The sequence below is a fragment of the Phyllobates terribilis genome, unplaced genomic scaffold (genome assembly GCF_046119375.1).
Source record: "Phyllobates terribilis strain yellow unplaced genomic scaffold, ASM4611937v1 Scaffold_1__5_contigs__length_1240528914, whole genome shotgun sequence".
Taxonomy (NCBI): Eukaryota; Metazoa; Chordata; class Amphibia; order Anura; family Dendrobatidae; genus Phyllobates; species Phyllobates terribilis.
In genome coordinates this window covers 27750487-28038844 of record NW_027362761.1, presented here as the reverse complement: position 1 = coordinate 28038844, position 288358 = coordinate 27750487, and the positions used below count along the sequence as shown (strand labels likewise).

Genomic DNA, 288358 nt, shown 5'->3' with positions numbered 1-288358 from the left:
GTCAATATCCGGGTAGTTGAAATCCCCCATTACAATCACTTCATTATGTTTTGCTACTTTGTCTATTTGTCCTAATAGCAGATTCTCATTCTCCTCTGTTATATTTGGTGGCTTATGGCAGACCCCCAGTAATATTTTATTATTATTTTTAGTTCCCTCTATCTCTACCCACATGGACTCAACCCCCTCTTCTCCCTCTCCTATATCTTCCCTTAGTCTGGGTTTTAGACATGACTTTACATATAAGCAGACTCCTCCGCCTTTCCCCTGTTTCCGGTCCCTTCTAAATAAACTATAATCTAATAAATTTACCGCCTAGTCGTAGCTATCGTCTAGCCAAGTCTCTGTTATACCTACGATGTCATACCTCTCCTCCGATATAAGCGCCTGCAGCTCATCCGCCTTATTGGTCAGGCTTCTTGCGTTGGTCAGCATGCAAGATAAAACTTTGGGGTTATTTAGCATCCTATTCTTCTCTAACGATCTAACTGTACTATCCCCACCCCCCTCTCCACCCTCATTATATTCACTTCTCCCCTTCCCCCTTGCTTGCCTCACATCCCACCTATTTCCTTGGTTTCCCCCCCCGTCTCTAGTTTAAAAACTCCAACCTATTAGCCATCTTCTTCCCCAGCACCGCTGCACCCTCCCCATTGAGGTGCAGCCCGTCCCTACGGTAGAGCCTGTAGCCGACCGCGAAGTCGGCCCAGTTCTCCATGAACCCAAACCCTTCTGCCTTGCACCAACTCTTTAGCCACTTATTCACCTCCCTAACTTCCCGTTGGCACTCCTGTGTGGCTCGCGGGATTGGTAGTATTTCTGAGAAAACTACCTTGGAGGTCCTTGCCCTAAGCTTCCTACCTAGGTCCCTGAAATCATTTTTAAGGACCCTCCATCTACCACTCACTTTGTCATTGGTGCCGATGTGGACCATGACCGCTGGGTCTTCGCCAGCCCCACCCAGTAACCTGTCAACCCGATCCACGATGTGCCGGACTCGAGCGCCAGGGAGGCAGCACACCGTTCGGCGATCCCGGTCTTTGTGACAGATTGCCCTGTCTGTCCCCCTAATAATAGAGTCACCCACTACCAGAACCTGTCTTGCCTGCCCTACACTTCCCCCCTCCCCCTCATTACTGGAGCATACACTCCCCCGGCGGTCAGAGGATCTGTCGTGCTCCAATAATGCCGGTTCTGAACCAGCCTTCCTATACTTCTTCCCTCTATCCCTCCTAACTGTTATCCAGCTCCCTGCCTGTTCAGCCTGCACTTCCCCTCTATGCTCCACCCCCAGTATTGACCCATTGAGTGTCTGCTCGGTGAGCAGCAAACTCCGTTCCATGTTCCATCCTGTTATGTGCTGCCCCCATCCCGCTCCCCCATCCTGTTATGTGCTGCCCCCATCCTGTTATGTGCTGCCCCCATCCCGCTCCCCCATCCTGTTATGTGCTGCCCCCATCCCGCTCCCCCATCCTGTTATGTGCTGCCCCCATCCTGTTATGCTGCGCCCCCATCCTGTTATGCTGCCCCCATCCTGTTATGTGCTGCCCCCATCCTGTTATGCTGCGCCCCCATCCTGTTATGCTGCCCCCATCCTGTTATGCTGCCCCCATCCTGTTATGCTGCCCCCATCCTGTTATGTGCTCCCCCATCCTGTTATGTGCTGCCCCCATCCTGTTATGCTGCCCCCATCCTGTTATGTGCCGCCCCCATCCTGTTATGCTGCGCCCCCATCCTGTTATGCTGCGCCCCCATCCTGTTATGCTGCGCCCCCATCCTGTTATGCTGCCCCCATCCTGTTATGCTGCCCCCATCCTGTTATGTGCTCCCCCATCCTGTTATGTGCTGCCCCCATCCTGTTATGCTGCGCCCCCATCCTGTTATGCTGCCCCCATCCTGTTATGTGCTGCCCCCATCCTGTTATGCTGCACCCCCATCCTGTTATGCTGCGCCCCCATCCTGTTATGCTGCCCCCATCCTGTTATGTGCTGCCCCCATCCTGTTATGCTGCACCCCCATCCTGTTATGCTGCACCCCCATCCTGTTATGCTGCGCCCCCATCCTGTTATGCTGCGCCCCCATCCTGTTATGCTGCCCCCATCCTGTTATGTGCTGCCCCCATCCTGTTATGTGCTGCCCCCATCCTGTTATGTGCTGCCCCCATCCTGTTATGCTGCACCCCCATCCTGTTATGCTGCGCCCCCATCCTGTTATGCTGCCCCCATCCTGTTATGCTGCCCCCATCCTGTTATGCTGCGCCCCCATCCTGTTATGCTGCACCCCCATCCTGTTATGTGCTGCCCCCATCCTGTTATGCTGCGCCCCCATCCTGTTATGCTGCCCCCATCCTGTTATGTGCTGCCCCCATCCTGTTATGCTGCGCCCCCATCCTGTTATGCTGCTCCCATCCTGCTCCCCCATCCTGTTATGTACTGCCCCCATATTGCTCCCCCATCCTATGTGCTCCCCCATCCTGTTTTGTACTGCCCCCATCCTGCGTCCCCATCCTGCATGCGCAGTCTATAGAGGCTTCAGACAGAGAGACACATCTACCATTATATTATAAATACTGGAAGAGGTCATGTTGCCTTATACTGAAGTAGATATGTCCTTGAAATGGGGGTTTCAGCAGGACAACAACCCAAACCTCACCAGTAAGCAGGCAACATCCTGGTTCCAGACTGACAAGATTGATGTTATGAAGTGACCGGCCCAATCCCCAGACCTCAATCCGAGTGACATCAAAAATACTGTTTTTGATACAAAAGCGAAGAATGCAAAAGACCTGTGGAATGTAGTCCAGTCTGCTTGGGCAGGAATATCTGTTTGCAGGTGTCAGATATTAGTTGACTCCATGCCACATAGATGTAAAGCAATTATCAGAAATTAAGGTTATACAACTAAATATTAGTTCAATGATTAACAGAAAAGCTGAGTCTGAAAACAAATGTCAGTAAATATTCAAGTTTGTAAATAAAAATGCAGACACTGCTATTTTTTTAGCATATTTTTATTCCTTTTTCTTCATGTTCAGTTTAAAAATTTATATTTTCTTCATGTTTTCATTCGGAATATGGTGTATATGGAAATAAATGCTATTGTGAGGATTGAGCTTTTTCTCAGTTGTTTTAAACATACTGCTATTATTTTGCCTGTAACTGTATGGGCAATATTGTAGAGCCCAGGATATGACCAGCATAATGGCATCCAATAAGGTCAGCATACAGCATATAGACATTGTGTATCAATAACAAAATAATAAAGCAAGCTAAAGTGAACGCAACCAGCTCAATGGATTACCTGTGCCCCACGTGGAGAAAAGGGGAGAAAGGCGCTATGCGCACTCTAGGTATGTGGGGGGACCATGTAACAGCGTGTGTACTAATTACGATTTCGGCAGCCATTGGACCGGAAATGTGTAATGAGAGGAGTCAATCAGAGCTGCTGCCCCATCCTGCTCCCCCATATTGCTCCCCCATCCTGTTATGTGCGGCCCCCATGTAACAGCGTGTGTACTGATTACGGTTTCGGCAGCCATTGGACCGGAAATGTGTAATGAGAGGAGTCAATCAGAGCTGTAGGTAAAGATAGCGCATGCGTGGAGGGATGCCATCCTGTTATGTGCTGCCCCCATCCTGCTCCCCAATCCTGTTTTGTGGAGGGAGCGTTGATGCTGGCTTGCATCACCACGGACAGGTCTTTCTCTTTCTAAATACCTCAAAAAGATACAGTTGTTAAAAATACATGCTGTTTTATACTGGACATGACGTTTCCTTGAAGTAGTTACAATCCCACCAGATAGCATCCGAGTGACACTAGATGTCAATAGTCGCTTACAATACAGCTCATCTGTCAGTTAACAGGTTTCAGTTGTGTTTCTTCAGGCTGCAGCCTTTCCTGACACATGGCTAGGACGGACTGCAGTTTGAATTATGTGAAAAAAAGATAAATTTTATTACTTTAGTGGAGTTTTCTGGCATAAAAACTTTGAAAAATTTACAGTTGTGAAACAGGAAACCGTTTTTTGCAACTTTTGGTGTTTTACACCAGTCCTGGTCAGCTCTGCCATAGTGGGTGGAGCGTGGACTTGACATGGTGAAGACACGTTAGTGGCGTAAATTCACCAGAAATATACTCCAGTCTCTGGCTGGAAAAACATTTCTGGCGCATACACATGTGACTTGGAAGATTTGCCTAATTCATTAAGAGGCTCATGTGTTTTAATGAATGAGGCACATCTTACTCCAGCAGTGCATTCTTTAAAACTGGCATAAAAACCGCTGGTCTTAATGAATGGGGCCCTAAGTCTCTTGGCTAATTTTCTTAACTCCATATTTAAAGGGAATCTGTCCACAGGTTTTTTCTATGCAATCTGAAGACAGCAGGAGATAGATGCTGAAACACAAATTTCAGTGATGTGTCCCTTATTAGACTGTGTGCTCTTGTTCACTTACAATGAATGTTTTATCACAAGGAAACAATCACTGCCTGGATTAATTCTACACGCCTTCTAGCCCAGCCACACTCCCTCCTCTGATAAGCTGGATAAAGCTGTAGTGTTGGTACACAGAAAGCTGTGATGTGGGTGGAATCAGCTTTCTAAACTCTGCTACATCTAAAATCTATGCGTGTGTCATAACTGCACTCAGTACACTAAGTGATCCATCGTTTGAATCAGGGTCTCTTTTCCCACATTATGCTGCTCCCAGATGATGTAGCAAATACCTGGTGACTGATTACCTTTAAATAAAAACTGACTCATGATGATCATGCACAGATACCTGCCCTGCAGGGAACTATGGCACAGCCCCATTCACTTGAAGTCAGACTTCACCAAACGTGTTATGGCATATGCTATCCCATCATGAGATGGAACTAGCCCTTTAAGGAAAGTCTATATGCTTTCCACAAGGAGGCAGTATGACACCACCTTAAATTTGTAGTCGTCACACAGATTTGTTATAATTATAGACATACATAGATTTTTTTTTTCTCTTTTCTTCAAAATGATGTGTACAATATTTTTAGACTGTTTCCTAGTTTTATGACTAAAATGTATCTCGCGTTACATCCTGTTTAGATAATAATTTAAACTGACCATGGTACATTGGCAAGATCTCACCAGAAATTGATGTTGGTTGACAGTCTACATCATCTCACATCTCCACCCTGAGCTTTGGAAGATCAATAACCCACACCACTTAAAAAAAAAAAGCTCTATAATCCACCACCCACTGGTCAGTACTGGTCTTCCCCCACATGTTTTATTTCAGTATCTCAAAAGACTTCAGAGTTTAAGTGTGATACCCCAGTGCTTATACACCAGAGGCTCGTGATACTGCCGGACGGTCTAATAAAGTCTGACCTATCAAGTCCAATACAGTCCAATACACTTTCCTGATTTCAGCGATCAGTAGTTAATATGAAGTAGCGTTTGAGAACTTACATGTTAATCAATGATATGCACAATACGTGGGCTCACCCATTGATTGACTGTCTTCTATGTATAAGAGCTTGTTCAGATGAGTATTACACCGACGTATGCTGTCCATGTGAGTATCCAACGCACCGACCAATATAATTCAATAGGAAGATCGAGTGTGTGCGAAAAAGAAAAGCTCTAGCATGCGCCATTCCCTTTCATACATCAAATGAAACTCATCTATACAAGTCCATCAATGTGAAAAAAATTGGCCCCCATACGGAACATCATTATTGTATCCAATTTTTACGGATACATTGCCATTATTAACATAGGAAACTATTTATCATGTACATTCTAAACTGTTGATGTATATGAATATGGATATCACACGGACCTAAAAAACAGAATCAAGGATGGCACATGGTAATACGAATGACAATACAGATGAAAGTTGTTTTCTGGATGACGGTCGGTTTTTCTTCATACATTTGTCTCATTCTGTATTTAAAGCTATAACAATTATAAGGAAAATGCAGGCGATTGACCAAGTATAAAATGCTAAATGTTTAAGTATAATACAAAAAATTATAAAGAAATGCTAAATACAATATAGTACAAGAAGAGAGAAGGTCAAGATAGAAGGAAAAAAATCCTTAAATACAGTAGACACACACCTCACATCTGCAGTCATACAAATATTAGAGGTTGTCCTACGAACAAAAATAATTTCCACAATTGGATGTGGTTAAATAAAGTGTTCCTGTGCTGAGATAATCTTATAAATGTGCCCCTGCTGTGTACTGTGTAATGGCTGTGTCTGACCATGCTGGAATAAGAGCACAAAAGAGAGGATACAGACTTTACAGCATGGGATCGCGGCTGAATCGAATTAGCTACGATTGATTAAAATGTATTTCGTTTGTGGGAAAACATCTTTAACCACCTTCACCACCTTTGTTTTTTGCTCCACATCTTCCCAGAGCCATAACTTTTTTTATTTTTCCATCAATATGACCGTGTGAGGGCTTGTTTTGTAGCAGGATGAGTTGTACTTTTTAGCGACACCATTGATTTTACCATATAACAACCTGCAATTATGATTCCCCAGGTCATAATGAGTTTGTAGACACCAAACATGTATAGACTTTTTTTTATTTAAGTAGTGGGAAAAAAAATCCAAAGTTTGTAAAAAAAAAAAAAAAAAAAAAATGGCGCCATTTTCCGAGACCCATAGCGTCTCCATTTTTCGTTCGGGACTGGGGCCGAGTGAGGAATTATTTTTTGCATGCCAAGCTGACGTTTTTATTGATACTGTTTTGGACTAGATACAATGTTTTGATCGCCCGTTATTACATTTTATTGCAATGTTGCGAAGACCAAAAAAAACTTAATTCTGGCAGATTTTTTTTTTTTTTTTGTTGCGCCGTTTATCTATCGGATTAATACTTTTTATACACTGCTCAAAAAAATAAAGGGAACACTCAAATAACACATCCTAGATCTGAATGAATGAAATATTCTCATTGAATACTTTGTTCTGTACAAAGTTGAATGTGCTGACAACAAAATCACACAAAAATCATCAATGGAAATCAAATTTATTAACCAATGGAGGCCTGGATTTGGAGTCACCCCCAAAATTAAAGTGGAAAAACACACTACAGGCTGATCCAACTTTGATGTACAGTCATGGCCAAAAGTTTTGAGAATGACACCAAAATTATATTTTCACATGATCTGCTGGCCTCTGGTTTTTATTAGTGTTTGTCTGATGTTTATATCACATACAGAAATATAATTGCAATCATATTATGAGTACCAATAGGTTATATTGACAGTTAGAATGAGTTAATGCAGCAAGTCAATATTTGCAGTGTTGCCCCTTCTTCTTCAAGACCTCTGTAATTCTCCCTGGCATGCTCTCAATGAACTTTTGGACCAAATCCTGACTGATAGCAGTCCATTCTTGCATAATCAATGCTTGCATTTTGCCAGAATTTGTTGGTTTTTGTTTGTCCACCCGTCTCTTGATGATTGACCACAAGTTCTCTATGGGATTCAGATCTGGGGAGTTTCCAGGCCATGGACCCAAAATCTCTATGTTTTGTTCCATGAGTCATTTAGTTATCACCTTTGCTTTATGGCAAGGTGCTCCATCATGCTGGAAAAGGCATTGTTGGGCGCCAAACTGCTCTTGGACGGTTGGGAGAAGTTGCTCTTGAAGGACATTCTGGTACCATTCTTTATTCATGGCTGTGTTTTTAGGCAAGACTGTGAGTGAGCTGATTCCCTTGGCTGAGAAGCAACCCCACACATGAATGGTTTCAGGATGCTTTACAGTTGGCATGAGACAAGACTGGTGGTAGCGCTCACCTCTTCTTCTCCGAATAAGCTGTTTTCCAGATGTCCCAAACAATCGAAAAGGGGATTCATCAGAGAAAATGACTTTGCCCCAGTCCTCAGCAGTCCACTCCCTGTACCTTTTGCAGAATATCAGTCGGTCCCTGATGTTTTTTCTGGAGAGAAGTGGCTTCTTTGCTGCCCTCCTTGAAACCAGCCCTTGCTCAAAGAGTTTCCGCCTCACAGTGCGTGCAGAAGCACTCACACCAGCCTGCTGCCATTCCTGAGCAAGCTCGGCACTACTGGTAGTCCGATCCCGCAGCTGAAACAGTTTTAAGATACGGTCCTGGCGCTTGCTGGTCTTTCTTGGGCGCCCTGGAGCCTTTTTGACAACAATGGAAGCTCTCTCCTTGAAGTTCTTGATGATGCGATAGATTGTTGACTGAGGTGCAATCTTTGTAGCTGCGATACTCTTCCCTGTTAGGCCATTTTTGTGCAGTGCAATGATGGCTGCACATGTTTCTTTAGAGATAACCATGGTTAACTGAAGAGAAACAATGATACCAAGAACCAGCCTCCTTTTAAAGTGTCCAGTGATGTCATTCTTACTTAATCATGACTGATTGATCGCCAGCCCTGTCCTCATCAACACCCACACCTGTGTTAATGGATCAATCACTAAAACGATGTTAGCTGCTCCTTTTAAGGCAGGACTGCAATGATGTTGAAATGTGTTTTGGGGGTTAAAGTTCATTTTCTGGGCAAATATTGACTTTGCAAGTACAGTAATTGCTGTTAAGCTGATCACTCTTTGACATTCAGGAGTATATGCAAATTGCCATTACAAAAAATGAAGCAGTAAACTCTGGAAAAATTACTATTTGTCTCATTCTCAATACTTTTGGCCATGACTGTAGTGTCTTTAAAACAAGTCAAAATGAGGCTCAGTATTGTGTGTGGCCTCCACGTGCCTGTATGACCTCCCTACAATGCCTGGGCATGCTACTGATGAGGTTGCGGATGGTCTCCTGTGGGATCTCCTCCCAGACCTGGACTAAAGCATCCGCCAACTCCTGGACAGTCTGTGGTGCAACGTGACGTTGGTGGATTGAGCGAGGCATGATGTCCCAGATGTGCTCACTTGGATTCACGTCTGGGGAACGGGCGGGCCTGTCCATAGCTTCAATTTCTTCATCTTGCAGGAACTGCTGACACACTCCAGCCACATGAGGTCTGGCATTGTCCTGCATTTTAGGAGGAACCCAGGGCCAACCGCACCAGCATATGGACTCACAAGGGGTCTGAGGATCTCATCTCGGTACCTAATGGCAGTCAGGCTACCTCTGGCGAGCACATGGAGGGCTGTGCGGCCCTCCAAAGAAATGCCACCCCACACCATTACTGACCCACTGCCAAACCGGTCATACTGAAGGATGTTGCAGGCAGCAGATCACTCTCCACGGCGTCTCCAGACTCTGTCACGTCTTTCACATGTGCTCAGTGTGAACCTGCTTTCATCTGTGAAGAGCACAGAGCGCCAGTGGCGACTTTGCCAATCCTGGTGTTCTGTGGCGAATGCCAAGCGTCCTGCACGGTGTTGGGCTTTGAGCACAACCCCCATCTGTGGACGTCGGGCCCTCATACCACCCTCATGGAGTCAGTTTCTAACCTTTTGTGCAGACACATGCACATTTGTGGCCTGCTGGAGGTCATTTTGCAGGGCTCTGGCAGTACTCCTCCTGTTCCTCCTTGCCCAAAGGCGGAGGTAGCGGTCCTGCTGCTGGGTTGTTGCCCACCTACGGCCCCCTCCACGTCTCCTGGTGTCTCCTGGTAGTGCCTCCAGCCTCTGGACACTACGATGACAGACACAGCAAACCTTCTTGCCACAGTTTGGATTGATGTGCCATCCTGGATGAGCTGCACTACCTGAGCAACTTCTGTGGGTTGTAGAGTCTGTCTCATGCTACCACGAGTGTGAAAGCACAACCAACATTCAAAAGTGACCAAAACATCAGCCAGAAAGCATTGGTACTGAGATGTGGTCTGTGGTCCACACCTGCAGAAACACTCCTTTATTGAGGGTGTCTTGATAGTTGCCAATAATTTCCATCTATTGTCTATTCCATTTGCACAACAGCATGTGAAATTGATTGTCAATCAGTGTTGCTTCCTAAGTGGACAGTTTGATTTCACAGAAGTTTAATTTACTTGGAGTTATATTCTGTTGTTTAAGTGTTCCCTTTATTTTTTTGAGCAGTGTATATTGATCGGGCATTTCTGAACGCGGCGATACCAAATATGTATATTTTTGAATTTTTTGAATTGTTTTATTTTGTATTGGGCAAAAGGGGGGTGATTTGAACTTTTAGATTTTTTGAATATTTTTAAAAACTTTTTTTTTTACTTTTTACATGCTTCAATAGTCTCCTTAGGAGACTTGAAGCTGCGATCATCTGATCGCTTGTGCTACACATAGCAGGGCTCCAGCCCTGCTATGCGTAGCAAAAATGCTCATCTTCTACGAGCACCGGCCACGAGCCAACGTTCATAGCAGTTCAGCAATGACAATCACAGGGGTCTCCTGCAGACCCCGGGTTGTCATGCCAACCCATCAGTGCCCCACGATCATGTGACAGGGGCGCCGCGGCGATGGGCAGAGTTAGTGACGCTCTTCTGGGGTGGCCATGTTAAATGCCGCTGTCGGAGTTTGACAGCGGCATTTAACATGCGATTCCACCCACGGCTGTTAGGGACACATGCCAGCTCATAAAATCAGCAGTCATGTGCCAGACAACATGCGGGCTCATTGCCGAAGCCCGCATGAAACAGGGAGGCAACCTATGACGTATAGGTCGTAAAGGGGTTTAAGGGAACTTGTCACCAGAAAAACCTGCAGATATGGGGTTAATCTGCAGGTTACTAGCATTACTAACCTGCCCAGCGCCTGCATGTAGCTTAACGCTGGGGGAAAAAAATGAACTTTTTGGTTTCAGTCACGGAGGCAGCGCTGGCGCTGGTTTAGTCACTGCTCTGAGAATAGAGAGATCGCTTAGAGAGTAACGCCCATACCGCATCATCCGAACACATGATCAGCTGGATGATCATCAGTATTTGGTCAGTATTCTTTCTCAGGAGTGGAAACCAAAACCAGATGAGGAGCTATCAGAGAAAAGATATACGGTAATAGAAACAAGTCACCAATTCTGCATTTATCACCCACTCCTGGTTTTGGCTCCCACTCCTGAGAAAAAATACTGACCAAATACTAATAGTGGGGCCGTTTCCTTAGCATTAACATTTTTATACTTATTCAATGGTCTGCATTTTCCTTATACTTATAGGTTTATATACATTGTTCATTGAGGTGACAGGTTTGATACCAGTTATGACGTTTTATTGAAGGAGTTCTCATGACCTGAGTACGGACCACGATGTACAGTCTGGCCATTGGTCTCCTGGCCCTCATATATGACACTGTTAAGTTTGGGTCAGGAGACCCTCTACTGTTCTATACTCAGACCATGAAACATGGGTGTGTATAACCGGCCTAAGGGTATGTGCACACATCTTTTTGAGGCGGATTCCACCTGGAACCAGCCCAAAAAAGTTCTAAAAAAAACCGCAACCATAAAAACAAAGTAAGCCTGTGTGCCCACGATGCGTTTTTTAAGCGTTTCCGCAGCGGCAGTTCCGCCGTGGAAACACTTAAAAAAAACGCTTGGTAGAAGGTCTGCTATGTTCTCCAATGCTGTGCACATGCTGTGGAAATTTCCGCTGCGGATTATTATTGCGGAAAAGTCCGCAGCACTACCATTAATTTTGCGGATTTTTATCCCCCATTGACTTGCATTGGCACGCATAACATCCGCATGACTACACGTGCACATGCGGATATTATGCGGTTCAATGCGCGGACGGTACCCGGGTCTGGAGAAGAGGAGACTCTCCTCCAGACCCGGGTACCATAGTACCTGTAGTTAAAAAAAGAATTAAAATAAAAAATAAACATATACTTACCTTCTGAGGGCCCCCGGTCTCCTTCTCTGGTGTCTTCGGATGCTCACGGTGGTAAAAGGACCTTCCATGACGTCATTTAGTCATGTGACAGGTCAGGTGACCGCTGACCTGTAAATTAACTGCCCAGTCATGGCTCTCGTCCAGCCATGTCTCAGATATCCCCACCATGTCATAATTATTTTCCAACAAAATTAATTCTAATTCCTCCATTTTGTTGGTGAGGCTTCTGGCATTAGTGTACATGCATTTTATGTATCTCTCTGTACCTCTATTCCTTCTTACTATATTGATTGTTCTAACCCCACCCCCAATTTCTTTATTTGTGCCCAGGTCACTATCTTCACTATCTTCCCCACCTATAAAATGAATAAAATTAATACCCTCCCCCCCAATCCCTAGTTTAAACACTCCTCCAACCTTCTAGCCATTTTCTCCCCCAGCACAGCTGCACCCTCCCCATTGAGGTGCAGCCCGTCCCTAGCTTAGAACCTGTAGCCAACTGAGAAGTCGGCCCAGTTCTCCAGGAACCCAAACCCCTCCTTCCTACACCAATTCCTGAGCCACTTATTTATCTCCCTAATCTCCCGTTGCCTCTCTGGCGTGGCACGTGGTACATTCAGTATTGCAGAGAATACCACCTTGGAGGTCCTTGCTTTAAGTTTGCAGCCTAATTCTCTGAAATCATCTTTAAGGACCTTCCACCTACCTCTAACTTTGTCATTTGTGCCAATGTGTACCATGACCGCTTGGTCCTCACCAGCCCCTCCCAGTAATCTGTCAACCCGATCAGCGATGTGCTGGACTCGAGCGCCCTGTAGGCAGCACACTGTTCGACGATCCCTGTCTTTGTGACAGATTGCCCTATCTGTTCCCCTAATAATTGAGTCCCCCACTACCAGCACCTGCCTGGCCTGCCCTGCTCTCCTATTTCCCCCTTACTGGAGCTGACACTCCTGTGGCTTTCAGAGGACATGCCTTGCTGCAGCAGAGCTACCCCGACACCCCCCTCATCTGCCAATTTTGCAAACTTATTGGAGTGTGCCAGATCAGGACTAGCCTCCCTGGCACTCTTCCCTCTACACCCCCCCCCCCCCCTTCTAACTGTCACCCAGCTAGTTGCCTCACTGTCCTGCAGCTCCCTACTATCATCCTCCCCCACATCTACCCCAGTGAGCAGCAGACTCCTTTCCATATCGTCAATGGATCTCAGTGTTGCCAGCTTGCTCATCCAAACGCACAATGTGCACACATCTCGCACAGCAGTATGCACCAATGACCGGCTGTTCAAGGATTGCATACATGTGGCAAGATGTACACTGGATAGCATTTTCAATAATGGAGCTCATTTCCTAAAGGGGATTGCACTAGACAGAAATGTTAAGTAAAAAGCAATGTAAAGAATTAATAAAATACAGACAGCAATTCAGTCCAAATTCCTCCCATCCAAACTCCCTGAATCCAAGTCACTGAAAAACAAGTCACACACTTACTTACTTCCGTTTGCACTTACGCTCCGGTCACACTCAGCTCGTTCACACTCGCTAAGGAAGAAGATTTAAAGAGGTTTTGTTTGTTTTTTTCCCACTTTAGCAGCAATCCAACCTACAGCTCAATGCACTTCCAAAGGAGAGTATAGTGTTTTGTTGTTTGTTTTTTTTAACTATTGATGCTGCATTTGCAGCATCGTAACTTGGTCACACTATATAAATCCATGCCGGTTGTATGGATTTATTTAGTATGACCAAGTTGTCAAGCACTTTCCAAGTGATGCTAAAATCGATTGGAAAAGCGCTTGACAACCCGCATGCGAAATCACATTTTCAAAACGCTTCACTTACACTTCTACCTGGCAGAAAAAACGCATGTAAAATCAGCATGCGTTTTTTCTGCCAGGGAGATGCAGAAACGCTAAGGAAAAATCCGCTGCATTTCTGCATCTTGGGCACATAGCCTAACGCATGCACTGCAATGTCAAAACGACTCACTATGCATATGTTGTGTCTTTTGTAACTTCTTTTAACTACTCCCGGCTTTGAAAGCCATAAAGCAGCTAAAAGAAGTGACCTGACCATTCCTCAGATGGCAAAGCCCCCACCAGCTTTTCCTGAAGCATCTTTTGCTTTAAAATCTATGTAGGTCTGTCGACGTCGAAAAGACGCGGTGTGCACATACCCTAAGGCTGCATTCACATATCCGTTTTTCTCATTCTTGTGCTGTCTGTATTTAAAACAAGCCACACACTGACCCATAGAGTTTAATGGAACATCAGTTTTTTATAATCCATGTGTCTATTCTGCTAAACTCAGTGCATGTCCTATTCTCGTCAGGTTTTGCTGGATAAGACTGGGCCATTTAAGCATATGGGGAGCCATTAAAAATGGACCTTAACAGTTTTACATCTGCTTTTAACTCATCCACTGCGAAGTGTCAATGTTAGGCCACGGCCCCACTATCAGTATTCGGTCAGTATGGGAGTGGGAGCCAAAACCAGGTAAGTAACAATAGAGAAAAGGTATAATAGAAACAACCAAGTACAGATAGTGGGGCTGTGGCCTTTAAAAAACAAAAGGCTGAGACTTGCCACAATCAGTAAATGGATGGCATATGGGATGAAATCAGATTATTTTTGATGGATGTAAAACATAAATGGATGTGTGAATGCAGCCTAAGGACTCCTTCAGACGTCCATGCAAATCGGTCCAAACACGTACCGCAATGCACGGACAGGCTGCGGCTCTCCCGATCCGAGCGTCACAGCTTCATATATTCCTATTAGGCTGTCATGCTCGAGTTGGGTGACCTACAGTCAATCCGTGCATTAGTGGTCCGTGATCGACGCAGACGCATCTGCATGAGCGGCCAAAAACTACAGGTTATCTAATGAAAATTGCTTCAGGGCAGAGACACACTGCCGTATAACTCGTGCCATTATCGCATCGCACTCCACGGACTGGCTGGCCCCTCTTCTGACTTGAACATGACAGTATGATGGATTTCTATGCAGTTGTCAAGCACAGGTCAGGAGAGGTGCCGGCCAGTACGAGGTTTATGATGCGATCCTCACACGAGAAATACGGCAGTGTGTCTCTGCCCTTAGGGAGTTTGGGGAGCAGTTTTACATTTCCTGAAGAGATTTTCAAGAGTTTTCCAAGCCCTTTCTTCTGAGAATTTTTTTCTTCCTAAAGCATTTTTTGCAGCCTTTTGACAGGACATTGCCCAGTTTGGAGCATTTTCCATCAATAGACCCTTCAAAGAAATGACATGCACTTTCTTTGTAAAACCTGAAGCAGAAAAAATTGCTCACAAGCCTGAACATATGAGGAGTAGTGCTGAGCGAGTATGCTCGACACTGCTCGGTACTCGCCCGAGCATCTCGCTACTCGAGATGTTCGGCGAGCACCGAGCATTTCCGGGTTACTCGGGCGGGAGCTCGGGTCTCCGCCCTGCACGTTTGGCGCTCTTTACAGAGCCAATGAACATGCCGGGATTGCCACCTAGTCACTGTAATGCCGCAGCCATGTTGTTTGTGGGCATTACAGAGATTGGCTGGCCGCACAGCGTCACCTCGAGTATTTAAAACCGGGCGCGCCATCTTGGACACAGTCGCCCGGGATCAGACAGTGTAGGGAGAGTGCTGCTAAGTTAGGGAGAGATATATAGTGCGAAATTGGTAGTGTAGGGTCTCTAAAGCTTGCCAAATCAAACACACAGTCCTTCTCAGGACTAATATCCATCCCAGATATCAGGCAGGCAGGCAGGCTGTATAGGAGACGCAGTGGTTATACCAGCAAACGCTGCATTACAGTCCTGTGTGCTCCTGTTGGTCAAATTGCTAGACTTATTCTCCGGTCTCAGGGACCAGGAAAAATTCTTTTTTTTTTCATCTAAATCCTGTATTTTTTTTTTTCCTCAGTCAGACTGTACAAATACGCGTCTTATTAACCTTTTGGTATAGCCCCCCCCCCAAAAAAAAACATTGAGTGTGTCTGTGACTGCTCAGACACCAATATATCTGTTTAAAAGAGTCTAGTGTAGGCCACATAACTATAACTGTGGTTTTGCAGTTCCGCGGGTCAAATCTCTGTATTATCCTGCTTTTGGCATTTTTTGCCGTAAAAAAAACTGTAATAGTGTCTCCCTGACTGGTCAGAAACCAATATATCTGTTTAAAAGAGTCTGGTGTAGGCCAGAGAAATAGAACTGTGGTTTTGCAGTTCCACGAGTCAAATCTCTGTATTATCCTGCTTTTGGCATTTTTTTCCGTAAAAAAAACCTGTAATAGTGTCTCCCTGACTGGTCAGACACCAATCTATCTGTTTAAAAGAGTCTTGTGTAGGCCAGAGAAATAGAACTGTGGTTTTGCAGTTCCACGGGTCAAATCTCTGTATTATCCTGCTTTTGGCATTTTTTGCCGTAAAAAAAAAATGTAAAAGTGTCTCCCTGAGTGGTCAGACACCAATATATCTGTTTAAAAGAGTCTGGTGTAGGCCAGAGAAATAGAACTGTGGTTTTCCTCTTCCACGTTTCTAATCTCCTTTTTATTACCCTTTTTCCATTGATAGTGCGAGTGTAAACTATTTTACTTCATTTACAATGGGCAAGGAGCGTGGCAAGGGACGTGGAACTGGACGTTCTGGTGATGGTGCGTGTAGAGGACGGGGCCGTGGCCAAGGTGAAAATGTGCCACAACCAACAGCCACATCTTCTCGCTCCCACTTCTTGACCTAATTACTAGGGAAGCACACTACAACACCAGTATTGCGAACTGATCAGTGTGAACATGTTATTAATTGGATAGCAGATAATACTTCCAGTTACCTGGGCACCACCACCTCCGGTCTGTCTTCCACACGGTCAAGTTTTAGTAGCCGTGAGTCTCGACCGCATACTCCTCCTCACCCTGATGCTCCTTCCTCCCACCATGCCGAGTGTCGTCAGACAGCAACTGATCCCACACTTGGACACTCTGAAGAGCTGTTCACTGGTCCATTTCCATATTGGTGCCCCTCGCCTGCTCCTCTTGAAGTGGTGGAAGAGGAGATCCCATGTAGCGATTCCCAAATATTTGAACAGCCACGGCCACAGGAAGTCGACGCTGGCAATTTGTCACAAGAGGTAGACGATGACGAGACACAATTGCCACGAAGTGAGGAGGAGGATCGTGGTGCGCAAGTGGAAGACGAGGAGGTGGTGGATGATCTAGTAACTGACCCAACGTGGCAGGAGGACACGCAGAGCGAGGCCAGCAGCACACAGGGGGAGGGAGGCAGAGTACCCCAACAGGCAGGAAGAAGCAGTGTGGTGGCTGCACACAGAAGGCGGGCAACAGCTCCCCATAACACCAACACGAGGGACGTTGCCAGTACAACCGGTAGGTCTTCCAGAGTCTGGAATTTTTTTAAAGACTCTGCTGATAACCCCAAAAAGGCCATTTGTACCACCTGCCATGCCAGCATCAGCAGGGGTGACAAAACTACCAGCCTGACCACCACCAGCATGATCAGGCACATGTCAGCAAAGCACCTGACTTTGTGGGGTGAACCCCAGGGTCCACGACCAGTGTCAGCGGGTGTCACCACTGCTTCTTCCTCTGTTGTGTGTGTAATAGAACCCCCTGTTGTGCGTGCAAGGCAATCCCCTGTCCATACTGCATGCAAAGATGCCCCCTCCTCTCAGTCTTCACTTGTTATGGCAGTTTCTCAAGAAACAGCATCAACGTCCACGTCCACGTCCCACTGCAGCGTTCAATTGTCCATATCCCAAAGCTTTGAACGAAAGCGCAAATTCGCAGCCAACGCCCCACAGGCCACAGTCCTAAATTCACACATTTCACGACTGCTTGCATTGGAAATGCTGCCTTTTAGGCTGGTGGAGACGGAATCCTTCCGCAACCTTATGGTGGTGGCCGTCCCTCGGTACTCGGTCCCCAGCCGACACTATTTTGCCCCGTGTGCCATCCCCGCACTACACAAGCACGTGTCCCAAAACATCTGCCGTGCCCCCAACAACGCAGTTACTGGGAGAGTCCACCTAACAACGGACACGAGTGTGAGGACCTGGCCGCTTTCGAAATACTTTTCCAGCACTGAGCACCCTTTTTTCGTCAATCTTAATTTTGTGTTCTGTTAGAAATTTGCTTGCTGTGTTTTGTTAGTGATTTGTTTGCTCATCAGTTCAACCTCCGGTATCTATTCCATTCAGTGACCATATCTCCGAGACCTTGGGCCATTGTTCTCTCCGTCACCACAGGTAGTCTCACATGCAAACCCAGGGAATGGGTTCCACCTGAGAAAATATCTCCACTAAGGCTGGGTGCTAACGTAGCGTTTTTCAAGCGTTTATGCTGCGGAATTTCCGCAGCGTAAACGCTTGTTAAACGCTAGGTAATCCGCACCCCATGGTCCCCAAGGGGAATCCGCATGTTCTATGCACATGCTGCGGATTTTTCCGCAGCGTTTATGCTGCGTACAAAAATCCGCAGCATGTCATTTAATTTTGCGGAAGCGCAGCGGAACTCCCGCCATTGACTTGCATTGAAACGCATAGAAACCGCAACTGTACATTTGTACAAGCGGCTTCTATGCGTCTCTATGTGCGGATGGTACCCAGTTCTGGAGGAGAGGAGACTCTCATCCAGACCTGGGTACCATTGTACCTGTAAAAAAAGAATAAAATAACAAATAAAGTTATATTCACCTGTCCGGCGGCTTCTCTCTGAATGCCGGCATCGCTTGAGGACCTGCGGTGACGTCACAGTCATGTGACCGCAGGCCCTTCACCGCTCTGTCTCGCGATATGCCGGCAGCCGGGAACCAGACAGGAACGAGCGCTGCAGCCACGCCGGGGCCTCGGGGGTGAGTATAGCTTTATTTGTTTTAATTTTTACGGTTCACACTGTATAAATCCATGCCGTTTGCATGGATTTATACAGTGTGACCTAGTTGTCAAGCACTTTCCAAGTGATGCTATCGCCTGGAAAGCGCTTGTCAATCTGCATGCGGAAACGCATGTGAATCCGCATGTGGATCCGCATGTATTCTGCAGGAAAAACGCATGCACAATCTGCATGCGTTTTTTCTGCCAGGGAGATGCAGAAATGCTGCAGAAATTTTCTGCTTCATTTCTGCATCGTGGGCACATAGCCTAAGGCACAATTAGCTGGGGGAGGGAGGGTGAGCTCTTCTGCCAATTCAGGGGGCTGAACCCTGTGCAGGAGAGAGAGAACAGGCATTGCTAGTCGGACGGAGAGCTGGGTGGTATCACAGGCTGCGGTCGTGATATCCATCATCCGAAGGAGCATATGCTGTGACTGCCAATATACCGGTGGGAGATACCAAAAGCTGTGGGCCAACCAAAAGTTGGGGGACAGTGGGTATCACCTGGTACGGGGCAATGGAACTACTGATCCCAGGTTGGAAACTCAAGGACTATGAGAATTGCCTGTTGGACATTTACCTGGAATTGCTGTTCACCGTGTTCGGAAGGAATAAAACTAATTGCATCGATAACCTGCCTAGGTGATTATTAAAATACACAACCGCACATCTTTACAACGTGGACAAGTGCTTGTGGCCAGGGACGGTACATCTCCCTGACGGCACACTGGGTAAACATAGTGGAAGCCGGGACCCAGTCGGACTTGGGACGGAACACATCCTCCCTACACCGAGGATTGCGGGCCCTATATCAGGCAGAGTTGCCCCCACAGTGTACAGCTCCTGCGTATCATCCTCCTCCTCATGTTCAGCCTCCATCTCAGATATCACCACATCAGCTACAAGCTGGAAGCACTGCAGTACTGCCTCAGCCAAGTGACAACAGGCTGTGCTGAAACTCATAAGCTTAGGTGATAAACCTCACACTGCTTGTGAGTTGTGGACAGCTGTGAAAGAGCAGGCAGATCTGTGGCTGAGACCGCTGAACCTACATCCAGGCATGGTCGTGTGTGACAATGGCCGTAACCTGGTGGCGGCTCTGAGGCGAGGTGAGATCACACACGTACCATGCCGGGCTCATGTGCTTAACCTCGTGGTTCAGCGGTTTCTTAAATCGTACCCCGAGTTGCCAGATCTGCTCGTCAAAGTACGCCGCCTGTCAGCTCATTTTTGGAAGTCGCTACAGCTTCCGCCGCCCTTGCTGTGTTGCAGCAGCGTTTGCAGCTTCCGGCACACCGACTGGTGTGTGATGTCCCCACACGTTGGAACTCTACCCTCCACATGTTGCAAAGGATTTGTGAGCAGTAGAGAGCAGTTGTGGAGTACCAGCTGCAACAAGGCCGTCGATATTCAGGTCAGACTCCACACATAAGACCTCAGGAGTGGACCTGGATGTCTGACATATGTACCATCCTGACAAACTTTGAGGAGTCCACCAAGATGGTGAGTGGCGATGATGCCATCATTAGCGTCAGCATCCCACTTGTCTGTCTTTTGCAATGCTCTCTGCAGAGAATTAAAGAGGAGGCATTGCAGCCAGAGTATGATGAGATGGATCAAGAAGCCGTAATAGGCGATTACACACAGCCCAGCCTCATCTCATCCCAACGTGCATTGGGGGACAATGAGGGAGAGGAGGAGAAGGAGGAGGAGGAGGAAGAACAGGATCTGGTATCATGCACTGTAGACGGTAGTACCTGTACAACTGTCATACAGTTGGTTCAGCGTGGGTGGCCCGAGGACAGGGGGGAGGAGGAGGAGGAGGAGGAGAGCATGGTCTGTCGTCATCTTGGTGAGGACACGGAAGTCTTGCCCATTACCAGTCTGGCACGCATGGCTGACTTTATGTTACGCTGCCTTAACCGTGACCCTCGCGTTGTCAAAATGTTGGGTGACAGTCATTACTGGTTGGTGACAATTTTAGACCCCCGCTACAAGGAGAACTTTCACTCTCTTATTCCTGAAGTGGAGAGGTCTACAAAAATGTGGCAGTACCAGAAGGCCCTTGCTGCAGAACTGTTAAAAAAATTCCCATCTGAACACGCTAGCGGCAGAGGTCACAGTTCGTTGACCAACCAAGGCGTACAGGCGAGAGATACGCAACTCCAATCCAGCAGAGGCAGGAGAACACTGTCAACATTCTGGGACAGTTTTCTGAGACCCGCCCAGCTTACAGGCCCTGAGGCGCGGGGTACTCTCACAAGGAGTGGAAAGTTTCAAAAGATGGTGAGGGAGTACCTTGCCGACCGTACCAGCGTCCTCTGTGATTCCTCTGTGCCTTTTAATTATTGGGTATCCAAGCTGGACACTTGGAATGAACTCGCTCTGTACGCCTTGGAGGTCCTGGCCTGCCCTGCCGCTAGCGTGTTATCGGAGCGTGTTTTTAGTGCCGCTGGGGGAATTATAACTGATAAGCGCACTCGCCTGTCAACTGACAATGCTGACAAACTGACCCTTATCAAAATGAACAAGGGCTGGATTGGGCCAGACTTCTCATCACCACCAAATGACAGCAGAGTAACATAAAGTCAAATCCACTGTGTTATTTCGGGAGGTGTATTACCATGCACCGCTTCACACCCACACATGGGTATATGCTTCCTCATTTCGGCTGTATTTTGCTCTTCTCCTTATCGTCAGTCTCCACCACCACTATACCACCAGGGTGACCGTGGTCCGTGTTGCCAGCATTGCAAGTTCCTCCGTCCTAATTTTTTGCAGCTTTTGCTTGGAAGGCATAGGCAAAGACTATGGGAGACCCACTCCCCAATAATGGGAATAATGTTTTTAATATGCTGTACTGCATGGCTCTTCTAAGGGGCATGAAAAACGTCTTGTTAAGCTACTCTGAACTCCACATCTCTTCCAAGGGGCATTAAAACCGTCTTGTTAAGCTACTGCGACCTCCACCACTTTTCCAAGGGGCATTAAAACCATCTTGTTAAGCTACTGAGACCTCCACGTCTCTTCCAAGGGGCATTGATATTGTCTTTTTATTCCACTGCGACCTCCACCATTCTTTCAAGGGGCATTAAAACCGTCTTGTTAAGCTACTACGACCTCCACATCTCTTCCAAGGGGCATTAAAACCGTCTTGTTAAGCTACTGCGACCTCCACCACTTTTCCAAGGGGCATTAAAACCATCTTGTTAAGCTACTGCGACCTCCACGTCTCTACCAAGGGGCATTAAAACCGTCTTGTTAAGCTACAGCGACCTCCACCACTTTTCGAAGGGGCATTGATATTGTCTTTTTATTCCACTGCGACCTCCACCATTCTTCCAACGGGCATTGCATTTCCTCCTAATTTTAGTCAGCTTTTGCTTTTCAATGCATAGGCGAACACTAAGGGAGACCCACTCCCCAATAATGGGTAGAAGGTTTTTAGTACGCTGTAATCCACGTCTGTTTCAAGGGGCATTGCAGTTCCTCATAGCCTTCCATTCACTGCTTAGGCCAACAGTGCACAGGAGACCCAGTTGCTATAAATGGAAAAAACGGTTTAGTTAAGGCCCTCTGACCTCCATGTCACTTCCAAGGGGCATTGGAGTGCCTCGAAATTTTTGGTAGGCATTGCACTCACTGCATGCCCTATAACTGTGTAGCCAAACCGCTCCTTTTGGTGCAGAAACATATCCTACAAGACATGTGTGGTTGACTGGCCTGATATTGATGTGAATGGTCCCTGTTCCTCCTGCTCTTTCTCATTTGCCACCACCTCATCCATCATTCATCACCTGAAGCTTTGTTTTAACGGGAGTCATAGAACTGGGATAGTAGCAGGAAAACATCCAGCAATCCTCGGAGGAGGTAGGATATGCGCCAAAACGCTGACCACCTCAGGCCTAGACTTTACTACATACATGCGCTTGCATTCCAGGAAAACAAAGCAGATGCTAACTTCTATCATCATCATGCTCCTCACCTTGGCACTCTCAACTTCCCTGATAGAGAAGCCAGGGCCCACCGGAGGAGTCTGGTTCTCTGGTGGGCTCGTGCAATGCTGCCCTAAAGCAGGTCAGGCTAAGAAAAGTGTGGGGGAAGTTCCAAGGAGAAATAGGGGCGGCTGGGGACCGTTTATGGACACCCGGCCGACCCCAGGTGGCTGGGGACCGTGTGTGGACACCTGGCCGCGGGGCGGCTGGGGACCGAGTATGGACACCCGGCCGCCCCTTGGCGGCTGGGGACCGAGCGTGGACACCTGGCCGCCGGGCGGCTGCGGACTGAGTATGGATACCTCGCTGCCGAAGCAGCCATGAGGTAGCGGCCAGCTTCGGCCTCCTCCAAACTAAAAGGCCCCATTTCAAGTGCAAGCTAGCAGTATGGTATTGCAGCCTGGGGGTGGGTGGGTGGCAGGTTGCACACTTACGCTTGCATTACAAGAAAACAAAACAGATGCTAACTTCTATCATCATCATGCTCCTCACCTTGGCACTCTCAACTCCCCTGATGGAGAAGCCAGGGCCCACCAGAGGAGTCTGGTTCTCTGGTGGGCTCGTCCAATGCTGCCCTAAAGCAGGCCAGGCTAAGAAAAGTGTGGGGGAAGTTCCCAGGAGAAATAGGGGCAGCTGGGGACCGTTTATGGACCCCCGGCCGCCCTCAGGCGGCTGGGACCGTGTGTGGACACCCGGCCGCGGGGCGGCTGGGGACCGAGTATGGACACCCGGCCGCCCCTTGGCAGCTGGGGACCGAGCGTGGACACCCTGCTGTCGGGCGGCTGGGGACTGAGTATGGATACCAGGCCGCCGACGCAGCCATGACATGGTGGCCGGCGTCTGCCTCCACATGCCTAAAAGGCCCAATTTCAAGTGCAAGCTAGCTAACAGTATGGTATTGCAGCCTGGGGGTGGGTGGGTGGCAAGTTGCACACTTACGCTTGCATTGCAAGGAATGGGGGAGGTACAATTGAACACTGCCCTGGGACAAGGACTTGCACGGGGATAGTTGCAAGTCTGCATCTTCTGATGCAGCAAAGATCACTTCTGATGGGCACACTTTTAGGCAGTGACCTGGGTGTCATAGATGCTTCCAGGGGTCTTCCCCATGCTGTTCCCATGTCTTTTCAGCACTGTATGCATGTGTCACACAGCACATGGCCAGATAAGTTTGTAAAATGTTAAAATGACATTTCCCGGTGAATGCATTTGTCCCGGTTGAAAGCAATACAAAAGTGCAAAAACGCATAAAAAATGCTACTTGTGAACATAGCCCAAGGTGTGGAGGAGTATTTTTGTTTTTGGTTATTTATTTTACCTTATACACAAGTCTTTACCCTGGAAAGGAAGTTCCTTAACATATTTCACAGGAAAACAGTTTCAGTTTAGTTTTTGAACGTTTTATTGTGAGCCCTTAAAAGCGGCTTAACCCCTTAACAACATTAGACGTACTAATACGCGTCTGTGCCCTGGGACTTAAGAGCCAGACCCGTATTAGTACGTCATCGCGATCGCGCGCGCACACAGGCTGTGCGGGCGCGATCGCCGCCGGGTGTCAGCTGATTGTCACAGCTGACACCTGGTACTATGTGCAGGGAGCGGTCCCGCACCGCTCCCAGCACATTAACCCCCGCAATGCTGCGATCGAAGTCGATCGCAGCATTGCTGAGGCAAGGGGAGGTGATCGCAGATACTCACCTCCTCTTCCGGCCTCCAGCGCTGTCTGCCGTGGCTTCCAGGATGTTGCCATGACGACCCGATGTCGTCAAGACAACATCCGGGTCACCAGACAACAGGAAGATTGTTTGGACATGCGCAGTGCATCTCCAAACTATCTTCTCCCTGTCCAGTGCTGACAGCTTGCATGGCACAGGGATGGTGCTGCATTCCTGTGCCATGCAGGCGATCAGAATAAAAAAAGTGAAAGTCCCAGAGTGGGACAGAGTAAAAAAGTGTAAAAACTGTCAGAAAGTGAAAAAAAAATAAAAAAAAAATTGTACAAATATTTAAGAAAAAATAAAAAAAATAATCCACCAAAAATAAAAATATAATGTACCCATCAATAAATATTATTATAAAAACAAAAAAAAACAATAAAAGTACACATATTTGGTATCGCCGCGTCCGGAACAACCTGACCTATAAAACTGTCCCACTAGTTAACCCCTTCAGTGAACACGGTAAAAAAAAAAAAAAAAAAACGAAGCAAAAAACAATGCTTTATCATCATACCGCCAAACAAAAAATGGAATAGCACGCGATCAAAAAGACGAATATAAATAAAAATGGTACCGCTGAAAATGTCATCTCGTCCCGCAAAATCAAGCCACCATACAGCTCCATCAGCCGAAAAATAAAAAAGTTATAGCTCTCAGAATAAAGATATGCTAAAAAATAATTTTTTCTATAAAATTGCTTTTATTATGTAAAAGTGCAAAACATAGAAAAACGACATAAATGTGGTACCGCTGTAAACGTACTGACCCGAAGAATAAAGCTGCCTTATCAATTTTACCACACGCGGAACAGAATAAAAAAAAACAAAAAAAACAATTCCTGAATTGTTGGTTTTTGTTTATTCTGCCTCCCAAAAATTGGAATAGAAAGCGATCAAAAAATGTCACGTGCCTGAAAATGGCACCAATAACAACGTCAACTCTTCCCGCAAAAAACAAGCCATCACATGACTGTCTGCCAAAATCTGGAAAAATTATAGCTCTCAAAATATGGCGATGCAAAAACTAGATTTTACAAAAAATGCGTCTTTTAGTGTGTGACAGCTGTCAGTCATAAAAACCCCATATGATTCTGGTATCACTGTAATCGCACCGACCCGAAGAATAAAGTCGTCTAATCACTTATACCTCACGAGGAACGGCGTAAAAAATAAACTCTCGGGCTAGGGTTAGGGCTAGGGTTAGGGCTGGGTTTGGGGTTAGGGTTGTGATGGGGTTGCGATTTTTTTCAAAAGTAAGGAAAAAAGATGACGATATGGCGACTAGTGTTGAGCGCAAGTGCTCGCTACTTGAGTTTGCATCGGGTGCTCTGGTATGCATTGAGTATCGTGGGTATTTGAGTGACATGCTCGAGTCTCCGCCCCATATGCTTCGCGGACAAAAAAACTTTGCGGGGATTGCCTGCCATGCATGAGCGATCCCCGCATGTTTTTTTTTGGGTGTCTAATAACCGTGAAACATGCGGGGCAGGGACTCGAGCTTGTCACTCGAGCACACGCAGTACATGGTGCATACCTGAGTACCCGATGCAATCTCAAGTAGCGAGCGCTTGCGCTCAAGACTAATGACAACATATTCAATATGATGACCTAATGTTATCAAATTCTGTGTCGTACCTCTGGGTTCAAAATGTTCACTATACACCTTAATAAAATCCTTAAGGGGTATAGTTTCCAAAATGGGGTCACTTGTGGGGGAGCTCCACTGTTTCGGCACATCAGGTGCTCTCCAAACGCGACATGGTGTCCGCTAACAAATTGAATGGAAACTCGGCTCAAATTGTTAGCGGACGCCATGTTGCGTTTGGAGAGCCCCTGCGTGCCTAAACATTGGAGCTCCCCCACAAGTGACCCCATTTTGGAAACTAGACCCCCCAAGGCACCTATCTAGATGCATAGTGGGCACTTGGAACCCCTAGGTGCTTCACAAATTGATTCGTAAAAATGGAAAAGTATTTTTTTTCCACTTTTTCATTTTTACGAATCAATTTGTGAAGCACCTGGGGGTTTCAAGTGCTCACTGTTAGAACCTTGCTCTTAGGTTTTTTCTATTGCTGGTCACATGACCTTGTTGGCCTATTTAGTCCTGCTCCGCCCTTCTGGCTTTGCTGGACTTCATTGTATTACTACTCTTTAGCTAGCCAGTGCTCAGTATTTAACTCTGTTAGTTTGCTTGGTCTTCGGACCTCTGTGTTCTATATTGTTTGTTTGTTCGTCTGTCTGCTACTATTTCTGTTAGGAGGTGTCCATTTTGCTCCCAGTCCCTAGTACTTGTAGGGATTCCTCCCCCACATCTATAGGTCTCCGTACAGACTAGCTGAGGACTTTAGCAGGTCTGATCGCAGGATCAGGTTCCCTGTTACATCGTAGGGATCAAGCTGAGTTCTATCGTAGGGACAGATCTCCTCTCTTTCCTTAGCTCTGGTAGCAGAACATAACAGTAATTCCAGCAAAGCCAGAAGGGCGGAGCAGGACTAAATAGGCCAACAAGGTCATGTGACCAGCAATAGAAAAAACCTAAGAGCAAGGTTCTAACAGTTACTGTTATGTTCTGCTACCAGAGCTAAGGAAAGAGAGGAGATCTGTCCCTACGATAGAACTCAGCTTGATCCCTACGATGTAACAGGGAACCTGATCCTGCGATCAGACCTGCTAAAGTCCTCAGCTAGTCTGTACGGAGACCTATAGATGTGGGGGAGGAATCCCTACAAGTACTAGGGACTGGGAGCAAAATGGACACCTCCTAACAGAAATAGTAGCAGACAGACGAACAAACAAACAATATAGAACACAGAGGTCCGAAGACCAAGCAAACTAACAGAGTTAGATACTGAGCAGTGGCTAGCTAAAGAGTAGTAATACAATGAAGTCCAGCAAAGCCAGAAGGGCGGAGCAGGACTAAATAGGCCAACAAGGTCATGTGACCAGCAATAGAAAAAACCTAAGAGCAAGGTTCTAACAGTACCCCCCCTTCTAAGAGGATACTCCGGATCCCCTAGGACCAGACTTATCACAGCGTTTCACAGGAGATTTCCTGATAAGCCTGGTCCTAGGGGATCCGGAGGATCCTCTTAGAAGGGGGGGTACTGTTAGAACCTTGCTCTTAGGTTTTTTCTATTGCTGGTCACATGACCTTGTTGGCCTATTTAGTCCTGTTCCGCCCTTCTGGCTTTGCTGGACTTCATTGTATTACTACTCTTTAGCTAGCCAGTGCTCAGTATCTAACTCTGTTAGTTTGCTTGGTCTTCGGACCTCTGTGTTCTATATTGTTTGTTTGTTCGTCTGTCTGCTACTATTTCTGTTAGGAGGTGTCCATTTTGCTCCCAGTCCCTAGTACTTGTAGGGATTCCTCCCCCACATCTATAGGTCTCCGTACAGACTAGCTGAGGACTTTAGCAGGTCTGATCGCAGGATCAGGTTCCCTGTTACATCGTAGGGATCAAGCTGAGTTCTATCGTAGGGACAGATCTCCTCTCTTTCCTTAGCTCTGGTAGCAGAACATAACACTCACTATGCATCTAGATAGGTGCCTTGGGGGGTCTAGTTTCCAAAATGGGGTCACTTGTGGGGGAGCTCCAATGTTTGGGCACACAGGGACTCTCCAAATGCAACATGGTGTCCGCTAACTAATTGAATGGAAAATCGGCTCAAATTGTTAGCGGACACCATGTTGCGTTTGGAGAGCCCCTGTGTGCCCAAACATTGGAGCTCCCCCACAAGTGACCCCATTTTGGAAACTAGAACCCCCAAGGCACCTATCTAGATGCATAGTGAGCACTTGGAACCCCCAGGTGCTTCACAAATTGATTCGTAAAAATGAAAAAGTGTGTTTTTTTTCACTTTTTCATTATTCAAGCAAATTAACAATGAAAAAGTCAAATGGCGCTCCTTCCCTTCCGAGCCCTGCCGTGCGCCCAAACAGTGTTTTTTCCCCACATATGGGGTATCTGCCTGCCCAGGGGAAATTGCACAACAAATTTTGGGGTCCATTTTTTCTTGTTACCCCTGTGAAAATTAAAAAAATTGGGTCTAAAGTAACATTTTTGTGAAAAAAGTTAAATGTTCATTTTTTTCTTCCACATTCCAAAAATTCCTGTGAAGCACCTGAAGGGTTAATAAAGTTCTCGAATGTGCTTTTGAGCACCTTGAGGGGTGCAGTTTTTAGATTGGTGTCACTTTTCGGTATTTTCTGTCATAAAGACCTCTCAAAGTGACTTCAAATGTGATGTGGTCCCTAAAAAAATGGTTTTGTAAATTTTGTTGGAAAAATGAGAAATCGCTGGTCAACTTTTAACCCTTTTAGCTCCCTAACAAAAAAAAATGTTGGTTCTAAAATTGTGCTGATGTAAAGTAGACATGTGGGAAATGTTATTTATTAACTATTTTGTGTGACATATCTCTCTGATTTAAGGGCATAAAAATTCAAAGTTTGAAAATTGCAAAATTTTCGCCAAATTTCCGTTTTTTTCACAAATAAACGCAAGTGATATTGAAGAAATTTTACAACAATCATGAAGTACAATATGTCACGAAAAAACAATCTCAGAATCAGGGGGATCCGTTGAAGCTTTCCAGAGTAATTACCTCATAAAATGACAGTGGTCAGAATTGTAAAAATTGGCCTGGTCATTAACGTGCAAACCACCCTCGGGGGGTTAAGGGGTTAATACCTCTGACCACGTTGTTGACAGCAGTGACCTGGGGGTCAGAAATGCTTCCTGGGGCGATGCCCATGCTGTCCCCATGTCTTTTGAGCACTGTCACTATCGTTTTGGGCACTTTTTAGGCTTTCTACAGACTGCCGGGGGTGCCGCCGCAAAAATGCTCAGGTCTCCCATAGACTAACATTGGGCTTGTTGCTCGGGTCGAGCACCTGAGTATCATGGTGAGCTTGGCCCGAGCTTCGAGCACCCGAGCATTTTAGTGCTCGCTCAACACTAATGAGGAGCAGAGATGCTTTTTCAATAGAAGTGAATATGAAGAGTCCTTCAAGTATTAGTTGAGGTGTTTGTTTTTAAACCGACTCACTCCAAAAATTTCTCAATAAACTCCATGTGCACAAACCTTAACTGTGCATAGGAAGAGACCAGTCAATTAGTATCGGGAGGGAAGGGGTATCATTGGACTCCTTGATGCAGTACTGGCTCTATTCTATACAATTTAAGGCCACGGCCCCATTATCAATATTTGGTCAGTATTTTTTCTCAGGCGTGGGAGCAAAAACCAGGTGAGGAGCAATCAGAATTATACAATCAAAATGTATAATAGAAACAAGTGCACCAAATCTGCATTTATCACCCACTCCTGGTTTGGCTCCCACTCCTGAGAAAAAATACTGACCAAATACTGATAGTGGGGCTGTGGAATTACATGTAAGCTCCCAAAAACTGCTTCACATTAAAAGTTTACCTACATTTTTAAAACCAAAAAATGGGCCAGCAGTAGGTCTTCTAACCTAAGGCATATCTGGTGTGGCTTTTAATTGGCGGCTGGGACAACATTATCATTGCAGCATAACATTCGGATGACTTAGTGCTAGCCCGACTAATGAAAAAACACATCTGGGACCCCGGAAGCTAAGAGATTTGCAAGCCTTCCATTCAGCGTCCAGAGACTACTGACCCTGCCAATAGACCTGAATCGATCCGCCCTATTATAGTAGGTATTGCTTTTAATATTTTTCAACGTTATGTAACTTTTTGTTCTTTAAATGGCAGAAATCTGAAATAAGTGTGTTTATCATTACTCTATAAGGCCTGTTTCACATGTCCTGATATTTCCGGTACTGGAAAAAATAGTATCGCCGATATCCGTGTCCGTGGGTGGCCTCCATGTGACAGCCGTGTGCCACATCAGAATTGCACGTACCGGTGCCTGGGAATCAGAGGTACAGTTAGCGCTGTTCCCAAGCGCAGGGTGCTGAAGGAATCTCTCATCATTGTCCCCTGCCGGCGCTAAGATTAGCACGAGCAAGGGTCAATGTTGAGAGTAGTATTCTGCTGCCGCTGTCTCCAAAGACTGTAAAAATAAAAATAAAATCAAAAAATCATTATACTCACCTGTCCGAAGATTAAGTAAGTGTCCCACGCTGTAATCCATCTAACCGCACATGCTGAGGAGCAGAGGAGAATGACTCGATGCAGCGCATGGGCCCCTGAACTGCGCTGAGCTCACTGAGTGACAGGACACCACTCACTGAGCTCAGCGCAGTTCAGGGGCCCGCTTGCTGCAGCACGTCATTCTCCTCTGCTCCGCAGTGTGTGCGGTCGCCTCAAGCCAGGTCAGTATAATGATTTTTTTACTTTATTCTTATTTTCACACTTTTTGGAGACAGCGGGGGCAGAATACTACTCCCAACATTGATGAGAGATTCCATCAGCACCAGGTGCCTGGGAACAGCGCTAACTGTACCGCTGATTCCCATGTGCCGGTACGTGTGATTCTGATAACACACAGATGTCATCTGTGTGTCATCAGTGTGCACGTGTACGGGATGTTTTGCGGCCCATGCGGCCTGCAAAAAACTGACACACAGCCAGTGGAAATATGTGCGCAGACCCATTCATTTGAATGTGTCTACATGTGTAAGTGTCTCCAGTATGTGTGAACACTGGCACCACATGTAATGGAGACACTGACCTGTGAAAGAGGCCTAAGACAAGATGTACACACCCTTGTTCCACTGTCCAAGTAAAAATCGAGATGCATGAACCGGCCGCAGATCGGCTCACCTGGAATCAATAGTTGCATAGACATACACGACACTTGAGTTTGCAGACATGCGGCTAGTCTGTGCATAGAGGTCTGTACTCAGACCTCAAAAAATTGATGTGTGAATCTGGCCTACAGCTACGCTCCGATGATGAGCTTTGGTGAGTTTTTGACACTGAAGAATTTCTGCACCTATCATTTAAATTAGTTTTTACTTGCCTTTTCCCTTTACATTTTTGACTCAGCGTTTTTTCTCTCTTTTTGGTGTGTCATGCTTTAAATAGAGCTTCGTTGTTTTTGATCCTTTTCTTTGACAAAACTTTATTCATTTACTTATGCATTTACATGCATTTTTGATGCGTTTCTGTAGCGAAAACGTATTAAAAACTTACGTTTGTTTTTTACCTGAGAATTTTTCACATCTAAAGCAAATCTATGGGGAAAATCCGCACATAAAACTCAGCGTACCCACAAGACAAATTGACATGCTGCGGATTTGAAACACGCACTGCAGGTCAGTTTACGCTGAGTAAAAGAAAAGCCCAGGGGGCATGATATTTCTACAGATCCCATCCACTTTGGTAAAACTGTAAGACGATGTGTTTTTTGACACAGCAAAAAAAAAAACGCATCAAAAACGCACCAAAAGCTCATCATGGGAATTTAGCCTAAGTGTCCTGACAACTGATTGTTTTTCAAATTAAACCTACCAAATATTACTTACAGTCACAGATATGTGTAGTGCACAGTGGCTGACTTACAGCTTATTAGTGACGCCCATACTATTACATTAGGCATTTTGCACAGCACTATGTAACTGCACCCCAAATTCCCCAGCCAACCCTAAGGTTAAGTGCACACATAGCGTTTTTGATGCATTTTCGCAGCAGTTTTTCCTTGCGGAAATGCATCATAAACGCTTGCTAATCATTCTGCCAGCTAATGCAATGGTAATCCTGATGTGCTGTGCACATGATACAGAAATTTACGCTCAGGATTGTCATTGTGTTTTAAAACGCAGCATGTCCTTTCTATGCAGCGTTCTCGCAGCGTTTCCCGCCCATTGAATTTAATTGAACCACAGCAAATCTGCAGGTATAATATTCATACCTGCGAATTTGCTGCAGTTCAATTAAAGTCAATAGGCCGCAGAAACGCTGCAAAAATGCTGCATAGAGTGGTACTCATTATACAGAGTGGGCCATTATAGGGTGTGGAGAGGTGTGGGGCCATTATACTGTATGTAGGCCCATTATACTGCATGGAGGGCTGTGTGGGGGTCACAGTTGGGGGACCATACTGTGTTGAGGTCATCATACTTTGCCTTGGGAGTTGAGGTGGGGTACAGTAGGGTCATTATACTGTGCATGTGGAGGCTAATGTGGAGGAATTCACCATGGGGGTATCATACTGTTTGGGTGGCTCTTTTGTTGGCATCATACCTTATGGGGGCAATGAAAGAAATCTAGGACTTCAGCAGGAGGAAAATTATATGTAAACGTTGGAAAGTTGTGAGATATGCTCTTCTGTGACCCCAACAATTATTATTTTTTTTTTTTGGAGGGTGGAGGAGTGGGCCCAATTAGAGCTTCTGCTATGGGGCCCCATGATTTCTATGTACGCCCCTGACTGTATCTAGGGAGCTGAGGAGCCATAATACAGTATAAATGTGGGGCATCATACTGTATATAAGGAGCTGTGGGGACATGATATTGTCTATAAAAGGACCTCATACTATATATAGGGGGCTGGGTGGATATCATACTATATATAAGAGGTATATGGGGCCTCATCATATTGTATATAAGGGCCTCATAATGTATACAGAAAGCTGTGGGGACATCATATTGCCTATAGGGGCACTGAGGGCCTCAAACTGTTATAGGGAACTGTTTGGGACCATCATATATATATATAGGAGGCTGTGGGGGCCTCATCATATTGCATATAGTGACCGGGAGGGCCTCATAATGTATATAGGGAGCTATGTGGACTTCATATTTAACATATGGGCCTCATAATGTACAGTATATAGCATTTGTGGAGAACCACCATACTGTCTATAGAGAACTGTGGGGGCTCCATAATGTATAAAGGGCTGTGTGGAAATCATATTATATATAGGGGGCCTCTTAGCCTCAAAATGTGTATAGGGTCTGTGGGGACCATCATATTGTACATGGGGGCCCCGTAACGTATATAGGGAGCTCTAAGGACATTATATTGCATATAAGGGGTTTCTGGGTCCTCATAAAGTATATAGGAAGCTGTGAGACCATCATAGTATATATAGAGGGCTGTGGGGACCTCATTATATTGTATACAGGGTGCTTGTGGGGATAATCAAGACATTATTTGTTTTAAATGGGGGCATTATTAGTTTTCATTGTTGCTCTCATGGGACATTACTTTTTAGGGGGCATAGTTACTTTAATGGGACAGTCCAAGGTATTTGTAGCCTTAAGGGGTGCTTGGAATATTATAACCTTCAAAGGAGTATATCAGGCATTACTAATTGCTAGGTAGCATAGTGGGGGCATTACTAATTGCTAGGTAGCACAGTGGGGGCATTACTACTTGCTAGGCAGCACAGTGGGGGCATTACTACTTGCTACCTAGCACAGAAAAAAAAAGCAAACTGAAACACAATACACAAATACCCTGCAATAAATAAATAAACCGCAATACTGCATGAAAATAATAAAGGGTACTTAGTTATCATAATTTTGATCAAAATAATGCGAAAGACATCCCGCCTCCTCACTGCGACCCTTATGGGACAGTCCTAATTCCAATATTTAAAACCTTACCGTTTGTCAAGTGACATGCATGTGGATAAGGGCTGAGAGACTGAACCCAGCTAGTGGACACAGAGACCTGGGAAGCAAGATGAATAAACTTTCCAGCTCAAGGAAAGGGCGGCCACAGCTGTATATGCACTTGTGCACATTAGACTGAAAAAAAGCTGAAGAACTGAACTGCAATGTAAATTAGTGTGCATGCAGCATGTAAGAGCATGTTTTTTCTGTTTAATGGCCATGTGTGAACATGCTCTTACATGCTAGGTAGCACAGTGGTGGCATTACTACTTGCTAGGTAGCACTGTGGTGGCATTACTACTTGCTAAGTAGCACAGTGGTGGCATTGCTACTTGCTAGATAACATAGTGGTGGCATTACTACTTGCTAGGTAGCACTGTGGAGGCATTACTACATGCTAGGTAGCACAGTGGTGGCATTACTAGCTAGGTAGCATAGTGGTGGCATTGCTACTTGCTAGGTAGCACAGTGGGGGCATTACTACTTGCATTACCTCCCTCACAAGAGGTGATACCATGCCTGGAAGCAAGGAGGGTTCCCCTAATCAGGTATAACAGCATACAACACTTTCCTGGCTTCAGACCAGAAAGGGGAGCTCCTCCCCTTGACACTGGAATCTGGAGGCGGGGTTAGTTAGTAGTGAGTTGAGAGGAGTTGAAGACAGGACAGCAACGAGGAAGGACCTGGGGAGTGGAGCTGTAAGCCAGCTCACCCCAGAGGAGAGAAGCGCAGAAGAACCGGACACCAGAGTCCGAGGTTGTGGGGCACTGAAGGCCCAGCAGCAGAAACCGGAGGGCAGGAGACTGCAGGACTCCTGGCCCCATCAGACGCCCGACGACACAGCTGCACCATAGGGCCCAGCACCGCCACGTGGGAGCGACACATAAGGAAGGCCCAAGCTACCTGCCATACGAGTGAGGAACAGACGTTTTACTCAGGGACGAGGGCCGCAGCATAGCTACAAGCAACAGGGCCAAAGAGATTAGCGCAGAGGGAAGGCCTACAACTTCACTTGGCGAGGTGGATCCCCAACTTGCTTCCAGGCCGCCCGGACCTCCACTACAAGCTACTGTAGTACCTGTGCCCCGGTCTGCTTAACAACCGCAAGTAAAGATAAGAGGAAACCGCCATTAAGCTGTGGACTGGTCATTATCTGCGCCATCACCTGCACTACACCGCACCGACAACATCTACCCTATAGTATCACTATATCCTGCCCTGGAGCTAAGCTCTACCTGTGGAGAGCTGAACCAACTCTGCTGCGTCACCACCAGCTCCAGAGGATCTGCACCGCAGCGGCGGCCCCCTATAGCCGCATACCACAGGTGGCGTCACGAACATTATCTCTATAAAAACTTTATTGCCTTTTACTTTTCCCCTTTAATTGACCGCCCTGGGTCACGGACCTGGTCACTGCTACCGTGACACCCCCAGCACTGACTGGCCCAGCTACCGAACAGGATTCACGAAGCCCGGTATAACTGGGTACTGTGCGCCATAGACTTTACTCAACTGTGTCATCACGTCATTTGCCGTCAGCCGAGGAGAAGCAGGAGGCCCTATCCGGAACCGCCGGGTAAGCGATCCCTCTCAACAGCAGAGCAGCATACTGGTACGTCAGCAGAAACCCAGGACCTGGCTGAGGTTCACTAGGGGGGGAGAAAGATGCCCAACCTGGGAGAGGAATAAGCCGCGGGAGCGGCCGCCGCCACCGTAATGCCGTTATCAATGCCATATATACCGGGGGCGGCGTGGTTACCCCAGTACTCAGGGGAGTCGCACACCCTGACCGACTTTGAGGAGAAACTGCGTAGTTTGTTTAAAGTGTACCCCTTGTCTGAGGAGCAGAAAGTCAGCATCCTCATAGGCCAGCTAATCGGTGCAGCCCGGAGAGAGGTGAAGTCCTGGCCGGGCAGGGACCAAGGCACTGTTAAGGAAATACTGGCCCGGTTGAAGGATACCTTTGACACCCGCACAGCAGCAGAAATTAAACTGAATTTCTACGGGTGCAAACAAAGTGTGCAGGACAGTGTACGGGACTATGCTCTAAACCTGTAGGAGGCGCTGCGGGCCATTAAACAGGTAGACCCCGACAGTGTGCGAGACGAGGACAGATTGCTAACTGAGCAGTTTATTGAGGGGCTCCTGTCTAACATTCACCGGACACAGCTGCGCATTATGGCTGTGCAAAACCCTGATCTGGACTTTGCGCAATTTAAAGACCGAGCCATCTGGGTGCTACGAGAACCAACCACAGGTGGCACTGCATCCCTCCGGCGCCCAGCTATCACATACCACCAGCACCTGTGGAGGCTGACGCGCAAATCCTAGATAATGACCCGTCTGCAGACCTACGCCTTCAGGTCCAGGAGCTGACCAAAAGTGTGGCTACACTAACCAAAACCATGCAGGCCATGCAAGTGTCTCCAAAGGAAAAGATTCAGCTGGCTTCCAGTCCAGATGACGTCCCATGGCGACGGCAGAGAAGAATTCCACCGACCAGAGGGAGGAACAGTGATCGCTACTACCAGGACGGACAACCCATCTGCCGCCGCTGTCAAAAGGCGGGGCACTTCGCAAGATTCTGCGATTTAAAGGGAGCAACCCTGGGGCAGAGGGCCAACCCTCTCCACGTACTTCGTGAGACAAGTACGTGGGAGGACGACCGGTCCTACCTGTCGTGCTTGATGGCATCCCGATGACACAGGTTCCCAGGTGACAACGATGCCATATATACTTTATAAACGATACTGGACTGACTCAGACATTACCTGCAGTCCAGATGAACATCTTAGCATCTATGCCAGCAATAGTCAGCCCTTGCCTCAGGTGGGGTATAAAGAGGTGACCATAAAAGTTGGCCGAGTAGAATTGCCATCACAAGGAATGATTATTGTTGATATTGATCACCGAGAAAGTCATCCTTTGCTAACTATAGGCACCAATGTGATAGAGATTGTCTTGGGGAAATTATTGGTTTGTTGCAACAGGTCGCAGAGACTGCCAGTTCCAGTCAGCAGCGAGTTCTTCAGAAGGAAATCAGAGCCCTGATGCAAAGACAACAGGTAGAGCTGTCTGGTGGAGAAGTCGGCGGTGTCAGAATGAGTGATCCATTCCCCATTGCAAAGCCCCCTAGGAGTGAAATGTTAATATGGTGTCGGGCTGCAATAGGTCTCAGGGGTCAAGATTATCAGGCCCTGGTAGAACCTGTGTACTCTGATAGTAGGCCCACCATCTTGACAGCCAGGGGTGTAGTCGTTGTCCGCAATGGGAGAGTACCGATACGCATCCTGAATTGTGGGGAGAAAGAGGTCCATTTACCCCAGTATGCCACCCTTGCTAAGCTGTTCACTGTCAGTAACAATGCAATAAAGGCAGTGGAACCCTTGCCTCCGTCCGAACAGGCGGAAGACAATGGTCCCAAGGGGCAGATGGAGGATTGGTGTCAGAAGCTACAAGTAGGCACTGACTCCATCCCTTTGCACCAAAAGCATGGGGTGTACCGGGTGGTCCAAGAATATGAGCGAGTCTTTAGCAAATACCCACTAGGCTTTGGGCAGGTAAAAGGGGTCCAACATCATATCCCCACAGGAGATCATCCGCCTATTAAAGAGAGGTACCGGCCTGCACTCCCAGCTCACTATCAATGTGCCAAAGGAATGCTACGGGAGATGAAGGAGGCTGGGGTGATCAGAGATAGTTGTAGCCCCTGGGCAGCTCCATTAGTTCTTGTTAGAAAGAAAGATGGTACAATGAGGATGTGTGTTGATTACAGGCAGATTAACCGCATTACACATAAGGACGCCTACCCATTACCCAGAATTGAGGAATCATTGGCAGCACTGAGATCCGCTATTTCTCCACTTTGGATCTCACCAGTGGGTATTGACAGGTTCCCGTGGCAGAGGCGGACAGAGGGAAACCACGTTTACAACACCAATTGGCCTCTGCCAGTTCAACTGCATGCCATTCGGGCTCTGCAACGCCCCAGGAACTTTCCAGCGGTTAATGTAGTGTTGCCTGAGACACAAAAACTTCGAAACCGTCCTGCTGTACCTAGACAACGTAACCGTCTACTCAAAGACATATGAAGACCACCTGGAGCACCTGGCCAAGGTGTTCGAAGCCCTATCTGGTTATGGCCTGAAGGTAAAGCCATCCAAGTGGCACCTGTTGAAGCCCAAGGTGCAGTACCTAGGTCATGTGGTAAGCGCTGAAGGTGTAGCACCAGACCCTGAAAAAATCACCGTGATCAAGGACTGGCCAAGGCCCTCCACTATCAAGGAAGTGCGGCAGTTCCTCGGGCTGGTAGGCTACTACAGGAGATTCATCAAGGGTTTCACCAAGATAGCAGCACCCATGCAGGCCCTCCTAGTGGGCCAGTCCAAGAAGGCCAAGAACCCGAATCCTCCATTCAAGTGGAGTAAAGCAGAAGAAGAATCCTTCACTCGACTGAAAGTGGCTCTTACGGGAGACGAAGTCCTGGCCTACCCCGACTATGGCCAACCCTTTATACTCCATACGGATGCCAGCAACGTGGGATTGGGAGTGGTGCTGTCCCAGGTACAGCAAGGCAGAGAGAGAGTGATTGCCTAAGCCAGCAGGAAGCTCCGACCCATGGAAAGGAACCCTGACAACTATAGTTCCTTCAAGTTGGAGTTTTTAGCCATAGTCTGGGCTGTAACAGAGCGCTTCAAACACTACCTCGCCTCCTCCAGATTTACAGACTTCACGGACAACAACCCACTGACGCACCTGGAGACTGTGAAGCTTAGTGCCCTTGAACAACGATTGATGGCTCGACTGTCTAACTATGAGTTTACCATCAAGTATTGGGCGGGGCATAAAAACACTAATGCTGATGCGCTGTCCAGGATGCCCAACTTGCCAGATGGGGGAGAAGACCTGGAAGAGCTGGAGGAGATAGAGATACCCGCTTTCCATCATCACGGGGTGACCCAGTTATCCCACTGTGTGAGGAACTAGCGCTCCGCCAGCAGGGAGGCCACGTTTAACCCATTCCCCCACCATGGATGGGCAGAGACGCAGGATAGCGACCTGGCTGTCCACCTAGTAAAGGAGTTGCTGACTCGCACCCTGGTCCCGATGTTCCACAGGAGACCCAACAGTTGGGGAAGGAGAGCGGCAAGCTGTTCATCTACGAGGGAAAGCTGTGTCGAAGAAGCATCAACTCCCGGACACACGAACTGGTCTGGCAGGTGGTAGTCCCGAGGCGGGATGCGCCAATGGTCTTAGAAGCGTACCACAATGGAGCAGGACACTTCGGGTGGAAGAAGTTGGAAGCCCTGCTACATGAGCGATTCTACTGGGCTAGCATGAGGAAAGCAATCGAGAGATGGTGTCGAGAATGTGGTCCATGCAACCTGAGACGAAAAGACCGTGATAGCCAGAGGGCTCCCCTGCAGCCCATAATCACCAAACAACCACTTGAACTGGTAGCCTTGGACCACGTGAAGCTAGCCCCAAGCCGGTCAGGCTATGTCTACGCTCTCACCATAGTAGACCACTACTCCCGGTTCTTGGTAGTAGTGCCAGTGAAAGATCAGACAGCAGCCAAAGCATTTCAACAACACTTTTGTCGCCCGCATGGTTACCCTGAACGAGTGCTGACCGACCAAGGTCCAGCCTTTGAAGCAGAAGTGTTCCAGGAATTTTATAACTTGTACGGCTGCAAGAAAATAAGGATGACGCCGTACCATCCCCAGACCAACGGGTTGTGCGAGAAAATGAACCAGGTGGTAATAGACCTGTTGAAGACGTTGCCCCTTGAAGAACGTAGCCTGTGGCCAGAGAACTTACCAGATTTAGTAGACCTATATAACCACATCCCGGTGAACTCCACCAACTGTACACCCGCTTACCTGATGAGAGCAAGACCTGGCAAGTTACCCATTGACTTAGACATGGGAGTTTTAACACCTGAGACGACATCACCAGATGCAGACTGGGATATGGAGTGGCAGCAACAATACCGCAAGGTGCAAGAATGTGTGGAAAGAAGTTTGTCCCAGGCGAGACAGAGGCAGGAGAAGACTTATAATCAGCATGCACCTGCAGTACCCTTGTCACCTGGAGAACAGGTACTCAAAAGGAAAAGACAAGTTCACAAGTTAGATGATCAGTGGGAGGTTGAGCCATACACCGTCTTACTTTCAAATTTCGATAACACCAAGGTGTGCCTCATCAGTAAAGATGGAGGGGAAACTTCAGCGGCAGTCTCAAGAGACCACTTGAAGATATGCCCTGATCAGTTGAAACGCAAAGAAGAAGACCAAGACAACCCCCAGCACACAGGAAAGGTGTTCAGACCAGCCTTGGAGAATTTCCCCGGTCTTTGACGCAGGTGAACCAAGCAATCGTGGTACCTGTCCTGACCTTTCTCCAAGCGGCCTCACCGGAAGTTGCAGAGGCTCCAGAACAGCAGAGAGACCAGTCGGCCCCAGAAACAGATGCTTCAGACTCAGACTAACCGTAGTGTAGTCTACACTGAGCCCACCACACCAGCGGTAGACACTAGAGACCAGGGTAGGTCAGTGGCAACAAATTCACTGCGTAGATCAACCCGTAGCACCATAGGTCAGCTCCCTGCCCACTGGAGGAACTAAAGTGTAAGGGAATAAAAATGTAAAGTATATAGTTGTTAAACTTATGGACAATTGGACCACAGGACTAGGTGTGGTCAGGACAATGTTGAAAATAGTTAATAATTGGCCTTGAAAATAAACCGCAGGCGTGGCCGAAAACCAGGCCCACCGACAGAGTGCCCTAAAGCCACGCCCAGGGACAATACACGAAGTGGGTTGAGGCGGTTCCCACCAACCAAACTTCAGTTATCCGGAAAAAGACAATTCCCGGATAGTGGTGTGGCGCCCTTGAGGGTTCGGTCACCACAGGGATGCTGCACCTCTTCAATGGGGTGTGGTATCTCTCCTTCAAGGTAAGAACTGTGCAATGGTCAGAACTCCACCTCCACATCCAACACCACACTTCTCCCACCAGAGGGGGCTAATAGGCACTAGTGTGCTGCCCCTCCCGGGAAAATGGGAGACTGGGGAACCAAAAGATAGTGCGAACCATGTAGAGCAGGGTTCCCCAACTCCAGTCCTCAAGGCCCACCAACAGGTCATGTTTTCAGGATTTCCTTAGTATTGCACAGTTGATAATTCCATCATCAGCACAGGCAATAGTTACATCACCTGTGCAATACTAAGGAAATCCTGAAAACATGACCTGTTGGTGGGCCTTGAGGACTGGAGTTGGGGAACCCTGATGTAGAGGGTGAGGGTGGAGGACGCACATTTGGTTTACACTTAATATTTCATATTTAATAAACAGCCATCTTGGGCTCATGGTCTTTTGATTGTGATCTTGATCCCTGAATGTGGCTTCTGGGTGAACCTGCAGTGGATGGAGACGCGGTCCTCGTACTCTGGCCTTGAGTCGAGGGGCAGGTTGGAGTTAACTGATGTCTCAACCTGGTCAAGGTCCATACCCAAGAAGGCCTGGAGCTTAGGAGTGTAGCTCCATCGCAAAAGGATCCCACGGGGATGCAGACGGAGCGGTATACGCCACCTGTCCTCGCTTTCTGGCCTAGTCAGAGGGATTCCGGCTGCAAGAGGGGTACCGGCCCCCGACACCTGACTTTGCTACTCTATGTCCTAGTCAGGGAAGCCCGGCAGGCCCAGAGGATCCCACCGGGTAACGGAAGGAGCGGAGTCGCCACCCGTACCCTTATTCTGAGCGTAGTCCAGAGGGAGATCCGGCCTATCTACACATTCACAGACAAGAGTGGACTCAGTCTGAAGTCTAGGAACATTCTCGTGCGGGGCCCTGATTTAAGCACTGGAATTACCGAGAGGTTGTCGGACCCCCGTTCCTGGTGACCGCAGAACTCTGTGAGGAGCAGGGAGAAGCCTTGCAGCTGCACGTTTTACCGTCAGTAAAAAAACTCTGTAAGTCTACCCCTATGGCCTCTGGACTCTTTATTTCTGCACTACACCGCACCGCGCAGCACCAGACCTCCTTCACTACGACTCCCTCCATCCTTCTCTCTGCCCTGAGGCCCTGCTCCGCCTGTGGGGAGTAGTATCAACGTCAGCTGCCACAACATCCCGCCTCAGAGTACTGCAGCAGCGCTGGTGGCCTTCACCAGGAATCACAGGTGGCGTAGTCGATAGCAACCACTCAACCTTGATAGCCCATTACATCTTTTTTTAATGTGACGGCCCTGGGCACGGAACGGGTTCAGGCCACGGCTGCAACCCACCAAACATCTGACCCGGCTCTGAGTAAACCCCCCCATCTTCCCAGGGCAGGGCTGCGAGCGTCACAGTGGCGTAAAGACTAAGCGCCGCAGTGACTGCTACCAATTTTTGCTGTTTTTTTTTGTGATTTTTGCTTTTTAAGACTTTGTAAACTATTTGTAATGTGAATTGTTATTGTTAATTTTAAAAGGTGTCCTCAGTCCGGGAGTACTGAATTTAACTAGGGGGGAATGTGGCACCCCAGGGGTCCGGTTGCCACAGTGGCATTGCCTCCCTCACAAGGGGTGATGCCATGCCTGGAAGAAAGGAGGGGTCCCCTAATCAGGTATAACAGCACACAACACTTTCCTGGCTCCAGACCAGAAAGGGGAGCTCCTCTCCTTAGCAACTGGAATCAGGAGGCGGGGTTAGTTAGTAGTGAGTTGAGAGGAGTTGATGACAGGACAGCGACGAGGAAGGACCTGGAGAGTGGAGCTGTGTACAAGCTCGCCCCAGAGGAGAGAAGCGCAGAAGAACCGGACACCAGAGTCCGAGGTTGTGGGGCACTGAAGGCCCAGCAGCAGAAACCGGAGGGCAGGAGACTGCAGGTCTCCTGGCCCCATCAGACGCCCGACGACACAGCAGCACCATAGGGCCCAGCACCGCCACATGGGAGCGACACATAAGGAAGGCCCCAGCTGCCTGCCATACGTATGAGGAACAGACGTTTTACTCAGGAACAAGGACCGCAGCATAGCTACAAGCAACAGGGCCAAAGAGATTAGCGCAGAGGGAAGGCCTGCAACTTAACCTGGCGAGGTGGATTCCCAACTTGCTTCCAGGCCGCCCGGACCTCCACTACCAGCTAGTACCCGTGCCCCGGTCTGCTTAACAACCGCAAGTAAAGCGAAGAGGAAACCGCCATTAAGCTGTGGACTGGTCATTATCTGCGCCATCACCTGCAGTACACCACACCGACAACATCTACCCTATAGTATCACTATATCCTGCCCTGGAGCTAAGCTCTATCTGTGGAGAGCTGAACCAACTCTGCTGCGTAACCACCAGCTCCAGAGGATCTGCACCGCAGCTGCGGCCCCCTATAGCCGCATACCACAGGTGGCGTCACGAACATTATCTCTATAAAAACTTTATTCCCTTTTACTTTTCCCCTTTAATTGACTGCCCTAGGTCACGGACTGGGTCACTGCTACCGTGACACCCCAAGCACCGACCGGCCCGGCTACCGAGTATCCCACAGCCCAGGGGGGGCATCAGTGGCATTATTACTTGCTAGGTAGCACAGTGGTGGCATTACTACTTGCTAGGTAGCACAGTGGAGGCATTACTACTTGCTAGGTAGCACTGTGGTGGCATTACTTCTTGCTAGGTAGCACTGTGGAGGCATTACTACTTGCTAGGTAGCACTGTGGAGGCATTATTACTTGCTAGGTAGCACTGTGGAGGCATTACTACTTGCTAGGTAGCACTGTGGAGGCATTACTACTTGCTAGGTAGCACTGTGGTGGCATTACTACTTGCTAGGTAGCACTGTGGTGGTGTGGCGCCCCTGAGGGTTCGACCGCCACAGGGATGCTGCACTTCTTTAATGGAGTGTGGTGTTCCTCCTCTGAGGTAAGAACAGTGTGATAGTCGTGACCCAACCTTACATCCAACACCACATTTCTCCACCAGAGGGGGCTAGTATGCACTAGGTGCTGCCCTCCTGGTTACAGGGAGACTGGGGAACCAAGAGTTAGGGGAACCAGTTAGTGGGTGAGGATGGAGGAATTACAAGTTAGTTACACTTTAAATTTCATATTTAATAAAAAGCCATCTTGGGTCTAGGTTCTTTGACTGTCTGCAATCGCTCTTTGACTGTCTTTATGCTGTCTATTGTGGAGTGTACTGTGATCTCCCACCCCTACGCGGATGCTGTGTGGGCCGCATCGGATGGAGACACAGCCCTCGTGCCCTGGCCTTGGGACGAGGGGAAGGTTGTAGACAAGGAATGTCTCAACCTGGTCAAGGACCAGGACCAAGAAGGCCGGGAGCTTAAGAGTGTGGCTCTATAGCAAATGGATCCCGGGGATGATGCAGACGGAGCGATGTACGCGACCTGTCCTCACCAGCTGATATATTCAGAGGGAGTCCGGCTGCAAGAGGGGTACCGGCCCCCGTCACCCGACCTTGCTTCTCCATGCCCTGGTCGGGAAAGTCCAGTAGGCCCTGAGGATCCCACCGGGTATCGGACGGAGCGGAGCTGCCACCCGTGCCCTTGTTCTGAGAGGAGCTCAGAGGGAGACCCGGCCTATTCGCACACACACAGACAGGAAAGGATTCGGTCTGTAGTTCAGGAACACTCTGGCGTAGGGTCCCGATTGAACGCTGGACTTACTCGGAGGTTGTCGGATCCCCGTCCCTGGTGACCGCAGAACTCTGTGGGGAGCAGGGAGTCGCCTTCCTTTTGCCATCTATGTGAGTAAAGCCTTTGAAGTTCACCCCTATGGCCTCCGGACTCTTTATTCTGCACTGCACTGCACGACGGGACACCCGTATTCCTCTACTACTACCCCCTCCATCCTGTCCTTCTGCCCTGAGTCCTTGCTCCGCCTGTGGGGAGTAGTAATAACTTTAGCCGCCATACCACCATGCCTCAGCGGACTGCAGCGGCGCTGGTTGCCTTCACCAGGTGCCACAGGTGGCGTAGTCGTAAATCAGCCACTCAACCCGGATAAGCCCACACCATCCTTTTAATGTGATGGCCCTGAGCACAGGTCAGGTCCGGGCCACGGCTGCACCCCATCTCTCCATCACAGGACCCGACTCCGAGTCCCCCATCTCCCAGGGTAAACAAAGGGCTTTTCGAGTAGAGGCGTCACAACCTGGCGTAGTCGGCAGGATTGCGTGCCCGCAGCAAAGGAAGGAGTAGCCCATTGCTACCGGGTACTGTGTGCCTTACACCTTGAACTGTCGTTTTACACTTAAAATGGTGCCCGCCCAAGAAGAACAGGCGCCATAATGCTGTGAAAAGACTGTCTTTGAACACCTCCCATCTTGGGCTGGGCTCCTGTATGACGCCAAAAATGTGGACTGCCCCTTCCATCAGAGACTGTCCGCGGGGTAATGCCCGTCAAACCGGATGGGCTGAACGAAGGCGGGCCTGTCAACATGCCGCCCAGGAACCGCCCTGAAAGAGGAGGAAGAAGAGAAGGAACAAGGTGCAGCCATTGCAGTCCCAGCATTGCCACCACTGGAAGCAGTCATGGACGCCGCGGAGGGAACTCAGCAAGAGCCTTCTTTGGCTGGCTCGGCTGCCAGCACCGGTGGAGACAGAGCCAGTATATACCCGCACTTGGGAGTTCCCCTGATTCCCAGCGATGGACCGAGCATTCTGGCCCAAAGGTGTATGGAGGCGGCTGCGCGGCGGCAGGAGGAGCAACGGCGGGAGAATGAAACCTTCCTCCAAGGAGTAGAAGGCCAGAAAAAGGAGGCTTCGGAGGGTGCCTGCTGCACAGAGACGGGTGAGTCTGAAATCCTTACCCCGGCCGCTGAGGAAATAGCGCCCCTCCTGGACTTGTGGTCCAAGTGCCTGCGGCCCGGCGCAGTCTCCTGGGAGCAAGCTCTGGCCCCGGAGCTCCAAGTTGCCGCTATCTCCGGATACCTCCGTGGTCTCCCACCTCCGTTACCTTTAGACCCCGGGCCTGCATGGGAATCCACGGGCCCCAACCTGGAAAGGCCCGCGGACTCGGGCCTGCTGCAGCGCCCCCTAACGCTGCTTCCAGGCCCCACGGTTACCTGCTCGGCGGCAGAAGAGAGGGCCTGGGACAACCAGGGGGGCAACCTAGAAGGCTCCCCCCGGGAGTCCCGGGCCGAAGAGAGGAGAAGGGAGCAGTGCCTCCAACAAATCCTCCAACTAAACCGGGAGCAGCAAGAATGGGAGGTTCGGTGTGAGCAGCTCTGAGTTCGGGCCAAAGCTGCTAAGTCCAGAGCCCGCCAAAGGGAGGCTTCCCACCCGAGCCCCCGTGAAGAGGGGCAGGTGGTCCGCTTCCACCAGGAAGCAGGATGGGGCTTCATCAGGAGTCCCGGGCTGAGGCAGGACATCTTCTTCAATCGTCGCGACGTCGAGCCCCAGCTCAAAAAGGGACACCCTGGCCGGAACCTCACCCCGGGTGATGTAATTTCCTTCACCAGTCACAGTGGAGTGCGCGGGTGGTACGCCTTGGATGTTCACAGAGTCTCCAGGAGTGATGCCCCCGCGCACCCACCTGTGGAGGGCCGGTCAGCCGCTGTCGGGAGGAATGAGCCCTTTCCCCGGCGGGAATATATGGACTAGGCAGCCCCCGGCTGCTGTTATAGTTGAAGTTAAGTTGTTTTCATCTTGAGTTGATTTTCTACCCGTTACCAGAGACATTGGTCCCTGTGGACTATGGCAGGCGGCAGACGTTCCTTGTATATAGTTTGCATCTTTTTAGGTGCTCCATATTGGTTTTATACAAAACCGTGGACATTTCTACCTCAAGACCTCAGAAGGAAAACCTGTCAGGGTGGCTCTCTGGGAGGTCCAACTCGGGATCTTCATGCCCTGCAGCCACCCCAGGGCCCACGTTGAGGGTTTGGGACAGGTCCCTCGCACTTCTGAACTGACTCTGCGTCTTTGCACTTTAACCCGTCTGTCTGCACAAAATGTCTCTGGAAAACACTAGCACTTTTATAATTTTATACTTTTGTATTTTTGTACTGTATAACCTGTTATGCAACATTTAAGAAGATGTGCCTCCCATAAAGGGAAGATAGTTCATGTTTATATAAAAAGAAAATTTCCTGGGTGTTACTCTTTTGCAGTCCGCTGACGTGCTGTGTTTCACCAGGGGAGAATGTGGCGCCCCTGACGGTTCGACCGCCACAGGGATGCTGCACTTCTTTAATGGAGTGTGGTATTCCTCGTCTGAGGTAAGAACAGTGTGATAGTCGTGACCCAACCTTACATCCAACACAACATTTCTCCACCAGAGGGGGCTAGTATGCACTAGGTGCTGCCCTCCTGGTTACAGGGAGACTGGGGAACCAAGAGTTAGGGGAACCAGTTAGTGGGTGAGGGTGGAGGACTTACAAGTTAGTTACACTTTAAATTTCATATTTAATAAAAAGCCATCTTGGGTCTAGGTTCTTTGACTGTCTGCAATCGCTCTTTGACTGTCTTTATGCTGTCAATTGCGGAGTGTACTGTGATCTCCCACCCCAACGCGGATCCTGTGTGGGCCCGCATCGGATGGAGACACAGCCCTCGTGCCCTGGCCTTGGGACGAGGGGAAGGTTGTAGACAAGGAATGTCTCGACCCAGTCAAGGACCAGGACCAAGAAGGCCGGGAGCTTAAGAGTGTGGCTCCATAGCAAATGGATCCCGGGGAGGATGCACGCCACCTGTCCTCACCAGCTGATATAGTCAGAGGGAGTCCGGCTGCAAGAGGGGTACCGGCCCCTGACACCCGACCTTGCTACTCTATGTCCTGGTCGGGAAAGTCCGGTAGGCCCTGAGGATCCCCGTTGCCCTTGTTCTGAGCTACCACCCGTGCCCTTGTTCTGAGAGGAGCTCAGAGGGAGACCCGGCCTATTCGCACACACACGGACAGGAAAGGATTCGGTCTGTAGTTCAGGAACACTCTGGCGTAGGGTCCCGATTGAACGCTGGACTTACTTGGAGGTTGTCGGATCCCCGTCCCTGGTGACCGCAGGACTCCGCGGGGAGCAGGGAGTCACCTTCCTTTTGCCATCTATGTGAGTAAAGCCTTGGAAGTTCACCCCTATGGCCTCCGGACTCTTTATTCTGCGCTACACCGCACGACGGGACACCCGTATTCCTCTACTACTACCCCCTCCATCCTGTCCTTCTGCCCTGAGTCCTTGCTCCATCTGTGGGGAGTAGTAATAACTTTAGCCGCCATACAACCATGCCTCAGCGGACTGCAGCGGCGCTGGTTGCCTTCACCAGGTGCCACAGGTGGCATAGTCGTAAATCAGCCACTCAACCCGGATAAGCCCATACCATCCTTTTAATGTGACGGCCCTGAGCACGGGTCGGGTCCGGGCCACGGCTGCACCCCATCTCTCCATCACAGGACCCGACTCTGAGTCCCCCATCTCCCAGGGTAAACAAAGGGCTTTTCGAGTAGAGGCGCCACAGTGGCATTACTAGCTAGGTAGCACTGTGGGGGCATTACTACTTGCTAGGTAGCACTGTGGGGGCATTACTACTTGCTAGGTAGCACTGTGGGGGCATTACTACTTTCTAGGTAGCACTGTGGTGGCATTACTACTTGCTAGGTAGCATTGTGGAGGCATTACTACTTGCTAGGTAGCACTGTGGTGGCATTACTAGCTAGGTAGCACTGTGCGGGCATTACTACTTGCTAGGTAGCACTGTGGAGACATTACTACTTGCTAGGTAGCACTGTGGGGGCATTACTACTTGCTAGGTAGCACTGTGGAGGCATTACTACTTGCTAGGTAGCACTGTGGGGGCATTACTACTTGCTAGGTAGCACTGTGGGGGCATTACTTCTTGCTAGGTAGCACTGTGGTGGCATTACTACTTGCTAGGTAGCACTGTGGTGGCATTACTACTTGCTAGGTAGCACATTGGTGGCATTACTACTTGCTAGGTAGCACAGTGGTGGCATTACTACTTGCTAGGTAGCATAGTGGTGGCATTACTACTTGCTAGGTAGAATAGCGGGGGCATTACTACTTGCTAGGTAGCACAGTGGGGGCATTACTACTTGCTAGGTAGCACAGTGGGGGCATTACTACTTGCTAGGTAGCACAGTGGGGGCATTACTACTTGCTAGGTAGCACAGTGGGGGCATTACTACTTGCTACCTAGCACAGAAAAAAAACAAAACAAACACAATACACAAATACCCTGCAATAAATAAATAAACAGCAATACTGCATGAAAATAATTAAGGGTACTTAGTTAACATAATTTTGATCAAAATAATGCGAAAGACATCCCGCCTCCTCACTGCGACCCTTATGGGACAGTCCTAATTCCAATATTTAAAACCTTACCGTTTGTCAAGTGACATGCATGTGGATATGGGCTGAGAGACTGAACCCAGCTAGTGGACACAGAGACCTGGGAAGCAAGATGAATAAACTTTCCAGCTCAAGGAAAGGGCGGCCACAGCTGTATATGCACTTGTGCACATTAGACTGAAAAAAACTGAAGAACTGAACTGGAATGTAAATTCGTGTGCATGCAGCATGTAAGGCTGCGTGCCCACGATGCGTTTTTCAAGTGTTTGTGCTGTGGAATTTCCGCAGCGTAAACGCTTTTAAAACGCTTGGTAATACGTGCCCCATGGTCCCCAATGAAAATCTGCATGTTCTGTGCACATGCTGCAGAAATTTCCGCAGCGGATTTTCTGTGCGGAAAAATCTGCAGCATGTCCATTATTTGTGCATTTCCACATGCGGATTTGACTACTCAATGCATTTGAAAAACGCTGCAAAAACGCGTGTAAAATCCGCAAGCGTTTTTACTGCCAAGGACATGCAGAAACGCTGTGCAAATTTTCTGCTTCAATTCTGCATCGTGGGCACATAGCCTAAGAGCATGTTTTTTTCTGTTTAATGGCCTTGTGTGAACATGCTCTTACATGCTAGGTAGCACAGTGGGGACATTACTACTTGCTAGGTAGCACAGTGGGGGCTTTACTGCTTGCTAGGTAGCACAGTGGTGGCATTACTACTTGCTTGGTACTGTAGCACAGTGGTGGCATTACTACTTGCTAGGTAGCACAGTGGTGGCATTACTACTTGCTAGGTAGCACAGTGGGGGCATTAATACATTCTATGGGACACTATTATTTCTATAGGCACCTTCTATATGACACACTCTCTGTGTAGCATTATTTGGTGGAGGCAGGGCGGGCTCCAGGTTTTCGTGGGCCCTGGGCGAAAGAGTCTCAGTGGGCCCCTTTAACACATACCATGATTCATGATGTACAGATACCGCAGAGAAATATATATATACTAGCTATTGAGACCGTTCTACGCCCCGGTGGCGAGCATTTTTATTGGTATATGGTCTCCCATGCTGGTATGTGCTGCCCCCATCCTGGTATTTGTGCTCCCCAATCCTGCTCCCTCATCCTGTTATGTGCTGCCCTCATCCCTTCCCTGGTATGCATGGCACCCCTCACCCCCAATCCTGGTACGCATGGCACCCTTCACCCCCAATCCTGGTATGCATGGCACCCCTCACCCTCAATCCTGGTATGCATGGCACCCCTCACCCTAAATCCTGGTGCACATGGCACCCCTCACCCTCAATCCTGGTACGCATGGCACCCCTCACCCCCAATCCTGGTATGCATGGCACCTCTCACCACTAATCCTGGTATGCATGACACGCCTCATCCCTATCCTGGTATGCATGGCACCCCTCACCTCCAATCCTGGTATGCATGGCACCCCTCACCCCCAATCCTGTATGCATGGCACCCCTCATCCCCAATCCTGGCATGCATGGCACCCCTCATCCCCAATCCTGGCATGCATGGCGCCCCTCATCCTGGTATGCATGGCTCCCTCATCCGAATCCTGGTATGTATGGGGCCCCTCATCCGAATCCTGGTATGCATGGGGCCCCTCATCCCTATCCTGGTATGCATGGCACCCCTCACCTCCAATCCTGGTATGCATGACACCCCTCACCCCCAATCCTGGTATGCATGGCACCTCTCACCCAGAATCCTGGTATGCATGGCACCCATCATCCCCAATCCTGGTATGCATGGCACCCCTCATCCCCAATCCTGGCATGCATGGCACCCCTCATCCCCAATCCTGGCATGCATGGCGCCCCTCATCCTGGTATGCATGGTACCCCTCATCCCTATCCTGGTATACATGGTACCCCTCATCCCTATCCTGGTATGCATGGCCCCCTCATCCCTCAATCCTGGTATGCATGGTACCCCTCATCCCCCAATCCTGGTATGTGTGGCCATCTCATCCCCCAATCCTGGTATGCATGGTCCCCTCATCCCCCCAATCCTGGTATATGTGGCCCCCTCATCCCTCAATCCTGGTATGTATGGTACCCCTCATCCCTCAATCCTGGTATGTATGGTACCCCTCATCCCCCAATCTTGGTATGTATGGTTCCCCTCATCCCCCAATCCCGGTATGTGTGGCCCCCTCATCCCCCAATCCTGGTATGTGTGGCCCCCTCATCCCCCAATCCTGGTATGCATGTTACCCCTCATCCCCCAATCCTGGTATGTGTGGCCCCCTCATCCCCCAATCCTGGTATGCATGGTACTCCTCTGTACACATACAAAAAAAATAAACACTTATACTCACCTTTCTTCCCTGTGCTCCAGCGCTGCTGTGTCCTGTTCTGCCGGAGGCCGAGGGAGGAGTGTGGCGCCGGAGCACCGCGCTGTTCGGCTCCATTTTGCTTAAGACACACTGCAAATGTGTCTTCAGTAAAATGGCGCCGGATAGCGCTATGCGCATGCGCCGATTCCGACGCCTTCACTCCGCCCCCGGTCTCTGGCCAGAAGAGATGCGCCGCTGCAACGCTTCTTCCGGTCAGGTAAGTATGTAAGTATGGCGCCGGAGATCGCGGTATGCATTCAGTGTCTAAGCATACTGCGATCTCCGGCGCCATACACTCTCCTCTTACCTTTAACGGCTCCATGCGTTCTTCTGTCTGGAGCCCGACTGTAGGTCTCGCATGCGCAGTCTATAGTGGCTTCAGACAGAGGGACGCTTGGCCGGTTATATTATAGATAGTACAATGCAGAAGATTTCACTTACTTCTTACATTACATGAGTGATATCTATTGTAAATTCTACAATAGCTCAGAAACCGGCAAATCCTCGCAGCGCACAGTGCAGACCGGACAGTAAGGTCCTCCATGCAGTATAATGAGCCCCATATAATGCTCCATACAGTATAATGAGCCCCATATATTGCTTAATACAGAACAATAGACCCCATATAATGCTCCATAAAGAATAATGGGCCTCATATCATGCTCCATACAGAATAATAGGGCCCCATATAGGACTCCATTACAACTACAATTACAATTACAAACAAGCAAGATTTCTGGCTCTCACAGACCTGTAACTTCTTCTTTAAGAGGCTCCTCTGTCCTCCACTCATTACCTGTAGTACTGGCACCTGTTTGAACTTGTTATCAGTATAAAAGACACCTGTCTGCAACCTCAAACAGTCACACTCCAAACTCCACTATGGTGAAGACCAAAGAGCTGTCGAAGGACACCAGAAACACAATTGTAGCCCTGCACCAGGCTGGGAAGACTGAATCTGCAATAGGCAAGCAGCTTGGAGTGAAGAAATCAACTGTGGGAGCAATAATTAGAAAATGGAAGACATACAAGACCACTGATAATCTCCCTTGATCTGGACTCCACACAAGATCTCACCCCTTGGGGTCAAAATGATCTCAAGAACGGTGAGCAAAAATCCCAGAACCACATGGGGTGACCTAGTGAATGACCTGCAGAGAGCTGGAACCAACATTACACAGGCTACCATCAGTAACACACTACGCCGCCAGGGACTCAGATCCTGCAGTGCCAGACGTGTCCCCCTACATAAGCCATTACATGTCCGGGCCCGTCTGAAGTTTGCTAGAGAGCATTTGGATGATCCAGAAGAGTATTGTGAGAATGTCATATGGTCAGATGAAACCAAAGTAGAACTGTTTAGTAGAAACACAACTCTTTGTGTTTGGAGGAGAAAGAATGCTGAGTTGCATCCAAAGAACACCATACCTACTGTGAAGCATGGGGGTGGCAACATCATTCTTTTGTTTTTTTGCCAAGTTTTTCTTTTGTTTTTCTGCCAAGGGACCAGGACGACTGATCTGTCTACATGAAAGAATGAATGGGGCCATGTATCGTGAGATTTTGAGTGCAAACCTCCTTCCATCAGCAAGGGCATTGAAGATGAAACATGGCTGGGTCTTTCAGCATGACAATGATCCCAACCACACCGCCAGGGCATTTTAAGGTCCTGGAGTGGCCTAGTCAGTCTCCAGATCTAAACCCTATAGAAAACCTTTGGAAGGAGTTGAAAGTCCGTGTTGCCCAGCGACAGCCCCAAAACATCACTGCTCTAGAGGAGATCTACATGGAGGAATGGGCCAACATACCAGCAACATTGTGTGCCAAACTTGTAAAGGCTTACAGAAAATGTTTGACCTCTGTCATTGCCAGCAAAGGATATAGCAAAGTATTGAGATGAACTTTTGTAGGTGACCAAATACTTATTTTCCACCAAAATTTGAAAAAAAATTCTTTCCAAATCAGACAATTTTGTCTCTAATAGTTGAGGTCTACCTATGATGTCAATTACAGGCCTCTCTCATCTTTTTAAGTGGGAGAACTTGCACAATTGGTGGCTGACTAAATACTTTTTTTCCCCACTGTAATGCTCCATACAGAATAATAGGCCCCATATAATGCTCCATGCAGAATAATGGGCCCCATATAATGCTCCATACAGAATAATGGTCCCCATATAATGCTCTATACAGAATAATGGGCCCCATTTAATGCTCCATACAGAATAATGGACCCCATATAATGCTCCATACAGAATAATGGACCCCAAATAATGCTCCATACAGAATAATGGGCCCCATATAATGCTCCATACAGAATAATGGGCCCCATATAATGCTCCATACAGAATAATGGGCCCCATGTAATGCTCCATACAGAATAATGGACACCATGTAATGCTCCATACAGAATAATGAACCCCATATAATGCTCCATACAGAATAATGGACCCCATATAATGCTCCATACAGAATAATGGGCCCCATATAATGCTCCATACAGAATAATGGACAACATGTAATGCTCCATACAGAATAATGGACCCCATATAATGATCCATGCAGAATAATGGGCCCCATATAATGCTCCATACAGAATAATGGACTTCATATAATGCTCCATACAGTGTGGGCCCTATGTATTGCTCCATACAGTATGAGCCCCATATATAGCTCCATATATATAAAAAAAAATACCTCTCCTTGCTGACGGCAGGTCAGGATTCCTCAGCATCTTCCGGCTCTCTGCACTGTCAGACCAGAGGGCGCAGTGTAGTGTCGTCATTGCGCCCTCTGCCCTGAGACGTCACTCAGTCAGAGTGCTCCGGGTGCTGACGCCGACCCTTGGTGGAGGGGTAATTATTATAGTAATGACACATGTTTTGAAGTATTGGGGTCACTGTTCCACGCCGGAGGAGCAGGCAGAATGGGGAATTTTTGTAAGTTGGGAATAGAATGGGACAGTGCTGGAAATGTAAGAAGTTAAATCTCTCTTTGTTGTAGACGCTGCAGAGAATAGTGGATCACCTATCCATGACTTGTGTCTGGTATTGCTGATCAGTTCCAATGAAGTGAATTAAACTGGCCCCACTAATGATTATGGTGTCTATTCTGTTTCCATTTACAAGCTGACACAAAACAGAATCCACATAGATCCCATAATAATCATCGGGGTCCCTCTCCTTCCGTTTACATATGTAATTCAACAGATTCAGTTTGCAAATGAAATTCCCCTTGTCTATTCCTCTAAACCTAAAACAAGCGTAGTGTACGAACAGAAATATGAACGTAGCCTTAGGGTTCATTCCGACGAGCATATTATAGGGATCCATGCTGTTTGAGTAAAAATCAGAGAGCACATTGAACAATACAATTCAATAGTGCGGTACAGATAACAGTTTTCTCCCATAGACCGAGTGTCCAATTGTAACATGCACTATGCTCTTCTGTGTTTCAGAAGAAACTTAACCATTCAAGTCTATAGGTGTGCAAAAAAATCGGATCCCGTACAAATAAACTGTTTTTCATACGTAATACATACACCCATAATGCTGCAGATACATTTAGTATATGAAAAACAGAGCAAACAATGTGCAAAAGGAAAAATTAACTGAAGCCATACTTAATGAAAGGGTTCATTCAGATGACACTTTTCCTCTTATGTGTGCTATCCGCGTTTTTAACAAATACAGTGGTGGCCAAAAGTATTGACACCCCTGCAATTCTGTCAGATAATACTCAGTTTCTTCCTGAAAATGATTGCAATCACAAATTCTTTGGTATTATTATCTTCATTTAATTTGTCTTCAATGAAAAAACACAAAAAGAATTGTCCTAAAGCCAAATTAGGTATAATTCCACACCAAACCTAAAAAAGGGGGTGGACAAAAGTATTGGCACTGTTTGAAAAATCATGTGATGCTTCTCTAATTCGTGTAATTAACAGCACCTGTTACTTACCTGTGGCACCTAACAGGTGTTGGCAATAACTAAATCACACTTGCAGCCAGTTAACATGGATTAAAGTTGACTCAACCTCTGTCCTGTGTGCTTGTGTGTACCACATTGAGCATGTAGAAAAGAAAGAAGACCAAAGAATTGTCTGAGGACTTCAGAAACCAAATTGTGAGGAAGCATGAGCAATCTAAGGCTACAAGTCCATCTCCAAAGACCTGAATGTTCCTGTGTCTTCCGTGCGCAGTGTCATCAAGAAGTTTAAAGCCCATGGCACTGTGGCTAACCTCCCTAGATGTGGACGGAAAAGAAAAATTGACGAGAGATTTCAACGCAAGATTGTGCGGATGGTGGATAAAGAACCTCGACTAACATCCAAACAACTTCAAGCTGCCCTGCAGTCCGAGGGTACAACAGTGTCAGCCTGTACTATCCGTCGGCGTCTGAATGAAAAGGGACTGTATGGTACGATACCCAGGAAGACCCCACTTCTTACCCCGAGACATAAAAAAGCCAGGCTGGAGTTTGCCAAAACTTACCTGAGAAAGCCTAAAACGTTTTGGAAGAATGTTCTCTGGTCAGATGAGACAAAAGTAGAGCTTTTTGGGAAAAAGCATCAACATAGAGTGTACAGGAAAAAAAAGAGGCATTCAAAGAAAAGAACACGGCCCCTACAGTCAAACATGGCGGAGGTTCCCTGATGTTTTGGGGTCGCTTTGCTGCCTCTGGCACTGGACTGCTTGACCGTGTGCATGGCATTATGAAGTCTGAAGACTACCAACAAATTTTGCAGCATAATGTAGGGCCCAGTGTGAGAAAGCTGGGTCTCCCTCAGAGGTCATGGGTCTTCCAGCAGGACAATGACCCAAAACACACTTCTAAAAGCACTATAAAATGGTTTGAGAGAAAGCACTCGAGACTTCTAAGGTGGCCAGCAATGAGTCCAGACCTGAATCCCATAGAACACCAGTGGAGAGATCTCAAAATGGCAGTTTGGAGAAGGCACCCTTCAAATATCAGGGACCTGGAGCAGTTTGCCAAAGAAGAATGGTCTACAATTCCAGCAGAGCATTGTAAGAAACTCATTGATGGTTACCGGAAGCGGTTGTTCGCAGTTATTTTGGCTAAAGGTTGTGCAACCAAGTATTAGGCTGAGGGTGCCTATACTTTTGTCTGGCCCATTTTTGGAGTTTTGTGTGAAATGATCAATGATTTGATTTTTGCTTCATTCTCTTTTGTGTTTTTTCCTTGCAAGCAAATTAAATGAAGATAATAATACCAAAGAGTTTGTGATTGCAATCATTTTCAGGAAGAAACTGAGTATTATCTGACAGAATTGCAGGGGTGCCAATACTTTTGGCCACCACTGTAGCACTGGTACATTTAGTTCACATTTTTCCCTTGGACCGAGTGGGCCACACAAAAGCACAGAGACTTGTATGTTATTAATCCAAGTGTCAGATCAAAATCACCAATGCAAGTCTATGGTCCATGAAAAAATCAAACATCACTTGGATGCCATCCGTGTACTTTCTGTTTTTTACGGACTGTGTGATATGACAAGCTGGAGAAACTTCCATTAGTTTATTTTTCAAGGAAATGTGGTGGCGCTAGTAGGTTGGTCACTATGACCTGCTGCGAATTTAGACAGTTACCACACCGTATCAACTAGAAGTATATAATAGGAAAGATAATTTGCGCTACAAGCAAGCCGCTACATCATCTACCCCTGGACACAACGAGCAGTCACTGTCGGCCATGAGCACCGCACAACGACGGCATCAGACGGTACAGATAGTGCTGCAATCCGTGTGCTCTACTGAAGGACTATCCCCCCATATCCACAGGACGGTTGGATAACAGGTCAGTCATATGATCCTGCTACTCCTACTTGCTTCTAAGGGGTCCCCTTCAGAGCCACTGTATCACCAAGGACTTTCTCATCCACCTAACGTATAATGTAATTAATCTGTAGATCTCCTCCAGCTCTACTCCACATACAGGGTACCCTAAGCCACCTCTGGCTGACTCCCACTGTGTGCCAAATTTTCCTCTCCCCTCATCTTTCTCCCCCTAGCTACCAGCTCGCTGAGTCCTAAATAAACCCAAATCCACACACTTGATCTAAGACTGAATACGTCCACCTGACAGCCTACTAAACGCAGCACGCGCCAGCTCTTACCAGTACATCCTTTCAGGTAATCACCTCTTCTCCTTATAAAATCCCAATATATACTATATGATATATCCATAATACACCCAAACCACTCTTACTCTAGGACAATACCACTGTCCCGACACTACAAGCCTCAAGAGGCCCTATCCAAGGACCCACAGAGGCCTTACCCAGGACCCACAGAGGCCCTACCTAGGATTAATAGAAGACCTCCAGTACCCGTACTCCTCTACAGGTACATCCCTGACGTTTAATATATATTTTTAAACATCCTATAGTATAGTACTCACACTAATTTAACTTTTTTTTCATTTAATAGGACCTACCCTTATCCACATCCAAATCTTAAAGATATGCCAGGATCTCGTGTGCACCTTTTTAGCATTTTTACCATCCAATATACAGTATATTATCAATTTATCCATTTTAATTTGTAAATAAAATTCTATTATTTTAACCATTCTATTTTCTAGTCTCCTCAATTAGACCAGAATGAATTATATTTCCTATTATAGTTTATTTTTCATCCCAGAAAGGCCTCATTCAGACATCTGTGATTTTCTCGTACAAGAAAAATGGACCAAGTTTCATCAGTGATTTGGATCAGAGTTTCATCAGTTTTTCATCAGAGTTTCATCAGTTTTTCAACAGAGTTTGGATCAGAGTTTCATCAGTTTTCATCAGTGATTTGGATCAGAGTTACATCAGTTTTTTGTCAGAGTTTGGATCAGAGTTTCATAAGTTTTTCATCATAGTTTGGATCAGAGTTACATCAGTTTTTTGTCAGAGTTTCGGCAGTTTTTCAGCATTGATTTGGATCAGAATTTCAGCAGTTTTTCAGGATTGATTTGGATCAGAGTTTCATCAGTGATTTGGATCAGAGTTTAATCGGTTTTTCACTGATGAGAAAAGAAAAGTCTCTCCACCTTCTCCTATCAGTCAGTGATCAACAGACCGCACCCGGACGGCATCTGAGTGCTGTTCATTTTTTTCACTGACCCATAGACTTTTATGGCCCAGTTTGTTCCAACACTCGGATCAATAGCGGACATATCTCTGCGATTTTGCACAGACTACTCAGTCCGCAAAAAATCACTGATGTGAACAGCCCCATAGACTATCATAGGTACAAGTGCTATCCGTGAAAAACTGACGTGTGAATGAGGCGAAAACCTGATGGTAAATACTGACATGAAGCTCTGATCAAAAACACTAATGGAACTTGGACTATTTTCTGAATGCACGAAAAACCCTTGACATGTGACTGAGTCCACAACAGGTACAATTCCAGTACGTTTTCTAATTAGGGCTCATTCACACATCAGTTTTCCATGTATGAGTGCAGTCTGTGTTTTTCAGGGATTGTACTCGAACCTATGTCAGTCTGCGGGGCTGTTCACATGTCCGATATTGATGAAAGTCTACGGGTTTGTGAAAAAATCAGACAGCCCTCAGCTGCCATGTGTGATGGTGCTGTACGTTTTTCACTGACTGAGGGCTCATTCAGACATCCCATTGCGTTGTTTTCACAGGTAGCACTCGTACTTGTGATCGTCCACGGGGCCACGCACATGTCTGATCTCTTCGTCAGACCGAGTGATCCATGGAAAATATCTGAGACATGTGCGATTTTCATCTGAGGGTTGGATCAAAATCAGCAATGCAAGTCTATGGGTCAGTGAAAAAATCGATTACACTCGGATGACATCTGAGCACAGTGCGCTTTTCAGTGACTGTCAGAATTAACAATTGGGGAAACTTTTTTTTCTCAGCAGTGAAAAAAACTGATGAAACTTGATCTGTTTTTCTCAGAGGTAAAAAACCCTGAGGTGTGAATGAGGCCTTACTGGTGCAGGAATGGGGTCCTCATTCTAGGATTTGTCCTCTTCTGCGTTTTGCAATGGACCTCTGACCTGTTGGACACATAGTGCTTGTTCATTATACACTGCTCAAAAAAATAAAGGGAACACTCAAATAACACATCCTAGATCTGAATGAATGAAATATTCTCATTGAATACTTTGTTCTGTACAAAGTTGAATGTGCTGACAACAAAATCACACAAAAATCATCAATGGAAATCAAATTTATTAACCAATGGAGGCCTGGATTTGGAGTCACCCCCAAAATTAAAGTATAAAAACACACTACAGGCTGATCCAACTTTGATGTAATGTCCTTAAAACAAGTCAAAATGAGGCTCAGTATTGTGTGTGGCCTCCACGTGCCTGTATGACCTCCCTACAAAGCCTGGGCATGCTCCTGATGAGGTTGCGGATGGTTTCCTGTGGGATCTCCTCCCAGTTCTGGATTAAAGCAACCGCCAACTCCTGGACAGTCTGTGGTGCAATGTGACGTTGGTGGATGGAGCGAGACATGATGTCCCAGATGTGCTCAATCGGATTCAGGTCTGGGGAACGGGCGGGCCAGTCCATAGCTTCAATGCCTTCATCTTGCAGGAACTGCTGACACACTCCAGCCACATGAGGTCTGGCATTGTCCTGCATTAGGAGGAAACCAGGGCCAACCGCACCACCATATGTCTCACAAGGGGTCTGAGGATCTCATCTCCGTACCTAATGGCAGTCAGGCTACCTCTGGCAAGGACATGAAGGGCTGTGCGGCCCTCCAAAGAAATGCCATCCCACACCATTACTGACCCACTGCCAAACCGGTCATGCTGAAGGATGTTGCAGACAGCAGATCGCTCTCCACGGCATCTCCAGACGCTGTCACGTCTGTCACATGTGCTCAGTGTGAACCTGCTTTCATCTGTGAAGAGCACAGGGCGCCAGTGGCGACTTTGCGAATCCTGATGTTCTGCGTCAAATGCCAAGCATCCTGCACGGTGTTGGGCTGAGAGCACAACCCCCATCTGTGGACGTCGGGACCTCATACCACCCTCATGGAGTCGGTTTCTAACCGTTTGTGCAGACACATGCACATTTGTAGCCTGCTGGAGGTCATTTTGCAGGGCTCTGGCAGTGCTCCTCCTGTTCCTCCTTGCACAAAGGCAGAGGTAGCGGTCCTGCTTCTGGGTTGTCGCTCTCCTACGACCCCCTGCACGTCTCCTGGTGTACTGGCCTGTCTCCTGGTAGCGCCTCCAGCCTCTGGACACTACGCTAACAGACACAGCAAACCTTCTACTCACAGCTCACATTGATGTGCCATCCTGGATGAGCTGCACTACCTGAGCAACTTCTGTGGGTTGTAGAGTCCATCTCATGCTACCACGAGTGTGAAAGCACAACCAACATTCAAAAGTGATCAAAACATCAGCCAGAAAGCATTGGTACTGAGATGTGGTCTGTGGTCCCCACCTGCAGAACCACTCCTTTATTGAGGGTGTCTTGATAATTGCCAATAATTTCCATCTATTGTCTATTCCATTTGCACAACAGCATGTGAAATTGATTGTCAATCAGTGTTGCTTCCTAAGTGGACAGTTTGATTTCACAGAAGTTTGATTTACTTGGAGTTATATTCTGTTGTTTAAGTGTTCCCTTTATTTTTTTGAGCAGTGTACATTAGGATGGACAGTATTTTTGCACATAGTGTTCTGTCCCCAATGTCAGAAGGGTGACAATTGTCAGGGTGTAGTCCATTCTCTAGTCCAGTGCATTGCCCCTGATCTAGGGGCTGAAATTAGCACCTAGGGATGGCACTATCCTCGTCCAAGCTGCTACCCCCTGGAAAGCCCCAGCATTGTTACTTATGAAACAGCCTTCTTGAGGTCGCAGGGCGACGGAAAGGGTTAAATATCGGAGTGACAGCAGAGGATGAGGGAGTGATGTGCAGATGTTTGGAAGGATGAGAGCAGTGTGTGCGGGAAGCGGCCGGCAGGAGGCGCTCGCCCCTACGTTTGGCTGCTGGAGTCATTGCTGTTCAGCTTCTCACTCACACCCCAGTTTCCAGCTGAGAGCTCTGCCTGTGTGACTGATCCAGCCTACCGAGGGGCTGGAGATGGCCAGACTGACGGAGAGAGAGGCGAGGAGGCAGCAGCATCCCCCGCAGCAGCAGCAGCAGCCCCGAGCCTGCCCCATGAGCGGCCCCGAGCCCCCTGCTCAGCAGTCAGACAGCATGAAGGACCTGGACGCCATCAAATTGTTTGTGGGGCAAATCCCTCGCAACCTGGAGGAGAAGGACCTGAAGCCTCTCTTCGAGCAGTTCGGCAAGATCTATGAGCTGACAGTGCTGAAGGACCGATACACGGGCATGCACAAAGGTGAGGACTGCCCTGTACCCACTGCACACACCTGCTGCCCTCATGTATCCTGGCATCCAGGGGCGTACACACCTCGTGAGGGGCATGCATAGGTGGCACCTCCAGGGGCAGTCATACATGGTGGCACCTCCAGGGGCAGTCATACATGGTGGTACATCCAGGGGCAGTCATACATGGTGGTACATCCAGGGGCAGTCATACATGGTGGTACATCCAGGGGCAGTCATACCCGGTGGTACATCCAGGGGCAGTCATACCCGGTGGTACATCCAGGGGCAGTCATACCCGGTAGTACATCCAGGGGCAGTCATACCCGGTGGTACATCCAGGGGCAGTCATACCCGGTGGTACATGCAGGGGCAATCACACCCGGTGGTACATCCAGGGGCAGTCATACCCGGTGGTACATCCAGGAGCAGTCATACATGGTGGTACATCCAGGGTCAGTCCAGTCATACATGGTGGTACATCCAGGGGCAGTCCTACATGGTGGTACATCCAGGGGCAGTCATACATGGTGGTACATCCAGGGGCAGTCATACCCGGTGGTACATCCAGGGGCAGTCATACATGGTGGTACATCCAGGGGCAGTCATACCCGGTGGTACATCCAGAAGCTGTCATACCCGATGGTACATCCAGGGGCAGTCATACATGGTGGTACATCCAGGGGCAGTCATACCCAGTGGTACATCCAGGGGCAGTCATACATGGTGGTACATCCAGGGGCAGTCATACCCGGTGAGACATCCCAGGGGCAGTCATACCTGGTGGTACATCCAGGGGCAGTCATACCCGGTGGTACATCCAGGGGCAGTCATACATGGTGGTACATCCAGGGTCAGTCCAGTCATACATGGTGGTACATCCAGGGGCAGTCCCACATGGTGGTACATCCAGGGGCAGTCATACATGGTGGTACATCCAGGGGCAGTCATACCCGGTGGTACATCCAGGGGCAGTCATACATGGTGGTACATCCAGGGGCAGTCATACCCGGTGGTACATCCAGAAGCTGTCATACCCGATGGTACATCCAGGGGCAGTCATACATGGTGGTACATCCAGGGGCAGTCATACCCAGTGGTACATCCAGGGGCAGTCATACATGGTGGTACATCCAGGGGCAGTCTTACTCGGTGGTACATCCAGGGGCAGTCATACCCAGAAGTACATCCAGGGCAGTCATACCCGGTGGTACATCCAGGGGTAGTTATTCCCGGTGGTGGTACATCCAGGGGTAGTTATTCCCGGTGGTGGTACATCCAGGGGCAGTCATACCTGGTGGTACATCCAGGGGCAGTCATACCCGGTGGTACATCCAGGGGCAGTCATACCCAGTAGTACATCCAGGGGCAGTCATTCCCGGTGGTGGTACATCCAGGGGCAGTCATACCCGGTAGTACATCCAGGGGCAATCATACCTGGTGGCACATCCAGGGGCATTTATACCCGGTGGCACCTCCAGGGGCCGTCACACCCGGTGGTACATCCAGGGGCAGTCATATCCAGTGGCACCTCAAGGGGCAGTCATACCCGGTGGCACATCCAGGGGCAGTCACACCTAGTAGTATGTCCAGGGGCAGTCATACTTGGTGGCACCTCCAGGGGCAGTTATACTTGGGGGCACCTCCAGGGGCCGTCATACCCGGTGAGACATCCCAGGGGCAGTCATACCTGGTGGTACATCCAGGGGCAGTCATACCTCGTGGTACATCCAGGGGCAGTCACACCCGGTGGTACATCCAGGGGCAGTCATACCTGGTGGTACATCCAGAGGCAGTCACACCCGGTAGTAAATCCAGGGGCAGTCACGCCCGGTGTTACATCCAGGGGCAGTCATACCTGGTGGTACATCCAGGGGCAGTCATATCCAGTGGCACCTCAAGGGGCAGTCATACCTGGTGGCACATCCAGGGGCAGTAATATCCAGTGGCACCTCCAGGGGCAGTCATATCCAGTGGCACCTCCAGGGGCAGTCACTTCGCACCTTTAGGGTCAGTCATACCTGGTGGCACCTCCAGGGGCAGTCATATTTGGTTTTACAGTGAGGGGCAGTCACCTGGTGGTACATGCAGGGAAATTCATACATTGTTCATTCAGGGGCATATAAACCTGGTGATAAACCATTAGCATTCATACCTGATGATACATCCAGGGGCAATCATACCTAATAAATCCCCCAGGAGCATTCATACCTACTAACATCTCTGGGGTAATTGTACCTCGTAAAATATCTGGCAGCATTTATACCTAGTGGTATATCCATGGGCAACTATACCTGCTAAAATATGTAGGTGCATTCATACCTTAAGAGGCACCTTAGGATAGATCCAGGGGCATTCTTTCCCAGTAGTATATCCTGACCATGCACACCTTATATATGAGTAACATTTTCTCCTTGGGATCACATAGCCTGTATGACACTCCCTGCCCCATGGGTGAGTCTTTAGTAGCTGTCTACCATACTTTTTATTATCATTATTCACCCACTCTTGCACAAAGCTGGTCAACTTGTAAAATTGCACCTTCACCTTTTCATTCATTTATAATTCAGAATGGTGAAAAGGTGAGTACTATTTCGGAAGCTGCCATCTTTCTATTCTGTCATCCATACATCCCTCTGTGTTTAGGGATTCTGATTCTGTAGGTTTGCCTCTTCCGCCCACATAATTATCTGATGTTGATTTTTCTGTCATTTACTCATCTAGGGGGACATATATTGTATAGATGTTTATAATGTGTATGATCTGTATGTATACCCCGCTCTTCACATATGAATTGAATCCCACATTTACCTATACACTGTGTCCAATTCTTCCATCTACCTGAACTTATGAGATGAGACTCAATTTCCTTGAATAGTTCATCCCTATTCATGTATTTCCTCTATGTCTGTACATAGCTGCCTGATATCTACATGGCGGTATGTGCACCCTGCCTACATTTCATGTGCTGAGCCCAGGGCTGGCCCACTTCTCCATGTACATTTCCTCCGTCTACACACTAAACCATTCAAGCAGCAATGTCCCCTAATCTATACAGACATGCCAATATGAACAGCAGCTTACTTGCTTTCTTTATCTGCATTTTCCACAGATTGGTGGAAATCCTGAATATACTGTTGTATTTGTTAACCATTTGTTCAGAACGCCTGTATTTTCATATGGTTGAGATTATTACTAGAAACACGTAATTCGTTCACTTTTATTGTAATTTTATTATGTATTTAGATTCCTATTATGTTTTTTTATGGCTTTGCTGTTACATATGAAATACATATCCTTGTCATAAGGGAGGGTCTTTTTGTTCTTTTATTTTTTCATAATGAATTTATTGTCATTTAATCCATTTTCCATGTATAACCCCACAGAAGCTGCATATGATTAGAGTTTTTAAGTTGAACAAAACAGTTCCCCTGTACAGTCCATACTGGAATAACCTAAAAGGGCCCATACACCTTAGAGAATGGTCAGCTAAGCACCATCATGTATGCGAACTGTGCCGAGACGTAGTAAAACCGCCTGACGTTCTGCTCACTGGCCGCTATATATAAACTCACCCAATTCCCAGGTGCCGGTCCTCAATTCCCAGGTGCCGGTCCTCAATTCCCAGGTGCCGGTCCTCAATTCCCAGGTGTCGGTCCTCAATTCCTAGGTGTCGGTCCTCAGTTCCTAGGTGTCGGTCCTCAGTTCCTAGGTGCCGGTCCTCAGTTCCTAGGTGCCGGTCCTCAATTCCTAGGTGCCGGTCTTCAGTTCCCAGGTGTCGGTCCTCAATTTCTAGGTGCTGGTCTTCATCTATCACATATGATGTGCCATCAAAGTGACCATGATCATGTTGTGACAATTCTGATTGTAAAGGGTGGGATTTATGTGGCAGCAAGTAAACTGTGAGTTCTTCAAGTGGATGTGTTGGAAGCAGGAAAAACAGGTAAGCGCAAGGATCTGAGACAAGGACCAAATTGTAACGGCTGTTTTGGTATTGGGTGTTTCTGTTATGTAGTGGCTAATACTTGCTAAAAGTGCCCTTATAAGGGCAACTGTTGAAGCATTAACAGGGTCATGGGCGCCCAACGCAAACCATAAGAGCTACTGCACACAAATTATTGATAGTTAAGGCTGGATATGAAAGAAGTGGCTGCGATTGTATAGTGGAAACGTTACTTTTGCGCTTATGGATTGGTTTTATTAGAATAACGTACAGTACAGACCAAAAGTTTGGACACACCTTCTCATTTAAAGATTTTTCTGTATTTTCATAAGTATAAAAATTGTACATTCACACTCAAGGCATCAAAACTATGAATTAACACATGTGGAATTATATACTTAACAAAAAAGTGTGAAACAACTGAAAATATGTCTTATATTCTAGGTTCTTCAAAGTAGCCACCTTTTGCTTTGATTACTGCTTTGCACACTCTTGTCATTCTCTTGATGAGCTTCAAGAGGTAGTCACCGGAAATGGTTTTCATTTCACAGGTGTGCCCTGTCAGGTTTAATAAGTGTGATTTCTTGCCTTATAAATGGGGTTGGGACCATCAGTTGTGTTGTGCAGAAGTCTGGTGGAAACACAGCTGATAGTCCTACTGAATAGACTGTTAGAATTTGTATCATGGCAAGAAAAAAGCAGCTAAGTAAAGAAAAATGAGTGGCCATCATTACTTTAAGAAATGAAGGTCAGTCAGTGCGAAAAATAGGGAAAACTTTGAAAGTGTCCCCAAGTGCAGTTGCAAAAACCATCAAGCGCTACAAAGAAACTGGCTCACATGAGGACCGCCCCAGGAAAGGAAGACCAAGAGTCATCTCTGCTTCTGAGGATAAGTTTATCCGAGTCACCAGCCTCAGAAATCGCAGGTTAACAGCATCTCAGATTAGAGACCAGGTCAATGCCACACAGAGTTCTAGCAGCAGACACATCTCTTCAACAACTGTTAAGAAGAGACTTTGTGCAGCAGGCCTTCATGGTAAAATAGCTGCTAGGAAACCACTGCTAAGGACAGGCAACAAGCAGAAGAGACTTGTTTGGACTAAAGAACACAAGGAATGGACATTAGACCAGTGGAAATCTGTGCTTTGGTCTGATGAGTCCAAATTTGAGATCTTTGGTTCCAACCACCGTGTCTTTGTGCGACGCAGAAAAGGTGAACAGATGGACTCTACATGCCTGGTTTCCACCATGAAGCATGGAGGAGGAGGTGTGATGGTGTGGGGGTGCTTTGCTGGTGACACTGTTGGTGATTTATTCAAAATTGAAGGCATACTGAACCCGCATGGCTACCACAGCATCATGCAGCGGCATGCTATTCCATCCGGTTTGCGTTTAGTTGGACCATCATTTATTTTTCAACAGGACAATGACCCCAAACACACCTCCAGGCTGTGTAAGGGCTATTTGACCAAGAGGGAGAGTGATGGGGTGCTACGCCAGATGACCTGGCCTCCACAGTCACCAGACCTGAACCCAATCGAGATGGTTTGGGGTGAGCTGGACCGCAGAGTGAAGGCAAAAAGGCCAACAAGTGCTAAGCATCTCTGGGAACTCCTTCAAGATTGTTGGAAGACCATTTCCGGTGACTACCTCTTGAAGCTCATCAAGAGAATGCCAAGAGTGTGCAAAGGAGTCATCAAAGCAAAAGGTGGCTACTTTGAAGAACCTAGAATATAAGACATATTTTCAGTTGTTTCACACTTTTTTGTTAAGTATATAATTCCACATGTGTTAATTCATAGTTTTGATGCCTTCAGTGTGAATGTACAATTTTCATAATCATGAAAATACAGAAAAATCTTTAAATGAGGTGTGTCCAAACTTTTGGTCTGTACTGTATATGGATCATTGAATTGCTTTAAGAGTACCGAGTACCTTTTTTCTTTTTACAGTTAAGGATTGGAATCCTTCCTGTGTACTCATCTGTTGGGAGTGCCATATATCCTCTATTTTTATGAAAGGTGTCCAAACACATAGCGTATGACAACTATGAAAGACAGGTGTCTATACACAGTTCTTTGCAACTGTGGATGGGGTACATTGCCACACACCAGTCGGTGCCAACACTGACCACTGAACATCGGCTTTAATGGTATTGTGAGCATGAAACCTGGACCATGCAGAAATGAAAGATATTGTCTTCAGTATTGTGAACAGCCAAGTATATTGGTTACCTAGTGTAGACATCATCAAGATGCATTATGAGAGGAAAGCAAGCCTGTGGAGACAGTGTGATGCTCTGGGAAACCCTTTGAACTGCCATTCATGTGGAACTTACTTTGGCACATACAGTACCCACTTCCTAACCATTGTTGCAGACCAAGTATGTCCTTTCATGACAAAAATATTCCCTTATGGTAGGGGTTAGGAGTAAGGTTTCTTGCCACAATGTAAAAATTGTTCAGGAATGTTTTGAGGCACATGAGAAAGAATTGAAGTTGTTGACTTGGCCTTCAAATTTCCCAGATCTCACTCCAATCAAGAATCTGTAGATTGTGCTGGAAAAGATGTCTGATCCATGGAGGCCCAACCTGCCAACTAATTGGACTTTCAGGATCTGCTGTCTTGGTGTCATATACCACAGGACACCTTCAGGAGTACAGTCCATGCCTTGATGGGTGCCAGCTGTTTTTTTAGTATGGGGAGCACCTCATGTTATGGCTCATCAGTGTATTGTCTTCCTTTTTAGATCCCCCTCCCCTGCCACACTTGCTTGACTACTAACCTGTCACTTACAGTATTTTTACACCATCCATCAGTGTTGATAGAACAAAGCCTTAAAGATTTATTTCCCTTTATTTTACTAATCAATAACTTGTTCTTTCCTACCCCCTCACTGTTGTCAGGTATACACTAGTCTTTTCCTAATAAGACTGCTGGGTTCACACAGGTTGATTTAGGGCAGTTTTCTTACTGCAGGAGCCAGATGTTTATTTTGCTGTGATTTTCTTCAGTAATTAGAGAATATATTGCATTTTTCTCATCGCATGCTCTAGGTGTGGCAAATGCACCATCCTCGCTTTCATATGCCTTCTCCCTTTATTGTGTTACTGTACTCACTAAATTATCATTTTTCCATGACTAATTTTTCATACACCTTTTATTTACCTTTAAATTAGCCACAGTTGTGAAGACTTCACCCCGCATCCCTCCATGAGCATTGTAATATTTCTGCTATCACAATGCTCTTCCAAAAAGTATAAAAATGAAGAAAAAAATATTTACAAAAATGTTTGAATTGCATTATCCTACATGTGATTTCCCTTGGCAAGAGTGAAGTAACGCTATAATAGTATACATTGCTTCGAATTCATCGTTCTAGAACCATAGAGATGGCAATTATCAGTAATTATCATTAACAGCTATTACCTCTAATTGTTACATCAATGGGCAGCGTTATTGCCTCCAAGTTGTCTTCTTACTTCACCTCATACACCATGGCCACTTAGCGTTTCCATTCTACTGTATATATTATATATCTTATCTCTGCGTCATGCAAACTGCACGTTACTGGACTATCACTGGCCAATTAAACAAAAGGCGGAGGGTTACAGGACTCTATAACAAGCCAGCCAAGAGTTGTATTGCATATCTGTAAGTGCATTTGACATCAGAGTAGGACCCATGCCTGACTGTTTTGCATTTGCCTGTGGAAAGCTATATAGACAAGATGCACAGCCCTAAAAGGGGGGACCATGCCCCTGTATGTACACAGTGCAAGGAACCAAAGCAAAACCGAAGAAATGGGCCGACACACCTGTTGGTATAAGTGTAGGCGTATATTCACACTGTGGGCTTTAACAGACAAACCAAGTACTTAGTACCCCATGCTATTTACATGATACTATTACTATTTATTTACTGACTTACTGTAGAGAGTTCCAGAACAGGGGGATGCTGGAAGAGGAGATAATAGGGGAGTAGAGAAGGAGATCTTGTGAGGATCGGAGGTTGCGTGCAGGTAAGAACCGGGAGACTAGGTCACAGACGTATGGAGGAGACAGGTTGTGGATGGCTTTGTATGCCAAAGTTAGAGTTTTGAACTGGATTCTCTGGGCAATGGGGAGCCAATGAAGCGTTTGACAGAGAGGAGAGGCCGGGGAATAGCGGGGGTCAAGTGGATTAGTCAGGCAGCAGAGTTTAGGATAGATTGGAGGGGTGCGAGAGTGTTAGAAGGGAGGCCACAGAGCAGGAGGTTGCAGTAGTCGAGGCGGGAGATGATGAGGGCGTGCACTAGTGTTTTTGCAGATTCTTCGTTGAGGAATGTGCGGATCCGGGCAATATTTTTGAGTTGGAATCGGCAGAAAGTGAAAAGGGTTATGGGATTAAAATAAAACACTACTTCCTTTCAAAAATGACATCACATCTAACAATGGATTATTTTATTATATGGCAGCTCAGACTCATTAACCTTGACAGAGATGAGCTCTGTGGTGCTGTTAACTAAAAAAAGGCTGTTTACTTTATAAAGCAGATATGTTATTCTAATCCTCTACAATCTCAAAACTTCTGAGTGAGCCCCTAACCAGGTAACCATGGTTACAACTATGGTGGCGCACCCTAATTAAGACTGATAATACTGCCATATGGTGACATATAGTGGTAGATACCAGTGCTGGAGAACGTATCAGAGATTAATGTACAGTTATTGATAGTGATCTACAGATTATGTTCTTTCTGATGGAGTCGTTCACTTTTCCCGTCTTTTCCATCTGGCCCAGACTGACAACACAACTTCTTCCAGCCAGGACTCGGCTGCAGAGATTACAACAAAGACACATTTGATTTTTCACATATCCAGCACCGTCACCATCTATTCCAAACCTGCCTAAACTCCTCATCCTGCTGTCATCCCCAATGCTGAGCTGTTACTGATGTTTTTGTCCCTGTTACTGGTCCTGCTGTGTCACACGGAAACAGTGCTCTTAGTGCCCAACATAGTAATGCCCACTACTGTGCTCCTGACAAAGAAAAGCGCCTCCTCTGTGCCCTCTACATGGTAAATATGCCCCTTAAAAAATATTAATTTCTTGTGCAAGGGCCCTAGAAAACAGTGCCAACATTTTGCCCCCTAGAAAGTAATAATGCCCCCTGTTTGCAAGTTTGACAGTCACAATAGCCTGAGTGTCCCTCTAAAGTGACAGTCCCACTATCAGTATTCAGTCAGTATTTTTTCTCAGGAGTGGGTGATAAATGCAGAATTGGTGACTTGTTTCTATTATACCTTTTCTCTGATTGTTCCTCACCTGGTTTTGGCTCCCACTCCTGAGAAAAAATACTGACTGAATACTGACCAAATACTGATAGTGGGGCCGTGGCCTAAAAATAATGCTTAGAAGTGCACACTTAACATTCAATAATGTTCCCCCATTTACAGTAATAATGTTCTCTGAATCCCCCTCAGTCACGATGGGCCCACAGCTCCCCTATGCACAGTATGATGTGCCTACAGCTTCCCTATGCACAGTATGATGGGACCACAGCTCCCCTATGCACAGTATGATGTGCCTACAGCTCCCCTATGCACAGTGTGATGGGCCCAGAGCTCCCCTATGCACAGTATGATGGGCCCACAGGCCCCCTCAGCACAGTATGATGGGCCCACAGCCCCCCTCAGCACAGTATGATGGGCCCACAGCTCCCCTCAGCACAGTATGATGGGCCCACAGCCCCCGTCAGCACAGTATGATGGGCCCACAGCTCCCCTCAGCACAGTATGATAGGCCAACAGCTCCCCTCAGCACAGTATGATGTGCCCACATCTCCCCTATGCACAGTATGATGGGCCCACAGCTCCGCTATACATAGTATAATGGGCCCATAGCTCCCCTATGCACAGTATAATGGGCCCACAGCTCCTCTATGCACAGTATGATGGGCCCATAGCTCTCCTATGCACAGTATGATGGGCCCACAGCCCCCCTCAGCACAGTATGATGGGCCCACAGCCCCCCTCAGCACAGTATGATGGGCCCTCAGCACAGTATGATGGGCCCACAGCTCCCCTCAGCACAGTATGATGGGCCCACAGCTCCCCTCAGCACGGTATGATGAGCCCACAGATCCCCTCAGCACAGTATGATGGGCCCACAGCTCTCCTCAGCACAGTATGATGAGCCCACAGATCCCCTCAGCACAGTATGATGGGCCCACAGCTCCCCTATGCTCAGTATGGTGGCCCCACAGCTCCCCTCAGCACAGTATGATGGGCCCACAGCTCCTCTATACATATTATAATGGGCTCATAGCTCCCCTCAGCACAGTATGATGGGCCCACAGCTCCTCTATGCACAGTATGATGGGCCCATAGCTCTCCTATGCACAGTATGATGGGCCCACAGCCCCCCTCAGCACACTATGATGGGCCCACAGCCCCCCTCAGCACAGTATGATGGGCCCACAGCTCCCCTCAGCACAGTATGATGGGCCCACAGCTCCCCCCAGCACAGTATGATGGGTCCACAGCTCCCCTCAGCACAGTATGATGGGCCCACAGCTCCCCTATGCACAGTATGATGGGCCCACAGCTCCCCTATGCTCAGTATGGTGGGCCCACAGCTCCCCTATGCACAGTATGATGGGCCCACAGCTCCTCTATACATAGTATAATGGGCCCATAGCTCTCCTATGCACAGTATGATGGAGAGCGGTAATGCATGGTGACCATGGCAGTAACTCCGGGTGGGAACCTCCTAGTGAGCGATCCAAGGCAACCTCCCCCTCTGGCTTCTCTGATAGCTATGTTAGGGCCAGCAGTATTAACTGTTCTATGGTGTTTACAGAAGCAGTGCTACATTTCTAGTATTAATATTAATTTTTGCTCCCTGTGACCATCTTCTACCCTGCAGAACCTCTTGTTTATTCCTTTCACCTGTCTTTAGCTCTCATTGTCTTGCTTTATTCCCAAGCTCTCTATAGTTACAGAATTTCTCCCCTTTTATCTTCTTACAGAAAAGCTCCTAGTCACTGCTATTTCTGCTGCCCATGATCACTGCCTTTCAAATAAATGGCCTCCATTTTCTTCTTCACATACAGTAGATTTTGCCAAAGCTGGCTGTAGACCTGATCATTTTACAAACAATTCTTTCTGCTAAAATAGAGAAGCTTTAACCTTTTTTAAAATATTTTTTTAAAAGGTTTAATCTTTTAGATTGTTTGATTTATATTTACTGATCAACATTCAAGTATGTGTAAAATTATATGGATGGTTCAGATAAAATTAGATTATAGAATTCTGGTAACATGCTGGATATAAACAGAAAATTGAATTATCGACGTAGGGCTCATTCAGACGTCAGTGTTTCTTGTACAAGTTCTATCAGTGTTTTTTACGCGTAGAAGTCGTACCTATGGAGCGGTTCACAGTCCGTGCATTCTTGCGGACTGAGTGATCTGCACAAAATCATGGAGACTTGCCTGACATTGACCAGAGTCTCCAATTAAACTCATCAATGGGTCCGTGAAAAAAATGGGCAGAACTCGAATGCCATCCGTGTGCTGTGAGTTTTTCACAGACTGATACGAGAAGCATGAGAAACCCCCATCTGTTTTTTTTGTTGGTTTATTTGAGAAAAACTGATGAGAGACTCGTAGTCAAAACTTAGACGCTGACCAAGTCTGATTAAACTCTGATAAAAAACACTGATGAAACTCAGACCATTTTTTGCTTATGAAAAAAATCACTAATGTGTGAATGAGCCCCAATACCTAGCTTTTTCATATACCTAGTTTATCAAATGTAAAAGCTGTAAACTCTCTTCACTTGCTGTAACAGTGTTGTCTCTACATTATAGCAGCTTTTGGCTGTGGTCTCAAAGACACTGTTTTTCCACAACTGCAACTTTTAAAAAGTATAATTTTCTATTACAGATGCAAATAAGTAATAAGCCAGATAGTGTGTTAGTATCCACCAGGGTGCAAAAAAATGCTGTAGTTTTTGGGGAGTTTACTTGCTGGGTTTTCCAGGTAGATTTTCTAGGAGTTGCATAATAAACATTTCTCTTCATTAGTATTTCTGAGGTACTGAATAAAGGCAACATCTAAAAATATAAAGGTGACTACCAGAGAAAATCATTAAATTAACTGGAATTTTCAAGTATGGTGTGGTAGATCGCTCACTCGGCTGCACAAGGAGGTAGACACAGGTACGCCGTCTCTTTAAATCTCTGGTTGGTTTATTAATAGTGTGGCATAAAACAACCTTTAGTCTATAAAAATAAACACAGCAAAACTGGGCAAAACAGGAAGACAAAGCAAAAATGGTAACACAAAGAACACAGTCCTTGTAGTAGCAGGGATTCGTCTGCTAAGAGTTCAGCAACTCCACATGGTTCAGGAACGAACACAAGCTCCTTTCTGGAGCTTACTTCTCCAGACATTGAACACTGAATGCCTCAGCTGGCCAAGTATTTAAACTCCCCTCAGTCCACACCCTGAGGCTGAGAGATATGGTGAATGGCCTCCCACCCTTCACAATGGTCATTCACAAAAAAACACTCCCTTTACTATGGACTTAACCCCTCTCAGCAAATAACATGCTGGAGGAAACTTAATGGTTTTAGTTTACTGAAGCCAACAACCTCACAGAAACTTATCTCCCCTCCAGCACTTTACCAGTGACTTTGTCACAATGGCTAAAGTCAAATATTCATAGCCTGTCTAAGAAAAGACCTTCAATATTGAAGCATGGGTGGTTTGAACGCTGGAACCCCTTATTAAAAAATAAAGGGGGCCTCATCACTGGTTACATAAGTGCAGGTTACTGTGCCTGGAACTGTAGCTCAGTCGCATTTAAAGAGGTTGTCAAGTCCAAACGGATAAGTCTGCTGTCACTTTGTGTGACTGCAGACTTATGAATCCCCCAGCTCACGCACTGTGCACTGTGGTCAGCCACAGAGTGACTGCAGACTTATCTGTTTGGACCAGACAGCCCCTTTAAGTAATAGTGGCTTGGCAGCAATAGCTCACAGACAAAAAACTCCCTTTAAATGAAGCCATTATTGGTTACCATTAAATAACATGCCGAAAAGGAAAAAACAAATCTATAAAAATGTTGCATCATACCAAAATGCTAAAGAATGAGAAGCTGTATTACCTAAAAGAGATTAATAGAAACAAATGGGAATACAGGTGAAAAAATACACCTAGTATCTCCCTGCCTGTTGGCACCCAAAAAAATAAATAGTAAATTGTCATCATGGGCTCACCCTGAGAAAATCTTAGGCAGCCATGGTGTAGAGCAGCAAGATAGCAGCAGCTTGCAATGGCCAATCACCAATAAGATAAAGTAATGAAAAAAATTCGAAAACATATATACGCCACTCAGTACATCAGAGTATAAAATGGCAATGTATGCAGATATGTTTTTCATTTGCAGATTTCAATGTCACACATATAGCATTAGTGCAAATTATGGTAGCTATATATCAAGAGGATGAAGCTAATTGACACAGGCTATATATAATAAAAAAAAATAGGGGGGGGTTCATTAAAGCACCACGCAAGCGTTTTTTTGTGTTTTTATCTTTTTTATTTCAGCGCTGGACTGGTGCTACTAATGTAAGTTCCCTGACCCTAGTATTATACTTACCAGCCACCATCTTCTGCTCTTCCCATCGCCTCTCCGGTCCTGATTTGCCATCTTCTGACCACAACTTCTTGCTGACCGGAAGTCAGAGGTAATGGTCACTAGCCCTCAATGTAAGTCTATAAGAGCCTCATTCTGGCCTCGTTCTGGCTCTTGTAGACTTACATTGAGTAGTGACTTCCAGCTCGCCCACCAAACACTGGAGTGATCTGGCAGGTTACAACCTGCAGAAGACGACCAACCAGATCGGCGCTGATAACAGATAAAGTTGAAGTTGGCAACTGGTAAGTACAATACTAGTGACAGGGAACTTATATTAGTGACACCACTGCAGCGGTAAAAAAAACGCTGGAGTGGTACTTTAAGACTGGCGTTGCACACCAGTCTTAATGAAGGGGCTCGCTCAAGTATGATGCGCCGAATGGAATAAGAGGCACATGTCACTTAAAGGGTTATTCTCAAATTTCTTTAGTTAGACAGCATGAAAATAAGCAAGTTTGCAACATACTTGTTTTTCTATCTGCTGTGAGATTTTTTCTTATATAGTGTACAGCTCTCTTCCATTTTGGCTTGGCCTTCAGACTTTGGCCAACAGTGAGCAGTATATTTCAGGAGAGAGGTTAACTGTTAACATCCCAAACAACTCTATATAGCCCATTGATTTGTATACAGCAGTTAACTGCTCACTTCCCTCCTCTTCCTCCTCTCCTTCTCATCTTGTGAAGAGATGCAGTTATAAATCACCAGGCAAGCAGCTTTTATAGCTGCTATTCACTGCTCTTTGCTGGCTCTCTGGCTGGTGATTGCAGTGTACTCTGCAGAACAAACCACTGATAGCTGAATGTGTTACAGCAGAACTTGTGCTGAGCTTTAGACTTTTACACGTTGTGTTTTTACAGCATGGTTTCTTTTGTTGTTTTTTTGTGTTGTTTTTGTTGCAAATTAAAAGATGCTATTTACAGTACCAGCAGAATCTGAGTTTTCGCAAATCACATATACACGTATTCTTTCCGATTTTTTGCAGCTTTTTCTCATCTGTAGAAATTAATGAGTGTAAAAACGCTTAGTTTTGTGTACCAAACATGCAATTAACTTAACTATGTATTGCTGACAAATCAGACAAGTAATCCGCATCAAACAACGCTGCAAAAATGACAAAAAACAGGTGTTTTGAATGCTGCATTTTTACTACCAAGAGAGCAGGTTTTGGCTGCTGAAACAAACCCTGTAAAAATGCATCATGTGAACATAGCCTAAGGGCTCATAAATGCGTCCAATTTATTTTCCTCTCTTAAAAACGGACCAATTATTCTCATCAGACTTTGATCAGTGTTTGATCATTGTGGTCCGTGTGTCATCCATTTTTCTCAAATGTGGAGGAAGTAAAAAAAAAAAGTTTCTCCACCTTCTTAATTTTGACAGTCTGTGAAAATGGGACCGCACTCAGATATCATCCAAGTGCAGTCCAATGTTTTCCATGGACTCATTGATTTGCATTGCCAATTTTGATCTGACCCTCGGATCAGAATCAAACATGTCTCCGCGATTTTCCATGGACACGTGAATGGCCTGATAGTCTATCACAGGTACAATTGCCATCCGTGTTTTTCACAGATAGCATTCGTACGTGAAAATCAGACATCTGAATGAGGCCTAACAGGCTACTAATACTACAGTGTAAGGCTATGTGCCCACGTTGCATTTATGAAGCAGAAAATTTCTGCTGCATAAATGCAAGTCCTCTCCCGGAAAAACGCATGCGGAATTCCGCACGCGTTTATCGCGCATTTTTCGCGCGTTTATCACGCGTTTTCCACATGCGGAATTGCCTTGCGTTTTTTATGCATTGGACAAAGGCAATTCCGCTTGCGGAAACGCAAAATTAAATGACATGCTGCGGATTTTTGAACGCGGCATAAACGCTGCGGAAAAATCCGCAGCATGTGCATAGAACTTGCGGAATCCCATTGGGGACCATGGGGTGCGGATATACATGCGTTTTTCAAGCGTTTACGCTGCGGAAATTCCGCAGCATATACGCTTGAAAAATGCTACGTGGGCACACAGCCTTACTATTCATCAAAGCTGTCACTCAAGCAGGAGAGCCTGAACTGCTAGAAATTAGTAAGGAAACTAAGAAAAATGCAATGCTCTGAACTGCACAAGAGACAACTTGAGAATACCCCCTTAATGAATTTGGCATGTCTTCTGAGTGGCTGGAGTAACATTTCTGATATATGATATGCCATGAATTCAGTGGCCATGAGTGACCACAAAACTTCCCACACATGCTCTGCCCACTTTGTAACTGGCATGAAAATGCGAAAAGTTGCACAATTTGTGCACATTTTCTTATTGTGCAAACATTTTGTGACTTTGAAACAGTTCCGTTTTTTGCCAGTTGGCACAGTGACACATTGTTGGAATCAGGGTTTTTGCCCCTACATCACGCTGCTCTTAGATTAGGTGGGAAAAAACTGTTGACAGATGCCTATTAAGCAATACATTACGTAGACAGTCCATTCCTGAGAAATCAATGCTTGAATTGATATGAAAATGGCTGTAGAACTGAAATCTGCGTCATTCCAGCTCCATTCCTCTTCCTGATTGAATGAAGTCACACAACATTGAGACTATCAGTTAAGCAGGAGGAGGTAGCTCTGGGCAGGGAATAGAGCTGGAGTGACAGAGGCTTCAGAGCTACAGCCTCATTTGCATATCAGTTCAAACGCTGATTTCTCAGTAACAGAGTAAGGCTAAGTGCCCACGATGCTGAAATGCTGCATATTTTTTCCGCTTCTCCCTGGCAGGAAAAACGCATGCGGATTTTACATGCGTTTTTACTGCCAGGTAGAAGCGTTTGTCAAGCGTTTTTGCATGCATTTCCGCATGCGGGTTATCAAGCGCTTTTCCAAGCGATTTTAGCATCACTTGGAAAAGTGCTTGACAACTTGGTCACACTATATAAATCCATTCAACCAGCATTTATTTATGTAGTGTGACCAAGTAATATTAAAAAAAAAAAATAAGAAGAATGGTAAAAAATAAAAAATAAAGATTATACTTACCTTCTGATGGCCCCGGTGTTTTCTCCCCTGCGTCCGGTCTGTTGTATGGGTCGCGGTGGTGTGAAAGGACCTGCCATGACCGCTGATGTCGGCGGTCACGTGACCTGTCACATGACTAAATGACGTCATGGCAGGTCCTTTCACACCACCGCGACCCATACAACAGACCGGACGCATCGCTGAGGAGACCGGGGGACATCGGAAGGTGAGTATAATCTTTATTTTTTACTTTAAATTATTTTTTTAACAGGATCTATGGTACCTGGGTCTGGATGAGAGTCTCCTCTTCTCCAAACCCGGGTACCATCCACACATTGAATCTCATAATATCCGCTTGTGCAAATGTGCTCATAAGGATATTAAGCGATTCAATGCAAGTCAATGGCGGCAATTACACTGCGTGTCCGCAAAATTAATGGACATGCTGCGTATTTTTCCGCAATGATAATCCGCAGCATGTGCACAGCACATGCGGATTATCATTGGGGACCATGGGGCACATATTACACGCAGCCTAATGGACTGGCCATGTACTGTAAATGTAGTGCTGGACTTGTCTTTGAAAGGGCTTAATGTGCATATAAATAGTTTTTGGGGGTAAATTCTGCTGACAAATTCCCTGTTAAAGGGTAATTGCACTTGTCTTTAAATAGTGCAGAAGATATAATGCAGCATTCCTTATGCTGATTAATGCTTGTGGGGGATGGGACCTGACATTTATAGGGAATTCTTAATGCTGAAGTTATTGCTTTTGAAGGATCAATAATTTCATTGAATTAGATCTCATAACTTCTGGCACTGTTGTATTGCCATCTGTGGGAAGAGTCTGATGGTTTGTAAATAATGGCACTGCAAATGATTAGTCATTACAAATGGCAGCCACATATGAAGTAAGTACTCCCCTGGAATAGCAGATCACAAAGGTCACAAATTGAGCAAAAAAATGGATGTGGATTTTTAAGTGAATCCTCAGTTAAATGTGTCTTTTTTGTGCATATTAGTGTGAATTTGAAGTACATGTAACTATATGCATTAGGGTGAAATCCACAGTAGAAAAAAAACCTGAATAATTTGACATGTTGCATATATAAAATCCACATTGCAGGTCAATTTCCGAACAGATTTTTTACACGCAATGTAGATGAGATTTGGTAAAATCTCATCCACTTTGCTGGTACAGTGACAGGTTGCAGAATTCCCACCTGGAAAATCCTCAGGATAGTCTCCCCATGTGAGCATACCTGTAAGGCTATGTGCCCACGTTGCATTTATGAAGCAGAAAATTTCTGCTGCATAAATGCAAGTCCTCTCCCGGAAAAACGCATGCGGAATTCCGCACGCGTTTATCGCGCATTTTTCGCGCGTTTATCACGCGTTTTCCACATGCGGAATTGCCTTGCGTTTTTTATGCATTGGACAAAGGCAATTCCGCTTGTGGAAACGCAAAATTAAATGACATGCTGCGGATTTTTGAACGCGGCATAAACGCTGCGGAAAAATCCGCAGCATGTGCATAGAACTTGCGGAATCCCATTGGGGACCATGGGGTGCGGATATACATGCGTTTTTCAAGCGTTTACGCTGCGGAAATTCCGCAGCATATACGCTTGAAAAATGCTACGTGGGCACACAGCCTTAAAGTCTACGATAAAAAGGACACCAAAGGAATTTGGTAAGCTCATCACTAAAGTGATCTTTTACAAACTGTAGTGTATACAACCCCTGGCAAAAATTATGGAATCACCGGGCTCGGAGGATGTTCATTCAGTTGTTTAATGTTGTTGAAAAAAAGCAGATCACAGACATGGCACAAAACTAAAGTCATTTCAAATGGCAACTTTAGGGCTTTAAGAAACACTAAAAGAAATCAAGATAAAAAATGTGGTACTCAGTAAGGGTAATCTTTTTAAGACCAAGCAGAGGGAAAAAATTATGGAATCACTCAATTCTGAGGAAAAAAATATAGAATCATGAAAAACAAACACACAAAAGAACATTCCAATACATCACTAGTATTTTGTTGCACCACCTCTGGCTTTAATAACAGCTTGCAGTCTCTGAGGCATGGACAAACAGTACTCTTCATCAATCTGGCTCCAACTTTCTCTGATTGCTGTTGCCAGATCAGCTTTGCAGGTTGGAGCCTTGTCATGGACCATTTTCTTCAACTTCCACCAAAGATTTTCAATTGGATTGAGATCCGGACTATTTGCAGGCCATGATATTGACCTTATGTGTCTTCTTTCAAGGAATGTTTTCACAGTATTTGCTCTATGGCAGGATGAATTATCATCTTGAAAAATGATGTCATCATCCCCAAACATCCTTTCAATTGATGGGATAAGAAAACTGTCCAAAATATCAATGTAAACTTGGGCATTTATTGAAGATGTAATGACAGCCATCTCCCCAGTTCCATTTACCTGACATGCAGCCCCATATTATCAATGTCTGTGGAAATTTGTATGTTCTCTTCATGCAGTCATCTTTATAAATCTCATTGGAACGGCACCAAACAAAAAACAAAAGTTCCAGCATCATCACCTTGCCCAATGCAGATTCGCGATTCATCACTGAATATGACTTTCATCCAGTCATCCACAGTCCACGATTGCTTTTCCTTAGCCCATTGTAACCTTGTTTTTTTCTGTTTAGGTGTTAATGATGGCTTATGTTTAGCTTTTCTGTATGTAAATCCCATTTCCTTTAGGCGGTTTCTTACAGTTCGGTCACAGACATTGACTCCAGTTTCCTCCCATTCGTTCCTCATTTGTTTTGTTGTGCATTTCCTGTTTTGGAGACATATTGCTTTAAGTTTCCGGTCTTGACGCTTTGATGTCTTACTTGGTCTACCAGTATGTTTGCCTTTAACAACCTTCCCATGTTGTTTGTATTTGGTCCAGATTTTAGACACAGCTGACTGTGAACAACCAACATCTTTTGCAACATTGCGTGATGATTTACCTTCTTTTAAGAGTTTGATAATCCTCTCCTTTGTTTCAATTGACATCTCTCGTGTTGGAGCCATGATCCCTACCAGTCCACTTGGTACAACAGCTCTCCAAGGTGTGATCTTTTTACATGCAGACTAACAAGCAGATCTAATTGGATGCAGGTGCTAGTTTTGGAAATGAAAATTTACAGGGTGATTCCATATTTTTTTCCTCAGAATTAAGTGATTCCATAATTTTTATCACTCTGCTTGGTCTGAAAAAAAAATTACCCTTACTGAGTACCACATTTTTAATCTTGATTTCTTTTAGTGTTTCTTAAAGCCCTAAAGTTGCCATTTGAAATGACTTTAGCTTTGTGCCATGTCTGTGATCGGCTTTTTTTCAACAACATTAAACAACTGAATGAACATCCTCCGAGCCCGGTGATTCCATAATTTTTGCCAGGGGTTGTATATGCAGAATGAAGTTTTATATTTTCTAGCCCTGTATAGCCTCAGATGTTCTCAATACAACTGTTAGAAATCACTGTCTAGATACAGTAACAAGCTGTGTAATATCCAATTAGCTGATAGTGTAGTCTGTGGCTGAGAAGTCCCATTAAATGAATAGATCAATAGATATCACAAGGTGAGACTTGACTGCAGATATACAGTGGATGTGCACACATACATGCTTTGAATCAATAAAACCAAAGGAAATATATTAACTTGAAATATCCTTCTATTCCTTCCTGTTTTACCATCATACACATTATAATGTCTCATTGGGCCTGAGACCTTGTAAGTGAATCTCCTAAAATCAGCTTTTGTCTTTTGTTTGTGTCAACTACAGGTTTCTTTACCAGATGTAATAGCAGGCACTTAGTTTGGCCCAAATACTAGACCTTTGGGGATATTTACTGTAAATGTTGTGAAATCTGTTTCCCTCTGGCTTTCTGGATTACAGTCTATATACATTTTGCCAGATGTGCTACAATTCAGCACATCTGAGATCATACGTGCACTGTTAGTTTTCACTACTACGATGATCACATAATATATGAAACCCTGGTTGCCCATCATCCATTATATAGAATACGTTCATTTGAGCTATTGTTTTACTATTTGCAGGTTTAAGATACTTACACCCCTCCCCCTCCTCAGACAGCTAATTTTTATACTCAAGCTAGCGGCATTGAATGTGCTGTATTACATGCCCCATATAAATGATTGAGTGCTCACATGGTTTTTGCTTGTGCTAAGTCCACCAGGGCATTAACTGCTCTTTATTAGAGGAGGAGGAAGACCCCCTCTTTAACAATCATATACAGGGTGATTCAAAAAGCATGGTGCAAAATTATAGCCTCAGTATTCATAACTGAGAAAACATAACACAGATGTATAAACATGAAAAGACAGACTATCCACATTTTATCTGTATGTTCAAAGTGATTTCCAATGGTGGCAGATGTGTAGTCAGTAGTCTGTGTCCCGACGCGTGCCAGCATATCCTGGGATATGGACTCCACTGTTTCAGTGATGCGTTGTCTCAGGTCAATTCAGCAATTTTGCATTGGCCTCCATGATTTCCAGATCTGACACACTGCAACATCAAGGACCCAGTGTATCTGCTCCCCAGCCACAGGATCTGAGCAAGCTGAGACAACGCATCACTGAATCAGTGGAGTCTATATCAGAGGATATGCTGGCACCCATCTGATCAGAACTGGACTACCAACTAGACATCTGCCGTGTCACCAATGGAAATCACTTTAAACATTTGTAGTCTTTAGATGAAACTTAGTGCGTCTTTTCATGTTAATGCATCTATGTTATGTTCTCTCGGTTATGAATACCGAGGCTATCATTATGCAAATTTAGCAGGGAGAATACATACTAATATAGATAAAATATAACTTTTAATAATTCAGTTAAAAGAACCTGGAATAAGTCATATACAATGACCACCAAATGACATAACAACAATATAAAGTGCTAGTGCTCAAAAAAAACAGTATCAAAAAGGTTTGATCTCACCACTGTGTCATGATGAAACAATTTTCTCCACAGCAGCAGGAATATAACAGGGATTAATTCTATTGTACCCTGTCATGCCCCATGTATTGCTCCTGCCCTGACAAGGACAGTACCCAAATGCCTCAGTAATACCCAAAAGATATGTAGACTTCCTATGCATTTCCTCCTCAGTGTAGAGCAGGGGTGGGTAACCTCAGGTCCGAGAGCCATTTACGGCCCGCGATGACCTTTCTCCGCCCCCCGGGCAGATTCCCGGGGACCACATTGCTCGGGTCAGCAGCTGTGTTTTGATGGCCACCTGCCTTTTAATTTCTTCTTGCTCTGTGAGCACAAGCAAGCAGCGTTCACTACTGAACACTGAGGCGCGAGCAGTGAAAGATTGCGTTCTAACCCAGGGGATAAAACGCAATCTGATAACTTTTAAATTGGACAATAGGCACACTGAGGAAGGTCTAATGTAGACCGAAACATTTGTGAACCTTTATTGTTGGATTGCATATTAAATCATTTATTTAATTTCATCTACTCTGATTGCCACGTTTTCTTGTGTATCTAATCTATATGGAGGCCTCACAACCATCCTCAAACATCAGGAGTTCAACATGCCCCAACCTTTACCTTCCAAGACATAAGCTGCCACCAGAAGAGTCACTTATCTCCCTCTCCCCAGTCAAATAAACATGCACACTGAACTCAACCAAGCATGCATTTTTACAGTGGAGTTCAGTGATGGCTGAGTGACCAGCTTTACTAAGACTTAGACCCTGGTTTATTAAAGGGAACCTGTCGGGGCCGCTAATGCTATTAAGTTCCAGATATGGAGTTAATCTGCAGGATAATAGTGTTATGTAGGTGCCTGGCTGCAGAACTGAAAGTACAGCACCTGGTGAGAAAATGAACTTTACCTCTCACTGATGCACTGCTGAGCCGGCTGTTAGTCAGTGCCAGGGCTTGCTTACAGTCGTCACTCTGTAAGTACTCTGGGCACACCTGTATAACTGAAAGATGGTGGCTCCCGGAAGAGGTTAAGTTCATTTTCTGCCAGGTGCTGCACCTTCAGTATTGCAGCTGGGCACCTACATAATGTTATTAACCTGCAGATTAACCTCAAGGTACCGCTGCATTAAGATATTCTAAATTCATTGAGAAGTGTGCGTGCCACCTCTAGAAATGTGCGCCAGTCAGAGGCTGCCTTTAATGTCTGGCAAAATCACCCGTGGCATAAATTATGATTTTGCCACGGGTGAGCTCTGCCTAGCTTTCAAGAAGTTGGCAGAGCTCACATAAAAAGGCCAAAAGTGGCAAGAATTCGAGCTGTGCAAACGTTTTTCCACATTTCAAGAAGTTTTATGCCAGAATTGTGGTATATTTGAGGAATCCTTGCATTGATCAGTCAAAGAATCGCAAATCTTGTCATGTGGCATACTTAGGCCTCATTCAGAATTCAGTTTTTTGATGTACCATAAAAACGGACATCAGTGTCATCTTTTTTCGCTGATGAGAAAATAATGTTACTCCACCTTCTCTTATCTATCAGTCAGTGAAAAACAGACAGCACATGATTGACAGCACATGGATGACATCCAAATGCAGCCAAAGCAATGTCAAATAAACTTGCTGTGCATATGTTTCGTCTTTTTTTGGGGGGGGGGATGGGGCAGTACAGCACAAGTGACTATGCTATAAAAGGAAGAGAGCTGATAGAACGGTTTGTAATGTCACACAGCTAAACTCAGCTGCACTGCTACTCCCCCCACACTGACTAATGCAGGAGGATAGACCAGGAGATCAGAGCTTCATCATTACATCTCACATACTGAGAAGCCTGCTCAAAGCTATGATAGGGGTGTGGTGTCCTTTCCTTTGAGTGTTGCTGCCTGCAAAATTGGCAGCATCATACAGGGAAAAAAGTATACGCCCCCAGTGAAAACTATGTGATAACATCCACTTACTAATAATAATATTTTTTTTATTTCTATAATGCCAACATATTCTGCAGCACTTTACATTTTAGAGGGGACTTGTACAGACAAAAAAAGACATTACAGAATAACAATAATCACATAAATCAACAGATACCAGGAGGAGAGAGGGCCCTGCTTGCAAGCTTACAATCTATGGGGAAATGGGGGAGACACGAAAGGTGGATGGTAATAATTGCTTGTGTTGTACGGTCAAACATCAATGTAATAAATAGGGTAATCACCTAATGCTAAATGAACGAACCAGTCACCAATCAGTATGTGAACAAGTACAGACACAGAAGTCTATTAAGTACATGGGAGTGTGTGAACAGATGATACTAGGGTCCTGATTTGGAAGGAAGTGTTGTATGGAAAGAAAAAAAAAAAGAGATAGTTAGATAAGTGAGGTGAGGCGATAGGCCAGTCTAAAGAAATGCATTTTTAGGGCACGCTAAAAACTGTGGGTATTGGGGACTAAACGAAGAGTCATGGGTAGTGCATTGAAAGAATTGGCGCAGCACGTGAGAAGTTTTGGAGACGGAAGTGGAAGGTTCGGATTATTGAGGATTCTAATCTTAAGTCATTAGCAGCACGGAGGGCACGGGTAGGGTGGTAGACTGAGACGAGGGAGGAGATGTAGGGCAGTGCTGAAGCATGGAGTGCTTTGTGGGTAAGGGTGATGAGTTTTTATTGAACTCTAAAGTGGATGGGTAACCATTGCAACGACTGGCACAGGGTGGAGGCATCGGTGTAGCGGTTGGCGAGGAACATGATCCTGGCTGCCGCATTCAGGAAAGATTGGAGAGGGGAGAGTTTAGTAAGAGGGAGACCGATTTGTAGAGAGTTGCAGTAGTCCAGACGAGAATGAATCAGAGCGACAGTGAGAGTTTTTGCAGAGTCAAAGGTAAGAAAAGGTTGAATTCTAGAAATGTTTTTGAGGTGGAGATGACATGAGCGGGCGAGTGATTGGATCTGGGGAGAGAAGGAAAGATCTGAATCAAGTAAGGCCCCGAGACAGCGGGCTTGTTGCTAGGGAGTAATGGTGGAGTCACACACGGAGATGGCAATATTAGGCATAGGTAGGTTAGTGGAGGGAGGAAACACAAGAAGTTCAGTTTTTGACAGGTTCAGTTTCAGGTAGAGGGAGGACATAATGTTAAAGACGGCGGAAAGACAATCACTGGTGTTTTGTAATAATTCAGGGGTGAGGTCAGGAGACGATGTGTATAATTGGGTGTCATCAGCATAGAGATGGTACTGAAAACCAAATCTACTGATTGTTTGTCCAATAGGGGTGGTGTATAAGGAGAAGAGGAGGGGGCCGATCCTTGTGGAACCTCAACACTAAGGGGAAAAGGGGAGGAAGAGGAGCCAGCAAAAGATACAGTGAAGGAGCGGTCAGATAGGTAGGAGGAGAACCAGGAGAGAACAGTGTCCTTGATCCCATTAGAGTGGAGCATTGTGAAGAGGAGCTGGTGATCCACAGTGTCAAATGCTGCAGAGAGATCCAGGAGAATCAGCAGGGAGTAGTGATTTAGCTGTTAGTAGATCATTAGAGACTTTAGTGAGGGCAGTTTCAGTGGAGTGTAAATAGCGGAAACCGGATTGTAGAGGGTCAAGAAGAGAGTTATCTGAGAGATAGCGGATTAGACGGGAGTAGACCAAGCGTTCCAGGAGTTTAGAGATGAAGGGAAGATTAGACACAGGTCTGTAGTTAGCAGCACAGTTTTGGTCGAGGGATGGTTTAAGTAATGGATGTGTGCTGAAGTGTTTAAATGAGGAGGGAAAGATATTGGATGAGAGAGAGAGATTAAATATTTTAGTTAGCTGAGTGGTGACAGCCGGGGAAAGGGACTGAAGGAGATGTGAGGGAATAGGGTCACTGGTGCAGGTAGTAGGGCGAGAAGATGCAAGGAACCTGATTACTTTTTCTTCCGTAACTGGTTCAAAGACAGAGAGCGAGCTAGATGCAATGGGAGAGGGAGGACCATGCATGGTATTAGGGGATTGGGAGAAAATTTCGTGTCTGATGTGGTCAATTTTTTCTTTTAAATAATTAGCCAGATCGTCAATTCTGAGATCTGTAGTCTAGGCTTTCACTCTTGGATGGAGGAGGCAATGAAAAGTGTCAAAGAGGTGTTTAGGATTTTTGGAAAGTGAGGTGATGAGGAAATTGAATTAGGTTTGTTTGGAGAGGTGAAGGGCAGAGTTGTATGTTTTAAGCATAAACTTAGAATGGATGAAATCTTCGGCCAGATTGGATTTTCTCCAAAAACGTTCAGCGCACCTGGAGCACCGCTGGAGAAAACGTCTTTGTAATGTGTGTCAGGGTTGTCGCCGTCTGTGCCGAGTTGTTCTATGTGTGGGAGGTGCAGCTTCATCCAGGGCGCATTGCAATGTCTCATTATAATGTTTCAGTGCAGAATCAGGACATGAGAGGGAGGAGATTGGGGCCAATGATGACGGCAATTTCTTCAGAAGTTTCTGGGTGTTAATGACACGTATATTTCTATAAGTGTGGTAAGTGGGGGTGTCCTGAGCGGAGCGACAGTTACTGACAGAGAATGACAGAAGGTTGCGGTCAGAGAGCGGGAAAGGGGAGTTAGTAAAATCATGCACTGAGCAGAGCTGAGAGAAGATCAGGTCCAGCATGTTTCCATCTTTGTGAGTAGCGGAGTTAGTAAGCTGTGAAAGTCCGAAGGAGGAGGTTATAGATAAAAAGTGGGAGGCAGATGGGGAGAGTGGGTTACTGATGCGGATGTTGAAGTCGCCCATGATGAGGCTTGGGATGTCACAGGATAGAAAGTGAGGAAGCCAGGTGGCAAAGTGATCCAGGAACTGACGAGAGGGGCATGGAGGGCGATACACAACCGCCACTCGCAGGGAAGAGGGCCGGTAGAGTCTGACAGTGTGGACCTCAAAAGAAGGGAAGATAAGTGAGGGTACTGGGGGAATAACCTGAAAAGTACATTTGGCTGATAGGAGCAGACCAACGCCTCCACCTTGTCAGCACTCAGGTCTTGGGCTTAATGAAAATTAACTCATTGAGGGACAAATATATTGATTGCTAATATCTCTGCAATGGAAAGATGGAATTTAAAAAAATAATAAAATTACCCTCTACAGCCACAATAAATTGTGTGTCTACACTGTGTTTCAAATTATTATGCAAATAATATTTTCTCAGATTTTCCCAAATTACCTATATGAATTGCAGTCATTTTCCAGTCAAATAACTATTAGAGTACAATTGAAAGGTTTTTGTACAAACTGCCTATGATAACAGTATATTTTTAAAAAAATAAAAAACTAAAACTGCACTCAAAATGCATGTTCCAAATTATTATGCACAGCAGAGTTTTCAACCTTTTCATTTTAATAAAGAACAAAAAAATGGTCATTTTGGAAATTATAAGCATTAGCAGGTTATTACAAACTGAAATCAAACAGTTGTCAACTCAAAACTTTATTCTAGGTGATGTTACATTTGCACATAGGACCGCTTGTTCGAAAGGAGCTTCTGAACTCTCTCGTCCATTGAATTTGTCAGGTTTTGGATGGTTTCTGCTTCAATTGTTTTGCATGAGGACAGAATACCCTCCCAGAGCTGTTGCTTAGATGTGAACTGCCTCCCGCCATCATAGACACTCCTTTTGATGATGCTCCTGAGGTTCTCAATGGTGTTGAGGTCAGGGGAGCATGGGTGCCACACCATAAGTTTGTCCCCTTTTATGCCCATAGCAGCCAGAGATGCAGATGTGTTATGTGCAGCATGAGACGGTGCATTATCATGCATGAAAATGATCTTGCTGCGGAATGCACGGTTCTTCTTCTTGAACCATGGAAGGAAGTGCTGTTTGAGAAACTCAACATACATTATGGAGTTCATCTTTACCCCTTCAGGGATCCTAAAAGGGCCGACAATCTCTCTCCCCATGATTCCAGCCCAAAACATTACTCCACCTCCTCCTTGTTAGCGCCGTAGCTGTGTTTGCATGGGGTGTCCATCAACCAGCCATCCTCCACTCCATCCATCTGGACCATCGAGATCATTTCATGCATGATAATGCCCCGTCTGATGCTGCACATAACACATCTGCATCTCTGGCTGCTATGGGCATAAAAGGGGACAAACTTATAGTGTGGCACCCATGCTCCCCTGACCTCAACCCCATTGAGAACCTCTGGAGCATCATGAAAAGGAGTGTCTATGATGACGGGAGGCAGTTCACATCTAAGCAACAGCTCTGGGAGGGTATTCTGTCCTCATGCAAAACAATTGAAGCAGAAACCATCCAAAACCTGACAAATTCAATGGACGAGAGAGTTCAGAAGCTCCTTTTGAACAAGCGGTCCTATGTGCAAATGTTACATCACCTAGAATAAAGTTTTGAGTTGAAAACTGTTTGATTTCAGTTTGTAATAACCTGCTAATGCTTATAATTTCAAAAATGACCATTTTTTTGTTCTTTATTAAAATGAAAAGGTTGAAAACTCTGCTGTGCATAATAATTTGGAACATGCATTTTGAGTGCAGTTTGAGTTTTTTATTTTTTTTAAAATATACTGTTATCATAGGCAGTTTGTACAAAAACCTTTCAATTGTACTCTAATAGTTATTTGACTGGAAAATTACAATGACTGCAATTCATATAGGTAATTTGGGAAAATCTGAGAAAATATTATTTGCATAATAATTTGGAACACAGTGTAGTTCAATGGGAAAAATTTGAAAATTTGGTGTAAGGTCCTCTTTAAAGATGTAACTGTATTTGACCTCCTATTGTTCAAAGGAGAGGGGTTATCTAACAAGGTTAAATATATGCTTTGTAGTAATTTGTCGAGGACAAATGTGAGGTTATTCACTAAGTAAGCAATGCTTCCCTTCTTGATATTAAATCAAATTTCTATATTGCTTTAAGCAATTGGGAAGGTTACACATGGGGTTAAACCGTTCCTTTAGATACTAATCAGCTGCCAGTTCCTCTGTGCCACATGTGTATGCTCTGCCTTGATTACAATGAGGTTATTAAAATGTAGAATAATTGAAATGGTGACAATCCTGCAATAAGAGCCATGAGAGTATCTTAGTCATACGCTCTGAAAATGATTGTGATACAGGCAAACTATTGACTTTTTATTCTAAACTATACATGGTTTCTATGAGTTGCTTGGACCTGTATGAGTCAGCTTTTTCATCTCCGGGAAGATGGTATGGATGCTCATGGGTACTGACTGTGCAGTAAGGGGAAATGAGTTTTATTCAAGCTAGAAGTCTGAATGTTGTACCCCAGAAAGCATTGTGGTCCTGCAAACTGACAAAGGTGCACTTGGGGCTATTGTATACAACAGCTGATTTGATTTCATGTATAAATCTGTTAGGTGGAAATTTCCCTTAAATACCACATTTAGGCCACATTACCATGATGAGTATTTGGTGAGTGCCGATTCTCTGCACTTGATATGTAAATAAAGTTACTTGCATTTTTTAGGCTAAGTTCACACGATGCGTTTATAATGCGTTTCCGCAGCGTTTTTGCAGTTGCGTAAACGCCGCGGAAAAGCATTAAAAACGCATGGTAGAAGGGCAGCAATGTTCCCCAATTGAAATCCGCATGTGCTGTGCCCATGATGCGGATTTTTCCGCAGCGTAAACGCTGCGCTCAAAAATCCGCAGCATGTCAATTAATTTTGCGTAAATGCGGCGTTTTCTCCGCCATTGACTTGCATTAGAACGCGCCAATTCCGCAAGACTGCATTTGTACTTGCGCTATTGGCACGTTCTAATGTGCAGATGGTACCCGGGTGTGGAGGAGAGGAGAGTCTCCTCCACACCGAGGTACCATTAAAAAAGCTGTAAAACAAGAATAAAATAAAAAATAAATGTATTCTTACCTTCTGTCGGCCCGCGCACCGCTCCTGCTTGGTTCCCGGCACTTTGCAGTGAGTTGAAGGACCTGCGGTGACGTCAGAGTCATGTGACGGGTCACGTGATGCTGACGTCGGCAGGTCTTTCAATTCAAAGTTGCCGGCGAGGGAGAACGGATTGAGCAGGACAGCGCGGGCCATCGGAGGTAAGTATATACACTCTCTCGGATCACACTATATAAATCCATGCCGGTTGCATGGATTTATATAGTGTGACCTAGTTGTCAAGCACTTTCCAGGTGATGCTAAAATCGCCTGGAAAGCGCTTGTTAATCCACATGCGGAAACGCATGTGAATCCGCATGTATTCCGCAGGAAAAACGCATGCACAATCTGCATGCGTTTTTTCTGCCAGGGAGATGCAGAAATGATGCAGAAATTTTCTGCTTCATTTCTGCATCGTGTGCACATACCCTTACATAGGATTTTCTTGCGTTTTTGACACTGTTTTTTGTCTCTTTTTGGGATTCTTCCTACTATTTGGCTTTAACAAAACTTTGATAGTTCTTTTCGGTCTACATGCATTGTTAGGCTATGTGCGCACGATCAGGATTTGAAGCTGAAATTTCCTGAGCGTTTCTGCATCTCCTTGGCAGGAAAAACGCTGCGGAAATTTGGCGCATGTTTTATGCGTTTTTTTTTATGCATTTTTTGAAGCATTTTTTTACATCAATGAATGCTTTTTGGAGCTAAATAAAGTTATTTGGTGGGACATTGCTTAAACCCTTGGATTTCCATCAGAACTGGGGTGAGTATATTGGTTAATTTAAATGATTAAAGAATGTGTCTATTGTATTTCAAATAAAGTGTTTGCTCAGTGTCTGTGTGTATTTAACTCTTTACTTTACTTTAATTAGGTTTGGTTATGAAAAGATCTGATTGACACCTTGTCATCACAAACAAAAGAGCTGGGTGTCAGCTAGTCCCATTCAACCAATCTTCATTAGCATTTCTATTCATGTAATTTATGCGCAGCTGTGAGCTGCTATTTGTAGCCTGTGAAGGTGACATTTTCTCACAGTTGGTTTGTTAGCCCCCCGATCAGCACTCAGTAGCTATTTGTTGCGTCCAAAACGCGGTGTTCTAATGCCGCATTTTTGTTGTCGGTAAATGTGAATCCACCGCATATAATGACACTTCAGTCGGTCAAAATCTGCAGCGGAGACTAGCGTGTCCGCTACAGAAATTGACATGCTATGGGTGACTTTGGGTACGTGGCCATGATCAGGAGCCGCTGCAGGTTTGACACTGCGTGTTTATACAGCGTCAAACCCGCAGTATCCAGATGTTACAGCATAGTGGATGGGATTTCTAGAAATCCCATGTCCAGTATGCGTGCATCTGAGGCTGCGGATCACCCGTGGACACTGACATGCGGCGCGTCTTTCAGGACCGCAGCATGTCAAATTCTCTTGCGGAGTCGCTAGTCTCCGCAACAGAAATTTGACCACTAGAATGTATTGAATGCTGTAAATACGCATGGTTCAGTGACACATGTGGATTTACCTGCGTTCAATAGAATGCAACGTTTTGGATGCAGCAAAAATATTCGTCCAAAGCGCTGCTACGTCCGGATCGTGGGCACAGAGCCTAAAATTAAAAAAAAAATGACGTGGGCTCCCGCGTCATTTTTACAATCAGCAGAGGGAAAGCCGACCACTGGGGGCTGATATTAGTAGCCGGGAAGGGGCCATTAGCCAAAAATGTTCCCTGGCTATTAATATCAGCCCACAGCTGTTTGTTTAGCCTTTACTGGCTAGATTACAGGGGGACCCCAGAAAAAAATTGATGTGGGGTCCCCCTATAAAATCTAAGCAGAAAAGGCTAAATTAGACAGCTGGGGGCTGATATTAATAGCCAGGGAAGGGGCCATGAATACTAGCCCCCTCCACGGCTATTAATATCACCCCTCAGCAGTCCCAGAAATGGCGCATCCATAAGATGCGTCAAATTTGGCACTTAGCCTCCGCTCTTCCCACTGCCCTGTAGCGGTGGCGAGTGGGGTAATGGGGTTGGGGTTCACGTCAGCCTTGTATTGGCGGCTGATGTGAATCCCAGGTTAGTAATGGTGAGCAATCACTGATGTCACTGCTGTAGAAGACAGCAATGTACACTGACAGATTTGTAAAATCACTCCTATCAGTATACAGCTCTGGCAAAAATTAAGAGACCATTGCAAAATTTTCAGTTTCTCTGATTTTTCTCTTTATAGGTATATTTTTGAGTAAAATGTACATTGTTGTTTTAGTCTATAAACTACTGACAACATGTCTCCGAAATTCAAAGCTAAAAATTTTGTATTTATTTGCAGCAAATGATAAAGCGTCAAAATACTAAAAAAGAAACAGTGCTTTCAGACCTCAAATTACTCATGTTTTAACTCAGGAACAGTTCAGAAATCAATATTTGGTGGACTAACCATGATTTTTAATCACAGCTTTCATGCGTCTTGGCATGCTTTCCACCAGTCTTTCCATGCTTTCCAATAGAAAACTGTTCAGTGGTCTCTTAATTTTTGCCAGAGCTGTACATGCTGCAGGAGGTCACTGGGGTTCATCAGCTGAAGATCAGCTGATCAACCCCGGGGAGCTCTCACCACCATCACCCTAGGAACATTCTTCAGAATGCTCCCAAGGTGAGGTCAAGTGAGTGATCAGCTGATCGCTCACGTGACCGCAGGTTCTTGAAGCACAGTATACTGCTGGAAGCAAGCGCCGGGGAGAGAGCATCGCCGGGGACCAGGACGAGGAGGACACCGGGGGGGGCGCCGGACAGGTGAGTATAAGGATTTTTTTTATTTTTACTTTTTTTTAACACGCCGGTTTGGCTGGGAAGACTACTGCTCCCCCCAGCCATGCCGCTCTTGCTGTTATCAGCGGGAGCGGCAGTTGGATGAGAGGAGTAGTAGTCCTCCTCTCCCGACCCAGGTACCACCCGCACCACGTTTCCGCTGCGAATTCACGGCCATTGTCTTTAATTGAAACGCAGCAAATCCGCAGGTATAAATATTATACCTGTGGTTTTGCTGCAGTTCAATTCAAGGCAATGGGCTCGAATTTGCGGCGGAAACGCCCGCACAATGGTCATACAACGTTTTTTACCGCAATGGTAATTCTGAGCAGAAATTTCTGCATCCTGTGCACAGCACATCAGGATTACCATTGCTATAGCTGGCAGTCCTATTACCAAGAGTTTTTGCAGCGGTTCCGCGGCAGGAAAACCGCTGCGAAAATGCATCAAAACGTTTCGTGTTCACATAGCCTAAATATGTTTTTGCAGCGGAAACTCATAAAGCCGCATGGGCTTTTTATACCTGCGGATTTTCCACATCTAATGCAATTTTGTGAGGACGATTAGTACATAAAGCTCAGCATAGACACAAGAGAAATTGACATGTTGCAGATTTCAAAAACACATCACAGTTGCTAAAAAACACAGTGGATATGATATTTCTATAAACCTTATCCACTTTGCTGGAACTGTATGGCGCTACTTTTTTTTGCGCAGTGAAAATATGCATCGTCAAAAACTCATTGTAGGAACTTAACCTCAATGAGGAATCCTGATCTTTATTAATTATCACCAATCCACTGGATAGGTTATCATTATTAAATCAGTATAGGTCCCACTGCTAGGATTGCCAGAATATGAAACTTTTGACACCCCCCTCCACCCACTCATCCCCCATTTTTCCTTGACAACACTGTGGCCAGGTGAGTTGATTGGAGTATCAGTTCGCAAATGCGTTCTGGTACACCATTATCACACCCATGCCTGGACCTGCTCCAGCGACATATGCCTCTATCACCAGACACTTTCACTCTGCTGGCCGCACTGGTGATGGAGACAGGGCTGCCACCAGGAATTTCAGGGCCCCAAACTTGCAAAATTTTCGGGCCCCCTTCAGACTGCACCCAGGCTCCAACCCAGCTCCGCATCCACCCCTCAAACCTTCCACAGTCAAGCCAACAGGACAAGGAGACTCTTTTGGCAGAGTCCTACTCTACTCTAACCTACTAAACATTTCTTAAAATAGCCAATACTCTTTTTAGGTATACTTTTATTTATTTTTCTTTAAGGGAATGTGTCACATACATTTTTTAAAATGACCAATAATACCACATATAGGGGATAAAGAGCGTTACACCATGGCCGGATCACATATTACCACTACATATTGACTGAATAATACCACATACAAGGAACAAATACCTCCACACCATGACCCGACCACATATTACTGACTCGCCCAGGGTGATGGGGACGACTCGGTACCCGGGCCTTTTGCCTGACCTTGGGGATGTCGCGGTGGTCGGCTCCCGGGCCCATACTCTGGGGTCAGCTTTTAAAAAGGGATTGTTTGGTTTGCTAATTAAATGAAAGTTTGTGACGCCACCTGTGGTTTCTGGTGAGAGTCACCAGCGCTGCGGCAGTCCACTGAGGCCGGTGATAAGGCAGCTTGATGGTATAGCTCCCCACAGGTGGAGCTGGGCCTCAGGGCAGTGTATGGAGAGGGGGATGCAGGACAGGCGAGACCCAGCCGGGTCAGAGCAAGAACAGGGACAGACACGATAGTCACTTCAGTACCTTTTACTGGTGGTAATTCAGGCACATCCCAGAGCACTGTAGGGTGAAGGGTGCATATCAAGATCCTCCCCAATGAGCGGGTGTAGGGCCTCCTGTTTCTTGCCTCTGTGTAGTAAGTTTCTGACCTGCCTGGAGCTAGGCCTAACTTGGTTTCTGTCCTGCACCGGCTGACGTTGTGGTAGGGCCTTCTCTTGGAGTGCACGCTCCCAGCTTACGGGGCCTATGTCTCTCCTGGCTCTGTTACGTATCAGCTTTCTGGTGATCCTGGGACCTGTAGTTCTCCAGGGATTCTGGTTATGCCTTACTGGGTCGTAGAGATCCCGGTAAGCTCGGACCCGGTGTCCGGTAAACGTTTCGGGGTGAGCTAGGTAAGCTCCTCTGCCCCCACTGCTACTCACTTCCCACTACTTGCCTATGGCCTACTCGGGAGTCGGGCCCTCACTGGGCTACTCACACTAACGGCAGCTTGCCGCTCTTCACCGATCTTATGGCGCCGGCACACCTTGGGCTCACTTACTTGAGCTGCTTGAATCTAGCTTGGCCTACCTCTGAAGACAGACTTCTGCAGGAACCGAACTGAGAACTCTGTCCCTCTCTGGCTGTGAGCAGGAACTCTGTTCTGGCTAGACTCTAGACTCTGACTGAGCTCAACTCTGTATTCAGATCTGTACTTGCTGAACTCTCCAGAGGAACTGACTGCCTAGCTCCACCTTCCCTTTATATATCCCTAATGGGCTCCCTCTGCTGGTCTGAGGTGGAAGGTGGAGATGTGTGAATGTTTATGGGGGCCTCTTGTGGAGGATTCCATCAATGCACTCTTCTAGGATCTGTGGTACCAAGCGCAGCTGGGCGCCACATTCCCCCCTAGCAAGGCTCAGCACTCCCAGGCTGAAGTACATTTTTTTTTTTTTAAAACAACAATAGTAAACATGAACAATAACAATCTTCCCTTTATGGGAGGCACTTTTCTTAAACGTTGCATAATAACATAACAAGTACTAAGCATCCTCAGAATTCAAGTCTCTTATGGTGAGGTTCCCAGACAGGATGTCCATCTCACAGGGTAGAGTACTTGGTAGTTTGAGGGACCTGTCCCAAACCCTCAACGTAGGCCCTGGGGTGGCTGCAGGGCATGAAGATCCCGCGTTGGACCTCCGGTAGAGCCACTCCCGACAGGTTTTTCTTCTGAGGTCACCTAAAGGGGGCACTCCAGGGAGCGCAATTATATACAATAAATAGTTTTTGGGCTGCACACAGTCCTCAGCCATGGAGTTCTTAGATAAATAAGGAAGTCCTTAGGCAAAGTGTCCATATCACTTGAACTGTTCAGTATTAAAGCAAAGCACAAAATAATATACATTTGCATGACAAATACAGTACAATATATACAATACCCCAGGGGTAACTATCTACATTTGTCAGAGTTTAGCTATCTTACTCAGTGTATCTGACAGGAGGTTTACCTCGCGTGCTACGTGTTGATCTGCGTAGTGCAGGGGTTTGGGTGGTATCAATGTCTGTACTATCAGTTACCCTACCAGTTCTACGTGTAACGAAGTTGTAAAACTGCCTTAACCTTTCTCTGGGACTGGCAAGTGTACCATTGGCTGGGCCTTCTTGCTCTTCTCCAACCGGGGATCCTTCATCCGGGGATTCTTCTTGAGCTGGCTCTTCTGCAGCACTAGGCTCTTCTGCAGCACTTACAGGTTCTACTTGCTGTGGGTAGAAGGTGAGTACAGGGATGATTACTGCTCCTCCTATTTGGGGCCCATCTGCCGGGAAATCTCCTAAGTCAGTGTGCATCACTGCTTCTTTAGGCTCCTCCTGGATAATGAGAGGCACTTCTTCTTGGGGTTTCAGTAGATTTCGACATAACTTTAGATGATCCCTGGATACTGTCGCGGACGTTCTTCCTCCATCTCTACTAATTATGCAGGTCTTCTTATTATCAAATCTTGACTTCAGCACAGTGTAGGGTTCTTTCTCCCACTGGTCATCAAGTTTATGATTCCTTCTTTTCCTTTTCAATACTATTTCACCAGGTGTGAAAGGCTCTGCGGGCGCACTTTTGTTGTAGTGGGCCTCCTGCTTATCCCTAACCCGAGTGAGACTGTCCTCGACACAGGCTTGTACTGCTCTTGTCTGGTCGTGTCCCAGTCCTCAGTGGTCACATCCGCTTCTGGTTCTACTACACCAAGCTCCAGATCCATGGGCAACTTCCCAGGTGTTGCACGCATAAGGTATGCCGGAGTACAATTGGTGGAACTCACGGGTATGTGGTTGTACAGATCCACTAGATCAGGTAGTAGGTCTGGCCACTGATTTTTCTCCTCAAGTGGTATGGTCTTCAGCAGGTCGATGATGATGTTGTTCATCTTTTCACAGAGACCGTTGGTTTGTGGGTTGTACGGTGTAGTTCTTATCTTTTTACACCCATACAAATGGCAGAACTCCTTAAACAATTCAGCCTCAAAGGCCGGGCCTTGGTCCGTCAGCACCTGCTCAGGGTATCCATGGGGTCTGCAGAAACACGCCTGGAAGGTTTTTGCTGCTGTCTCCGCCGTCAGGTCCTTGACGGGGGCGACCACCAGGAACCTAGAGTAGTGATCCACCATGGTCAGGGCATAGGAGTACCCTGACCTGCTAGGGGACAGCTTGACATGGTCCAGGGCCACGATCTCCAGGGGTCGAGTCGTCTTGATGGGTTACAGGGGTGCCTTCTGGCTGCTGTAGTCTTTTCTTCTGAGACTACAGGGTCCACAGTCTCGGCACCACCGCTCAATGGAGCTGCGCATTCCTACCCAGTAGAATCGACACTTCAGCAGGGTCTCTAGCTTTTTTCAGCCAAAGTGTCCCGCCTGATTGTGGTAGGCCTCCAACACCATTTGGATGTCTGTCTTTGGGACCACTATCTGCCATACCATCTCATGGGTTTTTGGCTTGACGTGCCTCCGGCACAGCTTCTCATGGTAGATAAACAGCCGACTTCTCTCGTTCCACAGCTGCTTTGCTTGCAGAGACGCTCCTTTTTCCAGGGAGGAACCTTCTTGGGTTATCAGCTCCTTAATACGTCTGACAACCGGGTCACTGTCCTGGGTCTCTTTCCAGCTGTGGTGTGGCAGAGGGTTTAACGTCTTCCCACGCCGCTTCCTGGAGGCTCGTTGCTCGTGGATCATCCCATTCCGGTGAAAGGCAGGTAGCTCAATCTCCTCCAAGTCATCCACTTCTTCTTCTGTGTCTGACTGGTGAGGCATCCTGGACAGGGCATCGGCGTTGGCGTTCTTGCGGCCCACCCGATATTTAATTGTAAATTGGTAGTTTGACAGCCGAGCCATCCATCGTTGTTCCAGTGCTCCTAGCTTGGCTGTTTCAAGATGGGTCAAGGGGTTATTGTCAGTGTAGGCAGTGAACTTGCTGGAGGCTAGGTAGTGCTTGAACCTCTCAGTGATGGCCCAGACCAAGGCCAGGAACTCCAACTTAAAGCTGCTATAGTTCTCTGGGTTCCTCTCGGTCGGGCGGAGCTTCCTGCTTGCGTATGCGATCACCTTCTCTTGGCCACTCTGCTTCTGACTTAGGACAGCGCCTAGCCCTTCGTTGCTGGCATCTGTATACAGCAGGAACGGTTGGCTGTAGTCAGGGTAGGCCAGGATCTCGTCACCTGTCAGGATCTCCTTCATCTCCTGAAATGACTCGACTTGCTCCTTACCCCAGTGGAATGGGGGGTTTCTGCCTTTGGGGGACTGCCCTACCAGGAGGTCTTGCAGAGGGGCTGCTTTCTTAGTGTAGTCTTTTACAAACCTCCGGTAGTATCCTACTAGTCCCAGGAACTGACGCACCTCCTTGAGGTTCTTCGGCTCTGGCCACTTCTGGATGGCAGTAACCTTCTCCGGGTCTGGTGCTACCCCTTCCAGACTGACAATGTGCCCCAGGTACTGTACCTTTCTCTTGAGCAGGTGGCACTTTGAGGGCTTCAGCTTCATCCTGTACCGGGACAGTGACTCAAATACCTCCGCCAGGTGCTTCAAGTGGTACTAGTATGTCCTGGAGTACACAATCACATCATCCAGGTAAAGTAACACAGTCTCGAAGTTGCGGTGTCCCAGGCAGCAGTCCATCAATCTCTGGAACGTCCGGGGGGCATTACAGAGTCCAAACGGCATACTGTTGAACTCGCAGAGTCCCATCGGGGTGGTAAAGGCTGTCTTCTCCCGATCCTCCTCAGCCACAGCTACTTGCCAGTACCCACTAGTGAGGTCAAGGGTGGAAAAGTAATTTGCAGACTTTAAGGCAGCTAGGGACTCCTCTTTGCGTGGTAAAGGGTATGCATCTTTATGTGTAATGCGATTTACTTGTCGGTAATCTACACACATTCTCATGCTCCCGTCCTTTTTCCTAACTAGCACTAGGGGAGCTGCCCAGGGATTACAACTATCCCTTACTACCCCCCGCCTTTCTCATGTCGTGCAGCATCTCCTTAGCCTTCTGGTAGTGAGCTGGTGGTATAGGCCTGTACCGTTCTTAGATGGGTGGATGGTCACCTGTGGGGATATGATGTTGAACCCCCTTAATCCTCCCAAAGTCAAGTGGGTGCTTACTAAACACCTGCGCGTATTCTTGAACCACCCGGTGTGCACCCTTTTTCTGTTGGGCAGGAGTGGTGTCTGTCCCAACATGGAGCTGTTGACACCAATCCTCCACCTGGGTTGCAGGGTCATTATCCTCCACTTCGTCTGGTGAGGCTAAGGACTCCGCCTTGTGAATGGAGTTATTATTTACAGCATATAGTTTGGCAACAGTGGCATAACGTGGTAATCTAACCTCATCTTCCCCAATGTTGAGAAGATGAACGGGCACCCTCCCATTGCGTACATCCACCACTCCTCTGGCGGTTAAGAGCGTGGGTCTGTGCTCGGAGCAAAGGGGTTCTACTACCGCCTGGTAGCTCTGTCCTCTAAGACCTATGGCTGCTCTACACCAGATAAGCATTTCACTCATAGGGGGGATCACAATGGGTATGGGGTCTGTCACCCGCACATTACCGATTTCACCATCTGTTAACCTTACTTGCTGTTGGTACATCAGGACTCGGATCTCCTTCTGCAACGCCCTTCTCTGTCCTGGTCTGGCTGTGTCAGCTATCTGTTGGTGCAAGAACACAACTTCTCCCAAACAGTTACCAACAATGTTAGTGCCTAGTACCATATACGGATTGGTATCATCAGGATTAGTCTCTACTACAATTAGCCCCTGGTCCTTCAGCTCCACTCTCCCCACTTTTACTGTCACATTCTTAACCCCGATTAGGTTAAGGGGGAGTCCATTTGAGGCATAAACAGAAAGATTTGGAGCTGGCGGACGTAGGTCGTCCATGGACCAGAACCTCTTGTAGAGGACGTCAGGCATTATGGTTACCTGTGACCCTGTGTCCAGCAGAGCGTGCTTCGGGATCCCGTCCAGTACAATGGACAGGAAAGGTCTTCCTCCGATGAACCTGTTGTACCAGTCTGATGGGCCTGGGGAGTTTACTCCTGGGTGTCGGCCCTCGGCCCCAGGGTTTTCTCGTTTAAAGGACAATTCTGGGCGGTGTGACCTGTCTTGCGGCATCGGTAGCAGGCAGGGTCCCTCTGTGGACGGCGCTGGTTGCTGATCCTCGTAGAGGGTGGTGTTGTTCTCTTCCTCCTTCGCATCCAGGGGACATCCTCAGGGCTATCGGCTAACAGGAATTTCCCTTCTTCCTCGGGTTCCGTCCGCAGCTGCAGGGCACTCAGCACAGTGGTCAGGGTTTTGCTCAACTGACGCACTTCAGAGCGCAAGCTGTCCAGCTCTCTAGGGGACATTGCTGGAACTTTGGCTTCAGCAGCCACCAGGGAAAAGGTGGGTGTTGCAGGCACCTGGTAACATTGGATGGAATTTGTTTCCAGAGGCTGCAGTCCTTTTATAGCCATGTCCTTAAGATTGTCAAAGGTGGCATCTGGATGATCCAGGGACCACCAACGGACAGTCCTGCTCTCCTCAGGAGACTTCAGTCCCCGGACAAACTGTTCTTTCAGCATTTTGTTCTCATTTTCGATGCTGGTTTGACTAACCTGTTTCAGAGCTCGCAGGGCCCCTTGTAGACGCCAGGCATAGTCCCGAACATTGTCCTCCAGTTGTTGAGAACAGTTGTAGAACCTCATCCTGAGGTCCGCCTCAGTATGATCCTCAAAAACAGTCTGTATCTTTTTAAAGATTGCGGACACTGACTCCTGGTCTGCGGCCGACCATGTTTCCACTTCCCGCTCCGCAGCACCAGTCAATTGTCCTAATACAACAGCGGCCCTCTGCTTGCCTGTCATAGAGTACATGTCCAGGATACCGCATATCTTCCGTTTGAATCCAGACAAGGTATCTGGTTTGCCGTTATACTGGGGAAGCCACTTTGCTCCCGGAATATACGGTAGAGTCATGGGGATGACAGGAGTTACAGGCGCTGCTGGTGGAGCGACCGCTTCTGCCTGCTCGGCGTCGGGTGCGGGTTGTACATCAGGGCCGTTAACCGGTATTCCGGCGTCGTGCTGTTCCACGGACATTCTGGCGCCCCCCTAGCGAACTGTGGCCTACCTTCCTTTTCTTTTCTTCCGGTAGGCCTCCGCTCCGTAGGTGACGGTCTCTTTAGGACCTTGCGTCGCTTGCGTCCTAAGTCAGAGCTCTCACTGCGGCTCCTTCCAGGACCTGGCACTTCCTGGTTTGACGTCGAGGCGTGAGGCGTGTCCGGGGCTTCGCGCGCTTTTGCAGGTACGCCCCTCAGTTTCCCGCGGTTGCGCCCTTCTTCTCGCTCGGCGGCCCAACAATGACGGCCATCTTCACCACAGTTTAACGTACACAGTTTTTAATTAAAGGCGCACAGTACCCGGTGGCAACGGGCATAACACTCCGTCATTGCAGCGGGCACGGAATCCTGTTTGTGACGCCAGGAAAGATGATTCGCCCAGGGTGATGGGGACGACTCGGTACCTGGGCCTTTTGCCTGACCTTGGGGATGTCGCGGTGGTAGGGCTGATGTTGTGGTAGGGCCTTCTCTTGGAGTGCACGCTCCCAGCTTACGGGGCCTATGTCTCTCCTGGCTCTGTTACGTATCAGCTTTCTGGTGATCCTGGGACCTGTAGTTCTCCAGGGATTCCGGTTATGCCTTACTGGATCGTAGAGATCCCGGTAAGCTCGGACCCGGTGTCCAGTAAATGTTTCGGGGTGAGCTGGGTAAGCTCCTCTGCCCCCACTGCTACTCACTTTCCACTACTTGCCTTCGGCCTACTCGGGAGTCGGGCCCTCACTAGGCTACTCACACTAACGGCAGCTTGCCGCTCTTCACCGATCTTATGGTGCCGGCACACCTTGGGCTCACTTACTTGACCTGCTTGAATCTAGCTTGGCCTACCTCTGCAGACAGACTTCTGCAGGAACCGAACTGAGAACTCTGTCCCTCTCTGGCTGTGAGCAGGAACTCTGTTCTGGCTAGACTCTAGACTCTGACTGACTGAGCTCGACTCTGTATTCAGATCTGTACTTGCTGAACTCTCCAGAGGAACTGACTGCCTAGCTCCATCTTCCCTTTATATATCCCTAATGGGCTCCCTCTACTGGTCTGAGGTGGAAGGTGGAGATGTGTGAATGTTTATGGGGGCCTCTTGTGGAGGATTCCATCAATGCACTCTTCTAGGATCTGTGGTACCAAGCGCAGCTGGGCGCCACATTACCACTACATATTGACTGAATAATACCACATACAAGGAACAAACACTGCCACACCATGACCAGACCACATATTATCACCACTTAGTGACCGAATAATACGACATACAAGGAACAAATACCGCCACACCAGGACCAGACCACATATTATCACCACATAGTGACCGAATAATACCATATACAAGGGACAAATACCATCACACCATGACCAGACCACTTATTACCACCACATGGTGACTGAATTATACCACATACAGGGGACAAATACCACCACCACCACACCATGACCAGATCACATATTACCACCACATAGTGACTGAATAATACCACATACAAGGAACCACTCCTACCACACCATGACCAGACCACATATTATCACCACTTAGTGACCGAATAATACGACATACAAGGAACAAATACCGCCACACCAGGACCAGACCACATATTATCACCACATAGTGACCGAATAATACCATATACAAGGGACAAATACCATCACACCATGACCAGACCACTTATTACCACCACATGGTGACTGAATTATACCACATACAGGGGACAAATACCACCACCACCACACCATGACCAGATCACATATTACCACCACATAGTGACTGAATAATACCACATACAAGGAACAAATACCTCCACACCATGACCAGAACACATATTATCACCACATAGTGACTGAATAATACCATGTACAAGGAACAAATACTGCCACACCATGACCAGACCACATATTACCACCACATAGTGACCAAATAATACTACATACAAGAAACAAATACCGCCACACCATGACCAGACCACATATTATCACTGTCAGGGATTACAAACAGGGACGACACTGGGGAGATCACGCAATTTCTCGCCATTGCCATCATGCTGTCTGTAATTCCAGAGTCGTGAGCACGCACTCCAGACTACTCACTCCTTGGGCATCGGTGAGCACGCAGAAAGCGTATGGCGTCACACCTTAGAATTCCCGCTCCAACAATATTTGTATACGCCCCGTACGGTTGCTGCTGGCTGCATGATACTCTATTATTATTATTATTCTATGCCACCACCGTCCAGATTTGTAATGTAATAGAGCCCTGGGCGGACGCCTGCGTTTTGGTAGCATATATGACTTCGGGGGAGGGAACGATTACAGTACAAAAGAAACAGAACTATTAAATTTTATATTTCAAAAGGGAGGCAGTGTTTAGGAAAAATATATACACAAGGATGTTACAAAGGAGACATTAAAATTACATACGCAGTTACATAAAATAAACAGGATAAAAGAAGACAACTTACACTATACAGTTCGCAGGAACGAATCAGCATAGGTGGAGGAGGGGCTCCCCAGTTGATTTGAGCGTTATCGAACGTGACCCGTTGCTTATAATCCTTATACCCCCTGGCAATGAGTCCTTCTGTAATGTCCATGGGTTCTCTTATACCTAAGAGGAGATTTACCCACACGCCTGTTGTAGTGACATCATGTGGGCTGGTCTCCAGCCTGTACATTTTTCTTAAAAACGCCAACTTCTGCAATAACTCATTGCTTGTTGATCACAGAAGCGTGTAAACAACGACATTTTTTCCCTTCAGTTAGAGACCACACATCGCATAGTTGCAGTCTGCTATCTTGGTGTTTTTGCGCTACAGCTCTATGTAGCGTTTTTCAGCTTCAGAAAAAATATCCCTATCATTCCCTCGCTGATTTTACCTCTAAAAATATGGGTCCCGTTATTGCTGGACGTATGGAACTCACAATATTTCATATTTCATATCGGAGTCGACGTGGCTATGGCTGATGGCCGGGAATTGTTTGTGAGTGCCTTTGAACTTAACGAACCATTTCCTCTGTCCTCCAAACTCTGGCCTGGGAGAAGGTGTGAATCTATCTCAGGTCTGTGTTAAGAGGAAATACATTTGCATTTTAGTTAGCTTGTAACACTTCATGGCTGTCATTTGTTTGTGAGCAGAAGGGGAAGAATGGTCAATATCTGGGTCAGGGAAATATGGAAGAACATTTTCAATATTCCTCAATATTTCCCTGACAATCACCACATAGTGACCGAATAATACCATAAACAAGAATCAAATACCGCCACACCATGACCAGATCACATATTACTACCATATAGTGACCGAATAATACCACATACAAGGAACAAATACAGCCACACCATGACTAGACCAAATATTACCACCACATAGTGACTGAATACTACTGTACAATACTGATCATTAATAAAAAAAAAACACACAATACATATATTTCCATAAGTGCCATTATACACAGGAGGTCTGTACATAGTATATAGTGTATAGTGTCAGTACACAGGTAATACAGTGACACCGGTGACATTATACACAAGAGCTCTGTATATAGTGTCAGCGCACAGGTAATATAAAAATAAAGATTAAAATACAGCGATCACCAGAGATATTATACACAGGAGCTCTGTATATAGTGTATAATGTACAGGTAATACAGTGACCATCGGTGCCATTATACACACGAGCTCTGTAAATAGTGTCAGTGTACAGGTAATACAGGGATCACCAGTTGTATTATACACTGTAGCTCTGTATATAGTGTATAGTTTCATATAAACCTATACCCAATTGCATGATAAATGTGGATACTGCCACATTCCACACTTTTTCCCCAACCTTCACACTATGCAGCTGAATACACATGTGCACCCACCTTTAATATATAATTAGTTATTATGTAACCCACTATTCCAAATGTGAATTGTAATCCACCACTGTGCCCCCACTAACTATAAACAGCCATTTTCCCCACCAAATAAATATATAAATTAATTAGCACCTGTACTCTTTCCCCAATTCAATACCAGTCACATGCCTGCATCCTCAACTTGCCCCACTCTGTACCTCCCGCTCCCCTGATTCATTATATTTACATGCCCCCCTCTGCCCCAATTCATTATGTCATGTCCTTTCTCTCCCCTCTATTCATTATCAACTGCTCTCCTCCACCCTCAATTCATCATCATTTGGTCTCCCCCACCCTCAATACAACATAATTTGCTCTCCCCCACACTCAATACATTATTTGCTCTCCCCCACCCCCAATTTGTCATTATTTGCTGCCCCCTCCCCTAATTTATCATTTGCTGGCTCTTGCTCTCCCCCACCTTCAATATATAATCCCTTACCCTCAATTCATCATTATTTGCTCTCTGTCTCCTCCCCACCCTCAATTTATTATCATTGGTTGTCCCCAACCCTCAATTAATCATTTGCTCTACTCACCTTCAATTCATCATTTGCTGTCCCTTGTTCCCCATCCTCAATTCATCATTTGCTCTCACCCACCCCCAATTCATCATTATTTGCGCTCCCCCACCTCAATACATCATCATTTTTTATTCCCCACCCTCAATTCATCATTTGCTCCCCCCCACACCCATTTAATTCATTTTATTTAAAAATAATGTACGCCGCCGATGGTGGTGCGCTGGCGCACAATTCATTATTATACCCTGGGGCTCGGTGAGAAAAAGCGAAAGGGGGGAAGGGCTGGACCCAGTCCGGGCCGCCCCTCTTTGCTTTTGTTCACCGTGCCCCATACACTAGTAAGGGCAGTAATGCCCTGATGGTGGCCCTGGATGGAGGAGGTTTGGTTGCCAATGTTTCTGAACAGAACAGGTGCTGTCCAGCTGGTGATACTGGTTTGGATTGGACTTGTGGGTGCCACCCCGCCAGGAAGAATGAGTGTGTGTGCTGTCCAATTGGTCAACACAAGTAATCGACTCCATGCTGTGACCTATGGAGCAATACCACATCCTACTTAAACTCCCAGTAGTATGCTAGGAGTTCCCAAGTATTAATTAGTTTCCACCTAGTTATCTGGTGCTACTCCTTATTCTATTTTCCTGACCTGAACACAATTGTTCTGTTATCACTCCTGATGTCTGACTTCACTTTAACTGACCACCTGGTATCTGATGTTAGCTATTTCCTTGATTTGGCTATTTCCCTCCTGATACTGACCTAGCTTTGTTTGACCATCCTTGCCTCAGTCCCTCTTCTTCGGCCAACAGCTCCTCTGTTGACTAAGCTCAGAGGGCCACATTTTAAGTCCAGATCCCTGTATAGCATCTAAATGGTGAAAGTCATGGTTCCTCTGGGGCTTGCTAGATTGAGGGGCTAACACCAAGTCTGTCAACGGTAGCCTTTTTGGGTTAATGGCTTCTTTTGGACTTTACATCCATTTTAAGTTTATTGCACTGAGGATATGAAGAAAGTCAAGCACAGCTCTGCCCTTAGCTATCTTCTTTAGTATCATAGACTTTGAATAAAGCTGCAGGGTGCGTATATGACCTGACCCTCCTGCTGGTGATTATTATGGTCAGAGGAGAACAGGGAAAATAAGTTTCATGTTGAAGCAAATGATGGGAGATCCAATGGTGGGACCAATCTGACAATCCTCACTTATCCACTGGATACTTAATTAATGTACAAGTATTACCCCTTTAAAGGTAACTTGACAGCTGATACATGCTGCATCACCCGTGTATAATATACACTGACTATATGATTTCAGCCTTGCATGTTTAACTATGAAACGTTGTAGCGTTTCAGAATAAAGCAAACTTTTAAAAGCTGCCAGGGACCAAGCCGCTCTGGAGACTAGTCGGACAGATCTTTCCACCGGCTCCCATTGAGTGACGTGTCTCTCCCTGAGTACATGTATAGGGAAAGACCTAAGTCATCTGTAGCAGGTGGGAAGAAGGGACCCGCCATTTCAACTAGTCTCACGTGCGGCTCTGTCCCCGGCAGCTTTCAAAGTATGTTTTCTCTGAAACACCGCAGCGTTTCAAAGTCAGACAAACTGGCTGAGATCATACAGCACAGCAAGTCTGATACATATTGCCCGTGGATCATGCAGCATGTATCAGCCATCAGGTTCACTTTTAAGCTTCACAAAATTAGTCAATTTAATTTCAATTTGAAACCAAATAGAGTCAAATGCATAAAACTTTGACATACTAGATAGGGAGGGCTAATATATCACCCTAATTAATATGATCATTTAGGTAAGAGCCATCAATCTACACTGTCAGCCAATATTTCACATGTAATTGTCTTTTTTTAACATTATCTTAGCAGCCCTCCTATGACTTTGTATTGAATATATATTCATATTGTCACCATTGTGAGCCTTATTTCATGAAGTAATCCCCCATGTGACTGATTTTGAATGTACCTTGTTGCCATTAATTGTTACTTTATATATTAACTACATCCTGGAATGCATCATTTTGCTTAGATCTAAGCTAATTCTTCTGACCTTAGTGATGATAAAAATGACCCCCTTTGAGCCTACAATCTCTATATTTAAATTACGACTTGGACGGCTGATTGTTTTTTATAGAAACTGTAATATCTCTGACTAGGCTGTCATGGCGACAATTTAGTCTTATTAATGTGAAAGAGAGCTGAAATAATTATGGTCTTGTCACTAAATCTGCAAAGTTACAGGAGTTAAAGCTTTTTTTTTTCCCATCCATATTAAGAAAAATAAAACGAAAGCTTTGAGGCAAAAAGGTTGGCCACGTTATCCTATTAGTGTAGCTTTCCTAACACACAGACCTGCACTTCTGCCCTTGTAAGGAGATGGACTTAGTGCCCCCATTCCCCCTTGAAGAACATGTGTATTGTATTGTATAATGTGAACTGTGCTATGTGTTATTGGTGATAATGTTGTGTTCTCCCCTACAGTAGGGAGAGTTAGGGTTAATGATTGGGACTAGCCCAGAGTGGGAGGGGAAAAGGTGAAGAGACAGAGACAGTTTCCTGTCAGGCCGTGAGATAGGGCCCAGTGTGGGTAAGAAGTAGACCTAAGGTCTCAATAGTAAACAGTGCCACATGATGTGGGTGTCTTGAAGTGAGGAGAGACCGGGAATGTATTTAGCATGAACCGGAGTAAAAAGAAAAGGAAAACCGACAGGAGGATAGAGTGACCAAATAGAGACGGGTCCTGGGAGTGTAAGCCTAGCAGTACGGCCCAAAGTTTATAACTGGCAGGGGGTTGTGCTCCTGGCAGTGTACAATGTATCTCGCTATGGCCAGTTTTCTGTCACGAGAAGAGTCCTCTCTTCTCAATTAACACACCCACATGAAACTCCACAATATAATGTTCTTCCACTAAATGCCTCCAGGTAGAGGGTGATGATGGTGGTAGTAGTCTGTGCACCTGAGCCCCAGTCATAAAGAAGCCTTAAGAACTTAAACAGATGTCTCTTTACTGAAGATAATGGGGCAAATTCTTATTCACAAATGGCAGGGAACTGAGGTACAGGATTACACCCACGGTTGAAGACTGCTGTGCACCTGCAGACAGGCAGATCTTGGTAACCTCTGGTTTCATCAAATCTGAATATTTCTTCCTCAGCACTGTGCTCTGTTAATGCCCTGAGGTAATTCTTCCTCCTAGAGGTGCAATTGTAATCTTCCTAATATGAAGACTATTAGTTCCCTTTATTGAGTTCGTCCCCTTTTTAAGCGCATCAGTCAGGGAGAAGGTAGGTAACTCCTTCACGTACAAAATGGCTTCCTCTTCTCAAAATGTCTGGCCACCAACTGCCACTTCAACCCTTAACTACCTCACAGGATTTAGCTCCTCCCACTCCCATGTGACTGGTAGAGCTGCAATCATTGGTTGACTGCCCAGAGGCGTTTGTTCCAGAAGCTTCTGAATATTAAACAGAGCTGGGTCACATGCTCAAGCCTGTGAGAGGAAGATTAACCCTTTTTGTGCTGCCTGTCAGCAAGTCTCACAATGTATTTAAAATGCACAGTTTACACAAAAAACACAGCATTTATATGAAACACACTATATATCCGGTATCTCATAGAAATGGCCACTTTGTGGGATACCACACCAGCACTAAAACTTCCAGCAATCTTTCACTCTATCACCTATCCTATGGATTGGGCATCCATTTTCAAAATGATTGTACCTGGCTACATTACAGTATACTTCTGCACAGATGTCACATAGATTCCAAATAGGGGAAAAGCAAGTCTAACAGGCATCCTATTCTTATGCTTCTGTTATAGATGTTAGCAGTTTCTTGGTTTTTTTTCAATTCCAAAAATCTGCAAGCCTTTGCTTTAGTGATCATATATTGATGCTCCTATAGTTTTATATTTTACATTGTTTTGTTTTATAGGAGGTTTAGCAGAAGTTTAGTGCAACTACAAATATGATCTCTTCATCTACTGTATGTTTAATATGAAACAAAGTTGTGCCCAGAAACTTTGTGGGGGGACAGAGTAATAACACCCCCATATTACAGAACTGTAAACACACAATGTGCTGCCATGTGGTACCTTAATTTGGCACTGCTTGTCCCCAAAAAGCAATGCTTCTAACTCCAGAGAGCTGCATGTGCTTAGGCTCCTCTCCACTGACAATGGTATGCATAGGACCCCCGGACTCATGGATGCCGTTCCCAGCACTGACAATGGTATGCATAGGACCCCCGGACTCATGGATGCCGTTCCCAGCACTGACAATGGTATGCATAGGACCCCAGGACTCTTGGATGCAGTTCCCAACAGTCCAGCTCACATCTATGATATAGTTATGGATATGCCATAAGTATGAGACAGGTCAACCCCTTCAAGAGTGATAATATCTGCATTTATATCAAAACCTCAGTTATATGATTACTATTCCAAACTCTGTATGGTCGCTATGCAGGTAACAAATAGGAATGTTATCAGTAGTATACTCTATGCAATGCTTGTGAAGCCCCTGTGCTACTTTTTCTGTGTGACTCCTCATTTTTCAGGCTGGTGGTTGATTTAAGCCCCTGCTATATTTGTCATCAGAGTGTGTGTTTTTACTACATCTTATCTAATAATAGCAGTACTTTCAATATTAGAATTATTTACTTCTTTTAATAATGTAATATTTATGAAAAGCCGTTTTCCATATTTTTACACCTTTTTTTCCTTAGATGAGTGGTACATACTAACACAAAGAGTAAGCAGAATAAGACGCCTTAGTCTAACCAATTATACTTATTGAATTTTTCAAGGGTTTACAGTTCGGTCTGACTGATATCTATGTGACCTACATAGGATAGCTCTGTACAGCTACCTTCAGATGAATTCTTTTTTCCCCCCGTTTTCTTGTGTCTCGCTAGCTTTGGATGTGGGATTGTATCAGGATGATTTCTCTGCCAGATTTACTTCTAGATGCCTTAGATGAGATAGAAGGTAGCAAAGGGATTTATCCACAGTTATCATGAGCAAGTCAGGTTCTTCTAGAGTAATTCTGCTATAGTACCTTTTAATTACTAACGTTAGATAATTGATCAAAACCCTCAAGAATGACATTTCCCATAGTAATCCAAATGAATCAGCAGTAAGTAACCAAATGAAGGGAATCCAGTCTGTAATTATGTTTGCCAACATGGGCACGGAAACAATCTTATGTCATGTATTTGTACATGTAATAGTAGGCACCAGGAGCGTAATAATTACAAGTTACAAGTCGGTATGTGAGATTTTGTGCATGTAGGTTTTCTAATATCCACACTGAATAGAAATGGAATTATATTGCCTATGGTTTTACTATTGGAAGTTCCTACAGTCCATTGCTTTTAATTCTTCATACTAGAGAAATTGTAATTTATTGGAAGCTGTAGGATATCCACTCTTGTGACAGGTTCATTCCACTTTTCACAATTCATAAGGGATCCCAATTTTCTAATAGGGTTAACGGAAAAAAAAAATTTGCACAACTTCACTACATCCTAGCACTGGTGAATGCTCTAAGCAGTTGTAAAATCTAAGTATCCATTCCTTTATCTAGTTTGTATAATATATTCTTTCTTAGGCCATCTTGACAGATCCGTTTTTTTTGTTACACATGATATGTGTTATTTTGATGTATAGAGCACAGACCCATTACAATGAATGTGCCGTTTCATTTGACCAATTGTCCACACAAAGAAAAAAAAAGAATGGAGACGTCCTACTTTGATCCGTGTTGTTGATCAATCTTGCCAATGCAAGTCAATGTCCCTGTGAAAATAAAAAATTGATCACACACAGATGTCATCCTGTGTGCTGTCCGGATTTTACTATTTTATAAGTTGGAGAATGTGTTGGGTTTTTTTGTGTAAATATTTTCCAAATGTGAAAATTGGATTGTAAAAACTGACACATGAACCCAAAATGAGTCCAGCACACTTAAAAAAAAAACATGGACAGTTTTGGAAATATGAGGGAGAAGGGGAGGGGGAAGATGTGTGAAACTGGTTTTAGATTATATTATTCTGTTCAGTATTAGAAGCAGAATTCGTTATTCATGGTGGGGACGTACCTGTTTTCAAGAAAGGCTCCATCAGTGTCAGAGAAACTAATGGTGTCTGCTAGTTTTGTTAGTTTGTCCATTACTTTACAGGAAAAAAAATGACTGTGGTTTTTCTTTACATAATTATTTACAATTATAGGTCACACATTCATGCCTATAAATTTCCTTGGTCACACCCAATAACTAACAAACATTACTGTTTCAACCAATCGTAAATGTATCAGTTACATAAACCATATATTCTAGTCCCTGCAAGTTGAACTGGCTCACCAAAGTGCCAGATGATTCCCCTGTGGACCCAAGTTCTCTTTAAAGGGAATCTGTAACTAGTTTTTGCTATCTAATCTGAGAACAGCATGATGTAGACAGAGATCCTGATTCCAGTGATATCACTTTCTGGGCTGCTTGGTGTAGACTTGATTAAATCACTACTTTATCAGCAGATTACCTGCTGCCAGTTAGTCCTCCATATTCCTGAGCTCTGTATAACCCCTCCCCAGCACTGATTGGCAGATTTCTGCCTATGCACAGTGTACACAGACAGCTGCCAATCAGTGATGTGGGCGGGGTTGCACAAAGCTCAGCATTTAGAGAACTCCTAGATCTGCAGCAGAGAAAACACTGATTTTATCAGAAATACAGCACACAGCTCAGTAAGTCACACAATCACTGGAATCAGGGTCTCTGCCGTCACTACATCATGCTGCTCACAGATGAGGTACCAAAAATCCGGTGACAGATTCCCTTTAATTTATGGTAATGCCATTTGTTTTTATTTGTTTGGTTCATGACAATTCTACAATGAAAAATCATAGTCGTCAAATATGAGAATAAATCCGAACATTTACCCTTTTCAGGATCCTTGTGTGTTTGCTCTGGATGACCTGTCCTGTCATGCATAATATTGACAACCAATTGATTTGAATGGACACTGTGCAAAGTTTAACTTTCCCTGTGGTGACACCACAGGGAAATTAAATCCTTGCTGACAAGTTTCAGCACAGATCAGATTATTACTGGGAGTCACAGCAGGAGGGAAGTTTATCTGCTTATTGTGAAGAGACCCTAACAACTTGTGATTTCTCTAAAGCTCGCCTTACACATGAGATCACCTTCTGCCTATCGAACATCCAAGCGACAGTCATCTCTACCGACTCCTCAATACACATCAACACTGCTCGGCTGAGGGTTCATGTTTTTTCATCCAGGAAAGTAGAGAATCCTGCTGCGTATTTCCTCTGAAAACAAGAGGGTCAGCAGTTGGAAATTGGACATGCTGAAACCTTCTCTTCCTCAGCATTGTCTGTCGGAAGGCCCGCAATACTCATCAGATGGTTGACTGATCCCACAGAAATTGCCATTTTCCAACAGTTTTAATCTTGTGTATGGGGGTCTTAATTAGACAACACTTTTAGGTATATATATACGTAGGTTTAACTGGTTACTACTATTAAACAAAAAAGATGAGCATTTTTATGTACAGTCATGGCTGAAAGTGTAGACACCCTTGAAATTGTTCCAGAAAATTATAACGTGTCCAATTACACATGTTTTGTTATACACATGTATATTTCCTTTGTGTGTATTGGAACAACACAAAAAAACAGAGGAAAAAAGGCAAAGTGGACATAGTTTCACACAAAACCCCAAAAATGGGCTGGACAAAAATGTTGTCACCCTCAAATTAATATTTGGTTGCACACCCTTTGAAATAAATAACTGCAATCAATCGCTTCCTATAACCATCAACAAGATTCTTACACCTCTCAAATGGAAGTTTGGATCACTCTTCTTTTGCAAACTGCTCCAGATGTCTCATATTTGAAGGGTGTCTTCTCCCAACAGTTCTCTTCTCTTTCTGTTCTCCATGCTTAGTGTGGCACACAGAGACACACAACACAAAGATTGAGTCAACTTCTCCCCTTTTTATCTGGTTTCAGGTGGGATTTTCATATTGCCCACACCTGTTACTTGCCACAGGTGAGTTTGAACGAGCATCACATGCTTGAAACAAAGTCGTTTATCCACCGTTTTGGAAAGGTGCCAACAATTTTGTCCAGCCCACAGAAATTATGTCCAATTTGCCTTTTTTTCTCTATCTTTTTTTTGTGTTCTTCCAATACACAGAAAGGAAATAAACATACAGATGCTTCTCACAAAATTAGAATATCATCAAAAAGTTAATTTATTTCAGTTCTTCAATACAAAAAGTGAAACTCATGTATTATATAGAGCCATTACAAACAGAGTGATCTATTTTAAGTGTTTATTTCTGTTAATGTTGATAATTATGGCTTACAGCCAATGAAAACACAAAAGTCATTATCTCAGTAAATTAGAATAATTAACAAAAAACACCTGCAAGGGCTTCCGAAGCGTTTAAAAAGGTCCCATAGTCTGTTTCAGTAGGCTCCACAATCATGGGGAAGACTGCTGACTTGACAGATGTCCAGAAGGCAGTCATGGACACACTCCACAAGGAGGGTAAACCACAAAAGGTCATTGCTAAAGAAGAGTGCTGTATCCAAGCATATTAATGGAAAGTTGAGTGGAAGGAAAAAGTGTGGTAGAAAAAGGTGCACTTCATTTTCTGGAACAATTTCAAGGGTGCCAACACTTTTAGCCATGACTGTATAGCTGTAAATTTTTCCAGATAGATAAAATCTGATCCTTTTCATAGTAATACTCCTTGTAGCTGAAGGCTGTGTGCCCACGTAGCGTTTTTCAAGCGTTTATGCTGCGGAATTTCCGCAGCGGAAACGCTTGTAAAACGCTAGGTAATCCGCACCCCATGGTCCCCAAGGGGATTCCGCATGTTCTATGCACATGCTGCGGATTTTTCCGCAGCGTTTATGCTACGTACAAAAATCCGCAGCATGTCATTTAATTTTGCGGAAGCGCAGCGGAACTCCCGCCATTGACTTGCATTGAGACGCATAGAAACCGCGACTGTACATTTGTACAAGCGGCTTCTATGCGTCTCTATGTGCGGATGGTACCCAGTTCTGGAGGAGAGAAGACTCTCATCCAGACCTGGGTACCATTGTACCTGTAAAAAAAGAATAAAATAACAAATAAAGTTTATACTCACCTGTCCGGCGTCTTCTCTCTGAATGCCAGCAGCGCTGAAGGACCTGCGGTGACGTCACAGTCATGTGACCGCAGGCCCTTCACCGCTCTGTCTCGCGATATGCCGGCAGCCGGGAACTAGACAGGAAGCAGCGCTGCAGCCACGCCGGGCATCGGGGGTGAGTATAGCTTTATTTGTTTTAATTTTTACGGTTCACACTGTATAAATCCATGCTGTTTGCATGGATTTATACAGTGTGACCTAGTTGTCAAGCACTTTCCAAGTGATGCTATCGCCTGGAAAGCCCTTGTCAATCTGCATGCGGAAACGCATGTGAACCCGCATGTGGATCCGCATGTATTCTGCAGGAAAAACGCATGTACAATCTGCATGCGTTTTTTCTGCCAGGGAGATGCAGAAATGCTGCAGAAATTTTCTGCTTCATTTCTGCATCGTGGGCACATAGCCTTAGGCTAAGTGCCTACGATCCAGAAATGCTGCATATTTTTTCCGCTTCTCCCTGGCAGGAAAAACGCATGCGGATTTTACATGCGTTTTTCCCGCCAGGTAGAAGTGTTTGTCAAGCGTTTTTGCATGCATTTCTGCATGCGGGTTATCAAGCGCTTTTCCAAGCGATTTTAGCAGCACTTGGAAAAGTGCTTGACAACTTGGTCACACTATATAAATCCATGCAACCGGCATGGATTTATGCATTGTGACCAAGTAATAGTTAAAAAAAAAAAGAATGGTGAAAAATAAAAAATAAAGATTATACTTACCTTCCGATGGCCCGCGGTCTCCTTCTCCGCTCCGGACGGTCTCCCCGGTGTCTCGCGGTGGTGTGAAGGACCTGCGATGACGTCATTCAGTCATGTGACAGGTCATGCGACCGCCGACGTCCACGTATGGATGAGAGTCTCCTCTTCTGCAGGCCTGGGTACCATCCGCATATTGAGTCGCTTCATATCCGCGTGTGCACATGTAGTGATGCGGATATTAAGCGATTCAATGCAAGTCAATGGCGGCAATTACGCTGCGTGTCCGCAAAATTAATGGACATGCTGCGTATTTTTCCACAATGATAATCCGCAGTGGAAATTTCCGCAGCATGTGCACAGCACATGTGGATTATCATTGGGGAACATGGGGCACGTATTACCAAGCGTTTTTTAAGTGTTTTCGCTGCGGAAATTCCGCTGCAAAAACGCTTGAAAAACGCATAGTGGGCACGCAGCCTTAGAGTAAGTCTGTTTTCACCATGAAAGCTTCTTTAGGCACTTGCCTAAAGTTACATGATAATAGCTTGTTGACTGTTCATTTTATGTATGTGTTATATCGTCATGAACAATGTGTGTGTTTTTTACACAGCATTTATTTTTCAAGATAAATGTATGGAGGAGGGAGAAGAAGGTATAAACTCCGCTTACAAACACCTACATGCCAGCCTGTTGGCAATCTCTAGCTAAAATCTGGAAGAGGATTAGCCTGGAGATCTGTGCCGCTGCATTTTTGACTACTGGTGCTGCTCAAAGATATTTAGTATAGTGTATCTGATATAGAGTAACTCATTAAAGGAATTATCACTTTTTTGACAAGGGTTTCTCCCAAAAAGATGTTGAATTCCCCATAGAACAACCACAGAGGAAATGAAGCATTACGCAGTTCCCAATGAGCTCATTCACTGCTGTGCAGGATCCGAGAGAGATGCTTTATTGGCTATTCGAAATAATGCAAAGATGACTTCAATGAGGAATTCTGGAACAAACATTTGTCTTTCCATCTTGCAGACTAAGCAGGAGGCCAAAAGACTAACTTTTCACCAGATTTTTGATAGATTGTGATAATTGGTCATGAAATCATTTTTCACGTGTTAACAGATTAGCTAGAATATACTGTCGTTTTGGTCTCATGAGCAGTTTTGTTGGAAGTATATGGTGTCTTTGGCCAAAAAAACACATTATCAATAAGTGGTTTGTTTATTAAAATATTGTATATTATTAGAATGCCTTCCGTGTCCTGTACATGTTTTTCACGGACCCATAGACACTGTGATACTGGAGAAAAACGGGTGCGTCTCCGAGAGCTTTGAATGGACACACGGTCGGTGAAAAAACGGATAGAACACTTCCATGCAACACGGACATCTGAATGAGGCCTTACTACTGTTGTCTCTTGTGTTCCATTACTATCCTTTATTCTGGAGAGTATTGCATACGTCTTTTTCTATTTCGCTCCCTACGTTGAGCTATTTGCTTTCAGGATCTTCCCCAGAGTATTAATCCTGTCACAGCAGCACTGGGCCATGTATTGACGACATCCGTTGTCATGCCGTGTCTTTGCATTTTATTATCCTTTTTTAGATTTAAAGAGTTTAACCCTTCACCCTACGTAATCCTTTCCATTTTGAACAAATGGATTTATTATACAGTAAGAATTCAACTTTCAACTCTGCTAAAACCGGGACACTATGCCGAGTGCAATGTTACTGCGGATAATGTGTCCGCGTATGTCGATGTCACCCGAGAAAGTAAAATGGAGAGGTATATAAAAATCACTGGAGCAGTGTAAGTGAGAGAACTGTTACTTTAGGATATAGTTGTCATCTGTTGATGTTTGTTCTTTTAGTATTTGGCTTTAGCTCCTTCATTGCTCTTCATCTTAAAGAGGCCATGCCAATGCATGTCAATGCAAATCAACAAAATCAGCAGATGATACAATGTGTATAGAGGCCACCCAGCAGATGTCTGGGAAGGGGGGATGACAGTGGAGGTGAAAGGGGGTGGATCTGGCAGTGGCTTTCACCCCTCATTGAGAAATTAATGCTTGGCTAAGCAGTCAGGAAGAATAACTGTAAAATAAACAAGCTTTTGGCCATCAGCTATGTCGTATAGGGTCAGCTTTAAATGTCTAAATTCTGGGGGTCAAACCACTTGTTCCCCAGAGATGATTAAAATGGGGGTCCTAGGTCAGTCCCATTGACTTTGACTACAGTGGTGGCATGTATCCTCGACTGCCACTCCATTCAAATTTCACTCCATTTAAAAGTTATTTATGGGAAAACCCAATTAAAAGGCTAGTTACACTGGCTGACCTGCAAACCTAATGGCCACCGGTCGGCTTCATACAAGCCACTTGGCATTCATTTAATAGCTAAACAGGCCGACTCTTTGCCTCTGATACACATAGAACAATCATTAACCCTAGAACGCATGACCATAAAAATCTACACTTTCACATACCTGGGACCTTTTAGGCCCGTGTGCAAATAATAAATAAATGAGCAACTGGAAATGACAAACATCTATATAGCTGAGGAATATGTAGAGTTTCAAAATTCTAACTAAAGAAATCTTGCAGAAATAGAAAACAATTAACAGGGCGGGCCTGCGAGGCCCCAGGTACGCGTTCTAGGGTTAATAGGTTGTTTTGTGCGCATAGGTTATCATTGTTGTCATCAGTCAAAAACAATTTTAAGTAATCCTAACCAGTTCAGGACCAGGCCATTTAACCCCTTTCCTGACAAAGAACTTTTTTTTTTTTTTTCGTATATTCAATTGGAAGATCAGTAAAATTTCATTTCTTGTTCAGATACTTAAATTTTTGCAGATTTGTTTGTGATTAATGGGGGGCTTTTTATATTATTTTCATATTCTGTCTTTTTATTTTTTTTTTAGGCTCTATCAGTGGGAAAATACATCTGTTTTTCACTTTTTATTAGACTAGTATATTAGCCCCAGTTACAGTGTAAGGCTATGTTCACACACGTTGTGTTTTTTTCTGCTGCTAACTTTTCTCTGGCAGGAAAACAGCTGCTTTAAAAACGCAGGTTTTGGTGCGTTTTTTATTGCGTTTTTTTGACCACCCATTACTTCCTATTGGTGAAAAAATGCTGCAAAAACGCAGCAAAAACGCAGGTGCATTTTCTGCTGCAAAAACGCTGAAAGAAGTGACATGCTCTATTTTCCAAAAACACAACCGAGTCACAAAATATGCCGCAAAAAAAAAACGTGTGAACAGAGAATTCTGGTTTCTCATAGACTTTGCTGGTACTGCAAAACGAAGCTGAAAATTTGCATAAAAATCTGCAGCAAAATACGCTGCAAAACCCAACGTGTGTGAACATAGTCTAAAGGTGGTCTTCTGGCTGCATAGCAGAGGTGCCTGGTTCTCCTAGGACCCAGCAGCTACAGTCCCCTCCATAGACCCCGCAATCATATGTCCACTAGGTCAGGAGGAGGAAGCACCATTAGCACACCCTATATGCTCTATATATATCGCTTGTTCATTGCTGTGTGATTAGATGGTAACCGTTCCTGCTTTCTTTATGGGGAGCTTGGCTGTGCTTGATAGCAAGCTCTCTTCTGCCACAAGTGCACAATTGTGTACAGCTGCTCTACAATGCTGTTATGTTTTAGGACATAACTACAAAACAGATCGTGGACCCCCTGAAGTCTTTGTGTGTTCCACAAGTAGTTACAAATCATTTCACCCAACAAATGAGCACTTTGTTGATTCGCCAGGTGATCGGTAGCCTGTTTACACTGACCAACAAGCATCCTTGCATCATTTACTCATGATAATTGGCCAGAGTAAATGCACCTTACATTGTAAGACCTGTGGCTGAAAACTAATGCTGATCAGCTACATATTTTCCGATAGTTGGTTTTTAATAGCCTTTTTAGATGGCTAACTGTGCTTCCAAAATGCACAGAATGATCAGTAATTGCTATGTGTGCATAGATTATTCTTGGCAGCATAGGCCTTGTTTACACAGGATGATGTGCCGCTGAGAGTGTTAAGCAAACTCATTTTTCATTTCACCTGACGAACAAGCGTTTTGCTGGTCCCCTAGGTGATTGGCAAGCTGTTTACATGGCTCAATTATCAGGAAATGAGCGATCCTAGGAAAGCTTGTTTCTGATAACAGTGCCATGTACATACAGGTTAAGGCTTCCTGCACATGGCAGAGCCACAGCGTCGTAGGCACTCTGTATTCTGATGTATGATGCGCCCATATGGAGCTATAGCGTGAAGTAGCAATGTCCTGTAAACTAGGCCTGACTGAACATGGGACATGTTATTTCCTGTTGGATTAATGCATAATCTGATAGAGAAATTCTTTGTAAATCTTAATATCAATTTAGAGACCTACTGAGTGGTAGCAGGGCCATACTGGCTGTACTCATCTTTTTTCCTTTGATCATAACAGTCTATAGTAGATGGAAGCCAGGGTTACAGGAAAAGAAGGCAGGGGGCCTATGTTAATGTATTCAGCCTGTCTAGAGCCATGCCTCCTCTATCATATTTGTAACATATGTCTATCCTTCACTGTGGCTACATTTTTAGTTTGTAGACCCCATTTGTGCCCGTGTGAGTGCTGTGACCCTACATCATTTTGATGATACAATTCTTCCCTTTTATCTCTTTCTGCATTATAAACATGGACACACAGTCTCTCCTTACTATCTACTCCATACTTGCCACCTGCTTATCTGCTTTTTCCCGTCTATTTGTGTCTTTGTACATTCACATTTCTCTCACAGCCTGTGTTCTACTATTTTCCCTTTCTAGCCAATCTGTCCCTTTTACAACCCCCCTCTCTCAGGTCCCCAGCTGGCTTATGGCTGTAAGGGAAATCCCCCTTGTGTTCCTACCTCTAAAGCCATGCCTAGCAGATAGAAAGCTCCTAGCCTTCTAGCTACAAAGCTCCTTTCCTCATGCTTGGAATGGGTTAATGAGATGTTCTGAGGGAGGGGGAGGGTGTTTTCCTTTTTTTTGCTCCCAATTTTTTCATTTTAATTGTTTTGTTTTTTTTGTTACCTGGAGGAGATGGTATTTCAGGCGTTTCCATGGAAACATATCCTTCCCATGTAATGAAGATGCTTGCGATAAAGACAGAAAAATCCCTTTTCCCGCCCCTGCCCCCATCCTCCAAATACACAGCCTTTAAGGGTGGTCTCGCAGAGCGACATTGCATTTTAAGGAGGTGTCAAAAAGCCGCATGTCAAAAATCTTGCCCATTTTTGCTTTTTTACCAGCACATCCAACCAAAGGAATTTAATTCAGCTGGCACTGGAAAAGAGTGTCTTATTGACATTTAATCTTTTCTTACTCCTAAGGAATAACATTTATTGAACTATCTGCTTTCGCACAAAATGGGAACTGTTCATACTAGTTTTGTATGCCATGAATCTTAAAATCAGGAAATGCAACTATAGTTTGAGGTTGTATGTGTGTATGTATGTCTATATATAATATATATTATACCTATATATATTAATTATACACACACACATACAGTACTGTGAATATATTTTAGGCTGGTATGGAGGCAAAACTGCTGCAAACATAGAATGCCTTCAAACGTAGAAGTATAGTTTATTTTTATCAATTAACAAAATGTAAAGTGAATGAACAAAAATGAATCTAAATCAAGCAATATTTGCTGTGACCACCCTTTTACTCCAAAGCAGCATGAAAGCCTCAATTCTTCTAGGTACACTGGCACACAATTTTTGAAGGAATTTGGCAGGGGAGGTTGTTCCAAACATTTTGGAGAACTAACCACTGGTCTTTGGATGTGGACTTGTGCAAATCACTCTCTCTTCATGTAATTCCCGTCAGACCCTGCAATCAGAGCTCTTTGGGGGCCATATCATCTCTTCCCGGACTTCTTGTTTTTCTTTATGCTAAAGATAGTTCTTAATGGCATAGGCTGAATGTTTGGTGTCGTCCTGCTGCAAAATTAAATTTCAACCCAGTCAGATGCCTCCTTAATGCTACTACATGTTGGTGAAGTATATGCCTGTATTTATCAGCTTTGAAGACACCATTAATCCCAACCAAATTTCTAGCACCATTTTCTGAAATGCAACCCCAGACTTACAAGGGAATCTCTACTATTATTCGCTGTTGCCCACAGACACTCATTATGGTACTGGTCTCCAGCCCTTTGGTACACAAACTGCCTTCTATTACAAACACATATTTTACATTTTAGCTCATCAGTTCGGAGCACCAGCTGACACTTTTCGGCACCCCAGTTCCTATGTTTCTGTGTATAGATGAGCCGCTTAGCCTTGTTTCCATGTTAAAGGTATTTTTGGATGCATTTCTTCCCAGAAGACCACTTCTGGACAGTCTTCTCCAAACAGTAGATGCGTGTTGCTAGGTCCCACTATTTGCTACCAGCTCTGAGCTGATAGCACTGCTGGGCCTTTTCTGATTTTGAAGGTAAGTAAGCATGAAGTGTCTTTCATCTACTGCACTAAGTCTCTTTGGCTGACCATTGCTTTACCATCCTTATCATTGCCAATTTCGTGGGGCTTCTTCAAAAGAGTTTGAACAGCACAAACTGAAACCCCAGTCTAGAAATCTTTGTCTGGGAGAGACCTTGCTGATGCAGTATAACTACCTTGTGTCTTGTTATGCTCAGTCTTGCCATGGTGTATAATGTGTGACATTAAACTGTTCCTTACCCATTTTTAATCCTAGTACACAGCTGTTTCTGTTTCAGTTAATAACTCTGTTTCAACCTATATATAAAAACGATGATCATTATTACCTGTTTGGTATAATTGGTTACTCGATCAACAGATTATAATCCTACAAAATCTCTGACTTTTTGCAAGTATACCTAAAAGCATTTATGTGGCTTTGAAGGCAAAGGAACAGCAAATATTGATTTGATTTAGATTTCTCATTCACTTTGCATTTACCGTATTTTTCGGACTATAAGACGCACCCCAAATTTTGGGGTGAAAAATAGGGGTCCATCTTATAGTCTGAATAGGTACGGTATCTTACCTGGGGGGCGGTGGAGCGAGGGTCACAGGAGGTAGGGTCCTTCAGGAAGCCGGCGAAAGTGGAGGAATACTGGATGCAAGAAGCCGGTGTTCCAGCAGCGCGAGTTGCGGTGGTGGTGGAGCAGGATCGCAGGGCCCTCCGTTCCCTGCCTCAGGAACCTGGCGGCTGCAGCAGAAGAAGTGAGATGCTGTGGGGCCTGTGTTTGGCTGGGACCTGTGCCTGGCTGGGACCTGTGCCGGGCTGGGGCCTGTGCCGGGCTGGGGCCTGTGCCGGGCTGGGTCTGGGACCTGTGCCTGGCTGGTTCCTTTGCTGGGCTCGGGCCAAGGCCCGGCCGGGTGCCTGTGCAGGGCTGGGGCCCTTCGACTGGTCGGGGGCCTGTGCAGGGCTGGGGCCCTTAGACTGGCCGGGTGCCTGTGTAGGGCTGGGGCCCTTAGCCTGGCCGGGGGCCTGCGCAGGGCTAGGGCCCTTAGCCTGGCCGGGGGCATGTGCAGGGCCAGGGGCCCTTAGCCTGGCCGGGTGCATGTGTAGGGCCGGGTACCTGTGCAGGGCTGGGGCCGGGACCTGTGCCAGTCTGGGGCCTTTGTCGGGCTGTGAGCGGCGTTGGGTGGTGAGGCACAGCGGCGTGTGCGGGCTTCTGATGTCCGCGGCCATCTTCCTAAAGCTGTGATCTACAGGAAAATGGCCGCCGGAGCTCCCGTTCTTTGCATGCGCCGGCTCAGGTGGCCATTTTCCTGTAGATCTCAGCCTCAGTAAGATGGCTGCACACACCGGAAAGCCGCGTAGGCCGCCCTGCTTCACCGCCTGACGCCGCTCACAGCCAACCATAATTTTTAATATTTGCCAGGATAATGAGAGAGAGAGAATATTTTAAGGCATTTTTATTACTTACTGCAAAGTCAAAATTTTACATACACTAAGATTACTATGCCTTTAAACAATACTGGACTGCCCATATGATGATGTAATGTGTTTGGAAGCTTCTGATATTTTTTTGGCAACATCTGAGTTAATTAGAGACACACCTGTGGATGTATTTTAATGCACACCTGAAACACACTGTTTCTTTGTGTAGCATCATGGGAAAGTCTAAAGAAATCAGCCAAGATATCAGGAAGAGAACTGTGGACTTGCACAAGGCTGGCTCATCCTTGGGTTCAATTTCAAGATACCTGAAGGTACCTCGTTAATCTGTACAAACAAGATGGGAATGTCCAGCCATCATACCGCTCAGGAAGGAGACGATTTCTGTGTCCCAGAGATGAGCGTGCTTTGGTCCAACATGTGCATATAAACCCAAGGACAAAAGCAAAAAATCTTGTGAAGATGATGGCGGAAGCTGATAAGATTGTGTCAATAACCACAGTGAAACGAGTACTGTATCAACATGGGCTGAAAGGCCACTCTGCCAGGAAGGAACCATTGCTCCAAAAGAAACATAAAAATGCCAGATTAATGTTTGCAAATGCACACAGGAACAAAGACCTTAATTTTTGGAGACGTCCTGTGGTCTGACAAAACTAAAATTGAACTTTTTGGGCATAATGACCAATGGTGGAAAAAGGGAGAAGCTTGGAAGCCTAAGACCACCATCCCAACTGTGAAACATGGGGTGGCAGCATCATTTTATGAGGTTGTTTTTCTGCAGGAGGGACTGGTACACAAAATAGATGGCATCATGAGAAAAGAAGATTATGTGGCAATACTGAAGCAACATCTTAAGACATCAGCCAGGAAGTTAAAGCTTGGGCGGAAATGAGTCTTCCAAATGGACAATAACCCGAAGCATATGAATGGTAACAAAGTGGCTTAAGGATAACAAAGTCAATGTTTTGGAGTGGCCATCACAAAGCCCTAATCTCAATCCTATTGAAAATTTATGGGCAAAGCTGAAAAGGCAGGTGCGAGCAAGGCGACCTACAAACCTGGATCAGTTTCACCATTTTTGTCAGGAGGAATGAGCCCAAATTCCGACCAACTATTGTGAGAAGGTTGTGGAAAGATATCCCAAACGTTTGACACAAGTCATTCAGTTTAAGGGCAATGATACCAAATACTAATGAAATGTATGTAAACTTTTGACTTTGCAGTAAGTAATAAAAATGCCTTAAAACATTTTCCCTCTCTCATTATTCTGCCATTTGGCAAATATTAAAAATGATGGTAATCCTAATTGACGTAAAACAGGAAAGGTTTATTCTGATTTCATGTCATATATTGGGAAAAACAAGCATATGTGTCTTTTTATATAGTGTATGTAAACTTCTGGTTTCAACTGTATATATATAAAATTAGTATATATGTATATATACAGTACAGACCAAAAGTTTGGACACACCTCATTTAAAGATTTTTCTGTATTTTCATGACTTTGAAAATTTTACATTCACACTGAAAGCATCAAAACTATGAATTAACACATGTGGAGTTATATACTTAACAAAAAAGTGTGAAACAACTGAAAATATGTCTTATATTCTAGGTTCTTCAAAGTAGCCACCTTTTACTTTGATGACTGCTTTGCACACTCTTGGCATTCTCTTGATGAGCTTCAAGAGGTAGTCACCGGAAATGGTTTTCACTTCACAGGTGTGCCCTGTCAGGTTTAATAAGTGGGATTTCTTGCCTTATAAATCGGGTTGGGACCATCAGTTGTGTCAGGTGGTCTGTACTGTATATATATACATGTGTATATATATATATATATATATATATATATATGTGTGTATATATATATATATATCTCCCACCATTGGTTCGGTGGAAAATCATGGCCTGGCTGCTTTCTTCGTACTAAATGGATTGTCATCTACTCAGACAATCCTTACTTAGTTACTATATTACCCCGAATAAAATAGAAACAGCCTCCATCCGGCGCCTTTACAGAGACTTTGGCGCTGAGTCTCCCAGGACTCGCGTTACATTGTTATACCAATCAGAGGCTGCTTCACAATCACTTCCTTTGGACGTACCTGACATTCAGAGGAGGTAAGAGAGCATCAGCAGCTCTCACTTCTTCCGGGTGCCAGTTTTTTCCGAAGAAAGTGAGAGTAAAGCGGCTGCTGATTGGCTACAGGAATCACGAGGCACAACAACATCATACAAGCTCCGATGTAGTCATCCCTGGAATGGCATCGGCAACCAAAGGCGAGTATAGGCTGCTTTTATTTTATATGGGGTGTGGGAAGGCTACTCACTTGGGTGCGTGGTGAGGTGGCACAGGAACCATTTCCATTTAAATGTCCATGCTGATTTATTGGTGCGTCATAAACCATGCCACAAGTAAAGGAAAGCAAACTGCCTTCAGTGCAGGTAAAACAAAGTAAACAGTTCTTAACAAAGTCACTTTAGAGACAGTCCAGGACACACAGGTTGTGTAGCGTCCAGTATATGGCTCAGTCTGGAGATAACACATAGGATTCTTAACTCCACACACACACCCTGTGTCAAACAAACAGACTCCATTTTACCCTTAAAACCTGGCCCAGATGCACAAAACAAGCCTCTTAGTAAAATGTGCACTAGAGCAATACTCCAGGACTACATCAGAGGACAACCACCACTGTGATACATATCTCCCATCAACTATGTATCCGGTAGCCTCCTTAAAGGGTGAATATAGCAATTGAGAAGGGGTTGACTGAGTAGTGGACAACCCCTTTGGAATAATATATTTTGCAGAGTGAACCACTTCTTGTTTGTATGTTAGCACGCACATAGTGCCCTGTAAATGAAATAATATATGTCTCTCTCTCATTCCATTCCTCAGGCTGTGCCTTCCTCACATACTGTGCCAGAGACTCAGCCATAAAAGCACAAACGGCTCTGCACGAGCAGAAGACTCTTCCTGGGGTGAGTGAAAATTGCATAGACTGATCATGGTTTGAGGTTTAGGGTTAGGGTCAATGTCAGTGACAGCATTCAGAGAAGACAGAATGGGTTTAAATTACATTCAACTGCATGGCAGCCTCCTGTATCATTTACATAATGATTGTGTGTTGCTGTAGGAATCTATAGAATGATGGGCTATCAATCAAAGGTTTCATGTGAACAGAACATTTTATAAACATTAAGGTGCTCAGCAGAGCATGTCATAAGAAGAAAGTGATATATGCTGGGATCTGCACTGAGTCTTTCTAGTTCCAGGGGAAAATATGCATTATAAACACATTGCGCAAGGATTTTTGGAATAATGAACGTTTCCCATTGGGATTGGTGGAGAATATTATAATGAATAGATATAAAATGTTATTCTATATTAAGTTTGATAACCGCATTGATGTGGATTCCATAACTGTTTATGAGGTCTATAGGGACACAAAAATCTCATAAATCATGCCCTGAATGTGTTTCATTTAATTTAGATGCTGAAAAAAGCTATGGTTCTTCTTTTCCATTAGGCATATCATAACCTTTATGTGGTTGTGTAGGTAATACAATTAATAACAAGCAAAAAAAAGCAAGCAATTGGCAGTATATGTATCTTTTCTAGGTATGCCAACACACTTCACTAAATCTCTGTTAGTTGAATTTAGATTCAGTTACATTGCAGCCACATACAGTATATCACAAAAGTGAGTACACCCTTCAAATTTTTGTAAATACTTTATTGTATCTTTTCATGGGACAACACTGAAGATAGGACACTTTGATACATTGTGAAGTAGTCAGTGTACACCTTGTGTAACACTGTAAATTTTGTGTGCATTCTAAATAACTCAACACACAGCCATTAATGTATAAACTGCTGGCAACAAAAGTGAGTACACCCCTAAGTGAAAATTGCACAATTGTGCCCAAATAGTCAATATTGTGTACGCACCATTATTTTCAAGCACTGCATTATTTTCAAGCACTCTTGGGCATGGAGTTCATCGGAGCTTCACAGGTTGCCACTGGAATCCTCTTCCTCCATGACAAACTCATGGAGCTAGTGGATGTTAGAGACCTTGTGCTACTCCACCTTCCATTTGAGGATGCCCCACAGATGCTCAATAGGGTTTAGGTCTGGAGACTTGCTTGGCCAGTCCAGCACCTTTACACTCCATTTCTTTAGCAAGACAGTGGTCGTCTTGGAGGTCTGTTTGGGGTCGTTATGTTGGAATACTGCCCTGTGGCCCAGTTTCTGAAGGGAGGGGGATCATGCTCTGCTTCAGTATATCACAGTACATGTTGGCATTCATGGTTCCTTCAATGAACTGTAGCTCCCCACAGCCAGCAGCACTCATGCAGCTCCAAACCATGATGCTACCACCACCATGCTTGACTGTAGGCAAGACCCGTATCTTTGTACTCCTCACCTGGTTGCTGCCACACACACTTGACACCATCTGAACCATATAAGTTTATCTTGGTCTCATAAGACTACAAGACATGGTTCCAGTAATCCATTTTCTTAGTCTACTTGTCTTCAGCAAACTGTTTGTGGGCTTTCTTGTGCACCATCTTCAGAAGAGGCTTCTTTCTGGGACAACAGCCATGCAGACCAATTTAATGCAGTGTGCGGTGTGTGGTGTGTGGTCTGAGCACTGACAGGCTGACACACCCATGTAACCTCTGCAGCAACGCTGGCAGCACTCATATGCCTATTTTGAAAAGACAACCTCTGGATATGGCGCTGAGCACATGCACTCAACTTCTATGGTTGACCATGGCGAGGCCTGTTCTGAGTGGAACCTGTCTTGTTAAACACCTGAATGATCTTGGCCACCGTGCTGCAGCTCAGTTTCAGGGTGTTTGCAATCTTCCTATATCTTACGCCATCTTTATGTGGAGCAACAATTATTTTTTTCAGATCCTCAGAGAGTTCTTTGCCATGAGATGCCATGTTGAGCTTCCAGTGATCAGTATGAGAGCAATAACACCAAATTTACCACACCTGCTCCCCATTCACACCTGAGACCCTGTAACACTAATGAGTCACCTGACACCAGGGAGGGAAAATTGCTAATTGGGCAGAATTAGGCCATTTTCTCTTAGGGGTGTACTCACTTTTGTTGCCAGCGGTTTAGAAATTAATGGCTGTATGTGAGTTATTTAGAGAGCACACAAAATTTACACTGTTATACAAGCTGTACACTGCCTACTTTACATTGTATCAAAATGTCATATCTTCAGCGTTGTCCCATGAAAAGATATAAAAAAATATTTACAAAAATATGAGGGGTGTACTCACTTTTGTGATATACTGTATATGGAGGTAATATGCCAGGGTTGATATGTGCAAAAGGGTAATAACTTGAGTACAGTATTTTTCTATACAGTATTGGACAACTACAAGAAGATATATACTTAAAGTGCATTTTGTGTCTAAAAATGTGATAGCATATATATTATTATATTTCTAGAATAATTTTTCCCCTAAATTCCACTAGCTCACCAGAGGATGTTAAAGGGGTCGTCCACTACTTATTATTCCCCCCACAATGTATCCCCCCGGGGCCCATAAGTGTCTTTGTAATTACATTCTGTTGCAGTTACTGTCTGTGAGCGGCGCTATCGCTGGTTGCTCACAGGTATCACGTGACCCCCGGCTGCAGCCGGCTCTGACATCCGCTGACGTCGCGACAAGTCCAGGCTGCAGCCGAGGGTTCCGCGTTCCACCGGTGGATGCTGGGTTGTGGGTGGGGTTACCCCCCCCCCCCACGTCACACCCGGCATCCACCGTGATCTCTGCCTCTCCCCATTCATTGGGACAGCGCGTGGTGGATGCTGGGTGTGACGCGGGGAATAACCCCGCCCACAATCCAGCAGCCGCCGCGGGGGCCCCAGCACTGAGTCACGCCTCACTTGTCGTGACGTCAGCGCGGGGTCACGTGATGCCTGTAAGCGGCCACTGATAATGCCGCTCACAGGCAGAACCTGCAACAGAAGGTAATTACTTAGACACTTATGGGCCCTGGGGGGATACATTGGGGGCATAATAAAAAGTTGTGGCCAACTTCTTTAAGGACATTAGTAGGACCGACCCCATCTGAATAGTAGAAATGTGTCAGATTAATTTTTATTAGCACAAATAATAAAGGAGACATTTGATTGTTTGCTATGCCCTAATAGCAAGGCTGTGTGCCTACAATGCGTTTTTTAAGCGTTTCTGCAGCGGCAAAAACGCTGCAGAAACGCTTAAAAAACGCATGGTAGAAGGCCTGCCATGTTCCCCAATGATAATCCCCATGTGCTGTGCACATGCTGCGTACATTTCCGCTGTGGATTATCATTGCGGAAAAAAACGCAGCACTACCAATTATTTTGCGGAAGCTTGGCGTTTTCGCCGCCATTGACTTGCATTGGAACGCATGGATTCCGCATTACTGGATCTGTACATGCAGAATCCAAACGTTTCAATGTGCGGATGGTACCCGGTTCTGGAGGACAGTAGACTCTCCTCCGGACCCGGGTACCATAGAACCTGTAAAAAAAAGAATAAAATAAAAAATAAATATTATATTTACCTTCTGACGGCCCTCGCTGCGCTTGTCCTCCCTTGCCGGCAGCTCGTGGTGGACTAAAGGACCTTCGCTGATGTCATAGTCATGTGACGGGTCACGCGACGCTGACGTCGGCAGGTCCTTCAGTGTACTGCGAGCTGCCAGCAGCCAGGACGGAGCGAAGCAAGACAGCGCGGGCCATCAGAAGGTAAGTATAGATTTATTTTTTTATTTTTTACCATTCTTTCGGTCACACTATATAAATCCATGCCGTTTGCATGGATTTATATAGTGTGACCAAGTTGACAAGCACTTTCCAAGTGATGCTAAAATCGCTTGGAAAGTGCTTGACAACCCGCATGCGGAAATGCATGTGAAGAATTCTTCACATCCGCATGTCCCTGGCGGGAAAAACGCATGTACAATCCGCATGTACAATCCACATGTACAATCCGCATGCGTTTTTTTCTGCCAGGGAGATGCAGAAACGCTCAGGAAAAAATCCGGAGCATTTCTGCATCGTGGGCACATAGCCTAATACTTAGCTAGTTGGGCACAGGGTCAAGAAGTGCTATCAGGGGAGCGCAGGTACTTGTTGCCTGTAGCTTTAGACTCTGATAACTTGGCCAAATAAATAAGACTTAAAAGGCATATAATTTGAATCATAATGATAAGGCTTTTGTGCTGATCAAATTTTCTCTTAAAGCTTTACAACAACTAAAATACAGTTTCTCTACTAAATCTGCAGTATATGTCATGAGTTTCAGGAGCACATATTATCATTTTAGAGGGTAACTATACTGTCAAATAACTTTTCAGAATACGCTGTTCTGGGTATGTAAATCACAAATACACCTCTATGATTTGTATTCAGCATTTTCACAAATTTTCACCTCTGTAGGCTTTTCCTCTAATTTGCAATTGACTCTAAGCTCTTGGGAGGAGACTAGCTGCTATTATGTTTGCCATACACAACACAGAGGGGGATTCCTGCTCTTCAATCCTTAGTTAACACACAGAGAGAAGCAACAGCATGGAGGACATTATAAAGCAGTACTCAGCAGTATATATGTGAATCCAGATCCTGGATGAGGTACGATACTTGTTAGAGAGAGCCACATAATCTTTCTGTCTCTCCCTCTGCCTGTTCTCTAACTCTGCTCCCTACAATTCACCCCGCCCCCACTCTGTATATAATATAGGAGGAGGTGCAACATGACACTTCATTGTACTGGCAGTCCATCTGGTCTTGAGCAAAATGGGGTTGAGTTGCTTTTTTCAGAGTGGAAGGTGAGTTCAGGAGACAGGGGGTAGAGAAAAAAGTGGTTCAAAGTGGGGAAGGAAGGAGAATTATCTGATAAGATATATTATAATATTTTGTATATTCCCTTGTACTTTTGCTTTGACAAAGTTTATTGAAAATCCAATTTAATCTGGGATCTCAAATTGATATTAGGAAGACAAGAATAAAAGCAATTAAAAAATAATATAATGAGACAAACAACAAATAAATGGCATCACTCCAGAGGAGTGTTTACATTCCATCATGTAACCATGTCTTCATACATGCAAGGATCTGCCAGTGAACCCTAAAGATCCTAGATGGAATCTGTAATAAAATGCAGAAGCTTTCTAAGGGTGTGTGCACACATTCAGGATCTGCAGCAGAAAGTTCTGCTACATGTTGGCAGGATTGGCAGGAAAAACACTGGGTAAAATGCTTGTAATTATTTTTATATTTTTAGATCAGACTTTTCTGAACTCGGCGATACAACATGCTGTGTGTGTGGTTTTGTTTTTCATTTTTTTAATATCTTTATTTTTAATGGGGGGAAAATGGGGGTGGTTTGAAATGTTTTTTTTTTTTTTCATATTTTTTAAAACTTTTCTTTTTACTTTCCACTGTTCTTGTTAGTCCCCTTAGGGGACTTAAAGCTGCGATTATATGATCATTTGTGCAATGTATAATTACTGCATACAGTCTCCTTTCAAGCCCGGCCACAGGTAGGGTTTCAGAGGAGCTCCGTAATGACAGGCATGGGGGTCTGCAGCAGACCCCCCAACTGTCATAGTAACACATCGGCTAACCGTGAGCACAATCACGGGTATGTTGATGTGTGCATGGAATGAGGCGCCCCCATTCCGCCCCGTGAGCCCTCTCCATACACCCACTTATGGCTTGCGCTGTCCGGAGCATGTTGTGAAGGGGTTAATATGTTGCAATCATCATATTATATAGCACTGTGTACTTACAATTGCTCATTTTGCCTTTATACCCAGATAATTCATTTGTTTTCCATTAGGTCTATGACATCATGTGATTAAAAACTGATTAGCTGAATCCTTCTAAGCTCTATGTAGAAACAGGAGGTCAGTTTTCCCTGCATGAGTCATAAGTCAATGCAAAAGTCCCTGGCAGGGGGAGGAGCGGAGCAGCTGGGTCAGGAGTTGAAGAGGGGGATGACTCTTGCAAGCTAAAGAGACTTACTGTTTCTACATAGATCAGAGAAAAGAGAATTGACTGGGTAGAAAAGCGAAATGAGCAATTGTAAGTACACAGTGCCATATAATATGATGATTACAATGTATTAAGAGGATAAAAACTTTGATGGGGCAGCTTGTTTAAATTACCTATTAGAAATGGCTGATCTGTCATTAAAGGGAACCTATCACGTGAAAAAACTCTATTAACCTGCAGATATGGGGTTAATCTGCAGATTAATAGTGTTTGAAGTGCGCCCCATACTTAGAGCCCTACCGGTGGGAGGAAATGAACTTTCTTCATTCAGTCACTTGAAGGGAGCCTGTTACGTGAAAAAACGCTATTAACCTGCAGATATAGGGTTAATCTGCAGGTTAATAGCATTCTGAACCTACCCTGCACATGCACTTAGAGCCCCGCTGCCAGGAGGAAATACACTTTCTTCATTCAGTCACAGGGGTGGCGCCGGCGTGGGATTAGTCACCGCTATGTGTATAGAGAGTGGCGACTTTAACCATGCCCCCGGAACTGACTGACAGCAGGCTTAGCAGTCAGTGACGGGGGCGCAGTTACAGCCGCCGCTCTCTATACACTCTATCTAGCGGTGACTGATCCCACGCCGGCGCCACCCCTGTGACTGAATGAAGAAAGTGTATTTCCTTCTGGCAGCGGGGCTCTAAGTGCATGCGCAGGGTAGGTTCAGAATTCTATTAACCTGCAGATTAACCCTATATCTGCAGGTTAATTGCGTTTTTTCACATAACAGGCTCCCTTCAAGTGCTGCACATCAACTATAGTATAATGAGCAGTGACTGTAGCCACTCCATGCATGCTGCTCCCATGACTGAAAGTGGGGCTCCCAGGAGAAAATGTTTGTTTTCTCCCAGTAGCAAAACTTTAAAGTGGTTATCTGAGAGTATTTTTTTTTTAACTATGGGCTTAAAAATTTACAGGCAGGACCACAAGGTAGTTGCTAAATACCTGCCTGTTGTACCTGCCACAATTTCTGCTGGCTTGGAGCAATTATGGACCTCACCTGCCATCGATTCTGTAGCTTCCGACAATGTCACATTGACAGAGCAGCTCTTCCTCTTCCGGGCTGCTCTGTTGATGGGGCATGACTGCCAATGGCCATGCTATTCGCTGCCTAACTATGGGAAGCCAGCTGTCAATCAGCATGATACTGGCAGCCAAGCCCTGTTTACAGAGCAGCCCGGAAGAGGAAGAGCTGCTCTGTTGACATGAAACGCAGAATCGCTTGCAGGAACTGTAAAAAATCGCTCTGAGCCATCGCCAGGTAGAGTTTGCAGGTAGTTACCAAATACATGTCTTTCTGAGGAAACAGGTTCTGTTTAATTCTAGTTTATTATGAAGAGTATTCAGATGAATTACAAAAAAATTGCAAAGTTATTATTTGCCATGAAAATCAACTTAATCTCAAAGCCCCCATTTCCACTGAATTTCAGCCCTACCACAAACTGACATGCTTACATCCTTTCAGTGATCCTTTCAGTGATGTCCTCTTTAGCCTTTTTCCTGATTTAACGAGACAAAGGCTTCTGATATCACTCTGTCTTGCTGATTTAAATTATAAGAGCAGATTGGTTGCTTTAAAAGGGGTCTGGAACTTGAAATCATTCTCTTTTTCTGTTAACCATGGCTACTCCAAGGTAACACGCTCAGTCATCATTTCTTTCCATCAAAATGGCTTTACATGCAAGGACATTGCCCCTTAATCGACAATTTATCAGATCATCAAGAACTTCAAAGGAAGAGGTTCAATTGCTGTGAAGAAGACTACAAGGTGCCCCAAGAAAGTGCAGCAAGTGCCTAAAGGATACACGCATAATGTGGCGAAGGCTTTTGGAGACTGGCCTGGCTTCAGAAAAGAAGCTACTTCTCTCCTAATATAAAGGACACACTGACATCCTGCAGGAAGAACATGTATTGGCCTGCAGAGGACTGGGGTAAAGTTGTTTTTTTCTCTGATGAAATCCCCTTCAGACTGTTTGGACAATCATTCATCATTTCAATCAATCAATCATTCCAGATGTCCCAGAGAAATAAAAAATGTGAGCGCTACCATGAGTCCTGTGTCATGCCAACAATAAAGCATCCTCACACTGTTCATGTGTGGGTTTGATTTTCATTCAATGGAGTGGGCTCACTCATAATTTTGCCTATGAACACTGCCTTGAATAAATGACACCTAATGGTATCTAAAAATCTTCCAACACCACATTTTCCCAAATAATCCAGGTGCAATTTGGTGATCAACAGTGCTTTTTTCCAGCATGATGAAGCATCATGTCACAAGGCTAAAGTGATAACTAAGTGGCTTTGTGAACAAAAACATTGAAATTTTGGGTCCGTGGCCAGAAACTCTCCAGATCTCAATCCCATTGAGAACCTGTGTTAAACCTTCAAAACCAGGTGGACAAACTAAACTACAGAAATTGCGATAAATCCCAAGTACTGATAAGGTAAGAATGGGTTCTCATCAGTCAGGATTTGGTCCAGATGTTGATATCCAACATGCCAAAGCGAACTGCAAAAGTCTTGAAAAATAAAAGCCAACACTGTAATGTTGAGTCTTTACATAAACTTGATGTATTTGTTAATAACAGTGTAAAAATGTATGAAATACTTATAATTGTACTTGAGTAACCATAAAAAATCTGATTACAAGATTGACCCTGAAGTAGTAAACTTTGTGAAAGCCATAGTTTGTGAAAGTCTCCAAAACTTTGGCCATCACTATACATCCACCTCCCGGGTGTGCTTGTGACATATATCTGTAAATGGGAACTGTAGTTTGAACAAATCAATAGAACTGGCACCACTTTGTCTTCTGAAATCACAGTCCACTCTGACTTCTAGCATAGTGCGGTTACATCTCCTACTAAACTATATGGAGTAGAAATGAGGAGTGAGGAGCAGAGTGAGAATACAAATAGAGGCATAAACAAGAAGATCTTGCTGCAGTAAGTGAGAGATTTAGATCAGGCCAGAGTTGGATTAACAGATACACAGTTCAGTACTGCTGTATAGTCGTCATCTTACTGCTACTAATTCTGAACATGTGCAACCAGAGAAAGTAAGAATCCATCTGTTTCTGTTTATTGTCTATAGGAGACCTCATAGCAGCTAGTCTCCATCCAGTAGTTAAGAAAGAACTCAAAATGAAAGGACAAGCCTGAAGGGGGAAAACTGGTGAAAAAAATGCAGGATCCAATTATTTAATGTCCAGAAAGGGTTTTTCATCATGTTCATACACCTGACAGCTTATTCTGGAAAGTTACCTGAAACAACAAGCCTCATGAATTGGAGACAACTGTTAGCCATTGTCCTCTTCTCCTTAAAGGGAACGTGTCCCTCGATTCATGCTGCCCAATCTACAGGCAGCAAGAATCGGAGCAAGGCTGCACGATTGTCAATATATTCTTCTGTGAAACGCTTCATTGGTTCAAAGATAATATAGTTTGAAAATTTGAGACGACTGTGGACCATAGGGGAGAGACCAGATGAGTCAGATGCCGTCCCTGGACGGATTCTCCCCACCTCACTCCAGGTGATCAACAGGTCTATATAAACACATGGCCAGACTCTGATTTATGCTGCTGGACCGCATGAAACGAGTGACAGGTCCCCCTTATCGTGCACATTTCAGCTGGGCTAAACTTAAATGAGTATCCAGACACCTCTTACACCATTTATCTCCAGGGAAAACAACAGGATTCAGAAGATTGTGGTCAATTTCACATGGCATTATTTTTGTTAGTATTTTACGTCAGCATTTGCAAGCCAAAACCAAGAGTTGATCTAGATTGTGGTAAATGTCCATTATACTCTGTAGGTTTCACTCCTGGTTTTAGTTCAAAAATACTGCAAAGAAAATACTACCACCTAAAAGTGTCAAAATCTATAAACTGTCCAGCCTGCATTTCCTCTAGAAGAAAGCTTCAGTATGACCTGCTGACTGCAATCCCATGTTATGGGCCCTCTTTAGAGATGTCTACATGAGGTTGCAAGCTTTCGAGACTACTCAGGTCTCTTCATCAGGCATAGTATACCACAAAATCTGAAGAGTCACATATTTATACACAATAAGACACACTAGAAAAAAAAAATGCAGTAGGTAAGACAGGTGATGAAAAGCTGAGTTATTATGGAAGAGATAAACAGTTCTGGCTATAAATATTTTAGCAGTTAATAGATAAGGAGTGTGAAGGTTTTATTGTCCTTTGACCAGGTCCAGTGTTGTGATGGCCTCACAAGTCTGAGGGGCACATTCCTTAGTTGATGTAGAATGACATCTATGCCTGATGAAGAGACCTGAGTAGTCTCGAAAGCTTGCAATTTGTTACCATCTTTTCAGTTAGCCATTAAAAGGTATCAACCACTGAGGACTCTCAAATCTAAATATTTTTCTATCTACTGGCTAACACGGTACAAGAATATATATCTTCCCTATACATGAGGTTGAAAGGCATTTCAGTGAGATGTCAATTGGCACTTCCACTTTCTCTCTGTTAGAGGTCACTGTCCAGAGTGCTGAATTCAGGTCTGAATTTGTTTTTCTTTATTACACTCCATTTTTTTGTGTCTAGAAGCTCCCCATAGCGAATTATATTTATGATTATATGTAGTAATGAGAAAAAGTAAGCACACCTTCTTCAAGCCCTATGGGTTTACGTATCAGGACATAAATTTAAAAAAAACATAAAAAAACCTTCTGGTCCATTAGAAGGTCTTAAATATAACTAAACATCTCACATGAACAACAATGCATTACTATTTATTTAACAAAAGCTAGACTAAAATGTAGGGGCAGTGTGCGAAAAAATAAGTACACCCCATGAATTATTAGCTTGTAAAACCACCTTTACCAGCAATAACTTGAAATAGTGACTTTCTGTATGAAAGTATTAGTGCAATTTGTTATGTGCTGATCATCTGAGATTGTGGCCACCTAAATTTAAGACCTTATCAGGATCAGATTTTTTTTTTTATGTTCTGGTACGTGAAACCAGCAAATTCAAAGAGGGTGTACTTTATAATAGGTTTTCTCAAGACTACATTACGGCCTCTGCTTTCAACAGCTATCTCAATGGCTAATTCATGTGTCCTATACAAAGTTGTATGCATTGCCCTATTCAAGATTTATTTTTTCTGAATTTCGTTTTGATGGCTAATCATCACAGTAATTAGTATTTCATGTTCACGCGGTATGAGGATGCACTAATATATTAATTATTTTTTCATTTAGTTTAATTTTAGGTAGCTGCTGTAAGGGTAATATTAAGAGGCCATGCTGTGCTGTAATTTAAACCTCCTTACAGATAGTGTACTCTTAATCCTCCTTCCCCAGTACCTATAGTTTGCACTACTGAGACAAAGTACAATACTGCTTAACAGAATCAACATCTTATAGTTGATGTTTAAGTGACTTTCAAGCTTTTTTTGTCTGTTTTTACATTCAAAAGTTTCATGTACTGCATTTAATCATACTTTGTAATAATCTGAAGTTATAAATTTGCCACCTTTTGCCATTTTCAAAATCTTTCAGTGAATGGAACACTCAGATATTTGAGCACGTCTAAGACCTTCTGCAAATTTACAATTTGTGTACTAACCAGTTGTGCAGTCAAAAGTATTAAACTCTCCTATAACTATCATTTTTTTGTTTAAGGGGAATCTGTCACGTGAAAAAACGCTATTAACCTGCAGATATGGGGTTAATCTGCATGATAATGGTGTTCTGAACCTGCCCGGCGTCTGCACTTTGAGTCCCGCTGCCGAAAGGAAATTAACTTTCCTGGAAGGCGACGTTCGGGTTTAAGTTACGGGGGCAGCGCCAGCTCAGGTTCGGTCACCAGTCTGTGCATAGAGAGCGGCGAACGTAACCGCGCCCTGCCACTCACGGACAATGCTGTCTAATGCTAGGCTGCTGTCAGTCAGTGCCGAGGGTGCGGTTACAGACGCTGCTCTCTATGCTCAGATCGGTGACTGAACCCATGTCGGCGTCGCCCCATGACTGAAACCCAAACACTACCAGGAGGAATAAAATTCATTTCCTTTCGGCTGCGGGACTCAAAGTGCAGGCGCCGGGCAGGTTCAGAACCCTATTAACCTGCAGATTAACTCCATATTTGCAGATTAATAGCGTTTTTTCACGTGATAGGTTCCCTTTAATGCAAGAACAAAAGTATTAGATGGCATATAGTATAATATGCTATTTTATACTATTAGACATCTGTTTTAAGTGTAATATATTTTATAGCTTTTCTTGCCATTTTCGGCAAACAGTCTTATCGGTCAACCATAGGCTATAATATTATCGGTTTAATGTCTGTTGCATAAAACGCTAATGATGTGTCCGTTGAATGGAGCAGCCTCCATTTTACATACACGTCGGAAGCTTGTTGCAGTGTATACATTAAACAGAAACAAAAAAAAAAGTGCTTTGACTAAGCCCTAAAGCGTATATTCACTAATGTGACCAATACTTTGTGTTTACACTGCCTGCGCTCACAGCATTGTGGAACGAATCCCAGACCAAGCCAATCAGATGTCATTGACGCTTAAGGAGTCTCCTGAGGGTTAGTGAAGGTGGCAGAGATAGTGAGAGAGACAGGAAGGGTACTAAATACTACACTATGTGTAGTGCTGGCACGTTCTGTCTACTGTACACATGCTGCAATCTACACAAGAACACATTACTATAGCTGTACACATGCTGCAATCTACACAAGAACACATTACTATAGCTGTACACATGCTGCACTCTATACAAGAACACATTACTATAGCTGTACACATGCCGCACTCTACACAAGAACACATTACTATAGCTGTACACATGCAGCACTCTATACAAGAACACATTACTATAGCTGTACACATGCTGCACTCTATACTAGAACACATTACTATAGCAGTACACATGCAGCACTCTATACAAGAACACATTACTATAGCTGTACACATGCTGCACTCTACACAAGAACACATTACTATAGCTGTACACATGCTGCAATCTACACAATAACACATTACTATAGCTGTACACATGCTGCAATCTACACAAGAACACATTACTATAGCTGTACACATGCTGCACTCTATACTAGAGCACATTACTATAGCAGTACACATGCAGCACTCTATACAAGAACACATTACTATAGCTGTACACATGCTGCACTCTACACAAGAACACATTACTATAGCTGTACACATGCTGCAATCTACACAATAACACATTACTATAGCTGTACACATGCTGCAATCTACACAAGAACACATTACTATAGCTGTACACATGCTTCACTCTATACAAGAACACATTACTATAGCTGTACACATGCTGCACTCTATACTAGAACACATTACTATAGCAGTACATATGCTGCACTCTACACAAGAACACATTACTATAGCTGTACATGCTGCCCTCTACACAAGAACACATTACTATAGCTGTACACATGCTGCACTCTACACAAGAACACATTACTATAGCTGTACACATGCTGCACTCTACACAAGAACACATTACTATAGCTGTACACATGCTGTACTCTACACAAGAACACATTACTATAGCTGTACACATGCTGCACTCTACACAAGAACACATTACTATAGCTATACACATGCTGCACTCTACACAAGAACACATTACTATAGCTGTACACATCCTGCACTCTACACAAGAACACATTACTATAGCTATACACATGCTGTACTCTACACAAGAGCACATTACTATACCTGTACACATGCTGCAATCTATACAAGAACACATTACTATAGCTGTACACATGCTGTACTCTATACAAGAACACATTACTATAGCTGTACACATGCTGCACTCTATACTAGAACACATTACTATAGCAGTACACATGCTGCACTCTACACAAGAACACATTACTATAGCTGTACACATGCTGCACTCTACACAAGAACACATTACTATAGCTGTACACATGCTGTACTCTACACAAGAACACATTACTATAGCTATACACATGCTGCACTCTATACAAGAACACATTACTATAGCTGTACACATGCAGCACTCTGTACAAGAACACATTACTATAGCTGTACACATGCTGCCCTCTACACAGGAACACATTACTATAGCTGTACACATGCAGCACTCTATACAAGAACACATTACTATAGCTGTACACATGCTGTACTCTACACAAGAACACATTACTATAGCTGTACACATGCTGCACTCTACACAAGAACACATTACTATAGCTGTACACATGCTGCACTCTACACAAGAACACATTACTATAGCTGTACACATGCTGTACTCTACACAAGAACACATTACTATAGCTGTACACATGCTGTACTCTACACAAGAACACATTACTATAGCTGTGCACATGCTGCACTCTATACAAGAACACATTACTATAGCTGTGCACATGCTGCACTCTACACAAGAACACATTACTATAGCTGTACACATGCTGTACTCTACACAAGAACACATTACTATAGCTGTACACATGCTGCACTCTACACAAGAACACATTACTATAGCTGTACACATGCTGTACTCTATACAAGAACACATTACTATAGCTGTACACATGCTGTACTCTACACAAGAACACATTACTATAGCTGTACACATGCTGCACTCTACACAAGAACACATTACTATAGCTGTACACATGCTGCACTCTATACAAGAACACATTACTATAGCTGTACACATGCTGTACTCTACACAAGAACACATTACTATTGCTGTACTCTACACAAGAGCACATTACTATAGCTGTACACATGCTGTACTCTATACAAGAACACATTACTATAGCTGTACACATGCTGTACTCTACACAAGAACACATTACTATAGGTGTACACATGCTGCATTCTACACAAGAACACATTACTATAGCTGTACAAATGCTGTACTCTACACAAGAACACATTACTATAGCTGTACACATGCTGTACAGCCATCTCATCCTTCTTCTCCAACAGGTTTCTAAAACTAAACATGGATAAAACAGAGTTCATCATCTTTCCACCCTCTCATTCACATCCCCCATCCGACCTATCCATCAACGTCAATGGCTGTTCACTCTCCCCAGTCCCACAAGCTCGCTGCCTTGGGGTAACCCTGGACTCTGATCTCTCCTTCAAGCCACATATTCAAGCCCTTTCCACCTCCTGCCGACTCCAACTCAAAAACATCTCCCGGATCCGTGCATTCCTCAGCAAAGACTCTGCAAAAACACTAGTGCATGCCCTCATCATATCCCGCCTCGACTACTGCAACCTCCTGCTCCGTGGCATCCCTTCCAACACTCTTGCACCTCTCCAATCTATCCTAAACTCTGCTGCTCGACTAATCCACCTGTCCCCCCGCTATTCCCCGGCCTCTCCTCTCTGTCAATCCCTTCACTGGCTCCCTATTGCCCAGAGAATTCAGTTCAAAACTCTAACCATGGCATACAAAGCCATCCACAACCTGTCTCCCCCATACATCTGTGACCTAGTCTCCCGGTACTTACCTGCACGCAACCTCCGATCCTCACAAGATCTCCTGCTCTACTCCCCTCTTATCTCCTCCTCCCACAATCGTATACAAGATTTCTCCCGTGCTTCCCCCCTACTCTGGAACTCTCTACCCCAACATATCAGACTCTCGCCGACCGTGGAAACCTTCAAAAGGAACCTGAAGACCCACCTCTTCCGACAAGCCTACAACCTGCAGTAAACACCACTGCACGACCAGCTCTACCCTCACCTACTGTATCCTCACCCATCCCTTGTAGACTGTGAGCCCTCGCGGGCAGGGTCCTCGCTCCTCCTGTACCAGTCGCTGACTCGTTTTGTTAAGATTATGTAAATGCTTTTGTTATGTATATCCCTATCACATGTAAAGCGCCATGGAATAAATGGCGCTATAATAATAAATAATAATAATAATAATAATGCTGTACTCTACACAAGAACACATTACTATAGCTGTACACATGCTGTACTCTACACAAGAACACATTACTATAGCTGTACATATGCTGCAATCTACACAAGAACACATTACTATAGCTGTACACATGCTGTACTCTATACAAGAACACATTACTATAGCTGTGCACATGCTGCACTCTATACAAGAACACATTACTATAGCTGTACACATGCTGCACTCTACACAAGAACACATTACTGTAGCTGTACACATGCTGTACTCTACACAAGAACACATTACTATAGCTGTACACATGCCGCACTCTACACAAGAACACATTACTATAGCTGTACACATGCTGCACTCTACACAAGAACACATTACTATAGCTTTACACATGCTGCACTCTATACAAGAACACATTACTATAGCTGTACACATGCTGCACTCTACACAAGAACACATTACTATAGCTGTACACATGCTGCACTCTACACAAGAACACATTACTATAGCTGTACACATGCTGCACTGTACACAAGAACACATTACTATAGCTGTACACATGCTGTACTCTACACAAGAACACATTACTATAGCCGTACACATGCTGCACTCTATACAAGAACACATTACTATAGCCGTACACATGCTGCACTCTATACAAGAACACATTACTATAGCTGTACACATGCTGCACTCTACACAAGAACACATTACTATAGCTGTACACATGCTGCACTGTACACAAGAACACATTACTATAGCTGTACACATGCTGTACTCTACACAAGAACACATTACTATAGCTGTACACATGCTTCACTCTATACAAGAACACATTACTATAGCTGTACACATGCTGCACTCTATACTAGAACACATTACTATAGCAGTACATATGCTGCACTCTACACAAGAACACATTACTATAGCTGTACATGCTGCCCTCTACACAAGAACACATTACTATAGCTGTACACATGCTGCACTCTACACAAGAACACATTACTATAGCTGTACACATGCTGCACTCTACACAAGAACACATTACTATAGCTGAACACATGCTGTACTCTACACAAGAACACATTACTATAGCTGTACACATGCTGCACTCTACACAAGAACACATTACTATAGCTATACACATGCTGCACTCTACACAAGAACACATTACTATAGCTGTACACATCCTGCACTCTACACAAGAACACATTACTATAGCTATACACATGCTGTACTCTACACAAGAGCACATTACTATACCTGTACACATGCTGCAATCTATACAAGAACACATTACTATAGCTGTACACATGCTGTACTCTATACAAGAACACATTACTATAGCTGTACACATGCTGCACTCTATACTAGAACACATTACTATAGCAGTACACATGCTGCACTCTACACAAGAACACATTACTATAGCTGTACACATGCTGCACTCTACACAAGAACACATTACTATAGCTGTACACATGCTGTACTCTACACAAGAACACATTACTATAGCTATACACATGCTGCACTCTATGCAAGAACACATTACTATAGCTGTACACATGCAGCACTCTATACAAGAACACATTACTATAGCTGTACACATGCTGCCCTCTACACAGGAACACATTACTATAGCTGTACACATGCAGCACTCTATACAAGAACACATTACTATAGCTGTACACATGCTGTACTCTACACAAGAACACATTACTATAGCTGTACACATGCTGCACTCTACACAAGAACACATTACTATAGCTGTACACATGCTGCACTCTACACAAGAACACATTACTATAGCTGTACACATGCTGTACTCTACACAAGAACACATTACTATAGCTGTACACATGCTGTACTCTACACAAGAACACATTACTATAGCTGTGCACATGCTGCACTCTATACAAGAACACATTACTATAGCTGTGCACATGCTGCACTCTACACAAGAACACATTACTATAGCTGTACACATTCTGTACTCTACACAAGAACACATTACTATAGCTGTACACATGCTGCACTCTACACAAGAACACATTACTATAGCTGTACACATGCTGTACTCTATACAAGAACACATTACTATAGCTGTACACATGCTGTACTCTACACAAGAACACATTACTATAGCTGTACACATGCTGCACTCTACACAAGAACACATTACTATAGCTGTACACATGCTGCACTCTATACAAGAACACATTACTATAGCTGTACACATGCTGTACTCTACACAAGAACACATTACTATTGCTGTACTCTACACAAGAACACATTACTATAGCTGTACACATGCTGTACTCTATACAAGAACACATTACTATAGCTGTACACATGCTGTACTCTACACAAGAACACATTACTATAGGTGTACACATGCTGCATTCTACACAAGAACACATTACTATAGCTGTACAAATGCTGTACTCTACACAAGAACACATTACTATAGCTGTACACATGCTGTACAGCCATGTCATCCTTCTTCTCCAACAGGTTTCTAAAACTAAACATGGATAAAACAGAGTTCATCATCTTTCCACCCTCTCATTCACATCCCCCATCCGACCTATCCATCAACGTCAATGGCTGTTCACTCTCCCCAGTCCCACAAGCTCGCTGCCTTGGGGTAACCCTGGACTCTGATCTCTCCTTCAAGCCACATATTCAAGCCCTTTCCACCTCCTGCCGACTCCAACTCAAAAACATCTCCCGGATCCGTGCATTCCTCAGCAAAGACTCTGCAAAAACACTAGTGCATGCCCTCATCATATCCCGCCTCGACTACTGCAACCTCCTGCTCCGTGGCATCCCTTCCAACACTCTTGCACCTCTCCAATCTATCCTAAACTCTGCTGCTCGACTAATCCACCTGTCCCCCCGCTATTCCCCGGCCTCTCCTCTCTGTCAATCCCTTCACTGGCTCCCTATTGCCCAGAGAATTCAGTTCAAAACTCTAACCATGGCATACAAAGCCATCCACAACCTGTCTCCCCCATACATCTGTGACCTAGTCTCCCGGTACTTACCTGCACGCAACCTCCGATCCTCACAAGATCTCCTGCTCTACTCCCCTCTTATCTCCTCCTCCCACAATCGTATACAAGATTTCTCCCGTGCTTCCCCCCTACTCTGGAACTCTCTACCCCAACATATCAGACTCTCGCCGACCGTGGAAACCTTCAAAAGGAACCTGAAGACCCACCTCTTCCGACAAGCCTACAACCTGCAGTAAACACCACTGCACGACCAGCTCTACCCTCACCTACTGTATCCTCACCCATCCTTTGTAGACTGTGAGCCCTCGCGGGCAGGGTCCTCGCTCCTCCTGTACCAGTCGCTGACTCGTTTTGTTAAGATTATGTAAATGCTTTTGTTATGTATATCCCTATCACATGTAAAGCGCCATGGAATAAATGGCGCTATAATAATAAATAATAATAATAATAATAATGCTGTACTCTACACAAGAACACATTACTATAGCTGTACACATGCTGTACTCTATACAAGAACACATTACTATAGCTGTGCACATGCTGCACTCTATACAAGAACACATTACTATAGCTGTACACATGCTGCACTCTACACAAGAACACATTACTGTAGCTGTACACATGCTGTACTCTACACAAGAACACATTACTATAGCTGTACACATGCCGCACTCTACACAAGAACACATTACTATAGCTGTACACATGCTGCACTCTACACAAGAACACATTACTATAGCTTTACACATGCTGCACTCTATACAAGAACACATTACTATAGCTGTACACATGCTGCACTCTACACAAGAACACATTACTATAGCTGTACACATGCTGCACTCTACAAAAGAACACATTACTATAGCTGTACACATGCTGCACTGTACACAAGAACACATTACTATAGCTGTACACATGCTGTACTCTACACAAGAACACATTACTATAGCCGTACACATGCTGCACTCTATACAAGAACACATTACTATAGCCGTACACATGCTGCACTCTATACAAGAACACATTACTATAGCTGTACACATGCTGCACTCTACACAAGAACACATTACTATAGCTGTACACATGCTGCACTGTACACAAGAACACATTACTATAGCTGTACACATGCTGTACTCTACACAAGAACACATTACTATAGCTGTACACATGCTGCACTCTATACAAGAACACATTACTATAGCCGTACACATGCTGCACTCTATACAAGAGCACATTACTATAGCTGTACACATGCTGCACTGTACACAAGAACACATTACTATAGCTGTACACATGCTGTACTCTACACAAGAACACATTACTATAGCTATACACATGCTGTACTCTACACAAGAACACATTACTATAGCTATACACATGCACTCTATACAAGAACACATTACTATAGCTATACACATGCTGCACTCTACACAAGAACACATTACTATAGCTGTACACATGCTGCACTCTATACAAGAACACATTACTATAGCCGTACACATGCTGCACTCTATACAAGAGCACATTACTATAGCTGTACACATGCTGCACTGTACACAAGAACACATTACTATAGCTGTACACATGCTGTACTCTACACAAGAACACATTACTATAGCTATACACATGCTGTACTCTACACAAGAACACATTACTATAGCTATACACATGCACTCTATACAAGAACACATTACTATAGCTATACACATGCTGCACTCTACACAAGAACACATTACTATAGCTGTACACATGCTGCACTCTACACAAGAACACATTACTATAGCTGTACACATGCTGCACTCTACACAAGAACACATTACTATAGCTGTACACATGCTGCACTCTATACAAGAACACATTACTATAGCTGTACACATGCTGCACTCTACATAAGAACACATTACTATAGCTGCACACATGCTGTACTCTATACAAGAACACATTACTATAGCTGTACACATGCTGTACTCTACGCAAGAGCACATTACTATAGCTGTACACATGCTGTACTCTACACAAGAACACATTACTATAGCTGTACACATGCTGCACTCTATACAAGAACACATTACTATAGCTGTACACATGCTGTACTTTATACAAGAACATATTACTATAGCTGTACACATGCTGCACTCTACACAAGAACACATTACTATAGCTGTACACGTGCTGCACTCTACACAAGAACACATTACTATAGCTGTACACATGCTGCACTCTACACAAGAACACATTACTATAGCTGTACACATGCTGTACTCTACACAAGAACACATTACTACAGCTGTACACATGCTGTACTCTATGCAAGAACACATTACTATAGCTGTACACATGCTGCACTCTACACAAGAACACATTACTATAGCTGTACACATGCGGTACTCTATACAAGAACACATTACTATAGCTGTACACATGCTGTACTCTACACAAGAACACATTACTATAGCTATACACATGCTGTATTCTACACAAGAACACATTACTATAGCTGTACACATGCTGTAGTCTACACAAGAACACATTACTATAGCTGTACATATGCTGCAATCTACACAAAAACACATTAAAATAGCTGTACACATGCTGTACTCTATAGAAGAAGACATTACTATAGCTGTACACATGCTGTACTCTACACAAGAACACAATACTATAGCTGTACACATGCTGCACTCTACACAAGAACACATTACTATAGCTGTACACATGCTGTACTCTATACAAGAACACATTACTATAGCTGGACACATGCTGTACTCTACACAAGAACACATTACTATAGCTGTACACATGCTGCACTCTACACAAGAACACATTACTATAGCTGTACACATGCTGCACTCTATACAAGAACACATTACTATAGCTGTACACATGCTGCACTCTATACAAGAACACATTACTATAGCTGTACACATGCTGCACTCTATACAAGAACACATTACCATAGCTGTACACTTGCTGCACTCTATACAAGAACACATTACTATAGCTGTACACATGCTGCACTCTACACAAGAACACATTACTATAGCTGTACACATGCTGCATTCTATACAAGTACACATTACTATAGCTGTACACATGCTGCACTCTATACAAGAACACATTACTATAGCTGTACACATGCTGTACTCTACACAAGAACACATTACTATAGCTGTACACATGCTGCACTCTACACAAGAACACATTACTATAGCTGTACACATGCTGCACTCTATACAAGAACACATTACTATAGCTGTACACATGCTGCACTCTATACAAGAGCACATTACTATAGCTGTACACATGCTGCACTGTACACAAGAACACATTACTATAGCTGTACACATGCTGTACTCTACACAAGAACACATTACTATAGCTATACACATGCTGTACTCTACACAAGAACACATTACTATAGCTATACACATGCTGCACTCTATACAAGAACACATTACTATAGCTATACACATGCTGCACTCTACACAAGAACACATTACTATAGCTGTACACATGCTGCACTCTACACAAGAACACATTACTATAGCTGTACACATGCTGCACTCTACACAAGAACACATTACTATAGCTGTACACATGCTGCACTCTATACAAGAACACATTGCTATAGCTGTACACATGCTGCACTCTACACAAGAACACATTACTATAGCTGTACACATGCTGTACTCTATACAAGAACACATTACTATAGCTGTACACATGCTGTACTCTACGCAAGAGCACATTACTATAGCTGTACACATGCTGTACTCTACACAAGAACACATTACTATAGCTGTACACATGCTGCACTCTATACAAGAACACATTACTATAGCTGTACACATGCTGTACTTTATACAAGAACACATTACTATAGCTGTGCACATGCTGCACTCTATACAAGAACACATTACTATAGCTGTACACATGCTGCACTCTACACAAGAACACATTACTATAGCTGTACACGTGCTGCACTCTACACAAGAACACATTACTATAGCTGTACCCATGCTGCACTCTACACAAGAACGCATTACTATAGCTGTACACATGCTGTACTCTACACAAGAACACATTACTATAGCTGTACACATGCTGTACTCTATGCAAGAACACATTACTATAGCTGTACACATGCTGCACTCTACACAAGAACACATTACTATAGCTGTACACATGCGGTACTCTATACAAGAACACATTACTATAGCTGTACACATGCTGTACTCTACACAAGAACACATTACTATAGCTGTACACATGCTGTATTCTACACAAGAACACATTACTATAGCTGTACACATGCTGTAGTCTACACAAGAACACATTACTATAGCTGTACATATGCTGCAATCTACACAAAAACACATTAAAATAGCTGTACACATGCTGTACTCTATAGAAGAAGACATTACTATAGCTGTACACATGCTGTACTCTACACAAGAACACATTACTATAGCTGTACACATGCTGCACTCTACACAAGAACACATTACTATAGCTGTACACATGCTGTACTCTATACAAGAACACATTACTATAGCTGTACACATGCTGCACTCTATACAAGAACACATTACTATAGCTGTACACATGCTGCACTCTATACAAGAACACATTACCATAGCTGTACACTTGCTGCACTCTATACAAGAACACATTACTATAGCTGTACACATGCTGCACTCTACACAAGAACACATTACTATAGCTGTACACATGATGCATTCTATACAAGAACACATTACTATAGCTGTACACATGCTGCACTCTATACAAGAACACATTACTATAGCTGTACACATGCTGTACTCTACACAAGAACACATTACTATAGCTGTACACATGCTGCACTCTACACAAGAACACATTACTATAGCTGTACACATGCTGCACTCTATACAAGAACACATTACTATAGCTGTACACATGCTGCACTCTATACAAGAGCACATTACTATAGCTGTACACATGCTGCACTCTACACAAGAACACATTACTATAGCTGTACACATGCTGCACTCTATACAAGAACACATTGCTATAGCTGTACACATGCTGCACTCTACACAAGAACACATTACTATAGCTGTACACATGCTGTACTCTATACAAGAACACATTATAGCTGTACACATGCTGTACTCTACGCAAGAGCACATTACTATAGCTGTACACATGCTGTACTCTACACAAGAACACATTACTATAGCTGTACACATGCTGCACTCTATACAAGAACACATTACTATAGCTGTACACATGCTGTACTTTATACAAGAACACATTACTATAGCTGTGCACATGCTGCACTCTATACAAGAACACATTACTATAGCTGTACACATGCTGCACTCTACACAAGAACACATTACTATAGCTGTACACGGGCTGCACTCTACACAAGAACACATTACTATAGCTGTACACATGCTGCACTCTACACAAGAACACATTACTATAGCTGTACACATGCTGTACTCTACACAAGAACACATTACTATAGCTGTACACATGCTGTACTCTATACAAGAACACATTACTATAGCTGTACACATGCTGCACTCTACACAAGAACACATTACTATAGCTGTACACATGCGGTACTCTATACAAGAACACATTACTATAGCTGTACACATGCTGTACTCTACACAAGAACACATTACTATAGCTGTACACATGCTGTACTCTACACAAGAACACATTACTATAGCTGTACACATGTTGTAGTCTACACAAGAACACATTACTATAGCTGTACATATGCTGCAATCTACACAAAAACACATTAAAATAGCTGTACACATGCTGTACTCTATAGAAGAAGACATTACTATAGCTGTACACATGCTGTACTCTACACAAGAACACATTACTATAGCTGTACACATGCTGCACTCTACACAAGAACACATTACTATAGCTGTACACATGCTGTACTCTACACAAGAACACATTACTATAGCTGGACACATGCTGTACTCTACACAAGAACACATTACTATAGCTGTACACATGCTGCACTCTACACAAGAACACATTACTATAGCTGTACACATGCTGCACTCTATACAAGAACACATTACTATAGCTGTACACATGCTGCACTCTATACAAGAACACATTACTATAGCTGTACACATGCTGCACTCTATACAAGAACACATTACCATAGCTGTACACTTGCTGCACTCTATACAAGAACACATTACTATAGCTGTACACATGCTGCACTCTACACAAGAACACATTACTATAGCTGTACACATGCTGCATTCTATACAAGAACACATTACTATAGCTGTACACATGCTGCACTCTATACAAGAACACATTACTATAGCTGTACACATGCTGTACTCTACACAAGAACACATTACTATAGCTGTACACATGCTGCACTCTACACAAGAACACATTACTATAGCTGTACACATGCTGCACTCTATACAAGAACACATTACTATAGCTGTACACATGTTGTACTCTACACAAGAACACATTACTATAGCTGTACACATGCTGTACTCTACACAAGAACACATTACTACAGCTGTACATATGCTGCAATCTACACAAGAACACATTACTATAGCTGTACACATGCTGTACTCTATACAAGAACACATTACTATAGCTGTGCACATGCTGCACTCTATACAAGAACACATTACTATAGCTGTGCACATGCTGCACTCTACACAAGAACACATTACTATAGCTGTACACATGCTGTACTCTACACAAGAACACATTACTATAGCTGTACACATGCTGCACTCTATACAAGAACACATTACCATAGCTGTACACTTGCTGCACTCTATACAAGAACACATTACTATAGCTGTACACATGCTGCACTCTACACAAGAACACATTACTATAGCTGTACACATGATGCATTCTATACAAGAACACATTACTATAGCTGTACACATGCTGCACTCTATACAAGAACACATTACTATAGCTGTACACATGCTGTACTCTACACAAGAACACATTACTATAGCTGTACACATGCTGCACTCTACACAAGAACACATTACTATAGCTGTACACATGCTGCACTCTATACAAGAACACATTACTATAGCTGTACACATGCTGCACTCTATACAAGAGCACATTACTATAGCTGTACACATGCTGCACTGTACACAAGAACACATTACTATAGCTGTACACATGCTGTACTCTACACAAGAACACATTACTATAGCTATACACATGCTGTACTCTACACAAGAACACATTACTATAGCTATACACATGCTGCACTCTATACAAGAACACATTACTATAGCTGTACACATGCTGCACTCTATACAAGAACACATTACTATAGCTGTACACATGCTGCACTCTATACAAGAGCACATTACTATAGCTGTACACATGCTGCACTCTATACAAGAACACATTACCATAGCTGTACACTTGCTGCACTCTATACAAGAACACATTACTATAGCTGTACACATGCTGCACTCTACACAAGAACACATTACTATAGCTGTACACATGCTGCATTCTATACAAGAACACATTACTATAGCTGTACACATGCTGCACTCTATACAAGAACACATTACTATAGCTGTACACATGCTGTACTCTACACAAGAACACATTACTATAGCTGTACACATGCTGCACTCTACACAAGAACACATTACTATAGCTGTACACATGCTGCACTCTATACAAGAACACATTACTATAGCTGTACACATGTTGTACTCTACACAAGAACACATTACTATAGCTGTACACATGCTGTACTCTACACAAGAACACATTACTACAGCTGTACATATGCTGCAATCTACACAAGAACACATTACTATAGCTGTACACATGCTGTACTCTATACAAGAACACATTACTATAGCTGTGCACATGCTGCACTCTATACAAGAACACATTACTATAGCTGTGCACATGCTGCACTCTACACAAGAACACATTACTGTAGCTGTACACATGCTGTACTCTACACAAGAACACATTACTATAGCTGTACACATGCTGCACTCTATAAAAGAACACATTACCATAGCTGTACACTTGCTGCACTCTATACAAGAACACATTACTATAGCTGTACACATGCTGCACTCTACACAAGAACACATTACTATAGCTGTACACATGATGCATTCTATACAAGAACACATTACTATAGCTGTACACATGCTGCACTCTATACAAGAACACATTACTATAGCTGTACACATGCTGTACTCTACACAAGAACACATTACTATAGCTGTACACATGCTGCACTCTACACAAGAACACATTACTATAGCTGTACACATGCTGCACTCTATACAAGAACACATTACTATAGCTGTACACATGCTGCACTCTATACAAGAGCACATTACTATAGCTGTACACATGCTGCACTGTACACAAGAACACATTACTATAGCTGTACACATGCTGTACTCTACACAAGAACACATTACTATAGCTATACACATGCTGTACTCTACACAAGAACACATTACTATAGCTATACACATGCTGCACTCTATACAAGAACACATTACTATAGCTGTACACATGCTGCACTGTATACAAGAACACATTACTATAGCTGTACACATGCTGCACTCTATACAAGAGCACATTACTATAGCTGTACACATGCTGCACTCTATACAAGAACACATTACCATAGCTGTACACTTGCTGCACTCTATACAAGAACACATTACTATAGCTGTACACATGCTGCACTCTACACAAGAACACATTACTATAGCTGTACACATGCTGCATTCTATACAAGAACACATTACTATAGCTGTACACATGCTGCACTCTATACAAGAACACATTACTATAGCTGTACACATGCTGTACTCTACACAAGAACACATTACTATAGCTGTACACATGCTGCACTCTACACAAGAACACATTACTATAGCTGTACACATGCTGCACTCTATACAAGAACACATTACTATAGCTGTACACATGTTGTACTCTACACAAGAACACATTACTATAGCTGTACACATGCTGTACTCTACACAAGAACACATTACTACAGCTGTACATATGCTGCAATCTACACAAGAACACATTACTATAGCTGTACACATGCTGTACTCTATACAAGAACACATTACTATAGCTGTGCACATGCTGCACTCTATACAAGAACACATTACTATAGCTGTGCACATGCTGCACTCTACACAAGAACACATTACTGTAGCTGTACACATGCTGTACTCTACACAAGAACACATTACTATAGCTGTACACATGCTGCACTCTATACAAGAACACATTACCATAGCTGTACACTTGCTGCACTCTATACAAGAACACATTACTATAGCTGTACACATGCTGCACTCTACACAAGAACACATTACTATAGCTGTACACATGATGCATTCTATACAAGAACACATTACTATAGCTGTACACATGCTGCACTCTATACAAGAACACATTACTATAGCTGTACACATGCTGTACTCTACACAAGAACACATTACTATAGCTGTACACATGCTGCACTCTACACAAGAACACATTACTATAGCTGTACACATGCTGCACTCTATACAAGAACACATTACTATAGCTGTACACATGCTGCACTCTATACAAGAGCACATTACTATAGCTGTACACATGCTGCACTGTACACAAGAACGCATTACTATAGCTGTACACATGCTGTACTCTACACAAGAACACATTACTATAGCTATACACATGCTGTACTCTACACAAGAACACATTACTATAGCTATACACATGCTGCACTCTATACAAGAACACATTACTATAGCTATACACATGCTGCACTCTACACAAGAACACATTACTATAGCTGTACACATGCTGCACTCTACACAAGAACACATTACTATAGCTGTACACATGCTGCACTCTACACAAGAACATATTACTATAGCTGTACACATGCTGCACTCTATACAAGAACACATTACTATAGCTGTACACATGCTGCACTCTACACAAGAACACACTATAGCTGTACACATGCTGTACTCTATACAAGAACACATTACTATAGCTGTACACATGCTGTACTCTACGCAAGAGCACATTACTATAGCTGTACACATGCTGTACTCTACACAAGAACACATTACTATAGCTGTACACATGCTGCACTCTATACAAGAACACATTACTATAGCTGTACACATGCTGTACTTTATACAAGAACACATTACTATAGCTGTGCACATGCTGCACTCTATACAAGAACACATTACTATAGCTGTACACATGCTGCACTCTACACAAGAACACATTACTATAGCTGTACACGTGCTGCACTCTACACAAGAACACATTACTATAGCTGTACACATGCTGCACTCTACACAAGAACACATTACTATAGCTGTACACATGCTGTACTCTACACAAGAACACATTACTATAGCTGTACACATGCTGTACTCTATACAAGAACACATTACTATAGCTGTACACATGCTGCACTCTACACAAGAACACATTACTATAGCTGTACACATGCGATACTCTATACAAGAACACATTACTATAGCTGTACACATGCTGTACTCTACACAAGAACACATTACTATAGCTGTACACATGCTGTACTCTATGCAAGAACACATTACTATAGCTGTACACATGCTGTAGTCTACACAAGAACACATTACTATAGCTGTACATATGCTGCAATCTACACAAAAACACATTAAAATAGCTGTACACATGCTGTACTCTATAGAAGAAGACATTACTATAGCTGTACACATGCTGTACTCTACACAAGAACACATTACTATAGCTGTACACATGCTGCACTCTACACAAGAACACATTACTATAGCTGTACACATGCTGTACTCTACACAAGAACACATTACTATAGCTGGACACATGCTGTACTCTACACAAGAACACATTACTATAGCTGTACACATGCTGCACTCTACACAAGAACACATTACTATAGCTGTACACATGCTGCACTCTATACAAGAACACATTACTATAGCTGTACACATGCTGCACTCTATAAAAGAACACATTACTATAGCTGTACACATGCTGCACTCTATACAAGAACACATTACCATAGCTGTACACTTGCTGCACTCTATACAAGAACACATTACTATAGCTGTACACATGCTGCACTCTACACAAGAACACATTACTATAGCTGTACACATGCTGCATTCTATACAAGAACACATTACTATAGCTGTACACATGCTGCACTCTATACAAGAACACATTACTATAGCTGTACACATGCTGTACTCTATACAAGAACACATTACTATAGCTGTGCACATGCTGCACTCTATACAAGAACACATTACTATAGCTGTGCACATGCTGCACTCTACACAAGAACACATTACTGTAGCTGTACACATGCTGTACTCTACACAAGAACACATTACTATAGCTGTACACATGCTGCACTCTATACAAGAACACATTACCATAGCTGTACACTTGCTGCACTCTATACAAGAACACATTACTATAGCTGTACACATGCTGCACTCTACACAAGAACACATTACTATAGCTGTACACATGATGCATTCTATACAAGAACACATTACTATAGCTGTACACATGCTGCACTCTATACAAGAACACATTACTATAGCTGTACACATGCTGTACTCTACACAAGAACACATTACTATAGCTGTACACATGCTGCACTCTACACAAGAACACATTACTATAGCTGTACACATGCTGCACTCTATACAAGAACACATTACTATAGCTGTACACATGCTGCACTCTATACAAGAGCACATTACTATAGCTGTACACATGCTGCACTGTACACAAGAACGCATTACTATAGCTGTACACATGCTGTACTCTACACAAGAACACATTACTATAGCTATACACATGCTGTACTCTACACAAGAACACATTACTATAGCTATACACATGCTGCACTCTATACAAGAACACATTACTATAGCTATACACATGCTGCACTCTACACAAGAACACATTACTATAGCTGTACACATGCTGCACTCTACACAAGAACACATTACTATAGCTGTACACATGCTGCACTCTACACAAGAACATATTACTATAGCTGTACACATGCTGCACTCTATACAAGAACACATTACTATAGCTGTACACATGCTGCACTCTACACAAGAACACACTATAGCTGTACACATGCTGTACTCTATACAAGAACACATTACTATAGCTGTACACATGCTGTACTCTACGCAAGAGCACATTACTATAGCTGTACACATGCTGTACTCTACACAAGAACACATTACTATAGCTGTACACATGCTGCACTCTATACAAGAACACATTACTATAGCTGTACACATGCTGTACTTTATACAAGAACACATTACTATAGCTGTGCACATGCTGCACTCTATACAAGAACACATTACTATAGCTGTACACATGCTGCACTCTACACAAGAACACATTACTATAGCTGTACACGTGCTGCACTCTACACAAGAACACATTACTATAGCTGTACACATGCTGCACTCTACACAAGAACACATTACTATAGCTGTACACATGCTGTACTCTACACAAGAACACATTACTATAGCTGTACACATGCTGTACTCTATACAAGAACACATTACTATAGCTGTACACATGCTGCACTCTACACAAGAACACATTACTATAGCTGTACACATGCGATACTCTATACAAGAACACATTACTATAGCTGTACACATGCTGTACTCTACACAAGAACACATTACTATAGCTGTACACATGCTGTACTCTATGCAAGAACACATTACTATAGCTGTACACATGCTGTAGTCTACACAAGAACACATTACTATAGCTGTACATATGCTGCAATCTACACAAAAACACATTAAAATAGCTGTACACATGCTGTACTCTATAGAAGAAGACATTACTATAGCTGTACACATGCTGTACTCTACACAAGAACACATTACTATAGCTGTACACATGCTGCACTCTACACAAGAACACATTACTATAGCTGTACACATGCTGTACTCTACACAAGAACACATTACTATAGCTGGACACATGCTGTACTCTACACAAGAACACATTACTATAGCTGTACACATGCTGCACTCTACACAAGAACACATTACTATAGCTGTACACATGCTGCACTCTATACAAGAACACATTACTATAGCTGTACACATGCTGCACTCTATAAAAGAACACATTACTATAGCTGTACACATGCTGCACTCTATACAAGAACACATTACCATAGCTGTACACTTGCTGCACTCTATACAAGAACACATTACTATAGCTGTACACATGCTGCACTCTACACAAGAACACATTACTATAGCTGTACACATGCTGCATTCTATACAAGAACACATTACTATAGCTGTACACATGCTGCACTCTATACAAGAACACATTACTATAGCTGTACACATGCTGTACTCTACACAAGAACACATTACTATAGCTGTACACATGCTGCACTCTACACAAGAACACATTACTATAGCTGTACACATGCTGCACTCTATACAAGAACACATTACTATAGCTGTACAGATGTTGTACTCTACACAAGAACACATTACTATAGCTGTACACATGCTGTACTCTACACAGGAACACATTACTACAGCTGTACATATGCTGCAATCTACACAAGAACACATTACTATAGCTGTACACATGCTGTACTCTATACAAGAACACATTACTATAGCTGTGCACATGCTGCACTCTACACAAGAACACATTACTATAGCTGTACACATGCTGTACTCTACACAAGAACACATTACTATAGCTGTACACATGCTGCACTCTACACAAGAACACATTACTATAGCTGTACACATGCTGTACTCTACACAAGAACACATTACTATAGCTGTACACATGCTGTACTCTACACAAGAACACATTACTATAGCTGTACACATGCTGCACTCTATACAAGAACACATTACTATAGCTGTACACATGCCGCACTCTATACAAGAACACATTACTATAGCTGTACACATGCTGCACTCTACACAAGAACACATTACTATAGCTGTACACATGCTGCACTCTACACAAGAACACATTACTATAGCTGTACACATGCTGCACTCTACACAAGAACACATTACTATAGCTGTACACATGCTGTACTCTACGCAAGAACACATTATTATAGCTGTACACATGCTGCACTCTATACAAGAACACATTGCTATAGCTGTACACATGCTGCACTCTACACAAGAACACATTACTATAGCTGTACACATGCTGCTCTCTACACAAGAACACATTACTATAGCTGTACACATGCTGCACTCTATACAAGAACACATTACTATAGCTGTACACATGCTGCACTCTACACAAGAACACATTACTATAGCTGTACACATGCTGCACTCTACACAAGAACACATCACTATAGCTGTTCACATGCTGCACTCTGCACAAGAACACATTACTATAGCTGTACATATGCAGCACTCTACACAAGAACACATTACTATAGCTGTACACATGCTGCACTCTACACAAGAACACATTACTATAGCTGTACTCTATACAAGAACACATTACTATAGCTGTACACATGCTGTACTCTACACAAGAACACATTACTATAGCTGTACACATGCTGTACTCTATGCAAGAACACATTACTATTGCTGTACACATGCCGCACTCTATACAAGAACACATTACTATAGCTGTACACATGCTGCACTCTATACAAGAACACATTACTATAGCTGTACACATGCTGCACTCTACACAAGAACACATTACTATAGCTGTACACATGCTGTACTCTACACAAGAGCACATTACTATAGCTGTACACATGCTGCAATCTATACAAGAACACATTACTATAGCTGTACACATGCTGTACTCTACACAAGAACACATTACTATAGCTGTACACATGCTGTACTCTACACAATAACACATTACTATAGCTGTACACATGCTGCACTCTACACAAGAACACATTACTATAGCTGTACACATGCTGCACTCTATAAAAGAACACATTACTATAGCTGTACACATGCTGCACTCTATACAAGAACACATTACTATAGCTGTACACATGCTGTACTCTACACAAGAACACATTACTATAGCTGTACACATGCTGCACTCTATACAAGAACACATTACTATAGCTGTACACATGCTGCACTCTATACAACAACACATTACTATAGCTGTACACATGCTGCACTCTATACAACAACACATTACTATAGCTGTACACATGCTGCACTCTATACAAGAACACATTACTATAGCTGTACACATGCTGCACTCTACACAAGAACACATCACTATAGCTGTTCACATGCTGCACTCTGCACAGGAACACATTACTATAGCTGTACATATGCAGCGCTCTACACAAGAACACATTAATATAGCTGTACACATGCTGCACTCTACACAAGAACACATTACTATAGCTGTACACATGCTGTACTCTACACAAGAACACATTACTATAGCTGTACACATGCTGTACTCTACACAAGAACACATTACTGTAGCTGTACACATGCCGTACTCTATACAAGAACACATTACTATTGCTGTACACATGCCGCACTCTATACAAGAACACATTACTATAGCTGTACACATGCTGCACTCTATACAAGAACACATTACTATAGCTGTACACATGCTGCACTCTACACAAGAACACATTACTATAGCTGTACACATGCTGTACTCTACACAAGAGCACATTACTATAGCTGTACACATGCTGCACTCTATGCAAGAACACATTACTATAGATGTACACATGCTGTACTCTACACAAGAACACATTACTATAGCTGTACACATGCTGTACTCTACACAAGAACACATTACTATAGCTGTACACATGCTGCACTCTACACAAGAACACATTACTATAGCTGTACACATGCTGCACTCTATACAAGAACACATTACTATAGCTGTACACATGCTGCACTCTACACAAGAACACATTACTATAGCTGTACACATGCTGTACTCTACACAAGAACACATTACTATAGCTGTACACATGCTGCACTCTACACAAGAACACTTTACTATAGCTGTACACATGCTGCACTCTATACAACAACACATTACTATAGCTGTACACATGCTGCACTCTACACAAGAACACATTACTATAGCTGTACACATGCTGTACTCTACACAAGAGCACATTACTATAGCTGTACACATGCTGCACTCTATACAAGAACACATTACTATAGATGTACACATGCTGTACTCTACACAAGAACACATTACTATAGCTGTACACATGCTGTACTCTACACAAGAACACATTACTATAGCTGTACACATGCTGCACTCTACACAAGAACACATTACTATAGCTGTACACATGCTGCACTCTATACAAGAACACATTACTATAGCTGTACACATGCTGCACTCTACACAAGAACACATTACTATAGCTGTACACATGCTGTACTCTACACAAGAACACATTACTATAGCTGTACACATGCTGCACTCTACACAAGAACACATTACTATAGCTGTACACATGCTGCACTCTATACAACAACACATTACTATAGCTGTACACATGCTGCACTCTATACAACAACACATTACTATAGCTGTACACATGCTGCACTCTATACAAGAACACATTACTATAGCTGTACACATGCTGCACTCTACACAAGAACACATCACTATAGCTGTTCACATGCTGCACTCTGCGCAGGAACACATTACTATAGCTGTACATATGCAGCGCTCTACACAAGAACACATTAATATAGCTGTACACATGCTGCACTCTACACAAGAACACATTACTATAGCTGTACACATGCTGTACTCTACACAAGAACACATTACTATAGCTGTACACATGCTGTACTCTACACAAGAACACATTACTATAGCTGTACACATGCCGTACTCTATACAAGAACACATTACTATTGCTGTACACATGCTGCACTCTATACAAGAACACATTACTATAGCTGTACACATGCTGCACTCTATACAAGAACACATTACTATAGATGTACACATGCTGTACTCTACACAAGAACACATTACTATAGCTGTACACATGCTGTACTCTACACAAGAACACATTACTATAGCTGTACACATGCTGCACTCTACACAAGAACACATTACTATAGCTGTACACATGCTGCACTCTATACAAGAACACATTACTATAGCTGTACACATGCTGCACTCTACACAAGAACACATTACTATAGCTGTACACATGCTGTACTCTACACAAGAACACATTACTATAGCTGTACACATGCTGCACTCTACACAAGAACACATTACTATAGCTGTACACATGCTGCACTCTATACAACAACACATTACTATAGCTGTACACATGCTGCACTCTATACAACAACACATTACTATAGCTGTACACATGCTGCACTCTACACAAGAACACATTACTATAGCTGTACACATGCTGTACTCTACACAAGAGCACATTACTATAGCTGTACACATGCTGCACTCTATACAAGAACACATTACTATAGATGTACACATGCTGTACTCTACACAAGAACACATTACTATAGCTGTACACATGCTGCACTCTACACAAGAACACATTACTATAGCTGTAGACATGCTGCACTCTATACAAGAACACATTACTATAGCTGTACACATGCTGCACTCTACACAAGAACACATTACTATAGCTGTACACATGCTGTACTCTACACAAGAACACATTACTATAGCTGTACACATGCTGCACTCTACACAAGAACACATTACTATAGCTGTACACATGCTGCACTCTATACAAGAACACATTACTATAGCTGTACACATGCTGCACTCTACACAAGAACACATCACTATAGCTGTTCACATGCTGCACTCTGCACAGGAACACATTACTATAGCTGTACATATGTAGCGCTCTACACAAGAACACATTAATATAGCTGTACACATGCTGCACTCTACACAAGAACACATTACTATAGCTGTACACATGCTGTACTCTACACAAGAACACATTACTATAGCTGTACACATGCTGTACTCTACACAAGAACACATTACTATAGCTGTACACATGCCGTACTCTATACAAGAACACATTACTATTGCTGTACACATGCTGCACTCTATACAAGAACACATTACTATAGCTGTACACATGCTGCACTCTATACAAGAACACATTACTATAGCTGTACACATGCTGCACTCTACACAAGAACACATTACTATAGCTGTACACATGCTGTACTCTACACAAGAGCACATTACTATAGCTGTACACATGCTGCACTCTATACAAGAACACATTACTATAGCTGTACACATGCTGTACTCTACACAAGAACACATTACTATAGCTGTACACATGCTGTACTCTACACAAGAACACATTACTATAGCTGTACACATGCTGCACTCTACACAAGAACACATTACTATAGCTGTACACATGCTGCACTCTATACAAGAACACATTACTATAGCTGTACACATGTTGCACTCTACACAAGAACACATTACTATAGCTGTACACATGCTGTACTCTACACAAGAGCACATTACTATAGCTGTACACATGCTGCACTCTATACAAGAACACATTACTATAGCTGTACACATGCTGTACTCTACACAAGAACACATTACTATAGCTGTACACATGCTGTACTCTACACAAGAACACATTACTATAGCTGTACACATGCTGCACTCTACACAAGAACACATTACTATAGCTGTACACATGCTGCACTCTATACAAGAACACATTACTATAGCTGTACACATGCTGCACTCTATACAAGAACACATTACTATAGCTGTACACATGCTGCACTCTACACAAGAACACATTACTATAGCTGTACACATGCTGTACTCTATACAAGAACACATTACTATAGCTGTACACATGCTGCACTCTACACAAGAACACATTACTATAGCTGTACACATGCTGCACTCTACACAAGAACACATTGCTATAGCTGTACACATGCTGCACTCTATACAAGAGCACATTACTATAGCTGTATACATGCTGTACTATACACAAGAACACATTACTACAGCTGTATACATGCTGCACTCTACACAAGAACACATTACTATAGCTGTACACATGCTGCACTCTATACAAGAACACATTACTATAGCTGTACACATGCTGCACTCTATACAAGAACACATTACTATAGCTGTACACATGCTGCACTCTACACAAGAACACATTACTATAGCTGTACACATGCTGCACTCTATACAAGAACACATTACTATAGCTGTACACATGCTGCAGTCTACACAAGAACACATTACTATAGCTGTACACATGCTACACTCTACACAAGAACACATTACTATAGCTGTACACATGCTGCACTCTATACAAGAACACATTACTATAGCTGTACACATGCTGTACTCTACACAAGAACACATTACTATAGCTGTACACATGCTGTACTCTATACAAGAACACATTACTATAGCTGTACACATGCTGCACTCTATACAAGAACACATTGCTATAGCTGTACACATGCTGCACTGTATACAAGAACACATTACTATAGCTGTACACATGCTGCACTCTACACAAGAACACATTACTATAGCTGTACACATGCTGTACTCTGTACAAGAACACATTACTATAGCTGTACACATGCTGCACTCTATACAAGAACACATTACTATAGCTGTACACATGCTGCACTCTATACAAGAACACATTACTATAGCTGTACACATGCTGCACTCTACACAAGAACACATTACTATAGCTGTACACATGCTGCACTCTATACAAGAACACATTACTATAGCTGTACACATGCTGCACTCTATACTAGAACACATTAGTATAGCTATACCCATGCTGCACTCTACTCAAGAACACAGTACTATAGCTGTACACATGCTGCACTCTACACAAGAACACATTACTATAGCTGTACACATGCAGCACTCTATACAAGAACACATTACTATAGCTGTACACATGCTGCACTCTATACAAGAACACATTACTATAGCTGTACACATGCTGCACTCTACACAAGAACACATTACTATAGCTGTACACATGCTGCATTCTACACAAGAACACATTACTATAGCTGTACACATGCTGCATTCTACACAAGAACACATGACCGTGTACGGCCAACCCGGGTTCCATAGTTCCGTAAGACCCCTCCCCATCTTACCGACCTCAAGTACCTTAACAAATAAAAACACTGCACCTGTAATTTCTTTGGATAAATTTGGCCACAGCGGCCATTTTATTAACAAACAAAATTAACATATAAACATTATTATTCAAATAAATAAGAAGGGAGGGTTCTTGGAGTTAAAAATTAGATCTGGCATAACTAAACCGAAATCGAACCACCGTATTACCCTCAGCCGTCCATCACCAGCTCGAGGGCACCAAAAGCTCCCAGGGTAAAACCCCGTCCAGAGCCCCAAAAAACCAAATGCCAGATCACCCCGCTTAATCAAGCCACTGCCTGTAAATTTCCAATAACTTTCCCACCAACACTTCTGTGCCAACTCCAAGAACCCCACCCCCCGCCAAGCCACTGCGACATACCTTCTTACACGTCTTTACATAACAATTTTAATATAACCCAGTAAAATGCACAACATCAAATACCCCATTAATTCTTTCACGATAAACAACCACCCTTTTACCATTAATCACAAAATATACCAATGGAAAACAAAAAAGAGGGTGGGTGGGTGGGAACTTCTCTCAATGACTTCTTCCCTGGACTGCCCGTTTTCCCACACTTTTCCCTATTATACCTCCCCCCCCCCCTTTACCCCACCCCCATCCAAATGCCAGCCCCTCCAAGCCTATACCCAATCCCGACCATTGGGATTTAAAAATTGCACCCTCCTGGCCAATCCCGGTCATGTGGGGCTTCCATCTAGGTTCCCATGCCTCCAGCCCCCTTCTTGACCGTGTACGGCCAACCCGGGTTCCATAGTTCCGTAAGACCCCTCCCCATCTTACCGACCTCAAGTACCTTAACAAATAAAAACACTGCACCTGTAATTTCTTTGGATAAATTTGGCCACAGCGGCCACTTTATTAACAAACAACATTAACATATAAACATTATTATTCAAATAAATAAGAAGGGAGGGTTCTTGGAGTTAAAAATTAGATCTGGCATAACTAAACCGAAATCGAACCACCGTATTACCCTCAGCCGTCCATCACCAGCTCGAGGGCACCAAAAGCTCCCAGGGTAAAACCCCGTTCAGAGCCCCAAAAAACCAAATGCCAGATCACCCCAATTAATCAAGCCACTGCCTGTAAATTTCCAATAACTTTCCCAACGACACTTCTGTGCCAACTCCAAGAACCCCACCCCCCGCCACAAACGAACAGCCCTGACCACCTCAGGCTCGTGAGCGCCCCAACACTGCCAAAGCCCTCTCAATCCCCTCCTGTATAGATAATGCCCATAAATCAATCCCAATATCGTTCAGGTGCACACCATCCTTCGCCCAAAAATCACCAACCCCTGCCTCAAGATCAAGATGCCGAACACTTACACCCCCATTTCTACCAACAAAAGCTGCTATGGCTCTATTCAACTTTACTCGTGCCCTATTAATGCCCTTCACTGATCTGACCTCCCTCCAATTTTTTCTCGGCACAATGTCAGACCAAACCGTCAACACCCCAGGAAAAGATGTCCATAACCTTAAAAAATCAATTCGAATATCCCTCATCAATTCCCTAACCGGCCGAACCCCCAAATCATTCCCCCCCATATGCACCACCAAAATGTCCAGCGCCCGGTCCAAACGAGCTGCCTTATGGAATTCAGGCAGCACCCTTCTCCATACCATCCCTCTAAAACCCAGCCACCGGACCACCACTTGCTCTCTGCTAAAACCCAATTGCCTACCATTTGGCCTCACATCCGCCCGCAGCGCCCCCCAGTGAACGAAAGAGTGTCCAAGAATCCAGACTAATAACGGGACGTCACCTGCAATAAGACAACCAAAAAGGGGGGTATTCACTTCTGGACAAAATAAAAACCACCATTCCGCATACCTAATGCCGTACATAGGACAGATAACGATCTGAACTCCACCTCCCGATGCGTTTTATCACATCCTTTCCTAAACCCAAACCGTCCGCTTCTGACGCCGCACCGATTCTGAAAGAATGCGACCCGTACACCTCAGGACTAAGGCCCAACTCCCGGATCCCTTTTTTAAATACTGCAATAAATTGAAAACGGGACAAAAACTCTCCGTTTTTATGACACAATAATGGGCCCTTACGTCCCGACCAAACCTGCCAGTAAGCCATTAAACATCTCCTAGGACAAATAAAAGATCCATTAACCTCCCCCAATACCACTCGCTTGCCTCTGCCCAATTGATCCGTCTTCCCCTCCTAATCCAAAATTCGATGCCCCCTTTCCGACCGCTCACATCCTCAGCAAACAAACCCCCAACCTTATTCCTACTTGGTGCCACCAACTCACCTAATCTTAGTGCGCCAAAGAACGCCAATGAAAAAGCCAATCTAAACAGTGTGGCTTCAAAAACCGAACAACAGATCTTATCCAACACTAAACCCAACCGCTCTAAAATACTAAAAGTCACTGGTCTTCGTCTATCCATCACCTTACCGCCTCTCCTAAAGCCCCTAAGTGCTTGCTTAACTAAAAAGGACTTTGTAACATCTTTTATCCCCTGCAGTTTAAAAGCGAATGCCAATCCTGCTACAAATTTACTAACTTTTGACACAGACCATTCAATCTCTGCTGCCCTTCCCACAAGAAACAACACCGCCATCTCTCTATCTCCTTCACTTTCCACCACACCCCACTCCAGAATCCAACTTTGCCATACTCGCCACAATGCCTCGTATGATGTCCAGGTCTGCCTCGTAATGGACTCCCTTATTAACCGTCCGGCTCCTCCATAACCAGTTGCCACAAATGCGAAGGGCATTCTTGACCCACGTCCCCTGCCTCTGGTGCTAGCGCCCGAAAACGGTCCCACTGAAAACGAGATAAGGCATCTGCTATGGAATTTTGTACACCTGGAACATGGACCGCTGTAATCCAAGCGTTCAAATTGAGACAACAAAGAACTAGTTCCCTGAGCAGCCTAATCACAGGCGGGGACGAGGCCGACAAGCTGTTGATGACAGACACCACTCCCATGTTATCACAATGAAACCGAATTCTCCTGTTGGCAAAACACTCCCCCCAAATAGTAACCGCAACAACAATAGGGAACAATTCCAAAAACGCTAGGTTCCTCGTAAGTCCCCTCTCCGTCCACCCAATCGGCCATGCCCCAACACTCCACCGCCCTTTCCAGTAGGCCCCATAACCAGCACTTCCTGCAGCATCTGTAAATATCTCACAATCAAAACTGCTTACAAACTCCTGCTGGATTAACGACCTGCCATTATAGCTTTCCAAAAACAACTTCCAAACCTTCAGGTCCTCCTTGTGTTCCTTATTTAGGCGGATAAAATGATGAGCCGCACGCACTCCTGCTGTGGCGCCTGACAACCTGCGACAAAAAATTCTGCCCATTGGCATAATCCTGCATGCAAAATTTAAGCGCCCCAACAGCGATTGTAGCTCCCTCAGGGTCACCTTGCGCAACCTCCCGACTCTATCGACCTCCTGCTTGAGCAGACACAATTTATCTTCAGGTAATCGACACTCCATCCTTTCCGTATCAATAACAATGCCCAAAAAACTTAGGATTGTGCAAGGGCCTTCCGTCTTTTCTTTTGCCAATGGTACGCCAAAATGCTCCGCTACCCACTCCATAGTACCTAACAAATACCTACACAATAACGATTGCGGAGGGCCTATAAACAAAAAATCATCCAAATAATGAATGACTGAATTAACTGATGCCAGGTCCTTCACCACCCATTCCAAAAAGGTACTAAACGTTTCAAACAAAGAACACGAAATTGCACAACCCATTGGCAAACACCTATCCATGTAATATGCCCCATTCCAAAAACAACCTAACAACGGGATACTATCCGGATGAACTGGCAGCAACCGAAAAGCAGACTCGATATCCGTCTTGGCTAGCAACGATCCTGACCCATATCGCTGTACCCATCGCACCGCCGCATCAAATGATGTATATTCAACTGAACATAATTCCTGTGCAATGCCATCATTCACCGAGAGCCCCTTCGGGTACGACAAATGCTGAATCAAACGAAACTTATTCAGCTCTTTTTTTGGCACAACCCCCAATGGCGAAATAATCACCCTGCTGCTAGGTAATACCCAAAACGGTCCCGCCATCCTGCCCAATTCCACCTCCTTAGCCAACTTCACGCTAACCACATCCGGATGAAGGGAAGCCGACGTCAAATTTTTTACTGAAAAGGGGACCTCGTCCTCAGGAGGAGGGATTCTAAAACCTTCCAAAAACCCATCCGAAATGACCTTAGCCTTCAACTGATCCGGATACCTACTTAGAAAGGGAGCCATCGCGTGCACCCTCACCGGAGTCAGCCCTTTGACCGGTACCCACTGTCGGCTTTCCCTTACCCTTCTTAAAGCATTTTGATGCTCCGTGTGAGCTTCCATTACAATGGGAGCACACATGTTTAAATTTACAGGAGCTCCCGTACTTGCATTGGCCGTCATTAAATTGCCAGCAAGTTCCCACTTCCTTCTTAGTGCTTTGTGCCCCCTGGCTACTTCCCCCGTGTCCTGCTGATTGGTTACCACTACTGCTGCTCCCGTGAAAGGACTGCCCATACCTCACTGGGGCCATAACCTTCAGCCACAAACCAATGTCCTTTTGATCCCATCTGATCTCAGGGCGGACTGCCTTCCTCTGCCGAAATTGCTCGTCATATCGTAACCACGCCTGACCCCCGTAAGTCCTATGAGCCTCCCCAATAGCATCAAGGTAGCAAAACAAACCCGAACAATTATCAGGAGCTTTTTCTCCAATAACGCTAGCCATTATTGCAAAAGCCTGTAACCAATTGACAAACGTCTGTGGAATCAACCTCCACCTACGCTTCTCCTCCTCCTCTTTTTTACTGTCTTCCTTTTTTCCCTTATCCAGGTTAAACTTTTCCAACGGAAGAAGGGAAAAAATTTCGACATACTCGTCCCGCCAAATTTTTTCTTTAACCTCTTTTTTTAAATGCGCCCCCAACGGCCCCTCAAAGCACACATATATCTCCCCTTTCGCCCTATCATCCAGTTTTATAGTATCCGCATTTTCCTTTTCTGTCTGCACACAAACCGATACCCCAGAAGGTGTCCCAGCTGTACACCCCGCCGACCTGGCCGACTCGCTCCCCACCTGCAACAACGCCGGTTGACTAGGTAGCCAAGCCCCCGCCGGTGACAACCCCCTTTGAATGGCTCCCCCGCCGTCTATTCTCGCCAAAATGCGCAACATGCTAACCAACAAATCCCTAAACCCGCTTACATCTGACCCACTACCTCCCCTAACATTTTTCCTGCTGGGCCCAGACACCTGCCTATCGCCTACCCCATCCGCTACAGACCCCGCGGGCGACAAACCATACATAGACGCATACTCACGAAGCTGCGCAGGTGCTGTGTCCCCGCCAGCCGTACTCCCCGAGTCCTGATGAGTCCTTGGTTCGTCTTGTTCTTCTCCATAATCCAGTCCGACCGACCCCTGCCGCTCAAGGCCCGCGCCCCTGGCCTCCTCGTCACCAGGGGGTACCCGAGCCCGTGCCGACCTCCCCGCCGTTCGTCCTCCGCTCATCCCTGCTCCAGTCCTCACCGCCGACCGTGCACATCTGCGATTTTTAGACCCGGACTCACCTGCCCGATCCGTGTTGGTCCGTGGATAACTGCCAGGCAACACCGTGCTGCTGCCCGCCGCTCCATCCCTCTGCCTGGAGAAACTTGAGCCAGGCAGCAGGTCCTGGAATTGTTGCTGCCTGCCCGTGTAGCTCCGCTGCTGTCTGCGCCCTCTGGTCTGTCTGGCAGGCACCCCGACAGGAACGTCACCAGGTGTGCCTGCCGCGCTGGTGGTCCCTCCGTTCCCCGCTGCAGGATTGCCGCCCTTTTTTCTTTTGAATAACCGGCGTCTTGAATCGCCGCTGGATCTTGTAGCGGGGGGCGTGTCCCTGCGCCCGCCGCTCATTGGCTGTGCGTCCCTTTCATCTGACTCCGGGGCCGGAAGTGACGTAGTCCCCATTTCCGGTGAGGCCCCGCCCCCCGGATGACGCGTCTGCGGCCCGGGCCTTGCTTCCGGCGCGGCCTGGGCTCTAGTACTGCGGCGCGCCGACGGGGGAGGCCGCACCACGACGGACCGGGGAACTTCAGTCGCGGACCGCGACCCGATGCAGGGGGAGCCCGCAGACCGGCTGGGCGGATTCCTGCCGCGGCAGGCACGCCGGCAGGGGATTCCGCCGGCATGCTCCCCGGACACAGGGTCCCCTGAGGGGCTCCGCAGCCTGCGCCTGCTGCCCGTACCGACCATCTCCAGGGAAAGCCTCTCGGGGGGCCGCGTCCTCCTGGCAATTCTTCCCAAACCCGACGGGGATTCTTCCTCTCCGGCATTCCCCAGAAGTCCGGCCAGCTGGGCCTCAAGCCACCCTCCTTGCCTGGATCTGGCAGTCTCCCTCAGCCTGGCGATAAGGGACTCCACGGACTCCATAATAGCGAGAAGAGTGTCCAAGCAATTAGAAAGGTAAAAATATATATTTTTTTTTTTTTTGATCAGTGCTCCAGAACTTCTCTCAATGACTTCTTCCCTGGACTGCCCGTTTTCCCGCACTTTTCCCTATTATACATCCCCCCCCCCTTTACCCCACCCCCATCCAAATGCCAGCCCCTCCAAGCCTATACCCAATCCCGACCATTGGGATTTAAAAATTGCACCCTCCTGGCCAATCCCGGTCATGTGGGGCTTCCATCTAGGTTCCCATGCCTCCAGCCCCCTTCTTTACTATAGCTGTACACATGCTGTACTCTATACAAGAACACATTACTATAGCTGTACACATGCAGCACTCTATACAAGAACACATTACTATACCTGTACACATGCTGCACTCTATATAAGAACACATTACTATAGCTGTACACATGCTGCACTCTACACAAGAACACATTACTATAGCTGTACACATGCTGCACTCTATACAAGAACACATTACTATAGCTGTACACATGCTGTACTCTATACAAGAACACATTACTATAGCTGTACACATGCTGTACTCTATACAAGAACACATTACTATAGCTGTACACATGCAGCACTCTATACAAGAACACATTACTATAGCTGTACACATGCTGTACTCTACACAAGAACACATTACTATAGCTATACACATGCTGCACTCTACACAAGAACACATTACTATAGCTGTACACATGCTGCACTCTACACAAGAACACATCACTATAGCTGTACACATGCTGCACTCTACACAAGAACACATCGCTATAGCTGTATACATGCTGCACTCTACACAAGAACACATTACTATAGCTGTACACATGCTGCACTCTACACAAGAACACATTACTATGTCTGTACACATGCTTTACTCTACACAAGAACACATTACTATAGCTGTACACATGCTTTACTCTACACAAGAACACATTACTATAGCTGTACACATGCTTTACTCTATACAAGAACACATTACTATAGCTGTACACATGCTGCACTCTACACAAGAACACATTACTATAGCTGTACACATGCTGCACTCTACACAAGAACACATTACTATAGCTGTACACATGCTGCACTCTACACAAGAACACATTACTATAGCTGTACACATGCTGTACTCTATACAAGAACACATTACTATAGCTATACACATGCTGCACTCTACACAAGAACACATTACTATAGCTGTATACATGCTGTACTCTACACAAGAACACATTACTATAGCTGTACACATGCTGCACTCTATACAAGAACACATTACTATAGCTGTACACATGCTGCACTCTACACAAGAACACATTACTATAGCTGTACACATGCTGTACTCTACACAAGAACACATTACTATAGCTGTACACATGCTGCACTCTATACAAGAACACATTACTATAGCTGTACACATGCTGCACTCTACACAAGAACACATTACTATAGCTGTACACATGCTGCACTCTACACAAGAACACATTACTATAGCTGTACATATGCTGCAATCTACACAAGAACACATTACTATAGCTGTACACATGCTGCACTCTACACAAGAACACATTACTATAGCTGTACACATGCTGCACTCTACACAAGAACACATTACTATAGCTGTACACATGCTGTACTCTACACAAGAACACATTACTATAGCTGTACACATGCTGCACTCTATACAAGAACACATTACTATAGCTGTACACATGCTGCACTCTACACAAGAACACATTACTATAGCTGTACACATGCTGCACTCTACACAAGAACACATTACTATAGCTGTACACATGCTGCACTCTATACAAGAACACATTACTATAGCTGTACACATGCTGCACTCTACACAAGAACACATTACTATAGCTGTACATATGCTGCAATCTACACAAGAACACATTACTATAGCTGTACACATGCTGCACTCTACACAAGAACACATTACTATAGCTGTACATATGCTGTACTCTACACAAGAACACATTACTATAGCTGTACACATGCTGCACTCTACTCAAGAACACATTACTATAGCTGTACACATGCTGCACTCTATACAAGAACACATTACTATAGCTGTACACATGCTGCACTCTACACAAGAACACATTACTATAGCTGTACACATGCTGCACTCTATACAAGAGCACATTACTATAGCTGTACACATGCTGCACTCTACACAAGAACACATTACTATAGCTGTACATATGCTGTACTCTACACAAGAACACATTACTATAGCTGTACACATGCTGCACTCTACACAAGAACACATTACTATAGCTGTACATGCTTATACAGTTGAAACCAGAAGTCTGCATACACTATATAAAAAGACACATATGCATGTTTTTCTCAATATCTGACATGAAATTAGAATAAAACTTTCCCGTTTTATGTCAATTAGGATTACCTTAATTTTTAATATTTACCAAATGCCAGAATAATGAGAGAAAAATAATGTTTTAAGGCATTTTTATTACTTTCTGCAAAGATAATTTAGCATTTCCATGTGGGACACCTTCCCCAATATAGAGCAACCAGAGTAAAGGGACAGTCACCTGCGAGGGAGCACCCTGTATTAGCTGGATGGAATAGCTGTTAAGCGAGTGCATCTCTTGTTCCTCCCAGCCGTGTATTATGTGGTTGCCCATTTATTAATTACATTTATGAAAGGGAATCTGTCATCAGGATTCTGTTACTGAGACATCAGCCTTTGAGTGGATATGCAGATGAGGCTGAAGTGCTTTTGATGCGTGGAAGCACTTCTCAATCTTCTGCAGTCCCCAGCTCTATTCCCTGCCCTGTGTAGCCCTCTCCTGCTTGGCGGACAGCTCCTTTGCTTGCAGTTATACAATGAAGGAGCTGTTAGACAAGCAGAGAGCTGGGAGGGGAATGAAGCGAGCCGAGGCTTGAGAAGCACTTCCACGTGCTGAAAGCACTTCAGCCTCATTTGCATAACCATTAATACACTGATTTCGCAGTAACAATTGAGCTACATGTGCACATAAATAGTTTTGGGGGTGAAATCCTGCTGACTGATTCCCTTTTATTGGACACCTTGTAATTCTACATTTCAATTCGATAACCTTCCGTAAGAATTGTATTGAAGTTTGAGAACAACCTCAGTCTCTCCATACCATTTTACAGAATTATAATGAAGAACATCCTGTTGTCCTTACTAAACGATAGTAACCCATTCTAATTTAACTGTTTATTGACAGGCCATCCAACCAATTGCTAAGAGCGCCGAGGCATTTCTCGGTAATGCAATATTCATACAGATAAATGTCTGGATCTGTTCAACCACATAGACTGCAAGTCACAACTCTTTTAACCCATTGCCACCAAATGAACCTAGTGGCATTTAATGCAGTGTTTCTATGGAAACTAAGGGGTGAGCAAAGCTTGCTGAACCATGTGACCTGCTCTGGGGCAACCCGAGGCCATCAAATTAGAGCGGAAGCATCAAACGGAAGCATAATGAAGCCCATCTCAGCCGTCATCCTACATCCTACACCATCATCCTCCTTTAGAACGAAGATTTTCTCCTCAAACAACATGACATAGGGAGAAAGAGATGAGTGCTCAGAAAGGGAAGTGAATGGGAATGGGATTGGATCTGGTTTGTGTTTCAAGAAGAACGTAGGAGAGCCCTGAGGCAGATTTCCTTTCTTTCCATGTCAGTAAGGTGCTTATGTCTTATCACTATTTGCAGAACGGTAATTCACAACCTTTCTCGGCACAAGATGAAACCAAATGGAAAGAATTATAACAACGGAGGTCGACTTAAAGGGATAACATAAATTTATGCTCAAACATCACAGAACTTCTTTTTACCATAGACAGAGCATTTGGTGTGACCAGTGTTCAATTGGCAGATATCTCATGACCATATAAATATGCCAAAATGTTATTCCGGGGGCGTAGAGACATTGCAGAATGGCTGGTTTCAGTTATGAGGATGTCTGGAATGTGGCTACCATTCGGATGAAACCGATTTACAAAGTAAATGGCAGGTCGTCCTTCCTTTATTCCATCTCCGCCTGTAGCTCTCTTCATAGCAGCCATGTTGCCAGTCCAGGTTCCCCCATGTCTAGAACACCTGGCCTTCTTCAGATGCTTCTTATACATATATTTCTAAAGTAGTGAGATTTTTTCATTTTAACACCGTAGTGTTAAACTAATGTGATCTAAAGAAATAGTGAGTCACCATGTCACGGGAGCTTACCAGGGCTTTAATAAGGTATTCTTGGACCTCAGGCAAGTATCTCATTAGGATGCCTTCATAGCACATCCTCTTTTGTGTTTCATATACTGCTACTGACGCGCCCCCTGGGACATATTCCTTTTTGAGGGGAATACCCGGCACCGGATCAGATGGGGGGTTGTAGTCTCCGAGCGGCTGTGACCCGGCCCGTGCCCAGGGCGTCAAGCTCAGTGTTATGTGGCAGTCCTACAGATGTTATTAAGAGTTCTTTTGTGTCGACTACGCCACCCGTTGTGATGCGGTCACTGTGGCCGCCGCTGCAGCAGGGTCCGCTGAGGCTGATGGTGGGTGCGCAGCTTGGTGGGATAACCCCCAACGGGAGGGGTATAGCCTCAGAGGGGACAGGCGCAGAGGATGGGGGTTGTGGTGGTGTAGTGCAGACGGCAGTGAAGACAGAGTCGGGTTGTGCAGTTAAGGGTGTTTACTTACTGCAGATGTTGTACTGGTCACTCCAGCTGCTAGTGACCACCCGAGCCGTGCTGCGTCCACCAGGTCCTGGATCCAGCCAACCCCCAAACAAGTCCGGAGCATGGCCCTGAGCTCTCTTTCTGTCCCGTTCTCTGGCCGTCCCCACCAATAATCCACCTAGGTCCAGCTCCCTCGGGCCTTCTGTTGGGACACCCTTGGCCCTGGGTTCCCTGACCCTTCATGTGGTGTGCCTTCGGGGTGGATGTGATGGGTGACCGTGGCAGACGCTGCCCACGGTCTCCGGTCTCTGGCTGGGGAATGTTTTTACCCCCACCAGCTTGGGTTCCGGTACCCTGATGCCGACTCTTCACCCGGTGCTTTTAGTTGGGATCTCAGAGTCCTTCTCTTCTGTGCTCTGGGTCTCTCTCTTTTCTCCTCTCTCACTCTGGGTCTTTGTCTTTCTTCTCTCCTCTGCTCCTGACTTGTTCTCTGCAGCTGACTGACTCTCTGCATCTGATCCTCTGCATCTGACCCTGATCTTAGTTGGTGCCCACCTTATATACACCCTCTATGTGTGAGCTCAGGTGACCAGCACCCAATGAGCTCCTATCTTTACCCAGGCTGCTCCCCCTATCTGCCCCTACACTACATGGGATGTACCACCCCCCTCCCACTCCAGCCAGGAACAGACTCGGTCGTACCTGCACATTTCTAAGTGGGAGTACCGTCGGCCTGTTCCCCGGAAATGGGATGTGTGTAGTGCATGCAGCCTACCGAGCTCAGTTCCACACTCCATCCTTGCCCGGGAGTGGAATATCACACCTCTGGGTTGAGGTGCAATACTCCTGTAGCAGCCGAATCCTCAGGGTGCTACATTCCCCCCTGGTAAATCACAGCACGTCCTCGGGCTGTAAAGACAAAAACACCAAAACATACAAAAATTTTTTTTTTTTCATATAAACATAATAAAACATATAAAACATTATATATATAAAACTTTTCATATAAACATTCTCGTCGTCTCTTGTTTCAGGTTCCTCCTCCGGACACTGTGCAACGTGTGTCCGGGAAAAGTGCGACAGTCTCTTAGAAAAACTGGTTTTACTATAAAACCGGTAGGGGGCGCTTTAGGACGCGCAACTATATACAGGGGAAGTTGGCCGCTCTCAGTCCTCGGCCAGGTAGAGGGAAGGGAATGGCTGCTCACAGTCCTCAGCCTGTGGGATTAAGGGGTTAACGGGTAAACAGTTCACTCAGCTGGTCCCAACGGGGACTATATATAAGTATCAACAGTTTCTTTGGTACCCGGTCGGGTAACTATTTACATCACTTCTCTGCCGCACTCAACGGCGTCTTCCTCCTGCTCTTTGCTTACAGCTGGTTGTTACTTCAGACCCGTCCGGCCATGTGAGCTGGCTGAACAAGTCCTCCCCCAGGTGTGGCACCCTTGGTTTTACGGGCGCGGGCGCGGTGGTGGTGGCGCCCGGGTTGCCCAGGCCTTGCGGCCAGGCCTGGGGCACCTGGAAGGTGAAGGGCACCGTTAGGACGGCGGCACCCTGGGCTACCTGGCCTTGCGGCCAGGCCGGAGGCTCCGCGGAGGTAGGGGGCGCTGTTGGTGTTGCGGCGCCCGGGAATTCTAGGCCCTGCGACCAGGCTGGTGGTACTTCCTGCTTGGTCACGCTCGGGGTCGAGGCGTGTGACGTCACAGGGGTCGCGGCGGCGGCTTCCGGTTGGGGCCTAGTCTGCGTCGGTGACATGGCGTTTTCGGGCACAGCAGGGGGACTTTCGGGCTCTGCGACGGGGAGCTGGGGCAGGTAAGCGGTGTCACGGCTTGGGGTATAGGCGTCCCCTTTACCTGCCTCCATGCGTTCGGCTCCCTCCTCGGCGCCGTCTCCGGCCTTGGGTCCTCCCGCGCCATCCTCAGAGGCGGTCTCCTTCCTCATCTCGGCTGGCGTGCTCCGGGTCTTGGTTTCAGCTTGCGTCTTGGTTTCAGCTTGCTGGGCCATCTCCCGGCTCCATTCCGCCAATATCTCGCGCTGTACCCGGGTCATCCTCCGTGCGAGGCCCTCCAGGGCTGTCTGCGCACACTCCCGGTCTCGGGGGAGCTGTGCAAGGACCTCCACTAGGCCTAGTGGGGTCGTGGTGTCCAGCAGGCTCCTGACCAACGGGTCGGTGCTGCTCTGCTCTTCTTCCAGCAGGCTCCTGGCCAGCGGGCCGGTGCTGCTCTGCTCTCTGGACATCTCCGGGTGAGCTTCTCTGCTACTCCTCTCCAGACTTCTTGTCTCCGGGTGCGCTCGCTCCAGACTGCTCCAGGCGGCACCCATCTTCGTTCTTTTCTTTCGTCTCCTCCCACTTCGAGGGCGGTCCCGGGGCAACTCGGTGACTGTCAGCTCCAGGGGTAGTTCTTTCACGCTGACAGACACCTCCAGCATCACAGTCTCTGTTGGTGGGGGCGGTTTCCACTTTTGACGCCATTTTCTGTCCTGGCCCACGATGGGAGGTGGCCTCTTGCCCTCCTTTGGCACGCCCATAATGGCGTCCGCTGCTCTTCCAAGGCGGGAAATCTGCGGTTTTGGCGGGAAGCGTCGCCCAGTGGCGGGAAACTCTGCAGATGGCGGGAACAAGTTGGAAATGGCGGACAATCGGCGGGAAACGACTGGTGATGGAGTCCGATGGCGTGGACCCTCCGGAACCGGCGGGAGACTTCTTTCTGAGGTAAACTTGCACTTTTCTTCAGGCACGCAGTACCCGGGTGCTGCGGGCACGTAATCCTGCCGACTACGCCAAAGTTGACGCGCCCCCTGGGACATATTCCTTTTTGAGGGGAATACCCGGCACCGGATCAGATGGGGGGTTGTAGTCTCCGAGCGGCTGTGACCCGGCCCGTGCCCAGGGCGTCAAGCTCAGTGTTATGTGGCAGTCCTACAGATGTTATTAAGAGTTCTTTTGTGTCGACTACGCCACCCGTTGTGATGCGGTCACTGTGGCCGCCGCTGCAGCAGGGTCCGCTGAGGCTGATGGTGGGTGCGCAGCTTGGTGGGATAACCCCCAACGGGAGGGGTATAGCCTCAGAGGGGACAGGCGCAGAGGATGGGGGTTGTGGTGGTGTAGTGCAGACGGCAGTGAAGACAGAGTCGGGTTGTGCAGTTAAGGGTGTTTACTTACTGCAGATGTTGTACTGGTCACTCCAGCTGCTAGTGACCACCCGAGCCGTGCTGCGTCCACCAGGTCCTGGATCCAGCCAACCCCCAAACAAGTCCGGAGCGTGGCCCTGAGCTCTCTTTCTGTCCCGTTCTCTGGCCGTCCCCACCAATAATCCACCTAGGTCCAGCTCCCTCGGGCCTTCTGTTGGGACACCCTTGGCCCTGGGTTCCCTGACCCTTCATGTGGTGTGCCTTCGGGGTGGATGTGATGGGTGACCGTGGCAGACGCTGCCCACGGTCTCCGGTCTCTGGCTGGGGAATGTTTTTACCCCCACCAGCTTGGGTTCCGGTACCCTGATGCCGACTCTTCACCCGGTGCTTTTAGTTGGGATCTCAGAGTCCTTCTCTTCTGTGCTCTGGGTCTCTCTCTTTTCTCCTCTCTCACTCTGGGTCTTTGTCTTTCTTCTCTCCTCTGCTCCTGACTTGTTCTCTGCAGCTGACTGACTCTCTGCATCTGATCCTCTGCATCTGACCCTGATCTTAGTTGGTGCCCACCTTATATACACCCTCTATGTGTGAGCTCAGGTGACCAGCACCCAATGAGCTCCTATCTTTACCCAGGCTGCTCCCCCTATCTGCCCCTACACTACATGGGATGTACCACCCCCCTCCCACTCCAGCCAGGAACAGACTCGGTCGTACCTGCACATTTCTAAGTGGGAGTACCGTCGGCCTGTTCCCCGGAAATGGGATGTGTGTAGTGCATGCAGCCTACCGAGCTCAGTTCCACACTCCATCCTTGCCCGGGAGTGGAATATCACACCTCTGGGTTGAGGTGCAATACTCCTGTAGCAGCCGAATCCTCAGGGTGCTACATTCCCCCCTGGTAAATCACAGCACGTCCTCGGGCTGTAAAGACAAAAACACCAAAACATACAAAAATTTTTTTTTTTTCATATAAACATAATAAAACATATAAAACATTATATATATAAAACTTTTCATATAAACATTCTCGTCGTCTCTTGTTTCAGGTTCCTCCTCCGGACACTGTGCAACGTGTGTCCGGGAAAAGTGCGACAGTCTCTTAGAAAAACTGGTTTTACTATAAAACCGGTAGGGGGCGCTTTAGGACGCGCAACTATATACAGGGGAAGTTGGCCGCTCTCAGTCCTCGGCCAGGTAGAGGGAAGGGAATGGCTGCTCACAGTCCTCAGCCTGTGGGATTAAGGGGTTAACGGGTAAACAGTTCACTCAGCTGGTCCCAACGGGGACTATATATAAGTATCAACAGTTTCTTTGGTACCCGGTCGGGTAACTATTTACATCACTTCTCTGCCGCACTCAACGGCGTCTTCCTCCTGCTCTTTGCTTACAGCTGGTTGTTACTTCAGACCCGTCCGGCCATGTGAGCTGGCTGAACAAGTCCTCCCCCAGGTGTGGCACCCTTGGTTTTACGGGCGCGGGCGCGGTGGTGGTGGCGCCCGGGTTGCCCAGGCCTTGCGGCCAGGCCTGGGGCACCTGGAAGGTGAAGGGCACCGTTAGGACGGCGGCACCCTGGGCTACCTGGCCTTGCGGCCAGGCCGGAGGCTCCGCGGAGGTAGGGGGCGCTGTTGGTGTTGCGGCGCCCGGGAATTCTAGGCCCTGCGACCAGGCTGGTGCTACTTCCTGCTTGGTCACGCTCGGGGTCGAGGCGTGTGACGTCACAGGGGTCGCGGCGGCGGCTTCCGGTTGGGGCCTAGTCTGCGTCGGTGACATGGCGTTTTCGGGCACAGCAGGGGGACTTTCGGGCTCTGCGACGGGGAGCTGGGGCAGGTAAGCGGTGTCACGGCTTGGGGTATAGGCGTCCCCTTTACCTGCCTCCATGCGTTCGGCTCCCTCCTCGGCGCCGTCTCCGGCCTTGGGTCCTCCCGCGCCATCCTCAGAGGCGGTCTCCTTCCTCATCTCGGCTGGCGTGCTCCGGGTCTTGGTTTCAGCTTGCGTCTTGGTTTCAGCTTGCTGGGCCATCTCCCGGCTCCATTCCGCCAATATCTCGCGCTGTACCCGGGTCATCCTCCGTGCGAGGCCCTCCAGGGCTGTCTGCGCACACTCCCGGTCTCGGGGGAGCTGTGCAAGGACCTCCACTAGGCCTAGTGGGGTCGTGGTGTCCAGCAGGCTCCTGACCAACGGGTCGGTGCTGCTCTGCTCTTCTTCCAGCAGGCTCCTGGCCAGCGGGCCGGTGCTGCTCTGCTCTCTGGACATCTCCGGGTGAGCTTCTCTGCTACTCCTCTCCAGACTTCTTGTCTCCGGGTGCGCTCGCTCCAGACTGCTCCAGGCGGCACCCATCTTCGTTCTTTTCTTTCGTCTCCTCCCACTTCGAGGGCGGTCCCGGGGCAACTCGGTGACTGTCAGCTCCAGGGGTAGTTCTTTCACGCTGACAGACACCTCCAGCATCACAGTCTCTGTTGGTGGGGGCGGTTTCCACTTTTGACGCCATTTTCTGTCCTGGCCCACGATGGGAGGTGGCCTCTTGCCCTCCTTTGGCACGCCCATAATGGCGTCCGCTGCTCTTCCAAGGCGGGAAATCTGCGGTTTTGGCGGGAAGCGTCGCCCAGTGGCGGGAAACTCTGCAGATGGCGGGAACAAGTTGGAAATGGCGGACAATCGGCGGGAAACGACTGGTGATGGAGTCCGATGGCGTGGACCCTCCGGAACCGGCGGGAGACTTCTTTCTGAGGTAAACTTGCACTTTTCTTCAGGCACGCAGTACCCGGGTGCTGCGGGCACGTAATCCTGCCGACTACGCCAAAGTTGACGCGCCCCCTGGGACATATTCCTTTTTGAGGGGAATACCCGGCACCGGATCAGATGGGGGGTTGTAGTCTCCGAGCGGCTGTGACCCGGCCCGTGCCCAGGGCGTCAAGCTCAGTGTTATATGGCAGTCCTACAGATGTTATTAAGAGTTCTTTTGTGTCGACTACACCACCCGTTGTGATGCGGTCACTGTGGCCGCCGCTGCAGCAGGGTCCGCTGAGGCTGATGGTGGGTGCGCAGCTTGGTGGGATAACCCCCAACGGGAGGGGTATAGCCTCAGAGGGGACAGGCGCAGAGGATGGGGGTTGTGGTGGTGTAGTGCAGACGGCAGTGAAGACAGAGTCGGGTTGTGCAGTTAAGGGTGTTTACTTACTGCAGATGTTGTACTGGTCACTCCAGCTGCTAGTGACCACCCGAGCCGTGCTGCGTCCACCAGGTCCTGGATCCAGCCAACCCCCAAACAAGTCCGGAGCGTGGCCCTGAGCTCTCTTTCTGTCCCGTTCTCTGGCCGTCCCCACCAATAATCCACCTAGGTCCAGCTCCCTCGGGCCTTCTGTTGGGACACCCTTGGCCCTGGGTTCCCTGACCCTTCATGTGGTGTGCCTTCGGGGTGGATGTGATGGGTGACCGTGGCAGACGCTGCCCACGGTCTCCGGTCTCTGGCTGGGGAATGTTTTTACCCCCACCAGCTTGGGTTCCGGTACCCTGATGCCGACTCTTCACCCGGTGCTTTTAGTTGGGATCTCAGAGTCCTTCTCTTCTGTGCTCTGGGTCTCTCTCTTTTCTCCTCTCTCACTCTGGGTCTTTGTCTTTCTTCTCTCCTCTGCTCCTGACTTGTTCTCTGCAGCTGACTGACTCTCTGCATCTGATCCTCTGCATCTGACCCTGATCTTAGTTGGTGCCCACCTTATATACACCCTCTATGTGTGAGCTCAGGTGACCAGCACCCAATGAGCTCCTATCTTTACCCAGGCTGCTCCCCCTATCTGCCCCTACACTACATGGGATGTACCACCCCCCTCCCACTCCAGCCAGGAACAGACTCGGTCGTACCTGCACATTTCTAAGTGGGAGTACCGTCGGCCTGTTCCCCGGAAATGGGATGTGTGTAGTGCATGCAGCCTACCGAGCTCAGTTCCACACTCCATCCTTGCCCGGGAGTGGAATATCACACCTCTGGGTTGAGGTGCAATACTCCTGTAGCAGCCGAATCCTCAGGGTGCTACACTACTATTACTAAAAATGTCAGGCTGAAAAAGTAAAGCTTATTCCTATTGCAATTTGCAAGTTATTCAGAGGTATACAGTAAGAGCATTTCTCAAAGCACTGAATACCTCCGATTGATGCCTCCATTCGGATGCCACTGTATAGCCATACAATCACATATATTACCCATAGGCTTCCATGTTAAAGTAAAACACACGACAGGGTAAACCTTTTTTTAATGAGTGCCTCGGTATGAAATGGTAATGCACTCTGCACTATTCCATAAAGCAAAAAAAAATGGTATACTGTCATATTCTGGCCCGAAAAGACTCTCTTTGACCTTTGTCGAGTGAATTGGTCCCTATGGCTACATTTACAATGTACACTGGGGCCTTTTCTGACATGTATAACTAAGAGATACTGCAAAATGGAGTTTTACAGTACCCCAGCATGGTACAATTGTTATTCTTTATTCTCTGTATTTTTGGAAATAAAAATTCTGAACTGAAAGGGGGTTAAAGGGATTATCTGTTTTTGAAATCTTTTATTGTGAGCAGGGTCCTTCCACTAATTCAGTTCTCCAGTGCACGGTGTCCATTGACATGAATGGTCTGTGTAGCTAGTTCATGAACATGCTGGCTGTGGCTATAGGTGACCGTTCTGAAGACATGAGTTTTATAGGCTAATCGCACTTGTATCTTGTTGCCGGACCAGTGACAAAGGCCTGTCTTCAACACTGTACTCTGGAATAGGATTCATCTTTGTGATAAGCTAGGTTTTCACATTGCATATTTTCTGTTAAATTCACACAAAAAATGTCCAATAAAGTAGAGTGCAATGCAAGTTTCAGGAAGCTTCATGACATACACCATGCTGTCTATATGGAGGGTGCACGCAATTATTGTGGCCATGTTCCAGAGCACATTGCCGATTTTCCAAACGGACCAATGATATGTGTGGATAATATTGCAGCATTTCAGGTCAGATTTACGGGCTATATTAGTGCATGTTAACAGCAGACAGCTCCTGCAATCGTCCTATATGCAGACGAGCTCATGGAGTCCATCATGTCTGCAATTTGCAGGTTTTAGCACTTGAACCCAGCCTAAGGCTATGCTGTTTATAGGCAAATGCTTCTAGGTGCTCACTGTATCTTCAACCACAGTCTTAAAACAATTACGACGCAATGGTTTATAGATTAACTGCATTTTCAGTGCTTAATAGTGGTGAGCGAGTATGTTCTATTAACCCTTTCGCCGAGTATGCTCGGGCCGAGCTCCGACTATTTACAGCTGCTCGGTGATATGGTTGAATCGCTCCCGTGTGCATGATTTGCGACTGTTTGACAGTTTTATTACATGGGAGGAATGTCTATTTCTTACACATTCCTCACATGTAATAAAGCTGTCAAACAGTTGCAAATCATGCACACGGAGCTCGGCCCGAGCATACTCAGACAGAACATACTCACTCAACCCTAGTGCTTAACAATGTTCTGTAACTGCCACTCAGTAGTTTATTACAATGCAATATGCAAATTATTGTTTTCCTGGAGCATTATCAAGCTTCCTAACATACCCACATTTGAGCTAAGTTCACAAGGCCGTATAAAAAAAATTATCTGAGTTTCATCTAGAAAAAAAGGGTGATTTTTATCTCAGTTGTCATCCGTATGGCATCCCTTTTTTATACATCAAGAGTTATTAAAATTTACCAAACCAAATAAATTTACCTATGATAAAGAATTCCAAAGCATCCATAAAAATTGGAATGTATACGAATGGTCCGTATTAGACCTGATTTCTTTTTGCGCACCCATAGACTTGAATAGGCGATGCTTGTCTGACATACAGAATAACTTAGCGCATGCTGCGATTTTTATTTTTACGCACAGATTCAGTCCGTGATAATCGTGGTGGAATTCAGGAAGATTCTTATGGCCAGTTCTCAGGTGTCAAAAAGTCATAAATGATGTTGCATGTCATCTACTTTCGTCACTTTTGGAAGTGGGCTTCATGAGCTGTGCATATAAGTCGAAATTCATAAATCTGGCTTACAACTTATTAAAAAGTCACAATCCTTACACTATATGTTGGCACTGTCCATGGACGTTTAACCCCTTAGATTCTGCTGTCAATAGTGACTACAGAATCTAAATAGTTAACAGAGTTTGGGGGGCCCCCTCTTTAAAGGGATATTTCTATCTCCAAGATCCTATCCCAATATGTAGTAGGTGTAATAATAATAATATTAGCAAATACCTCCAATTAAAAAATGTAGTATATATTTTTTTGATTCGCCATGTCTCTTTCCTCATGTGCAGGCCATTACAGAACCTTAGGTATCCATGGTTACGACCAATAGCAACTAGCTCACTTTATCAGTGGACTTAACCATGGATACCTAAGGTCCTGCAATGCCTGCACATGAGGAAAGACACAGCAAATCCAAAAACTATACTGCATTTCTAATTGGAGGTATTTACTAATTTTATTATTATACCTACTACATACTGGGATTGGATCTTGGAGATGGGAATACCCCTTTAACCTCATCGGCACCCTGAGATCTTGATCGTGTGGTCCTGATGCTTGCTTTGGCAGTTCATGGCCAAATAACAGCCTTAGAGTCTTCCGGCTATAGCGGCCTGTTCAGAAGTTATCAAAATTTAGGTGGTAAAAATAAACTTTTTCATTCCTGTCATGCCACTTTCCATTACTTCCTGAAAAGAACCAGAAGGGCTAATGAACTACCTGAAAGCAATTTTAAATACGTTGAGGGGTGCAGTTTTTAAAATGATATCACTTTTGGGTGGTTTCCAACATATAGGACCCCCAAAGTCACTTCAAAACTGAAAAGGTCCCTATAAAAATAAGTTTTGTAAATTTCCGGGAAAAAATGAAAAATGACTGCGACATTTTTAAACCTTCTAAAATGCTAACAGAATAAAATAACACTTTATAAATGGTGCTGATGTAAAGCAGACACGAGGGAAATGTTATTTATTAATGTTTTTGTGTGGTATGACTATTGGGATTAAAGGGATAGTCATTCAAAGTTTGAAAATTGCAATTTTTAAAACATTTTTGGCAAATTTCTGATATTTTTAAAAATAAACGCAAAACAGATCAACCTAAATTTACCATTATTATAAAGTATCATATGTCACTAAAAAACTGTCTCAAAATCAATGGGATATGATGAAGCGTTCCAGAGTTATTACTCCATAAAGTGACACTGGTCAGATTTTAAAAAAATTGGTCTGGTCACGAAGGGGTTAAAAATCCTTTCACCCAACAGATGATTGTTTTGCTCGTTCTTGTTTGTCAGATGATTGGCAGCTTGTCTACACTGGCTTGTTCTCAATAATCTAGATGTAACGTAATAGTCGACCATCAATACCTAAATAGTGGACAACCCATTGTCTATCAGTCGGCTTGTTACAGCACAGAAACCGCTGGCTTGCTTTAGCACAAATGACTGCGGACAAATATGTAGAAGCAGTACAAGTGTTTCTATTCTACATTATTTATTTATCTATCTATTTTCAGAGGTTTTTCCATATCTGGTTTTGGCTTGAAAAAAATGTATGTAAAATTCTGACTTGTGAACGTGGCATTAAAGAGTTATTCCCATCTCGTAAGATGCGTACTGTATTTAGATGCATGTTAAAACTTTGAAATGTATTTTATTTAAATGTGCGTTAAAAAAAAAAAAGAATCATTTAGGGATTTCATTGTTTACAGCTTGTTGCCAAGGGAACCGGCCACTGCTGGGATGGCTGGACATGTACGGTGCTTAGAAGTTTTTCCCTACTAAGCTTGTGAGCACTTCACTGAGGCTGGAGCAAGCGTAGCCCCTAATCCCGGCCACCTCTATGCAGCCCCCCTGCGCCCTGATGCTGCAGAGGCAAGGCTCCCGCGTACAGCAGCACTGGAGCGCAGCTCAGGCCAGCAGGACAATACTTGTACCATGTAAATTATTATTATTATAGCGCCATTTATTCCATGACGCTTTACATATGGAAGGGGGTATACATAGCAGAAACAATTACAATAATTTTGAACAATACAAGTCAGTGACTGGTACAGGGGGAAAGAGGACCCTGCCCATGATGTAATTAACGCTACTCTCTATGAGTGTCCATTAATGATCTATCAAGTTATCTGCCTGGGGAAATGTAAGGTCCCTCCAATCGGACTGTGTAGACAGATCGCCAACTGTTTGGTGAAATTATTGTTAAGCAGGCTTACATAACATTGTTCTCGGAAGCATACCGCCCAGTGTAAATAGGTGATATTGTTCTATACGTACAGAACGATTGGATGAACCATTGTATTGTGTGCATGGAAATGGTCGGCCTGCTGAAATAGTCCACAAAATGACCACCAATCATTTCATGGCCTGTTGTAGGTCACCAGTCACAGGCGTCTTGTCTAAGCCCTGCATTGAGCTTGTTTTTATGGTTGTGGAAGACTCAAGATTACATATAAAGAATAAATGCCAGGTAAAGGAAATCCTAATGTACATCCTATTAACATTAACCCATTTATTAAGTAAAATTCCCCAACTCCTCATATTTAATTCTGCTGGATACATTTTATTCATGGCTTGCATTTAGTAAGTTTCATAATATCCCTGACCATGCCTATTATTACAGCTAGGAACATCTACCATGTGAATGCACGGCTCGCAATATTCTGCTTATTTTTGAGAAGTATACCAGAAACCAAATGCTGGAGCAGTTGGAAGAGGTGGACGTTTTACCATTCTCTGCTGTAAATTGTTTACACCTTTTTATCTCCTCTGTTGTTTTGTCCTCGTTCCATGTTTTCCCTTCTGCACACAATCTGTTATATTATTACATGTCTTTGTATAGACTAGTGAATACCATTGTAAACATAGGATTTATATGGAAAACATGCTGTAGGCTATTACATCTGTTCTACTATTATGTTCCATCTTCACTGTATGGAAATGATACATCAAGCTGTCATTGATCATCAAATACAGAGAAAAAAAACATAACTATCAGTAAGGGGGATTCTGCCAGAAAGTGACATTGCACTGCAACCTCCCCTCAGTTTAGAGATGGCACAGGGGGAGAGGTACATGTGGGATACATAGATGTCATGGCGAATAGTTTACCGTTATAGTTCCATATTTGGATACTCATACTTTTTAAAGAGAGTCTGATGGCACAAAATGACTGTTCAAACCAAGCAGGGTACATAGCCATAATAAAAATGGTACCTTTAAGGCCCTGCTTCATGAAAGTATTTTCACCATTTTTATGGTGGCGTAAAGCACCTTCAAACATCGAGAAGGTTTTGCACAACTCAAAGTTGCACAGACATTTTGCATCTTTAAGCGTTTTTATGCCAGACCTGCTTCCCCAAAATGAGTGGAGCTGGGATGTGGAGTGGTGAGGCCAGCGGATCTAATGTACCAAAATATATATTCCACTTTAGTGGCGTAAATTTCACTAAAAACGTACGTCGGTCCCTGACTGAAGTAACATTTCTGGAGGAAGTGTACACTTAATTCATTCAATGGCGTGCACTTCTTAATGAATTAGACGCACCTTACCCCAGTGGTGGCTTTATTAAGACTGGCATAAAAAATGGGGTCCTGAGTGTCCAAATCCATTGCTGCATTTGCCAGAAATCATTCTTTATTTACATATGCTAATCAGGAGCTTGCTGCACTCTTGGCGTGTCTGAGCACTTCACCTTCTTAATTGTTTTCTATCTCTCTCCGCCCTCCTCCTGCTCCTGTAAAGACATTAAAGAAGCCCTCCTCCTTTCAAAATTTTTATCCTCTTAATATATTGCAATCGTCATATTATATGGCACTGTGTCCTTACAATTGCTCATTTTTCACTTCTACCCAGATAATTTTTCTCTTTTCCATTGGGTCTATGACATCATGTGATTAAGAACTGACTAGCTGAATCCTTCTAAGCTCTATGTAGAAACAGGAGGTCAGTTTTCCCTGCATGAGTCATAAGTCACTGCAAAAATCCCTGGCAGGGGGAGGAGCGGAGCACGAGTTGGTGGGGAATGATATATGCAGGGACAAGAGACTTCCTGTTTCTACATAGAGCAGAGAAAAGAGAAGAATTATCTGGGTAGAAGGTCAAAATGAGCAATTGTAAGTACACAGTGCCATATAATATGATGATTGCAATATATTAAGAGGATAAAAACTTTGATGGAAGAGGGCCTAGAATTGCAAAACAGTAAAAGTGTATCAACCAGTAGTGTAAATAATGTATACCTTACAGCAGTGCCTACAGCGACAACCTCAAAGTAAAGGGCTGCACAACTACTTGTTATATGCTGCTTCAGACCAGACACACTGCCCTGCACATTGGGAGTGTTGTGAAGGTATGATCAGATATGACAGCTAAATCTGGGTGTATTTTGTGTCACAGATCTGCCTCAAAACTCACAAGTATTACATGCGGATTCTGTTGCTGATTTGGTGCCGTATGCATTGCAAAAGGTGAAATCCACAGTAAAAACTTGTACAAAGTAATGACATTTTAGATTTTAAATCCACAGTGCAGGTCAGTTTTCATGTACAAATTATCTGTGTCATGTGAATGAGAGTTTTGAAATCTCATTCACTTTCCTGCTGCAGATTTTATGTCCCCAAATATTGAAAGACCTGTCAGTCATCTGCACTAGTCATCCCAGATTTTTTCTTTTATTTGTTATGCTTTGCTTACGTAGCGCTATCATATTCCACAGCACTTTACAGACATTATCATCACTGTCCCCATTGGGGCTCACAATCTAAATTCGCTATCAGTATGTCTTTAAGTGTGGGAAGAAACCGGAGGAAACCCATGCAAACTCCTTGCTTCTTGATGGGATGAGAACCCAGGAGCCCAGCGCTGCAAAGCAACAGTGCTAACCACTGAGCCACCTGGCCAGCCTTTCAAACTATGTTTCCTCTGGAATGCTGCAGCATATATGTAGAGTATATGTAGAATATCCATGATGCAGCCAATGTCTGATTTATGCTACCTGTGGTTTGGGCATCATGAATTGGAAAACCGGTTCCTGTAAGGCGTGGAATTGAAATGTTTATTTCAGTGTGTGCTGCGACTTTAACTATTTAAATTTTTTTTTTCCTACGAACGAAAGTTGATTTTAATCAATAGATCTTGGAATAATAATTTAGTTCCACAATTGGATGTGGTTAAATAAAATGTTCCTGTGCTGAGATAATCTTATAATTGTTCCCCTGTGTAATGGCTGTGTGTGACCGTACAGGGACATGGTCTGATCATACCACAGCTCCTGGGCAGGGAAGGAAGAAAGACTATACAGACATTACAGCACGGGATCACAGCTGATTCTTTTTGTGAGGTAAAGCATTTCACTGCCTGTTTTTAAACAACGATTTACTTCAAAGAAAGAATTATTTGAGATCCCCGTGCTGTAATATCTGTATACTCTTTTGCGTCCTCCCCTGCCCAGGAGATGTGGTATGATCAGACCATGTTCCTGTATGATCAGACACAGCCATTACACAGTACACAGCAGGGGCACATTTATAAGATTATCTCAGCACAGGAACATTTTATTTAACCACATCCAATTGTGGAACTTATTATTATTTAAAGATCTATTGATTAAAATTAACTTTTGTTCATAGGAAAACCCCTTTAAGGTTTAACTAGTACACTTGTGCCGCATAGTTTCATTTAGTGAAATTGGGATTTGTTTCACAGAGCTTTGGGAAAGAGAGAACTCAGCAATAAGATTACTCACAGTGTCAAAGTATCATCATTATAGTAATGATATAACGTCAGCCTTACATTAATGCCCATAGTGTCAGCATCATGTCAGCCTCACAGCAGTGCAAGTTTCACATTAACACATACAGTGGATTTAAAAAGTCTGTATGTTAAAATGTCAGGTTTTTGTCTTGTAAAAAAACATCATACCAAGAAGAATCATTTCAGAACATTTTCCACCTTTTAATGTCACCCATAATCTTTATAAATCCATTAAGAAACAAACTGAAATCAATTTGAGGGGAAAATATAAATAACAAAACTAAAATAATGTGGTTGCATAAGTCCCCATACAAAGTCTAGTTGTTCTAGTAGGATTTTCCTGACATTTTCTCAGTTGCGGTTTATAGAAAGCCATGGTCCATAATTAGCTTACAACATGGCAAAGGGATCTCATTGTTAAATGTTATTAGTCAGGAGAAGGGTAGAAAAAAATTTCCAAGGTATTATATATACCATGGAAAACTGTGAACACCAACATCAATAATTGGCTTAAATTTGGTACAAGAGTGACTTACAAATTTATGAAAAGACAAGAAGAAAATTGGTCCAGGAGGCTGCCAAGAGGCTTTGCAGTAACATTTAAATGGACTCTTTTAGTAGAACCAACCCTCTTACGTTGTTTTCTCAGGAATAATAAATTGGATCCCAGATAATTTTATTCAACTTTCTATGACTACATGCCCATGTAGATGGCTTAGAAGGGTTAATCATTTTGATAGATGCCCTTTTAGTGCATGTGACCACAATCTTCCATAATATTCATATGTCTGGCCCGAGGAATAGGGTGGCAAGTCAGAAGCCTTTTCTTATAAAGGAAAAACATTGAAGCCACACTATGTTTTGCTAAAACCTGCATAAAGTTTCCCAAAGCATGTGGGAAAACGGTTTAAGATCTGATGAGACCAAGATTTAGCTTTGTGGCTGTAAATCCAAAATGTATGTTTGGTGCAAAGCCAACACTGCACATTACCAAAAGAACACCATATCCACAGTGAGTCATGGTGGAGGCAGCATTATACTTTGGGGCTGTTTTTCAGCAGCTGCAACCGAGGCTTAACTCCATGTGTAGGGAATTATGAACAGTTTCAGATATCAGTCAATTTTGCAATAAAACTTTCAGGCCTGTGCTAAAAAGCTGAAGATGTATAGGAATTTCACATTTCAGTACAACAATGACCCTAAGCATACCTCCAAATCAACAAAAGGATGGCTTTGCCAGAAGATCAAAGTTTTGGAATGGCCCAACCAGAGCCCAGACCTGAATCCAATTGAAAATCTGTGGGTGACCCGAAGAGGGCTGTACACAGGAGATATCTTCACAATCTGACAGATTTGGAGCGCTACTGCAAGGAAGAGTGGTAAAGATTGCTAAATCTAGATGTGCCATGCTGATAGACTCCTACCCAAAAAGACTGAATAATGTCATAAACTAATACTTTGTTGAAGTACCATTTGAATTTAAGGTTGTTCATATTTCTGCAACCACATTATTTTAGTTCTGTATCTTTTTTTTTCTTCCACTTAAATTTATTTTTCAGTGGATTTGTACAGATTATGGATGATATGAAATGTGGAAAAAATTCTCAAAATGATTCTTGGTATTTTTTTTGCACGACACAAACCTGGCATTTTAGCAGCGGTGTGTAGACCTTTTTATATCCACTGAATGCTACCAGCTGCACAGTATATTGTATCAGCCAGCCTCATAATAAAGTATATCATTTAAACTTTACATTAGCGTCAATATTACCAATCTCAAGGTAAAGGGCATAACAATAAGGCTAGGTTCATATGTATGTAATTATTCCTGTTTTTTTCTGTTGTGTTAGGAGCAGAAAGACGATAATAATGACAGCACTGTATCTGTCACCCGATGGACACCAGTGGTGGCCATTGGACCGCATTGATTATAATGAGGACCGTCAGGGTTATCATAGCGGTGACTCATTTTTTCTGGGAAAAAATAGCTCTGCATGCAGTTATACAGCTCAGCAATGTGAGAGAAGCAGAGGCATGAGCTACTGGGTCCAAATATGAAATCAGTAACATTCCCCCCTCCCATACCATGTGCCACAAGTAATAATAGATGTAAGCAGACTAACAGCTACTGTTGCATCTAACTTCCTCCTCTGATGGCGACCTCTAGCGGGGTTGTACAGGGTAGAGCATCATGTAGGGATTGACAGCATATCTACCCAGGGGCATACATAGAAATCATGAGGCCTCATAGTTCTAATTGGACCCCCCACCTCCTCCCAAAAAATCGTAATGTTCTGCGGGGTCACAGAAATGCATATCTCACAACTTTGCAGCCCTTACAAAGTAGTTTTCCTCCTATTGAAACCCTCTTTATCTCTATCCAAGCCCGGACCGAGTCACATGACTGGTTTCTGATCATGTGCTTAGTCACATGGTGGGGTTCTTGCTCGTGTCACCCGTTCTGGCGCCCACACAAACCTCCAAACTGTATAGTTGCTCGCATAATGGCCCTCAGTAGAACAGTATAATGGCCCCCATATATCACTTAATATAGTATTATGGCCGCCACATAGCACTGAAAACAGTATAATGGCCCCCATATATCACTAAATATAGTATTATGGCCCCCACATAGCACTCCAAGTTAGTATAATTGCCCCCACATAGCCCTCCAAATAGTATAATGGCACCCTCATAGCCCTCTAAATAATATAATGGCCCCCACATAGCCCTCCAAATATTATAATGGATCCAAATTATCCCTCGAAATAGTATAATGGACCCCACATAGCCCTCCATATAGTTTAATGAGCCCCACATAGCCCTGCAAACAGTATAATGGTCCCCATATATCACTTCATATACTATATTGGGCCCTACATAGCCCTCCATATGCTATAATGGGCCCTACATAGCTCTCCATATACTTTAATGGCCCCCACGTAGCCCTCCAAATACTATAATGGTCCCCACATAGCCTTCTATATGCTATAATGAGCCCCACATAGCCTTCCATATAGTATAATGGGCCCCATATAGTCCTCCATAGAGTATAATGGGCCCCACATAGTCCATCATATAGTATAATGGGCCCCACATAGCCCTCCGTATAGTACAATGGGCCCCCACAATGTACCGTACTTGTTTATTAAAAAAAAAAATACTCGTCTCTCCTTGTCCTTTGCTGTTCTTGTCTCCATAGCGTGTGGTCTGATGCTCTGCATATCGAGCACAATCTAGTGATCTCATCGCATTCACTGTGCTGAGACATCAGAGCTCAGATGCAGAGGGAAAAAAATGGAGGAAGCTCCCTGTTCCATCATTGATTTCAACTGTATCAGCATCCTGGATGCCGATACAGTTGAAAGTGCGATGCTGGGCCCCAAATCGGCAGCATGGTCTGTAGCTATTGGCGGTACCCCACTGCCTCTACCTAAAAGGTAACCTTCCCGCCTTGCAGTCAGTGAAGGACCTTGCTTGATGCAGCCATCCACTTAAAATTACTTTACATCATTGAAGCTGAAATGGAGAAGGCCAAAAGTATGTGGACACCTATAGGACATAATATCCCAAAACGACATGTTTGCTGGGCCCCTATTGCAACTATGTATTGGCTCGCAATGGTCAGATCAAGTGTTCGATTAGGTTGAGATTAGGGCTCTGTACAGTTCCTCAAACCTAATCCTTCAAATGTCTTCTTTATCGACCTCTCTTTGTACAAGGGAACACAGTCATGTGGGAAGACAAGGGGGCCTTCTCCCAAACTATACCCACAAAGTCGAAAGCATACAGATATCTAAAATGCCTTTGTATGCCATAGCATTTACATTAGCCTTCACAGAAAATGAGAGGCCTTGCACAAATACTGAAATATACAGTGGGTACGGAAAGTATTCAGACCCCTTTAAATTTTTCACTCTTTCTTTCATTGCAGCCATTTGGTAAATTCTAAAAAGTTCATTTTTTTCTCATTAAAGTACACTCTCCACCCCATCTTGACTCAAAAAAAACAGAATGTAGAAATTTTTGCAAATTTATTAAAAAATAAAAACTGAAATATCACATGGTCATAAGTATTCAGACCCTTTGTTCAGTATTGAGTAGAAGCACTCTTTTGAACTAGTACAGGCATGAGTCTTCTTGGGAATGATGCAACAAGTTTTTCACACCTGGACTTGGGGATCCTCTGGCATTCTTCCTTGCAGATCCTCTCCAGTTCCGTCAGGTTGGATGGTGAACGTTGGTAGACAGCCATTTTCAGGTCTCTCCAGAGATGCTCAATTGGGTTTAGGTCAGGGCTCTGGCTGGGCCAGTCAAGAATGGTCACAGAGTTGTTCTGAAGCCACTCCTTTGTTATTTTAGCTGTGTGCTTAGGGTCATCGTCTTGTTGGAAGGTGAACCTTTGGTCAAGTCTGAGGTCCAGAGCACTCTTGAAGAGGTTTTCATCCAGGATATATCTGTACTTGGCCGCATTCATGTTTCCTTCAATTGCAACCAGTCGTCCTGTCCCTGCAGCTCAAGAACACCCCCATAGCATGATGGTGCCACCACCATGTTTCACTGTTGGGATTGTATTGGGCAGGTGATGAGCAGTGCCTGGTTTTCTCCACACATACCGCTTAGAATTATCACCAAAAAGTTCTATCTTCATCTTATCAGACCAGAGAATCTTATTTCTCATAGTCTGGGAGTCCTTCATGTGTTTTTGAGCAAACTCTATGCGGGCTTTCATATGTCTTGCACTGAGGAGAGGCTTCCGTTGGGCCACTCTGCCATAAAGGCCCGACTGGTGGATGGCTGCAGTGATAGTTGACTTTGTGGAACTTTCTCCCATATCCCTACTGCATCTCTGGAGCTCAGCCACAGTGATCTTGGGGTTCTTCTTTACCTCTCTCATCAAGGCTCTTCTCCCACGATTGCTCAGTTTGGCTGGACGGCCAGGTCTAGGAAGACTTCTGGTGGTCCCAAGCTTCTTCCATTTAAGGATTATGGAGGGCACTGTGTTCTTAGGAACCTTGAGTAATGCAGAAATTCTTTTGTAACCTTGGCCAGATCTGTGCCTTGCCACAATTCTGTCTCTGAGCTCCTTGGGCAGTTCCTTTGAGCTCATGATTCTCATTTGGTCTGACATGCCCTGTGAGCTGTGAGGTCTTATATAGACAGGTGTGTGCCTTTCCAAATCAAGTCCTATCAGTTTAATTAAACGCAGCTGGACTCCAATGAAGGAGTAGAACCATCTCAAGGAGGATCACAAGGAAATGGACAGCATGTGACTTAAATATGAGTGTATAAGCAAAGGGTCTGAATACTTAAGACCATGTGATATTTCAGTTTTTCTTTTTTAATAGATTTGCAAAAATTTCTACATTTCTGTTTTATTCAGTCAAGATGGGGTGCAGAATGTACTTTACTTTAATGAGAAACTAAATGAACTTTTTAGAATTTACCAAATGGCTGCAATGAAACAAAGAGTGAAACATTTAAAGGGGTCTGAATACTTTCCGTACCCACTGTAAGCAACATACATTATTTATTTATTTTACTCACTTATTAATGCCACTAATTTCCACAGCACTTTACAGACATTATCATTACTGTCCCCATTGGGGGTCACAATGTAAATTCCCTATCGGTATGTCTTTGGCGTATGGGAGGAAACACACGCAAACATGAGTAAAACATACAGACTCCTTGCAGAATTTACAGCTACCGTTCTGCCCGTTAAAGTCTATAGCTCTGATTAATCATTTTTGTTTTATTTAAGTCATTTTTCTGTTTTTATCTTGTGGCATTTCATTTATTTTTTTTTTCAACAATCTCTTCAAAATGGCACACACGGTTCATGAGTTTTGCACACAATCAAAAATGGCCTTTGTTTTTGTCTTTAACCTTTTTTGCAACATTTATCACAAAAAATATCACATTTTGCAAAATGGCGCAAAAATGTCACCATAATATCTGGGGTACATAAAATCACTCCATTGGGAGACTGTAGTACACAGACAAAAGTCGCAAATGATGAATCAGGCAAAAACATCTGGAATCCCTAAACTCTGCCCCATATGGCGACCATAAAAAAACCCCAAAAATACAGGTGCAGCAAATGACAATGAATACGAATCAAACAAAAAAAGGCTGGAACCATTAAAAACTTGACAAAAGACTGATGCATATGCAATAATTATTCGGGCCATATATCTTACAGCAGGCATAGTGCATTACAGTAGATAGTGGTGTTTCTGCATCTGCCCCACCTAGATTTATCCATCAGACTTCGAGCCTGTTACCCGTAATACCAAATTGTAATATTGCTAAACTTCCAAATATGAAGAGATACAAAAAGGCGTGCTGCGCTAAGATTATGGTCCTGCTTCTGAAATCAAGGATAGTAAACTCTAAAATAAAACAGAACAGTATCTATATACCACAAACAAGCACAGTATAAACAATAAAAATGTCAACTTTATTAATAAACATTATATATTACAACTGAAATACTTGTCTGTTTAGTATAATCATAGTACTCAGATAATAATTCCATGTCATGTATATAATACTCATATAATAATGTCATTTATAGTGTCTATTTTTTTATGCAGTAGGTACCCACATCATCCAGCCATTCAAAATGACTGCATAATGTTACAATGTAGGGCAAAAATAATAGTGCCATATTTTAAACCAAGGGTCTCAAACTAAAATAGGGTCTGGGCCGCTTAAAAAAAAAAATATTAGAGTGCAGACCGCGCTGGTAAATTTAGGTCGAGGTTACATGGCATGACAGAGGTTGCATAGAAAATGTTTGCTCTGTGCTGCTGCTACATCGTGGTATCCTACAATTAAATGGTGTTTAATATACAGTATGATGGTCCCACATCCCCCAATATACAGTATTATGGCCACATAGCCCCTTATATACAGTATCATGGCCCAACAGCTCCTCTACATACAGCATGATGGCCCCAACAGTTCCGCTACATTCAGTATGATTGCCCCAATAGCTCCCCTATATACAGCATGATGGCCCCAACAGCTCCCCTACATGCAGCATGATGGCCCCCACAGCTCCCCTACATACAGCATGATGGCCCCAACATCTCCACTATATACAGCATGATGGCCCCAACATCTCCACTATATACAGCATGATGGCCCCAACAGCTCCCCTACATACAGCATGATGGCCCCAACATCTCCACTATATACAGCATGATGGCCCCAACAGCTCCACTATATACAGCATGATGGCCCCAACAGCTCCCCTACATACAGCATGATGGCCCCAACATCTCCACTATATACAGCATGATGGCCCCAACAGCTCCACTATATACAGCATGATGGCCCCAACAGCTCCCCTACATGCAGCATGATGGCCCCCACAGCTCCCCTACATACAGCATGATGGCCCCAACATCTCCACTATATACAGCATGATGGCCCCAACAGCTCCCCTACATACAGCATGATGGCCCCAACATTTCCACTATATACAGCATGATGGCCCCAACAGCTCCACTATATACAGCATGATGGCCCCAACAGCTCCCCTACATGCAGCATGATGGCCCCAACAGCTCCCCTACATACAGCATGATGGCCCCAACATCTCCACTATATACAGCATGATGGCCCCAACAGCTCCCCTACATGCAGCATGATGGCCCCAACAGCTCCCCTACATACAGCATGATGGCCCCAACATCTCCACTATATACAGCATGATGGCCCCAACAGCTCCCCTACATGCAGCATGATGGCCCCAACAGCTCCCCTACATACAGCATGACGACCCCAACAGCTCCCCTACATACAGCATGATGGCCCCAACATCTCCACTATATACAGCATGATGGCCCCAACAGCTCCCCTACATGCAGCATGATGGCCCCAACAGCTCCCCTACATACAGCATGATGGCCCCAACAGCTCCCCTACATGCAGCATGATGGCCCCAACAGTTCCCCTACATGCAGCATGATGGCCCCAACAGCTCCCCTACATGCAGCATGATGGCCCCAACAGCTCCCCTACATGCAGCATGATGGCCCCAACAGCTCCCCTACATACAGCATGATGGCCCCAACAGCTCCCCTACATGCAGCATGATGGCCCCAACAGCTCCCCTACATACAGCATGATGGCCCCAACATCTCCACTGCTTAAAGTGTGATGGCCCCAACATCTCCACTACATACAGCATGATGGCCCCAACATCTCCCCTACTTAAACTATGATGGCCCCAACAGCTCCCCTACATACAGCATGATGGCCCCCAAAGTGCTTACTTCCTGCTGTGCAGCTCGTTTCCCGTCTGGCCCTGTTGCTTGTATTTCCTCTCTGGAAGGTACAGGCAGCGCCAAGTGTACCACATCACATCATTCAGCAGACGCACCCGCTATTCTGTGACAAAGCTGAGATGACACCCAGTACATTTAAAGAAATAGTGTCAGCGTGGCCGATAGCTGCTCCTCTGCTGACCCACCCAGCCTGCATGTTTGAGATCTCTGCCTTAAACTAAATCACTGTTCTGTACGGTGTCTAAATATTGCTGCAATGTAATACTTACATTTCTACACAGAGCCTAAGAAACCATAATCCATAGTCCAAATAATAGAACAGTAAATATTGGCCTAAATGATGCCATTGCTAAAGGGTAGACATGGAGTTGAAGCGGAAAGCAAGGGTTCGGAGCAATTTTTTCTACCTCCAAATAACACTGTCATTAGTGCCCAATAAAGCTATATATTGTTCACATAATTCTAAATTAACACCACCACACAATCCCTCATGCATAATTCATCCATAATCTGCTGTACAGTGCCAAAAATACACTGCTGTACATCAGCCAAGTAATATCTCCTCCCCTAATATTTTGTAGAAAGGTTGCACAGTATGTTCTTTGCAAGCATCTTACAGTTTCAAGAAAACAATAAGGAGTATTGATAAATGTGGTACTGCTCATATAGAGGCTGATAACTGGCATCATTACATTAATATATGCTAACATGGTCCTGAAGCTCTACTTCCACTTCACTGAGAGCTGAATTCTCCATGTACAGTATGAGCACTACACAGTGTTGGGATCCGTAGTGATCCGGCTTCATACACGTCCGGTGGCTGTGGCTCAGCAGAGAGATGGCGGCACCAGGTGCCTCATAGTAAGTGATCGATATCCTAATCCCAGACAGCCCTATAACACAAATACTTGTATTGTACAAGTATGCAGAATAAACACTGCCTATCTAAGCAGATAATGCATACTGTGTCTTTTGTATATGACGCGCCCCCTGGGCCTCTGTTGTGCAGGGAATACCCGGAGCCGGATCGCTGGGGGTTGTAGTCTCCGTGGCGCTGACCCGGTCCGTGCCCAGGGTGGTCAATTCAGTGGCAGTCTTATTAGTGAGATAATAGTCCGACTACGCCACCCGCGGATTGCGGTCAGTGGGGACCGCCGCTGCAAGGCAGACCGCTGAGGCCGGTGTTGTGTGTGCAGCTAAGAACGGGATGACTCCCCACGGGAGGAGTATAGCCTCAGGGCAGTTAGTGTGGATGATGGGAGTGATGGTGCACGAGCGCAGCAGGAATAACTCAGAGTCCGTGCAGTGCAGTTCAGGGTCTTTACTGATGTTATAAAGCTGACCCTCCCGGGAGTACTGGCTAGCAGTAGAGGCCTGGTCAGTCTGAGAGCTAGCAGGATCTCCCCTGGCCAGGTGGAGTTGTAGGTCTCCCCGTCTATCTGTACTCTTTCCTGGCTACCTTGCTGTGTGCGGGTAGAAGTAGCCCACGTCCCTGAGTATACCGTGTGGTGCTCACCCGTACGGCCGGTGACTTGGGGCCTTCTGTTAGCCTCCGCTTCACGATGGCGGTGCTGGTCCCTTGCTTGTGACCGTGCCTCTGGGCTTCTCTGGCCAGAGGACATGGAATCCCCTGCCGGTTGGATTCTGCTGCTGGACTTGGATGTCCCCACAGCCTCGGACTCCGTGTCCGGTCTTAATGTCTTCAGCCAGGGCGAGCTATCTAGCTTCCAGCCCCTGGCTCTCGCTCCTGCTCCTACAGAGCTCCTTGCTGACACTTTCCCTGTGTCTGGAACTGTCTCCAGGCTCTGACTCACTTAATCCCGCCCCAGACCCAGTTTATAAGGGCAGATTCCTCCCCTCCCAGGTCTGGGCGGGCGGTGTTGCATGCTTATGGCTCCTGACCAGAGAAACATCCCACTTGCTCTCAGACATAATATTTCTATTACTGTGGTAACCAGACCCCTGGGGTGCCACATTCCCCCCTAGTAAAATTTAGTACTCCGGGACTAAACATATTTTTAAAGAAACATAAATGCAGGGTATAACAATAACAAGACAACATGAAAAAGTACATTTTGTGGTCACGGCGTTTCCGTAACCGGGTGTCCATATCACCCAAGGTGAAGTTTTAAGCGAGGTAGGGGACCTGTCCAAAGAAAACCCCTTGCGTTGGCCTTGGGCGTGGCTATAAGGCTGAAGCTAGCTATTTTGGGCCGCAAGGAGGCCACGCCAGACAGGTTTTCTCTTCCGCGGCCGTCTTCGCAAGAGGCACAATGTGAAACTATCTACAAGATTGTTCCGGTTATCCAACGTCCATAACCTGTTAGTCCATAGAAATCTGCAGGGTAACTGAGAAACATAATTAATAACAGGCAACAACAAAAAACGTAAACATTTTCAAGAAACAGGTAAATTTACAGTGCATTACTTTATATTCTCCAGCGAGCGGGCATCTGACATCTAGTGACTCTAGTGGACCTACGGAGCTCACTAACTGGTCCTGCACTACAGGGTGTAGGAGGTGTTATGGGTAAGCTGGGCAGCTGTCTGCGTACTCTTTGGCTCACTAGGGGCACGGCAGGCTCACTACTAGCAGAGGGTTGATCCTCCTGCGCAGCTGGTGTGGACTCTTCTGCCTCCTGGGCCGGCTGCTCTTCCAGCTCTACCTGGTCTTCTGTAGGCACTTGAGGGGCTGGCTGGAGAAAGGTGAGGACGGGCACCACGATAGCGTTGTTTACTTGTGTCCAGGACCGGGGAAAGTCTCCGAGTACGGTGCTGATCATTTCCTCCTTTTCCTCTACAGGTTGAGGGTCTTCCTGATCTTCATCCGTGCTTTGCAACTTCTCGGGGCACTTTTTCAGGTGGTCTCTGGAGACAGTGGCTGTGGTCTCTCCTCCATCCTTGCTGATGACGTACACCTTTGGATTATTGTGGCTTGAGGGCAGTACGGTGTACGGGTCCTTTTCCCACTGGTCGTCCAACTTATGGAGCCGCCTTTTTCTTTTCAAGACCTGCTCTCCAGATACCAGGGGAACAGCAGGAGCATGTTGGTTATAAGTCCTCTTCTGCCTTTCTCTTGCTTGACAGAGACTTCGCTCGACGCTCTCCTGTACTTTCCGGTACTGCTGCTGCCGTTCTGTATCCCAGTCTGCCTCTGGCGAGGTGTCCTCGGGTGTCAGGACTCCCATATCCAGGTCAACAGGCAGCTTACCAGGTCTTGCTCGCATTAGGCAAGCCGGGGTACAGTTGGTGGAACCTAGCGGGATGTGGTTATACAGGTCCACCAGATCGGGCAGTTTCTCAGGCCACAGACTGCGTTCTTCCAGGGGCAATGTTTTTAGCAGATCTATCACCACCTGGTTCATCTTCTCGCAGAGTCCATTGGTTTGGGGGTGATAGGGCGTTGTTCTTATCTTCTTGCAGCCATACAGGTTGCAGAACTCCTGGAAGACCTCCGCTTCGAAGGCTGGTCCTTGGTCCGTCAGCACTTGCTCCGGGTACCTGTGTGGGCGGCAGAAGTGCAGCTGGAAGGCTCTGGCTGCTGTCTGAGCCATCAAGTCTTTGACAGGGACCACCACCAGGAACCGGGAGTAGTGATCCACGATGGTTAGGGCGTAGACATACCCGCTTCTGCTTGGAGCCAGTTTAACATGGTCCAGAGCGACCAGTTCCAGCGGCTGCCTGGTGAGGATGGGCTGCAGGGGAGTCCTCTGGCTGGCACGGTCCCTCCTTCTTAGATTGCACGGGCCACAGTCTCTACACCATCTCTCAATGGCTCCTCTCATGCCTATCCAGTAGAACCGTTCACGCAGCAGGAACTCCAGCTTCTTCCATCCGAAGTGCCCTGCCCCATTGTGGTAGGCCTCCAGCACAATAGCTGCGTCCCGTCTCGGTACCACAACCTGCCAGATCAGTTCATGTGTCCGGGAATTGACCATTCTGCGGCACAACTTCTCCTTGTAGAGGAACAGTCTGCTTTTTTCCGTCCACAGTTGCTTGGTCTCTTCCGGAGCGTCTGGGTCCAGGCGGGCGTCAGCCTGGGTCAGCATCTCCTTCACCAGACGGACTGCAGGGTCACTGTCTTACGTCTCCGCCCAGTTGTAGTGGGGTAAGGGGTTGAACGTAGCGGATCGCTGGCCCCTCACACGGTGGGAATACTGGGTAATCCCATGACGGTGGAACGCAGGGAGTTCGACCTCTTCCAGTTCTTCTGGATCTTCCCCTCCGTCCGGTAGGTTTGGCATCCTGGACAGGGCGTCCGCGTTGGTATTGGAGCGTCCTGCCCTGTATTTGATCGTGAACTCATAATTGGACAGGCGGGCCATCCATCTCTGCTCCAGGGTACCCAGTCTTGCAGTGTCCAGGTGTGTCAACGGGTTGTTGTCCGTGTACACGGTGAACCTGGAAGAGGCAAGGTAATGCTTAAAACGTTCGGTTACCGCCCACACCACTGCCCGGAACTCTAGCTTGAACGAGCTGTAATTCTCAGGGTTTCTTTCCGTGGGTCGCAGTTTTCGGCTGGCGTAAGCAATTACCCGTTCTCTCCCCTGCTGGATCTGGGACAGTACGGCTCCTAGCCCGATGTTGCTTGCGTCCGTGTGGAGGATAAAGGGCTGGCTGTAATCAGGGTATTCCAGGATTTCATCCCCCGTGAGGGCCATCTTCAGCTGGCGGAATGACTCCTCTTCCAGCTTTTCCCATCTGAAGGGTGGCTTCTGGTTTTTGGCCTTCCTGGACTGGCCTATCAGGAGGTCCTGCATAGGAGCTGCCTTCTTGGTAAAACCGGGAATGAATCTTCGGTAGTAGCCTACCAACCCAAGGAACTGCCGCACTTCCTTTATGCTGGATGGTCTTGGCCAGTCCTTAATCACGGTGATCTTGTCAGGGTCGGGGGCTACTCCGTCAGCACTCACCACGTGTCCCAGGTACTGTACCTTTGGCTTCAGTAGATGACACTTTGAGGGTTTTACCTTTAGGCCATAGTTTGCCAGGGCTTCAAACACTTCTGCCAGGTGTTCCAGATGGTCCTCATAGGTCTTGGAATAGACGATGACATCGACCAGGTATAATAGGACAGTCTCGAAGTTCCGGTGTAACAGACAGCATTCCATCATTCGCTGAGTCCCATCGGGGTGGTGAATGCGGTCTTCTCCCGGTCCGCCTCTGCTACAGGAACCTGCCAGTACCCACTAGTGAGATCCAAAGTAGAGAAGAAGTTAGCAGATTTTAATGCAGCTAAGGACTCTTCTATCCTTGGTAACGGGTACGCATCTTTGTGTGTGATACGGTTGACCTTCCTGTAGTCTACACACATTCTCATGGTGTTGTCTTTCTTTTTCACTAGGACTAGTGGAGCTGCCCAGGGGCTACAGCTGTCCCTAATTACCCCAGCCTCCTTCATGTCTTTTAGCATCCCCTTGGCGTGTTGATAGTGTGCAGGGGGTACGGGTCGGTATCTCTCCTTTATGGGAGGATGGTCTCCCGTGGGGATGTGATGTTCTACCCCCTTTACTCGCCCGAAGTCCAGCGGGTGTTTACTAAACACTCTCTCGTACTCTTGAACCACCCGATAGACTCCCTGTTTTTGGTGTGAGGGAGTGGAGTCAGTACCCAAATGCAGTTGCTGACACCAGTCCTCCATTGGTTTCTTAGAGCCGTTACCTTCCTCTGGTTGAGATGGAGGCAAGGGTTCCACGGCCTGTCAATGAAAGAAAAAAGGGAGATATGCTTGCTAGCGGTGATCACCCAAATAATCAACAATGAATAATTTACCATAAATATATATCAATTTATTCAAAACATATAAATCCTGACACACATATACAGAAGAATATACCGACCGACAATTAAAACACCATAAAAAATAGTGGACAAAAGCCACTACTAGGGGAGCCAGCTATAGCAGAGTACCTTCCTATATTTTGGTGGAATATAATGCATAGTACTGCACGTAAGTAAGTAAGAAATAGGATAACAATTGCACAGGCTGAAACGGGGTATCTGTGATGGTCAATATTCCCCAAACTCTATATTGCACATACCCAAATAGAAAATCTCATGAGGCATACAGAACACAAAAATGATTAGGTGAGAATATATAAATGTGTATACATAACCTCAGAAACCTATCGGTAGCTAGAGATGAGAATCATCATATATGGGGCACCAAATAACAATAAATATAGAAAAGTATATATATTGCCCATGCCCCACCTTTTACCCCACAAATGCAAACATATATACAATATCAGTGGCTAAATCTGCCCCTGAAGCTTGTAGGACAACCAAATATGCATTGAGACCTAGGGTAGATAAGTGCTACAAAGATACAGCCTGTGCATGGGAAGGTATAGCTGAAGCTCCCGTGCCCAACGCGTGTCGCCACTCAAGGTGGCTTCATCAGGGGCATGTGAGGTATAGTCCATCGTGTCAGTTAATATAATAGCCACTTAATTGTATAATTATAAAATTTACCAGGAGACAGCTGCGTGTCTGTAGACACCGGGGCTCCATTCATCGTACAGAGTTCTGGTTGATGGTGAACAATTTGGCTAGCGTGGCATACCGGGGCAGGTATACTTCTCTCTCCCCGATATTTATGATGCGGACGGGCACCCTCCCATGGCGTACATCGACCACCCCCCGTGCTGTCAAAATGGTGGGCCTACTGTCTGAGTAGACGGGTTCTACCATTGCTTGGTAGTCTCTACCTCTTAGACCAATAGCTGCCTGGCACCAAATCATCATCTCACTTTTCGGGGGCATGGCAATACGGAACGGGTCACACATTCTCACGCTACCAATCTCACCACCAGATAGTTCCACCTGTTGCCATTTCATCAGTGCCCGGATCTCTTTTTGGAGGACACGCTGCTGGCTGGAACTGGCGTTTTTGGCAACCTGTTTCAAAATAAGAATCACCTCTGCAAGACAGTTTTCGATTACGTTAGTACCTAGGGTTATTTTTGGGTGACTCTCGCGGCGGTCAATGTCCACAATGATCAGTCCTTGTGCCGGCAGTTCAACCTTACCAACCTTGATGGTCACCTCTTTAAATCCTATCTGTGGCACGGGCTGACCATTGCTGGCGATAATGCTCAGGTCGTCATCTGGGTAGCGGGTTATGTCCGAGTCATTCCAGTACCGCTTGAAGAGCACTTACGGGATGGTAGTCACCTGTGACCCATTGTCTAGTAGGGCACTCATAGGAATGCCATCCAGTACCACAGGCAAGACCGGACGTCCCCCTACGTATTTATCACGCCAGTTCGATGGGCCTGATGATCTTATGCCTGGGGGTTGGCCCTCTACCCCAGGTTGTGCCCGTTTAAAAGACAGTACCTTGCCATATGTCCGGGTTGATTGCAGCGGCGGCAGATGGGTTGTCCGTCCTCGTTGTATCGGTCGCTGGGTCTTCCTCTGGCCGGTGGGGTCCTCCTCAGTCGGCGCCACGGGACGTCCTCCGGTCCGGATGCCAGCTGGATCTTTTCTGGAGAAGAGACCTGTAAAGACTGCACAGTTCTGGTTAGCGCGGCAACGCTCTTAGTCAGCTCTTGGACCTGATGGTGCAGGTCTGTAGCCGGGTTATTGTTCAAAGCCTGCGCATCAGCTCCCACAGGCCCTGCAGACAAGGGCGCCGCGTCCTGGTGATAAGTGATAGCAGGGCGCCTGTGGGTCACAGCGCCACCTGGTGCCAGCTCTCGGAGCACCCGAATGGCTCTGTCCTTGAACTGTGCAAAGTCCAGGTCAGGGTCCTGTAAGGCCATTGCCCGCAACTGGGTTCGGTGGGCATTGCACAGTAGACCCTCAATAAATTGTTCGGTCAACAGCTTGTCTTCATTCCCCACGCTGTCAGGGTCTGCCTGCTTAATGGCTCACAGGGCCTCTTGTAGGTTTAGAGCATAGTCTCTTATACTTTCATGTGCCCGTTGTTTGCACCCGTAAAATCTGAGCTTTATTTCGGCTGAGGTTCGGGTATCAAATGTGTCTTTCAGCCGGGCTAGTATTTCTCTGACAGTCCTCTTCTTCCTAGGTGGCCAGGACTTTACCTCCCTTTGGGCTGCCCCGATTAACTGGGCCACCAGGATGCTCACTTTTTGCTCTTCCGTGAGGGGGTATACCTGGAAGAGGCTATCCAGTCTTTCCCTAAAGTCACTTAGGGTATGTGACTCCCCTGAGTACTGGGGTAGCCAGGTTGCCCCCGGGATATAGGGCATGGTGAATTGCATGACCGCAGCAGCGGTTGCGCTGACGGCAGCTGTGGCGGTGGAGCTTCCCTCTGTATCCGACATCCTCCTTCCCCCCTAGTGGACCGTGGCCTACCTTGCGATGATCCTCTTCCGTAGGCCGCGGCTCCGCAGTCGATCGTCGGGGTTGAGGACCTTGCGTCGCGCTCCTGTGACGTCAGCGTCGCTCCCTCTCCCTTCCAGGACCTTGCGCAGCGTCAGCGTGTGGGGCGGAGCTTCGGATCTCGCGCGCTTTCGGCGTCCACGCCCCTCTTCTTCCCGCGCAGCGTCCCGAAGATGGCGTCCGATGGCGGGAAGCGGCTGCGGATCGCGGGAAGACGGCAGAAGATGGCGGGAAACGACCCAAGATGGCGTTCGATGGCGGGAAACGACTCCGGACGGCGGGAAACTTCTCTCAGGTAAGTGCAAAAGTCTTTTTTCAGGCACGCAATACCCGTTGGGGCGGGTTGGTTTGAATCCTGCCGACTACGCCAAAGTTGACGCGCCCCCTGGGCCTGTGTTGTGCAGAGAATACCCAGAGCCGGATCGCTGAGGGTTGTAGTCTCCGTGGCGCTGACCCGGTCCGTGCCCAGGGTGGTCAATTCAGTGGCAGTCTTATTAGTGAGATAATAGTCCGACTACGCCACCCGTGGATTGCGGTCAGTGGGGACCGCCGCTGCAAGGCAGACCGCTGAGGCCGGTGTTGTGTGTGCAGCTAAGAACGGGATGACTCCCCACGGGAGGAGTATAGCCTCAGGGCAGTTAGTGTGGATGATGGGAGTGATGGTGCACGAGCGCAGCAGGAATAACTCAGAGTCTTTGCAGTGCAGTTCAGGGTCTTTACTGATGTTATAAAGCTGACCCTCCCGGGAGTACTGGCTAGCAGTAGAGGCCTGGTCAGTCTGAGAGCTAGCAGGATCTCCCCTGGCCAGGTGGAGTTGTAGGCCTCCCCGTCTATCTGTACTCTTTCCTGGCTACCTTGCTGTGTGCGGGTAGAAGTAGCCCACGTCCCTGAGTATACCGTGTGGTGCTCACCCGTACGGCCAGTGACTTGGGGCCTTCTGTTAGCCTCCGCTTCACGATGGCGGTGCTGGTCCCTTGCTTGTGACCGTGCCTCCGGGCTTCTCTGGCCAGAGGACATGGAATCCCCTGCCGGTTGAATTCTGCTGCTGGACCTGGATGTCCCCACAGCCTCGGACTCCGTGTCCGGTCTTAATGTCTTCAGCCAGGGCGAGCTATCTAGCTTCCAGCCCCTGGCACTCGCTCCTGCTCCTACAGAGCTCCTTGCTGACACTTTCCCTGTGTCTGGAACTGTCTCCAGACTCTGACTCACTTAATCCCGCCCCAGACCCAGTTTATAAGGGCAGATTCCTCCCCTCCCAGGTCTGGGTGGGCATTGTTGCATGCTTAGGGCTCCTGACCAGAGAAACCTCCCACTTGCTCTCAGACATAATATTTCTATTACTGTGGTAACCAGACCCCTGGGGTGCCACATATACATGTACATGTTGCTGTATATTGGGACACCCTAGTGACCTCCGTAGCTATACAGACACTAACAATGACTGGCTATATGACTTAGGTTGAAACGTTGAAATTTTACCCTGGATTGGACGCTGTTTATTTGCTTTTCTACTGTTTCATCCTCCAAGTGGGTTCCTTGGATTTTTTTACGTGTGTCCAATATAGTGAGTGCTGTCAGCCTTCCTCTCTGCTTTTGGCTATACTACTTGTCCTGGCCATACAGCCCGCAGCCACATTTTCTCCTGATTATTGAAACAGTCTTACAAAATTTCTGCAATAAAGGATCCATGTAAACGCAGAGTTACCATAGTATTGTAGAAGTTACTAAAGATCTAGTGTAATGCTCCAAAGTTGTACAGAATGTACCTTTTAGATGGAGCAGAGTCAGCTGCTACCTCATTATGTTTGCACATTGTACACATTTCCCTTTGCAAATAATGTACATGAGGATTCAGTACAGAGAAGTGGTTTATATACGCATAAAGTGATGTACTTATTATGTTCTGCTATCAGGAGGTTGTAAAGAGTTAATGAAGCAGCCCTGCTTTCCATATGTGGCATAATATCACATGGTGAGCCCACATGACCTGGTTCTGGGCCTAGCAGTGAAGGGAAGGAGACATTTTATGTGTGAGTGAGTCTTCCTGAAGGAGCAGGTAGGAGAGCAGCCTTTGATCCTGTATATGAGGAACCTTGGCCTCAGCTGCAGTCAGCTTGATAAGGACTGTGCACATAAGCAGACAGTGAAGCTCAGGAATCACTGCACCATATGTTTATCTGCATTACTATACCAGAAAGTAACTGTAATTGCTACATAGGAATTTAGTCTTTGTTTAACCTGCAGATATGGGGTTAATCTGCAGGTTGACAGCGTTATTATGCTGCCCGGCACCTGCGCACAGCCTAATGTAGCAAGGAGAAAATTAACTTTATTCTCCGGACCAGCATTCGGTTTCAGTCATGGAGGTGGGGGTGCCCCGGGTTCAGTCACCGCTCTCTGAGAATAGACAGTGACCGTTGTAACCATGCTCCCGGCCCTGACTGACTGCATTGAGGCTCAGCTGTCAGTCAGGGGCGGGGGTGCGGTTACAGCCGCTGCTCTGTAGTCTGAGCTTTGACTGAACTTGCGGTGTCCTGCCTCCATGACTGACACCGAATGCTAGCAGGGAGAATATAGTTAATTTCCTCCCCGCTGCATTTGGCTGTGTGCAGGCACCGAGCAGCATAATAACGCTTTTAACCTGCAGATTAACTGCATATCTGCAGGTTAATAGCGTTATTTCTGGTGACAGGTTTCCTTTAATCTGGATGTACCTGTGTAATTTTACAAGTAAGGCCACATTCACACGTTCAGTATTTGGTCAGTATTTTACATCAGTATTTGTAAGCCAAATACTGGAGCTCTGCTCCATCTAAAAGGTACATTCTGTACAACTATGGAGCATTACACTAGATCTTTAGTAACTTCTATAATACTATGGTAACTCTGCGTTTACATGGATCCTTTATTGCAGAAATTTTGTAAGACTGTTTCAATAATCAGAAGAAAATGTGGCTGCGGGCTGTATGGCCAGGACAAGTAGTATAGCCAAGAGCAGAGAGGAAGGCTGACAACACGTTCAAAAATCCAAGGAACCCACTTGGAGGATGAAACAGTAGAAAAGCAAATAAACATGTCAGCAAAAATAACGCTATTAACCTGCAGATGTGCAGTTAATCTGCTAGTTAACAGCGTTATTATGCTGCGCGGCGCCTGCACACAGCCAAATGCAGCGGGGAGAAAATTAACTATATTCTCCCTGATGTAAAATACTGACCAAATGCTGGACATGTAAACGTGGCCTAAATGTTTTCAATTGCCCCTGTGGCCTTCCTGTTTTCTGGACTATTTGGAGTGTACCACATTACATCACACTACCAGGAAGCACGATGCTGAAGTTGGTTTCTTTGTCCAGTTTCTTATTCGAGGCTGAAGTTCTTTTTTTTCAGTTTTTTTACAGGTATAACAACAAAAATCAAAATAATAATATACAATGCAGCGACGTGCCCTGATGTGAATATACTTAAAAGCAGCTACAAAATGATAAAACTGCTACAAAAATTGGCATCAAAGTGGGCAGCCAGTCAATTTTAACAATTTGAATTAGTAACTGGTGTTTTTCAGGGGTTAAATGACTTTGGGCCACTGATCTCACACAACCATTACATAGATAGTGATTCCACACATCAAATTCAGGTCACTCCAGCCTGGCCCAAATAGGTTCTAAGCATCAGAACTAGCATTAAAGTAGGCAAATAGCCATTTTCACAGATTCGAATATGTAACTGGTGTCTTTAAGGGTCACTCCAGCCTGGCACAAATGGGTTCTGGCCATAAAAACTGTCATCAAATTGGGTAAATAGCCTATTCTCCCAGATTTGAATAAGAAACTTGTGTTTTAATGGCTTAAATGACTTTGGACCACTGATCTCACACCACCAATGCACAGATAGTGATGGCCCACATAAAATTCAGCTCACTCCAGCCTGGGCCAAACGGGTTCTGGTCATGAAAACCGTCATCAAATTGGGTAAATAGCCAATTATCCCAGATTTGAATAAGTAACTGATTTTTTTAAGGGATTAAATGACCTTGGGCCACTGGTCTTACAACACCAGCACGAAATAGGAAGACCCACATCAAAATCAGTATTTTTTTAAGGCTGATGGAGTGGTTACTGGTTACTGATCAAAAATGCTGGCTTCAAAGTGAGCAAATTGCAACTTTGTACTGATTTGAATAAGTTACTGTTTTTTTAAGTGTTAAAGGGGTTGTCTGGTCTTGAGCTACAAGTCTGCAGTCACTCTATGTAACTCTGTGTGACTGCAGACTTGTGAATCCTCACATTGTGCACTATTCATAGATTTACAATGACAGGCTCAGGGGTCTTCTGCTGACCCCCGGCTGTCTTGACAACCCGGGACTTGTGATGCGCTTCCGGCTGGCGCATGTTAAATTTATCTGGTTAACAGCTGCAAGTGGATCTCGGATCCACCCACGGCCGTTAGAGGCACATGACAGCTGATAAGATCCGCTGTCATGTGCAGGAACAGGTGCGGGCTCAGTGCCAGAGCCCGCATCAAATGCAGGGAGACGACCTTGGATGTACTTATGTGTCGTAAAGAGGCTTAAAAATCTAATTTGAAGAGTTGTCAGACACCATTATTGGTAACATTTGTTGTTAGTGACAACAGATTTGCACCCTCTAAATGGAAATCAGGAACATAAATCAAGGCTGCAACCTAGGTGGTCAATTTTTTGTTTCAACTTACAATTTCATCATCAAGTATGAGAACTGTAAAATAAACTTGTTTAGATCTCGGTTTTCGAAGGTATGCCAAGTTAATCTGAGTTCTTCCTCCAACTGCTGCTGCTCCCCTGTTTCTGGAACCGGTTTTATTGTTCTTCTGTTCTTCTCCTTTCCAAAGTTATGCCCTTCAACCAGCTGGGCGTGTACCACAGAACTTGCCTGTGGGTGTGTCTATGTTTTGATTGGCCAGAGGTGAACAAGGAAATGCCAACAGGGAAGTTCTGTGGTATATGCCCAGTCGGTTGAATGGAAACTTGCATTTTTTTTACCAGTGTGGGGGGGCATTTTTTTTTACCGGTGTGGGGGGCATTTTTTTTTACCAGTGTGGGGGGGGCAAAACTTTGGAACAGAGGGACACAGAAGAAAAAGAAAAACTCCAGAATCAGTAGAGCAGTACCGATTGGAGGAGGTACTCAGTTTAAAGGGAACCTGACAGGTGATACATGCTGCCCAAACAGTGGCTGTATGATCTCAGCCATATATGTTTGAGTCCCTGTGGCGTTTCAGAGAAAAACATACTTTAATAGATGCCGGTGACCGTACAGGCGGGTCACCCAGTGGCTTCTTCCCGCCTGCTGGCAGTGATTGACAAGCCTCTGCCTATATGCACACAAAGGCATTTATCACCTGTCAGGTTCCCTTTAAATGTAAAAATCCAGAGAAAGGTTCTCTTTAAACTATCATAATCTGCTAAGGACCTATTGTCAAAAATCTACCAGTAAATCTCCATATACTGGTTGCCTATTTAGGCTGCAGAATAAAAGAGAGAAAAGAAAATAAGGAGAGAAGGGGTAGCTCATACGTTTCATTACTTTTTTTTGTTTTAGGATTTTGTGTTTATATTCCATGGTAGTCAAAGGGAAAAGTACCATAAACGTAATAACCAGAATATTTTGCTGCTTCAAAGGAACTGCCTATATTTGAATGGAAAATGACATTTGCTCATGCTAGTATGTGACAATGTGAACCTGTCCTTAGCATTATGGGTGATGATTGTCGTGCCCATCTAAGTGGCCATGGTGCTTTCACTGCTATGAGTACGCAGCCTGAGCCGGTTTGAAAGGCACGCTCATAGGAGTATAAATTGTCAGATTTGTTTTTTCAGTAGATTCACATTAAAACCAGTCTGGATTCACCAATTGTTTAATCAATGAGTGTTTATAGACTGAAAGAATTAGTAGATGAAAAAGCTGCCTCTGGGGGTTACACAGAGCTATATATATGTACTGTAGGAACCTACAACCTACAGCTTACCAGCTGTTGCAGAACTTCAAATCCTATGATTTGCCATCAGCCAGTGGCTAATGGGGACTTTATTGGAAAAATAAGCTGTCCGTTGCACTGCTATCCTCAGAATTAGGGCTCATCTTCATCTGCGTTTAAAACGGACAAGTGCAAAGCGATAAAAAATCGAATTGTACGCTGACTAATGTTAGTCAATGATTCTGTGATCATCTGTGATTTTTTTTCCGCAGCTTGGATCGGACTGAGAAAAACCACAGCATGCTGCCAGTGGCCGTGTGTATCGGACGAGACTTGCCAATGCAAAAAAATTGTACGGCACACAGACCATGCGTTTTTTACACACCCATCTCATAGGAAACTTGACATTTCATCAGCCGAGTACAGTAAATTCGTGAACCGTCAGAATAGAATAACCATTTTTTTCTTTAATTTATTTAATCAGAAATACAAGTACAGAAAATTACACTCGCAAAGCACTGATTCTATACATCTCACTGACATATTTCTTTACTATTATCTATCTATATCTGTATATAAGATTGTTTTATTAGTTAGTAAACCAGCTTTAAATGACATGGAGGCTATAATGACAGGTGGCATATAATTATAGCTGATGTAAAAGCTGATGTTAAAAACGCATTGCATACGTATGTCATACAGATGTTAGGGGAGAAAATCCCATTGTACTAGCATGACACTTGTGCTACTTTTCAAGAACAACATCGGACCGATTTTATTTATGCTGATGAGTGTGAGCCCTTAGTTCAGGGTTACATGAGCGATGGTTCATCGGGACAAATTATGATAATGACACTTGGCTCAAACTCTGTCAGAGTGTGATCACAATGTCAGTTTACTTTGATCCGATTCTCTTGGATGAGAGAATCGTAATCACAGATGCGGAGAAGATGGAGAACTTAATTTCTCCATCTTCTCCATTGTGTGAGTCCACAGATGTCAGACTGCGCTTGGATGACATCTGAGTGCAGTCCGATGTTTTACAAGCACCCATAGACTTGAACGGGTGTGCGTGATCCGATTTGCAGAGCCGCAAGTGTGAGCGAACCCTTAGAATACCCCTCTTTGAGAATAAGGCGGTGTTTTATTTAACTGCAATGTGAAATACACCAAGCATTTACACCACCCAAGCTGTTCACAGTAGCACGATTAACATGTGGCCTGGCATTGTTTTGTTGAAAAACGGCTCATGGAATACTTTGGTGAAATGGCTGTAGCACTGGTTCCACAATTGAACCTAGTCCCCCACTACTAGATGCATTATGTAAAATAGGAGGCAGGTCAGTGAACGATCAGTGAGCTGTCATAAGAGCATACAGATGAATATATAAGCAGAGCACCAGATAGAGCGCCCCCCACAGGCCGCCCCGGAGCTCGAGCATATCAATATCTCCAAACTGAAAGTAAAGATTACACAAGAACCACAGGACGGATTTCATCAACCAAAGTATCATTTTAATCAATGTAATGTCGCCCACCTGACAGTGTATGTAGCTTACTGAGCACAATCCTGCTGACAGGTGCGCTTTACATAGGCTTGTATTTGGCCGTCACTTAATGGCAGTGGTCAGCTTGTCCAAATGGGCCATAAATTTGACAGTAGTCAATTTACAGACTAGACAGGGAGGACACTGTTAACTCCAATATTCTTTTAATCACAGTTGGACATAATTAGGGTACATATATAATATAGAGGGTACATAATTAGGGTACATGTAAAATATATATTTTTTATAAATAATTATCTCAGACCACTATTTCTCAATCCTATTTAGATTAAAGTGACAAGTGCTTAGTGCAAAAAAGATTTTTGGTCAATTCCTTGTTGGATCCATAAAGTATCCGTCCAACATTAGTGCATAAGGAATATTTATATATTTATATGGCCGATAAAAGCCTAACTAGAAAATAGAGTAACCCTAAGGTGGTGAGTCTTTGTTATCTTTAGATTAGGTAAAATACAATGGAGTTAATCACGTGTGATGTAGTCTGGTGCTCACTGTATAGATATCTTCCATCTAAAAATTGGTGACACAAGTTGTTTTTTTTGTGTACCTTTATACTCCAACCAGCCATGATAATAATACAATCACCTGTCTAACATTGCTAACTGAGTAGTTACCTGCTCAGGCTCTTATCTTCTGAAAAGGGATGCTGTTATAAATCTTGCAAAATGACCAGCCCGCAGCTTTCAGAGCAGGTCTCTTAATCATGGCTCTCACTGCCTGCTTGTTCAGATGCCCAGTGATCTCTATATTAAATACATCCTGAATGTGTTACAGCAGAACTTGTGCTGAGCTTGGTGGTTCTCCTAATTCTACAGTCCTCTTCACCATAGCTGTCATTCAAGGTGGAAGAGCCCACCCTGCTAGAATCTAATAAGTAAAATAACTGCTCTGAGCTGCTCAATAGACAACTTTAACTTTGTAAGCAATTTGTGCTACAGTAACACTTATGTGGGATCAGATTAGACGGATAGTCCCCTCTTGTACCAGTGAGCCTTACATGCTCATGACCCTCTCAGCAGCCTTTTCTTGGACCACTTTTGGTAAATATTATCCATTGCATATTAGGAAATCCCCCCAACACCTGCTGTTTTGGAGAAAGATCAGTAGAGCAATACAACTCTCTGCTTTCAAACTTTAGTTTTGAATTTAATTATTTTATATTTATTTATTGCAGAAATGTCTCTTCTTGATCCCCCTGAAATACACTCCTTCTTCCTCCAGAGGAATAAGCCAAAAAAGCCTGTAAATTGTCCCCACTTTAGCTTTCTTTACAGAGACAACGCTTGTTTTGGCATGAATTTAATCTCTTTTTACACTTTTTTTGTAACTTTTTTTTTTCATTTGTTAAAGTTCTATAGAAAAGCTTATAAGGAAATGTGAAAGAAACACCTATTTAGCTGTGCTGAGGGGGGAGAGTGTCAATCAAGGTAAAATGTATTTGTTGACAGACAGGACACTGTGACTCTGCCTGGCTCCAGTACTGCCCCCATGACCCAGATGACTTCCCCTAACACATGGCATGCGCTGACATAAAACAGATTTTATATTAGAATTCTGGTTTCAAGTGGTACGGCATCATGCCATTAGTTCAGCCAGGGAAGTAAAGCCTTATAATTGGTCTGCAGTGCATAGGAAAAGTTTAGTTCGATGTCTACCACTGGCTTTAATCTGCTGGATGACGGCAGACACATTAGGCTCTACAAATTACAGAATATAATTGGATATATTAATTCCCAGGATATATTAATTCATTATTTGAGGCTCAGGGGCCCAGTGCAAAATATACAACAGGGCCCCCAACTATCACAAGTACTATTTGTGTTTTCATATGGTGCAAAGGGACCTTTGGCCCTTCCTCAATGATTCAGGTCGGCACTGGCTCTCCCGGAGATCGTGTGAGATTATGTCACGCAATCCCAGCGGTCACTTCATGGAACTCCTTCAGATATAATTGGCAGAGCTGCGGATGCTCTCTCACTTCCACCTGATGTCTGATTGGAAAAGGGGATAATTTCCTGTTTTCTTGAGGTCTGACCGCAGTGACCCCCACTGATCTTGAGAACCAGGCCTCTGTAGAACTCTGTTTGAATAGAGGGATGGTCAATCCATTCATTCTTAATGGGACCCCTGCTATGCTCAGCCGGTCTATGGCTCTCCCATTCGGGGCTCGATTTTCTAGATCGATGAGGGTCCTTGCGGTTGGATCCCCAGTGACCGGAAAGTTATCCCTTATCCCACGGCTTGGGGATAACTTCCAAACTTGAGAATACCCCTTAAAATCATGTGAATTCTGTACCTAGCTACAAAGACAACTGTATTCCATTTTAATGCACTAAAAGCATATCCATCAATGTAACAGAGTCTACTAATGTGTATGGTTATATATCTGTAAGGAGACCAGCGCTCATGACCCTCCCTGTACACCTCTTTGGGTTTCCCTCAGTTCATCCCTTTTCACAGAATGTCAGTGTCTGTGCATTTTACACATGCACTCATACACAGATATTGAAAGAAGAGGTACAAGTGGCGTGTGCCTCTAAGCGCTGGTTGCCACGACGACAGTAAATGTCAGGTTCCGTGCAGTGAATAGTTGTTTCCATGGTAACCCCATCCTTTTCAGAGAGGTGCTGTTAGAGCTGGAGTGACAGGTCTGGGGGGAGGGGAGAGGTACAGGGTAGCACGATGTGTGCGTGCAGTATGTATCTGAGTATATATGTGCATTATTGCTATACATCACTGTGCATGAGAAGACGCATGTGAGATGTATCTACATGCACGGCTCGGCATTGTGTGTAATGTGCTCCTCTCACATGACTCTGCATGTTGTGCTTCTGTGTTTTCTTCATATATTCTACAGCTAGTTTCTTTTTCAAATAGGAAATGGCTTAAAATGCAATTGTATACTATCATGCACGCTAAGAATCGCCTTCCTTTGTGTTATGCCGTGGCATGTATTGGGCACACGCATCTCAGTATATAAGACATAATAAATGTATCCTCCTGTGTTACCTATTCTTTACTCGCTAATCACTGCTGATCAGATAATGTGTGTGGGGCCTGTAGGGGGGAAGAAGGGTCCGGCCTGATGGCTTTCCAATCTCCACACCTTTTGTTCTCCTAGAGAACATAGAGCATGCAGGAGCTCCGGGTCTAGCCGGAGTGACTAGAGCCATATATTGGCCAAACGATTACTATCTAATCATTATGGCCATCTTAAGGCCTCATTTAGACGTCAGTTTTTCCTGTATGAGTCCTATCCGTGTTCTTCTCGGATAGAACTCGTACCCATTATAGTCTATGGGGCTGTTCACATGAACTTGTTTCTTTGGAGACCAAGTGAAAAATCACGACAACATGTCCGTTTTTCATCTGAGAGATCAAAATTGCCCAAATGCTATGGGTCAGTGAAAATCATGGACAGCACACAATCCGAGCGCTCTCTGTGATTAACATTGTAATGGATGGGAGAAGGTTTGCAATATTTGGGGGAGAAAATCACTAATAAAACTGACACACGGACAAAAAGAGATAAAACACCAGCGAAGTTTCTCTATACAGTCACAAGAGCAGAGTGACATGGGAGCAAGCCCAAAATGTGAGCGTATAGAGCCAGTGACACAGAAATGTAGAGAGACAGATGCGAAGCCTGGGGCGGAAGCACAGAGACCCCCACACACAGACAGAAAAGCAGAGACATGTTTAGACGGTGACAAGCGAGCAGAAGAGAAGCAGAAAGCATGGGAAACCTGAAATGGAATTCCAACTGGGCTCTTAACAGGTCTTTGGGATCGTGCACCTTTTCCCGGATTTCTGCAAGATGGTGCCTGTCTTTAACTTAACACTGGAATTAGCGAAGTCAGGAAATAGAGATGTTATGATGTAGAGCTGTATTTAATCCTGCCACCCCATTGTGATAGCAAGCCTTTACTGCCAGCTATTCATATCAGGAGACCAAGTGTGTCAGAATATGGATTTCTTCCATATGCATACATTTTCAGATTTTTATGTTTTCACACTTAAAAACTCTCTAAAAGGTGTCAAATGCTGCATAGACAAGTGTTAGGAACACGACAGTACGCTGGAAGTGATGTATCGTGTGACACATTTTATGCATTTAAAAATGTGGTGTACCTGCGACATCCTTTCTACATGGACCCAACTTGGGGTATCTACTAATGTAGCAGAAAGTCACCGACCTGCATTAAAACTCCTTGGTAGTTGGAGGACATGTATATACTCACTTCTTGCTGTGTAAGGTAACATTACTGATGGGCACCTTATCTCAAGGCTAGTGAAATATATTCACCATCATTGGTGGCAATGTATCAAAACTATTTAGCTACATTTACCTCCAAGTCATACAGAGCCTTAATACCAAACCCATAGAAAAATATAGGGGCCTGCTACACATCCAAATTTTGATACTGGTTCTGATTCAGTATGAATCTGACAGTAAAAACCCCTCTGGGCTTGCTTCATCTGAACGTCGTGCTATAGAGATATTCTCCTTACTATTGACGTCTTACCATTTACTGTTCTATATTGTTTTCATGTGCCGGCTATATAATGTATGCAATATGTTCATGGTATTGCAACTTAGTCTATCATCAGTATCAGTATCCGGTCAGTATTTTTTCTCAGGAGTGGGAGCCCAAACCAGGTGCGGAACAATCAGAGAAAAGGTAGAATAGAAACAAGTCACCAATTCTGCATTTATCACCCTCTCCTGGTTTTGTCTCTTGCTCCTGAGAAAAAATACTGTCCGAATACTGACCAAATACTGATAGTGGGGCCGTGGCCTAAGGCTGTATTTAAGATTTAAAATGCTCTTACATTTTGGATGGCTGAATGAGACCTCGTTCTCGTGAATGGGCGGTGCTGCATTACTTCATATGGCACATGAATGACAGTTGCATTATTTTGGCTTCAAAGCTGTTATGTTTTTCTAATGTCATATAATCCCTTTAACAGCCAAAAACAAATTGGTATTGAAAGGCTTCATTCAGACATCCATTCTTCACATACGTGTTCTATTAGTGTTTTTTTTTTTCAAATAACATGTACCCATTATCTATGGAACTGTTTACATGTCTGTTTTTTTTTGTGGACTCTGTGTCCCCCAAAAATATAATGGTGACATGTCCGTTTTTCAGTCACAGATCAAAATTGTTTAAGTCTATGTGTCTTTAAAGTGACAGCACAGATTAATGTCCGTGGGCTGTTTGTTTTTCAGCTTTGAAAACCACTGATGGAACATCAATGGTAAAAACTGACACACTGAGGAAATATTTTTTTGGGGGTCATGGAAAGCTGTTTTGTGTGTGGAAATGTATTTGTTTTCTTTTGTTTTATTAGCCATATTCAATAGTCGTATTTTTTATGTATAGTTCTTGACATTTGCAAACGTAAAAGATATTCTAAAATAAAGTATAAGAATGGCCACTATTTCATTTGACAGTTCGATAGTAATATGTATAGCCATTGATTACCGGATATATGTGTCAATGGTTTATGTTGGTTTGGGGTCATTATATTGTGTGTGTGCATATGTGTACTATATATATGTATGTGTGTGGTTTTTTTGTGCTTTTTTTACATGTGTACCCCAAGAGGTCATTAGACTTTTGGGTAGACATTCATTCTCTATAAATGTAGTTTTCCACTGAAACTGGGGCATCCATAGAAAGCCCCCTGTAGTGACATGGATGACAGCTTTGGTATGTCAGGGGGTCATCCAGTGATCATGCGATGTGAAGTTAGGGGTAGCATTACTGAGGCTTTCTCTATTCACAACATAGCACTCATCGAGAACTACGTAGCTTGGGAAAGAACATCCAGCCGCGGTTCTAACCTGATGCTCTCTTCTCCTCGGGGTTCCTGGCCGTCCGTGACCTCTGGGGACCTGACCTGCTCTTGCTACATTGCAGATCGTCATCGGCACGTCATTAAATCCCAGGACCAAGTGACATATACGTTGCGCTCTTGCTTCTTCTGGTTCTTGTAAGTAGCTGAAGGGCTACCAAGTGGAAGACTTATAAAATGTGGAGCATGGCTACTTTTTTTATTAAAGGGTTATTCCCTTCCTAGAATGGACAGACTGCTGCAACTCAGCCCTATTGAAGTGTATGGAGTTGTACCAAAGTTCCCTTCCCTCGGGATTGTTATTGTGCAGGAAAAGAAGCAGCAGAGATTAACTAGCAACATTGCTCCTTCATTCTTTGTCCAACGTTTTTGAGTGGGTCTGCTTAAAAATGGGTAAAAATGCACCAACAAAATAATCAAAAGAATGGTCCTATAAATTTGTATGGGAAAACAACTTGCTGCTATGCTCAGGCTCTTCGGCGTATTTCTTACGCTTCAGGCTTTCACATGCGCCAAGCGTTTAACAGCGGTAACATTCTTATACATTCTTCCGGTGTTTTCCGCTAGGAAGAGGCTCAATACTTTATGGTAGATGTCTAATAAAACACCCAGTCGTCTTTCTGAAGCTTTGTCAGCATTTTTGCTTCTTTAAAAAAAATGTAAAAAAATAAAACGCTATTTATTTAACTCATTTATATAGCGCCATTAATTTTCACAGTGCTTTACAAACTTCATCATCACTGTCCCTAATGGGGCTCATAATCTGTATTCCCTATGCAAAAACAGGGAGAACATAGAAACTCCTTTTTCAGATCGGAACCCTCTTCGCTTCTCCCTTCCGCTCCTCTCTTTCCACACAGCATTGATACCAGGGTATACGAGACCACTGGGCCTAATGGACGGCTGTATTTGTGATGTAGATGTGATGTCTCAGCTACAGACTAGTGGGGATTAGTGGAGAGGTGGTGATGGAGTAGCAGGGGCATCAGTGGCTAAGTACTGCTTCATTTGTTAAAAGCATAAACTGCCTTACCCAATCTGTCCGTGAAAATCATGGAAGCCATGCAGATGTCATCACTATGAAGTCCTTGATTAACATTGCAATAGAGAGAAGAAGCTTTGAAATTTTATTTATTGTAAAAACGGAATCATTCACCAAACACTGATGAAACTCTGATCCAAAACACTGATGGCGTTCATACCATTTTTTTCGGCATGTGAACAAGCACAGAAGTCTGAATGAGGCCTAAGCCACATTCCTAGAAATTTGACCTAATTTGTGGCAATTCACTCATTGTGCCACATTTATTATGCAGTTTAGACTTGTTCTTTGAATGTGCGTCTACAAGCCACGACCCAATGGTAAATGGGTGGAGAAATGCGTGTGTCCTAAAACACGATCCTGGGCTCAAAAATGTGTTGTAACTAATGTATTGCACGGACCTGTGCTGTACATTTTAGAATCAGGACGGCACACTGACCAATGTAATTCAATAGGGCGGTTCTGGTGTCAGCATGCTCTATTCTCTTCTTTATATCAGATAAGACTTGTCCATTCAAGTCTATGGGTGTACCAAAAAATCAAATCCCATACGGATCATCTGTACAGCATCTGAATTTTCTGGAGACGTTCGATTACATAGGATACTGTATTGGATCCTGTGCATTTTAAAATGTTGATGTATAAATACAGATGCTACACGGATGTGAAAACATAGACACATGGATGGCATATGGGAATATATGGATGACAATACGGATGAAAATCAGACAGTTTTTCATATGCTCGTCTGAACCTGGCCTTAGTTTAAGGATGCACCAGATTTACCAACCAGCCTGAGAAAGCGTTAGGAGTGCCTAGGTGCTGTCTATAAGTTAGACCGCCGTACTAAATCCTTGTTAATGTCATGTAGAGAACTCATGCACTTGTTCTCTCAGTGATCAATGACAGCCTATTAGGAGAAAAGTTGTATATCACCCAGTTTAAAAGTGGTGTTTTTCATTTTATAACGTTGTACGTCTTTTTCCTTGCATTTTTGGAGACCTATAGAGAAATGCCTGTGACTCTATAAATGCCACCAAAACATCACAAACCAAAATTAGTTGTATGTAGTGCATTTTACACTTCACTATAGACAATAATGTAATGTCTGGTCACAACGTTATTAGCCTAAATAAAAAAATCTTTTTCAGCATGAAAAGCATGGCATGTGAAGCCAGCCCAAGGGTACGTGCACACAGCATCTTTAAGACTCCGGCGGACCCGCTGAGGCTCTCCTAGACGAAGCCGCTTCAGGAGAAAGCCGCCAGTCTTTTCCTGAAGCGGCTTTGCTGTTTGCTCTGCCGTCAGCGTCTTTTTTTTTTTTTTCTTCTATACCTTAAACTACTAGCTGGCAAGGAGACCACCCAAAGAATGAACATGCTACTTCTTTTAACCCCTTCATGGTTTCCAAACTCTGATGTGATTAAAAGAAGTAACAAAAGACCGAACATCTGCACAGCAATGTGGTTTTTACACTGCCGTGCATTATGCTTATTTTTTTGCAGCATTTTTCAGGCGGATTCAAGGTGGAATCTGCCTGAAAAATACTTTGTGTGCCCTCATTTATTTTCATCTTTTATCATTCAGGTGCTCATACCTTATTTTTTCTGCTCATTCATTTAGTTGATAAATGTATTGCATAGGTTGTAATGGTAATCTGCAATGCTCTCTTATGTTCTACATTTTGGGAAACTGGATAATGTGTGGTACAATACAGATACTGAACAAGCAGGGATATCGGAGCAGCTAAGATAGGAATGTGCTATGATATTTGCAATGTACAGTATATACAGATTAATACCTACATGCATGGTCGCATCTATATGGTAATTGTGACATTGTTTAGGGGGGAACCAACTCTTTTTCACTATCTAACTTTGAGTGATATTGTACAAAGAGTGTTCATTCCCTAGGACCACTGATATTATTCTACACTGCTTGGTGAATATCATATGCTATAGATCCCCAAGTGGTCAGAATGTAGGCTTTTATGGTAACAATTCTTTTGACTTTTGCATTGCTCAATATACTGTATGTAAGGGGATATGTGACTAGCCCAGGGCGTCATGTATGCAGCACTTTTCCATTCCCTAACTAATATCAACTTTTCGATTCTTCCTTTTGTATATTTTGGTGGGGACCTGATCCTGCATGTGACCCAGGCTTTTGGGCTCGTTGTGGCCATTCGCTATGGGCGAGGGGTCTCCCCGGCTTTGCTGTGGTACGAAGGCTCCTGCTGACCATGGTGGTTTCTTCTTATTTTTTATGGAAATTGTGGGTTAGAGTAAACACGTTTTTGGTCCTTCCTCTTCGTATAATGGCCTTTTACCTTTCCATTAGTGTATAGAGTGTTATCCTCACAAAGCTTCATTCAATCTGCAAGTCTTTTTCCCTTTTTTGATTCAGATGTCTGTTTTTAATGCTCTCTAACGCCATTCTCGGTGTCATTTTAGGTTACAGGTACACTAATCATTTGTCAATAACATTTTCTTTTCTATATTTATATATTTGTATACCTACAATAGAATTCAGACACCTAGATTTATCCCATATCTGCTTTTCAAGGTAAAAATAGAATAAAAAACCTTTTTGAGTGGGTAATGCTTTGGGTAAGAAACATTTATCCCAAGTGTTCTCTGGTTCTAGATGGCACGACCAATTCAGGTGAAGCCAGCAGACAGCGAGAGTCGGGGAGGTATGTATCTGGACGATTACCCCTTATCAGGGTCCAGCAGTGTTTCTGCTCATTGTTGGAGGATCCATCACCATTCAGAGCTGTCTGTTCATTAATGGCATTGATTACGTTACATCCCAGATCCCAGCGTGTTCATTCTCAATGTACAGCTACATGCTATCATTATACAACACAGCATGTTCATTATTACAGCATCATACTGGGAAGCACAGCCATCACCAATGTATACATATTCATCATCATTATGTGTTGATAGCCTGAAGCATGATAGGTGGCTCTCAATCAACACATTTGTCATAAAACATAGGTGCTTCAATTACATGTGCTAAATATCCATGTATAATTGGTGAAATGTTGTTTGTTTTTTTTGAAGACCTGGGCAATAATTGCCAACTTGACAAGGTTTGTAACCACTTCTGCCACCGTAGTCCTTGTGCAGGTTAAAAGTAATCTGTTGCCAGGTTTTTCCTACTCCATCTAAGAGCCACATGATGTAGGGGCAGAGACCCTGATTCCAGTCATGTATCACAGGCTGCTTGCTGTAGTTATCATATTCACTTCTTTATCTTTTGCAAATCTAACAGTTCTCTTAATGCTGAGCTCTGTCTAACCCCGCCTACACAACTGATTGGTACCTTTCTGCCTATGCAGAGTGTACACACAAAGCTGCCAATCCATGGTGGGGGTGAGGTCAAACAGAAGTAATGAATATGGTGGGCTACATGGCAGTAGGTTTACTAGTCCTCCAGTGATAAAATCACTGTTTTAACAGCAGTAGACTAACAATACTACTGCAAACAGCCCAGTAAGTGACACATTGCTGGAATCAGGGTCTCAGATTAGGTGGCGAAAACCTGCTGAAACATTCTCGTTAATACTGGGTTTGCGCACCATGATTCTGTCCAGGTTTGACTTGCAATACCAAGCAGTATACAAGTGGTTAGGATGTAAGTGATATCCTCATACCTCTGATCACAGTTTGACGCTGGAAGGACAACCATCCCATTGCTAACGCATGATGTAGATTCCGTTTTACATGCTGCAAGCGCCACAATTGGACTTACAGAACACATTGTAACAGCAACTCCAATAATAAAATCCTACAGATATTTGAACTAGTTGGGTCTCGTCTAAAATGTGTGTGTAATATACCTGCCCCAGCAATGCAAGGCAACGCTGCACATCAGAGAACAATGACCGTCTGGATTGTTAGCAGCACTGTATCCATTATCACTGTATGTATCATCGTGCAGGCCGTGCTTTCATTGCTGGTCATACAAAGATTTTATGACAAAAGCCAAGCAGAGCATGGTTCTCTTGCGTTACATGCATGGCTGACATACAATTATGTTCAGAAATGTTCATGTCAGAATTGATTTTTATTTTTTATTTTTGTGAGAGATAAGGAAAAATCGTTACATGTAAGGAAAAGCTGAATTTCTTCATCAACCTTTTAGTTTAGAGTTCGCATGTCTGAGCCTTCCTCTGACAACCTTCATTAATGTACAGGCACCATATGTGATCAGACATCCGTGTTATGCTTGACCTACATATGAAGAATCAAGCCCATATGCTGCGGTAGCCATTATTGACAACAAGTTGGTAGTCACTTTTGACTTTACCTATTGGAAACCAATCACCAACTATAATTTTTTTAGCTTATTTCAGCGGTAACTAAGTGATAACTTAGCAGATCCCTGTGCAAGAACAGTATGAGGACCCCTTGCTATTCAGCAGCCAATGTATTAACATTGAGGAACCCATCCTTACTATGGCCTTCTAGACCATCCTTCTTGTGGATCACAATCCATAAGGAATGTTGAGCGAAGGGAACCATTATCCCTTTGTCGGTAGGAGGAGATGCAGTTGTTTTTGTGGCATCTTGTTCTCATGCCTATAGTACCCCCCTTTACCATATGGAATGCTTGGCAGTCATTTTAAGCCTAGAGTCCCTTACGATTCCTATACAGATTCTAGTAAAGTTGGCTGAATGTCCTGATCCAGGCATGTGTATGGAAGTCGCCCGACTCAGTGGAGAGAAGTATTGTGCATTTTGATATTTAACCCCCAATCCCTATGTTATCCCTGGGGATAATCTGTCTCCAGATGTGTCTAACAGGAGCTTACTCTGCTCTCCCTATACAGAACATATCTTTGGAGATTGGGAGACACATCTGATGGTTGAATAAGCATGGGGCTGACCCCTCGATGTGTAAGGTCACCATTAGGCAGTTGCAGAAAATACAATTATTTGTGGCATAGGTCATCCCTATTTGTAGGGCCCCTTTGCAGTCATATGCTATGTCTGCCCCTGATATGTTAAAATACATAGACTAATTTCTTCTGTCCAAAAAATGATGTTGCCTATGGTCCCGTCTAATTCAAATAGTAATAATAGTCGTAGTCATCCCACTAAACAACATATAACGGCAGCCTAATTGGAATCAATGGCGCTATATAAATTAATAATAATGATAATAATAATAATTGCCCAAATTGGAGTCTATTCCAGATTGGCAGGCGAGTTTATCTCTGGAACCATAATTAGACTTTTCACATAGCACTTTCAGACGGATTAGGAAAGATCATAGTCTTATGGTAGAACACTAATTTCACCATTGATGGCACATTACTTGTCCCTTCCTGCTTCAAAGTCAGAACATCTTTCCGTGTATGATCAAGCAATGAAGGCGATTAGTTATTGGTTGTGGTGGTTTAGTGCGGTTAGTGACGGGCTTGTGTGGCATGTCGTGTTTTCATAGATGATTGTCTGCACCCCCATTTCCATTGCTCACTACATCCAATTCTACACCGTGATGTACATCCCTCACGGATCCTTGTCTTACATTTGTATATGATCGCCCTGCGGCCTCTTGTCGTTGTATTTCTGTATGTCCTAATTGATGTTTATGTGGATACATTTTCGAGTATTCTACATATATATTTTTAATCATTATACAGCTTTGTGTCCCCACGTTTCCCAGCTTAGTCCAGCCTCCATGACCTGGTTTTGCCAGCTCTGTCTGCAGCAGCTGAGCGCTCCCTAAACCTTTGCAAAATACATCACCACCGCCCTGGCACACCGCGTGCCGGCACTGCCCATCGTCATGGCAACCAGATGCAGCTTCCAGCTTCAAACACAAATTTTCATGGTTGCTGGACAGCATGTGAAATTGCCAATCAGAGGGTGAAGAGAGAGGGAAGGGGAGGGGGGCTCTTGTGGGAGAGAGGGGGCTTAGTGTGGGTCTGTGTGGAGGGAGATTGTGAGGAAAGAGAGAGCAACCGAGCATGCAAGATGGGAGGGAGTGGGAGGAGGATGCCCTGTGCAGCATGTGTGTATGGGCAGAAGGGGGGCCGCATCAGCTGTGCCTACTATGTCAGGGCAATACTGTGGAATGCTTAGTGGGTCACTGACATTTGTGTGCCATTCTGCATGAGTTACCCATAAATACGTATTACACCATTCAGTATACAGGCAGATTGTCATTTTGATTGCATGCAGACATATGGCATATGTGCACATCTGAACCATGGGTGGAATATGGACATGCAGTGTATGTAGAGATAAAAAAATATTGCTCAACCAGTACATCTCTCATTGTCTGCTCACCTAAATGTCACTTTATACTCTGTGTCTGTGTTATTAGGCATATACTGTATGTCGATATGCTGCATGTATCATCCTTATCTTTTCCTAGTTGTTTTCCTGTATAAACATTTTGTAGCTTTATTTCTAATGCAGGTTACTGGGAATTTAGTATTGAAAATGAATGTTATAGATAGATAAAAAGATTGGAAAGTATTCCTTATTAGCCTTATGTCAGTTATTTGTACATGGTTATTTGCACAGATCACACAAGGATTAGAGCAGTGCCCAAGGGTCCAACAATTCATAAGGCAATCAGAGCATTCTTTAAAGTGATAGCTCCTGTTTGTTTGGAAATGTCCCATTACCTTTTAAAGAGTATCTTTCACCAGTTTCAGCATGTTAAACTGCCCACATCATTGCATAGTGGCTGCAGAGCAGCTAAATACAATCCTGTTTTTATCTTTTAATCTCCTCTCCATTGTGGAGATGTTTGTTTGTAAAGTTTAGGTAATTTATTTTAAGCCCAACAGAGCATAACCACAAATTTTACTTTTTCACCTGCATGACGATGACCAGTCAGAAGCAAGCGACATCTTGCAGGGGTAAAAATAACATGCCCCAGGTGTAGTCAGAAGAACATCCTTTCTCATGTGAGATGTCTATTGATAGACAGCCCTGCTCTCAGCAATGATTCCTGCTGGTACTATGTAGAGTATAGCAGAGCTAAGTGTCATTACAAACACCATCAGCTTTCATCTCACAGCAGTCAGTGTTGGGGGAAGGAGTACAGCACAGTTGATTGTCAGTACATTACAAACACCTCCATCTTTCATCTCAGGATACTCAGTGTGTGGGAGATAAAGTAGAGTTGATCTGAGTGCCATTATATACACCTGTTGCAGCTGCAGCTCTCCTCTAGCAATGTCATCTGTCTCCCTTCTTGTTACACAGATTGCTGTGAGATCAGGGCTGGAGGTGTTTGTAATGATACTCAGCTCTGCTCTAATCTACACAGTAGCTGCAGAGATCAGAGCTTTCTATCATTACATGTCTCATTGTAATTTGCATGTTCTTCTGACATGTTCTTTCTCCCACGCCATGCAGGGGAAAATTCACATGTGCCCAGAGAAGAATCTGTGGCAATGCCCTATTGGCCTTATCATCAATTATACCCTAAACTTTACAAGGTAATATGTCCCCAACAGAGATGAGGAAATAAAAAAATAAACTACATTTTATTCAGCTCTGCAGCCACTATTCCACGATATGGTCAGTTTAACATGCTCAAACTGGTAAAAGGTACTCTTTAAAGCCCCTGGTCCCATATTACTGTCAGTACACCCATGAAAAATACAATGTAATTAGTAGTAGAATCTGATGTCTCCTATTATATACCATCATGTTCATAGTCATAGACATAGTGGCAATAAGCCAACAACTATTAAATACTGCTTGTAAGTTGTGGATTGTGATGGTTTCCAAAGCCATTTAATATAGAATTGTAATAGAATTGTACTTCGTATGAACTTTCCATTAGATCATTTTGCAATGTTTGAATACATGCTGCAGTATATTTTTGAGGTATGTTTTAATAATTACATATTACTGCTTCAACTTCTAGGACTTGTAAGTTTTTAATTTTTTGACCAAATATGTGACTAGGTGGCACTAACCTGACACTTGGGACCACAGGTGATCGCAAACTGTTTGTGGGGATGCTCAGCAAACAGCAGTCAGAGGAGGAAGTGACCAGCATGTTCCAAGCCTTTGGCTCCATTGAGGAGTGTTCTGTTCTCCGAGGACCTGATGGCAGCAGTAAAGGTAAAGCCAACAAGAAAAAAGTGCCGTTATCATTGTGGAATATTTTTTTTGCAGAATTTAGTTTCTATATACAACCCCTGGCAAAAATTATGGAATCACCGGGCTAGGAGGATGTTCATTCAGTTGTTTAATGTTGTTGAAAAAAAGCAGATCACAGACATGGCACAACACTAAAGTCATTTCAAATGGCAACTTTATGGCTTTAAGAAACACTAAAAGAAATCAAGATAAAAAATGTGGTATTCAGTAAGGGTTTTTTTTTTCAGACCAAGCAGAGGGAAAAAATTATGGAATCACTCAATTCTGAGTAAAAAATTATGGAATCACCCTGTAAATTTTCATTTCCAAAACTAACACCTGCATCAAATTAGATCTGCTCATTAGTCTGCATCTAAAAAGGAGTGATCACACCTTGGAGAGCTGTTGCACCAAGTGGACTGACATGAATCATGGCTCCAACACGAGAAATGTCAATTGAAACAAAGGAGAGGATTATCAAACTCTTAAAAGAAGGTAAATCATCACGCAATGTTGCAAAAGATGTTGGTTGTTCACAGTCAGTTGTGTCTAAAATCTGGACCAAATACAAACAACATGGGAAGGTTGTTAAAGGCAAACATACTGGTAGACCAAGGAAGACATCAAAGCATCAAGACCGGAAACTTAAAGCAATATGTCTCCAAAACAGGAAATGCACAACAAAACAAATGAGGAACGAATGGAAGGAAACTGGAGTCAATGTCTGTGACCGAACTGTAAGAAACCGCCTAAAGGAAATGGGATTTACATACAGAAAAGCTAAACATAACCCATCATTAACACCTAAACAGAAAAAAACAAGGTTACAATGGGCTAAGGAAAAGCAATCGTGGACTGTGGATGACTGGATGAAAGTCATATTCAGTGATGAATCGCGAATCTGCATTGGGCAAGGTGATGATGCTGGAACTTTTGTTTGGTGCCGTTCCAATGAGATTTATAAAGATGACTTCATGAAGAGAACATGCAAATTTCCACAGTCATTGATGATATGGGGCTGCATGTCAGGTAAAGGCACTGGGGAGATGGCTGTCATTACATCTTCAATAAATGCCCAAGTTTACATTGATATTTTGGACAGTTTTCTTATCCCATCAATTGAAAGGATGTTTGTGGATGATGACATCATTTTTCAAGATGATAATGCATCCTGCCATAGAGCAAAAACTGTGAAAAAATTCCTTGAAAGAAGACGCATAAGGTCAATGTCATGGCCTGCAAATAGTCCAGATATCAATCCAATTGAAAATCTTTGGTGGAAGTTGAAGAAAATGGTCCATGACAAGGCTCCAACCTGCAAAGCTGATCTGGCAACAGCAATCAGAGAAAGTTGGAGCCAGATTGATGAAGAGTACTGTTTGTCACTCATTAAGTCCATGCCTCAGAGACTGCAAGCTGTTATTAAAGGCAGAGGTGGTGGAACAAAATACTAGTGATGTATTGGAGTGTTCTTTTAGGTGTTTGTTTTTCATGATTCCATAATTTTTTCCTCAGAATTGAGTGATTCCACAATTTTTTCCCTCTGCTTGGTCTGAAAAAATTACCCTTACTGAGTACCACATTTTTAATCTTGATTTCTTTTAGTGTTTCTTAAAGCCCTAAAGTTGCCATTTGAAATGACTTTAGTTTTGTGCCATGTCTGTGATCTGCTTTTTTTCAACATGATTAAACTACCGAATGAACATCCTCTGAGCCATAATTTTTGCCAGGGGTTGTATTATCCATCGATGACATAGAGGTAGCCATTAATGTACTAAAATACCAAGTGCACTTTCCCCTTTTTTTATTAGCATAGCCTGTCTTAGAACTGGTGCTTTTACCTTATGTTGATTTATGTTTAGCAAAGTACTTAGTGAATAATATATTTATCGTGAGTCCTTCATTCTTCTACTCATTTAGTATTGTCCTCATTAGACAGAGTTCCATTTATTAATGTCTTTACTAATACGTTTTCTATGCAAACGATATACTCCTATGTTTGCAGGTTGTGCTTTTGTCAAGTTCTCATCTCATGCTGAGGCTCAGGCAGCGATCCATGCTCTCCATGGAAGCCAAACAATGCCAGTAAGTATGAGGTTCTCCAGTCCTAGCTCAGGCACCATACATGTTTGTGTGCAGGTCCGACCACTTCACTGGTGTATCAGTCATCTTTGCTATGTTATGCTTTTGTATAAGAATTATGGACAGGACTGTCCATACAGCCATAGCAGGTTACACAGAGAGCGACTTTGCTCATCTTGATTCCAATCACTCAAGCCTATGGTTGCAATAGTCAGGTGCCTGTCTCTGCGAAAAGAGGGAGCACAGAAAAAAGGCAGGGACCTGGGTAGCAGCATAGGAGAGGCAGAAGGCATAGAAGTTCACTAATACATTTTCCTCAAGGAGAATCTTTCACCAGGTTTTTACCACCTACTCTGAGAGCAGCATAGTGTACAGAGACCCTGATTCCAGTGATGTATCACTTACTGGGCTGCTTAGTGTAGTTCTGATATAATCCCCGTTTTATCAGCAGGAGATTATCACTCGAGGACTAGTAAACCTGCTGCCAGGTAGTCAAGAGCTCTGTATGACCCTGCACCCACCACTGATTGTCAACTTTTTATGTACGCGGTACACTGGCACAAAGCTGCCAATCAGTGGGACTTTTACAGAGCTCAGTATTCAGAGAACTGCTAGATCTGCAAAAGATAGGACAGTGATTGTATCAGAAAGACAGCAAGCGGACTTGTAAGTGACACCGTTGGAATCAGGGTCTCTGCCCTATATTATGCTGCTCTTATATGAGGTAGCAATAGCCTGGTGACAGATTCCCTTTAACCAACTCCTTTTGAAAATAAAACAAGTTGATCGCTTCCCTCTCCCCCTATGATCAGCAGTTGTCAGGGAAAGTCTTCTCTAGACGTAGTAGAACATGGTGACTATAAGCAGCTTTCTGGTCTGGAGCATTTTGGGTATCCCAAGCATGTGAGTCCTCTATATGACATCCATATGCCTCAATAGAGTATTTAGACATGGGCTGTTATCCTGAAACAACTAGCCTATTAGATTGGCATATTATACTGCCCTGTCTATGTAAGTTATACATACCTAGAAGCCAGGATAATCAGCAATCGGGATAAATCAGCATTATCCTCCGTTAATGGGGTAAAGCAATAACTGCTGTACTTTCCATAAGTTATTTTCAGACCAGAAAGACATGTTAGCCTCATTGGAAAAGTACAGTACTGTATATCATCTCCTATTCCTTTGCTTCTGTGGAGAACCATGATGCGCGGGCCATCAATAACATTTTCCCTTGAGTCTTTGAGGTGTCTGGACACATAGTAATTGTAACTACTGACTTAAGGCATGTTACATTTTATGGTTCTGGCACAGACTTCAATGTCTGCGCACAATGCTTATTGATGTCTCTCTTGAGATGTTGGCTCCAGCAAGTCCAGTCCCCCCACATTGCTGGAAAAGGAAAAACAGTGGCGCATCTGAGGACTTTAATATATAATATATATAGAACTTATTTGATTATTTATTTTTTGCATTCTTATTTTTTCTTTTGTATTATTAGAATTTTTTTTAAGAGACTTTGCTGATATGAGTTGGTGATCCGCAAGCCAAATATAACTATAGGAATCTACATCTATATGCTTATACATTATGATGTATTGGGAACTTCGCTATGCAGCTCCATAAAACTGTGAACTAGGTACCTTAAAGGGGTTGTCTTGGAATACAAAAGATATAAAAAATAGCTATAGGAAATGTCATTATAAATAATTTCCTAAATACATTTAATTAGCAAATCACAATCGCTTTGTCTAGGAAGGTTTTCACTATAGAATTAAAATGGCCTCTGTTTTGTAATAGTGACAGAAATCTGTCCTAGAATGTTAAGAAGACAGTTTGGCAGCATGGTGGCTCAGTGGTTAGCACTGTTGATTTCCACCACTGCGTTTCTGGGTTCAAATCCCACCAAGGACAACATCTGCAAAGAGTCTGTATGTTTTCTTAATGTTTGCATGGATTTCCTCCCACACTTCAAAGACATACTGATAGGGAATTTAGATTGTGAGCCCCAATTGGGATAGTGATGATGATGTCTGTAAGGCTATGCAAAATATAATAATAATCATCTTCTAATATCGGAGATACAAGCGGTACTAAGGTAAGATCAGAAAGACAGGGTGGACAGCAGTGAGAGAAACATTTTCTTCTAATATCGGAGATACAAGCGGTACTAAGGTAAGATCAGAAAGGCAAGGTAGACAGCAGTGAGAGCAACATCTTCTGATATTGAAAATACAAGCGGTGCTAAGGTAACATCAGAAAGACAGGGTGGACAGCAGTGAGAGCAACATCTTCTTCTAGTATTGGAAATACAAGCAGTGCTAAGGTAAGTTCAGAAAGACAGGGTGGACAGCAGTAAAAACAACATCTTCTAATATTGAAAATACAAGCGGTACTAATGTAAGATCAGAGAGAGAGGGGGAACAGCAGTGTGAGTAGCAGGGTTGCCAACTTTTTTTTTTTGGACAGCTCCTCAAAAAATCATGAACAATCAACATGTTTTATGGTCACATTTGAAAACTATAGTAAGTCCTTAATACACTGCTCAAAAAAATAAAGGGAACACTCAAATAACACATCCTAGATCTGAATGAATGAAATATTCTCATTGAATACTTTGTTCTGTACAAGGTTGAATGTGCTGACAACAAAATCACACAAAAATCATCAATAGAAATCAAATTTATTAACCAATGGAGGCCTGGATTTGGAGTCACCCCCAAAATTAAAGTGGAAAAACACACTACAGGCTGATCCAACTTTGATGTAATGTCCTTAAAACAAGTCAAAATGAGGCTCAGTATTGTGTGTGGCCTCCATGTGCCTGTTTGACCTCCCTGCAACGCCTGGGCATGCTCCTGATGAGGTTGCGGATGGTCTCCTGTGGGATCTCCTCCCAGACCTGGACTAAAGCATCCGCAAACTCCTGGACAGTATGTGGTGCAACGTGACATTGGTGGATGGAGCGAGAGATGATGTCCCAGATGTGCTCAATCGGATTCAGATCTGGGGAACGGGCGGGTCAGTCCATAGCTTCAATGCCTTCATCTTGCAGGAACTGCTGACACACTCCAGCCACATGAAGTCTGGCATTGTCCTGCATTAGGAGGAACCCAGGGCCAACCGCACCAGCATATGGTCTGAGGGGTCTGAGGATCTCATCTTAGTACCTAATGGCAGTCAGGCTACCTATGGAGGGCTGTGCGGCCCTCCAAAGAAATGCCACCCCACACCATTACTGACCCACTGCCAAACCGGTCATGCTTAAGGATGTTGCAGGCAGCAGATCGCTCTCCACGGCGTCTCCAGACGCTGTCATGTCTGTCACATGTGCTCAGTGTGAACCTGCTCTCATCTGTGAAGAGCACAGGGCGCCTGTGGCGACTTTGCCAATCCTGGTGTTCTGTGGCACATGCCAAGCGTCCTGCACGGTGTTAGGCTGTGAGCACAACCCCCATCTGTGGACGTCGGGCCCTCATACCACCCTCATGGAGTCGGTTTCTAACCGTTTGTGCAGACACAGGCACATTTGTGGCCTGCTGGAGGTCATTTTGCAGGGCTCTGGCAGTACTCCTCCTGTTCCTCCTTGCACAAAGGCGGAGGTAGCGGTCCTGCTGCTGGGTTGTTGCTCTCCTACGGCCCCCTCCACATCTCTTGGTGTACTGGCCTGTTTCCTGGTAGCGCCTCCAGCCTCTGGACACTACGCTGACAGACACAGCAAACCTTCTTGCCACAGCTCGCATTGATGTGCCATCCTGGATGAGCTGCACTACCTGAGCAACTTCTGTGGGTTGTAGAGTCTGTCTCATGCTACCACGAGTGTGAAAGCACAACCAACATTCAAAAGTGACCAAAACATCAGCCAGAAAGCATTGGTACTGAGATGTGGTCTGTGGTCCCCACCTGCAGAACCACTCCTTTATTGAGGGTGTCTTGATAATTGCCAATAATTTCCATCTATTGTCTATTCCATTTGCACAACAGCATGTGAAATTGATTGTCAATCAGTGTTGCTTCCTAAGTGGACAGTTTGATTTCACAGAAGTTTGATTCACTTGGAGTTATATTCTGTTGTTTAAGTGTTCCCTTTATTTTTTTGAGCAGTGTATTTTAAGTGACATATTTCTCCAGCCCATAATTCTGATATGAAGACATTATCTGCAGTCACTGTGAACCATAAAAAGGATGATAATTACAATCATAATAATTATGCAAGTTTCTCCAGCTTAAAAAAAATCACAAATGCATAACTTTTTTTCGCGGACAGAAAAAAAATGCCCCATTTTTACGGACTGTCCAGGAATTTTTGGGTGACTTGCAACCCTGGGTGGGTCGCATCTTCTTACGCTAGCATTCCTGGAATCTATAGTATACATTCAGTAAGAAAGGGTAGACAGTAGTGTGTACAATCTCCAGTATTAGATCATGTAGACAGGGTGGCAGCAGTGTGATACTGATCGAATACTGACCAAATACTGATAGTGGGGCCGTGGAGTTAGATCATAAAGACATAGTGGACAGCAGTGTGAGCAGCTTCTTCTTACCTGAGCACTCCTGGTATCTCCAGTATTAAATCATATAGACAGGGTGGACAGCACTGTGAGTAGCTTCTTCTTACCTCAGCACTCCTTGTAGCTCCAGTATTAGATCATATAGACAGGGTGAACAGCAGTGTGAGCAGTCTCTTATTTCAGCACTCGTGGTATCTCCAGTATTAGATCATATAGACACGATGGACAGCAGCGTGAGCAGTCTCTTATTTCAGTACTCCTGGTATCTCCAATATTAGATCATATAGACAGGGTGGACAGCAGTGTGAGCAGCCTCTTATTTTAGCACTCCTGGTGTTTCCATTATTAGATGATATGGACAGGGTAGACAGCAGTGTGAGCAGCCTCTTATTTCAGCACTCCTGGTATCTCCATTATTAGATCATATAGACAGGATGGACAGCTGTGTGAGCAGTCTCTTATTCCAGCACTCCTGGTATCTCCAATATTAGATCATATAGACAGGGTGGACAGCAGTATGAGCAGTCCCTTATTTCAGCACTCCTGGTATCTCCATTATTAGATCATATAGACAGGGTAGACAGCAGTGTGAGCAGCCTCTTATTTCAGCACTCCTGGTATCTCCAGTATTAGATAATATAGACAGGGTAGACAGCAGTGTGAGCAGCCTCCTATTTCAGCACTCCTGGTACCTCCATTATTAGATCATATAGACAGGATGGACAGCAGTGTGAGCAGTCTCTTATTCCAGCACTCCTGGTATCTCCAATATTAGATCATATAGACAGGGTGGACAGCAGTGTGAGCAGTCCCTTATTTCAGCACTCCTGGTATCTCCAGTATTAGATCGTATGGACAGGGTAGACAGCAGTGTGAGCAGCCTCCTATTTCAGCACTCCTGATATCTCCAGTATTAGATCAGAAACACAGGGTGGGCAGCAGTGTGAGCAATCTCTTCTTACCTCAGTACCTCTAGTATATCCAGCATTAGATCATATAGACAGGGTGGACAGCAGTGTGAGTGGCCTCTTACCGCAGCATCCTGGTATTTCTAATATTAGGATATTCACAAAGTGCACAATGCACATCTTGCTATACATGAAGGGAGGGTGTGAGTTTTCTACTGCACATGCTCACAGGCATGTCTTAACATTATAGGACCAATTTCTGTAAGAGTAACAAGTTGGCGACCATTTTAATTCTATAGTGATTACCTTCCTAGACAAAAAAGAATGTGATTTGCTAATTAAATGTATCTAGGAACTTACTCAGAATTACATTTCCTTCAGTTATGTATTTGTTTATATTCCTGGAGAACCCCTTTAATTATTGGTGTGTTTTGAATTCCAAATAGTCAGCAGTACAGAGTGAAAATAGAAGCGCTCATTTACTGGTAACCTCATTAAGAAGTGAATTGTAGAAGAATATATAGTACTCTACACCTTCCCTCACCGTTTTGAAGCACTGAATCTTATATGTATGATCCAACCCCCAAAGCTTCTGATCTGTGATGACTGAGTCATGTGAAACCCTCAGGCTTGGTTCACATTAGTGTCATGGCTTCTGTCCTTGAAGCCTTGGCAGATTTGATAGATTCCATTCACTTACAATGGGGTCTGTTGGTTTGTCCTGTTTTTTTTCCCTAAAAATAGCTCTGTGGACTGCACTTTTTTCCATCAAAAATCTGAGAAAATGACAACTTAAACCAGAGAGAAAGGAGACCAGTGCCAGAGCTAAATTTACATATATGTACAGTATATATTCAATTCAAGATGCTAAATTCAACACCTATATTAGCCTGATTTCTTTTTTTCAACATCTGTATTACATTCCTATTAATAGTTGTAATAGTTATAGTTTTGATAATAGTTGTCATATAGGAGATGGCAATATTTAATTTCGTTATGCTGATGTATTTGTTGGTCTGAAGGAATCTGTCACCGGGTTTTTGCTACCCCATATGAGACTAGCATGATGTAAGGGTTGAGACTCTGATTCCAGCAATGTATCACTTACTGGGCTGCTTTCTGCAGTTTTGATAAAGAAAATCTCTGTTTTAGATGTACTAGTTCTCTGATTGGCTGCTCTCTGCCTATGCACAGTGTACACATAGGCAATCAGTGGTGGGGTTATACAGACCTCATGAATATGTAGGACATGGCAGCAGGTTTACTAGTCCTGCTGATGAAACAGTGATTTTATCAAAACTACAGCAAGCAGCCCAGTGAGTGACACATTTCTGGCATCAGGGTCTCTGTCTCTACATTATGCTGCATTTAGAATAGGTGGCAAAGACCTGGTGACGAATTCCCTTTAACTGTACCTGGCCTGACAGCATTGACAGATGATTGGAATGAAAGCTAAAAATCCTATTATATATTTATCTTTTAGATGCAATGAGTAGCCAATTATTGCAATCTGCTAGCTGCTGCAATTGGCTCTGATTATGCAAGCTGATGGCAGGATAACTGGATCTGGTTTAGCCATCTCTACCTGTCTAGATGAACGTGCTGTAACTACCATAATGTAACTACCATAATGTAAAATATGCTTTCTGAGATGATAAAACCTGTATACTTCAATGTGTTAGTTCTTCACAATATTCCACTCTGTACGTTCTCAGGGAGCATCATCCAGCCTTGTGGTCAAATTTGCAGACACAGACAAAGAGCGAACTCTACGTCGAATGCAACAGATGGTTGGACAGTTGGGCATCTTCACTCCATCACTGGCACTTCCCATAAGCCCTTACAGCGCCTACGCGCAAGCGGTAAATCTTTTAGTCCTCCGCTTTTAGGAGCTGTCAGAAAAACCTTATTAAAAGTTTTGTGTGTATATTATATTTATGTATATATATACATGTAAAAATATATACATTATTTGTGTATATATATATAATATATATATGTATATTTATATATATATATATATATATATATATATATATATATATATATATATATATATCGTTTAAATTGCTGGCTTATGTTCAGGAGTCAACTGTAATTAAATACTAGAGCACCAGCTATGCTGCCGCTGGGACTTCTGGGGCCCTCGTATATATTCTAATGCTATGTGAGCCCTGCAGCCAATCAGTGCTGCTATTGAGCTCCTTTGCTCTCAATTCCCTTGGACGAACCTCAGACAAGTGGAAGAAGTAAGAATGCAGCTGATCACTAGCGGCTACTGATTGGCTGCAGGGCTCACCTGACATAACAATGTCAAGGGAGATCTGGTGCCAACATCAATGAAATGGCGCCAGCGCGGGAGGTGAGTATATGCTATTTTTATCTTACAAGAGAGACTGCTTCCTTTAAAAAGGGGTTGTCCAAGCAATGCACCACCATTGCTAAATGGGTGTTTAAAAAAAAATAAAAAAATCGGGTGCAATAGAGACACAATCTGTTTGGCATCACTCTTTAACTGATCTGTTGCAATTATTAAACCAGTAAACTGTATTTGGTCTTCTTGTAAAATGACATATGGATGTTAAAAAAATCGTTGCGGACCTGAAGCATATTTTTTACGCTTCTCCCTGGCGGGAAAATCGCATGCGGATATTACATGCGGTTTTCCCGCCAGGTAGAAGCGTTTGTGAGGCGTCTTTGCATGCATTTCCGCATGCGGGTTATCAAGCACTTCTCCAAGCATCACTTGGAAAAGTGCTTGACAACTTGTTCAGAATGGTAAAAAATAAAAAAATAAACTTTATACTCACCTTCTGATGCATTCTCTGCCCCGTCCGGAGTCTTGAGCTGCTCACGCTGTTGTGTGCAGGACCTGCGGTGACGTCATTGAGTCATGTGGTGGGTCACATGACTCAATGACGTGGCAGGTCCTTCAGACAACAGCGCGACGGAGGGAAGACATCAGAAGATAAGTATAAACTTTATTTTATTCTTTTTTTTACAGCCAAAGGCTGTGTGCCCACGTAGCGTTTTTCAAGCGTATATGCTGCGGAATTTCCGCAGCGTAAACGCTTGAAAAACGCATGTATATCCGCACCCCATGGTCCCCAATGGCATTCCGCAATGTCAATGCCCATGCTGCGGATTTTTCCGCAGCGTATATGTTGCGGTCAAAAATCCGCAGCATGTTCATTAATTTTGCGGAAGCGCTGCGGAATCAATGTGCGGATGGTACCCAAGTCTGGATGAGAGGAGACTCTCCTCCAGACCTGGGTACCAAAGAACCTGTAAAAAAAAGAAAAAATAAAGTTTATACTTATCTTCTGATGTTTTCCCTCCGTCGCGCTGTTGTCTGAAGGACCTGCCACGTCATTGAGTCATGTGACCCACCACATGACTCAATGACGTCACCGCAGGTCCTGCACACAACAGCGTGAGCAGCTCAAGACTCCGGACGGGGCAGAGAATGCATCAGAAGGTGAGTATAAAGTTTATTTTTTTATTTTTTACCATTCTGAACAAGTTGTCAAGCACTTTTCCAAGTGATGCTTGGAGAAGTGCTTGATAACCCGCATGCGGAAATGCATGCAAAGACGCCTCACAAACGCTTCTACCTGGCGGGAAAACCGCATGTAATATCCGCATGCGATTTTCCCGCCAGGGAGAAGCGTAAAAAATATGCTTCAGGTCCGCAACGTGGGCACATAGCCTTAGGCCACGTTCACACATTCAGTATTGGGTCAGTATTTTACATCAGTATGTGTAAGCCAAAACCAGGAGTGGAACAATCAGAGGAGACGTATAATAGAAACACCTCACCACTTCTGGATTTATCACCCACTGAACGTGTGAACGTGGCCTTATTGATGCAAGTGGCATACAAATGAAAAATTGTCTGTTTCTTTCCTGGATTACAGAAATGAACAATTTTACATACAGTCTTCTGAACGCAGTGGTAGAAGTGGATTTTGTGTATAGGTAGAAATAAAGAGAAAATACTGTTCTTACGTTTTTTTGTGAGCCCTAAAGAGAGAAGAAAATAGAGGACAAATGAATTGAGATATACAGTATTAGGGCTCGCTGACACTTACAAGTAGCATCTGATGATTCTCTCATGTGATATGCTAATGAGTAATGACCCTCAGCTCAAACTCTGCTGCGATCGTGATCCGAGTGTCATTTTACTGGGATCCGATTCTCTCACATGCAAGAATCGGATCACAGGTGCGGAGAAAATGGGGAACTTAATTTCTCCATTGTGCTATTCGGCATATATTGGACTGCACTTGGATGACATCTGAGTGCAGTCTGATGTTTTGCACTCACCCATAGACTTGTATGGGTGCGCACCATCCGACATACGCTGCCAATCGCATCATGCAGTGATTTTTTTCTCATGCCAATTCCGTGTGAGCAAAAAACGCTAGTCGGCACTGCTCCATAGAATAACACTATGCCGAGTGCTCTCCGATGAAACATCAGGTAGCGCTCGTCTGAGTTGTATGCTAGCCAGCCAGTGTGAGCGAACCCTTATTGATATACACTGAGAATATATAGTAATGGCTCTCCGCAATGTGCTTAAATAAAGGCTTAAAAGCAGAAGTGATTTAGTCAAAAAGTATATTCTCACTGACGACAAAGTGTAATATTTTACTTTATAGTATCCATATACAGAGCTGACCCGGAGATGGGGTGCTGGTAAATATTGCACTCCTGAGCGATGGGGCTCGTAATAACATGAAATGAAGTATGGATTAGAGATTAATGGGGCAGTGAAAAAATGAAGCCGAGAAATATTGGGATGCACTGAAGGCTAGCTAGACCTGGAAGGGAAGAGGGCTTGGATTGGGAGGCAATGCAGCTGAGGGCTGGACAGACACACGTAATACGTCACAGCTAGAAAAGAGAAATCCATTCTCGTCACTGGCTCCCCAGGGCAGATAAAGAAGAACCAACAGAGAAGGAGTTAATAGCGCTGTGCGATTGTGAGCAGCGACTGCCCCCTTGTGTTGAATAGTGGCATGAAACAATGTGTAACATGCCAATGTAATGTATTTATTTATTTTACTCACTTATATAGCGTCATTAATTCCACAGCGCCTTACAAACATTATCATCACTGTCCCCATTGGGGCTCACAATCTACATTCCCTATCAGAATGGAGTGTGGGAGGAAACCCACACAAACACGGGGAGACCATACACACTCCTTGCAGATGTTGTGTGTGTAGCTGTGTTATACTGTATGGCCAGGCACTGTGGGACACAGACAGGTCGTTACAACATTTTCCTTATTGCGCTTTAATGTTATCTTGTATTACACGGTCACATTTAGCAGAAGTGGGGCTAGGAAAGCTGCTGATCCTGAGCCCGGGCCATGTTGTCAGCTCGGGCCCGTAGATGGGTAATAGTAGGATGATTTCTTCTTGTTTTGCTTTGGGTTATTTGGTAAATTGGTGCTTTACATTTTTTCCTACCAGCTGATGCAACAACAGACAACAGTCCTGTCCACCTCACACGGCAGTTACCTGAGTCCTGGCGTGGCCTTCCCTCCATGTCATATTCAGCAGATTGGCGCTGTAAACCTGAATGGACTGCCCGCCACACCCATAACTCCAGCATCAGGTGAGCCTAGCGTCTGCCGGGAATCATGCCTATACACCAACTATTATGGGGGATTTTTGTCTGCAAATATCACTTTGTAACGACATATATTGCATCGTGGCGGTGGAAAAACCCGATGATGATGCTTATATGTGTATGCCAAGTCCCTTTGTAAAAGGAAGGGTTTCAGTTGCTTAGCAACACTGGAAGCAGCATCTTAATATCAGGAGTTGTGTTGCTTAGTAACATGAAAAAGAGTTAAGTTGCCTAGAGACAGTGGGAGGAGTACATCGCTAAGTGACACTGGCATGTGTTGCTTAGTAACTGTGAACAGCTGTTATTACTTAAAGCGGTGTTTTCTGAATTGTCTTTTCCTGGAAATGATCTGTATTTTCCCCGCAGGACTACATTCTCCACCTGTCATTGGCACTGCAGCCGTACCTGGGCTGGTTGCCCCATTAACCAATGGATTCCCGGGGCTTGTACCATTTCCTAGTAGCCATCCTGCTCTGGACACAATTTACACCAATAGCATTGTGCCATATCCAGGTGAGAGGCGGAGGGCGCTTGGTTTCTCCAGTAGGTTAGTGACACATGGACTTAGTACATGCTCTGATGATTTGTTTCTTTGTCACCTGTATTTGCTGCACAGCCCAAAGTCCTGCATTGACAGTGGAGAGCCTGCACCCTTCCTTTACCGGGGTACAGCAGTATTCAGGTAGTACTTTACTTGCTGACATCATTCCCCAAACACTGTTATCCCCTAACCATTCTAGATCTAGGACATATCCTTATATGTTCCTTTAAGGAAAAAAGTGTAAGGTTTAGGTATAGATTAAACCTTCTCCAAGCATAATATCTGTCCCATGATGGACACAAAAGACACCAGATGGACCCTGTTGACTATACAGGGGGCGCTGTTTTGGTTTGTTAGGGTGGCCGTCATTTTAAGCGTATTGGGTCATTGCATTCAGGTAAAAATGATGGCACTAAGTGTGAACCTAGCTCTGAAATACAATATAATGAGAGATGCTTCTCTATTAACTCAGAGAATAATCCTTCATTTAAGCCAGACAAATATTTAATATAACATATTAATTAACAATAACTAAGCCACGAGTATACAGCTGTATAAGTATGGGTCATACAGGTCGGCAGTACCCTGATCAATACTAAACTAAGTGAATACATTTAGTTAGAAGTACACTCTGTTCTATATGTTAAACCTATGTAATGATAAAACACTTCCGTCTTATTTTTGTCTTAAGGGAACAGGTCACAAATGCCACCATTTTCTTCCTTAACCCCCCCCCAACCATTTTCATTACTATTACCTCTTTAAAAGATATGACAGTTGATCACTTTGTGACCCCAAAGCAATGCTCTGGTAGCGAGAGATCATATTTTGAGGTTCATTGTGGTGTGAAGATCCAGCTCCTCAGCCTCATGCTGTATCCCCTGCTTAGCACCACCCTCCTTTAGTTGATAGGTGTATAGCTCTGGCCAACGACCTGTCAATCAACCATAGGAGGGTGAATCTAGGAAGAGAACACAGTGTGAGACTGAGGAACTGGAGGTGGATCTTCACACCACAATGTTCTTCTAGAAATAATGTATGCAGAACATTAAAATGCAATGTCATGCTGCTGCAGGAGCACTTTGGGGTCATAAAATGATTGACTGGCTTATCTATTAAAGGGATACACAGTCTTATAAATGGTTTGGGGAGGTAGACGTTTCTGACAGGTTCCCTTTAAAGTTAATTTTCACCTCTTGAACAACTTTTTACAAATCGTAAAAGATACAACTGCCCTGAACCACAATGCAGCCATGTGCATGCACCCAGAATGAGGGATTTTTCTGTTTCTTCAGGGAACTACTTTAGATTGTGCCATTCTGGCAATAAATATAGGGTAGCATGCTATCTGTCTTGATATTTTGACCATTCACAATTTTTTTTTCCCCCCAACCAGCAATTTATCCAACAGCCGCTCTTACGCCTGTCACACACAACAATCCACCGCCTCCTCCTATACTTCAACAACGTGAAGGTAAGGATCTGATAGAAAATTCAAGTTCAAGGGCTTTTCCAGAATTAAAATAATCTGTGTATATGGGTGTGAATCTGAAAAATAATAAACCATGCCATCAGGGCCATATGTACACCTCGTACTGCCCTAAACACCAAGTTTGAATGCGCCCCACGAGGGCACATGTACACTTTCCGATTATCATGAGACTTGTAAGGAAGACTTTAGGAAGAGTGAGAAGTGGCACTCACCACTCGCATTCCATAAAAATCCATTTATTCGGTCATCGGATGCAAAACGGAGACACAAATTGGATGAACAACAGCTCAGTTATTTCGCACAAGTATACACTTCTTCCGGCTCCTTAATAACACTCCCTTTTATATAGAAATAGAACCTCCTATTATTATAGTTGTTCTTTTATTAATAACATCAATATTAAACTAGATCACAAAGAAGTAGCATATAAAAAATCACACTAACAAAATATGATTAAAACATATGTCACTAACTTACACTGACTATAGACAAGGGCTTAAATCATTGTAATCGTTTATTCCCACCGCTCCCAGAGCCTCTGTTTTTTTTTAATGAAATATATTTCTTTCCTTAACTGCATTTTGTGACGATCACTCCTTACTACTGGTGCCTTTTCATGATATGATCCCAACAACCGCGTGTGGTCAGGATCACCTCCATGATCCCGTCTCATGTGGTCAATGAGTCTTGCAGAACCATTGCCTGATATCGGTGATCACACATGTTCCCTGAAGGTTTATGTAAGGGTCGAATAGATTTTCCTATGTAAAACCTCTCACCGCCACACAAGATTGCATATGCCAAATATGTGCACTGGCAAATAAAAACATGACTGACACTATGAATGTAAGCACCTAACTTCACATGATCCTTACAGTACATATAATTACAACAGCCAGTGTCTGCATTTAACGTTACCCCTGGGTACTGTTTTACACAGCCAGTCTTCTTCATGTTCCTATGTGAATCTGCCTTTTACTAACACATCTCGCAAACATTTACTCCATCTGAAGGTAACTATACGTTATTTTAGCAGCAATGTTCGTTAACAACGGAACGCTTTCAATCATGTGCCAATTATTTTTTTTAATTGATTTAATGATATTATTTATGTCCTTACAATATAGTACAAACCTTTTTTTTTTTCTTTTTTACGATATTATAGAATTGAATTGCGGTCCTGCTTATACCCTTTTTTTTAATAATTTCAGGGGAGATAACCTAGTTTTTGCAGCCTATTACTCAAATTCACGTGATTGATCTAGAAACGTCCAAATACTACTATTGATAGTCCACAATCTTAGGAATTGTCCATTTGGTAAAGATTGCTCTTGACCTTCCACTTCTGTGTCTTGTTCAGTGGTGGTCGGGTTTCAGCCTCCCTTACCTTGGCCGTGTCTCTGACCACTGAGCACCTTGTACTTCTGGGTCTCCAGGGAGGTTGCAGTTCTGGAATATGACAGCACTGGAGGATAATGGGTTCCTGGTCGCTTCACATTTGATTCTTCCCAAATCTTTGGCAGTAAATGTTCGTCTTTTTTTCTCAACACATTTTTTGCAACCCTGTTGACTATTTGCAGCAAAACACTTGATGGTTCTGTGATCACGCCTCAATATCTTCGCAATTTCAAGAGTGCTGATTCCTCTGGAAGACTTGTAATAATTTTGACTTTTTAGTCAGCTAAATCTCTTTTTTTGGCCATTTTGCCTGAAGAAAACAAGTTGCCTAATAATCCTGCACACCTTGATAAAGGGTGTTGTATCCTTAAGCCTCACCCTCCCTCATTACAAAAATACACATCACCTGATCTGCTTCATACAATAAGCATTCAAGTATATACTGCTAATAGGTGGAAAATCTGCATAAAAATGATGATATGGTCAAAATACTGACTTGCCCAATAATTGTGCACACAGTGTATTTATGTATGCGTTTTATTCATTAGTGATAAATATTTGTCACAAGCGAACTAAACTTATACGTCAATATATACCATATGTACACTCATTCACTGCTGGGAAAACATATTTAAATATATATGTTTCTTGGTCGCTTCATTGAGGGACATAGGAACTATGGATTAATATGCTGCCACCTGGAGGCTAACGCTAAGAATACATCTTAAGAAAAAAAAAAAGCTGACTCCTCCGCACCAGACTACACCTTCCTGTTGTTAGTCTAGGATAATGGGCTAGTCCCAAAACTATTTACTGGCTGTCTCCCAATCTGCTTTCATTCATTGTGTAGGAAGAAGCACTGGTTCTTCTGGTTTGTTAGGGCAGTGATCCAAGCAGCAAAATCTCTTAGTTGTCCTCACTCCCCACCACCTCTCCTGCTTTGTGATTTACTTATGGGAGGTAGCGGCCAGCTGCTGACATCTACAACCTCAGCGTACTCCTCATGTGCTACATGGAGCAGAAGCACACAGACTACTTTCAACCAGCTCCATGGCCCCATGACATCTTCAAACATAGTATGCAGCCGCAAATTTCTCCCTGCTGGCAACTCCCTCGTAACCCCTCATCATGCTCCCCTTCCCACTGTGTGCGTACACAGGCCCTGCACATAACATTGCTTCACCTGAAATATCCAGTGCTTACATACTTAAATATTTTGGGACAGATTGTGATGAAGAACGTAAGTGACTACATCCTACAGTTTATTTCTCAGCGGTGGTCCTTTTACTGCTATGAATGCCAGTCTTCTTCTTTGTGGCACTCACTGCACTGAGGGCATAGGTCTCCTAACCTAACCCTCCTTTCCCTGATGTTCTCCTCCAAAGTAATTCTGTGTGTGGGAAGCTTGTTAATAAAAAAAATGTTTCTGGTCTCTCTCCCCCCCCCCAACCTCCATGTGCACCGGACCTCAAGTTGCAAATACAGGCCTGCAAGCAGTGTCCTTACCTTATTGATCATCCATCCCTGGTGTGATGCTCCTCCATTGTGTTGTCAAAGGGCCATTGGGGGCCATAGTGCTGACATGTCCATGAATCTCTATTTATTTCTATGCTTGTCTATGGTTTGTTGCTGGGATTGTAGAAAGAGCTTGTCCGGTGCCAGTTTACACAATGCACGGTGATAACCCCCTTCCTGTAGTGTGTCCAAGTTAGACTGAGTAAAATCAGACTTCATATACAAAACATAACAACCTAATATCATCATAAAGCGGTCCATACATATAAGAATAACTTCAGCCAAAAGAGCCAATTTGACTATTTTGGATTTTGTTATGTTCATTTGAAAATTGCATGCAAACATACGCGATGGGTGCTGAACATGTGCTCTGTCCGGTTGGAATGCTTTGGCCATAGTCTTCCAAACTACATGTATGTGTCATGATTGGTCACTTTCTGTTGCTTTTCTAATAGTGGTAGACATTGTTAACATTTTCTTCTCACATTATTTGATACACTTACCAGAAAAGTACCGCAGAGGCTTCATGCATAAGGTGTTCGGCTTAAGTGCCTTATTTTTAAATTAATTTATGCCTAAAAACTTGTAAAAGTACATTGATAAATATTTCCCAGTGATCTCCAAATGACCTGCTCTCCTGCACATAGTAAATAACTTATTGCTACTTAAAAACTCAGTATGAGCTGTAAAAGCTCCAAGTAGTGGGTTCTGGCAGCTCCAGGAAAACCTTATAACTGTGTTGGGCCCTTTTCCACCCCGATATGTGGTCTACCTCTTTGCAAGTTATGTCACTTGTCCAGCCCAAATGATCTCTGTAGACCATAGATGAAGACGAGTTCTCTGCAATATTACATATTTATTTTCCAATCAGTCTTCATTTAATTCCCCTCTTTTAAGGGCCTTCCAAAATGATGAAAGGCTATAAAAATAAAGTTTGTACATTTTGCTGAAACCTTTAAATCCCAGGCTGCACAGAATGTGATTGTTATTTCAGTGACATGACAACATCTGCAAGGAGTTTGTATGTTCTCCCCGTGTTTGTGTGGGTTTCCTCCGGGTTCTCCGTTTTCCTCCCACACTCCAAAGACATACTGATAGGGAATGTAGATTGTGAGCCCCAACGGGGACAGTGATGATCATGTCTGTAAAGCGCTGTGGAATATGATGGTGCTGTATAAGCAAGCATGATAAATAGATATGTCAGAAGATTACTTTTGCACGGATTTCTTTTATAAATGCCTTGGTGGACTGGCCTAGTTTGGCTTGTCTTGAGAGCTGAGACAAAGCAAAAGTACCCAGAAATCTGCAGAGTAATTTGCATCCTGATCTGATTATGTCTAAAATGCAGTGAACTGTGCTATTTATGACTAATGTGTGAAGAATATAGAAATCCTTCAAGTGAAATGTCTCTGGGATCAGAAGTCAGGATGATGATGACAGGTCCCTACTCTCTCTTTGGGTTCACAAAGAGTGAATATCCTCTACCCCATGTCACTTGCATGAATGTAGCTGGCGATCCTCTCCTCCATTTTTACTAAACAGGCCATAAAGTCTAGATTGGACAGCCCACAGCAATACCTATGTATCTTGGATATATAAAAGAGGATTTGCACACATCCATGGTGGAATGTGACAGTCTCCGTGTACTGTATGTGAACTCTACAGAAGCTTCTTTCAATAAGGATAAATGTGCCTCCATAGATATAATTATCAGCTATTTCTGTGAGCATGCTCGCTCCACACCAGACCGTGCAGCTGCACAAGCTGGCAGCCTTTGTTACTGGATCCCACTGATTTCAATACAGGGTTAGATTTTTAACCTGGCCAATTTCTCTGAGAAAAGAGGCACCACAGATGTCTGGCAACTATTCATCTCTCTGCCTCCTTAGTTACTAGCTCATGGACCAAGCCATATGGGCATTTATATATTTATGCCCAGCTATACATTTGTATTAGCTCAACAGAGGCAATTAAAAACGTGCAGTTGCCATCCATGAGCCATAAAGGCTTATGCATCGCTCACTGGACCACAACTAAATCCCTGAACCCAATTAGAGCACGGGATTGAAATCCTTTCGGTTGGGCATGGGGTAAGCCACAAAATGAGTCCCAGGAATAGGATTGAATAAATAAACAATGGGGGCAGAGAATTATTGAAAAAAATGGATTGCACAAAGGAAAGGGCGGAAGTACTAAGCTTGTCCATGAGCGCAAAAAGGGCAGCGGAAAGGCTCAATAAAAGTCAATGGGTCTGAACTCGGCTTATACTCAGTGGTAGGGCACAGTCAGACAGCCGTATAACAGAGACGACGATCGCATCGCAGTGCGTGGACTGGCCAGTGGCTCTCCTGACCTTAGCGTGACAGCATGTATTTCTGTGCAGCTGTCAAACTCCGGTCAGGAGAGCCGCTCGCCAGTCCGTGCACTGCAATGCTATCATCGTCTGTGTTATACGGCCATCTGACTGGGGACGTAAGTTGAGCCCTTCTGCCTTTTTTCCTTTTGAGTGATTGGAAGGGATCTCAGGACCCAAACCTTCACTATTAAAACCTACTAAACTCTAGCTACAACAAATCTAAGCTTGTTTTAAAAGATTTACTTACCCTTAAAGCGCACCTGTCAACATGATTGTGCTCAGTAAACCACATACACTGTCAGGTGGACGCCATTACACTGATTAAAATGATACCTTTGTTGATGAAATCCATCCAGTGGTTCTTTTATAATCTTTATTTTCAGTTCTGCCATAATGATATGCTCGTGCTTTGGGGAGGGGCTTTATCTGGTGCTCTGCTTATGTATTCCACTGTATGGCTCCTGACAGGTCTCTGTGCCTCCAGTGACTGCCTCCTATTTTAAATACTCCATGTGTAATTGTGGTACAAACCTGAAATTTACATGTAGCAATATGGTGCCGCTGACAACGCTTGCGCAGTAGCATCTCTCAGCAACCGAAAGATGCTACTGCGCAAACGCGGCCGGCGGCGCCATATTGCTGCAGCCAAATTTCTTTTTCCTCCAGCAAAATGGTGCCCAATAGATGCTACTGCGCAAGTGCCGCTAGCGGCGCCATTTTGTTACAAGATAAAGAAATTTGCCTGCAGCAATATGGCACCGCTGGCCACGCTTGCGAAGTAGCATCTCTCGGTTGTCGAGAGATGCTACTGCGCAAGCGCGGCCAGCGACACCATTTTGCTGCAACTAATTTTTTTTCTCCTCCAGCAAAATGGCGCCCGCGCGTGCTCAAGCTATTGCTTGCCGATAGAGGCTACTGCGCAAGTGCCTCTAGAGGCGCCATTTTGCTGGAGGAAAAATAAATTTGCCTGCAGCAATATGGTGCCGCGCTTGCGCAGTAGCACCTCTTGCCAAACGAGAGATGCAACTGCGCGGGCGGCGGGGCCATTTTGCTACATGTAAATTTCTGGAATAGTACCACAACTACACATGCAGTATTTAAAATAAGAGGCAGTGACTGAAGGCACCGTGATCTGCCAGAAGGCATAGACTAGAATACAGAAGCAGAGCACCAGATAGAGCGCCCCCCACAGGCCGCTGAAGCACGAGCATATCATTATCTCAGGAATGAAAATAAAGTTAAACAAGAACCGCGGGAAGGATTTCATCAATCAAGGCATCATTTTACTCAGTGTAACGGCACCCGCCTGACAGTGTATGTAGATTACTGAGCACAATCCTGCTGACAGGTGCGCTTTAAGGTATATTAAGAAACTCAAACTTTTGTGTTTCAAGTCCTTATAATTTATACATTTCTGGTTGCTGGCAATGGATGGATTTTGACTACATTCAGAGACTGAAAACCTGTCATATCCTAAAGCATGTGCATGGATGTGAGGTTTTCCAACATTCTCTTATGTATAGCGCCATGAACTGGTAGTGGTTGTACAAGATTAGGGCAGGTTTTCAGCTTTTGTATTGTGGGCGGTCCATAATTATAAAAAATAGTGAATATTGCTTAATTGATGGCACTTATCATATTAAACAGCATTAAACAAATGTAAAAAAATAAATTAAATGCAAATAAATGTATTTTGTTGTGTTAGTGTGTGTGTTTACCCATATAATCTATTGTAATAGATTACATTAATTTATACCCTATTTATCTATATACCTGCTTTTTATGGAGCCTGAAAAAAAGATTGGAAATTTATTAAAAAAAAATGTTTTTGTCGCCATTGTCTGAGACCGTAATGTTTTAATTTTTCAGGATCTGGGGCTGTGTGAGGGCTTATTTTTTGCGCCCTGAGCTGATGCCATTTTGAGGTAGATCCAATGTTTTGATCGCCTCATATTACATTTTATTGCAATGTTCTTGCTATCAAAAAAGCGTAATTCTGGCGTTTTAATTTATTTTCTCATTTCACTGTTTACAGATCGGATTACGGTAATTTATTTAATATTTTAATGGATCAGACATTTCTGAATGTGGCGATACCAAATATGTGTATTTTTTGTATTGTTTATTGTTAATGGGGCAAAAGGGGAGTGTTTTGAACTTTTGTGTTTTTTTTTTTAATTTTTCATATCAAACTTTTTTTTTTTTTTTAAACTTTTTACTGAATTGAATAGTCCCCTTATGAGACTTGAAGCTACAATCTTCCGATTGCCTGTGCGATAAATCATGATGTCCTATGAACATACACAGGAGGCCCATAATGACAGGCACTGGTCATCAGCAGACCCCTGGCTGTCATGACAACCCATCGGCACCCCACGATCACGTCATGGGTGCGCAGATGGGAGTGTGGAATGACTTGCTCATCGCCGGTGCATGTTAAATCACGCTGTTAGTGATTGACAGCGGCATTTAACTAGTTAACCGCCTCGGACGGACTACCACTCCACCCATAAAATCAGCCATCAAGTGCAGGAAAAGATGTGGGCTCAGCCTGTGAGCCTGCATCAAAGGCAGGGATACTACCTTTGACATAAAAATATGTCAAAGGTAGTGAAGGGGCTAAGACTGGCGCTTTGTACACCAGTCTTAATGATAGTCGCACAGGAGAAAGGCTATCTTCACACGTGGCGTTATTTCAGTGTTTTTTGGTGTGTTTTTTTATGCAAATATTGCGCTGAGTTACAGCACCAACAAAGTCTATGAAATTTCAGAAATCTCATGCACACAGTTTGGTTTTTTGTCCTCAGTATTTTGTGAAAGCCCTTGTTTTTTGTAAAATGCAGTATATCACTTCTTTCAGCATTTTTTCAGCATTTTTTCAGCGTTTTTCACCCACAGAAAGCAATGGGTAGTGGAAAAAGACAGCAAAAAGCGCAGGTATCAGGTTTTGCTGCGTTTTTGTCCGAAAACCTGCTCAACTTGAATTAGGTTATTTTTTTCTTCACTAAACTCTATCAGCATACACAAGAGAAAAATGATTACTGACAAAACCGCAATAAAAAACGCAGCAAAAAATCAGCAAAATCTGCTTTTTTGACGTTGCTTCTTTACTGCCAAGAGAGCAAGTTTTGCTCCGGAAAAAAAACGCTGTGTGTGAACATAGCCTAAGGGCCTGTTTATATAGATCAACTGGCAGAACTACCTTTTAGCGATTGTCTAATAGCCTGTTTACACAGACAGACTGCAGTAAACGATGTGTACTGAGCAGTCTGTAATAGATGGCTCAGTGCGAATAAGCTGCCATGTTTATAGGCAGTGCGAGTCCTGATTACACAGGACAATACTTCGCTGAAGACTATTATCTTTTACACTGCATAAAGGATCTTTTCCTCCAATGAACGAGCATTTTTTTTGTTTGTCGCGTGATCGGCAACCTGTTTGCATTGAAAGGTTATCGTGAATAAGCACCTGCACCTAAGTCATTAAGAGGCGCATGCCATTTAGTCTTTAGGCGCAACTTCTTGCCAAAAGTGCATTTCTGTTGTAAGTTACGCCACTAAAGTGGTGTACATTTTGAAGTATTTGCCGGGCGGGCTTAACCATGCGCCCATCCTGCCAAGTGCTCCTCTTTAAAGATGCCAAAAGTCCCTAAATTTTTGTGCACACATCTGGTGAAAACACTTTAAGGCTATGTGCCCACGATGCAGAAATGCTCCGGATTTTTTTCTGAGCGTTTCTACATCTCCCTGGCAGAAAAAACGCATGCGGATTGTACATGTGTTTTTCCCGCCAGGGGCATGTGGATGTGAAGCGTTCTTCACTTGCATTTCCGCATGCGGGTTGACAAGCGCTTTCCAGCGATTTTAGCATCACTTGGAAAGTGCTAGACAACTTGGTCACACTATATAAATCCATGCAACCGGCATGGATTTATATAGTGTGACCCAAAGAATGGTAAAAAATAAATATTATACTTAACTTCTAATGGCCTTATCCGATCCGTCTTGGCTTGCCGGCAGCTCGCGGTGGACTAAAAGGACCTGCCATGACGTCATTTAGTCATGTGACGGGTCACACGACCGCCGACGTCAGCGGTCGGCTGACCCGTCACATGACTAAATGATGTCATGGCAGATCCTTTTAGACCATCTCGAGCTGCCGGGAAGCCAGGACACATCGCTATGGAGACCGGGGGCCATCAGAAGGTAAGTATAATGTATATTTTTTATTATATTCTTTTTTTACAGGTACTATGGTACCCGGGTCCGGAGGAGAGTCTCCTCCTCTCCAAACCCGGGTACCATCCGCACATTGAACCGCATGGTATCCGCATTTGCAGATGCAGTGATGCGGATGTCATGCGGTCCAATGCAAGTCAATGGCGGCGAAAACGACCTTCTACCAAGCGTCTTTTAAGCGTTTCTGCAGCGGAATTGCCGCTGCGGAAACGCTTAAGAAACGCATAGTGGGCACACAGCCTAATGAACTGTGCTCTTAGAGTTCCAGTGTTTCCATTTCTGTTCACTGACAAAAGTGGTGAAGAAATAAAATATCCAAAAATACAGGGAATATTTAAACAAAAATGCAATACCCTTTTAAGGTGTCTCAGCTTGTGTGTAAACCCCAAGATAATCTCAGGATATGGACACTTATTGTAAGGAAATCAAGCAGTTTTCACAAGTGTGCTAGTAGCCTATAAAAAATGCACTGAAGTAAGTGAGCATACAAAGAATCTTCCCTTCTGTGTCAGATTTGTGTTGAGGTTGTGGCAATGGTCCTGGGACTATGGTACACATTTGGTGGGAATGTCCTATAGTTTACAAATTATGGAATACATTTTTATCATTATATAATAATATCACCATAAGTAGAGTTATATCATCTCCTCTAATAGGTTTACAATCCATTACTCCCGAGTTTGGTTTCACAGGTCAAAAAAGACCTTCTCAGACATTTCTTGACCACTATTAGAATGATTATACCACGTCATTGGAAATCTGCCAAGGTTCCCTCTTTAGGCAATTGGGTAGAAGAGATCAATAATATCATAAAAATTGAAAAGATGATCGTACATGATGATAATTGCCTCAAAATATTTCATTGCCAATGGACATGCTGGATACTATTCGGTGAAGATAGGGATCTGGCGACCTGGTTTTCAGATAACCAAATCTGAGTCAGGCTGTCATGGTATACATGATCCTTTTTCCAGTTACACATATATAAGGTACTGCTTATAACCACTCTCATTCCCCTTCTTTTTGTTTCATCTATTTCTTGTTCTTCTCTCCTGTCTTCCTGCATTTCATGTGTGTGTGTAAATACATACAGTATCTGTGGCTTGTGAAAGTATTCACCCCCTTTGACTTTTTACCTATTTTGTTACATTACAACCTGTGGTTAAATATTTTTGTAATCCGATTTGCGTGTGATACATCAGCACTAAATAGTCTAAGTTGGTAAAGTGAAGTGAGAAAAATATAGGCATAAATTACATTTATGGAATCAAATACCTAAATTGGCATGAGCATATGTATTCAACTTTTTTCGATGAAACCCCTAAAATTTCTGGTGCAAGCGATTACCTTCATAAGTCACATGCTTAGTGAAAGGAAGTCCACCTGTGTGCAATCTAAGTGTCACATGGTCTGTCAATATATACACACCTTTTCTGAAAGGCCACAGAGGCTGCAACACCATTAAGCAAGAGGCACCGCTAACCAAACGACACCATGAAGACCAAGGAGATCTCCAAACAAGTCAGGGACACAGTTGTTGAGAAGTACAAGTCGAGGTTGGGTTATAAAAAAAAATATCCCAATCTCTGATGATCCCCCAGTGCACCATCAAATCCATTATCATCCAATGGGAAAAGAAAAAAAGGGTTTGGTACCGTGTTAGCCAGTTGAAAAAAGATTGCTCTCAGTGGGAAAAAACAAGATAATCTTGTAGCTATGATATATTTAATGGCTGACAAAAGTAAAATAAATGATGTTACAAAGCAAGCTTTCAAGACTTCTTAGGTCTCTTCCTCAGGCATGGTATAACAAAGCACATAGACAGCTGACAGACATACAATACTACACCAAACTGATTGATGACTCAACTCCAAAATATATGAGGGAGTTGAAAAGAGTCATCGGAGGCCTGTGTACAGATTCCACATACCTTCTGGTCTTTATACCTGAGAATCCCAGGATAGGAATTTTCTATATGCTTCTCAAGATTTATAAGCCAGGTAACCGAGGGAGACCAATCATCTCAGGAGTAGGAACACTCACTGAAAAAATCTCAGCGTAGGTAGAAAATGTCTTTAGACCGCTGGTAAGGAAGACAGCCAGCTATTTAGAGGACACCACGGACCTATTAAGAAAGCTATCTACAATAGGTCCTCTCCCTAAGAGTGTCATTTTAGCCACCATGGATGTGGAATCCCTAGATTCAAATATCCCACATGAAGATGGACTATCCGCCTGCCAAATGTTTCTTTAAGCTAATGAGATCCCTTCTGAGTCTGTATTAAGATTCACCAGATTTATCCTCACACATTTTCTCTTTCAGTGAGGAGCGATAGCTGCAATGCGCCGGAACTGCTATGGGCAGCAAAATGGCACCCCAGTATGCCAACCTTTTCATGGCTAAACTGGAAAATGACTTTTTAGCATCCTGCTCCATCAAACCCTTGACCTATTTCCGTAACATTGATGACATCTTAATAAGCTGGACTGAGTTTGAACAAAAGCTTCTAAAATTCCATGACAAATTCAATACATTTCATCCCACCATAAACTTAACATTGGACCACTCAAAAACGGAAATCAACTTTCTAGATACCACCATAAAAATTCAAAATGGTTCTATCCAGTCATCGGTGTATCGGACACCAGTTGACCTTTCCACATACCTTAGAAGGGACAGGTTCCACCCGAAAAACATTAAAAAGTCCATCATCTAGAGCCAGGCCCTTAGATATAATTGTGTCTGTTCCAGCCCAACGGACAGGGATGAACACGTAACCCATCGTAAAAAGACATTCTTAAGCCAAGGCTACTACCCCATGTCCATTGATGATCAGATCATTAGAGCCACAAGGATCCCTATAACTTTTCAATACGGAGAAAAAGATGAAAATAATTGTGTACCTATGGTGGCGACCTACAGCCCACAGCTTGAGGTACTGAGAAAAACTGCTAAAAAACTTCACCACATCCTACACATGGATGACTGGCTAAAAACAATATTCAAAGAGCCTCCCTTGCTGTACTACAGGCAACCTCCAAATTTAAGAAACATCATGATCCGAAGTTCAATACCCTCATATACACCAATTCTTAATACTTAATTTTGTGCACTATATGTCCTATTGGGGGTCTCTATGTGGGAGAAACAGGACAGAAGCTGAGCTCAAGGATGAGGCCTCATCGCCTCACGATTACAGATTAAAAAAAAAAACAAACATGTATCGATGGCCAAACATTTCTGTGGTCCAGGACACAACATCAACTATATGAAAGCTGTTATATTAAAAGGCAACCTTAAATCACAAAAATATCGAATGGTTTGGGAGTACAAACTTATTAGAGTCTTTGATACCCTCCACACAGGACTAAATCTTTCAGGAGGACTTATGACACACTACAATATCTAGAAAGTGCACAAACTGAGCATAGAAAATCATATAAATCACTTTAGGGAAACCTAAAAGTCGATATGAACCCACAAAGATGTATGTATGCTATTGGACGAATAAACGGCAGACCATTCGGATCAGAGCAACAGACAACAAGGAGGAAAAAAACTGAACATAGGGTCCAAGAAATTAAAGTACAAATATTTTGAAAAAATAAAAACCCTTTATTGAACAATGGTATGGTGGCACTACACACAACAAGAGTGCCCGGACATAAATGCTGCAAATCACAAAACAATATAGTTTAGACAAAAATAAAACTAGAGGACTACATAGGAAATGGTTAATGTGTATAGCACTAGACATATAGTAAATAGCCAGAAAGTACTACATATCACCCAGTACCAATGGTAAATATCAAAATCTTCCAGCTTAAATGCTATTAGTAAGAAATAGATTGTACTGTATAATGTGCCAGCAGATGAGAGAGATATTTACTGCTGAAAAGGTGATAGAAGAACAAAAGCTTACAAAATAGAATGCCTCTGACACTAAAACTAGTGAAAAGCCACAAGTACACGGTGTCACCTAGTTACCAAAAGATATAATCATTCAGTGCATATGGTATGCATCGGTAGGGGACATATTGTACTGTGTAGTGTACCTGCAGCTGAGAGGACTATATATAGCTGAGAGGGTGATAGAAGAAGAAGAGTATATAGAGTACAGTATTTCTGACACTAGATAAAGTAGATACCCAAAAATACACTGTGTCACCTAATATGAACAGTATATGTCATAATCATCCAGCACATATAGTGTGCTTTAGCAAAAGGTATAAATCATAGTCATCGAATATATGTAATATGAACAAGTACAGGGATGATATGCAATATGCTGAAAAGGTGATTAGGAATCAACGGTAACAATATAAAGTGCAAAGTGCCTCCACATGGAGAAGGGAGGGGGGCAATTAAGCCATTTGGTAGTATGCAAAGAGATTCCCAATGTTACACGGAATAAATCACATGGTCATATCCACGTACAGCCACAGGATGGTCACATGATATATATGACCAATAATCATAAACACAATGGGGAAACAACAGGGTATTGTAGGTTACCTGAGTGGTCCACAGGATATGTGCGGCGCACACCCCTACGCGCGTTTCGAATAACGTTCCTTCGTCAGGAAATTTATTTAATACTTCGCACAAAAGCCTTTGTTGGTGATGACAGCTCCAAGATGCCTTTTGTATGGAGAAACGAGTCACATGCATTGCTCAGGTGTGATTTTGGCCCATTCTTCCACACTAACACTCTTCAAATCCTGAAGGATGTGTGGGCTCCTTCTATGTACTTTGAGCTTTAGTTAAGGTTCCATAAATTTTCTACTGGATTCAGGTCAGGTGATTGACTGGGCCATTCTAGCAGCTTTATTTTCTTTCTCTGAAACCAATTAAGAGTTTCCTTGACTGTGTGTTTGGGATCATTGTCTTGCTGAAATGTCCACCCTCGTTTCACCTTCATCATCCTGGTAGATGGCAGCAGATTTTTATCCAGCATGTCTCGGTACATTTTCCATTTATCCTTCCTTCAATTACACAAAGTTCCCACCTCCAAACTTCACTGTTGGTATGGTGTTCTAACATGGTGTGTATTATGGCATCCAAAGAGTTAAATTTTGGTCTCATCTGACCAAACTATATTCTCCCAGTATTTCACAGGCTTGTCTAAATGTTGTTGAGCAAACCTTTCAACACACTTGAACACGCTTTTTGTTCAGCAATGGAGTCTTGTGTGATGAGCATTCATACAGGCCATGGCTTAGGTTGAGAACATTACTTATTGTTTTATTTGAAACAATTGTACCTGCTGATTCCCGGTCTTTCTATAGCTCTCAACAGGTGGTCCTTCGCTCTTGGACAACTCTTCTGATAATCTTTTCACTCCTCTGTCTGAAATCTTGCGGGGAGCACCTGCTCATGGCCAGTTTATGGTGAAAATGATCCAGATTACTGCCCCAACAATGCTCACTGGAACCTTCCTCTTCCATCAATGCCATCAGTATGTTTTGCAACAATAAGGCTGTGTGCCCACTATGCGTTTTTTAAGCGTTTCCGCTGCAGAAACACTTAAAAAACGCTTGGTAGAAGGTCTGCCATGTTCCCCAATAATAATCCGCATGTGCTGTGCACATGCTGCGGAAATTTCCGCTGCGGATTGTCATTGCGGAAAAATCCGCAGCACTACCAATTATTTTGCGGAATCGCTGCATTTTCACCACCATTGACTTGCATTGGACCGCATGCAATCCACATCACTGCATCTGCAGATGCGGATACCATGCGGTTCAATGTGCGGATGGTACCCGGGTGTGGAGGACAGGAGACTCTCCTCCAGACCTGGGTACCATAGTACTTGTAAAAAAAAGAATAAAATAAAAAATATACATTATACTTACCTTCTGATGGCCCCCGGTCTCCTCAGCGATCCGTCCTGGCTTCCCGGCAGCTCGCGATGGTCTAAAAAGGACTGCCATGATGTCATTTAGTCATGTGACGGGTCATGCGACTGCTGACGTGACTAAATGACGTCATGGCAGGTCCTTTTAGTCCACCTCGAGCTGCCGGCAAGCCAAGACGGATTGCTAAGGACACCGGGGGCCATCAGAAGGTAAGTATAATATTTATTTTTTATTTTTTACCATTCTTTTATGGTCACGCTGTATAAATCCATGCCGGTTGCATGGATTTATATAGTGTGACCAAGTTGTCAAGCACTTTTCCAAGTGATGCTAAAATCGCCTGGAAAGCGCTTGTCAACCCGCATGCGGAAATGCATGTGAAGAACGCTTCACATCCACATGTCCCTGGCAGGAAAAACGTATGTAAAATCAGCATGTACAATCCGCATGTAAAATCAGCATGTGTTTTTTCTGCCAGGGAGATGCAGAAACGCTCAGGAAAAAATCCGGAGCATTTCTGCATCGTGGGCACATAGCCTAAGGTTGGAAAGGTCTTGAGACAGCTCACTGGTTTTAACAATCATGAAATGTTACTTGTGTGGCACCTTGGTAATGAGACACCTTTTTATAGGCCATCAGTTGAACCAGCTGATATTATTTTTCACATCACTGAGCTGCAGGATTGCTTTCTAATTACTGATAGATTTCAGCTGGTGTCATGACTTTCCATGGCTTTTTGCACCTCTCTTTCTTCATGTGTTTAATACTTTTTCACTGTGTAATTTCTCATTATTATATATAACTTAATTTATGGATATCTATCGTATGGTTTGATTTCTTTGCCTGTGTGGATTAGATGGGTTGTTACCTACATCTGGGGAGAATTTCATGTCAATAGCACCTTTAGAAATATATTTACTTAGAAAATTGGTGATGTGTTTTAATTTATTTATTTTACTCACTTTCACTCTAAGGGTATGTGTCCACGATGCGTACCAGCCTGCGGCCCCGACACAGCGAGATAGCCGTGCGGCTTCCTCTTATTATGCAAGTGAGCGGCGCCATTTTTTTTTTTTACATGCTGACTTTCCTCATAGATTTTAAGTCTATGGGGAAAGTCCACATGCAAACCCACAAGAGAAATTGACATGCTGCGGTCTGAAAGACGCGCCGTATGTCAGTTTCAGCTGGTGATCTGCAGGTGCACAGAGACGCATAGTGGACATGGGATTTTTAGAAATCCCATCCACTATGCTGTAACAGCTGCTCGCTGCGGGTTTGACGCTGCATAAACACGCAGCTGCTCCTGACCGTGTTCACATACCCTAATAGCGCCATTAATTCCACAGTGCTTTACAGACATTATCATCAATGTCCCCATTGAGGCTCACAATCTAAATTCCCTATCAGTATGTCTTTGGAGTGTGGGAGGAAACTGAAGAACCCGGAGGAAACCCACACAAACACTGGGAGAACATACAAACTCCTTGCAGATATTGTCCTTGGTGGGATTTGAATTCAGGATCCCAGCGCTGCAGTGCTAACCACTGAGCCACCGTTCTGCCCCGTGTTCAATACTTATTTCACCATATATACACACACACACATATATATACTGTACATACACACACACACACACACATTTGGTTTATATGTAAAAATAAAACGCTAATATTTTATTAGTTTAATTATTTAGCCATATTAAGAGTCAAATGTTTTTTGATTACATAATGATGTTTGTTACTTTGTTATTATAAGATGTAATTGTAATGTCTTGTTTCTGATTGATTTATATTGTTGCTAAACTTTAATAAAGCAAACTAAATTGAAAAACTGAGTGAGCACTGCTATCTGTATATTGGGCCCATACTCCATCTCTGTATTAAATATTGTATTTTTCTCTTCACAGGGCCAGAGGGCTGTAACCTATTTATCTATCATTTGCCCCAGGAGTTTGGGGATAACGAGTTGACACAAATGTTCCTGCCATTTGGTAACATAATTTCATCCAAAGTGTTCATGGATCGAGCAACCAATCAGAGCAAGTGTTTTGGTGAGTCCTAATTGAGTACTTTCTCTTATGCAGTCTGGGTCTTGGGATCCAGCCATGTTAATGCAAAAATCTTCCTTTTCACTCCAGGATTTGTCAGTTTTGATAATCCATCCAGTGCTCAGACAGCTATCCAGGCCATGAATGGTTTTCAGATAGGGATGAAACGACTGAAAGTTCAACTAAAGAGGCCTAAAGACACTACTCAACCATACTGACCATCCCTAGACCCAAAAGACCAATCTTGGTCAAACAGGTAGGAGCTCATTACTGAATCCTCGAGTAGATATCATTATTATTTCATAAAAACTATGTGTGATACATTTCTTTTTACGGCAGATTCGCAATGGACCTTTGACACCCTCAGTCCTTCCTTAAAGGATTATGGGAAAAGAAGACTTTTTACCACTAAACACTATGTCCCACCCCTGAGCCTCATGACCTTTGTCCCTCACCCACACCCAAGGACCAAAAGGTGGCTTTGGGGAGGAGCAGGAAGAACCAAGCTACCTAAACACAAGGTTGTGTCTTGTGAGTGTTCTATGTCTGTCTACTCAACGCCTAGGAGAGACCATCCATAGAGGAACAAACTTGTACTTGATGACCTCCCTCAAATGACCAAATATGTGTGGGGTTACAGGACGATACTCGCACCAGAGACCCTTGGGATGACAAACCCCCCTCCATAAGAGTGGCTACAGATTTGCAGTGCAAAGGACTATCTGTTTACTTATTTATATGAACATATTTATTTAGTGGGGAGGCCCAGCGCAACCTACTTACATCCCTTCCACTGCCAGTGGGCCGATGTGGGATGGAGTTAGACATTGTTATATTTTGCTTTATAGATTTTTTTTGTTTCCACGGAGGACAGGGTGTTCTGGGTGGGCAGGAGTGGAGTACAGCAGAGGTCAAAACTCATGTTTACAAAACGCCCCACTTACAGGGCATACCCATTTTTCTGCTACTCATACACCTGGCCCCCCAGAAAAGGGCTTGACTTTTGCATCTGCTCCAAAACCCTACTCTGTGTCTTTCAGGATTGAGAAAGAATTAACCTTTCAGTGTTGCTGCGTGAAGAAAATCTGCAGGGTGGACCAGTATCTGCTAACCATGCCTCATTTTCACAACAGATTTTTGGACTCTCCTTCTATCAATAAGGGGGTAAATGGTTAACTACAGTGATTGGATAATTAGTGTAATAGGGAATCTTCCCACACATAGAAAAATATTCTGAAGTGCTTAACAATGCCAAGTGTGACATGGCTGCTTTCCTATTTAGAGAAAACATCCTTCACTTAAATTAGCAAATGATTCGGTTGTTATAGGGCTGTGACATAGTACAGAGATGATATTGTGTATGGGAGTATTTTTCATAAAATAACACATTGAAAGGAGTCTGTCAGCCCAAACTTACAGCATAAACTAAGTTCATAGCCTTGTAGGGGATAAAGCCCCCCTCCTTCCTCCAAACCGCACCTTTGGACTACATTCATACAGTACAGACCAAAAGTTTGGACACACCTTCTCATTTAAAGATTTTTCTGTATTTTCATGACTTTGAAAATTGTACATTCACACTGAAGGCATCAAAACTATGAATTAACACATGTGGAATTATATACTTAACGAAAAAGTATGAAACAACTGAAAATATGTCTTATATTCTAGGTTCTTCAAAGTAGCCACCTTTTGCTTTGATGACTGCTTTGCACACTCTTGGCATTCTCTTGATGAGCTTCAAGAAGTAGTCACCGGAAATGGTTTTTACTTCACAGGTGTGCCCTGTCAGGTTTAATAAGTGGGATTTCTTGCCTTATAAATGGGGTTGGGACCATCAGTTGTGTTGTGCAGAAGTCAGGTGGATACACAGCTGATAGTCCTACTGAATAGACTGTTAGAATTTGTATTATGGCAAGAAAAAAGCAGAAGTAAAGAAAAACGAGTGGCCATCATTACTTTAAGAAATGAAGGTCAGTCAGGCCGAAAAATTGGGCAAACTTTGAAAGTGTCCCCAAGTGCAGTTGCAAAAACCATCAAGCTCTAGAAAGAAACTGGCTGACATGAGGACCGCCCCAGGAAAGGAAGACCAAGAGTCACCTCTGCTTTTGAGGATAAGTTTATCCGAGTCACCAGCCTCAGAAATCGCAGGTTAACAGCAGCTCAGATTAGAGACCAGGTCAATGCCACACAGAGTTCTAGCAGCAGACACATCTCTTCAACAACTGTTAAGAGGAGACTTTGTGCAGCAGGCCTTCATGGTAAAATAGCTGCTAGGAAACCACTGCTAAGGACAGGCAACAAGCAGAATAGACTTGTTTGGGCTAAAGAACACAAGGAATGGACATTAGACCAGTGGAAATCTGTGCTTTGGTCTGATGAGTCCAAATTTGAGATCTTTGTTTCCAACCACCGTGTCTTTGTGCGACCCAGAAAAGGTGAATGGATGGAGTCTACATGCCTGGCTCCCACCGTGAAGCATGGAGGAGGAGGTGTGATGGTGTGGGGGTGCTTTGCTGGTGACACTGTTGGGGATTTATTCAAAATTGAAGGCATACTGAACCAGCATGGCTACCACAGCATCTTGCAGCGGCATGCTATTCCATCCGGTTTGCGTTTAGTTGGACCATCATTTATTTTTCAACAGGACAATGACCCCAAACACACCTCCAGGCTGTGTAAGGGCTATTTGACCAAGAAGGGGAGTGATGCGGTGCTACGCCAGATGACCTGGCCTCCACAGTCACCAGACCTGAACCCAATCGAGATGGTTTGGGGTGAGCTGGACCGCAGAGTGAAGGCAAAAGGGCCAACAAGTGCTAAGCATCTCTGGGAACTCCTTCAAGATTGTTGAAAGACCATTTCCGGTGACTACCTCTTGAAGCTCATCAAGAGAATGCCAAGAGTGTGCAAAGCAGTCATCAAGCAAAAGGTGACTACTTTGAAGAACCTAGAATATAAGATATATTTTCAGTTGTTTCACACTTTTTTGTTAAGTATATAATTCCACATGTGTTAATTCATAGTTTTGATGCCTTCAGTGTGAATGTTCAATTTTCATAGTCATGAAAATACAGAAAAATCTTTAAATGAGAAGGTGTGTCCAAACTTTTGGTCTGTACTGTACATCTGTGTCAATTTTTACATCCATGAGAAATGTTTTTCATTCGTGTGGCATCCATTTTGCCTTCATTTTTTCTTTTTCATCTGTTTTTAAAAACGTAAGCAGGTAGACTGTCTTGACTTTCACTTTTTCACTGATCCATTATTGAGTCAATGAATAACAGATGAAATTAGTATAGAAATCTGAAGTACAAAGTATGTCTTCCATGTTTCATCCGCTTTATATGGATCACGTTAATGGCCAAGTCTGATCTGAAAAACAGATGAGAATAGGACATGCTCAAAGTCAGGGTACCCCAACTCCAGTCCTCAAGGCCCACCAACAGGCCATGTTCTCAGGATTTCCTTAGTATTGCTCAGGTGATAATTCCATCACCTGCACAGGCAATAATTCCATCACCTGTGTCATAGTAAGGAAATCCTGAAAACATGACGTGTTGGTGGGAGGACTGGAGTTGGGGAACCCTGCTCTAAGTCTTACGGACCGGACACAGATTTGTTTTTAAAAGTCCTGTGTGAGTATAGATCAATTAAATTGTATGGGTACATGTGTTGTATGAGAAAAATAAGAGACGGCACATGGATGTGTCAGACGGGTGTGTGAATGTAGCCTTAGTATTCTAATTGCTGATTTTGTTCTGCAGAAACTAAGCTGTAATGAAATATGCTAATTAGGGTGTTCAGTGGCTAAGAGGCTCCATGCTCAGTGCAGATCAGTGCTAGTTTGGACTGCCCTGCCTCTCTCACTGGTGACTCCTGCAGAGACACTGCTTCCTCCAGACAAGCCTCTGCTGCCGATCACTAGTGAGGGAAGCAGAGACATGCGAAACAAGGGGGTGGAACGATGCACTCTGCCTCTTGGCCACTGAGCACTCTAATTAGCCTATTTGATTTCAGTTTAGTTTCTGCTGAACAGAGACAGCAATTAGAACTCTTAAGTCACCCCTACACAGACTAATATCGGCCGAATCCATGGATATTTGTGGGTTCGTCCAACTGTCTAATGTGTATGGGTGCCCCGAACAACTGATTTTTGGGGAAGTTAAGGCTCTAACATGTCCGAGTTTGTACTGACGATCCTCTCTCTTAGAGAACATTGGAGTGCTCCTGTGTGTGGGAGAGACGGCCGCTCGGCTGCCAGCCATCTCATGTCTATGGCAATCCTGTAGGTAATGTCCTTAGTTTATACTGTAAGTTTGGGCTGACAGAGTTCCATTTAAAGTCCATTTTCTAAATACGCAAAAGCACATTAGATATACTGTGTTGCAATGACACATATCCCTTTTGCAAATTTGTGTACTAAGATTTTATCGGTGCAGATCTTTGCACTGGATCTCCTATTGAAGCACACCTTTTTAGCTGCACACATACTAGGCATCTTATTTGTGGGCTTAAGTAATCTTTAGCTTATCATCTCATCAGCCACTAGTGACTCCATGAAGCCCCTTCTGATAAATTGATAGGCTGATATTTCAAGTATCAGTTAAATTCTGACATAAACCCACAGTAGGCTGCAGTTTAGGCCTGGTTTCTACATAACAATTCTTGATATTATCTGACCGCAAAGGAGCAGTCATAGAGATAATCACTATGCGTTAGTGGGCAAGATGATTGAACCCATTGCTTCTGAAAATGATCCTGCCTCATGACAGGTTTTCAAAAGGAAAGTTCAGCTTTTCAAAACTAATTTTCTAAAATTCCACTGAGCCATGTTAGAAGATTGTTTGAAGCCTGAGCCCTGTAACCACCACTAATTGCTAGAACACAGCGCCTGTAGCAGTCATCCGAGCCTCCTTATTTCCTCAATAAAGAAAAAAATCTCATTGTATAAAATGGGAACTTCCACCTACGGTAATCTCTGGGTCAGAAAATGAGGAGACCTGGTTCTAGCATTGTCCCATGTTTTCTAATGGGCAGTCTAAGTCAGGAGGCACACATTGTCTAATCTTAGTAGGATGAGTGTAGAAGCCCTGGAAAGCGCATTATAAATGATTGCAGTGTAATTTGCTCTAAAAACTGAATATGTAAGCCTAGTTGTTAGTTTGTCAGTTTGGAAGTGCTGTTGATTCCCCCACCCCCTATAGTCCTAGAGGCGAGGTAACAGCCAGCTCCAAGAGCAAGGGGTCGTTGCATCTGTGGTCACTTGTAAATACCATTTTTATACTTCAAACATTCCTTATCTCAGATGTGTAAAGACGAGGCCCTAGTTAAGCACAAAGAATGGAGGGGCTTCTCAGCTTGCTTACCTCTCTCCATCCTCCAGCATATAATTAGGACTAATTACCAGATATCATTATTTCTAAATGGATAGCAGCCTCCCAAAGTACAGGATTCTTAATAGATCTCCAGAAGATCCGTCTGTAGGCTGAACGCAGCTTCCGCTTACTCACATTTGCTTGTGCAGGGTCTCTGAAAGGCACTATATGTATATAGAAACAAAGAGTATATTTGTGCTGCAGAGAAAACAGATTACTACTCGTAAACCTTACTACGTTGAGTTGGGCCACAATCATATTTTGACTTTAAGAAGCATTACAAGGCCCCCCTCACTGTGAAAAGTGAAACCCTTTAGGTGCCAGAAGTGTACAGTAATATTGCTACTCATCAATTAGAGCGACTTTTGACACAGAAAGGATTAATACTTTATGCCCGAGTCCTCCCTGAATGCTGTACGGTGGAGAACTATGGCTTCAGCCTGCCTTTACTTACAATGGGAAACTATGTAGTGGACTTTTCACAAGAAAGGTGAAGCACAGTGTAACTTTGTTATCAATCAATGAACTGAATCATAATTGGTGGGAAGGGGTTAATGCAGCTGATTATTTAGCAATGATATCTCTTATCATATATCCAAGGTTTGGTTACCTTATATAGTAAAGAAAGTTTTCAAGATGGCCACCAACGTGAGCAAGGAATCTTCAGGGCTGTCAAAGTTTATTAAATATATCCTGTTATTTTCAGTGCTAAGTTGACATCAGAAGAGAAAGCCACTCATGAAACTGTGCCTCACGTGGACGAGAGCTTTCTCTGCATCCTCTTCTTGCCTCGTCCAGGCCGCACATCCCTCGGGTGTGTCTAAGATGTCTGTGGCCAAAATATCCAGGTGTTCAGAAAAGCTGCCGTTTACGAAAGAATTAAAAGTTAATTCTTAACGCTCTGCATCTGTTTGCCTTTTCATAAAAAGAGATTTGCCACTGGTTCTCCAATGTTAAAATCGTGATCGGTGTGTGTGAGTGAGACTGCATGGGTGTAGGAGTCTATGGCTGCATATTTCTGTATTCCAATCTGTGCCTATAAATGTGCTCAGTATATGGTAAATTGGTTATATACAATGTAGAGTCAGGATTAAACAGAATGGTCTGAAAAGATCAATTGAACCCTGACAATCTTTTTCCAAAACAAATTATAGTAATAGGCATCTGGGTAATACAGTGACATTAGAGCACTGCTCCCCCACAATGTGCAATGAGAGAGGATAATATGCATCCAGGGACTGTGCTGTCATTTATTAGACTACATAGCATAACTAGAAAAATGACATGGACTGCACATCCAAATGCTATAAATTGATCTACTGCGGCTAAGCAAAATTTTCAAAAGTGAACGCAAGATTTTTAGTTACCATCTTGATCAGAATGTATAAGCCCAGTGCCACATCACGGCAAACCTCTTAGTGGGTGCCTAACATGTCAGCCATAGTACTGTGCATTGGCCACCGACACCATGAAACCAGAGGGAGCGACCCAGCGCCCATGCTGCAAGCCATGCCACTAAAGGCTCTGAGCCACACTACCCCACAGAAACGGCACTACAGCAACAATGGCTGCTACACAGCACCAACACAAATTGAAGAGATCTTAAAAACGTTATCTTCCATGTGGTCGCAGACAAAAAAAGCTGACAACAAAATAGGCTCCTTTTGCAGTTTCCTTCAAATGTTAAAACACTTGGGCTAAATGGGTGGTGGTGGTCGCTGCACAGCCTATGTCTAACAGGTTAGGGACACACTAAGAGGTTCGCTATGATGTGGCAGTGGGCAGATACATTCTGATCAACATGTTAACTAAGAAGCTGGTGTTCAGTTTTAGAAACGTTGCTTGGCTGCAATGTATAGTATATGGTCTCTTAGCCTATAGCTGGGCCACCTCTCTTGAGAAGCCTCAACCGGGCAGCACATGATGTTATTCATTAATGTCCATCTGCTCTACTGTTCTATTAATCCCTGTGTTATGCACCTTCACCTAGACAAATATAGCGCACTGTATCAGTTTTGGCCAGAGTTACTTTTAAGAGGTATTCTCAAGTTTTGAAGTTATCCCCTATTCTTGAGATAACTTCAAGATCAATGGGGGTCTGATTGCTGGAACCCCTATCGTGTGACTGGAGCAATGATCAATTATGCGAACTGCCACTCCAATTACTCTTAATTAGACCGCCAGAGATAGATGTGTGCTATACTCAGCTGGTCTTCAGCACTCCCATAAGAATTAGTGGAGTGGCAGAGTGCAGGGCTCAGTTATCATGATCGGTGGGGGTCCCAACGCTCGGACTTCCAGAGATCAGGAAGTTATCCCCTGCAGCGGATAACTTCCATACTTAAGAATACCCATTTCTTTTGGTTCTGAATCACTGAGTAATTCTGAATGGTGATATTGAGATACAATGTCCATAGCAGAGTTGGAACCGATTCTTCAAGCTTACGAGTTATAACTAGTTAAGAGTTATTTGCATTTTACTTTATACAGTTTATAAAGAGTCACTCATTCATCTATTCAACAGTCAAAACATTGGGACATCATAGTGTAAACGGTTAGGATGTAACACAGTGGTACACTGTAGCTATAGTCCAATACTCTATGGTATCTTGAGCTATGCCATGAAAAGGAACCTGTCATTAGATTCATGCTTCTTGAATCTCAGAGCATGGTTGCCATGATTGCAGCCATGTATGTATTCCCTCCCCACTGCAGTTGATTGATAGGTCTCTCGAATGTGTGTACATAGCGAGAGACATGTAAATCAACTGGGGTGGGAAGAAATCAGATAGGGACATCATTGGACTAGTCAAGTCCGCCCTATAGTCCCTGGTCGGTGTTTTAAACTGTTTAATCTGATACACTATAGCTTTTCAGAGACACATACCTGCAGTCATCGTATCAGGCTAAGACTCATACTGCCTGTAGTTTGGGCAGCTCGAATATATTTATTTAATATGCTTTTTTATAGCGCCATCAGATTCTGCAGCGCTTTCCAGACATTATTATCACTGTCCCCATTGGAGCTTAAAATCTAAATTCCCTAACAGTATGTATTTGGAGTGTGGGAGGAAACCGGAGAACCGGGAGGAAACCAAAAACGGGGAGAACATACAAACTCCATGCAGATGTTGTTCTTGGCGGATCTAATGAAAGGTTCCTTTTTGTGGCTGCTCCTGGGTACTGCAGATCAGCACCTTTCTCCCTTCAAACAGTTATAGGAGCAGTAGTGTTACACTCATACACTGTTGACATCTGGTCCCTGCCTGTGCTTATAATAGCTGATCGGTGGGTGCTGGGCCTATCTCAAATTTATGACTTATCCCAAATATAGGTCATCACATTAGCATAGTACTGGAAACCCCTTTAAAGTCATGATCACTATACCATATAGATTGGTATTTCTACATTGGACAGCTATTATTACTTTTCTATATAATATATTCATTGGGTAGTTCCCTTTCTCATATGTTGTCTACGTATCTACAAATACACATGGTAGGTTATATGTTTTATGACTGACTGGTAGTCCTTGAGACAAAGTAGAAAATGGGGGTTCACATTTGTTGTGGAATTGACTAGTTCCACAGAGCTCAATGTAAACTTCACCTGTCTGGTTTTCTTTTATGGCTAATGAGTGTATGTTCTTAGCAAAGTACTTTTTCTAGATTACTTAGTTGCAACAGCCAAGGGGAGAACATAAAGAACAGGTAAACAGCCAGTTCTTGGAGTTGATGTGCTGTAAGCAGGAAAACTGTGAAGCATGTGGATGTCTTTGATGACTTTGATAGGGGCTATGTTCCAATGGCTTTACAACTGTGTCAAAGCATCCCTAACACAGCAGGTCTTGTGAGTCGTCGCCAGTGTTACAGGTGCCCAAAACTCATTGATGTTCTTACAGAATGAAGACTAGCCCATATGCATCAATCCCACAGAAGAGCTAAAGTACCAGAAATTGCTTATGAAGTTAATGTTGACTATGATAGACAAATGTCAGAACACAGTAAATTGCATCTTTCTATGCATACTCACAGCCGAGCCTATGGTGACCCCCTGCCCACTGCCAAAACTGTGTGAACAAGGGTGAGCATCAGAACTGGAAAATGGAAGAAAGTGGCCTGGTTGAATGAATCACATTTTCTTTTACATCATCTATGTTGCCTGCTGCAATATGGAAAAAAGGCAAGCCAACAGAGTCAATACCCTAGGAATTTATTTTTGCTGGGAATCCTTGGGTCCAGGCATTCATGTTGATGTTTCATTAATACGTACCACCTACCTAAACATCATTGCAGGCTAAATACAACTCATGTATATTATATTCCCTTACAGCAGTGACCTATTTTAATAGGATAATGTTTCCCGACCATTGTACAGAAATGGTTGGAGGAACATGAGAAGGTGTTTATGATGGTTATTTGGCCTCAAGATTCCTTGGACCTCAATCGATGAGGCAGCTGTGGGATGTGCTGGAAGTTTGATCCATGAAGGTTCCTCTTCACTACTTACAGTTATTAAAGGGACTCTGTCAGCACTCAATGACTGTTCAAACCAAGTTTAGGCGCTCAGTGCACCCTTGGTAGGTGCATATTTGGCTACGCCTACTTGTTTTTCATCTTTCTTCACCCCATTCCTCTGGTGCTGTAAAAATTGGGCTTTCAATCATTGGGGGCAATTTTTTTTTGCATGTATTTGGGAATAAAAATCATTTTTAAAATTGGGTTTCATTAAAAATTTGGCACCATTTGGTTTTTACAGGTCTTTTGTTGCCCTGCACATTCAATTTTGAGTACCCTTTGGTCACAAATCAGGTAAGAAAAGTTTAGAAAAAGGCTGATAAAAGATTTACAAATTCCCCTTTAGACCATCATATTGGAAGGACTAACTGTGACTCATTAATGGTGTGTCAATGTTCTTAAGTGTACACTGTCATTGCTATATTTATATATAGAGATAACGGCCTTTGAACAAGCACAGGGCTCAGAAAAGTAATAACTGGTTAAGAAAACTGTTCTGGGAACTGCTGATGGTGGGGACCAGGGAATTGCAATTTTGCAGAACTAATAACAGCAGCTTGTTCATCAGCTGAGAGGTGAGGTGGAAGAAGGTAAGCACATAACTGCTGTGTAGAAATCAATGGAAGAGCTTACTTGGATCTAAGGAGTTAACTGCTCAGAGTGGAATGTAACAACTACACATACTTGGCTAGGCTCTGGTGGTCGATCTCCTTGGAAACAAGCTGTATACTATTTAACATAAAAATAGGAGTATGACAGCAAACTTACTTATTTTCATGCTAACTAAAGTAATTTAATAACATGAAAATACCCCTTTAACTCATTCTTCAATCAGCAATAGATTTTGCAACACAGGTTTAGTATAGAAAGCACACAATGCTAAATTTCTAAAAGAAAAACAACAATTGTCCCTATGCTATTACGACATCCGTCGTACATATACACCGCAAGTCGGAAGCGGGTGTATGGATCGGGCTCATGGGGTGAGGCAGGTAATGGCTGTGTGTTACAGCCAGGACCTTCCTCTATCAATCTGACAGTGGCATTTAACACGCTCCCACATGGGGGCGCGTCATTCCATGTGCCCATAGGCACACCTGTGATGGGTCACTGATGGGTTGCTATGACAGTAGGGGGTCTGTTGAAGATCTCTGTTCTTGTCTATATGGAGCTCCCTTGAAATCCTACCTGTGGCTCGGCTTCAAATGAGACCGTGATTTTTACTATGCACAGCAATGCCACAGTATTGCTGTACATAGAACAAGCGGTCAGACTTTCGTAGCTTCAAGCCCCTTAAGGGGCCTAACAAGTACAGTGAAAAGTAAAGAAAAGTTTAAAAAAATATCAAAAAAGCCAAAAAACAAAAGTTCAAATCACCCCCCCTTCCAATTTCCTTCTTTAAAAATAAAGATAATAAAAAAATACACGGGTGGTATCACCGCATTCAGAAAAGTCCACTCTATCAAAATATAAAATAATTTACTCAATCGGTAAACACTGTAAATGAATAAAAAAATTCAAGAACCCCAAACATATGGGTCTTTTTTCTTATAGCCCCCGTTTTACTTTTATCCCCGTTTCAAAAGGGAATGGCAGGTTGAGTGCCCGACTTGCTCCATTGATTCTATATGGGGCTGCTGGAAAAAGCTAAGCGCAGCACTCGGCGTTCATATAGGGAATTAATGGAGCGGCAGTTGAACATACCTCTTCATTCTAATGGGGATAAAAGTTTACCATTTTGCTGATCGGTGCAGGTCCCAGCAGTCGACTTCCACTGATCAATAATTTACTATCCATCATATGGATAAGTGATAACTTGGTATCACCGGAGAACCCCTATAAGTGCATCTCTGGCACTGTGTAATAGTATGTCACAGGACAGGGAGGGGTAAACTTTCAAGTATTTAATCTGTAATAAAAAATAAAGAATATTCTCCATATTGCTTGCAGAAAGTACAAGTTATCTTCGTACACAACACAATCCACTATATTAATCCACTGACCAAAACTCACTATACCAAGACCAATAATACCACACACAAATACTACCCGACCATATATTACCCCCACATAATGACCAAACAATACCACAATACTGATCAGTTACAAATAAACACTACTATCACCAGAATCAGTTATACATAGAAGCGCTGCAGATAGTATATACACTGCTCAACATTGAAATTGCAACACCAGGAAGAACAAGACATGGAATTATGGAAATCACAGCATCAATAGACGTGTTAATGACATGCAAATCATTAAAAATGGAAACAAAACTTTCAAAACTTCTTGATTTATTCAGTATCAACTATAAGCGCCCCTTGCAGAAATACATGAACTTGCACGTCTTTGACGCGCCCAGGGGATGGGGACGACTTGGTATCCGGGCCTTTGCCTGGTTTGGGGATGTTGCCGTGGTCGGCTCCCGGGCCCGTACCCTGGGGTTACTCTTGAAAAAGGGGATTGGAACTTGGATAGAAATAAAAATAAAGTAAATAGTTTGTGACGCCACCTGTGGTACCTGGTAAGGATTACCAGCGCTGCTGCAGACCTTCGGGAGGTGATGAGATGGCAGCTGGGATGTTTCTGCTCCCCACAGGCGGAGCGGGCCCCCGGGGCAGTGTGGAGTTTGATGGTGGGTGGTGATGCTGGGGCTTGTAGTGCAGGCGGGATGGCGCAATGGGAGTAACTGACAGAGACAGGGGATTCGCTTCAATACCTTTATTGGTGCGGATGTCAGGTACGGTCCAGGGTACTCAGTAGGATGGGTGCCCATCAGGACTTCTCCCCAGTGAGCGGGTATAAGGCCTCCTGGCCCATGTCTGCCTCTCTGTATGCTCCTGGCCAGCCTGCAATTGGGCCTAGCTTATGTGTCGTGCTGTTCCTTCACCTATCGCTCGGTAGGACCTTCTGCTGGCAACCACTATCCCTGGTCGCCGGGGCCTTCGTGGTTCCTGGTCCTGTAATGGGTCTAGCTTCAGGTCTGCCAGGGACTTGTAGTCCTCCTGGAATGCCGGTGGTCCCTACTGGATATAAAGGACCCTGTAGGCGCGGATCCAGTGTCCGGTTTGTATCTTTGGGGTGAGCCTAGGATGCTCCTCTGCCCCTTCAACTCCTCTCTCTTCTCCTCTTTGCCGTCGGCCACACTCGGGGCCCTCAGAACTCAGCAGCAGACGTGCTGCGTCTTCGCTGCTCTCAGCGTCAGCACGCTCTCTGAACTACTCACAGACTCTGTCTGACTAAACAACTAACTGAACTGCCTGGCTCCACCCTCCATATATATATCCCTAACGGGCTCCCTCTTGTGGTGTGAGGTGGAAGGGTGGAGGTGTTTGTATGTAATGAGGGTCTCTTGTGGAGAAGTCCGTCCATGCACCCTGGGTCCTGTGGTACCTGTGCACAGCAGGGTGCCACATTCCCCCCTAGTACAATTCAGTACTCCTGGACTGAAGCATTTTGTAAAACAGGTTAACAACAATAATAATAACATTAATTAAGTTACAGTAAGTCCCGTAACCAGGTGTCCATTTCACCGAAGAAAGTGTAACAGGGAGAAACATGAGGGACCCGCCTGAAAACCCTCAACGTAGGCCCTGGGCGTGGCTACAGGGCATAAGTGATCCAGGTGCTGGACCACATCTTTGGCCACGCCAAACGGGTTTTTGTTCTGTGGTCATTTAAGGGGGCACTTTGATAAGTGCAAATATTTACAGGACAGTTTTTGGCTGCTCACAGTCCTCAGCCTACAAGTCTTTGTACCCTGACGGGTAACTAAAGGCACACATATTATTGGCAGTTTATACAATAAATAATAGGCAATACCCAACTGGGTAACTATTTACAATTTAGGCACTTCATGCTTATTACCTAAATCGGGCAGGGATTTGTCCTTGTGTGCTGCGTGTGGACCTTCGTAGCACTAGGGTGTTACTAGTGTCTGTGCATGCACTCTCTGGTAATCTAGCAGGTGTACGTGCTGATAGATTATAGAACTGCCTTAATCTCTCTATGGGACTGGCAAGTGCACTGTCCACTGGGCCTTCAGGCTCTGCTTCAACGGGTGATTCTCTTCTTTCTGGGGACTCTTCCTGTTCCTGAGCAAGCTCTTCCAGGGCGCTTACAGGTTCTTCTGGTTGTTGATAGAAGTGTATTACGGGTATAATCACTGCTCCATCAAGTTGAGGCCAGTCCGCAGGGAAATCTCCTAGAACTGTGTGAAGCACTTCTTCTTTGGGTTCTTCCGGTGCTATAGGAGGTACTTCTTCCGTTGTGTTCAGTAGACCTGGGCACACTTTCAGATGGTCTCTTGAGACTGTTGTAGTTGTTTTTCCTCCATCTTTGCTAATCAGGCAAGTTTTGCTGTTGTCAAATCTGGAGTTCAGCACTGTGTAGGGCTCTCTTTCCCACTGGTCATCGAGCTTGTGACTTCTTCTCTTCCGCTTTAGCACTATCTCTCCAGGTACCAAGGGTTCTGCTGGTGCATGTTTATTGTACTGTTCTTCTTGTTTTTCCCTGACTCTGTTCAGACTGTCTTCGACACAGGCCTGCACTCTCCTGTACTGCTCTTGCCGATTTGTATCCCAGTCTTCAGTGGACATATCTGCTTCTGGTTCTACCACTCCGAGTTCCAGGTCCATGGGCAAGTTTCCGGGTCTTGCTCTCATGAGGTACGCTGGAGTACAATTAGTAGAACTCACAGGTATGTGATTGTACAGATCTACCAGGTCAGGTAGTTTTTCTGGCCACTGGTTCCTTTCTTCCAAGGCTAAGGTTTTCAGCAGGTCTATGACGATGTTGTTCATTTTCTCACACAAACCATTGGTCTGAGGGTGATACGGCGTAGTCCGGATCTTTTTGCATCCGTACAGATGACAGAATTCTTTAAACAGCTCGGCTTCAAAGGCAGGGCCTTGATCCGTCAGCACTTTGTCCGGGTATCCATGGGGCCTGCAGAAGTATGCTTGGAACGTTCTTGCTGCAGTTTCTGCTGTCAGATCCTTGACAGGGGCTACCACCAGGAACCGGGAATAATGATCCACCATGGTCAGTGCATAGGAATAGCCTGACCTGCTTTGTGACAGCTTGACGTGATCCAGAGCGACAATCTCCAGGGGCTGGGTTGTTTTGATGGACTACAAGGGTGCTTTCTGGCTGCCGTAGTCTTTCCTTCTGAGGTTACAGGGCCCACAATTCCGGCACCACCTCTCTATGGAACTCCGCATTCCAACCCAATAGAACCGGTCCTTCAGCAGGGTTTCCAGCTTCTTCCAGCCAAAGTGACCTGCTTGATCGTGGTAGGCCTCCAACGCCATCTGGATATCCGTCCTGGGTACAACAATCTGCCACACCATTTCATGAGTCTTGGGGTTGACATACCTCCTGCACAGCTTCTCTCTGTAGATGAACAGCCGACTTCTTTCATTCCACAGTTGTTTGGCTTGTGGGGGAGCATCCTTCTCCAGGTGAGAACCTTCCTGGGTGATCAGTCTTTTGATGAGGCTGACAACCGGGTCACTGTCTTGAGTCTCCTTCCAACTGTAGTGGGGTAGAGGATTCAGCGTCCTTCCATGACGTCTTCTGGTGGCGTGTTGCTCGTGGACCACTGCGCTTCGATGGAAAGCAGGTAATTCCATTTCCTCTAAATCATCCACTTCATCCTCGGTGTCTGACTGGTGAGGCATCCTTGACAGGGCATCAGCATTGGTGTTCTTGTGACCGGCCCGATACTTGATGGTGAACTGATAATTGGACAGTCTGGCCACCTAACGCTGTTCCATGGCTCCCAACCTGGCTGTCTCCAGGTGTGTCAAGGGATTGTTGTCAGTAAAGGCTGTGAATTTCGTTGAGGCTAGGTAATGCTTGAACCTTTCAGTGATAGCCCAGACTAAGGCCAGGAACTCCAGCTTGAAGGAACTGTAGCTCTCCGGGTTCCTCTCGGTAGGGCGTAGCTTCCTACTGGCATACGCAATTACCTTCTCTCTTCCATTTTGCTTCTGGGACAACACAGCTCCCAGTCCCTCGTTGCTGGCATCGGTGTACAGCAGGAAAGGCTAACTGTAGTCAGGGTAAGCCAGGATTTCTTCACCAGTCAGGATTTCCTTCATTACCGCAAAGGATTCAGCCTGTTCTTTGCCCCACTGGAATGGAGGACTCTTTACTCTTTTGGACTGTCCTACCAGGAGGTCTTGTAGAGGTGCTACCTTTTTGGTATAGTCCTTTATGAACCTCCTGTAGTACCCGACCAGTCCCAGGAATTGCCGTACTTCTTTGATGCTTCTCGGCTCAGGCCACTATTGGATGGCAGTGACCTTCTCCTGGTCTGGTGCTACTCCCTCCGAGCTGACTACGTGCCCCAGGTACTGAACCTTCTGCTTGAGCAAGTGGCATTTAGAAGGCTTTAGTTTCATCCCATACCGGGACAATGCTTCAAATACCTCTGCCAGGTGCTTCAGATGGTCCTCATACGTCCTCGAGTACACAATAACGTCATCCTGGTACAGCAGCACTGTCTCGAAGTTCCGATGTCCCAAGCAACACTCCATCAGCCTCTGGAATGTTCCGGGTGCATTGCAGAGTCCAAACGGCATACTGTTGAACTCGCACAGTCCCATCGGGGTGGTGAAGGCCGTCTTCTCCCGGTCTTCCTCTGCAACAGAGACTTGCCAGTACCCGCTAGTGAGATCCAGTGTAGAGAAGTAATTGGCAGATTTTAGTGCAACCAGGGATTCCTCTATACGGGGCAAAGGGTATGCAACTTTATGTATTATGCGATTAATTTGTCTATAATCTACACACATCCTCATGCTACCGTCCTTTTTCCTGACCAGGACCAGGGGAGCTGCCCAAGGGCTACAGCTATCCCTCACTACCCCTGCCTTTTTCATGTCACGCAACATTTCCTTGGCTTTCTGATAATATGCTGGTGGTATGGGTCGGTAACGCTCCTTAATGGGGGGATGGTTACCGGTGGGTATGTGGTGTTGTACCCCTTTAACCCTTCCAAAGTCAAGTGGGTGTTTACTAAACACTTGTTCATATTCCTGAACCACTCTGTAAACACCGTGTTTCTGATGGACAGGAGTGGCGTCAGTCCCAACATGGAGCTGTTGACACCAATCCTCTAGCTGAGCTTCGGAGTCGTTGTCCTCCACTGCATCTGGTGGGGTCAATGATTCCACTGTGTGTATGGCATCATCATTCACAGTATACAATCTAGCAACAGTGGCATACCTTGGCAATTTGACTTCCTCCTCCCCACAATTTAGGAGTCGTACGGGCACCGTCCCATTGCGTACGTCAACTACCCCTCTAGCAGTTAGGAGTGTAGGTCTGTGCTCTGAGCTAATGGGCTCCACTACCACCTGGTAGTTCTGTCCCTTGAGACCTATTGCTGCCCTACACCAAATCAGCATCTCACTCATTGGGGGAATCACAATGGGTATCGGGTCTGTCACCCGTACATTACCAATCTCACCACCTGTTAACTTTACCTGTTGCTGGTACAGGAGGGCTCGAATCTCTCTCTGGAGCACCTTCCTCTGCCCTGGTTTGGCAGTGTCAGCAATCTGTTGGAGTAAAAACAACACTTCTCCCAAACAATTACCAACAATATTTGTACCAAGTATCATGTACAAGTCTGTATCACCAGGGTTCGATTCCACTACAATCAGTCCTTGGTCCTTTAGTTCCGCTCTCCCCACCTTCACTGTCACGTCTTTAACCCCTACTAGGTTAAGAGGAAGGCCGTTAGAGGCATACACAGAGAGGTCCGGGGCTGGCAGCTGGAGTTCATCTACGGACCAGTACCTTTGTAGAGGACATCAGGTATGATGGTTACCTGTGAGCCGGTGTCCAGTAGTGCAGGTGTTGCTATACCGTCCAGCACGATGGACAGGAAAGGCCTTCCTCCTACAAACCGATGGTACCTGCTTGATGGGCCTGGTTGATTTACTCCTGGGTGTCAGCCCTCGGCCTCAGGGTTTGCCCGTTTAATGGACAGTTCCGCACTGTGTGGCCTGCCTTGTGGCAACGGTAGCAGATGAAGTCTCCTGGAGGGCGATGTTGGTCGTTGGTCCTCCCACGGGGTGGCGTTGTCCTCCTCCGGGGTGGTGTTGTCCTCCTACGGGGTGGCGTTGTCCTCCTTCTTCTCCTCATCCAGGGGACATCCTCAGGGCTGTCGGCGAGTAGGATCCTTCCTTCCGGCTTGGGCTCCGTCTGTAGCTGCAGGGTGCTCAGGACAGTGGCCAGGGTTTTACTTAGCTGACGCACTTCAGAGCGCAGGCTGTCCAGCTCGCTAGGGGGCACTGTTTGCATTTTTGTTTCAGCTGTCAATGAAGGAGCAGTGGGTGCTGCGGCCACTAGGGTGGCCCCACCCTGGTAACGCTGGATAGCAGTCCCTGATGTTTCCAGGGGCTGTAGACCCTTAATAGCCATGTCCTTCAGGGTGTCAAAGGTGGCATCTGGATGATCTAAGGCCCACCACCTCACGGTCCTGCTCTCCTCCTGGGACCTCAACCCCCGGATGAATTGTTCTGTCAGCATTTTATTCTCATCTTCTATGCTGGCTGGACTAACCTGTTTCAGGGCCCACAGGGCTTGCTGTAAGCGCCAGGCAATGTCCCAGATACTGTCCTCAGGTTTCTGGGTGCAGTGGTAGAACCTCATCCGGAGATCTGTCTCAGTGCGGTTTTCAAAGACAGTTTGCAGTCTCTTAAAGATAATGGATGCTGATTCCTGGTCTGCGGCAGGCCAGGTTTCAACTTCCCGCTCTGCGGCACCAGTCAATTGTCCCAGCACAACAGCGGCTCTCTGTTTACCAGTCATTGAGTACATATCCAGTACACCGCATATTTTCCTTTTGAATCCAGACAGGATGTCTGGTTTGCCATCATACTGGGGAAGCCATTTTGCTCCAGGGATATATGGCAGGGCCAGGGGTATCAATGGAGTCATGACCCCTGCTGGTGGGGTGGCCGCCCCGGCCTGTGCAGCTCCGTGCGCAAGTTAAACATCAGGAGCGTTATCCGGTGCTCCGGCGTCTTGCTGGTCGGCGGCCATGGTTGCTCCCCCCTAGTGAACCGTAGCCTACTTCCTGTTTCTTTAATCGGGTAGGCTGCAGCTCCGCAGACAGAGTCTGTGAGTAGTTCAGAGAGTGTGCTGACGCTGAGAGCAGCGAACACGCAGCACGTCTGCTGCTGAGAGCAGCGAACACGCAGCACGTCTGCTGCTGAGTTCGGAGAGTCCAGAGTGTGGCCGATGGCAAAGAGGAGAAGAGAGAGGAGTTGAAGGGGCAGAGGAGCATCCTAGGCTCACCCCAAAGATACAAACCGGACACCGGGTCCGCGCCTACAGGGTCCTTTATACCCAGTAGGGACCACCGGCATTCTAGGAGGACTACAAGTCCCTGGCAGACCTGAAGCTAGACCCATTACAGGACCAGGAACCACGAAGGCCCCGGCGACCAGGGATAGTGGTTGCCAGCAGAAGGTCCTACTACCAAGCGACAGGTGAAGGAACAGCACAACACATAAGCTAGGCCCAGTTGCAGGCTGGCCAGGAGCATACAGAGAGGCAGACACGGACCAGGAGGCCTTATACCCGCTCACTGGGGAGAAGTCCTGAAGTGCACCCATCCTACTGAGTACCCTGGACCGTACCTGACATCCGCACCAGTAAAGGTATTGAAACGAATCCCCTATCTCTGTCAGTTACTCCTGCTGCGCCATCCCGCCTGCACTACAGGCCCCAGCATCACCACCCACCATCAAACTCCACACTGCCCCGGGGGTCAGCTCCGCCTGCGGGGAGTAAATATATCCCAGCTGCCATCCCATCACCCCCCGGATGTCTGCAGCAGCGCTGGTAATCCTTACCAGGTACCACAGGTGGCGTCACAAACTATTTACTTTATTTTTATTTCTATCCAAGTTCCAATCCCCTTTTTCAAGAGTGACCCCAGGGTATAGGCCCGGGAGCCGACCACCGCGACATCCCCAAACCAGGCAAAGGCCCGGGTACCGAGTCGTCCCCATCCCCTGGGCGCGTCAACTCGAACAGGATTTTGTGCACGTTGCGACCGGGTACTGTGTACCGTAACTGAACTGTGTTTAAACTGTGAACATCGCCGCCATTACCGCGTCGCCGCGCGGGAAGAAGAGGGGCGTAACCGTGGGAATCGGAGAGTCGTGACTGCTAGAAGCATGCGAAGCTCAAGCCCTGCCTCGTGCTCTGACGCAGCACCAGGAAGCGTCAGGTCCTGGAAGGAGACCGTCGTCTGCGGAGCTGCGGCCTACCCGATTAAAGTAAAGGAAGTAGGCTACGGTTCACTAGGGGGGCGCAACCATGGCCGACGAACAGCAAAACGCCGGAGCACCGGTTAACGCTCCTGATGCTCAACTTGCACCCGGCGCTGCTCAAGCCGGAGCTGCTTCCCCACCAGCAGGGGTCGTGACTCCATTGATACCCATGGCCCTGCCGTATATCCCTGGAGCAAAATGGCTTCCCCAGTATGACGGCAAACCAGACACCCTGTCTGGATTCAAAAGGAAAATATGCGGTGTACTGGATATGTACTCAATGACTGGTAAACATAGAGCCGCTGTTTTGCTGGGACAATTGACTGGTGCCGCAGAGCGGGAAGTTGAAACCTGGCCAGCCGCAGACCAGGAATCAGCATCCATTATCTTTAAGAGACTGCAAACTGTCTTTGAAAACCGCACTGAGACAGATCTCCGGATGAGGTTCTACCACTGTACCCAGAAACCTGAGGACAGTATCCGGGACTACGCCTGGCGCTTACAGGAAGCCTTGCGAGCCCTGAAACAGGTTAGTCCAGCCAGCATACATGATGAGGACAAAATGCTGACAGAACAGTTAATCCGGGGGTTGAGGTCCCAGGAGGAGAGCAGAACCGTATGGTGGTGGTCTATTAAGGGACTGCAGCCCCTGGAACCATCAGATACTGCTATCCAGCGTTACCAGGGTGGGGCCACCCCAGTGCTCGCAGCACCCACTGCTCCTTCATTAACGGCTGAAACAAAGATGCAAACAGTGCCCCCTAGCGAGCTGGACAGCCTGCGCTCTGAAGTGCGTCAGCTAAGTAAAACCCTGGCTACTGTCTTGAGCACCCTGCAGCTACAGACGGAGCCTGAGCCGGAAGGAAGGATCCTACTCGCCGACAGTCCTGAGGATGTCCCCTGGATGAGGAGAAGGAAGACAACGCCACCCCGTGGGAGGACCAACGATCAACGTCGCCCTCCAGGAGAATACATCTGCTACCGTTGCCACAAGGCCGGCCACACCTCGCGGAACTGTCCTTTAAACGGGCAAACCCTGGGGCCGAGGGCTGACACCCAGGATTTTACCAACCAGGCCCATCAAGCTGGTACCACCGGTTTGTAGGAGGAAGACCTTTCCTGTCCATCGTGCTGGATGGAATAGCAACACCAGCATTACTGGACACCGGCTCACATGTAACCATCATACCTGATGTCCTCTACAAAAGGTACTGGTCCATAGATGAACTCCATCCACCAGTCCCAAATCTCTCTGTGTATGCATTCAATGGCCTTCCTCTTAACCTAGTAGGGGTTAAGGACGTGACAGTGAAGGTGGGGAGAGCGGAACTAAAGGACCAAGGGCTGATTGTAGTGGAGTCTAACCCTGGTGATACAGACTTGTATATGATACTTGGTACAAATGTAGTTGGTAACTGTTTGGGAGAAGTGTTGTTCTTACTCCAACAGATGGCTGACACTGCCAAACCAGGGCAGATGAAGGTGCTCCAGAAAGAAATTCGAGCCATCCTGTACCAGCAACAGGTAAAACTAACAGGTGGTGAGATTGGTAATGTACGGGTGACAGACCCGATACCCATTGTGATTCCCCCGATGAGTGAAATGCTGATTTGGTGTAGGGCAGCAATAGGTCTCAAGGGACAGAACTACCAGGCGGTAATGGAGCCCATTAGCTCAGAGCACAAACCTACACTCCTAACTGCTAGAGGGGTAGTTGATATACGCAATGGGAGGGTACCTGTACGTCTCCTAAATTGTGGGGAGGAGGAAGTTAAATTGCCAAGATACGCCACTGTTGCCAGATTGTATACTGTGAATAATGATGCCATACACACAGCGGAATCCTTGACCCCACCAGATACAGTGGAGGACAATGACTCCGAAGCTCAGCTGGAGGATTGGTGTCAACAGCTCCATGTTGGAACTGATGCCACTCCTGTCCATCAAAAACACGGTGTCTACAGAGTGGTTCAGGAATATGAACAAGTGTTTAATAAACACCCACTTGATTTTGGAAGGGTTAAAGGGGTACAACACCACATACCCACCGGTAACCATCCACCCATTAAGGAGCGTTACAGACCCATACCACCAGCACATTACCAAAAAGCCAAGGAAATGCATACCCTTGGCCCCGTAGAGAGGAATCCCTGGCTGCACTAAAATCTGCCAATTACTTCTCTACATTGGATCTCACTAGCGGGTACTGGCAAGTCTCTGTTGCTGAGGAAGACGGGGAGAAGACAGCCTTCACCACCCCGATGGGATTATGCGAGTTCAACAGTATGCCGTTTGGGCTCTGCAATGCTCCCGGAACGTTCCAGAGGCTGATGGAGTGTTGCTTAGGACACCGGAACTTTGAGACAGTGCTGCTGTACCTGGATGACGTTATCGTGTACTCGAGGACGTATGAAGACCATCTGAAGCACCTGGCGGAGGTATTTGAAGCATTGTCCCGGTATGGGATGAAACTAAAACCTTCTAGATGCCACTTGCTCAAGCAGAAGGTTCAGTACCTGGGACACGTAGTCAGCTCAGAGGGAGTAGCACCGGACCCGGAGAAGGTCACTGCCATCCAGAAGTGGCCTGAACCGAAAAACATCAAGGAAGTATGTCAGTTTCTGGGACTGGTCGGGTACTACAGGAGGTTCATAAAGGATTACACCAAAAAGGCAGCACCTTTACAAGATCTCCAGGTAGGACAGTCCAAGAGAGGTAAAAGTCCCCCATTCCAGTGGGGTAAGGAACAGGCTGAATCCTTTGCAGTAATGAAGGAAGTCCTAACTGGTGAAGAAATCCTGGCTTACCCTGACTACAGCCAGCCTTTCCTGTTGTACATCGACGCTAGCAACAAGGGACTGGGAGCTGTGTTGTCCCAGAAGCAAAATGGCAGAGAAATGGTAATTGCGTATGCCAGTAGGAAGCTTCGCCCTACTGAGAGGAACCCGGAGAATTACAGTTCCTTCAAGCTGGAGTTCCTGGCCTTGGTCTGGGCTATCACTGAAAGATTCAAGCATTACCTAGCCTCAACGAAGTTCACAGCCTTTACCGAC

General features: G+C 44.5%; 1 protein-coding gene across 2 annotated transcripts; it reads left to right on the top strand.

Moving 5' to 3' along the window:
- Nucleotides 1–61585: 61585 nt before the first annotated feature.
- On the top strand, nucleotides 61586–266689 carry CELF5 (CUGBP Elav-like family member 5). Of its 2 annotated transcripts, none has more exons than XM_073660445.1 (13): nucleotides 61586–61925; nucleotides 127752–127834; nucleotides 227046–227094; nucleotides 232346–232504; nucleotides 234528–234607; nucleotides 241739–241885; nucleotides 245504–245648; nucleotides 246030–246176; nucleotides 246280–246345; nucleotides 247601–247678; nucleotides 264972–265115; nucleotides 265203–265368; nucleotides 265452–266689. In XM_073660445.1, the coding sequence occupies exons 1-12, from the start codon at nucleotides 61664–61666 to the stop codon at nucleotides 265328–265330; spliced, it is 1488 nt and encodes a 495-aa protein (XP_073516546.1). In that variant the 5' UTR covers nucleotides 61586–61663; the 3' UTR covers nucleotides 265331–265368; nucleotides 265452–266689. The 2 variants fall into 2 exon arrangements, with proteins under 2 accessions (XP_073516546.1, XP_073516547.1); XM_073660446.1 differs by having other exon boundaries at nucleotides 61587–61925; nucleotides 232376–232504.
- Nucleotides 266690–288358: the final 21669 nt, after the last annotated feature.

What these genes read in the sequence shown, in the direction of transcription:
- CELF5 (XM_073660445.1), top strand. Translation starts at nt 61,664, where the DNA reads ATGGCCAGACTGACGGAGAGAGAGGCGAGGAGGCAGCAGCATCCCCCG. An exon ending in AGCAGAAGACTCTTCCTGGG is followed by an intron (nt 127,835 to 227,045) that starts GTGAGTGAAAAT and finishes CTCTGGTTCTAG; the next exon opens with ATGGCACGACCAATTCAGGT. An exon ending in CGGGGTACAGCAGTATTCAG is followed by an intron (nt 246,346 to 247,600) that starts GTAGTACTTTAC and finishes CCCCCCAACCAG; the next exon opens with CAATTTATCCAACAGCCGCT.